General features: G+C 38.1%; 5 protein-coding genes and 1 pseudogene across 5 annotated transcripts; 2 read left to right on the top strand and 4 right to left on the bottom strand.

Moving 5' to 3' along the window:
* The first annotated feature begins 4075 nt into the window (after window positions 1-4075).
* LOC139735978 (uncharacterized) lies at window positions 4076-215990 on the top strand. The gene is made up of 16 exons (XM_071646733.1): window positions 4076-4255; window positions 59538-59773; window positions 98369-98557; window positions 123464-123622; window positions 127422-127613; window positions 138467-138573; window positions 139787-139913; window positions 157448-157597; window positions 158118-158218; window positions 165863-166012; window positions 169144-169179; window positions 191962-192066; window positions 195685-196075; window positions 202895-204691; window positions 211215-212430; window positions 214531-215990. The coding sequence occupies exons 2-16, from the start codon at window positions 59573-59575 to the stop codon at window positions 214983-214985; spliced, it is 5376 nt and encodes a 1791-aa protein (XP_071502834.1). The 5' UTR covers window positions 4076-4255; window positions 59538-59572; the 3' UTR covers window positions 214986-215990.
* Window positions 36063-39540, bottom strand: LOC139735976 (uncharacterized). The gene is made up of 3 exons (XM_071646731.1): window positions 39309-39540; window positions 37451-37507; window positions 36063-37093 (listed from the first exon to the last, which is right to left on the bottom strand). Exons 1-3 carry the CDS (start codon window positions 39384-39386, stop codon window positions 36830-36832), a joined length of 399 nt encoding a protein of 132 aa, XP_071502832.1. The 5' UTR covers window positions 39387-39540; the 3' UTR covers window positions 36063-36829.
* On the top strand, window positions 71531-76359 carry LOC139735981 (uncharacterized). Its single transcript, XM_071646735.1, has 3 exons — window positions 71531-72704; window positions 73194-73442; window positions 75395-76359. Exons 1-3 carry the CDS (start codon window positions 72389-72391, stop codon window positions 76243-76245), a joined length of 1416 nt encoding a protein of 471 aa, XP_071502836.1. The 5' UTR covers window positions 71531-72388; the 3' UTR covers window positions 76246-76359.
* LOC139735977 (V(D)J recombination-activating protein 1-like) lies at window positions 75907-81484 on the bottom strand. Its single transcript, XM_071646732.1, has 3 exons — window positions 80264-81484; window positions 79126-79636; window positions 75907-78156 (listed from the first exon to the last, which is right to left on the bottom strand). Exons 1-3 carry the CDS (start codon window positions 80440-80442, stop codon window positions 76369-76371), a joined length of 2478 nt encoding a protein of 825 aa, XP_071502833.1. The 5' UTR covers window positions 80443-81484; the 3' UTR covers window positions 75907-76368.
* A 7217-nt stretch (window positions 215991-223207) lies between the features above and the next one.
* LOC139735964 (D-beta-hydroxybutyrate dehydrogenase-like) lies at window positions 223208-228203 on the bottom strand. Its single transcript, XM_071646719.1, has 7 exons — window positions 228055-228203; window positions 227075-227199; window positions 226511-226633; window positions 225831-225934; window positions 225212-225284; window positions 224654-224715; window positions 223208-223351 (listed from the first exon to the last, which is right to left on the bottom strand). The coding sequence occupies exons 1-7, from the start codon at window positions 228201-228203 to the stop codon at window positions 223208-223210; spliced, it is 780 nt and encodes a 259-aa protein (XP_071502820.1).
* Window positions 228204-230751: 2548 nt separating this feature from the next.
* On the bottom strand, window positions 230752-238962 carry LOC139735983 (D-beta-hydroxybutyrate dehydrogenase-like; annotated as a pseudogene).
* Between the last annotated feature and the right edge of the window lie 1071 nt (window positions 238963-240033).

The following is a 240033-nucleotide window of genomic DNA, read 5'->3' as shown; positions in this document are numbered from 1 at the left end:
ACCTCTATTTTCAGTTCCTGTATACTACATGTAACTACATATGCGAATATTTATTTTGCCTTTTCATATTGTAAATATGTCTACCTAATTGTGCATATTTCCTATGCAGTGAGGAAGCTGAAATGTGTCAAATCTTTAGAGAGAATCTCGTATGTTTTAGCAGTAGGTTTTTGGATTTTTTTTCCACAAGTTTGCCGTAAAATCTTAGTAAATGTCCACAACGTGTTACTGATGTGAATTCTGTAAGCCTGTGAAAACTGCATGCCTTATGAAGCTACTGTGACAAAAATCTTGTCAAGAATAAAACTTTGACACAGAATGATACTATGTGTGCAAAATGTGTGTTTGTGTGAGAGTGTGTTTTACATAACTGATAAACACTGATTTTCTCCAACTATGGACTGATAAAATGAGTTTGTGAGCATGGAGTAAGGTACTGTAAAATCGAGGAATTTTCGTGTACACTTAAATTTCGCGAATTTCGCGAGCGCCAAAATTCGCGAAATTAAAATGCACGCGAAAGCTTTTGTCTACACTACATGCAGTGAATGCCAGTAGCAATTCGCGAAAATTTCATGCCACGAAAAAGGCTGTCGGCTCCAATTCGCGAAAATTTCATGCCGCAAATATATCATGTTTTACAGTAATCATAGAAGCATGGCAAAGATAAAACCATGATTACTCTACATGTTATTGCAACTTCAATGTCTCTTCTCGTTTGTGGCCAGGTTCCAGTTTTTTTTTTGTTTTTTTTGTTCAATCATTATGCCAGCTACAGTTAATATTTCTGAGTACCTTGACATAGATTGATCAGTTTGATTGATTTGAATTCACTTCCACTTTGTGTTCACAAATTTAAAGAAACAGACGTAACTGAATTACAACAATACAGTTAAATTACAATTTGTTATTCATGACAGAAAAATAATGTAAAATCAAAAAGCAAAAAAAAAAAAATGGAAGTAGAATATATCCTAAGTAGAAGCAAGTTTCACAAAACTGGTGGACTCATTCAATAGGTCATGTGTAATTTGTGCAGAAAGAACAGAAGAGTGTGTTCGCAAAAACTAATAAGTCCATTTTTTAAGATTTTAAAGTACGGTCCCTGTCATAAAGTACAAAATAATACCTTTTAAATGATATATTGGTCACTACATTTAAAAGTACATTTTTGAAGTTATGGTCAAAAGAAGCAAAAATTTTCGTATTATTCTCTTTATTTTTCTTGACCTTTAATCGCAAATATCTCCATTTGGCAAATATGGACTTATCGGTTTTTGCGAACAAACTCTTTCAACAGACAGATAAAATTAGCTCTCCACATGAGTAACACCCAAAGACGGAAGGTGATTATCAATGAAAGTATAGTTGTACGATATCTGTAGATGAATATGCCTCAGGATCAAAAAACTTTGTGGAGGCCTCATTTCATGGAAAGTTGCTATATCAACTCTTGCTACTATGCCAAGTGTTGTGGTAATGACAAAAACCCTGCATCCTGATTGGCCGTTCCTATAGTGGAAGTTGTTATTCAAGCTGCAAGAATAGCTATATTTTATGGAATGACACCCTGGTCACAACATTTCTCAATGTGGGTCAAATTTTTTGTGTTAGATATGAAAAAATTGCATGCAAAAATGAGAGAAATGCCGTTTTTTGTGTAAGGTCATCATCAACAGAGAATAATTAAATAATTTCAATAATGTTGTACTCATTACATGACAAGAAATATTTTTTGAAGATATCAAAACTATCACATAATACTATTTCTACATCATTTTCTTTGTTTTTCAGCAGCTTCATTCTCAAATATCTCATTTGTATTTAAAATCTTAAGATATAATTTTCTTCCCTTTTTGCTTTCACTGGTACCAGCTTGTACAGACAGACAGACACACTGACACATGCCAACACATTGTTTACAAACACAAGTGTACATACATTTTCTGTGTTCATGTACTGCATGGCGTATAGGTGATAGAAAGATAGGAAGAGAAAGAAAGATTAGAAATCTAGAGAGAGGGAGAGACAGTGAGACGGGCATATATGAAGGTTGTAATCCTCAGTTAATTTTACCAACTTGAAAATATAAAACATGATCATGCAAACATAAAAACATCAGAAATTTTACACATAGCACATTAAGAATGTGGGGCAAACATTTGAAGAGTTTGTTCGCAAAAACCGATAAGTTCATTTTTAAAGATTTTGAAGTATGGTCTCTGTCATAAAGTACAAAATAATACCTTTTAAACGATATATTGGTCACTACATATATAGGAACATTTTTGAAGTTATGGTCAAAAGAAGCAAAAATTTTCTTATTATTCTCTTTATTTTTCTTGACCTTTAATCGCAAATATCTCCATTTGGCAAATATGGACTTATCGGTTTTTGCAAACAAACTCTTCATTTATTGGCAAGTAAGAAACTAACAACATCACATTCAAACAAAACTTAGTCAATTTAGCTGCAATTTCAAACAAAAGCATGATAAAAGTAATAATAGCATGTACATTGACAAAAGTGTCTAAAGATATAAAGTAAATTCTGATATCAATTCATACAAAAGGGTGTTACAGTTGTACATGCAAATGACCCAAACAACAACAACTAACAGTAATAACAAAAACAAAGCAAAAAGTGATGATTCACTCTGAAATAACCAATATTTGAGAAGAAAAATTAGAAGAGAGTTTTCCTGGTCAAGCAAACAGTGAACTAATAATTTTGGAAGAATTTTTGGAAAAGTGGTTATTTTGTGTTTACAAGATAGACACTGTTAACTACAAATACTGCCCTAGTATAGATTAATTGCTGTTCTTAGTAGTTAATCAAGACTCAACTTCATCAGACTACATTTTGCAGGATTAGTAAAAGATAAAATGAAGAGTTTGTTTGCAAAATCCGATAAGTCCATATTTGCCAAGTGGAGATATTTGCGATTAAAGGTCAAGAAAAATAAAGAGAATAATAAGAAAATTTTTGCTTCTTTTGACCATAACTTCAAGAATGTACCTTTATATGTAGTGACCAATATAAGAAGAGTTTGTTCGCAAAAACCGAAAAGTCCATTTTTGAAGATTTTGAAGTACGGTCTCTGTCATAAAGTACAAAATAATACCTTTTAAATGATATATTGGTCACTACATATAAAGGTACATTTTTTAAGTTATGGTCAAAAGAAGCAAAAATTTTCTTATTATTCTCTCTATTTTTCTTGACCTTTAATCGCAAATATCTCTATTTGGCAAATATGGACTTATCGGTATTTGCGAACAAACTCTTCATATCATTTAAAAGGTATTATTTTGTACTCTATGACAGAGACCGTACTTCAAAATCTTAAAAAATGGACTTATCGGTTTTTGCGAACAAACTCTTCAAATACTATACTATCATTATCAAACTTCTATGCAATGTGTTTCGAGTGCTAACATAGCTGTATAACCAAAAGCAGAATATCTAACTCCAACTTGATTGGATATCTTAATCAACTTTAGCAGGTAGATTGATTAATTAAGATAAAAGCTAGTCTTTGATAATAAAATTATTTTGAACTTATTATCAATACAAATGGAAATAATCTGTGGTAATGGACTATCAATATCAAAAGTATGAATATTGATTTTGAGCAAGGAATAAATCTAAATCAGTTTTGGGAAATATTTTGATCATGATACTTATTTGCATTAAACATTTCACCTAATGGCCCACAAATATTTAGGAATACGACTGAGTAGGAAGGAAATCTTCTCCAGTGTAAAGATTTCTTTTTGTTTTTACTTTAATTGTCACCTATATCATTAATCTCTCAAAGAGCAGTTGGCAAACAGACAAAAGAAGAAGAAGAAGAAGAAGAAGAAGAAGAAGAAGAAGAAGAAGAAGAAGAAGAAGAAGAAGAAGAAGAAGAAGAAGAAGAAGAAGAAGAAGAAGAAGAAGAAGAAGAAGAAGAAGAATCACATTGAGATATATAGCGCCATCTGCGATGAGATCTTTGCACAGTAAACTGCATTGAATGCAACACACAACACTGATGATGACTGCTTTGACTGAGTGAAGCATAAACATACGCTTGTCAACTGGCAAGGTTGATAACCATCTCGAAGAGACCAAAAAATCTGTACTTCATCTCACATTTGTATCGCGTTCGGGATCTTGTCAATTTGGTCTGAATAAGTGGAAATATATTCGGATTTCTGAGCTTCCTTCATCGCAATCTGGGAGGCCAAGATATATGCAGAGTGCTTTGCAGGTAAGTCGAGATAACATCGAAGCCGGGTCTAGTACATGGCATAGTGCGCCGCATCTTGCCTCTTATTGAACACACCCATCGTACCGTGCCTCGGTCACCGGGCCAAGTACGGGCGTGGAGCACTCGGGCTCCTGTATTAATGTGGGGAATTAACCCGCACACCCCCACACGTGTTGTTCCCTTGCAGTTGTGTACTGATGAAGCTTCTTTTCGTGTTATCGTTTTAAAAACACTTTTTTTTTTTTCGTGTCATATTCGTGTGTATAATAGAGAGTGTGATTAGTCCTGTCTACCTCTGGTTTGTGATTGATTAACTGATGTGGTGGGCATGGCTTCTTTTCTGTCTATTCATGAATCCTTGCCAAAAAAAGAAAAGCATAAAAGTTGATGAATGTATTGTCTATTGAATATAAAGCAGAATTCGGAGAATCCATATCTAAATTTAGTCTTGACCGACCTTAAGTTCATGCTGTTTCAGCGGTCATTTAATACCCCTAAAGCTTCAAGATTGAATCAAGTGCTATTGTATTTAATAAAATAAACTAGGCTAACCGGTAAATGAACGCAAGTTGTTTGATTGACTTGACTTGGTGATGTGAGTACATTGTATGTAGATCAGATGATGTTGATCCAGTGAGATTCAATGTCAGTAGAAATAAAACAAGAGCTTCTTCTCATGACTGAGGCAGAATCAATAATTGAAAAAAATATTTGGTAATCATGTAGAAATGCACACCTACCGTTCGCTTCGCCGTTTGTCAATCAAATTTTGTGCAGCTCTTGGAGATGCGAAATTCAACCATATCAGAGAGTTTTCATAGAATTAGAAAGCCGAAAAGGGAAGAAAAATGAGAAATCGGAGTTGAAAAGTACGTCGGTCGCGATCATAGTTCCGACGTATTAAGCAGTGCATCGATTTCACAGAGAACGATGTCAACGATTATAATCGATTCTGGTAGTCTCTAATTAGCCGCTTACTAACAATATTAACACGACTTGTGCAATACGTGTGGGCCCTAGATCTACTTTCATTTTCGTATTTTTTCTCATTCTTTTCATTGCCACTATCATGATTATCACTACTTACAGGGGTCGCACTTAACTTTTTTTTTTAACTAGCCAGACGGACTACTTAGAATCAATTTTGACACTGAAGCAATATTTTGGCTAGCCAGACGGACTAGTTACTTCAGAATTTTATGATTTTTAGCTAGTCCGACATGATTTTGGGTGGCCAATGGCCAGCGGACCATCGCCAATTTCGAACCCTGACTTAAATTATTGATACAGATTATTCATACCAGGATTTAGACGTCCTTCCTTTAGAAATTGTGACAAGTATTAATTTTATCATGACAAAAGTTAATGATTTAATTTGAATAATGTTGAAAGGAAAAGAATGAGGTTGAAGGAAAAGTGGAAGAAAAGAGTAAGGCTATTAGAAGGAGGGAGAGAGAGAAAGAGAGAGAAAAGAAGATGAGGAGGAAGTTGAATTCGAAGGGGATTTGTTGTTTGTTTCTGGTGATGGTAAATGGTATTAAATTTATGTTTTTAATTGATAAGTTCAATTTATAGTATAAATTATTGTTTTTATGATAGTAACGCTATTCATTATTCCATTTCATTTTATTAATTATGTATACAAGAACTGCAACCCCAATATTTGCTTTTGTTTCGTAGTAAGGTCCATTTTATTATCTTTTATTGTTTTGTACACACATTATCCTCCCATCATTCAGTCAGCAAAATAAGTTGACAGATACAATGTTTGTATACAGTCAAACGCAGCACGCAGGAGAAAATTAACTAAAACAAAAAACAGACGCATCGAGATCACTTTCTTTCTTCAACTTTTTACTGTTAAGCCGACGTAATTATTGTGGTTAAACACCAAACAAGCGGCTGTATCACAGACTACAACGATCGATCATCATCATTATATCGCTTTTCCCCATAATCGGTCATCAATCATGCTACGCTGATACAGCCGTCGATCGGCGTACTTTTGAGTCAAAATTAGCTACTTTTCTTCTGTAATTGGCTATGAAATTTCATGAAACCATCAGATATGGTTCATCTTGACATTTCTGATAGCCACGAGAAGTTTTTATCAACAAATTAAGGAAGGAAATGGTAGGTGTGCATTTCTACATGATTACCAAATATTTAACATAAATGGAGAATGAGACTTGATAGTAACTAACACAGTAACAGTTAGTAGCAGCAATGATAACGATATGAAGATCAAGATCAACACTATCAATGATAGAACACACTAATAAATTAGCGATGATAACAAAACCTGTCGTACCATGATGTGATAAAAATACAGTGCACAGTACCAATGCAAATATTGGGTCAAGAGAGAAAAGAGAGAGAGAGATAAAAGAGAGAGATGTTGAGAGGGGATAAAGGACAGAAAAAGATACAAAAAACATGGATATTATCAGATTTATAGACTTTTAGACACCAGAATAGACACCAGAACATAAGAAACCGATAACTCTCCTGTGGAAGATGACAAGGAAATGTGGGGGAGTGGGACCCAGATTGTATCCATCGTCAATGTCAACAACTTCCTTTAAATAGCTGTGAAATACACTATGTAAGTTGCTAAAGAATGAACTGTAATTCTGGGCAAATAAACTGCACAATGCAGCTCTTCTCAGCTAAAGAGTCTGAGGTAGATATCAAATAGTTGTGATGAAATCTGCAGACTACAACCCTGTACTTTGTACATTGTACTTTGTGTGGAGTTGGGCTGACTTTGTATTCATCATTAGCGAACCTTTGCGATGATTGATCAGTTATTATGTACGGTATTTGAGATCTTGATTAATGTCAATCATTTTTCATATTGCATCCATCTTTTTATAAGTATAGATGATCATCAAATGTAATAATGATGTACACATGGGTATTCTACGTAGAGTTTGCCAAAGTGATAAAAAGGGACAAAATCTTCCATTTCTGTTACTATGATGGCAACCTCCTTTGAAGATAGAAGCTAAATGTATTACAATACCACCTTATACCTCATAAAACTGGACAGAAAGTTCTCATGCTGGTATGAAGGTTTGAAGTCATCTATAAGATGCCAATTCTGAGGAGTCTATTTAAAGAGGTTTTTTTCTCATGTTTTACACATCACAAATTTTGTAGTTTGCCAACCGAAAAATTATCAGTGTCGTGTATCAAATTACCAGTACCTCATCATGTCTGTGTGGCCTACATGGACATTGTTCAAGTACAAATTTATGTATAAAAACATGTACCTGCCTGGTATGTGTGATAACCAGCAATCTAGTCAATGGATGGAGTGTATAGCTTGCAGATGCATGGCCACTGGTTTGGGTACTTGCAGAAAACAGAGCCCTAGCCCTAGACTAGAGAGAAATCCGTGAATATCAGAGAAAGAAACAAAGTACGCACTTTAAAGGATGAGATCATGCTTTCAGATCCTTTAGCCCATTGAGGACGAGTCCCGAGTATACTCGGGCAAGCGTCTATGGGAATTATGTGTGTTGTAGCAAAATCAGTCTGTCCTTAATGGGTTGAGATTGTTCAAGAGTCTTTTGAATGGAAAATATTTTTAGATTGCTCAGACAAAACATGTTCGTGATGCTAAGGTAGAGTAGAGACCAAATTACCCATGAAATGTGTTCTTTTCATAGTAACATCGCTACTGTGTACAATACAAAGACATCTTTACCTCTAAATCAGCCATTAATTTTCATACTCTGATATTTTGTAATAATATTTGAAAATTGACCCATGTTATTTTAAGTTAATAATTTTGTTATTGTCTGTTGAATTATCAGATTGGTAGCCTAAGGTGTAATACACACCATATTGGATAGTTGCCTACAGGCAGGGAGGTGGGAAGCACCTCCCTGCTACCTATAGGTATCCATGGATATTGTTACCTAATTTTATTGCTGGTAAGTGAGGGGGAAATATCTGAACTTGTTAAGGTGCTCAATTTTATGGACTCTTCTCTAATGATTTTTTGTTAATTTCTAGATGTCATTTTTCAAAATGACTTGATGTCAGGAATGTAAACTTCACACATTAATCCATATAGTATTTACTGTTCATGCCAGCATACTGTGATGGTGAGTGGCACACCCTTTATATTCATCAGTTGAAGCTTGTCTGTGTATAGAGATCCTTCAAAGCAATGCTACCAATTCCACTTTATTGAAGTCATTATTTGTAATATCTCTTGACAATTCTCTAAAGCTCACTAATGAACATAAGCTTTGCACTGTTGAGTTTAATTTGACATTTAAAAAAATACAGCGTGGGATGCATTTCAAAACATGAAGAAATTAGATACAATATTTTAAGTCTGTTGTCAAAACATTCTGTATTTAAATAACTCATTATGGAGCATATTTAGCTAGGCATATTTACCAGACCTAATTTTTCCACTTCATGAGATTACAATAAAACAAATTATATGAAATTGTCCTTGATGTTATTAATGTGACTCTAATTGATGGACCTTTCCGACATCATGCATGGATTTGCTGAATTTGTAATGACCAGGAACATTTAAAGACCTCTATTTTCTCAGTGAAAATAAACATACACTGTAATTCATAAGAGCAAATTTAAGTTGTATTATAATATCAATAGGCTGATGATGGGCCCCCCCCCCCCCCCCCCCCCAGAAAGAAAGGCAACTGTATTCAATTATTCCAACTGATTTAGAAATTTCCTCTCAGGTACCAAATGGTGACAGAGCTTACCATATGCAGTCCCTCAGGCCTGGCTATGTCTAGACAATGATATGATACATTCGTTTGTATGGTAACAAGATTGTATGAATAATTGATATCAATTGAGTACTGTGGTCAGGGCACAGGGGGTGTTCTGACTCACTCATTACCCTACATCTGGATGGCATTACTTGGACCGGGTGAATATTTGACTTTCCTTGATGAATGCAAATTTCAGATCAAACATCAGGCTGCCAGATCTGAGATTATACAGTAGCTCAAGAGTCAAATGAAATTCGTCCAAATTGAGACCCAAGGAGACAATTTTCCTCTCCATCATAAGCATGCAGTTTATCATGATATAAAGTTGTGCTTTATTTGACCCTTTCTGCATAGATCTTCCATAAAAGGATATGATCACTATATATTCCATTGATCAGTACTTTGCCATGAAGAAGGTTGGTGTGAACATATGGTGCACATTTGCTTGGAAGAGACCTGATGCAGGATGAATAAATGTTCATATTAACATTTGTGGAGTCTTTTAATAAGTTCAAGACTATTGAGACCACATACTCTGTATGTTGCTGGAGAGTGAGTATGAAGGTATTCTGTACATACAGTACATACATGTTTTTTACAGTGCCATGTGGGAGATAAAAATGCAGTGGATTTCGGGTATGATTTTTTTTTTTCAGTTAAATGTTTTATGCCCGTGTTGGTTTTATGTTTCACAATTCTGCAGAAGCTACATGGAGGACAGTCATACTGTGTGAGTACTAGAGAGGCATACCGACATTCTCCGAGTGGATAGATTAAAATTACAATGATGGTGACTCAGCGAAATGGCAAATCCATCACATCTTGAAGAACGTTAAAGACTTGTGTATTCCCTGCAGTCTACAGAATATGCATCATACTGTACAGTATACAACATTTTGTGTGAAACAAGGACGTCAAGTGTACTCATGATACAGTAAAAAAAGAAAAAACAAACAAACCCCAAAGAGTAGATGCAATTATGCATCCAAAATGGCATCCATTGTGGACATATAGGGAATGATTTTACTTCTCAAATCTGATGTACATTAATAGCAGTTTTGATCAATGAGAAAATACTTCAAACAAAGTTCTTTACAGTCCTATGTAAAAACACACCTGCTACACACAAAAATTTTTGCAAAGCAGTCATATCAAAAATGCATAGCAAATTGCAATTTTATACCAGGAAAATTATTCTCTGGACATGACCTGCTTTGTAATGATATTGCTTATATCAGGCATTCTCAATTTTTTGTGTAGTTAAGATAAGGAGCCCATTTTTTCATATTTGTTGTTGTTTTTTAATGAAGGAATTAATGTGCTCTGCATCTGTTTTATGATGATTTATAAATCGCTGATGAAATGTGAAAGTAGTAATATTTACAAGAACCAGGGAATGATTTTCCTTCTTGAAATTGAATAGCACTTTTAGTTGATGGACATACATTTTGAACAAAATGGTGTACAAGTCTACATATGTAATGAAATTTATATGCAAATGACATTTTGTATAGCACTCATACCAAAATGCATCTAGCAAACTGTTATGCGATACCAGGAAAATTATTCCCTGTGAACATACAAATAAAGAGTATTACACTTGTACTGTCATAGTCATGTGACCAACATTTCACCCTTCAAGTGGCCAGACTGCTAGACTACCATGCTAGATGACTCACGAATGGTGACATGGTCTTAAAAGGGAAATTCCATCCTGATATTACGTGTAATTGCTTTTTCTGAAAACAACAATTCAGTGAAGTAAACCAGTGATTTTTTTTTTTAATGTCCATATTTTTAAAAGTTATGAATTATAAAAGTTTAGAGTGTAAGACAAATTGGTAATTGTGTGATCTAGGTGTTGAGCAACTCACTACATATTTGTGTTACAAGTACACAGAATTTGACTTTTATTTCTCTTTTCTTGGCACAGAGAGAACTAAATCCACTTCTTTAAGGAAGGCATGCAAAATTGCTTCATAAGAAAAAGGGTGAGAAAAATTTTCTTGAGAGGAAACTGAACTTAAATGTTATGTGATTTTGGTGTACTTTTGTGGAGCTAACCCATCCGTCTGTGGAGCTATTCCTATCAGTCTGTGGTATTGAAGTCATGTGATTCTGTTCGTGAACTTTTCCTTTCAAGCAGAAGGGGATTAGCTGGTTTGCTGGCCAATGATAGTTACTTTTTTTTGCTGCCAGAGTTTTCTCTGCTTAGCTAGTTTGCTGGCCAATGACAGTTCAGATTTTTGTAAACATGTATTTGCTTGGATTTCATTGAAAAGCTTCACTGTATGATGGCAGATGATATTCACTTAAATATTTGAATACACAGGGATTTCTCATGCATGATATCAAAGGAAAATGTTCCATGTTCAAGTTTTGTTTATAAGTCACAAAATCTCAAAAAAAAAAAATCAGTCAAAATAGCAAAAGACAAAAATAGTTTTAAACAATTCTTGTTTCACAAATGTTATGTTGGTCACAATTGGTATACATACATGTAGGACCCTATACAATTGTACAAAAATCAGATGATCTTTTCTTCACCTCACCATTTTCACTAACACAAATCTTTGTTATACCTTGATTTGAGAAAAAGAAATATTTGTAGCATTAAATGATTCCGCAATTTGTAATTAATTTTTGATAATGACTGAAAGGGAAATTGTTTAAAGGGTGTGTATAGTTCTGGTCGAGGTGAAGATGTAGCTTTTAACGTTTTGCGAGATATTTAGAAACCACTCTATGAGATGTCAAAGAGCATGCAGTTCTAGGGGGTATCAAAAGTTTATTCAATGAAAATCGGTTTTGAAATGGCTGAGATATCCAAAAACAAGGTGAAACAAAGAGATCCTAATAAAGTTGTGGCATGTTGCCTTTTATTATTAGCACTTTTTGGGATATTATCTCAGCCATTTGAAAACCAATTTTCATCAAATAAACATTGAATCCTTATAATTACATGCTCTTTCATATTTCATAAGAGGCTTTTCATTATCTCACTTGGGAATGTTCTAAACATGAATCCCTACCTCAACCAGTACTGTACAGTCCCTTTAAAAACTGTTCCTTTCTCTATAATCATAATTATATAATATTATAATTTTATTTTGAAAAATGAGATTCCATGATATCGTCATGTCATCTGCTTTGCATATATGGCTGATTGTCATGGGGGCTAATATTGATAATTTGTGAAAACCAATGAAATTCTGATGATTGTCATAACTTCTTGCACTTTACTCTGGAATGGAGTGCCCCCTTGACACCAGCACCCATGCAACAAGCACTTAGCCCCTCAAGATGTCAAAGTTGAGTCATAAAATTCATGAGTGGCAGGTGTACATATGACCTTCTGTATCCAGGAGCATTCATCTTACAAAAAGCAATGATGGGGAAAAAACAAAGTTTTCTGATATATCATACCATTTACACTCGCAGTGTTCACACTGGCAAAAGATTGAGTTAAGTTTAATGCCCCTTTCAGTAACTCATGCATGTTTGGCCAGCTCCTGGCCCGAGCTAAATTGGCCCACACCAAGCAGTAAAAATTGTGTTCAATAACCATAGCCGCGCCACTTTTATGATGACCCATTCGCGAACTCGGCCACATAAAGGGATAACTACCATGGTAACTAAATGCACGCTCCAGCGGAGGCACAACTAGGTAGGATTGTGACCTTTGACCGTGCAAGGAATTTTAGCCCAAGTCTGGCACTGCTATCATTCATAAATTCTTGGATCGGCACCAGGCCAGAGCCTGGCCCGCACCTGGTAGCTAATACATCAGTGCCAAAATAGCCCGAGCCTGGCGCAGGCCACTTTCTTGGCTCGACCCATTCATGAACTTAAAATTCTATGACTTAGCTTGGGCCTGGTCCGAGCCAAGAGAGTTGCCAGAGAGTTACTGAAAATCATGTAGTCTTCACAATCTTTAGTCGTCCGTTCACACTGGCAACCAAACTTCTTTTAAAATCTTAGCATTGAGAAGTTTGGGTCATAATTGCGTGTGTGTGCAAGGAAGAAGAAAGGGTACGCAGTCTGATGGCTAATGATTATGATGTAACAATGAACACCTGTTCATCACGATAATCATGCGCTTTGGACTGGTCATGTGACAAACTTTGTGAAGTTCAGTTGCTAGCAATCACACTGGCAAAAGATCGAGAAGTTTAGCGGGCTCCGGGGAAATATCCCTAGCTTGAATGAGAAGTTTCACAAGAAGTGTTTTTTTTTTTTTTTGGGTGGGGGGGGGGGGGGGGAGTTTGCAAGTCACACTGGCAAAATCTCGGGATCATAACCCGTTGAGGACGGACTGATTTTGCTACCACACACATTTCCCATAGACTCCTGCCCGAGTATACTCGGGACTCGTCCTCAATGGGTTAAAAGTTGCGTTTATCAACTCATCTCCAACATGAAAACTGGCCTTGTCACTGCACAGCTGCATTGCACCATTTGACCCGAGGAGAAGGGGTTGTATGGTGAGCGCAGTACAAAGTTGTTTCAAAACAGCTTTGTGTTTATCGTTCTTGTAGAAATATGTTTCTAGCTGAAATCTGTTTCGGAAAGCACAAATTTGCAGTTGTCCAAAAGGCTTTCTGAGCCCCATTTTAATCAAAACAGCTTTGCATATATCATCTCTAAAAAAATCCCTGAAAGCTGTTTGGAAAACCTGTTTCTGCTGAAAAAATAAGAGTTGATAAACGCACCCTTAAACTTCTTGATCTTCTGCCAGTGTGACCGCGGCTACTTAGCTTTTCTCAGAAAAAACAGAAGCTTTCTGATGTTTTCACAGGAAGTGTGCATGCATGAGAGAAAACAGAATTGTTTTTGCTTTTTTTTTTTCCAGTAAATAGTGTGCATGTGCAACTTCTGCTGTCCTGCAGTGTTGACATACAAATGTACATGTATGTGGACAGGAAATTCCCTGCATTAACCTGTTGAGGATGAGTTTGAGTATACAAATGTAGGCCTACTCGGGCAAGCGTCTATGAGAAATGCATGTTCCAGTCGCAGCGGACGACTATAATTAACTCCCCCGAAACCCACGAAACGTTTTGAATTTTCAACCGTCACCGAGGCAGTGCGAATCGGGCGTTCTCATTTTCACCAAAATTTCACCTTCTCATATCTCCGCTATACATTGACCAAAATCGCTCAAACTTTCAGTATCAATGCAAAATCATGATTTCTATCTACATTCGAAAAATCACGAGAAACGATCAAGGATTTTTAAAGTTATTCAATATTTCATGTTTCTCTGTCTCGGAAAACTACCGTCCGATTATTTCCAGACACATCTGGACGCACCACTTAATATTCATGAAACTTGACATACATATTCATAAGACATGTGCGGACGTAAATGTAGCCCTGTTCGCTTTGCCGAAGACCTATTTTTGAAGTTACAAGGGAAAATAAATGAGGTATCTTGTCAGAAATCTTGGAGCAGCAAACCAGAATAATGACGTCATATTCTAAGAAAAACTGATTTGCGCTTGCGCAATGAATGAACTTTCCCATGCTGCTTCGATCCAGCGAGCTGATTGGTCGATGCATTGCAGCGTACTGTTACTGTGCGATGCGAGGTGGCTGCTGCGGATGCCTAGTAAACTGCACATGCATGCTATGAGAGTGGGACGCGGTGTGTCGATAAGTACAATGTACAGCAGTGTGCTGGGGACCTCGCTATACCTCAAAGACAAGCACTTACGTTATCAGAACTGTCCTATTAAAAAGAATATAGCAAAAATTTGAATATATATTCGGCTATGATACCATTTATGCAGTTGCAAATTCTTGACATTGGATTATTCGGACTTAACGCAGATTTTACTGCACTATAGTAAGTAACATTACAACTACGAATTCCCGGTACGAGTTACGATCAGAGTACAGCAGTGCCGTATGGCACTGAAGTACAGGTGACGTTAGAGCGACAAAGATGTGGGTACGTGGGACTGTACCCTGTCTTCCCGTATGCGAATGACTATGAAATTTCGTGCTCGGAACGAAGGTATAGAAAGTGCACCACTTTTGATTATTTCCAGACATATCCTGACGCATGACTTCTCGAATGTGATATTTTAGAATTCCGGAAAGAAATACATACTTAGTAACATACTTGAAAGTTTTTTGTTGTTCACGAAGTCAAAATGTGAAATTTTAGCAACGATTTCTGACAATTATTTTCCGTTTTGAAAGTGAAGTTATGCCCCATTTTGGATTATTTTCTCGTCGTTATTTAAAAAAGTTAACATAATGGTAGGTTAAATGAGGTTTTTACTTTTCATAACCGTTTGAATTATCAAAAAATGTGAATAAATAGTAAAGTTACGGCAGTTTTGCTGCGACACTTTCCTAGCGGTTTTCGTGCGAAACGTGTTCATTCAAGAGGAAAGCGAAGTCGGGTCAAAATGAAAACAGTGAGTTAATTGCACCCGTCCGCTGTGACTGGTTCTAGCAAAATCAAACCGTCCTCAGTGGGTTAAAGGCAGCCGATCGCCATCCCTAATGGTACGTAAACTCCGAACGACCGAAGTTTGTGCGTGCAATTGCGCAATGGCAGACTCGGTGCTATATCCATAAACGTGTGGGACAATGCTACCACTGAGACAAGTGTGTGTGTGTGTGCGTGTGTGTGTACGCATCATACACAAACATTGTCACCGCGAGCTGCGGTGATTGGAGGAGAGAGGCCAGAAGACGCTGCGGCGTGTGTGTGTGTGTGTGTGTGTGTGCGTGTGTGTGTACGCATCGTACACAAATATTGTCACCGCGAGCTGCGGTGATTGGAGGAGAGAGGCCAGAAGACGCGTGGCTCTTTTGGCCTCTCTTCATGCGCATGTGCACTGAGAGTGTGCGTCCATTCGGAAGCTCTCGGGACAGCCATTTTGGGTTAGGAGATAAGCACAGGGAGCTCTCTTGTAGCCTACCGTATTTTCGCTGACCCATTGAGCCAGCGCTATTCTCATTCGGGGGTCACTACATTTGATACAGAATGGGGGAGGCAGCGTGTTGCGTTCGTCTCCGTGCCGCACAAACCACTCGCCACGACTGAGTGTCTTTAAGAGTAGATGTCATGTGACCAAAAATTTGAATAAAACTGGTGAGCCGGGGAGTGAGCATTTTCACTGGCCCCAAATTGGGAATAAAACTGTAAAGTTTCAAAAGACTCCACTTCTAAATATTGCTTTTTGTCTGGTCTTTTGTACATACCAATAGTTGCCTATGAACTTTCGATGGGAAACTGGAATGTCCAAAAACAAAACTATGGTTTCGGTGACAGTGTTTAGAAATGCCCCTTCAGTGCTTTTTTGTTGTTTTGATTGCAGTTTACCTGAAATGATGCTCAACCCATGGCCAGCAGTGTGAAAGAAATGACCTTGCCACAGAACATGTCTGCTATTTTGTTGTTGTTGTTGTTGCAAGAATAATGTTGGTCACAGATACAAAGTTTCCTGTAATGTAAAACATAAGAACTTCTTGTGTCTGCTAGCTACTGTGAGACATCCTAAGAAACTGATCCAGAAATTGAGAATGTATGATGAATGTGATATTCTTTGCTATTGTGCTCACATTTGCACATAATCTATCAGTGTACAAATAGAACTGTATGAAGTCATCTGAACTATGAACCACCATAGCATTGTATTTTGCACCCTTTATTTGTGTCTCAGAAGCGTGAAATGATTGGACTATCTCGTAAGTCAGATGTGATGTGGATTTCAAAGTCACATGACCACCTTCATACACGAGTATGAGATTGCATTGATTCAGCTTTCCTTTTGTACTGCACAAACAGTACAGAGATCAACTCTTGGAGAGCGTATTTTATGCATGCATGGATTCATTTTCTTAACTGACAAGCTTTAATAGGTTTGTCTATGAATCAGACTTCAATGGTTGATATAAGTTCAGAGAGTTGGGCCTCTGAATGAACACTGTCTGATCTACAGTGCCATTAATGTCTGACACTCAGGACTCGGTGACAAATCTTTGTGCCAAATGGCCTCCAGAAATGAGTGAGAAACTTTGAATCAACAGAGGAACATCTGCTTTCAAGCTCCAGTGTGATATTTGGAAGCAAAATTAAAGCTCTTGTGTGATATTTGGAAGCTATAGAGATAATATAGATCTGAAACTTGTGCTCATATTCAACTGATAAAAAACAGATGCTAAGATATTTTGAAATGCATTTTGAAGGTTTAGATATGAACGACATGAGCAGAATTCTTGATGGATTTAGTCGGGATTTTAGTCCAAGAGTAAAGTGCATTATACAACAGGTGATTTAGATGTCTGGAAAAGCTTTTTGAAGGGATAAAAGGGATGAAGCAGTGCATAAAAATGCTCATGTTATTGTTATATTTAAAGGGCCATTCTCATTGCAAAAAATCGTGATATGAAAACTCGCGATATTTTACCTTTATGTCCACATTGGCAGGTAAACATCGCGAAGTTAGCTCCGGTGCCAACAATCGCGATCTTTCATGACGTACTGAGCATGCCCAGTTTACTCCAATCGCGCGCTCGGCCTTTGTTTGGGGTCAAACGGATACTGAAGTCACGTGAGTAATATCGCGATATTTCTGCTGCGTGTGTTCTCATTGCAAAACTCCTTGCGAAGTTTCGCTCAAGGTTAGAAAAATCGCACTCCGTCTTGCGATTTTTCGGGCGATGGTTTTGCGAGAGTTGCTAGGCAACTTTGACCGTAACTTCGCGATTTTTCTAATATCGCGAGTTTTCACCTGCAATGAGAATGGCCCTATAGTGACTTTTAGTTCCCTTAAATTTGCAGAAATATTCTTAGAGGGACAGTCCAATGTGAGCATCAGCTACAGTGGCTTAAAGGGACTGTACAGTTCTGGTTGAGGTGAGGATTTAGCTTTTAATGTTTTGCGAGATATTCAGAAACCACTCTATGTGATGTCAAAGAGCATACAATTCTAAGGGGAATCACAAGCTTATTTGATGAAAATCGGTTTTGAAATGACTGAGATATATCCAAAAACAATGTGAAACAAAGATATCCTAATAAAAGTTGTGGCCTGTCGCCTTTTATTATTATCACTTTTTTTTGATATCTCAGCCATTTGAAATCATTATTCATCAAATAAACATTGAATCCTTCTTAAAATTACATGCTCTTTCATATTTCATAAGAAGTTTCTCCTTATCTCACTTAGGAATGTTGTAAACATGAATCCTCCCCTCAACTCGTACTGTACAGTCCCCATGAGGGCTTTTTACACTTGTAAATTTTTGCTTAGTCCCGTACCAACGGTGGGGCTAAGGGGGGGGGGGGGGCCTTAGCCCCACCGTTGGTACGGGACTATCCTTAGCCCACTTTCTGTTTACACTCATTTTTGCCAAAGTGGGCTAGCCCCACCAATAGTCCGGTACTATCTGGCCCTGCAAAATAGCAGGGTTAGCATCGCAATTGCGGTGCCAAGCAAGTGAGTGTAAACAGAACGAAAAAATAATCCTGGGCTAAGCGACGGAGACGAAGTCCGACCCTCACTGACCAATCAGAAACGAGGTAATCAAGTGCTGCCGGTGCGTGCGTGTACGTGTACAGTACACAGCGTAATCATGAATATTCATGTGGTTTGGAAAGTCGGGGGCTAAGAAATACAAGTGTTAAAAGGTCAGTTTTCTCCTTAGCCCTGGACAAGAGATAGTACGGGACTAATTGGCCAGTGTAAAAAGCTGAAAAAATTGGTACGGGACTAACGATAGTCCTGGGTCAGAGAAAGTCCGGGTTAAGAAACACAAGTGTAAAAAGCCCTTTAGTGTTGGTTACCTTTGAGCCTCAAGATAGTACATTGCCTGCTTTCTGCTCTCCAGGGTGAAAGTAACAAGTCAGGGGATGAAAGTCAAGTAGCCTGTTAGACCAGCAATGTTTTATTAGGAATGTCACTTAATTGTCCAGCATGGATTTTTATGCCTCCGCCACGAAGTGGTGCCGGAGGCATTATGTTTTCGGGTTGTCCGTCCGTCCGTCCGTCCGTCCGTCCGTCCGTCCGTCCGTCCGTCCTTCCGTCCGTCCGTAATGAATTTTGTGGACAAGGTAACTATCAAAAGCTGTTGAGGTATCCTAATGAAACTTGGCATGTACTGTATGTGTATTAGGGGGTGAAGTTGTGCCTATCAACTTTTGGGTGCACGTGCTTAAGGTCAAAGGTCAAAAGGTCAAGGTCAAATACATAAAATTTCACTATTTCCACCATATCTATGCAATGCCTGAAGATATTTTCTTGAAACTTAGTGTATACATGTATTACCCAATTTAGATTCTCTGGTGAAAGTTTGGGTCATGAGGTCAAAGGTCAAAGGTCAAAAGGTCGAGTAAAAGTATTAAAACTTCTTTTTTTTCTCTGTAAATTGGAAAATTGTTCAAGGTATCTTCATGGAACATAGTATATATACATGTACTGACTGGCAGTGATTATCTAGAGAATGTAGGGTTCATGGGGTCAAAGGTCAGGGGTCAAAGGTCAAGTGCAACACTTAAAAATTTTACTATTTCCCTCATGTTCATGCAATGCCAGCAGGATTAGTTTTTTTTTTTTTTTTTTACACTTGGTGTATGCATGTGTAACCTAATAGAAATTATCTGGAGAGTTTTTTTTCTTTTTCTTTTTTTATTGCCTCAAAGGTCAAAAGGTCAAAGATCAAGTGAAAGTGCTGAACTAACTTTTTCCTCCACATCTCGGAAGTGGCTCAATTTATCGTGAAACTTACTGCATATCTATGCATGTTCTACCTGAAAGTGATTATCTTATGAATTTTAAGGTCTAAGGCCAGATGAACATAGTAACAATTTACTATTCAGTACAGAAATTGCACTTTTTCTCCATACCAGTACCATGAAAATTACTCAATGCATAAATGTATGAATGGGTCAAAGTCAAGTTAAAGTCCTTAAATCCCCAAATACATGCTCTCCTATTCATCCAATTAAACCAAGTTCAAGGAAGGTGAACATTCAACACATTTCTGACAAACTTGTCATTTCAATATTTTGCCAGTTTTGTGAAAATGTAATCACACATTGTCCACATGTACTATCTAGACCTATTAGGAGAATCATGCATTATGGCGGAGGCATACCAGTCGCCATAGCGACATTTCTAGTTTTTTTTGATACAGTGCTTTTTGCTTCATAGTCCCCTGAACTGTCACAAAATCTGTTGATTGCCAGCCATTTTGCAGAATATTATTTACACAAATTACAAAGAACCAACTCTGTAATGACTTTGCTGAAGTCTGAAATAAACATCTTTTTAATTTTTCCTGAAACGGAAAAGATGTGGGAGAAATTGATGAGTACGAGCATACATGTTCAATCATCGATCAGCTCAGTTGGTATGACTCTGAAATCCCTGGAGGACTAATGAGGTTCCCAGGGACATTTGGAAATGGTATGTTTTTGACATTTTCAGTAAACGGAAGTTTGAAGACATTTATAAGCTCTTGAAAAGGAGAGTTTGTTTAAAGTGAATGCAGAACAGCAGAGCAATCTCCGAATGAAAGTGGATACTGTAAAAGTGAACATTTTTGCGGTGTTGAAATTTTTGTGCATTTTGCACAACCAGAAACTAGTGTGAAAAGTAAAAGTGCACAATATTTTTGTTTGCCATATGTCCCAGTTGATGTCTAGATTCTGCAGAATTAAAAACCCGCGAAACTCATCTTACCCGACTGAGCACAAAAAATCACTCATGCGAAAATATCCATTTTTACAGTAGGGCCTACAGTATATGAGGTTTTTACACCATATGGCCATTTTAGCGACTGATTTTGATCAACAAACTGTGTTTACACTGTACATCCAACATCAGTGGATTGTAAGAAACATCTCTGCTTCAGGTACATACCACATTGTAACTGATGTCACTTACAAATCAAGATGTCTCGTTATCTTTAAGATCATCAAGATGTCATGTTATCTTCATGGAATATCAATCATTTATTTTAAAACTTACCTTGAAAAGATGTGTATTCATGACCCTGCATAAAAACATGTCAAGACTATCATTATACCTGTACATAAGTTTCACAGCAATATGTCAAACTCTTCTGTTAGGTTCAGAAAAACATATCTTCATTTGAATTTGCATGAAAATCTAAGAAAAAGATCCCCAAAGATATGTCAGAGATATGCTCATTTGGGCAGCCCATAGCATGCCCTATTGGATGCCTTACTAACAAATAAAATCAATATCACCAAACTTGATTCCGATCTGATGTATCACTGCTCCTACTGTAGGCAGCATTCCATGGATGGCTTATCATTGATCAATCTTGTTCAAACCATTGGTGATAATGGTGATAAGCTGCTTGCATTGTCCTTCTGAAGTTAAAGCAAAAATTAGAACCTTCTCATTACTCAAAGGATAAACTCCTCCCTTGATAGCTACAGTTTTATACAATGAATGGCCAACTAGAAGTTATAACATATCAGTGGGACTTCAGTAGCCACAGCTTTATTAGAGGAGCGTTGTTACTCCAGACCCCATCTCTTTAGGGCTGTAATCCCCTGATGATAGTAGGTTCATTTTGTAGGTTCATCCTAGCCTTTACCTAAGGCACTCCCGCTTTAGTGACTGAAAGTGGAGTAAGTAGAGGGTTGTTAGATGAGACTAGTCAAGCCACTTCTAGGGAAGTTACACATTTGAATTACCAAATTTTGATCCCACTGTTTGGCAGCAAAAATCCCAGCCAGGTATAATAGTAGAGTGTCAACTGAAGAAGCTCATGCATACAGTCAAACTTGTCTATGGTGGCTACCCATGGGAGATGAAAAAAAAAAATGACTGTTATAGACAGGTGGTCTCTGTTAAAGGCAGGTTTGACTATACTCATTCTTTCACTAACTGATGGACAAAGCATGGACCCTACCACAATGGTACATGGACAAATCAAGCAATTTTGCCAGTCAGGGTGATTAAGTGAATTATTTAGGAGTGGTGCACAAGGAAGGTGTTCTCCTGGTCATGAATGATAATCGCAATGGCAGCTAGATTTCAAATGGTCGCTGTGTGATCAGCTTTGGCTCTGTAACTCTCTGCTCACAGTGTCTGTACTGACGACAGTATTAGTGTCTTGGATAAAGACTACCCCTCCCTAGGCCTTCTTTTCCTCCTTCAGATTCTACCCACATCTTCTCTTCATCTCACACACTACCACTCTGTCATTCTCCAGGCTCAGACAAGGATAGTATGGTGGCTGTGATGAAAAAATGAAAAGAGCAAGAAAATGAAAGGTAGGGGAAGATGAGATGAAAGGGTGGGTTTGTTTGCTAGGGCTTCTGATGGCGGAGGCTTGCCCAAGGCATGGGGGAATGAATTGTTCATGAATGATGTGACTTCTCAAAGAGGGGCATGTGTACTTCATGTTCCCTGGCATCCATGTCATGCCTTCCCTACATACTTCTCTCTCTCTCTCTCTCTCTCCTCTCAATAGTGAAAAGTGCTTTCATGGAACATTCCATGAACTTATGTACTTTTTTTATACCTAATTTGGAAATATCTTTTATAAGTGTAAGAATGCTTTGAATGGTATTCCAGAAGAATGATCTGCTTTCACTGCAGACCTATTATTCAAAGGTAAATATGACAGTAATATGTGGACCTAATTCTTTGTAAATTCAGTACCGGTATTTACCAAGTACAGTGTATCTTAGAATACTTGTATGCTGACAGTTTTCCGTGGCAGTGGTGATTGAATATGGGGCAACTGAAAAAATTAGTACAAAATTATTCTGAAGTACCCTGCCTGTGGAAATAGTGTTTGATTGATTGAATAATGACACAATTCTTAATCAGTCATCAGCTTGTGGTTGCCAAAATTGACACAGAGGTACATGATGTATTAGCTCCACCTATGATCTACCAGTGTAGTGCCAGTAGGTTTTGGCCCACTGCCTGTAGGTAGAAGGGAACTGGAGCCAATCTCGGTTCTAATCAAGAAGGATTTACTCTTTGTTTAGGACTGTTACCTTTGAGCTGTGTAATTTAGCCTCCTGTCAAGGCAGAAGCCTATTTATCGTCACCTGAACTATTAAATGTTGGAGACCCCCTAATTCCAAGAACCTCCTCCTTGCTAATAACTCTCTGGCATTATGGAATTCAGTCAGCAAATTTAGGGATGAATAATTGAATATTTGTCTTACTCTGAGCATGAGCTGGTGATGTTCTTTTTATTCAAACTGCTGGTAGTTTTTCTCTTGCTCAAGTAATCATTTAAATGGGTAAATTTGAAGAAAATGTAGATACATACATGTACAAGGCTCCATACCCAAATGAAACATAACCCCCCCCCCCCCCCAACAACACACACAGGGATAATAGCTGTGCTTCATAGTCTTATACAATCACTAACATAGGTAAATGAACAGGAATGAAAAGTACATGTAAACCATGTTTATCTATTTATTGCAAACAACCCCTGTCCCCTCCCACACATTTATAGTAAAAAATGAATGAGATAGAGTCAGCAGGGATTAAACATATAGGATTGAGGAAAGGCTATTCCAAGGCAGTCTTACTACACTCTTCGACGACGTAATTCCAAAGCACAGGTGCAAGTCCCTGGTGTATATTGCAGTGCATTGAATGCTATGGGCCAATACACATTGATAGCCTTTTTACTACACTCCGACTAGGATTTGTCACGCCCGATAGCTTGCCTTCAAAGCCATGCATTGCTGTTCCCTGCATTCCAAACTCTCTGAGGAAATAAAAGAAGGGTATTTGGGTTCATTAATCTCCTGGGAAGAATGGGTTTAAAGTAGGTGTGGATTAACCAATTCCATCCAAGTCTCTCTAAACCTCTGTGATAGTGTGTAAAAGTTTCTGTGATGACGCGAACCATGATGTGTTTAGCAATACAGACAGTCTTCCTGCATGAAGCAATCTTAATTTTCTGCCTGGAATATCTCAAGTCTTGATATAGATTTGTTGACAAGGTTTACTTCATTAGAAATTCTTGTCTCAATCTTTGCTGATCCTGAAATGCTTTATCTACGTTTGCATGTAGGTAGTGTGTGCTTGATGGGGCTTACTAGCAAAATATGAACGAAGTAGGCCTACATACAAACATGTGTGTGGGCACTTTTTTTACTAAAATATGGGTTTAAGAACTGGTGTCTTTCGTGTGTCATCATAATTATAGTTATCCCTTCTATACAATAAATTATATCTAGTAGCTGGACTACAAATTGCATGTTTAAACATTGTTGCAGTGTGATATCCAATATTGACACAATCAATTCACCCAAGATCTGAATGCAAAGCAAGATGGGCAATGTTTTTAAGCTGTTAGCTCTTGTACAGTACTTAGACATTGTTGATTTGTATACATGCCAGTGCATACTTAAAAGAAGAAAAAAATAATCTCACTGTTGAGCGTTAACATTCTTCTTTGAAGAGCTGTAGTATATTTCTTAAAGTAAATAATATTACAAAATTATCAAGTTTTGCCCTTTAGTTTTCTCATACAAGAATATCATATAAAACACATATGTAGTGTATTTCATATTTCATGAACTTAAAAAATGTGATCATTAGCCAAGATAATCAAGAAAGTTAAAAGCTTTGCAGTGTTCCATTTAACAGAAGTGATGATAAGTAGATAGATAGATAGATGGATGGTAAAATATGTCATCAAAAGACTTGTTGTACTCTTCTGTCAATTTTATGAAAGTTTTATATTTGATTTAAAAAGGTATTAATGTCAGAACTCTCAGAGTCAGAGATGATGCAATGTTTATTCTTCTGGCAACAAATGGAGTACTGAAAGCAGTGAATCTTAAGATGGGTAAAGGGTCTTCTTGTATGGGTTTAAAGTGAATTCTTGTCGTTCAAAGAATTTCCTAGTGATCAATACAACATCTCTGCATGGACAGTTTTGTGGTTTCCATGAATAGGGTTTATCCACCCCCAAACCAGGACCCAATAACAGGTGCCATTAGCCATTGTCTGGGATGTAAATCCAGTCTAGGGAAAAGTTGTAGAAGTGATCTCCACTGGTTCTGTGCTACCCTGTTTGAAGTGTAGGATGAAGGTAGGCCTCTCTGTATAGTGTCACCAATAGAAGTATAGCATCCAATGGAAGTGTTATAGATCATGGACCTATGGTGTACTTATAGACACACTACCACCTTGCTCATATCTGTTTACCTTTGGAAGCTGTGATTTAAAAAATGTTCAAGATATCACATTTGATGCTTATGTGTAGGTCTGTTGTGTCACAAAACATCCTACCATATAGAATTTTTGCAGCAAAGCCTAAAATATAAGGAAATATCAGTATTTTTCTCAATAAACCATAACTGTAGATGGTTTAGTCTAAAAACATTTTCATTATAACTTTTATTCACATTTTGTATATTCAACAATATTACTTAACATGTATGACTGATTCAAATTTTTACAGTGGTTGTTTCTATAACTCACATTTCAGAACTATTTTCAAGCTCTAAATGCTGGGTTTTAGTTTCATCTGCAGATGGTAAATTATGCCTTTAAAGGGATGGTCCTGTTCCTGTTTATGTGGCGTATCAGAATTTTATTTGCTAGTATTTGCAGAATACTTGATGAAATTGTGTTGAGGAAGGATAGTATCAACATCCACGATGGTTCGTTTCACATTACAGGGTAAAATAGATGAGAAAATTACGAATTTAGTACATAGTAATTTGCTGCAAGAAGGAAAAATCTTTCCAACATCTATCAGGATGACCGTTACATACAGAGCGCCACCTGCCGTTTCCATTGCAATACGATACTGTCTCTGCGTTTTGCGAGCCAAACTCCAGCCACCTTCCACGCCTTCCATTCCACCAAGCGACAGGCCCTCCTGACCCCTTGACCGAAACACATCTATTTTTAGGCTTTCCTATCACTCTGCGAGCTCCCCAAGGACTCTCGGTAGAATCTTTCTCCCCTTCTCCCAACTCTCGCCGTACAGGCCTACACACACCAGAGAAACACACACAATACCCAATGCCCCAGCCACTTGCTTCATTTGGTGTACGGTGGAACACACACCGGTATCGTAACCCCATTGAACGTGTTGGTTCGCCGATACCAGTATCCCTACCTACCTGGTTATGGAAATAATCCGAATGTCTAGTAATGTACAGCTCCATCCATTGAATACTATGTATCCAAGGTTGTGCCATTGGGTACTAAACTTTGTGAGTCCGAAGAAAGTACTGTAATTGAATGATTATGGCACCGACTGTTTCACGTATGTCTGTATTTGAGAACCACCGGCATCAACGATTTTATCATCTCGAACATGAGAGTTTGAAGACTAGACACACGTGTACTAGCTACTACACACACAGAGAAAAAAGATCCTAGATGGATTTCGATTGAATTTTTGATGTTCAAACCGCCAGCTCAGAGATATGTTAGTGACTGTCTTGACACAGGCTTGATCAGCGCATGTGAGGCACTTTTGAATAATCGCGACTAGCCACCTTCACAATTCCCAAAAGTAGGAAAAAAACTCGATCGGTAACTTCCGATTCTGTGTGTGTGTGTGTGTGTGTGTGTGTGTGTCAACAGACATTTCAGAAAGTATCCAAACAGATAGACGACGCCAATATTTGAAACGCTACACCTATTGCAGGCTGCAGCTTCACACACATGAAACGAAAGAAGTTTGCATCAAGATTTCAACCTCCAAATGAGCCAAAATACATTAGTATAGACACTACATTTTTATAGAAATTAATTGTGAAGTTACAGCCCCCCCCCCCAAAAAAAAAAAAAAAAATGCTAGGGTGAAATTCAGGCAATCTATCGTCCGGTCATTTATTATCATTTTTTAATCAAAATTTACCGCATACAGTCACTTCCCGTTACAACTGCCGAAAAAAAGCTAACGAGCAGAGATTTGTTTACGTGAATGACCCATATTACGGGCAGGTATCACGGAGTACTTCCTTGGTATCACAACGTTTTGTACGTGAAGTATTTATAGAATATAATAGAGACAATACTTTGTTTCTTATCATCAAACGATGATTAGGCCAAGTAAAAAAAGATAGTAGTTTCTCGTCCGGGTTTTTTGAGCAAGGCGATGAGGGAGGTCCTTACTATTTGCTATCTTACTATTTTTTCAGGGATTGTAAAAATGAAAGTAATATGTGTTTCTCGTCCGGTAATTCTGAGAAAGGTAACGAGAGAGGGTTTTATATTTTCTATATCAAATTTATGAAATGAAATATCACTCTGGTAGCTGTGTTATGAGAGACCAGGTCCCAAGTGTATGTCTTGCCTGCACTCTGTGCATTTTCAAACAAATAGATTATGTACCATACTTGAAATGAAACTTCATGCATGCAGAAATACATTTGCTTTTTCTTTCCACTACAGATGTCAAGGGAAAATGACCATCTTAATACTGGTATTTAGCGTTGTAATGGCATTTCTGATACCAGTGTACTTGCAATTCTGATGTATTGTGCTATTAAATGAAACAGGTATAAAACATGTCTTTCAACGAAGAATGTACGACTGAAATTTAATTCCATGATATTCAAAACACTGCTTTATTCATCAATGGTGTTTGTGACTTTTTGTGTCCACACAGCTGGTATGTATCTGCATTTCTTCACAGTACAATTGTAGCACATTCAACTGGAAACTAGCTTGTACAATTGCAGATGGATGTCAAAATGATACTGATATGGCATTATAGCATTAAAAATTTAAAGATGTTTCTTCATGTTCTAAAAAGACATTTGATAATCACTCATCATTTGGATGACGAATGATTGTATACCACACTACAGAATGGGTTGATACGACTCACGGTCGTGTCCGTGAATTTACATCGTAAAGAAAAGTATCCCGCAGAAATACGAGACAAACCAGAATCCGTGGAAAAGTTATTTATTTTGTAGATACACCCATTTGATAATTCTACATTTGCTGGAAAAGTGCATTCATTTTCTCTTCAAAATAGAATAATACATCGCCGTCAGATGCAATGTTACAGAGCAGAGTGTACGGGCTCTACACATTCGAATGTGTTCATACATGCGTGCAGACAGCTGACAGACCAGGGGATGGTACCTGTGACCGACCCTGGACAGCTACAGATCCAGCTAGCTAGCTACAGACACGCACACTTTGCCAATACGGTGCGGCACGGCCATTGCACCGGCACCGTACCTTCCGACACTGCACACACATGCACATAGTCACAATAACATGAAAATGTATACAAACTCATACAATCCTCACAAGCATTTGTACAGTACAATTCATCCGCTTGAAATATAAACGGGGAAAAATACGAACAATGCGCGAAATATGCGTGGAATATTGACAACGATTGATCGCAAAAATGTAGCCGCGCACGCGTTCACGACGTACCGAGTGCGCTGTACATCACAGCTAGCCCAGGCCGGCCCGCCCGCGCCCATCCAACTACAGTTCGACTGCTTTGTGGGTCATTCCTTCTTGCCGAGCTCGCAGTGTGAAATGCATGCGTTATTACATACGCACTACAGAAGCTACAGCTGTACTATACAGCTAAGTAGAGGACGCAAGGCGTAAAATGAGACATCACGATTGGTAGGTGAATTGTCGATTTTTTTTCGGCGGCCGAAAAAATAGTAAATATCAAAAAAGTCGATGCGGCAACTGAAAATCGATGCGGGCGGGGAGCGGACTTGGACGAGAATTATGAATTTCTTGGTATTTTCAGCGCCATTTTGAAAATAGTAAATAGTAAAAAAATCGATGCGGCGGCCAAAATCGATGCGCGCGAGGACGAGAAACTGGTTTCTTTTTTTACTTGGCCTTATAGATTTAGTGTTAATTTACTGTTACGGAACTATTGTGGCAAAGTCTGTATTGTCAATCGCGTCATGAATAATATCAGACTTACCTGCTTGACAAATGGTTCATTCTATTTATTCTGCTTAGCGCGTGTAAACAAAATAAGTAAACACGTACCGAACGCGATGTGATGAATCATTTGAATCAAAAATATTTTAATCAGAATCATTTTAAGTAAGACCCCCTGGCAGTGACTTGATTACATATTTATGTTGTATATACTTCATGGAAACTTCTAGTTAGAATGCTATATATACTTGTACATGTACTATCAATTGTCGGGTTTTTGTCACCGATGGGATCGTATGTTTTGTTCAGTATAATTATAGTGGTCGAGATTTCACTGATTTCACTGTGCATAGCATACAAACTGACTTGCCCATGCCATGGATCGAGCTACAATAGAGCTCCACCGGCGATATTGACAGAATGGAGTTATAATGCTTATTATGGTTCACAATAGGCGTTTTCACATCAGCCCGATAAAAATGCAAGCTCGAGATATTTGTTAATTTCCCAAGTCAGAAAATAGCGCGCTATTTCGAAACATCGGGCTGATGTGAAAGCGCCTATTGAGTCTTACTGAGCGTTATATTGTTATAAACAATGTATACGTTGGAGGCGATGTGATAGAACCATACACAAGTTTCGGTACGGAGGAATCAACAATGTTTTAATCAAATAATTTTTAGTAAGACCCCCTGAAAGACATTTTATTTAGGTTTATTAATTATTCTTTATGGAAATGTCGTGTTACAATTTCAAATCAATGATAGCTTTTGTTTACCAATCGTATAATTCGAGGCCGAGATTTTTGTTAACGTGAATGACCCATATTACGGGCAGGTATCGTACGTAGTACCTCCTTGGTATCACAACGTATACGTGAAGTATTTATAGAATATGATAAGACAACACTTGGTTTCCTATCATCAAACGATGATTATAGATTTTGTGTTAATTTACTGTTACGGAACTATTGTGGCAAAGTCCAAAATCTTCGAGTGATCCCTGCGGTCACTCCAAAATGAGTGAAAATGAACATGTTCACTCGAAATTCACTCCAATTTCACTCTAAATTCACTCTTTTTTTGTATTCACTCCTTCGAGAGTGAATATTTTCACTCGATCTTTTTTTTAGAGAGTTATGTTTGATAATAATGTGAGTTATGCGACATGCATTTGTAATTGTCAATTGAAAATCAACGACACTGCATTACCGGTAGGCCTGTAGGACTTGAGTTTCTGAAATTCAAAGTTTTTTCTTAATCATGTCTTTTCAAAGATGGAAATTAAGAAATTAATACATTGAATTGAATTAGAGAAGGAAAATATATACCATTTATTGGCTGGTTCCTTGATTTGGACTGCCAAATCGGTATGTTTAGCAATCAAGGGTCATCTCTATAGGTATGTTGATATTTCAATCTCACTGCTGCTTCTGAACTGTATGAAATTCATGTCCGAAATCATGCGACAAAATAGTAATAATACACGTTTGCATGAATGAAATCACCTTTTTTTTTTTTAATAGCTGTGTCTGATACACATACAGTCACTTCCCCGTTACAACTGCCGAAAAAAAAATAAGAGCGGGATTTGTTTACGTGAATGATCCATTTTTTTACGGGCAGGTATCGTAAGTATATAGTATCACAACGTTTTATACGTGAAGTATTCATGGAATATAATAAAGACAACACTTGGTTTCTTATCATCAAACGATGATTATAGATTTTGTGTTAATTTACCGTTACGAAACTATTGTGGCAAAGTCTGTATTGTCAATCACGTCATGAATAATATGACTTACCTGCTTGACAAATGGTTCATTCTGCTTTATTCTGCTTAGCGCGTGTAAACAAAATAAGTAAACACGTACCGAACGCGATGTGATGAATCATTGAATCAAAAATATTTTACTCAGAATTGTTTTTGGTAAGACCCCCTGGCAGTGACTTGATTACATATTTATGTCGTATTATACTTCATGGAAACTTCTAGTGATATAGAATGCTATATATAATATCAATTGTCAGGTTTTTGTCAGCGATGGCATCGTATGTTTTGTTCAGTGTAATTACAGTGGCCGAAATTTCACTGATTTCACTGTGCATAGCATGCAAACTGACTTGCCCATGTTTAGTGGATCGAGCTACAATAGAGCTCCGATGTATACCTATAATACAAGTAAATTCGACAGGATCATGCTGGAACATTCAACTCCCTAGCAGTTATCATGATGTACATCTCTCAAACACCCCACAGTGAAATTCGACTGCAAAACTCGAAATATATTGACAGAATAGAGTCATGGTTCATATTACACAAATCTTACTGAGCGTTTGTTATAAACTACGTATACATTGGAGGCGATGTGATGATCCATAAAAGTTTCGGTACGGAGAAATCAGCAATGTTTTAATCAAACAATTTTTAGTAAGGCACCCTGAAAGACATTTTATTTGATTCTATATTTAGGTTTACATTATTCTATATGGAAATGTCGTGTTACAATTTCAAATCAATGACAGCTTTTTATGATACCTATATACTCACGTATGAAACAAGGTGTCTTGGCTCATCTGCAGGTTGAAATCTTGGCTGTACATGGAAGGGTGCTGTTCGTTATTCCGAAGGTTCTTTATTCCGAAGGTTCGTTATTCCGAAGGTTCCTTAATCCGAAACACACAAATTCCCTATACCTAGAGGTTGGTTAATCTGAAAATAAAAAAGGGTTCGTTAATCCGAACATTTTTTTAGCGTTATTCAGAAGGTTCGCTATTCCGAAGATTTTGTTAATCCGAAAATGAAATTCGGAATAACGAACCTTCGGAATAACGAAACTTCGGACTGAAGAGTCTCGCAATAACGAGCCTTCGGAATAACGAACCTTCGGAATAACGAGCTGTAACCGTATGGAAGACGATGCCGTCAAGCAAAAACTCTTGTCAATCTATCTCCACAAGCAAAATCTATAACATGCAGTGACCATCATATCACAAACTGTACAGTGTTTCAGTGTTCATAGATGTGTTTACATGTGTATTTGTTGTAAATTTTGAACACCGCTTGTATTCGCGTGTCTTTTCCCATTCTTCAGAATAGAACTGGAAATTTGAGTAATTTCGAGACAGTTTTACGTATATATATAAATATATGTGTGTGTGTGTGTGTGTGTGTGTGTGTGTGTGAGTGTGACGGAAGGAAAACTTGCAGTATAGACGTTGCAGTGATGTTCAGTCTTGCCTTTATTCCCCAAGCTTTCGGCTATTTCACCAGCCTTTTTCAAGGGCTTGATGAGACATAAACATAAAAGCAAAATAGCAACCAATTTGCATGCATTTGAACAGAAATAGAAATAGTAATAACAAGAGGCCAATATATATATATATATATATATATATATATATATATATATATATATACATATATATACAGAAATGTAATAAGAAAATTGGTCTGCTCGGCATCTTGATGATAATAAGTAAAAGAATTAGTAGAAGAAGAACGCCGTAAAAATAAAAATAAATCATAGATCTTGAAGATCTTAAAAACGGAGCATAGCTCTCAAATACTGAAAGGCAAGGTCACACTCTTGAACTGATGAAGAGTGTGACCTTGCCTTTCAGTATTTGAGAGCTATGCTCCGTTTTTAAGATCTTCAAGGTCTATGATTTATTTTTTTTACGGCGTTTTTCTTCTACTAATTCTTTTACTTTATATATATATATATATATATATATATATATAATATAATATATTTATATAATATATATATATATATATAATATATGTATACATATATATCTGCATATATAATAAATACTTGTATACATGTACCTACGTAAACCACACCACATAATTTTTTTTTTCAATCACAATTCTGACAGTGCTAAACAATGTATCTTGTTTGATGCGGAAAGGTAAGTAGTATAAGAAACAAGCCTTATAATAAATAATGATAAATCTGTTGATCTTATATACAATAACATTGTAATATTTAAAAAAATGCGTGTATTATGGTAAATAATTTTCACATAGTATGAAAATATAACGATAGGCCTACAGACTGCAGCAATTCTCTTTAAATTAAATAGCAAGACTCTTTTGGGCTATTTTGGAGGGGAAAACTATAAAGTATCAACATGGAGACAATTCGCAAACCATAATAGAGATGAGACATTGGTGTGAACTATAGATACATGTATCATTTTATAGAAATTGTATACATCACATCCAACTCATTTCGGGCATACACAGATACATAGATGTAAAAGACAGTGTACCAAAATTTTGTGTAGGAATAAGATGTCAATATATTCCTGAAAATCCGGAGATCAGGAGGTCGTAGGTTTGAATTCTTCTCGATTATGTACATCCATGATTTATTTTGTCAAAGATACTTCAAAAACACTGATCAGATTTCTAATGCTTATAAACGTCGATGTATAAAAGGCAATTTTTCAATCGGATGCAGTAAGACGAGGGCTGAAAATGTGCGGCAGCACACCTCCCCGACCATGGATTACATTCAAATCTTTTCCGACAATTCTGATGTAAAAACTGAAACAAAACAACACGGTAAGCCTGAAACTAAGGTCAGAAAGAGAGAGAGAGAGAGAGAGAGAGAGAGAGAGAGAGGGAGGGAGAGAGAGGGAGGGGATATCTTTCCGTTCACAGTTCCTTGCTGAAACATGAGGTCGACAAAGCTGTGAACTTGACGAACATAACGAAACAAGGTTGATCTTGTCAAGGATTACAAACTCGGTTCTAGTTTAGTTCAGTCTAGTTTTATTCACCATCATTCAAGTACAATGAAGTGCAATAAAAAGACACGAAAAAATAATTGAATTACAAAATAAATAAATTAGAACAAAACAAGAAGAGTTGATCTTGAAGGTGAACCCTTGTATATTTTCATATGCTTTATATTCCCTGGAAGAGCATTTCAGTTGTGGTTAATCAAGTTCCCTCGATTGTTTACAGTTAGTTTTTCGTCAGTGTATAAAGTAAGTGTATAAAGTAAGTATATCTTGCAAGTGCTCTGGATCGGCATCTCGCTTTAAAATTATCCCTCTTGAAGCTAACCGAGCTAACCAGTATCCACGATTACTGCACATTATGACCTCGGACAGAACCGGAGATGGTGATATCGGACCGTACATACCAACATTTCAAGGGAAATGTAAGTACAATTACAAGACGAAGTGTCAATCACTTTTGAAAATGAATATTTCTGTGACTATTCTTATCAACTCGTATAACAGCTAATGAGGCCAATGTGGTTGCGTGAAGTAATTAATGCACTTAACTTTTTTTTTCATCAATCACAAACACGCAGTTCGTGGTATTAAAAAAAATCGAAGTTATATCTAAACAAAACAGCTAACTCCTGGAATTGGTATTGCCGCTTGAAATTGTTGCCTTTGTTGTTACCGTTTTTTATACCATTGTAATGATTATCATGAATACTGTACTATTATCATCATCACATATAATTTCATTCTCTATATAAGTTGTCATTACAAACCTCCTGAGAACCTCTGTTTTGATTGAGGAGAAAATATGTTTTGTCAAGATTATTTTGACGATGCTCATTACGCCAGAGTACGTGGAATCCGTTCCAGTTAGTGCTAATGCTATCGACAATAATTATCTGATATCATTTGGCTCTCAGCCATTAGCCTCTTCACGATTCGCGAGATATAGGCATATAGCACACATACAAAAACAAAAAACACCAATGACCAATGACCTGTAACAGGAACAACAACGATGGCGAGACATAATACTAATAATGTGAATATTATACAAAAATGAATTACACTGATAATACTGAGCAGTAAAGTGTGAATTATCATTATCTTCGGTTCGACAGTGTTCTTCCCAGTCCCTTCTCTCTGCCATTATTTTAAAGAGGTGCGAACATTGCCTGTTTGTTAATAGCAAAATATACATACTTACCGATGTAATAGATTATCTATAAGAAACTTACGGCGATGTAATAGATTATCTATAAGAAACTTACGGTCGAGCCACACATTTGCAAAGAAAATTCATCCAGGGATAATTCACAGGGATAATATGAGAAAAGGAAGAGAGAAAATATACCTTCGACATAAAAAAGGAAATGTCTGAAAATCAAGCTTATCCGAGGTACTAAAAAGGACAGAATATTACGAACATCTTGTGGGAATTTACCAGCAGGCCTGTACAGCGTATTGCACTACCAAAGAAATTAACCAGCATACATGTAAACATGTGTGTATACAATGTGTGAACTAATGATTGATCGTCGAGTCAATGTTTTTACTGTTTGAACGTCACTGTACAGTGTAAATTAGGCCCTACGTCCATGTGACGGGGGATGGGCATTCAGGGTAATATCTTTGGAGTGACTGTTGCGTAATGTATACCGAGTATAATATTATTATTTTGTATCGTAATTTGTTGTTTTGTTGAATATGACAAGGGCAATAATAAACAAACATACAGCCTAAATAAACATGAAAATAAGTGAAAACGCGCTGGCATTCATTACCCATCTATACCCGCCTATAGGGGGATTCCCACGTATAAAAATTACTGGGTAACAAAACGAGAAATTTGTAACCCGCTAGTAAACTGAGTTCTTTGCACGAGTGGACAAAAACTCAACAAAGCGCGGTCAGCAGCGCAATGCTAAACCCAAGAAATCTTGCTGTCATTAGCGCGCTAATCTTTGTCCCGCAGATACGTGTGAACGGTCGACCACAAAAACTCGAATCTTTCATATCCCATCATTCATAGCGCACGCCACAACGTCGTGCACTCGACAATGTATGTGAGGTTCAAGAACAACGCTTGTAGTTTTATCGATTTATCGATAGGCAATTAGCGAGTTACTAGTATTTCTGTAAGGGAGAAAGGCTGCAAAAATAAAAACAGACAAATAAAGAAACAGACAAAAAGCCCAACAAACTCTAGTTTCCGAGCGCATAGTATACTCTACTAACCAATTAATTTGGAGAGTGTCGATTAACGGTTTCAACAAAAACAAAGAAAACAAATAAAACAAAACAAAATAAAAACTCGAGTTTCGGGGAGCTTGGTAACCCGCTATACGGTACGTACAAACGCGGCTACTAAAGTAACACTCGTGGACCTTACACGTACAATTTCCTTCATAATACCCTATCAGTACAATGATACAACATGCGCTTGTTCACCCGGATCGTTCGCATTCATGATCATGCATGTCTTGATATTGTGTTTACTATCTTTCCAGTATGTAGAATATCTACGCGCCATTAGCCGGATCCACACGTATAACAACATAGCGGGATGACGACCCAGGATGACGATTGAACTCCAAATCTCGAGATTTTTCCCCCTCTTCACGCGTTTGCATGTACCGACAATATTTACGCAGCTGCCACACAGTAGTGTGATGTTGTCATTTACCCATTATTGTGATGCTCGTTTGAATGATGGAATATAAAATCTGGAGATGAGTAAAGTATTTTCGGTCAGCCGTTTACGCGGTCACCGGGAGCAAATCAGCGCACTATTTCAGAAATCAAGTGCAAGATTTGTTGGGGGTACCGTCGCGATGCTGATCGCGAAAATTAGTGGGATTTTGTGTGCACATTTGCAAAAATCTCGAGATTACGATGGTCATGTAAATCTCGAGATTTGTATCCCGCTTTTTGGCATACGCGCGAACCCTAATAGTGACTCTTGTGTTTGTGGGGATATAGTTGTGTGCAAAACTTAGAACAATGTACAGTACACTGTATTAAAAAAAAAAAATTACGGCCTAATAGTACACCATTATAGTCTACTGCCGATTCCACAGCAGAGTAGATTACCAAAGGAACTGTTCACACAGTTTGAACAACCACCGTGGATACTCGCTGTGATGCCATCAACGTCGTTCCCCAATGTTCAACTCTTTAGACAGGTGGGCAGTGGTAGCAGCGGGCCAGATGGAATGAGGGCTGGGCATGGTTTTCGCCAGGAACGTTCAGGCTGTGAAGGGGCTCAGCCGAACTTCGGAGAGGTGGAGGAAGAAACTTTTCAGGAGAAAGACAGATGGATAAAGCGACTTGTCTCTGGCGATACTTCGTGGCCGGGAATAGAAAATCGGCATGTCCGAACCTCTCCAATTTTTTTAGTGCTTTTGGTTTTGGTTTTGTTATTTTGTTGAACACATCTGCCTGTGTAATAAAGAACAAAACAGAAACATTTTCATATATAATTTTATCATTACCATGGTTCCATGAGTAGACATTTTCTTCAACTAATATACGATTCAATTGCACATCCCGTAGTTTATGTACCAGAGTAAAATGATATTCACACAATGCCTTCCATTCTGACTAATAAGAAATTCGCGGAATAAAAATAAGCGTCATATAGGCCGATATAGGCCTTACGTGTTTTCACATCCTACAAAAAAAAACACAAAACAAAATAAAACAAATACACAAATACACATGCACACACACACACACACACACAATGCGAAAAAGAACAGGTCACGTTTGTTGATATATTTATTAGAATAACAATACCTTTGTTGACTGGCTTCCAATGCGCATTCCTGTCTTTTCTCGATTTGCTCCTGAGATCTATAAAAAAAATTGATACAGTGGAATTAGAGATTCATTCTTTTTTCACGCGTAAACGTATATTGAAAGAGTAACGTCGGGTCATACAACGTATCTCATTGACTACCATGATTCATCGCAATATCCCGCGTTCCCTGTTAATGGAATCAATTGAGTTTTCACAAGTTAATTCCGAGACAAACTTGAGTTTTATTTATTCATTTATTTTTGGTGTCCTGTTCGGATCGCTTACAAAAACGTTCAATTCGAATTTTGATGACCCGAAAAAAGAAATGTATCGTGGCCTACCAATGAAAGGAAACATTTTTTTCGACACAGTTCTCCGATGGAACTGTCAAAATATAAACTGTTTAGAAGTTTGGTGGTCTGATTTCATTTTCAGAGGTCCCGAGAAACCACTAAAGTGCCATTTGAGATGTAGAGTATCCATAGCCTACTGAAAGTGTAAAAGGAAAAGACATTGGTTGCATTCATAACCGACAATCTATGAAAAATTATACACGCATTGTTCCCAGGATGAAGAAGGGATTCATCCGGCGAACATAATTATAGCATCCTAAAAAGTTTTAGAACCTGACATCAAGCTGTTCACACTGACTGTGATAACAAATTATGAAATGGAAATGGAATTATGCAACCTGCAAATCATCTTATAGCTTGTCAAATTACAAAATCTATTTCATATTTCCATTTATTATAACTTTCATAATTATTCAGCACTTCAAAGAAAAGGGCACATCAAAGCAAACAGCAATCATCATGATGGATCTATGTACAATATGTACGATCTACATAGATGGACAAAACTGACACAGTGAATGAACAACCTACAGTCTTCTACGGCATATACAAGTAGAGTCTCAGTCGACTTAATAATAACAAACAGTAATTGAAGAGCTTTGAAAACAAAAGCAAACAAATCATAATACATATAAAAAAGTATATAGGATACTACGCAGAGAAAATTGAATGAAAATGATACGCAAACACACGCACATTATCATGATGCATCGGACCACTGAACCTCCGCCAAACGGCCAGCGTTAGTTGTTATGTTGCATGTATTGTATACTTCAGTTTTATGATTATGATATGAAATTAATTACATTATAAGGATGAGCTATGTAATATGATGTAGAAACGGTTATTATAAATAGGGGCTACTCAAAGGTAGGGAAAATAAAATGACACGACGAGGGTGTAATGCTGCCGCGCCATTGTGTTCCCCTGTTTCTGATACTACCTAGTAGTAGTATACAGTGTAGATCTGATCATCCCCTTCCAAATCTCATGTAAACTATACTCGACAGAAATTATGATCACCCCTTCCCCCATTCTCTTTGGGCACATATTATTCACTTTTAGAATTAATAACGAATATTCCTTCATTTTTGACTAACGAATCTCCTTTTTGGAATAACGAGCCTTATTTCGTTTTCGGATCGATACACATAATCTTGAGAATACTATGGACGCTTCAGAATAAGGAAATTTATTTCATTTTCAGATCAACGAACACTCTGCACTAAGGGACCCTACTTCATTCTCGTTTGGCCGATTACCCCTTGCGAATTTCATTACTCAGAAATCTATTTTTCTGAACTTTTTACACGCATAAAACCTTGAAAATCAAGGTGAAAAAATAAAGTAATCAAGTCTTTTGTGGGTCATCCTACATACATCTTTTCTAGCAGGCACAGGATATTCTTCACGAGATAAACTTCAAGCTCTCACATCATGCACTTCCGGATAAAGATGGGTCGGACTGACTAACTTCTACACTAAATGCCTGTATACTCACTTTTTCACTCAGGACATCGCGAGCTGGGGTCGGTAGATCCAGGTGTCGCGTCGGTTCATTTCTACGGGATGAAGGCATCTTGTCCAGTTTCAATAATCGCGATCCCTTCGTTGTCCCCTACGCCTCATTTCGAAAGATTCTATATTCTTTTGCGAGATTTCTGGGTCGGAGACGTATGTATACCTCGTCTTGCAAAACCTAACTGTTTCAGTTGCTCTCGAGTCGGAATCCGTAGAGCTCTATACGCAGCATCACACCAGGGAGATGGAAGATCCACCTCCCTGATCACACCGAGGAAAAGAGACTATGTGCCCTCAAGTAAACAAACGGAACGACGCGACGGCTGATACCGCAGTGCGATCACAGAACTCCACGCACACACGACGTGCATACAGGTCTGCAAACGTGCCATGAACCCCCATGATTACGCAATATTCCCTCGCCGCGCCGTCTGTCTCCCAAATTCACGGAGGTGAAAAGGTCAACCTCCCAGACCAAGCCGTGCGGTACACATCGCTCGCGTGTGCGGAAGATAACGGTTGAAAAAGCCCCAAGCCCAATGTAGTCAAATTCAAACGGTAGAGGGAGGTAAGGTCGTATCACGGGGAAAGTGTGGGTCCCACACTTTTATCGGACGACGTATTTTTGCATTTCTCAGCCATTTCTAGACCAATTTTTGTCAAACAAACTTTGAATTCCCCATAAATTTCAATGCTCTTTCATATTTCATAAGTAGTTTCTCATTATCTTGCCAAAAAATTTCATCCCGACGTGCCATCATCAACCAAAACAGGACCTTCCCTTTAAGGAGTGACTCCTGTTGGGGACAGTATTACCCTTTTAATAGAACATCACTCCATTCTGTGATATGGGGGCAGGGATGCAGTAAAATCAATGTGCGTCAAAACAGAAGACTTTTATGAAGTTCATTATGTAGTAACTTTAGAGCCTGATTAATGACAAGAGGGAAAATTATTAATTCCTTGTGTAGATATTACTTCATCACCACTTTATTTGTGAGGCCAATTCCACTTTTGAATATGTGCAGCTTATCAATTCAGTAATTTGTAAAGCCACAGCATAATGCCTGTAATGAAAGAAATTTAGGGAGTTTGAAAAAAAAAAGTTTTTGTGCAATGAGAAAGATATATAGATAGATTTATAGTATCTCCAGTGGTTGATGATTTATTTTGTAAATAGCAGTCAACAGTAAGAACGAGTTTCTACAAAGTTATGTTGTAAAAACTAAAAAAGGGCCATATATGTGTCTGCTTGTGAATGTCTGTTTATATGCTCAGTGAATAATTCATGTCATGGTGACTCACATCTTGTTGAAATGTCAGGTGAACAAACATTATATCTCTTCCAGGACAGCATCCTAAATATTGAGGGGTAGTGCTGAGTGGAACATACAATGTACCTAAGTGTGAGAGATGGGCTAGGAGTGAGGGATGATTTATCTCAATTAAAACTGGTTGTAATTTTCTGGAGCCAGAGAATGTGTGTATACCAATGGAAGCCTCTTCAGTCCAGCTTTCTTCTGAGTGTTTCAGCAACACTTGCTCCCAAGTAAAAAGTGTCTCCTCCACCATATGGTACATTTTTACCTGCTTAGCAAATATTATTTCATCATTAGTGGAGCAACTGTTTGATATTTACAAGTTGTTTAGATGTGACAAATTAATATTGGTGCTATTTGAGAGCAATATGGTCTTCTTCATAATTTTGATGTTTCTTTCTTTAAAGAAAGAATACTTAAGAGACATTGTACAATATTAGAAGTTTGTTTTGAGAAGGGTGGTTATGTTTTGACATTGATGTATTTTTGGGTGGTCTTCATGAATTTAATGTGAAAATATTGAAGTTTCTATACACCTCAAGGTAGATGTCATGTCAGTGACACAGTCTTGCATTTAACCATGAACAGTTGATACCCATGTTGATTCAAGAAAATTTACATTATTCATTTTCATGTCTGAAAACAAGGGCACACTTTGTAACTCCTTGATGGTGATGATATCCTACACCAACATGAAGCCGTGTGATTTATCTATTACTGACAGTCAGAAAAGCATATTAACTATCTCACCTTTTTGTTCAATTCATAAACATTTCCACTGATCTACATCCTATTATCTTTTTGAGACTTTTGAAATTAATAAGCTTCTTCCTTATTTGTATGGTTTTCTGAAAAGGATACGGTTTCTTCTTCTTCTTCCATTTCGTTAGAAATTGTCAGATTTAATTGCATAATGACATCTAAACTCAAGAGATACAAATGGCATTTTATTGCCATGAATCTGTAGCAAAATAAACCTCAAAGAGAGTAGTTTTTGTGACATCATAGTAAGGGATGAACAACAACAGTGACAAATAAGAAACAGAGCAAAATTGTACAATTAAAGTTACAAGGGTTGAATGTCAGCATGAGGTTATGAATTTAAAGTGGTACATGTATCAAACATCTATCCTTTGCAACTAATTGACAAATTGCCTGACATCGACGTAAATCATGTTCATGAATTTGAACATCTATTGTATAGGGAATTTGAATAGCTGACTTTGATTGTCATATTGCAATGAATATGAAAATGCCTTTGTTATGTGCACAAGATAAACATATTTTCTGCATTACTGGCATATATGTAAGATTTTTTTTTTTATTTGAACTGCAAGACATGGAATGATATCAATGTGACCCTATGTTTTGAGAGTCATGAAAGGAAAGATGAATGGGAAATTACTGCTGGTTTGACAGCAAAGGAGAAACAAACATCACAGTCGTATGCACAAACAAGATTGTTGACAATCATTTGAACACTGCTAGTTGACTCGCTCTTATTCAAAAGGTTGAAATTTTCTTAATCCATTGTACATGGCAGCAGTTTACACATTTATTACCCTGACTGTTGTAATTACTTGTATAAACATGCAATACGTAAAAAAGAAATCAAGTCCAGTCTGTTACAATGTATTTTAGCGAGCTACGCATGAAGAGACATCTGCTGTTACAAGGTCATCTGCTATTACAAGGAGTTATCGTGTCATCGTCTGTCCGTGGTGTCTTCGGGAGGAGCCGATTCCTAGTTAACATTTCTGAGATATTTATAGTTGATGAGATGGCAAGGGATCCTCTGGCTGGAAGTAATGTTGATCACCACTCCAGGTGATGTGCATTAAACAGACGCATCATTCAAGCAGCCGGGCTGAGGCCGGCGACCGGCCAGGGGTTTATTGAAATGCAAGGAAGACGTTTCTGGACTGGGGCAGGAGCTTTGAAGCTCCTTGAGTGGAGACTGCATTTTGTGTCGTGTGAGTCTGGTTTCTCTATCGTTGTGAGACAGAGGAGTTCTGGTTTGTGATTTCGCCAAGTGACTAATCCTTCTCTAACACTCGCTGCCACTTTCGACTGTGTCAATCTGTAATTGACAAGGTCTTGTAAAATGAAAGGACACTCTACTTGACACAGTCACAATTTGGTTCCTATCTTGTTGATGTCTAGCAGACCAGAACAAAACAAGCTTTTCATTGATACTTCACTTCCTGTAGCTTATGTTTGAAAATCCTAGAGTCACACATGAGTTGAATGCAAATCCTGCATTCAGTGAAATTCAGCAACATTCTTTTTCTACAAATTTGTACAGTACAAAACTACCATATCAATATCCACCGTTTGCTGTGCAAATACTTCTTGAAATCCAATATATAGGCCTACACTCAATATGGTAGGGCCTAGATACATATGTACATTTGAATGAACACTACCTTGAAGAAACCTAAATTTACATTGTAAATGCCAAATATGCTTTTCATTTTCGTACATATTTAATTATGATAGATAGGGACTAAATACCAAGGATCATTGCGATATTCCTGCGTTGATTGTGTCAGCAGCTTGGTTGGTGTAAATCTGTCAAAGGCAACACCATTGTGTATTGTTGCTAAATGCTTTGTGCAGACAAAACTCATGACATTGTAAAGGCAAGGATTTTAGTTGATCCAAATGAGTACAGGTAATGATCTGCGCCACAAGTGATAGTTCTGGTTGAACAGATCACATCCCCATTCTCTGGATTTTTGTGTTGTGATTAATTTCTTTCGCTTGTTTACCACGTACTTTTTATGGTTTCTGGCTAACCAAAGCTCTCTATGCCAACATGCTTGTTGAAGTTGAACATTCTTGCTTCATTGAAAAAGTGTGTATCTGTAGTAAGTCCATACTATTCTAAAGTTAACATTTTTCTGGGAAAAAGCAGAGTCCATTATCTGTTGTATTACTCATGCTGACTGAAACTTTTTCCACCCTGCTCTCCACCAGTCAGTATTGTAAAGATATTCATACTGTAAAGCAACATTTTTGTGGCATGAAATTTCATGAATTGGAGCTAACGGCCATTTTTCCGGCGTGAAATTTTCGCCATCGGCATTCAATCCATACAGTGTAGACAAGAACTTTCTCATGCCTTTTAATTTTGCAAATTTCGGCTCACATGAATTTCATGAAATTAAATGCATGCAAAAATGTCTGGTTTTACAGTAATGTATTATTTCTCTCTGCATTATTATAATGTGTACGCATCTGGAATTTGAAATAATACTCTTGTTTGCTTTAACGCACAATTTGAGATGCATCAGATGGCATGAAATGGCTCCCTTTTATATATACATAAATGCATTTTGATAGGCAGTTGTACATGTACAGATGTATCTTAATATATACAAGTGTACTGTATAAATGTAATTCCTGCCATGTTTAACTTTTACTTCTCAATAGTTTAAAAATTATGTGCAATTATCAGTGTGTAGAAATCAAGAGGAAATTTTTGACACCAACAGCAAATGTAACGGTCATACACTTGTAGGGTGCTATATATATATATATAAAAACCGAATTCTCTTCTTGGCATAACCTCACTGAAATTGCATGTTTTTGTCATTTAGTTTCAGATTTGTAGTGAGATCGAACCCAAGGTTATTGACCAATAATTTATACCTTTTAGGCACTGAGTTGTACCTCACACCATACACCTCACTCCAACCTTAAAGGACAAGTTCACCTTCATAAACATAAGGATTGAGAAAATGCAACAATATTAGTAGAACACATCAGTGAAAGTTTGAGGAAAATTGGACAATCGATGTAAAAGTTATGAATTTTTAAAATTTTTGTGTTGGAACCGCTGGATGAGGAGACTACTACAGCTTGTGAGTCATATGCGTACAACAGTATAAAGAAAATGTAAAAGAAAATTCAACATATTTTCACTTATTTCGTATAATAAAAGAGCTCTTGACTTACCTCTTTCTAAAGGCAGGGGGAATAATATTACCCATAACATTTGTCGGTAACGAGTCAGGGGAATGTGTACTTTTTTCAAAAGATGGCATTTTGTGAAATTCTCTTTATATTTTCCTTATATTGTTGTACGCATGTGACATCTACGTTATTAATACACTGGAGTAGTCTTCTCATCCAGCGGTTACTGCACAAAAACTTCAAAAATTCATAACTTTTGAACGGATTGTCTGATTTTCCTCAAACTTTCAATGATGTGTTCTACTAATATTGCTACATTCTCTCAATCCTTATGTTTATGAAGGTGAACTTGTCCTTTAAAGGGATAGTTTTGGTTGAGACCATAGAGATGTAAACTAATAATATACTAGAGCGCGGACTGCGTGTGGCGCATACGCAGTGCTCATGTGCCGAGTAGAAGAGGCCGCGTGCCATCTTTGTCCGGGCAAAAAGTATCGCGTCCGGGCAGCGCAGTAGTGGTGGACACGTACATACTAGTGTAATTCATATAGGCCCTACTTGTCTTTCAGCAAGAAGATGAGGGGGTTTGGAGATGAGAGAAGGAAACAACTCAAAAATTTAAGCTGCTAGCAATCTCTTATTATGAGTGGTAAAGAAAATGAAAATTAAACAAAATTTTACCTCATTCTCCACAAGGTAATACTTTCAAGCCGACCAACACAACCATGGTCCATGCAATACAAAGGGTTCTCTTGGTCTCCAGACAGCAGGGTGCCCCTTGTGATTTTTTTTTTTTTTTTTTGCAATTATATTTTTTCTGCATGAGGGGACTGCATTCTACAGTCCTGACATCTGTGTATACGAGTGTTTCATTGTATTTCTGATTTGTTTTTATTTTTTTTTTGGTGGAAATGAAATAAATCATTTTTATAAGTAAGTGTAGGCATATTGGTTCCATGACATAGAATGTTCAAGCTCAAAATGCTAATGCTGAAGCTTATATAAACCCTAAACCAAATCATAACACCTAACCCTAATCCTAATCCTCGCTCTGCCTTGAACCAAAAGCCCAATCAGACCCATGATGCTAACTCTATTTTCAGAAAGATATCAATGCCGGAGCATATGTCACCTGTCACCAGGCATATATTACGTATTCTATAGCTTTTCTCACAATATCACCATAGTAAAATTAACTGCTGGTATAGGCCTATAGCAAAGGGTGGAGGAATGATTTGTTGTTTTTTTGTTTTTGTTTTTGTTTTATTTTTTGGGGGGAGCTCAAAGGCCAAATAGGGCACTTAGAAAAGAGCACTTTTCAAACTTAAAAAGTGGAGTTTTTTTTTCTTTTGTTTTTGTTTTTGGAAAGGGGGCAAATGCCCCCCACTTCCGCCAACCTTGCATATAGTTATGTACTGTATTAGCACTAGATCGAGAATGGCTGAGGGAGGGCAGAGGACTTGCCCCCTGACGAATTTTGCAAGACCTTTTCTTTTCTTTTCTTTTTTTTTTGTGGTATTGAATCAATCTGTTTAACACACATTATGAATGTCATTTTAGTTACTTGTAAAAGGAAACTCTGCTCCCCTTCTTTTCTCCTGTTTCTACATCCAAAAGCAGCACATGATTCAGGCATTTTGCAACATAGATCTATGCTACTTTAAATAGAATTTAGGAATTTAAGAACACTTTCAATTTCCAAACTCCGATGGAGACCATGGCATAGATGCTAGCCTACTGCCGTTGCATCCCGTCGTCGATCTCCCTGCATGCTCCGCTAGCGCTGTACGTTATCGGTACGGTCGCTAGTCGAAATTTGCCCGGACCAAAATGGCGAACGCCTCCTTCTATCGGTCACAGGGATTTTACGGAGTCCGCCCTCTAGTGTTCGTAGTATATATCTCTATGGTTGAGACCTAACTTCTCTTTTCTGACATATTTTATGCCTCCGCCACGAAGTGGTGCCGGAGGCATTATGTTTTCGGGTTGTCCGTCCGTCCGTCCGTACGTCCGTCCGCATTCGTTTACGCGATAACTTGAGTAATATTGACTGGAACTTTACCAAACTTGGTCCAAGTATAAAGTATGACAGGGCAATTAGTTGAGTAGATTTTGGGTGAAATCGACCAAAGGTCAAAGGTCAAAGGTCAAGGTCAAATCATGAAATTGTATCCGTTTACGCGATAACTCAAGACTGGATCAAGCAAATTTCACCAAACTTTGTCTGAGGATGATGTATGATGGGACAATTATTTGATTAGTTTTTGAGTGAAATTGGACAGAGGTCAAAGGTCAAAGATCAAGGTCAAATCCTAAAATTTAACTGTTTACGTGATAACTCAAAACTGGATGAAGCAGCTTTCACCAAATTTGGTCCAAGGATGATGTATGATGGGGCAATTAGTTGAGTTGATATTAGTGACATTGGCAAGAGATCAAAGGTCAAAAGGTCAAGGTCAAATGCTAAAAATGTTATTTCCCCCATATCCATGCAATGTCCGAAGGTATTTTTTTCAAACTTAGTGTAGACATGTACTACTGCGTAAAGATTCTCCAGAGAGAGTTTCATGTCATGAGGTCAAAGGTCAAAAGGTCAAAGGTTAGGTGAGAATGTTACAATTTCACTTTCTTGCAAATGGTTCAATGTATCTTTATGGAACTTGGTACATATGCATGTACTGACTGGCAGGGATTATCTAGGGAATGTAGGGGTCATGGGTCAATAGTCAGGGGTCAAAGGTCAAAGTCAACTCAAAATTTTACTATTTCCCTCATTAACTAGTATTATATGCAATGCTTGCATTATCATCTTCAAAACTTGATATATACATGTATTACCTAATGTAGATTCTCTCAAAGGTCAATGGTTAAGGGTCAAAGGCCAGGTTTAAATGCAAAAAAAAAATCTATTTTATACTGTAATTACACTCTTTCTTCATACCTTGAAAATTACTCAATGTATAAACTTACAAAAGGGTCGGTCAGAAGTCAAGTAAAAATCCTCTCTTCCCCAAATGCGTGTACATGTACCTGCACTCTTAGACAATTATAGCAAACCTAGTTCAAGGAATGTGAACATTCAAGATATTTCGGACAAACCTGACATTTCAATATTTTGTCAGTCATCACACATTGTGAAGACATTGTACCATACACCTATTGGGAGAATCATGCATTATGGCGGAGGCATCAGTCGCCATAGCGACATTTCTAGTTTTTTTTGTGAGATAATGAAAACTTCTTATGAAATATGAAAGAGCATGTAATTCTAAGAGGAGTCCAATGTTTATTTGATGATAATTGGTTTTGGCAAAACAGCGAAAAGAAGTTTATTTTTTCCTTAATGTATTTTAGAAAATTGTTCGATTAATTGTATGAAATGTTAAAAAATGATATCATGAACCTCACTTCAGAATCACCAAATACACTTCAAGAAAAAAAATTCATATTTTTGTAATGTTCGCTCTCACATAGACTCATATTCTCTCTCACATAGACCCATATTCTCTCTCACATAGACCCATATTCTCTCTCACATAGAGCTATATTCTCTCTCACATAGAGCTATTATATTCTCTCTCACATAGACCCATATTTCATGAAAACATTCCCTGTTTCAAGTCTCCCTTTAATTCATGCTCCAAAGTACCTGAATCAGCAGTGCATATCACATGTACTGATGTTCATGCAGCAGCCCTGTAGATACTCTCCCTAGTCATGTGAGCTGTGTAAAGCAGTGAACCCCCTCATTATCACTGACAGCTGCATGGCACAAGATGTCAGTATCATTTCAAAGAAGTGGATCTGAGAGAGTTAAGGGAGCTAGAAATGAGAAATGTCAGCACAATGCTAATGTTCCTACAGCCTACAGGCATCATGTCTGACTGGTGAATTTGCCACATCGCTGCCCACGTGGTGTGCTATGATGGCCCCGCCCAAGTTTTTTACCCCCCCCCCCTTCTCCTAATGAGAGGTTCATCTCTCTTCACTAGTATTCATCATGCCCTGTCTACGATATGTGAAGATGAATAGAAATGATGTTAGGGTTGGACAGGCAGATGAGATGTCTTACATCTCTCTCTTAGTCTAGACTTTGCAACCATTCTTCTCTCCTTTCCAAGCATTCTCAGTTCAGTTCACTTCAGTTCTTTATTTGTTTTGATGTCCTGGAAATTCTTCGTACATTATGTTGCCCTTGATCAGGGAGGTCCTCCCTGCCTTGATACAACAGAATGTGTCAGACGTGTACAATAATAGAGTGTAACATTTGAGTGATCAAATGGATAACATATGATTAGGACCTCTACAATGTATGTAAAATGTGCATGAGGATTGGACAAGTGTATGTGAATGTATTGGCCAATGTCTGAAACTGTAGACTATAGTCAGTCATCGGTAGGCAGTGAACTTGTGTATATCCTGCCTATTACGGGGGATACTTAGGGAGAAGAGATGGGGTCTAAATGCCAGGAAATTATGCCAAGCCTGATTGCATCTCCCAATACTGAAAGTGAATGTCAGCAGGTCAATTTATTTCGCTGAAGGTTACAGTAATAGCCTTCATTACATTCAATGCATCGTTTTGGTTTGATATTTACATTGTACATCCAGCCACCACTGCAGGGAAAACTTATTGATAAAGAAATGAATGCAGTGTTAAGTTATGTTGTGAAGAGTGTTGAAATAAGTCACAAAATTCATTCAAAATTCTGAGTGACTGATATGAAAGCTGAGATCATTTGAGTGATATGATGTCAATCTAAAAGGAACTCTCAAATTGCTACTGGTTCATGTTACTGCCTTGTCCTCTCGTAAATACTCCTCATAATGTTGGTAGATTATAATGAAACTCTCCCCCATGTTGATAAAATTGATTAAAGGGGATGGCTAGTAACCGATCAGTAGGAATCAGTGGGAATGCTGAGGGATGATTGTTCCAATTCTTGTGGGATTCATTTAAGAGTACATTACAATGTATATATCTGCTGTTGTGTGAAAATTATTTGCTTCAGAACGGTCTCATATTCAAGTAATGTGCAGATTAATGCCCCGTCACTGACCAGGCACGCTAACCTGGAAACATTAAACTGCACATTACTTGAATATGAGACCATTCTGAAGCGAATAATTTTCACACAACAATAGATATATAATGTACTCTTAAATGAATCCCACAAGGATTGGAACAATCATCCTCCAGCATTCCCACTGATTCCCACTGATCAGTTACTAGCCATCCCCTTTAAATACTGAATAAGCAAACAAAACAGTTGAAGTGTCATGGAATTCATACGATGTTAATGTCTTATACGATACTCTGCCTTAAATATGTGTACATTACATCTAAATTATTCTTGTCAATAATGCAGTTACGTGATTCCTTGACAAAGTTAACTTTATCAAATCATTACAACAAAAGAATAATTTGTTATTCATAAAGAATACATTCTTGCTGACTGTAATAATAAAAAAAGTATCATTGCTAAATGTGTAAAGCTACACTGCCCTCCCTTCTTTTATATGATTTTGACTGGTGTCAAGAGTTCTTGAAACTGTAGATTCTCATGACTGTTCCATATACAATGTAGATTTGAGTTTGATTAAACTCTTTCTTAACTGTATGATTTTACTCAAAAAGTCAACTTTAGAATGGAATGAGTGGCACGTGTGAAATCATTAATTTGCATAGTGATCACAAAGACAACCTTTCCTGACAAAGACCTTTACCAAGAAAGTTTATGTGAATGACCAGGCATCACATTCAATGGAAAGAGAACTTTCAGAAGTGTTTTCTCTATGACAAAATACTTTCTATTTATAGTATTGTATTAGCAATACCAGGATATGGCTACTACACACATTTCCAGTGCATTATGCCATTAGTTCAGTTTTGCTTGTTTGTTTGTGTGTGTGTTGTTGTTGTATTTTGTATTCAAAGGAGATATGACTTCATAGGTTACAGTATTCCAGGGAAAAACTTTTTTTTTTTTTTGTATGTCCATGGTTGTTCATTGTGGGAAAACCAAAATATATTCCTGTACAGAGAGTGCAGTTTCCTTTATGCCACTTCAGCTTTGGCTTATTTGCATGGGATTGAGATAAAAATCCACTTTAGAAATACCAGAAAGCGTTATTTTGTCAGCCGCTGCTGTGTTCAGCCTGCCACCCAGGGTGAAATCAAAGATGAGACTGACTAGAATAACATTTGAAGGAGACTTGGACAGTTTGAAGCCCAACAGATGTTGGCTGTCTCTATCAAAGTATTTTGATGTGCCTTTTGAATCATGGAGGTACCTCCTTCAGTTTGATCCGTGTCACTTTTACTTTCAGCTTTCAACTGTCTTCGTCTTGTGGAGTAAAATTCACTTCCTCCCAGAATGCAGCGCTAGAATAAAGACAACAGTTTGGTGACATGTTAAAGGAAACCAAAACCCTCTGACAAATTTGGATTTAGTGAAAGCCGCAACTTCAGGAGAAAACATCAGTGAAAGTTTGAGGAAAATTGGACAATTGATGCAAAATCGGACAATTGATGCAAAATCGGACAATCAATGCAAAAGTCATTAATTTTTTTTTCATAGTTTTGGTGTTGGCACCGCTGAATGAGGAGACTACTAGAGGTTATGACCTCATATGTGGACAACAATATACTAAAGAAAATATAATGGGAATTCCACAAAAATTCATTTTTCATGAAAACTACACATTCCATCAACTTGATACTAGCAATTTAAATATTCCTCCTGCTTTTTGAAAGCGGTTAGTCAAGTGCTTTTTCATTATGCTAGAAAAAGTGAATTTTTGTGGAATTCCCTTTATATTTTCCATTTGAATCAGTTTGCTATCAAATATAAATAATGTACTTTCCCAACCCCAAATTATATCACTATTCAAAGACTTTGTATGCGGACCACGATCTTTTTATCATCATGATTATGCAAATTGTTTTGACAGCAGAGAATTAATACTGTCACTATTGTGCACGTAGTGAAAAAAAGCAACCCCCCCCCCCCCCCCCCCCCCGCGACAAAAAGATGTAGTGGAGCTCTGTGCTATAGTTACCTTTTGAACTGTTGTGTTTACACGATGACTGAAATTCTGCAATGGGTATTTTCGCACATGCCGCTGGATAAATGGCTACCTCCATTGTCATGTACTTATTCAGTTATCAGCTTTTGTGGGGTGTGAATCAGATTGCTAGAATCAATTTTCAGATTGCCAATGGCAGGGAGCAGTGCCAGTAGATGAAAAAAAGGTCTTCGCACTCTGGACCCTTCACCTGCAGGAAGCTGGGGAGAGTGGTGGCTATCTGGCTAACCCCTAATTACTCTTCCCTAGGGGTGCATATTATTAGGGGCTGCTCCACATCCAGGTTATTAGTGGCAAAGAATGGGTGTGGATACTTGTGAAATATAGCCATTTGAGGTTGGTTATAGAGAAAAGACCATCTGCATCTAGCGGGTTGGTGTATATAAATAAATGTGAGCTTGTTCAAAGTTAATTTAAGAGCATGTTGTGTTTTTTTCCCTTCTTTTGAGGTGGACTGCCCTTTTCCCCTCTCCCCTTCCCCCTTCTTATCACAAAGGAGTTAATTGTTGTGAGAGAAGGTTGGCCTGATGGAATCATTTGTCATCTCTTGCCCATCAGGGTACATTAAAAATTCCATGACTGGTGCATGCCTGCTAAAAAAAAAAGAGAACTGCCTATCAGCAGTATGTGCACAGAAGTGTAAGCTCATCGGTTATGTTTGAATGTTCAGTTGAGATATATATTTCAAATGTGTGTGTGCTTCATATTAATCTGTTAAGGGGATTTCTAAATATATCAGATTCTTGCTAGCCTTCCCACACCATGGTATCCCCATGCTACAACGGCGATGCGGGGTCTGTAAGGAACCACTGTTGAGGGCTTTTTACACTTGTAAATTTTTGCTTAGTCCCGTACCAACGGTGGGGCTAAGGCCCTTAGCCTCACCGTTGGTACTGGACTATCCTTAGCCCACTTTCTGTTTACACTCGTTTTTGCCAAAGTGGGCTAGCCCCACCGATAATCCCGTACTATCTGGCCCTGCAAAATAGCAGGGTTAGCACCGTAATTGCAGTGCCAAGCAAGTGAGTGTAAACAGAACGAAAAAAATAATCCGGGGCTAAGCGACGGAGACGAAGTCCAACCCCCACTGACCAATCAGAAACGAGGTAATCAAGTGCTGCCAGTGCGTGCGTGTACGTGTACAGTGCACAGCGTAATCATGAATATTCATGTGGTTTGGAAAGTACCGGACTAAGAAATTTATACGAGTGTAAAAAGGTCAATTTTCTCCTTGGCCCTGGACAAGAGCTTAGTACGGGACTAATTGGTGAGTGTAAAAAGCTGAAAAAATTGGTACGGGACCAACGAAGTCCTGGGTCAGAGAAATTACGGGGTTAAGAAACATAAGTGTAAAAAGGGCTTTTGAGAGACAGACTGTTCCTTCCCTTCCCCCTTAACCCTCATCCTCCTCTTCTCTTCCCTTCCCTTCCTTTTCCCTCCCCTTCCCCTCCCCCCATTTAGTACCCCCAAACAAGTAGTGACTCTAGTCAGAGAAAAGGGAGCCACTGATGAAGAGATGGACTACAGTACTTCATACCTGCCAGCCATATTCCTTCGTGCCTAGTGCTGCTGTAAATCAAATCCGTGAGATCTGAGAAGTATGGCCGCCGCTCCTTGAAGTTAACCTACAGAGGCGTCATGCTGGGCCCTCCTCCTTTTTGGGGGCAGAGTGAAGGAGAAAGTGTAAACCATGGGAAAGTGCTCTTGTCGCGCCTCACCTCTCAGTTATGGAATTCTTAATGATATTGTTTGCATGCTCAGCGGCATACAAATTAAGTGTATACATGGCGGATTTACAAGTACAAGACAACATGTCTTACGTACAATCCCCAGTGACGTCCGTCTGTATGCAGTGAGATCTGCTTTCTTTGGATGACGTCCTATTTCCATTCTGTGTTTGTGGAAGGTTGAGACACAGTAATCCAAACATTCAGATGTAAATATTTGCAAGAATTCTGAGCAGTGTTTTGAACTTGTTTAATTGTTGAAATTGTGACAGGAGCAGTGGGTGTATTTGGGACTGGTTTGCAATGTCAATGAAGTATGGCTTTCCCTGTGTTGTATGTTTACAATGACTATGAATAATAATGTATGAAATTACAATGAAGGACTGATTAATATTTATGTAATAGCCTAGTCTGAATAGACTTGAATTAGAAATAAGAATTCATGCATTGACTGGATGATTTACTATACTTTTAATAGCATGCCCCTTTTTAGTAGTCCAGTTTACTGTTTGTTTTGTTGTTGAAAGTGATTTGCTGATGTCATTTTTTTAACTCTTTTTTTAAAAATAAGTTTTGTTTGAGTTGTGTGACTTGGGGCAATTTGGCTGTAGTTGGTAGTGCGTCTGCCTCCATATATCCAAATTACCTGGGTTCGATTCCTGAGTCTATTAACTGAGCGATGTTTTGTGTAATCTACCTTCCCCTCTACTAAGAGGCAAAAACACTCTGTCTCTTGGACAGGACGTAAACTGGAGGTTCCTTGTTTGAGAGAGTCACATCTCACGCAAGTAAAAGATCTAACCTCATCCATTCATCGTAAAGGACAGCGTGCATTTAACCTGGTGAAGGGGTCCCGCCTCACATCCAACTTGACTCCATGGAAGAACGGCTAGTGAGTGCAGCTCAATACAGGCCATCCAGCCATCTTCTCAGATGGAAAAATGAAACAAACACACAAACAAACCTTAATAGAGTACTGTGAATGTTGGATGCTATTGGTGAATTTTAGAACACACAAAAATATTAACATTGATCCCATCATGAATGTGATACGTGTGTAGATCGATTTCTGTGTTCTTTACTGTGCTCTGCAAAGTATATGTTGTATTGCTTTTCTGCGTGTCATGTTGTACACGTTTACAAACACACACACACATACACACACACACACACACACAAATTAAGTGAAATCTCAGCTTGAATATGATGAAGCATTGAAGTCATTACGATGTACAAGTAGGCTTAAAATGTACTCGTTGAATAAATAGCAGCAAGGATGGAGGAAAGCTCTTAGTTTTCTATGTAGAAAGTTTGTAAATTTGAAGAAATGGGGCCGATTCCATCTCCAGCTGAATCATATTAAAATCCGTATTGTAACAGCAACTTTAACTTGTGCTGATTGATGCAGTGTTGCATGTAACTCGTTCAAATCCATCCATGAAGTTTGATATTTAACAGAAATTTCACCATAAAATGTTTATCCTTTTTATTTGGGATTTTAAGATCTAGAGCTCCATTTTATGTAGAGGGAGATGTTAGTTACATCATGGCTAGAGGTTGGTTCTTTTGGCTAGAACTGACCATAGATGTTATTGTTTGACCATTTAAAGGGATAATCTTCTAATTGTGTAGCATGCTGTGTTAATCTATAGAAGGCATATTGTGAGAAACGGGTGTAGCAACATGAGGAAATTGTGGTTAACCTCACTAAAACCTCTTTTGTAATGTCAGGATTATTCACAGTGCTCTCATAAGAACCTAGCCCCCATAATGTTACTGTACTGGATTTCATTGGTATTGATGCATGCAGCTGGTATGTCAAGGCTGCATGTGTCATGCACTGTGTGCTGTGCTGTCTAAGGCTGCATTAATTCATCTCGAAAGATAGAACCACGTTTCCTTTGAACACACTTCAAAAGGAGAATGATATAAATATAAACATGGTAGGAAACATGTTTCTTGGGATGCAGTGTCATGCTAAAAATTATCATTGTGATTTGGGATTTACGATACTACACAGCTGCTCTTGCCGTTTAATCTGGAAAGTAGAAGTCAACTGAGGTGCTTGATCAAACACATTTTGAAGGGACAATATTTTTAGGAGTTGTTGATTTTGTGAATATCAGTCAACTTGTGAAATACCTGGAAACGAAAACACCTGAAATGTGCCCACAAAAATAACTGACATTGGTACTACATCATTGATGCAAATGTGAATGATATTTACGGAAGTTAGATTTTCAGTGAATTAGTCCATGAAGTAAATTTTTAATGACTGTATTGTATGATGTATACTGGTATATATGGCCATAAAGAGGTGATGAACATGTGTACAACATTCTTTGGTTGATTCTTCTATTAAATTGTATAATGGATTGAAATGTGACATACAATAGTTGGCCCGAATTCACGAAGGTGGTACAAATGAAACCATGGTTTAAACCATGGACAAAAACCATGGAGCGCCAAGTGTTTCACGGAATACTTCGTTACGAAATTGGTCATTTCGTCGACAAAATGACCGTTTCGTTAACGAAATTATCACTTTGTGGACGAAATGTTAATTTAGTTACAAAATGTTGTCATTTCGTTACAAAATAATTATTTCATCGACGAAATGACTGATTTATAAACCAAATACTGTAAAACATGATATATTCGCGGCATGAAATTTTCGCGAATTGGAGCCGACAGCCCTTTTCGTGGCATGAAATTTTTGCGAATTGCCACTGGTGTCCAATGCATGTTGTGTAGACAAAAACCTTCGCGTGCATTTTAATTTTGCGAATTTTGGCGCTCGCGAAATTCGCGAAATTAAAATGCACGCGAAAATTTCTCATTTTACAGTATTCCGTGTGACACTTGGTGCTCCATGGTTTTTGTCCATGGTTTAAACCATGGTTTCATTTGTACCACCTTCGTGAATTCGGGCCTATGACTTTGAATTGAATTACCGTAAAGTTCCGTGTATAAGACGCACTATTTTTTCGTCGGAAACCGTTGAAAATCGGGGGTGCATCGTATACACGGGTACAGTCGAATCGAGGAAAAAAATCCGTCATGTACACCCAATTTTATAAGGCCAACTTGGGGCCATGTATGCCCATCGACGTTTGGAAGGTAAGCAATCACTAGAACTTACGGATAAAAGAGCGATCTTTCAATCTGGACACCCACAAAAGCTGCAAATACGAGATACACTTACATCGGCCTTGTGCAGTAACGATGTATCAATCTGGCCATAGACAACAGCTGTAACAGCACTGCTGTATGCTACCGATGTCAGTCTACCAAGCTACCAACAGCCAACCTAGTAGCTGGAATACGCGATGTACAGGTATCATTACTAAATTACCGATACTGTAAAACTTATCAATGTACTAGTATCAATATGACCATAGACAAAAGCTGTAAAATACGGAGTAGGATCGACACTATGTCACCGTAAATATGAACGATGTGTGAAGCATGCATGCATATCCATGCCGTTCGTTTGCTCTTCATTTCACGAGTGCGAGACCAGCTAGATAGCATATAGCTACACTGTGCTGTAGCTAGCTAGTAGCAAGCCTTTGGCAAAGGCAGCAGCTGCAGAGAGGCTTTTGCAATGGACTCGCGTGCACACAGCGATCGGATCGAAGCGCGCTAACCCGTTGCGCGCTGTGTGTGCAAGTCCATTGCTCTCTGTGTGCGTGTGCTGAAATTATAGCGAGCTGCCTTTTGCAAAAGGCCAGCACTGTGCATACAAGCATGGTACAATAGACACACATGTTACTGGTAACAGTGCATGAGTGTAATTACCGTACGCACCGTACGTCTTGCCGTATGATCCCTCTGCTACACTTGTTGATGTTTTTCTTATTTTTCGTGATGAACCTTCCAGTCTGACATGCGTCAATATGCGAGACACCCTCTGCTATGTATGACAGCAAAGATCGTACTGTATACACATGAGTACGATATGCATGACACATGTACCACGATTGAAAGGCGAAACAATAGCAAGTGAGTACCGAGACAAGTCTCGCATTTTGCGTCTTCCATATTTTGTTGATACCCGATGAATACCGTTAAAAGAAAATATAAAAGGAAACGAAAAATAGAGCAAATACATGCTGCATTCTAGGGAAATATTGAGCTGAAATAATATGTATGACACACGCAATATTTGCGTGGACATTTTCGTGTGTTTTTTTTTTTTAAATTTTAGGTCCGAAATTAGGGGTGCGTCTTATATACGGGTGCGTCTTATACACGGAACTTTACGGTATTAAAGACACTCAGTCGTGGCGAGTGGTTTGTGCGGCACGGAGACGAACGCAACACGCTGCCTCCCCCATTCTGTATCAAATGTAGTGACCCCCGAATGAGAATAGCGCTGGCTCAATGGGTCAGCGAAAATACGGTAGGCTACAAGAGAGCTCCCTGTGCTCATCTCCTAACCCAAAATGGCTGTCCCAGCGAGCCCCGAGAGCTTCCGAATGGACGCACACTCTCAGTGCGCATGCGCATGAAGAGAGGCCAAAAGAGCCACGCGTCTTCTGGCCTCTCTCCTCCAATCACCGCAACTCGCGGTGACAATATTTGTGTATGATGCGTACACACACACGTACACACACACACACACACACACACACGCCGCAGCGTTTTCTGGCCTCTCTCCTCCAATCACCGCAGCTCGCGGTGACAATGTTTGTGTATGATGCGTACACACACACGCACACACATACACTAAAATTTGTCTCAGTGGTAGCATTACACAAACTTCGGTCGTTCGGAGTTTACGTACCATTAGGGATGGCGATCGGCTGCCTTTAAGAGAAACACATTCCTTACAATCCCAGTTTTTAGCTATTCTTACTGTTGACTGCAGGAATCAAAACATGGCAGACAATACTATTACTGATTCTGCACTCAGAGAATGTGAGGCATTGTTTGATTTTATCAATCTTTGAATGCTTATAACTTTACAGTAAGTAATCTGCAGTTATGATATTGCTTTTATAAAGGTACCATCATATTACTCGTTTCCTTGATGCATGAAAACTATGCCCTTATTTGACTGATTTCAAATAAGTTTAGTACATTTGTGACTTTTTCTCATAAAGAATATAAAGATGATTGTCAGATTTGAGAGGTAATGATAATATTTGAAGTGTTAGGATTCAGCAGAGGGGAACATGAATTTGTGATATGATATCATATTTATATGTTTAAAAAAGCATTTAAACTCCTGATAGGGCACTATGGCTTTGTCAAGTATGATCTCATTTCAAAACCAAGCAAGGTACAGTCTGTTATATCATCGAAAGCCATTTCATAAACTGAAGTTTAATATGAAGACAAGAGAAGAAAACAGAGTTAAGTGTTGACATGTGTTTGTATGACTAGATAATGTACTGCTAAGTACTGTTATGCTGTCAGAGAGTAACACTCAGTCAAGGTACAGCGTTTCTCTGCACTCTGTTCTCTCAACCATTCAATGTAGTGAGGATGTATAAAGTGGTAGAGCTCCCTCTAGTGTTCATGTTTCACTATTCTTGAGTGTCTGGCTGAGGCGACATCTCGTGGTATTGTTAGTTCTGTGTATTGATGAAATATTTTGTGGCACATTTCACACTGTTATTATCAGTACAGAGTGATCATCAATAAATTTGTAGTTTTCAGAAATACTGAAAGATAATTAGAGCTATAAAATCCCCTTTTTATGTCAGTGCTGTCTGCTATGTAATTGTGTCTTATTCCACAAGTAATGAGAAATAGTATTATTTCTGTCTTCAATGAGATTTTTTTTTTTTTAAAACTTGAGATTATAAATGCCACAGTGCCATGAAAAGCTATGTATTTTCATGTGTTTTTTTTTCGGAAAGCCACTATTTTAGACATTTTTCCTTTTGCATACTAACATGAAAACTGTAGATTTTAGTAGCATCATTTTTATCAAACTTTATTGAACTGCAATGTAGTCCTGAAATGTTATCCTCTCTGTCAAAATGAGCATATTTCTAGAAATTTCCTTCAGAGATGATTGACTCCCTAGAAACTTTTAATTTGTTTGGTCTCTGTCCAAGCTGTAAAAAGGATGAAAACCCCATAAATATTAATTTCTGTAGATGATATTTTAACTATGCATGCATTTATATCTCCTCCATACAGACTACGATGTGACTGGCTAGCGCTGTACTGACAGCATGCCATACGAAAGCCCCCTCTACGACTTCCTGGACGAACTTGACCTCCAGCACTACCACCAGGAGTTTGTCAACAAGCTGGGAGTGACCGCCCTAGACCACTTAACCTATGTCCAGCAAGATGATGTGTCCCAGCTTGGGATGACCCAACCTGAGTGGAGGCGTCTCAGGGCATCCATGAAGAAAGTCAAGAAGGCCAAGGTGGGTGCATTCTTCAAATACTTCAATTTCCATCCCAAAACTCCTAATTCTGATCCAAATCCTTCTGTAGAAGTGCTTAAAAAACCACTTTGCTTAAAGAGGAACTTTATTGAGTAGTATTACTCTATGTTTTCACTCTGGTGCTATTTATTCTCATGGAGACCTATTGGAAGAAAACATTGGTATTGCAAAAACACAATATCATAGTTGAGTCAGTGTCTTCACTATTATAATCAAAACCGTCACCACCATCATCATCTTCACCATCATCATCATCATCATCATCATCATCATCATCATCATCATCATCATCATCATCATCATCATCATCATCACAATTACCGACTCATCTTTGCCATCATCTTCATCATCGTCATAAATCCTCATCTTTACCTATACCATCATCACTACCATTATTGTCATCTGATATACATTATACTCTGCATTATCATCAGTGTGCATTACCAACATGCCTGGTAATGAGTTTTTGTCATCATTAGGTCAACATCTGGATTAGCGAGGAGAAATGCAAAGGAGAATAAAAAGCAATGTTTCTTCCGTCCATCTATCTGTCCATTTGTTTTACTAGCTGCTGAGAGTGATGAACAAGTTTGGGCGGGTCTAGTCTTGATTCCAGACCCGTCTTTCTCTCCTGTGATGGAAATACACCTGTTTGGAATGTGAGACCGTCTGGAAAAGATGGTGTAACCTACACCTGAATCAGGTGGTTGTTGGATGATATGTCACAGTCTCCTTACTTCTCACAGATTAATTTTGGTATCATGCCGAGAAGAAATGTAATTTGTAAGTAATACTCTTGATGTAATTCCAAGCTTCCCTGTAAGGATATTGCCTGATTTGGTTCCTGAATGTCTTTGCTCACCCAATGCTGGGTGAGCTCCTTCACCTTTGCACCCTTTATCCTCCTACCATTCTCAAGTAGTCAATCTTCTTTCAGAGCTTCACCTTCATGTTGTGACAGTGCAACGAAAGAGGACGTGCAGGAGTGAGTCTTGTCTGGGGCAGATTGCCATGGCAACCATGACCTTTGACCCAAACAAAAAGGCATGGAAGTCTTGTGAAAGGGGCACTAGATTGTCTCTGGTGTAGGACTGTCATTGCTTTCTTCCTGTGGGACTTTTAATTGCCGCAAAATAAGGATGCTGATCCACATCTTGTTGCTTTAAAGCAGATTCTTTCCTATTAATCAGTGACTAGGGAGGGTGTTGTGAAAACTTACCAACAAGTATAACTTTCTTGAAAGCACTTTAGGAAATAGCATCATGACATAATGTACACATGTACTTTCAAAAAATATATTCCGAAAATGTAAACATGGTTTTCTCTTAAAGGTGAGATGATCTCTGAATCGAATCACTTGATTTGCAGTGAAATTTTGCATTTAAATCATACCCTTCTATATTCTTTAAGAGAAGTTCTTCTGCTATTATCTCAAATGTTTGTTTTGCTGAGTATGTTGGCAGATATGGGCATTTTCTACTCATACAAGTTGTCACAAAACTAAAATCTAAAGGAGATCCAAGAGTTGTCAGTTCACAGTACCGTAGGATGTTGAGTCATTTTAATCCTCTATCTCTCAAGGCTGCTCTGAGAGGTATCCCATTCTCAGGATACTATAAAAACTAATTTTTGCATGCATAAAACTTTTGTAAATTTTGCAAGGGACCAATATTAGCAAAAGTATTAGATGCCTGCATTTTTTTTTTGTACACAGTGCATTGAATACCAGTGGCAATTTGCAAAGGCTTCATGCCGCAAAAAAAAAGCTGTCGGCTTCAAATTGTGAAAGTTTTATGTTGTGAATATTTCTGTTTTTTTAGGATCTACTCATTTGTCTGTTTTTCTGTCTTGTTAGAGTACAACCAGTGGGAAGGATTAGAGTCATAATTGCTCAAACTCTTCTGAAATAAGCTGGATTATTCCTTTGAATCTGCTTTGTGTAGTTTAATATGTAGGTGCCATTCCTTGAAGATTCCATTCTACAGTACTGGTTGATGAGGGGAAAAAAAATGAAAGAGACTGGCAATGTTATAAAAGAAAGGTAAACCTGTCATTTCATGTCTTCTTCTTAGATTGATGTCAGCAGGTGTTTTTATTCTTTTATTCTTTTATTCGGTTTTATTCATTATTAGCCAGGAATACGTCATATAAAGTCATGTACAATTCTTGTGAATTTGGTAATGTTCTGATGAAATGGATTAGCTCCGTGGTACTATGATTAGAGATTGAGCATTGGACTTCTAGCAAGGCTAATTTATGTGATGTATTTCTGAGCCAAAAGTTTTGTACGTGTACCTTGGGAAATCTCTCTAATGATTTGTTCGCCATGTAGGCCTACATTCTGTCGCCAAGGCAGACTATTTCACATGATCAGCTGCTTGTAGAAGCTGGATTCTTCAACAGCTGCAACCTTCATTTGTGGCCAAGCTCTGTTTCTGGCTTGAGAAGGAGACTTCTTACCTCGCTGTCTTTCTCATCATGTGAGATGGTGGATATATTCCTAGTGGCGCATTATATTTCCAGCAGTACATATATTATTGGAGGAGCATATATTCCTTGTGGTGCATATATATATATCATTGGAAGTGCATACATTTCTAATGGTGCACATATTCCCGGTGGTGCAATGGAGGTGCATATATTCCTAGCAATGCATGATATCAGTGCATACACTGAGGTGTATACAAATATTCCCAAGGATGTATATCCTAGTGGTGCTTATATTTCTAGTTGTGCATATATTTCCATTAGTGCATATATTTGTAGAGAGCATACCCAAAGGTGCATATATTCGTGGTGGTACATATATTCCCAGTAAATATTGTATATTTTTTTTAATGGTGCAACAGAATACCCTTTGCATCGACTGATTGATATGTGACGGATAGATAGAAATTGAGGACTTGTGTGATAGTATCTGTCCCAGTGAACATAACAAGATCTTGTCATATCTCAAATATGCTTCTGAATCCTGTGATATGTAATTTGAGGGTCTGATCCAAAAATAGTGTTCACTTGGACTAAATTTTCATATTGACACTTGTATTTCATGTTATATATCATATTAGAGCTGAGAATCTGCAGTTTTCAGAAAAGTACATGTCTAATATATTTGATGTCAGACTTTTCCGTAAATCACCGGTAAAACAGGAAAAGCGCCCTCTTTGCGCGACGGGACGGACATTACTTTTTCAAGTAATTTGCACAAAAATTACAAAAGTAGGGGAAACATTGATTATTTTCATAGAGTACCCTTCCTAGGAGCAATTCATATCTGGTATTCATTTTTCTCATTATAGTTAAATTTTGGGTCAAAATCTTCATTTTTTCTTGAAAAAACATGTTTTTCAGTACTTTGACACCAAATTATTATTTTTTCTGTATGATAGACTTGAGTTTGATCACTCATATTCCACAATGTATCAATGAATTAGTGGGGCTCTATATCCATGACACTAAATCAAATAATTCTCTATTCATAAGAAAATTATCATTGTCCAACATAATGTCCGTCCCGTCGCGCGACAGGACGGACTTTACTAAATGGTAGGCGCGACGGGACGGACTGCACTTGTAAACAATGGTAGGTGCGACGGGACGGACTGCACATGTTAACAATGGTAGGTGTGATGGGACGAAATTTTTATACCACAATGGGCTAGAAAAAGAGTGTCCCTAACTTGAACAGAATAAAAAGACTTATCTTAGCAAAATCTTATTACTCTACACTAAAATGTTATAAAAACTGTGTTAACCACAGGTTTGAACACATTTTGATGCAGATTAGTCAGTGTTGAAAATTTCCCATTTGTTTTGTACATTGTGCATATCATTTTGTTTTGCATATCATTTATTGCGCTATGGGATGGAATTCAACACCTTTTGAGGAAATTACTTAAAAACTATAATACATTAGATCTGTATGATAGCTTTTTCATTGAAGGAATGTAGGGAATATCAATAGAAAACAATGTCACATTGCATGGCAAGTCTGGCTCATCAACGTTGATACAATTCTTTTTTGAATTTTGTTCAAAAAGCAGTGTGTTTTTTTAATTCCGTCCCGTCACGGCAGTAAAATGTTTGATTCCAGCCTTTGCATTGGTGATCAGATCTTGATGGAAAGATTCAATCTTTGGGCAAATGAAATGTCACTGCAACATTTTCATTCATGAGAAGTAATTTTCCTCGAGAAAGAAAATCAAGGATTACTGTACCAAAAGTATAAGAATTCTTGTAAAATGAGAGTTTTTTGCCTTATGATAATAATTGTTGGTCAAATTTTTCAGCATTCGTTAGTAGTTTGAATCTTGGTGTGCTTAATCTATATCAAGATGTAATAAAACTGTGTTTTCCAAAGTTTAAATACATTTTGATGAAAATTAGCCAATTCTCTAGAATTTCCCATTCGTTTTGTACATAGTTCACTTTTGTCCGTCCCGTCGCGCGACGGGACGGACTTCAACAGCTTTTGAGAAAATTACCTAAAAAATAAAATCTATTAGATCTAGATGTTTCTCTATTTGTGCAAGTGATGTTTGGAACATTGACAAACAAACACCACATGACATGGTCTGTATTGCTCATTAACTGTGAATTAATTCTCCTTTGAATCTTCTTCACAAAAACCAGTGATTTTTTCAGTCCGTCCCGTCGCGCTAATAATATATGTTGTTACCATGGAAACAAAACAGATGCCGATCTTGTCCATAGTGCAGTGTGATGTCTTCATGTAAGCTTAACACATTTGTAGTAATAAATGGCTGCTACCACTTAACCTTTTTTTGTTTTAAATAAAAAACCCATTCAAATTCCGTCCCGTCGCGCACTCTTGATTTTTGGATCAGACCCTTGATTACTAGCCTCAAAAGTAAAAAGCAAGTTTGAGATCAATAGTCTGTGAAGCTGCAGTGAAATGTCTACCTTCAGGATTCATCCCCTTCATGGTTTTGGATAAAATGATCTTGATACCACTTTCCTCACAAACAAGGATACAGAAACGGTGTAATGTTGTGCTTATAAGCCAACGCATGAAACTAGATCTTGAAAACTCTGTCGAAAGTACATGCTGGCATGTGGGTTGGATACATACACCTATCCTCCCTGTTAGTGTTTCAGCAAGCACTCAGAAATTAAAGTTTCTTCTAAGCTAGTTTCTTCAAAGCTGAAGTTTCTCTGACAAATCACCACAGCCTATACATCCCTATCCTAACTACCCTGACATGCCTGGCTTGAGTTTTGACAGTGATGGTGGATCAGGATCTGCAAATCCTCAGCTTTGAGAAAGAAAAACTTTGTCATGCAGGGGTATGTCCTGGTCTTGGGCCAAATGTCTGTTTTCTGGTGATATGAGGCAAATTTGTCAGAGTGTTTCCCATCCTTGTTATATCTAGGGCGGGGCAAGTGGTATTAGTGAGTTTGAATTTTCTTCCTAGACCAAATGAATTGCTTCCTGGGAGGGGTAAAAAGATTCTCCTCTTTGAGTGAATGTAACAGAAACAGTGCCACTATCTCAGGATTTAACTAGTTTCATCAATGTTAGATATTGTATTTTGAAACTGTCTCTGTGTTAGAGACTGATAACAGCAGAAAGTTTAGACTTTTGAAGTCAGGGATGGGTGCATTCACACTGACAGTACTGTAAAACGAGGAATGTTCGCATGCATTCTAATTTCACGAATTTTGCGAGAGCCAAGATTTGTGAAATTACAATACACACAAAAGTTCTTGTCTACACTATGTGCCTTGAATGCCAGTGGCAATTTGTGAAAATTTCATGCCGCAAAAAAGGCCATCGGTTCCAATTTGCAAAAATGATACGCTGCGAATATATCGTGTTTTACAGTATTTAACATTTTATTCTGTATTAAATATTAATGTAAATACACTGCAAAATACCCTACAAACAATACATCGGGAATACTGAGGTATTTAGGGTGATCATTCAAACTTGGCATGAAATTTACATACGGTGAAATTTGAGTGCGAATTGGATCATGTGATACCAACTATCATATAGCTGTATATTTCTCACATGACATAACAACCAAGACTCAAGCTACAAGGACTAACAGAGCAACATCACACACTCTCCCTTTCCTCCTCATTTGATTCCATACAGAATGTTGAGGAGTATCTCGAAGAAGAAGAAGAAGAAACTTTGTGCATTTTCCCTTTTGGAGATATGTGCATGCATAATGCTCACCAGAAATACCATAGTATTTGGTGAATGAGAAACAGTACCAAGTGAATTACTGCGGTAGTGATATATAGTGGTAGTTTGCCATTAAGAAATACGTCAACAAGTTACCATGGTATTTAGTAGCATGGTAATTCCAGTGTGAATGCACCTAATAGTGGCTGGTAGCATATCAATGTAGACTATCTATGTTGCATAGAGCAGATTCTCATAACAATTATATCTGTTTTTCCAAATATCTTACAGGTGATGTTTTACCTGTTGACATTCTTTCACCCATACCCGAAAGACAATGACAATTTTTCTTTACAGGTGGTTTTGACTCTCCTTAGCTTTTGAAGAGCCACAGATAGATATGATGTGAAAAGAACAACTTGCAATGTGAGAATTCCAGTGGTGTGATTCATTGAGGAGCAAAAACGTCACATGTTCTTTCTATCAAAAAAGAAAGAAAGAATGGAGATACAACCCCCTGTTGAGGATGAGTCCTGCGTATACTCGGGCTGGTGTTTATGGGAAATGCGTGTTGTAGCAAAATCAGTCCGTCCTCAACGGGTTAATCAGCCACAACATGAAAACAGAGCAAGAGTAGGCTAAGCTAATTTGGTGTATATGACTTGTGCTATTGCCAGACCGTTAGTCATATATATCAATCTTTTCTTGTTTTAGTGCCAAGTTTTGATGGGAAATAATGAAATCTGGGTCAAGTAGGCTGGTGCTAGAAATTGCCAAATGTACAGAGCAGTTTATGCCGAGTAAACATGCAAGTCACTTTTCTCCATTTTAAAGTATGTTTTTCTCAGTTATTAAAGATGTGATATATCAGTATACACACAAGTATTTTGGGCATCTTGTATCTTCCCATTCATAATAATCTTGCAATGTTTTCAGAAAGTCTTTTCAGAATGTAAGACCTACATATCATTGAAGTACAGAATATAATCTCTTCATTACATGCATCCAGAAGGCTCAAATGTTGGCTTCTGTAAATTTTAACAACTCACAAGACTGCTTGTCTGTCCACCCATAAATTTCACTTTCTATCTATTAAATTATCTTCCCGTGAGTTTATATATCTGTGTTGATCCCATCTCTGTCTTATTTGTTAATGTTAGTCCTTATATCCATTTAATAGTGACATTTATTTCTCTCTTCAGGAGTTGTAATAAAACAGATCAATGTCATGTAGGCTACATTCTATTCTGACTCCCATAGTAAATGTCAGGGGTCTGTAGATTATAACTTGTCAAATGATTTTTATATAGGCCTCCAACATTGTCTTGTTGTAATCTCATATCTTTCCAAGATGATGTGCTCCTTAACTGAACAGTGGAATTGTCCTGGTAGTGCCACTTGCTTGCACAATGTGTTAAAATCATGCATTTTTACTTTATTCTTGGTTGTAATTAGCAAGACTAGACTATGTGCTGAAAAAGTTGTAAGGGAGAAAAAACCTCAAATTTCCACTTGTTTACAGTTTAAACATCAGAGACCCTTACAAAGCTTTGAGCTATGTATTATATCGTGAATCTCTGCTAGTGTAAATGACCCCACCCCATTGCTCCCTTTCAGGGCATTCTGTCCCACCCCTTCACGCACATGCACACACACACACACACACACACACACACACATGCACACACACACCTGTGTGTGTAAAGAGTAATCTGAGAGCTGTGCACACACACACACACACACACACACACACACACTCACCAGTGAGAACTGCTCTTCCTAGTCAATGTTTACTTCTATGGGATAGTACATCTCATAGGCATACATACTCGAAGGCATAGACATACGACTATACACCTACACACAGACACACACAGACACACACACATGATTGGTCCGATAGGGCTTCTTGGACCAGCTCACCTTGTGTTCATAGGAAGCCAACCACAGCAACCTCTGTGCTGGTTCCACCTTACACACACACATACACACACCCAGATGGGAGAGGGTCTATCCACCAATTCTTGAAGCCCACAGTCTAGGGAGAGGTGCTCATACCGAGTGGCAAAACTCCCCAAGCGGCAGGATCTCGTCTCGTTTTCTTCTCTACGGCTGGGATTGTGCTCTTCCGATATCAGCTATGAGGGAGTAATGTACTTTGTGAACTTGGATTTGTATTTTTTTCCTGTCTTTTCTGAGGAGTCTGACTGCACCCAGAATTGCCTGAAGCACAAGAGGATAAAATCCCATCCAGAACCGTCAAAACTTGCCCACTCATAGATGGGCTTTTTTTCCACTGGCATTCAGGAATTTCATCCACCCCCCTTTTTCGTTTCGATTTGGATGTATGCTTGTTCCTGCGGTTTTGATCGCAAGTTGTCAGTGTTAAAAGGGTGATTGTTGATGTATGTTTCACACATCTCACCATTCCAGCTCTCTCTTCAGCAGCTCTCTTGCCCTCTCTCTCTCTCAACCTCAAGATCATTTTCCCCGGTCTTTTGGGAGGAGTCGCATCAAAAGTGAGTCAACTCTTCTTTTCCCCCAAACCAAATTAGTTTTGAGGGAGAGAAAAAAAACCAAGAGGGATGTGTGGGTCAGGAGTTCTTTCCACTCGGCCGTGACATCAGTGACTGGAAGTCGATTACAAGCAAAGGAGGGAAAGTGAATTGGCTTTTGCTCTTCTTACTGGAATACTGTCAATATATTTGTTACTATCTTTTCTACCTCGGTGAATGAACTGGCCACTGATGAACAGAGGTTTCATAACTTGGGATCACAGGTAGTCACCTGTTACGTCCATCCAATATTAGGATTCTACCAACTGTTACGGATTATCCTACCTTAGGGGAAGATATCTCTACTACCAATCTGGATTAATCCCTTCACCTGTGTGTTTTCTGCATGGCTGGTGACAGAACTAAGAACTTAGCAGGATAAATCGTGTTTGCTTCAATTATTTCCTGGTTTTGGATCACCCTATTCCACCCAAACCTGGGATTCTTTTTATTGGGATATAAACACAGACTGCCTCCACCATGGATAGTAGAACGGCAACGCGGAGTTCCTTCTTCTCCAAGAGCAAGGTTTGTTCATTCACATGGTATATCGCCAAGGGATACGAAGTGTTTTGTACATAGGCCTGTACATGTGTTGTACACACACACAAATATAATGCATACCATACAGAGGGATCGTATGGACATCTTATATACTTGTATAGTAAAATATAGGCCTATATATATGTCTACTTATGATATAGGGGGCCTAATGTATACAGCATATATTTTGCAAGGTCCTTATTTTTGTGTATTCCATGAGATGGGTGCTAGTGTTTTTTTCGTTTTAATATTTATCAACACGCGGAAATATTATCTCTGATCCTGACATCAATGTAACATGCCTGCATACATTTCTCCGTTCATCGATTTAAGCATTTGCAAAATTGTTGGGAAGTCCCGATTTGCGAAAAATTAGACTTGCTAAAACACGACGGCAAATCCCCCATTCACTCCTGTACACACGCGAAGCTCGGCAGAGGGGAACGAGGTCGAGCGCTCATTGGCTGCTTGCTCTCACGACGTCACGCTCCCCGACTCGCTTCATTGCTCGCTGCACTGCTCGCTGTATCGATTCTCACTTAGCGTGATCGTGAACGCTGGCAAGTCGAGCGAGTGCGGAAGTTCAGAAAATGCACGCACGCACGGTTTTTTGACCTTCTGACCCGAAATCTAGCCTCTCGCGATCGCTTGATTCTAAAAATAAACTCCGCTCCAACAGAACCAAGGTCATTCTGGGGCTGTTCTTCGCTCGCAATATATTTGTACAGTGCGATGCGTGTATGCATTATGCATGGCTACCAAGGAGCTTACTGTTTGAAGCTCCTTGGCTCACTTTCATACAGCTAACAGTGCTGTTCACTGTGAGCTGTGCGCGTTGTGCATACTGTACTTACACTTCGTGAAAATCGAAAGTTTACGTCTTGTTAATTCTGATGCAACGATGTTATGTTGTAATTATTCTACGTACATGTACTTTTCTTGTGCGTGTAACCCAACTCTACAGTAGCACTATAGTGTATATTACTTTCCATGTTTGATTAGATTATTAAATGGAATAGAATTCATTCATGATTTGTACAGCATGAAGTTATATTGTTGCAATGAACTTGATTTGAAATATGTTCAATGATTCCAATTTACCTTATTCTGTTTAAATTATCAAGCTAACTTTTGGATGTTCGTTTTCGATTATTGCAATGTTTTTGATGGTATGGTTATGACAAAAGTGTTTCTCATTTATGATTTATCATGCAACCGTGCTTTCCGAATTTGTTTCCTACATGATCATAACAATGTTCTCGAAACAATTTAAATGATTTTAAAAATGACGTGTAGCCAGTTTACTTACTCTCTTCAATAAGTCTATAGATATCGTATAAAAAAAATGTTTCGCGACTTTCAGAACCTTTTTTTTTTTTATTAGAGCTGGAACCTTTTCTGCTTTTTAAAGCAATTGCCCAATTAAAGGGAATCCAAATACAGGACAAGGAGGGGTTATAATAAGCACTTTTGAATTTAGACCGTTTACTGGCAGAAGATACACGTAGGACTACACCGTGCCATCGGCCATATCTTTCGAGGCTCAGAACTTCCAATCTCATGTTTAGCGTACTCAAATGTTATTATTTGTCCATATTTTACTTGGTGATCGTTTCAAGTCAATTACTTAATAGTGTGGGCTGTAAAATTCCGAGTAATAAATGATATATAATATATATATATATATATATATACATCCGAAATAAAATTGACAGAGCAGAGCTGAGCTGACGTTGATTGATCGGAATCCGCTTGTGCTCAATACTTTATGGAGTCACGCATATTTCATTAGTATTAATCATCGAGTATGATTTATTCTCAACATTTTCTTTTTAACTATACGTCTCTGGCAACACCCTAGACGTGAACATTCGATAATAAATTGATCTATAACAAAGGAATAATGCACGTTACTTGTTATTTGCACTAAAATTGAAAATAAACGCATTAATTTCAACTAATATGACTAAAATAATCCTATATGCGAGTAATGATCTTGTTATTGATTTGTCGTCTCCAAAGTATGCAAAATCACAACATGTTTACGTATCTGGTTACTACCCAATTTGACAGATACTTGCCTATAACTTTGCAGAATTGAAGAATATAAACAGAAAAAGGAAACGAGCTACAGTCTATACATGATCAATCCGTCATTTGGAGTTTGATGAAAGTGCGTCACTGCAAGTACAAGATGATTCGTTTGCTGCGGCATGCGATGGAGATAAAGTTGTTTGATGTGTTTTAGCGAGATGCGGGAGTACATGCACACAGTACTACATTCACAATCAATCATTTAGAAACCATTGCGTGTATAGCACAAAAGTGAGATCACACATGCATGCGTGTTTTTAACTTGTGGTATTACGACAGTAAACCTTGTTTATTATTGGTCAGAAGTTGTCGCATAGTCTGCATCTGCTCAGTGCATCTCAGTTTTACCTTGGATGGATGGTTGATAACTAAGACAGTTTCAGAACTTCTTTTCATCATGAACAACATGCAAATAATTGTGCGACAAGTACAAGTTCTATCTATATTTACATTCAGCATTCACGAAGAAGTATACATTGTATTTATTATGACTTTATATACGAGTCATATATAAAGTCATGATACAAAGTACGAGGGGAAAAAGCTGTTTTTAGATAATCATAAGCTACTGTCAAAATCAGTCAGCGAGGACAACTGTTAATAGAAAATAAGAATTTTAACTCACCTCAGATAAGCATCAATCCAATTAATACACGTCGACCGAATTCATTAATCGTCTCCAATATTCTTTAAAAAATAAGCAAAATGAATAAAGTATACAAAGAATAAAAAGACGGTGGGGAGTAAATTGTTCTTAGACATTTTCTATCCCATATTGTTTTACGACGAGGGCCTGACTACAATCATGCAAAGTCGCTTTGACTATATAATATAGTTAATAGTTTAAATTTGCTTGTGTGTTTGTGTGTGTGTGTGTGTGTGCACACCGTGTGTATGTACTTGTGTTTGTGTGCGTGTGAGTGTGTGTATGTGTGTGTGTGTGTACGTGTATTGTGTACATGTGGGTGTGTGTGTCTGTGTGTATCATTGTAGGCCTATCCCTTCCCCTTTCACTATCCCGAGCCCTCGAACTTGCTTTCAAGAAACCCCCCAAGGATATCAGATAAGAGATAAGCCTCGAAGCCACATAAACTTGAAATCACAAAACAAAGCTAGCTCCATGCATAATTTCTCCAGGTTTGGTACATGCATGTAGACTAGTTTATGACAAACTCTCAGTTGCTGAGCATAATTCACACTGGATACCGTCTTCCCCGTCTTATTATCTTCCATTAATTTCCCATTAATATGGCTGGGGTTGCCCAATATGTGGATTTTGATTATATACCATTGAAGGTTGCCAAAGACAATAAGAGGAAAGTAACGAGGAAAAGGACAAATTTAGAGATGAAGTTGGGGGAGAACTATCCCCCAGAAGGTCATTCTTCCATGATGTGTTCGAATCCTGAGCAAGCAAATCAATACCGCATCTTATCCTTCGGAGGTGCCAGGAGGAACGATGAAAGCACATGGGAACAAACTGGATCGGCCATCGCAGAGTTTTTCATCATAGCTGATGATGAAGATGTTTCAATTTCTTCCTCGACAGTATGCAAGACCAAAGGTAAAACTTATTACGTCAGAACGTTGAATATCAATGTTAATATTGAATGACAATGCAATGTGAGCCCAGCTCAGTGGCATATTTTTGAAAATTTTGAAGTGATGAAACTCTCGATAAAAATTAAGTTGCACTGTCAATCATGCGTCAACTCCGCGCTTGTCCTGCATTTTCAGTTGAAATCATGTATTTATATACAATTATGATATTATTGTTGCCTCAAACTCAAGGGTTTATATTTTTGTGGGGTTTTTTGTGTTTTTTGTGATGACTTAAAAAAAAACAGCAAAAAACAAAGGGTGGCGGCAGCCGAAGTCGTGCAATGACAATGAAATAAAATAAAATGAATTAAAAATTAAAAGGTCAGAAGCAAAAAAATAAGAAAGAAAGAAAGAAAAAGAGTCATACAGCATGCAGTCTCCCCCCCCCCCCCCCCAAGGACCACGTTATAATAGTTTCATGCACATTGGGGAAATATATTTGGCTTTACAGGTGGTTCTCTCCCACCATTACACGGAACTGCAGTGATCAATCTTGGGACAAGATTTATGATATGGGGTGGACTAGATCTCTGTGAATATCGTTGCCGAGATGACCTCCTCATCCTTGAGGAACTACCACGTCAGAGAGGAGGAGCATCAATCCCTCACTTCCAGGTGACATATGTGGAAACTCTTTCTTCAAAGACGCCATCTAGGAAGGGTTATGACTTACCACATCAGACAGGGTCAGTGCCATCAGGTGAGTACAATATACAGTACATAAAAAAACCCCGCTTTTTAAATTTGGCAGACTTGCTTGTCATCCTATATCCATTGAGCCTCCATGTGTGTTGTTGTTTGTTTGTTTGTTTTTTTTTTTGGCTTTTCGTTTTTTTGTTTTTTGTAATTCACACACGCACATACCCACAAACATACACATCCAGACACATTCCCTCTAATGATGTTTTCAAACTTTCTACAAATCACCTTGTTATACATGTACTGTTTAAAAAAAAACACACAATGCACAGTAAAATTGTGAGCATTATATATTTAAATTTATTGCATTTTTCAAGCAATGCAGGCTTCAAAACGATTGTATATGGGTGAGCTGAGACGAGCTCACTTCAGGAACATATACATGTATAAAGGTATGCAGGATGAATTAATATACAGGGGAAACTCGGTATAACAACACTGTTTTAACGAGATGTCGGTTATATTACGAGAAAATTTCCTTCCACACAAGTCTATGTAAAATGCTACTCTTATAGCGAGATCGGCTATAACGAAATAACTGCTATAACGAGATAAATTTTGTGCTTTCCAAACAAAGAAAAAAAAATAGCCAATCGAACCTGTCATACCGTGGTAAAGCAAAATGTCTTCGGGCAAAGATTAGGTTTTGCCTGTGCTATAATGGTCGGAGATTGTAAAGCTCGATGCGCCAAAAACTGTCTTGTACACACACATATAATATTCTTCAGTGCACTCTACAGCTCAGCTAGCACCGCATGTTGTAAGTGTGTGTGTGCGCGCGCACTGATACATGCTGCAGAAAATGTGGTGGGACGGCCGTATAGTGTATACATGACATCATCATGACGTTTAGCAGGTGTGAGGCAATTGAATCTGATGCTGTGATTGGCTTTCTACATAGGGAATTCCCCCTTCTTCACACACACATACACACACACACACACACAGTCATAATGTACGTATACAGAATGTGTTACATACACACACAACACACACCCATACCATAACCACATACAGCGTACTAAAGTACCAATCCTCGATCCTAAGACGATCTTGACACAATCCAAGCTACATTATTTACAAATTCAAACATCTACAATAAGAAACACATTCTTGACATTGGATTTCATTGGCGAAAAACATCTTCTTACCCATAAAGGTGAGTAATTCCCTCACACACATTACCAAGTTACCAGTATTGATTGAAAGATGATGGGTAGTCCCACATGCGCAAATTAATGTCTTTATGTTAAATGCTTTCCTTTCAATGCCTACTGATATAACGACATATCGGCTATACTCTATAGCAAGGAAAACGACTCAGTCCCGACCATCTCATTATATCGAGTTTCCCTGTACTATACAGAAAACACACACAAAAAAATTAAAGTTCAAAACAAGCATTGTCTTCATATAAAAGAATTGTTACAACTTTCAAAAAACAACTTGCCCAGTCAAGCTTCAAGCATACATTATGCATGTACAGGGCAGCAAGAACAATGCACTCCTTATTAGAGTGTAGTTGTCTAGTTGAACGTGTCATGAAAAAGAATTACAAATTATATTGCCTATGAAAACAAAATAGCAGAGCTGCATAAGCATAAGTAAATTTTATATAAGAAGCCTGTTACAACAAAGCTTAAGCTCATAGGACCCTTTGTTGTTAGTGAAATTCATTTTAGTTGAGTCTCCATACTTTTTTTTTTCTAATTTGTTCATAAAGGTAGGAGCTTCAAAATTAATGTACTTTTAAGTACAAGTGGGATTTGTTGAAAGTGACTTCATTATAACTCAATTTACCTGTACCATTGAGAGAACTTCACTAAACATTTGAATGTCGCATTTTCAACTTCAGTTTTAGAATAGTAAGACAAAAGTCTATTATCGAAACTGTACAGTTAGCTATTTCTACAAATGTATATGATTAATAGAATTTTTGTCTTCTTCCTACAGGAAGAACAGGCCACACTCTCACCAAGATTCCAGGCACAAACCGAGCTATCCTCTTTGGTGGTTTGTCTATGCAAAGTGATGGAGAATTTGGTCCTAGATGGCGCAAAGCATGTAAAGATGGTAGATTTTACTTTCTGGATACAGACACATTTGAATGGACACATGTCAAAGTGCCGCTTTTACAGCCCAAAGCATATCACTCGGCTAACATACTGGTGAATGATCATGACTACACATTAGCCATTGTTGGAGGCGTTGTGTTCAATGGTAGAGTGGCCTCTCATCGTGTAGCAATCAACGAGGTTATTATTCTGACAATGGACAAGGAACTGAAGGACTTCAGTTTGAAGGAAGTAACACTTGACCCAAAGACCCCCAACCTGCCGATTGTGTTCATTTCATCACATGCCACAACGCTACACTGTGACAACATCATAGTAAGTGGAGGAATCCAAACATACTCTGATGAAGTGAAAATGGATGAAGCCCCATCTCCATCACCAATTGTCTACTCCATCAACATCACAGATAAGGAATTTCATGCCTTTCCCAAAACCTCCAAAGCATCGCAGCTCTACGCAACATTTGGGCATACGCTACACAACTTAACTAATGACAACTCGTTGCTGGTTCTTGGTGGTACATCCAAACAAATCTCGCTACTCACAGATCGGGATTTTGAACCCGAACCATGCGAATATGAACCATGTACAATTGCATCTTCAAGTGAAAAAGACAATCCAGTATGGGTGCAATGTGACAGTGCAAAATGTAAAAAGTGGTATCACACTTTCTGTGCAAAAGTGGTGCATGTCCCATCTGGTAATTACTACTGTAAAAACTGCAAGTAGGCATTCTCCAAGCCATTGCCGAGTCGCGAGTCTCCCCTAGGAGAGGACAACTAGAATGCTGCTGACATCCATCAATGATCAAGGTACGTAATTGTAACAGCTGTTCGGAAATTGTTTCACATCCTAGACTTGAGAGCAATGTAGAACACTATGACCAAATTCCTTACATTTGGAGCATTGGTACTTGCGAGTACGTACAGTTCCAATTCTGCGCAATTTTGGTGAGGTGTAAATCCAATGATACCAAATTACATCTCGCAATGATGCCAAAGCACTGTGTTTACGCGAAAAATGTGTCCGCAGCTGTCGAAAGAGCTTGTTGGCTGCCTCGTTCCCCTCGCCACTCATTGCACCAATACTTCCTGGCCCATGGGGATCCTCCAGAATTTCCTGCACGTGTTCAATCAGTTTATGCAGGTAGTTGGGCCAAGGGATGTACGCGAACTTCTCACGAAGGAGCTCACCCATGATTACTGCCCTTTGTTTGTACATGGCAACTTCCTCCTTCTCGGGCTGATTTGCGCGATACACTGATCTCAGTTCATGAAAGGAGGTAAGTACAGCCTGCACATTATGCCTCCTTTCATCATTGGGAATTTCTGATGTGATAACATGGCGATTATGTTCATTGAGCAGCTCCCTTGCCTGATTGCCGGGCATCATCAGTGAAGGGACAAGGCCAAGTTTCTTGTGCAGATGATCATTTAGTTCTTTTTCTTTTTCTTGATACATGACCTTAATGTCTGCTGTGATATCCCACGTTTGTAGGCCAGCCATCTCACAAATAATCACCTTCTTAAAGAAGGCTCCCATATTGATATCTGCATGGGTGGCATCCAGCAGCTTCTGTTTAGGTTCTGCAGCAAGAACAGGTTGCGACTTTATCCCGACTGAAACATCTGCTAATTCATTCACAGTCAGATTGTCGGGATTTACTTGCATGTAGCGGGCTGTGTCTTGAATTTCCTGTCTGCTCCTTGTTATTTGAAATGTCCCAAGCTGTGATTTAGCCGTGTCCTTGGTCGCGTGGCAGAGGGTGCAGAGGTACTTCGAACTGCTGCCTTGAAGCCCACCTTCTGCTCGATCGAGCTTCTCATCAATCATGCTGGTGTAGAATGTTAACTTGTGTCTCCTCCATCCATTTCCCACATTTACCCTAAGTTCTTCTTTCTCCATGACTTTCATGTCGGACTGCATTTGCTCGAGCAACAATCTTGCTGATGCCTTATTATTCTCATCCCCTATGGCTTCCAAAAGGGGCCTGGTGACATGAACTGAATTGGGGGCATCTGTTGAGTACACTGTTTCAAATTTATTTTCATGCAAAACTTGACAGCGTAGGATGGTAAATGCGGCACGAAAGGCTTTGTCTGGGAGCATTCGCTCTGTTGCTTCTCTCGTAATGGAAATGTCTCCCATCCCGTCTGCTCCGTCTTTTATGATGGTGTGCACTAAGTGGTCCTCCGACGGATCTAGGCCGAGTTTCATCATCCCTTCTTGGATGTCCTCGTCTATTTCTTCCAATGTTTTGGCTACCGCATGAGGGTAGGGCCAGGCAACAGCCCTAAAATTTGGAAATGGCATCTCCAACCCCTCCTGAAACTCCTGGCCGATGTTCACTGGCTCAAAGGAGACCTGTCCATACTCTGTAACAATCCCCTTTCTTACTGGGGTGTGGTGGTACAAACTCGCCTGGCCTGTGAGCTGGAATCTGACACTCCCGGGCATAAAATCCTTTTCCAGCTCATCAAGGACATGTGGGGGTGTCAGCAAAGAATCCCCCTTATCTTTTGTGATCTTGTAAATGTCCCTATACTGGCCTTTCGTGAGAGTTGCAAAGACGCGTGCTGCCAGACAGTCCTCCGGAGTGAGCACTTGAGAGGTCTGTTCCTGTCGCCATGAAGAAACAATCTGGATGAAAATAAAAATATGCAACACATGATCAGAATAAGGAACACTTAGAGAATTATTAAAAAAAGGAAAGAAAAGACTAAAGAAAAAGGAAAAAAATATCTGAAATTACAATTCTTGTAAATTAGGTTGTTAAATGAAATAAATGGACCAGTTCACAAATAATTTTATATTAAAATTTTATACATCACTATCTTACAAAAGTTAACGACTTTACATTTTTACACAATTCTCAACAATGATGACTTTATTTTTCTCACTCTGCTCTAAGATCTAAGGGGCACATCATATACACTTTTTACTTAATTTTCAATCTTATATGACATGTTACAATTCTTTAGGGAGGGGGGGGGGGGCTTATTGGGCATTTGCAAACAATACAATGAAACCTTATCAGAACAAGGTCTTTTTGATCTGAAAAAAAAAAAAAAAATTCAAAGGACTGGGCTGGGACAAGTTGAAATAACTTGTCAAAAAATGGCTTTGTTCCTATCCTATCTCTTCATGAAGTTTCAGTGTAAAAACTTAGCCCAGGATAGCAAATGGAAACCTAATCAAAATCACATGGAGCTTTCATAAGATTTTAACGTATGAAGAATGGGTCTCAGTGTTGCTAAAGCCCTGTGGGAACTTTGTTGGAGAATGAATAATTATCACAGAACCATTACGTCAGTCAAGCAATGAAAGTTTATGAGTACTGTTTGCTTGAAGACAGCAAATCAGAAATAATTTTACGCAGATCTATCTTTATTAATGCTAATACAGGGAAACCCCATAACGAGCTCGATATAGCGATATACCGCTTATCACAAGGAGATTTTACTGGTCCCATTTTCATTTGCACATATTAAAATGATAAAAAGATGCATACGTTTATAACGAGGTACCAGTAATAACGACAAAATGTGGTCCCAATGACCTCGTTATAACTTGGTTTCCCTGTATACTTATTCTAAAAAAATTTCTTACCTCTTTATACCTGTCGTCTTCAAGTTCCTTGAGATTTTCCGCTAACAGGAAATACAGAAGATCTGTTTTGTCTTCTTTGCGCTCGGCACAGAATGATGTTAAGAATGTTGCTGCATCCTTTGCTCTCCGTCGAGCATAATCTGGGCGTGCTACTTTCAGGCTCTGCTTAGCACTCCAAACCTTCTTCCTGCCAGATTTGTCAAGCGCTTCAACGGGTTCAGTAAACAGCATCCTTCGAGCAACTTCTATATTTGTTGATGCTGAACTGGGTGAAGAAGACGGCGATGCTGCAGATGTGGACGACGATGCAGATGTTGACGAGGAAGATGCTTGAGAATGAGATGTTGAAGGCTCAGGTAGAAGCTCTGGCTGAAGGGCAGAGCTGTGGACTTCAAAGCGTGTACACACTTGACATGGATCTTGGTGGGCTGTAAAGGTGTGTGGGGCTAGAAGTTTGCCTCTGAACAGTTTGCCTTCTTGGATCCTCTTGTAGGCACGTCCAGAAGAGAGTCTGAAATTAAGAGAAAAGAAATAAAATCATAAGGAGGGGAAACTCATGACAAATGATATATGGCAATAGGTTTTAGTAAAAAAAAAAATTATAAAAGTAAAAAGTCCTTTATGCATTTAGGATGTCATTCGTTGCCTGAATTTCTAGATTTTCTCGAATACATACATGTATAATTCAAACACTGAATGAGTTCAGTTTTTCACTGCATCAGAGAAAAATATATTGATATGGACACTGGACAGTAAGAAATACATGCATATTTTTCTATCAAGAATATTGGCATTTTATTTTTGAAGTTGCAGCTTATCTTTTTGAAACATATGGATTTTATATCAGCAGGTCTGAACTGAATAACTGTCAAGTAAAAAATAGCATTTATTGTAAAAAAATAAACATTAATTTAAGTGACGGATTTTTTTCTCTCATAGAAACCTTCTGACTTTTTAAATGGAATTTTAATTAAAACTTTCAATACTGAATTGTAGGCCTTTAGATATAAGTTTTTATTTTACCTTCCTTTAAAATGGCTGAGTGTACAAAGAAAGGCAGAGAAATGCACAGGTACTGAGGTACTGAGGAAATTTAAGAGGAAAAAATGAAACAGGTTTAAAGTTTTATCGTGCTAACCTGCACTTGTCACATATGACAGAAGGATGGATGTGTGGATCATCATCGCTCACGTTCACTCCATACACTGCCAAAATCTGATCCCTGTACTTGCTTGCCTTCGTAAGCTCCCTGTCGCAGAAGAATTTACAGCAAATCCTGCACGCCCTTCGAAGAGCCTTCTCGTGATCCTCCATCATGAATCTGTAGTCTAGAAGGAAATTAGTGTAAAGAAGAGAGGTCAATTGCTGATTATTTCTCCCAACTTTCAAGAAAATGATTGATTACCATCTTTGTAAAATCAGTGCTCCACTTTCTAATAAGTTTAGTCTGAAGAGGGTGCCCCAGAAAAATGCTACCTGTATAAAAGTAACAACTTTGACTCTTTTTGCATAGGCATCGAAGACATGGTAAAAGACCGAGTGAAAATCTGTATAATGTGGTTTTAGATGGATAAACAATTAAAGTTTATTTAACATCATGACCATCAATCTGTTTTGTGTGTTTTTTTTTTCATGTCGACATTATTTTTGATTATGGCAGATTTCCTGAAAAGCAAATTTTGTACACTCTACCCCGTTTACACTACAATATTAAAAATGCATGAGCAACCCACTTTACTTTTGTCTCTACAGATATTATAATGATAGTTCACTGATGCATGATGATAAGATTACGAACATCACACACTCGTAAAAAGCTAAATTATCGTACCATGAGTGTGATTTCTGCGTACTGAGCACTTGAGCTGAGCAAAATCAGGAAATTCTGTAAGAGTGACTATGACATTGATTTTAATTTCCTAATTTTTTTCATAAAAAATATATTATGTAGAGTTCTCGTAGCTTTTTTAACAAATGGATGGTAGGCGTCTATAGAGAGAGCTAGAGCTTAAAATTCAAAAAGACTGAATTCATTGTCATCTTATTTATAATAAAGTTATATTTATTTGAATATCGATCTCTTAGCTTACTTTCAGTTTTAGAGAGCTAACTTTAGACCTAGCAATAATTAATTCTTTGTAACATGTCTATGCATGTGCATTACTTTGCACACTCTCAATAAAAACACGAAACAGCAAAGGCTAACGCTGCAGCTCAGTCTTTTTCTTTTGTTTGTTTCCAGCTATGTACATAATCTACAGTGCAGCTATATGCGTCTAAATACATTTCATGCACACTGCACCATGATGCATGCAACGCAGCTGCATAATACAAGTATGCATTACTGAGTACTGTATTATGTGCCTGACCTGAAATGAGCTGAGCATGCATTTTGAACGTGATGCACGTGTGTGCATATATTCTTTGAGCACGAGAAAATTCACATTCGATTCCATACACATTATAAAGCCGTTAAGTTACGTACACATACGACTAAAATCAAAAATGACGTCATTGCAACGGACACAAACGTACGCACATCGATTACACCGGCGGTACGCACGCACGAAAAAATTATTATGATCGATCACACCTCAGAACACGTACTTCGTGCACACAAAGAAGCGTCGAAGTCAACAGACTCGCCCTATACACAATACACATGCATGGATCGTAACTACAAACCCCACAGATCACAACACGACACCGTCGAAAACGCACTCTAAAATAATGAAAACAAAACTACTTACAGAATCCTGCGATACAGTGGACTATCGGTGACAAAATTGCTCTCCTTGTGCCGTAAAAGAAAAATCTTTAGAAATCGATAAAAGTGGAAAACTACGAAGGTTTTGGTAGCGTGATGTTCGATATAGCAAGGCGAATCAGACCGTGGGAAGAGACGCTGGTACATATGCAACGTGTACGCATGCGCGGCAGTTTCATTCATAAAATTCACCCAGTATCGTACGCGTTTCGCCGTAAAGTTGATGACGCCCTCTCTCGGTGATTGTTGGATAGCGTGTGTAGGGGATTTGCCGTTGTGTAAAATTGCCCATACAATAATAATTAGGCCTACACTGAGAATGTCTGTCATCAGGATTATACTCCTGGCCCTTTTGGTTCCTAGGGATCTCCTCAGCATATTATTTAGTATCGCTTATTTTTGTAATGCCTTCATGTATTTATGAAATCCATTATACATCTATAAGTCTTGCATTATAACTCGGTAATGGAACATGACTATGTGAAAATTCAACTGTTGATCCAGGTACAATGTAAATGTGAGTTTTTTAATGTAATTAATAAGCTAGAGGATGCAATATTTACATTGTAAGTACCTTAATTCGACTTGTGTGTTTGATTTTGATACAATTTTAGTGAAAAGAGAAATCAGGAAAGATTTTTCAATTATAATTTCTTTTTATAATTTGCTCATTGGAGAAGACTTTTGATTGTGAGCAAAATATGAAAATAATGTCAATGAATGGAGCCATGCACTTGAGGTATTTCTGTACTGTAATCTAATCTAATTTTGTTTTGAATGATATTCTGGAGATTAAAACTTCAGGAAAAAGCAATCTTGACAAGCAGATTTGATTACATTTGAGAAGACGGGGGGGGGGGGGGGGGGGGGTAAGATTAGCAATAATGGCAAACCACATGTAAGATTCAAGGGGGATATGTCCTTTGAAGCCAAAATCAATCAAAGAGGGCAGGCTACAAAATATCTTGATATTAGAAGTCTGTAATCATTGTTTATCCTACATCATTGTTTTGAGAGAAACTGTTCATATCATAAAGTGAAGTATACACATGTATCTCCCTCTTTCTCTCTCATTCTTTCTCTCTCTCTTTCCATCACTCTTTTTTTAATAAGGCAGATGCTTTGGGTTTCATTTTTATGTATCGTAAATCATATATTTCATGGGACTGTTATGAACCAGCCAATATGTCTGCTGTTTGTTTGTTTGTTTTCATTTAAACAAAGCATTTTGATAGCTCTCAGGCACAGTTCAGCGTTGTGCCGTCTTGTAAAAAAAGAAACTAGAGAAAGATATAAAGAACCAAAAGCCCGACGTATCCAAAGTGTATCGGATTTTCTATTTGAAGTTGTTAAAAATATCAAAGTGTAAAGAGTCAAGGTCTGGGTAGATGGCTAATAATGCAAAGTTTTCCGCATGATGCCTTTCGACGTGGTTCGTACTAGAGTCTGTTTTTCTTATTTCACTGTATGCCAATGTAGTGTAAGTGGCATACCCACCAGTTTGATTTTAATCAGGATAAAGATTATTTGGAAATCTAACTATTGATATGACATTTATAAGTATATGAACTCTGTTGTCATCTTTAGCTGCATTCACATGTACAAAATGGTGGGTTACCAAGTGTGCTCCAAAACTCAAGCTTTTTTTTTCAACTGTTCAGACGCTCCAAATTAGTGAGCTAGCGATTGCACTGGGACACTCGAGTTTTTCGCAACTGTTCATGCATACAGAAATAACCCGCTAATTGCTGATCGATAAATCGATGAAACTATTGTTCTTGTGCCTCTCAGTGGCATGGAGTGCACACTGTTGTGATGTTCGCATTCCATGATGGGATATAAAAACTTGAGTTTCTAAATCCGACTGTTCACACGTACCGCGGGGCAAATTAGCATGCTAATTCAGAAATGAAAGCAAGATTTCTTGAGTTTAGCATTGCACTGCTGATCGCGCTAATTTTCCGTTTTTTTGTGCCAAAAACTTGAGTTTGCTAGCGGGTTACAAAACTTGAGTTTTGTAACCTGCTAATTAGTATACACCATATGTTTGAACCCCCCTATAGAATCAACACAGAAATCATACTGTGCATTGTCTCTGAATACTTCGGGTTTGTAGTACATGTACATTATTGCACGATATAATATGCATTAAAGTCTGGAAGCAAACACCTGTTGTATAGTAACAGTGGTGGTTCTTGTCACAAGCTCTGTTATGTTTATAGATCATAAAATGGTTTTGTTACTCTCATGGATAAAGTTAAAGGAAAGCAAGTTTGAATGTGTGGCTGTGATCTTTTCCTAGCTGGACAGATTGCATTCTGGTATTCGTATCACAATCCACAAAGGTTTTGTCTCCTAGAAATCCTAGGCCTGTTGGAGACTAGTCCCGAGTATACTTTGGTAGGTGTCTGTGGGAAATCAGTCTTGTAGCAAAGTCAGCTCATCCACAATGGGTTAATTGTCCTGGGCAAATGTACCTTTTATTTAAGGAGGTATGTGCATGGCGCCCTAAAATATAGGGCCTAATGAATCATTGGACTGATGATTTCTACATGTATACTTTCCACCAATCATGGTAAATCTTTGCTCAGTTCACCTGCTGTTGAGGACTTTTATACCCAGACACAAGTTTTGATGGGGTGCTGTAACTGAAAGGGAATTTAGTCTATAGCAATCAACTTTTAGTTTCCATTTGGATATTCTTATTTCTTATACGGGAAGAGTGTACTGCACTTGCAGCATTATAGATGATCCCTTTGTATTGAATTTTCTTAAACCACCTGATGTTATGCTTTAAATCAATTATGGACATTGTTTGAAACATACTGGTATAGTGGTAGGAGAGAAATGAGAAGCTGTATAGGTTTAATCTTTGCAATATAAAGTGCAGAAAAACATGAAATGTGTTGACATGCCCGGGAAGTTTACGAGCAAGACTAATAGCTCTTCATGTTATGCTGGTACACACCAAGTGTGGGTTAATCTGATATCGGGTGTCATTTTGACTGTAACTGTATTCCACTTCGTGTGGCCTGACATAGACAAAGGCTAATACCTTATAGTCCGATAGTTGTTCAATGGGCCTTCCCACTCTGCGCAGCCCAGAAAAATACAACAAAATCACTGTGTAGTTCACTCTCCTGCCATCACAGGATTTAGTGACATTTTTGGCGAAATTTATGCAGAAATTATATTTTTCTGCTGTGGCAAACCTGTAGGGCAGAATTGATGTCAATGATGAACTCAATGAAGTGCTTTGAGTATTTGTTTGCAAGGAATTAAACTCATGTCAAGGTGTCTTGAAGGCGAAACGACAATGGACAGCGAAGACATGGCTACTGAGTCCCTCGTAAGTTGACCATTCTGTAACGTCCAGCAGGACGGTGTCAATATAGGCCTAGTACTTTTACTGTATCACGTACAATCTATGTGCATTTATGACACAGCCACAAGTATACTATGGTACATGAGGCATGAAGTAATATTAGCTCTAGATCACTATTTATTAGAATCTAAATTTTTCATCAGCAGGATTCATTTTTCTTTACAAGTGTGGTCAAACCAATGCTGTTCATTGCTTATTCTCTATTTGAGGTGTAGAATGGAGGCATGCTCATTGATTTATAGAGTATATTTACCTTTATATTGAGTCACATCAAGTTACTTGTATATCCACAGGAAGTCTGTGTATACATAAAGTCTTTCAATCACAGTTTTGTGTGTTTGCCAATGTAAATAGAGTTCTGTCTATGCGAACTAAGCATATACGATCAATTTCTGAGATTTGTTAAACAGTGAATGTATGCATCATATGGGGTAGTTTCACTAGGGGCATACGAAAGTACAGTACTGGTAATAATGGGGTCCTGCAGATCTTTCCCAACTTTGAGTCTGATTTATAGGCCCTAAATTCTTGTTTTAGTACAAAACAGTATCATAGCGTTGGTGACTATTTTGCACTTAAACAATTAATGAATGTGATGTGAAAACCAGCATTTTGCAGAAATCATTAATACTTCTTTTTAATTTGTGAGAAATATTCAAACTGATGATGAAGTAATATTCTTTGTGCAGTGGAAATTTAGTGAGCAGCCTTTAAAGTTTTATTTCAGTCTTTTATGTTTCATATTTCAACTTATCAAAGGCATTCTGGAAAAGTCTTCTGAAATCAAATAAATGAATTCTTTTTGAAAAAGACAGACAAACCCTGAAATTGATTTGACGTTTCATGCTGTCATGAATTATTAATTTTTGGCATTCCCATTGAGTGTCAGTCTCCTTCTAATCCTCAGTAGTGTATCCAAAGTATACAGACATTGCATGCCCCTTTTAGAATAAAAATGATTAAAATAATATGTTGATAACCCATTGAGGACGGACTGATTTTGCTACAACACGCATTTCCCATAGACACCAGACGAGAGTATTCTAGTACAAATGTACTCAGGACTCGTCTTCAATCGGTTAATTTACATAATTACGATATTTGACAATTGTGTGGGCTGCTTGCACAGATGTGTACACAAATATCAAAACCATACTGTATCTACAATGTTTGGCTATTCAGTTTAATCATTGTATGATTGCAAGAACAAATAAGTTCTACTATAATCAAGACATGTCTCTCATGCTGGATAATTATGACATTGATTTTCTTGAGGAGAACAAGGCATCAATTTTTGTCAAGAGATGTACTGAGTACTACTACTACTCACTAGACTACCCTTTATGTGTAGGTCAGTGATATAGATCCTCTATGAAATGTTATCCTTTAATTGTAGTTGAGTGATATGAATATGAAATGTTTGTGGTTCATCTGACATGTGGAGGAGACAGCTATCAACCTTGGATCTCATCTTGGACCAGTGGCTAATCTTGGGAATGCAGCCATCTTTAGCATCCAACCTAGCTACCAGACAGCTGTTTGCTAGTCTAGAAAATCAGACCATATTCAGCCCATTATGTACCCTGGTTATCAGTAGAGAGTTACTGTATGTGGTGAAGGTCATTGCAAGCTGTTTTTAGTACAAGAATCACCTGACCAAAATACTAGGGAAGATGACTGTTAATGAGTACAGCATACAAAATCAGTACAAGTTTTGATCAGTTTTAGTACAAGATTCTTTTATTTGTATCTTCACCTTATATGCTCTTGCTGGAGAAAAAAGATTGAAATGAATACAGTTATTTGAAAATTTTGGTAAGATGTATCCTTAAAAAATGATAGAAAGGTAAATCACATTTTTGTGTGGTTCTTGAAAGTATAGTAGAGACTGAATTGCAAGGAAAAGCAAACAAACATCCCATCAATCATGGTGTACAAAAAGTCTGTGTCACAGACTAGTTCATATTTTATAAATAATCAAATCAATATCAATTTGATTCATTCTGACTACAAAGGCAGATGGGGTCTCAAAGAATAGGGCTGTGAGTATTATTTTGACCTTCGCTGATGTACAGTCATAGCTCTGGAATTCATAATAATCATGTACCGTTCTCTTTTATTGTTGATAAAATAACTTTTTTGTGGCTTCTTGGAAATATTTTCAGTTTTTCTTTGATAATGTTTTTATGTGATACTTTAATTCCTTCAAAGAGAGTTCTTGACCTTTGTACACCTCCACATCTTCCCTCACTTGAGTGTTAGTGGTACTAGTTCTGTGGCCATTGTAAAGCAGAATTTACCAGAGAAGAAAATGCTTAGAAATGCTCAGCAAAACAGCATACATAAACAGATGTATGAGCTTTTTTCACACTACTGTTACAAATATTAATATTAATTTCACAGATTTTTACTGAACAGTTGCTTTTTACAGAATTGCAGCTTTCAATAGGTATAGGCTTACCCACATATTAAAACTGCTTTGATTTTAAATTTCTGAATGTGAAAATTTCTCCAAGAGGCTGGACCAAACTATAATATGTGATGAAAGGATTTCTGAGAAAACGTGCTTTTTAAAATGCATTGTTATTTCTATTATTAGGAACACAAGATTAAAGTACATGTATTCTTCTCTCTTCTACAACAGTTTTCTTGAATGAAAACTTGTAATGATTAATTTGTTGAATATGTATTGCAAATGAAACTTATGATCTGATGGCATTCAACTTCAGCTTGCAGGCTTGTAGCCTTAGATATGATGGTAAAACCGGGGAGGTAGAACTGTATCACCAAGCTAGACAAAATATTGCTGATTAGATCAAAGAGTATGTGCGACTCCCTTTTGATAGATTACAATAAAGAAGAAGAAGAAGAAGAACAACAACAACAACGATTTTCTTGTGATTTGAACTCCATTTGCATTAGGCCTACAATGTATGTGTGGGATATGGATCTCTCCTTTATTTACAAGCTATACCTTCATGTAGACTTTGTATGAGTCAGTGCGGAGGGTTTGCAAACTTTCTGGTAATCATGCTACATATTTGCAGACTTACTAAACCTCTAGCACTAGCAGGCACTCTGGAAATATTATCAGGGTGAAATCACAAACCAGTAGTGGGAATATCTCATGTGCAGTTTTATCACCCACTACTCCTACCCACAGCTTCTGTGTGAGTTAGTCTACCCAATGCAGACTTCATGAAGGTTTTTTTTTAAATTTTGTTTTCACCAATGACCACTACAAGAGTACCGCAAATTGGAGCCGACGGCCTTTTTTCGCGGCATGAAATTTTGATGAGTTGCCTCTAACATTCAATGCATGTAGTGTAGTCTACAACAACTTTCGCATGCATTTTAATTTCGCGAATCTTGGCTTTCAGGAAATTTGCCAAATTAAAATGTGTGTGAATATTTCTCGTTTTACAGTAATATTAATCAAAAGTATGAATCTTCTTTCTTCTGCTGTTTCAAGGTAACTGTGCAGTAACAAGAGGGTTTGAGGCAATGTGATATGTTGAGGATAATGATCTATTTGTCTTCGGTTGATTAATAAACAGAGGGTGATGTTTGACCATCTGGGCTGTCTATCAAACTGTGTGCTCATACAGCTGGGGTGGTTGATAGCATATGGACATATGAACAATAATTCTCACTTATTTTGATTTCAAAGTATAGGTGTGGGAATGACCAATATGATGATATTACACCCTTCCCTATTATCATGCATAGAACCATTGTGCAAATCAAGGTAGACAAGAAAATAATGCCAACCTCTTGTGCATTGTTAGGCAAGAAAGTCATCCAAAATTAAACCCTGAAATACAAAGAAACAAATTATGACTATTCAATGCACCTGATGATATGCAATTTAGAAATGCGTCTTTATTTAGAAATCTATTACTGGACTTGTTCTGTTGTACTGGCATGGTCTTTGCAGCTAAGCCTAGGCAAAAGAGTGGGCAAATTTGGAAATACTTCCCACATGTGTTGTTTTGTGTGAGATTGTGTTTGTAGTCTTCATGTGTGTGTACAGTGTGTGAGTGTGTTTGTGTGTGTGAGTCTGGTTTTACCATCTGATTGGGGTCAAGGTGACTAGATTGAGGGTCAAGTGAACCATGGTTTTCTCACAGTCCTCAAAAAGGTTTTAAAGTCAAACCAGAGAATTCTGACTTTCGTGAAAAAAAAATACCTCAAGTTACTCATCGAGCAAAGATGTTCAGCTACAGTGAGCAATATTTCCTGCTTATTCCTCACTTTGTAAATTGTCACTAAATGTCTACAAAACATCCATAAAACACCGCTGAAACCTAGCAAAGCATACCACTATTTTAAATCTGACTGTCTCCATGTTCTGTTGTTATTTAGTAGCAAAGATCTTGACGTATGCCTTGAGTATTTCTTGTTGTCTACGATAGTCTTAAAGAAATCAGAATTTGATTTTCATTTTTGTTCTTCTTTTCAAGATACATGCTCTAGCAATGTAGGACGTAAAAGGTTTATAATTGCTGTTTCAGACATTTATGGATTTTCTTGTGATTATATGCCTAGGAGTATTACACCATTTATGCCATACCATTCCTTTTGTTTACGGACAGCTGGTCATCCTTTATTGAGAAAGGATTGGAACCAAGATGCCACCATCCCTCTGTCAAATCTTTGATGAGTTTAAGAGTAGGGGAGAGCGGGGTGAGTTGGGACGCGGGTCAAGTGGGACACGTTCTCTGAATCAAAAACTGTTCAACAAATCAGCGATTGGCTTATATCTACAATAAGCCCCTAGCAACCATACATCACACTAAGAAAGCCATGCAGTTCGGCAAATTCTAAGTATGTATAAATTGCTATTGAAAATTTTCCCCAAAATATAATGTTTTTTTAAAATCAAGTTAATTAACCTGTTGTCTTTGTGTTCATGATTTCAAGGGCACAATTGAAGCTGGTGGTGAGCCTTATTAATATGCAACTAATATAACTTGTTTTTGACAAATGCCTGCATGGTTACTGAGCAGTCGTACATATTTATGTATATGTCATGTGAGGGACAGTTGGGACAACGTGTCCCATTTGTCCCTCATAATAGCATTACATGTAAAGCAGTTCAGATTTTCAAACATGTTGTTCAAACTTGTTTTGTTGAAGTAAAGATCATTTTAAAGCATGTTTGACTGTTTTCATTACCAATGTTTCATTATGCCTTCCAACTTTGACATTTCTATAGACCATCTAGGATGTCACACTTTACCCCCACAGTCCCATTTCTCCCTTGCCGTTGTCCCACTTCACCCACGGGTGGGTCAACTTCTCCCCCAAAATAAGTTTTTTTCTTTTCATTAACTGCAGAAAATTGAGAACAGTGCTACCCCCAGCTTATAGCTCTTTATGTAACCTACCATATGAACCTTCATGCAAGCCCAACAGGAAATGTAATAATCTCTTCTATAAAAAGATATAAGAAGAAAATCGGCGAACTTGAAATAATGTCCCACTTCTCCCCGCTCTCCCCTACACTGTGAATTCTTTGAAGTGTGTATATTTTTCTACCAATCTGTAGTGTTAGCAGGGAAGAGTTACATGTTGAGTGTGTGTGTGAGAGAGAGACCAAAAGAATGGTGTCTTTGCCACTCTGTACTGATAAGAACCTCTGTACATTGTTACTCTGGATTGAAGAAAACAGCAAATGGAGGAAATATCAACCAAAACTTAGCAACAATGCATGAAATACCTAAAAAGATACAACTCGGGTCCATTCTAAAAATCTCAAGAACTTTTGTAAATGATCAAGTAAGGCAGTTACATTTTGCTCTGTATATAGGCGCATTTGAATGAAAACCAGTTACAAGATGTGTCATTGTAGGCCTACATGTTGCCCTACTAAAACAAACACTCATCCAAAAGGAATCTGATGTTTGAACAATCTCTTTAAAGCAGTCTTTTGAGATTTGAGCTACACTGTAGCAAATACTTCTCTTTTCAAGAGAAAGCAGTCAGCTTTTGTTGTTGCACAATAAGCATACACACATTACATCTTCCTGCTGTGGGAATCACATTATTTTCTAAGGCATGTTTTAAAGGGATGGTATGGTCATGGTTGAAATTGGGATGCACGTTTAAACTTTTAGCGAGATAATTAGAAGCCACTTATATGAAATATTAAAGAGCATAAAGCTCTATCAAAGAGGAATTAAAAGTTTTAAGATATCCAAAAACAAAGAGGTCCTAATTAAAGGTGGGACTCATCTTTTATTAGGACCTCTTTGTTGTACTTTGTACCAACACAGCCTTAGTCTGTCTTTTAGTTTTTCAGTTTACTATTTCAACATTCACTTGATGTTACTGAGATTAGAAACTGTTAACTTGTGATGCATTTAGCTTTAATACACCATGATGGAAAACAAAAACAGGCAAAATGGGAAGAGAGAAATTTCCTCTACTGCTGTGGTGAGCAACCAATAACAAAAAAAAAAAAAAAGAAGAAGAAGAAAAAAAACGACCAATGCTGATTTACATTTTTTTTCTTAAGGTTGGATTCTATGATAATAAGATTTGGAGAATTATAGGATTTTCAGTCTGCAAAGCTCCTGAGGTGGTAATGATTGGTTCTTTGCGGAAAAAAAAAATCTTCATAAATGCCAAATAGTCATTTACCATTTTACCAGAGGCAGTTTGTATTTGGGAGAGATGAAATATGCCTGGACTTTGTTCTGATTGAGATATAAGGCTGATGGACCTGTTTGTCTGTTTGTATGGAAGATCATATGAATAGTTTCTTTCAGAAATGCTGATTATTTCTTTGCATTGCCAGCAGCGAGGAATTGAGTCAGATCAACATACTGTGAAACCAAGAGATTCAAGTTGGTTTTGAAAGGGAAAATTTGTCTATTCTATACTAGTTCTATTGCTTACTTCGTCTCTTTATGCAGTATGTTAATATTGTTTGTTCTTTTTGTGGTAATTTGTTATCAGAATTGAAAACAAACAAACTCAAATTCATGTCTGGAACTTGACAGAAATGATTATGAATATGATAAGGCATTGTGATATGATACAGCATTGAATGTAATGTGTAGACATGATATCATCTAATATGAAAAGGTTATTATCCATAGAACATGTTAAAATACTTGTATTATGTTCATTCTTTGAATATTCTGGAGCTTGCTGAGATATGTTCATTTTTAATAACCATGTACATATTGTTGTAGGTCCCTATTTGATATTCATTAGACCCCAACCTATGCTATAGCATGTTCGCTGGGGTTAGTAACGCTGTAATAGGGAACATACAAAAAAGATTTAATATTCTATTCTGTCCATGTGTACAATGTATGTAGCCTTCTAGCGTGCTAAGGGTTAGGTCAGCAGTATTGATTGGTAGACAATTGAGGTTAATTATTAAGTGGCATGTGGACAGCATACACTGTTCTTTGCATGTGGGTCATCTATGATGTCTATCTGTGATTGACAACAGTAGGAATGGGGTTTGCTGTGATGTCAGGTCATTGATATCTATAACACAGAACACGATTCTGTTTCTGTGTTTTTCAACCTGCCATATCCCACTGTTACTTTAGCCTGACAACTTGAAGCACATCATTCAGTTTTATAATGTTCACAGAAAAAAAAGTCTGTGTGATCAAATCAAAATTTTTGTCTAGATTTCAGGGGCATTTTCTTGTTCTCCATGCAGGTTTGATTTGGTAGGTTGAAGGTACTATAACCTACTTTTTTTTTTTTTCCGGATCAATGCGCTTAGAAACATCAGTATTAAGCGCTTTATAAATGTTATTCATTATCATTATCATTTTGGCCAAATGCCGTACTCGTTTTCCCCAGGACGGGACGTTTCTCGGATTTGATCATGCGCAGAAGCAAATTTTGCACACAGCACACTCAACTACCGGCTGCAACGATCATGCTTGCGAAAACTCGCTATTGTTCCTTCCAGATGTAAGGTCATCATAATGCTGTTAAAAACAAAATGCTTGGTAAACACAACAACCCATCTACAAACTGCAGGTTAAAATGCAGCTTTATGCCATTGGCATATTGATGAAATAGCATGTGGTTGGTATACTCTCACAGTATCAAATAGGAAATATCCATCATATAGGCCCTACTGTAAAACCAAAAATATTTGCAGCATGAAAATTTCATGAATTGGAGCAGACGGGCTTTTTCGTGGCACGAAACTTTTGTGAATCGCCACTGGCATTCAGTGCATTGTGTAAATAAACATTTCCTCGTGCATTTTACTTTCACAAATCTTGGCTCCTTGTGAAATTCGTGAAAGTTTCATGCTTGCAAAAATTCTGATTTTACAGTATTTGATGTAGTGATAGAATCACACTCGCAAACAAACAGACAAACAGGGGATTGATATCATTAGAGTAGAAATCAAAAATTTGCTGGAGGTCTCAGAATCAAAACAGATCTTCATCCTGACATCCAACAAACCATCCATCTGGCGGCTGTCCCATCTCTTGGAGAGAGATTTCCGTCAGCAAAGTGGCCATGAGTGAGCTTAGATTGAAACAACAGCATGGCGAGATTTTCACTTTTGGGATTGCTGGTGACAGATCAGTTCTTCCCTGATTCACTTTCCACCAGGAATACAAACTTAAAGGGAAACATCTCTTCTAATGAACATCATTGTCATGAGACACTGAGAGCCATTCTCTTATCATATTTCATTCTTACTTTCACATTTATTTCTAAAGGAAATTTCTTTATTAAAAGATTTTACCGAGGAAATATTTTGTTTTATGTGGCTTCTCAAATTATGTTTGAAAAAGTGCATGTGTGTGCAGACTAAAGTTATACATTTTCTCTTGTGGAATTTAGAATGTGATGTACTGGTAAAAAAGATTATTCATCTCTGTTTATTGTGGTTGGTCACATATATTTTTGCATTTAGTCTCAATTATATTAAATAGGCTTGATCTTTTATATTTCATAAGTTATCATTTGTATCCATAAAGATTGCATTCTTCTTTGGAATGATTCTCTGTTGACATTGGCGTGAGAAGATCTGTGCCACAATGAAAAGTTACTTTGGCTTTAAACTTGACCACAGTTACTCTGTCAACAGGCTTAGGCATATTATTTTCATTCTTTCAATTACGAGCTGAAATTGACAAAGACCTTCCAGCAATAATTACCCTGTGGTGTGGCTGATTCTACAGTTCTGAGAAATTAGGATCAAATAATAATATGAACGTGATCATGATGGTTGCTTTACAATGTATATCAATGCCATGTTAATTGACTCACATTCTGTTGTCCTGACAGCTTTTGTATCGTGTTAGATTTCCTCAAAAATATTTGAAATATGTAGATTGCTTTATTTTTTCTTCCAATAGTCCATTTTTTCCAGTTGTGAAATATTCAACTCTTGAGTAATTTAGCAGTGATTGCTGCATCTTGTTTTATTCATGCACCAATCAAAAGAGGAGCCACTGACTCCTCATAAACTAGTGTTTTCTTCCGAAGCATATTTTGATGGCCACACTAAAATATTGCCCTCAGCTTTTCCCAGATTGTTTTTGTTGCTGTTGTTGTTTTACATAAACACAAATCAGCAATCTGCTAGCTAGGCTTTGAAAGCTTGGTGACGAGATAAGTGATTTCCAAGATCCTGATGAAAAAGCAGTTGATGAGCTAAGTGCTGAATCCATGGACTGATGATATTTTCCACACCTCGGCTTCCATGCTAGACAGTATTCATTTCCAGCCCCAGAATGCCTCGGTATCAAACATACATGATAATTGAACTTTCATCTTGTCTTTTAGCGTATATAGTCTTGCTTAAGGCACTTTCAGATTTTTTTTTAAAAACTTATCATTTGTATTGTTCAATGAGCCATTTTGACTTCACTTAATCCTAATTGAAGTTCAGAGCTTCATGAAATATTACAATGCAGAAAAAATTAATGTATACTCCTTCCAAGGGTGAAGCTGATAGCACACACTTCTTTACTAGCTTATACAGTTGTAAAAGCGAGGTTATTGTATTGTGCAAAATTAAACAAGATAAAACAAGATGAAATACTTAAATATGTAATGAGATGGATAAGATCCATGAAAAGCAATGTTTATGGTGACTGTTAGATTATCATTAGCATGGGCAAAAACTTTCTCGAGCTTTGTGTAACACTATTCATTTGAGTCATTTGTCACTGCACATGAACATCTTTACAATAAGTAACAGGATTGAGTTGGTGCAGTAGGCCTATAGTTTCTCACTGCCATCATCATGCCAAACTACAAGAGCATACTTGCCAACATTTTCATTTGAGAAAGCGGTAGAATCCAGGATGCCTATGCGAGCAGCGCTAGCTTGAATGCTAATGTCAGTAATGAAATCTTTCAAAAGCGGTAGTCTACCGCCAAATGCGGTAGAGTTGGCAAGTATGCAAGAGCTAGATATGTCTGAAACTATCCAAAAGTTACACTTGTATGTTTGGAATAGTAAGGTCCTTTGTAACACTATTCACCAGTAAAGGCCTAATATTTAGGCCAAGAGTTTGCAGCTGGGTCCTTGTGTCCCTTTAAACACATACACGTGTAGACTAGTGTGAACCAGTGGTGTCTGTTCCGCAAAGCCGTCAGTCTTCAACATGTGTATTGGTTATTACCCTCAAGGTTTAAAAATAGCTGCATGCCTTGTGGAAGTATGTGTCACATTGCCGTCATTCAGCTGCTATGGCCTGGATTAATTAGGGATCGGCAGACCTCCATTTCCCGTTCGTTAGCCGTGTGCACACAAACAAGGAGATGCCAGACACACTTCATTATAGACCCTGATTACACATTCTCTTTACCTCATTCAATTTCTGAATGTAATTTGTCAGGGATGTGTAATGCTAGATAAATGTTGTTTTGTGACATTTCTGCAAGAAGTTGCTGGAGCAGTCACATTTTTTCCCCCTTTAAAAATAGATTCTGTTAATGAGAGATGTTAAAGCACTTCCTGATCATGATGAATAAGAACCTGAATTCTTTTGTTTTTCATTCCACTGTACATGGAGCTTAGACAGCATTTTATTTGAGGAAGGAAATGCTCTGACACCTCATTAATCTTATTTTGACTGAGTTGATGTGGTCATTAAATCTCTTGTGTTTTTTTAATCAACATTCTTCATGTTAATGTACATGGTACACCTGATGCATCATAGCAAGGCTTGTACACACTGAGCAAAAGAAAGTTGGGTGTCACAAAAGAAATGTAGTAGGGTCCTCCATAGAACTCTTGGTACCCCTTGTTTGTGAGAGAAAAAAACATAGAGAAACTTTCCAAAATCATGGCGGACTATTCCAACAACTGGTACAGATTATGTAGTAATCAATTTATGTGTGAGATATAATGATTTTTTTTTTTGTTCTATAAATTCTGGACTAGCAGTGGCTTCTGTCAGTAGCACATGTCACAGAAAGAGAAGATAGCAACAGGGGAGAAGCCATTGATGATATGCTGTATGTCGAGGTAACAATCATGGGGTATGTGACAGGCGGGAGACGTTGGGTCTCATGTTCTGCTGAAAAGATTCAAGCTGTGGAATGTGTCGTGATCTTATTCCTTTCTGCTTCTTACTGATTAGTGTGTGTCTCATGTTTGTCTCTGTGTCCTTGGGGTGCAGGGATGTAGCAGGCGATTTCTTTGAGATCCTTTAGAGTAGCTGAAATCCCCTTTGAAGTATCCTTAGTGAAGGGCAAAATGTGTGCTTTTCAAACAGCCCCACTCCACCAATCTAATCCCCCACCTGTCAACCCCACCCCCTTACCCATCCCTTACCTCATCCCTTACCCCAACCCTTCCCCCTCCTTACCCCACCCCTCACCCCTCCCTTACCCCCTCCCTCCAGACACTTATTTCCTCTCCCTCATTAGTGTGAGTTTGTGACCCAGTTAAGGATCTGAGAGGGGGTAATCCGTTAATTGGTCGTCTTTCCTTCCCTGTCTGTCACTTCCAAGGACATTTTGGTCCAGAGTTTTTTCAGCACTGAAGAATTTTTCGATACGTTTGGTCGTGTATTTACTGAGATTATTCTAATTATAGTTTCTGTAGAGATCCTTTCTTGGATTAGTATCTCCCTCACAGTTCTAAGCCACAAAATTGTCCTGAATAACACCACAGCTTTCCCTGTTTTCTGTTCTCCTTGGATTGAAGAAAGTTGATTGTAAACAAGATGATCGTTAACAGATGATCATGATGGAATTTATTGATAGGCAAGTACTTCTGCAAGGCAACTAAAACCATTTTTTAAAAAGTTTTTAAAATGATTAACCAAACCTGCATGATACTCGTGAGTAGTTGACTTTTGAAGTTCTATGACTGCAGTCAGAATTGCTGATGATATCAACAAGGTAGCGAGTGCTGAGATTACGAAACTGAAAATACCTAGAGAGTGATGGAGTTTATGATATGCGAGATTATGATGCGGTTGCCAAGCACCAATTATTGAACTTGTGACTTGTGAACTGAGATGACCCAATTCCATGGAGGTAGACACCAGTCTGCTCTTTTCTCCCTTTTTATACCGCACTGACAGGGATTGTGTGTGTAGTCACTTAAACTGACATGCTATTCCATTTACTTGTGTCATTACTCAAATAAACATTAAGTAAATGTTAACCAAAAGTTGCACATCTGATATGAAAGAAAATCAGGGAATTCAAGACAGAAAGTGTATAATTAGTGCAAGATCCCAAGACTTGGCTTATAAGTTGTGAAATAAATGCTGATGATTAAATACTGTGTACAGCAATTTCTGTTCTCTGACACACAGACAAATACAAACATAAAATGCGGAGAGTTTTACAGGTGTTGAAAGTAGTAGGGTGTACTGACCCCTGAGGTACAGGTCAAGATACCGTTTAACTAATAATGATTGTGGGTGCAAGTGCTGTGTTCATCACACAATATTGTGATTTACAGATGTACATGTTGATTTAATATAATACATTGTAAATATAGCTTACAGTGATGGCACTGTAAAATTCTTTGTATTATTTGTTGTTATGATTATGCATTTATGATACTTTAATATGTTCTTCTCTGTGTTTTTTTTTTTGTGTGTATGTGTGTGTTACAGAAGGGGGGCAAAACTGGGTCCAAGCCCCCTCCTCCACTCTCCAAAGTGACGACCCAGGGGCCAGGTGCCCAACCTAGTGGGGGCCATATCATTCCAGCCACAGACATTAAGATTCTGGACAAGGAGCTAGGGCGGGGCGAGTTTGGCAAAGTGATGCAGGGACTCTGGTGTAACAGAGAAGGACAACAGGTAAGATCTTGCCTCCTTGTGTTTGTTTGTTTGTTTGTTTTTACATCAAAGTTGTTGCTTTTTGTCTAAAGACCAAAAAAAAAAAAAAAAAACCAACCACTTCGATTGACAAAAGATAATCAATTTGGCTCTTTTGTGGTTTTAAAGACAAACCCCCTATTTAGATGCAAACCAGTTTATACCAAAACTCGATAAAGAAAAGACGTATAAAGAAACATCGTATAGCCGACTGATCATTCAGACGCTAATCTCGACCGTTCTGGAAAACGTCGTATAGATGTGCAGTTTCCCACTGCGCATGCTGTTATGGTCATGAGTGACAGCTATGGGGTCACCTTTCGTGCGCGCTCCCATTAAGCCCCGCCCAGTTATACCGTTCTATGGTCGCCATACGTTCAGACACACAATAGACATGATAAAATGCTGATTCGTTATCGAGTTCTAATTCGAAACGATGCTCTGACCATCGTTTCGCTATACGTCATTTTGGTATACGTCGTTTCGTTAGTCAGCGTTCAGATGTATAAATTCATCGTGAAGTTTTACCGTTTTGGTATAGCCATACCGTTCTAGTATAAATTTTTTGCATCTGAACACCTTGAAAATGACACGATAGTGACTCATACCCCCATTCCACAGAGATTTTTTCTCATCGGTCACTCGTCAGAAGCAAAGTTTGTTGCCTCAAACCACCCACCGGAAGTGTATCGGATGACAGTCTGATAAATATGACTTGTGTTGGTTGCCTATCAGGTCAGTGTCAGACACGTTGGGCAGCGGTGATCAGATGAGGCAAGATTGTCTGATGAGGGTCACACCCAACATGTCTGACATTGACCTGATAGTTGACCAACATAAGTTGGATTCATCAGACTGTGATCCGATACACTTTGGTTGATGGCCGCAAGCAAGAAACCCTGCTCTCCACTAGTGACCTATGAGAAAAATCTCTGTGGAATGGGGGTATATCACACGCAAAAAATTCCTCACCATTCCTAGTACATCTTGAAATGCTTTGAATTCACCTATTGATGACAAAAGAGTCTTTTGGTGGAGATATTTGTTAGCTTTTCAGTGGTTAGGAACAGAAGTTCTCTTTTCTGTTGGTCTGTAAGTGTGTAGAAGATAAAGGTCAAACTCCTTTGACCTATATGGGTAGCTTGGCTGAGATGTGGGTGTAGAGGATGTTGGTTCAACTCCAAATTTAGGGGAGGGCCGGGGTAAACGTGATATTTCCTGCTGGCTTCATCTCAGTCCATGTGAACTTGGAACACAATCCTCAGTATTCTTAAGGAGATGAGAATGACATTTAAATCTCATAGAAGAGGAGAGAGTCATGCGTGGGTTGTTAATTCACTTTCTAGTCATTGACTTACTGTATGGGTAATACCGACATGGCATTGTTTCATAGTCTTCACTGTATAAATAAATGGCATCTGCTGTGGCAACTGAAAAAGAAATCTTGCTACTGATTGGTTGTTCATTAGGTATTGCCATTTCATAGCACTTATAATCACATTCCCATTATGCAGGCATCTTTGTTGTAACTTGAAACTTGATATGATGCCTGATTGACTGTTCTAAGAGTGTTGAGAGATAAAAGAAAAGGATGTCTGTTTATAAAGTTAGATGTTTCATTCATACCACATGATGATGAACCCAAACTATAGTGTGTATTGGTCTTTAAAAATTTGAGAGTCATCTACGTCTTGCAAGAAAGCAAAATCCTTCCATTTGTAATATATTGCATTTTTTTCACTTTTCATGTTAGGCCTATATCTCGATGTCCTTTTTCTTGTGTAACTTAGTTCTGCCTCCAAACCCAGTCTTAAAGGGGCTGTACTCTTTTACGTGAACATCATTGATATTATAATTTCCTCCTGAATGGAGACTGTTTCCATCAATCTGCAAGGTTTTTCCCCCACAGGCTTAAAGGGACTCAACTGTATCTGATCCAGGAAGCCTCCAGATATGGCATCCTGAGGCCTGGAAGGGTGTGAGCAGGCTGTGGGATGAACAGGGAGGGGGAAATTAGGCAAAGACAGACAGGATGGTTTAGGGCTACACGGAGCAAGAAAGGATTGGGGGTTGGGATGGAATCAACATGGATTTGAGTAAAGCAGGAGATTTGGTAGGAAAGATGCCACAAGAGGGCTGCTGATAACATCATTAAAGTAATGTTGGGCTGATCAGGATTGGACAAGAATTTGCACATCTCTTGTGAATAGTGGAAAACTCTGAGATCTGTGTGTGTATGTCAGTCTGTTGATAACTTACCTTTCTATAGTATAGTGTTTTTTTGTTCTTCATTTGATGATTTTCTGAAAAGACACACTCCAAAATAGCTAAATAGTGTTGACAAGATTTATCCAATGAAATTACATCTACTAAACAGGACCTTTTCTCATCTCTTTCAAATCTGAGGCAAGTATGTGACAGAAAATCCTAAATCCACGGCCGAAAACCGCAGTTCTAAGCAAGCAAATGTTATCACCCTACAGTGCCTTCTTACCCCATCCCTTACCTTCTCTCTTTCATATTCAATGACCTCAAATTTGAGCTTTCTTTAACCCTGTTATCCTATTCAAGAGATGGATCGAGGATGGCTTACTTCTAAAGCTGCTTGGACACATTGATCTAGATTTATCCTATTAATGTCTGAATGGCCAAATCTTCTACTACTGGACAATTTGTTATTGATTAAAAGTTAATTATATGGCAGTATTTTGGAAAACTAGATAACAAATGAATGTAGAATCCTCTGTGACAATTTCTAGACATGTTTGAGAGAGATACAGGGCGAGAGACGGGATTTAAGTGATAGCTAGTAATTGCGATTTTGTTATAAGCCTTCATATGGAAAGTAAAGGTGTTTCCTTAGTTCGAAAATTTAAGTCAACCAAACTGTAGTATGAAAGGAATTTTCTCTCTTGTGACGATGTTGGATAGTGCAATGAACTGTTTTGCTTTCACCTATATCTTTTAAGATACCATGAAATATATACTACATCAATTTCTTATTCATGAGTACTCTTGTTTACATTTTCATATGATTCCATCAACACAATTTCACTTGTACAAATAAAGAAAACAAACAAAGTAACAAACAAAGAAACAAATAAATAAAAAGAGTTTAATGACTGATTCTGTCATGTGTTTATTAGGTATACCTATGCAGGAGTAATTTCTAAAATGAGTTCAGTACAAGGAAAAAAGAAAGAGCAGCCAATGTCTCTTCATAGATGTGTGAAGCATTTTCCATCATTGGTGATACAGTAGGCCTACAATTTATCAGTCACGAGGTGGTGAGGATGTAGACTGTGTTCTGTGTTATTATTGTGGCTTCAAAGGGAAAAAATGAAATGGAAGAAGTGAACTCAAGTTTGATGTTGTTGATGATAAGACAAAAGAATGAAGGCAGAATTATGTGTGTGTATGTGTGTGTGTGTGTGTGTCTGTGTGTGTGTTTCCCTCCAGAGAAAGTTAATTGTGTCATGTTCAAGTCAGTAATCCACAATATAAGGGGGAAAAGAAGAATTGTAGGCTAAGGTTAGGAAGGATCTTTGAGGAGGTCAAAAAAAGTTCTTAAAACAAATGGCCAAATGTTACCATGTATCTATTCCAGCATGATTTGTAATATCTGGTCATGTTACAATATTAGTCCAATTTCAGGTTAAACCTGTTTGTTTGTTGGTTTTTTTTTAATGGGATTCTGTTCAATCTAATTGCGTTTTGAATATCATGAGATTAAGTATGCTCATATGTCTTTTTCATTGAAACATTGAAGACGATAAACCTACAGGATATTAAATGCTCGAGGGTATTCACAAAGACTAAGGTGAGTGAAGAAATCGGATCAAAATACACCATGGGGGTAAAAAGAAAACAGTGGAAGACTTGGAGATTGTGAATTATTTGTCTAACCTCAATTTGCCAACTTTCTGCTTCTTTGTGGGGGAAGGGCCCTAACAGTCAAATTACCCAAGAGTAAAAAGAAACAGGATTTCTTGTTTGAATGCAGCAATTCAAGGTAGAATCAATCCTGGGAGCAATTATCTTGGGATGGGACTCTTTTTCAGTCGACACAAAAGACTGAGAACTTTAAAGCTTCTGATTTCCCATAATGATAGATAGTAAAGGATGCCTTCCTTTGCAACAGATTCTCTCTTCTAGTTAAAGGGAAGGTACAGTATTGGTGGAGATGAGAATTGGGCTTTTAACTTTTTGCGAGATACCAAGAAAACACTTATGATATAGTGCAGAGCATACCATTTTAAGAGGAATTCAAAGTTTATTTGATGAAAATCAGGTTTGGAATGACTGAAACATCCAAAAAACAAAGTAAAACAAAGCGATCGTAATAAGTGTGGGTCCCACACTTTATTAGAATCGCTCTTTTTGGATATGTCAGCCATTTCAAAACCAATTTTCATCAAATAAACGTTGAATTCCTCATAGAATAACATGCTCTTTCATATTTCACAAGAGGTTTCTCATTATTTCACAAAAAAATGTTAGAAACCTGAAATTAGGTCTCAACCAAAACTGTACGATCCCTTCAACCTGGGGTCAGTGATTTGTTCAAGTATTTTCAGGCTGACCCCTTCCCTTCCCCCTTTTCAATTGCTTGGAAGGTTGGTGTGGGTAGGGAAAATTTTAAGGGAGGTGTAAATCTTCCGAAGCTATTCCATTTGCAGTGGTTCATGCCTGCATTCTGCAGAAGTTTTTGAATTGTCGAGACATCTATCAATTTAGGAACAGGAAAAAACAAATAAAAGGCTGTTTAAAGATTGACATGAAGACAGCAATGTAGATATGATGCTGTAACAGTGTTTCAAGAAAAATACATCAAAGACTGAAAAGAGACTATCATTGTTGTGATTCATACTGTAGGCCTATATGCATACATGTACCATGGCAACAATTTTCAGTGTTCATAATTCTTCTGTTTTGTTTCACAAAGAGTTTTTTTTTCCTAATCTTCTCCCAGAAGAAATGAAATGAGGTACATTGTATTTATATAGTGTACATGTATCTCCAACAGTCGTCTACATTATATGGTACATGTAAATCATTCCATTATTGACTTATTACCAAGAAGAAAAAAAAAGAGGAAAAAAGCAGAAAGCTGAGATCTGGAATATGAGAAGAACAGAGTAATCTTTGCTTCTGTATGGAAGAGCAAATTTGAGTCAACAAACACTGCAAGAAATATGTTTGGGATTCATACACAGAAGCCCAATCCTGGTGAAAGGATACAAAGGCTCTTTGTGTCCCCACACATGGACTTTTGTGTAGGGTTTGCAGCCCAGCTGGAATGCATTGAAATCCCTGGCATAAGACTGCACCTTTGCTCTAGTATTTCCCCCACATTGTGCGGTTTTTGTCAGTGAATCTCTAAAAGGCCTGATTCACAGCTCATATTTACCTTGGAGACACAAAGGAAGAGTGGATTATGTGGCCAGAGTAGGCCCGGGAGTTATATTGAGGGAAGGTTGTTGGGATAGAAGGGAGTTATGTTGAGGGAAGGTTGTTGGGATATAATGAGGGAGAAGGGAGTTATGTTGAGGGAAGGTTGTTGGGATATATCGAGGGAGAAGGGAGTTATATTGAGGGAAGGTTGTTGGGATATAATGAGGGAGAAGGGAGTTATGTTGAGGGAAGGTTGTTGGGATATAACGAGGGAGAACTGAGTTATGTTGAGGGAAAGTTGTTGGGATATATCGAGGGAGAAGGGAGTTATGTTGAGGGAAGGTTGTTGGGATATATCGAGGGAGAAGGGAGTTATGTTGAGGGAAGGTTGTTGGGATATATCGAGGGAGAAGGGAGTTATGTTGAGGGAAGGTTGTTGGGATATAACGAGGGAGAAGGGAGTTATGTTGAGGGAAGGTTGTTGGGATATATCGAGGGAGAAGGGAGTTATGTTGAGGGAAGGTTGTTGGGATATAACGAGGGAGAAGGGAGTTATGTTGAGGGAAGGTTGTTGGGATATATCGAGGGAGAAGGGAGTTATGTTGAGGAAAGGTTGTTGGGATATAATGAGGGAGAAGGAAGTTATGTTTAGGGAAGGTTGTTGGAATATAACGAGGGAGAAGGGAGTTATGTTGAGGGAAGGTTGTTGGGATGTAATGAGGGAGAAGGGAGTTATGTTGAGGGAAGGTTGTTGACAGGATATAATGAGGGAGAAGGGAGTTATGTTGAGGGAAGGTTGTTGGGATATATCGAGGGAGAAGGGAGTTATGTTGAGGGAAGGTTGTTGGGATATAACGAGGGAGAAGGGAGTTATGTTGAGGGAAGGTTGTTGGGATATAATGAGGGAGAAGGGAGTTATGTTTAGGGAAGGTTGTTGGAATATAACGAGGGAGAAGGGAGTTATGTTGAGGGAAGGTTGTTGGGATGTAATGAGGGAGAAGGGAGTTATGTTGAGGGAAGGTTGTTGACAGGATATAATGAGGGAGAAGGGAGTTATGTTGAGGGAAGGTTGTTGGGATATATCGAGGGAGAAGGGAGTTATGTTGAGGGAAGGTTGTTGGGATATATCGAGGGAGAAGGGAGTTATGTTGAGGGAAGGTTGTTGGGATATAATGAGGGAGAAGGGAGTTATGTTGAGGGAAGGTTGTTGGGATATATAGATTGAGAAGGGAGTTATGTTGAGGGAAGGTTGTTGGGATATAACGAGGGAGAACCGAGTTATGTTGAGGGAAGGTTGTTAGGATATATCGAGGGAGAAGGGAGTTATGTTGAGGGAAGGTTGTTGGGATATAATGAGGGAGAAGGGAGTTATGTTGAGGGAAGGTTGTTGGGATATATCGAGGGAGAAGGGAGTTATGTTGAGGGAAGGTTGTTGGGATATATTGAGGGAGAAGGGAGTTATGTTGAGGGAAGGTTGTTGGGATATATCGAGGGAGAAGGGAGTTATGTTGAGGGGAGGTTGTTGGGATATAATGAGGGAGAAGGGAGTTATGTTGAGGGAAGGTTGTTGGGATATAATGAGGGAGAAGGGAGTTATGTTGAGGGGAGGTTGTTGGGATATAATGAGGGAGAAGGGAGTTATGTTGAGGGAAGGTTGTTGGGATATAATGAGGGATAAGGGAGTAATGTTGAGGGAAGGTTGTTGGGATATAATGAGGGATAAGGGAGTTATGTTGAGGGAAGGTTGTTGGGATATATCGAGGGATAAGGGAGTTATGTTGAGGGAAGGTTGTTGGGATATAATGAGGGATAAGGGAGTTATGTTGAGGGAAGGTTGTTGGGATATAATGAGGGATAAGGGAGTTATGTTGAGGGAAGGTTGTTGGGATATATCGAGGGAGAAGGGAGTTATGTTGAGGGAAGGTTGTTGGGATATATCGAGGGAGATCGAAGGCTGTCTCACAGTCTTTCTCATTCTTCTCTTTCTGTTCATGTCTTACAGAAAGTGAAACAAACTTTTAAACTTCACAGCTGATGAAAACTATCTATCTTATCATCGTTTCAGATCCAGTCTCAGAAATAAAGTGTATGATTTCAGGAAAACTCATGTGGTAATGGAATTACACTGAACTACATTTCTAAAATATGTGAGGCTCCTATATCATCAACACTGTTCAGTATGATTTAGTTAAGATTTTTCAGAGTAGTTGTTTCTCTGCGCAAGGACCACAATAAATTCCAGAAATCTGTGAATTGAGTTGTAAATTTATGTTGGGCTACTACATGATGTGAAATTATGAAAATCGTCTGGAGTGCCCCTTTAAAACCTGTTGAGGATGAGCTGATTTTGCAAAAACAAGCATTCCCATAGACACCTACATTGTATCTGAGTATATTAGCAGAGACAAGTCTTCAATGGGCTAAATACAAACACAGCTTGATGGGGATTTTAAACTGAAGGTAGAATGCACACATATAGTCCTTTCTTAGCTCAACAAAAATTTCAACTTAAGAGCATATGTTTATTTTGATGGGAAGAACAATAAGGGTACCACTGGTGCAGAACTTACAAACATTAGCTGCGTGACTGGAATTTACTACCGCAATTGTATTTAGACGCTGAAAACAAGTTGGTATTCAGTATAAACGCACCTCGGTAATCAAACCACTGGAGATAAAAGAAGAGATTAACTCACTGGATTCTAAATTCTCTCACTCCATTGGCTTTCAAACAATCTCACTTGTTTTTTTCTGAGCAAGGGCTTAATGGTTTTTGTTTGATTTAAATGTCAATGGCCAGCATATTTTTGTGGGCTATAAAGGAGATGGACAAAATGCAAGCCCTTTACACCAGATCAATGACTTAACATGAGACAAACCAAAAATATATAGACACTCCTGTAAAGGGTTTAAAATGTGTTTGATTTTCTGAGAAAACCAGGCCATAAAGGCCAGGGAATATGACTTCTGTATTAAATAATCACATGAATTCAGAATCCACCAGCTTCTGTTAAATCCTATTCCAGTATGTGACATTGGTTGAAATTCCAACAGGACTTGTTGATAACTTGTTTTGCATTTTCTGATGTAGGTCACATTGACTTTCATGAAACAGGAAATATTATGGAATGATGTTGCAAAGTACAGTGACATCAGAACTAATATCAACAAAACAAAAATTGTACTGAGAACTGGTTAATTTTCGTGCAATCATGTGACACTACACGTATAATTCTGTTCTCTAAAAATACCACAGCATTAAATGATTTACTTACAACCACAGGCATCCAGATTTTTTATTTATTTATTCTTTTTAAAAAGAAACTGGCAAATATTTGATGTTTGTACAGGATCATACAAATTCTTAGAAATCTTTGCTCACATGAAAAACGTATCATATTGAGACTAGCTTACAAACCTTATCTGAATGCTACATGGAAACAGCAGGATTGCCAAAGTTTTTGTCATTAAAGTGATTTTGAATTGTCCAGACTTCTCTTGTTGCCAACTGAGAAATATAATATTTTCTGACTGAGGAAAAGGTGAACTACTGTACCTACATCTATTTTGGAAGCAGAAAGCCCTTTTTCCATTTCTGGGACATGAACTTTAGATAAACAGATTGTAATATTCATACCATAGGACCAAGTGCTGTCTAGGCGAAGTACATACTGTCTATTTCTCTTCCAGTTGTTGGCATCCATCTGTCTCGTGAGACAATGGTATATACCTTGCATATGACACTCAATTTATTTCTTGCTGGAGCATTTCCTACTATGGCTGAAAAGGCCAATTCTTGAATGGCAGTCTCTGCTACACTTGCTGCAATTAAAAGAGGTTGGATGTGGGGATGTTATGGGCATAGCTGCTGACCTCTGTTTGCGAGCTTTCCTGGATTCCAGTGTCTTTGCATTTCTCTGTGTTTCCCCATGTATGATACCATCACGTACGACAAGTCTCCAACTTGTACGGTCTGCAGCAATGGTTTCCCAACTCTCCACTTTCAAACCATTTGCTTTCATGTCGCGCTTGCAGACATCCTTGTACCTGAGGTTTGGCCGACCAATAGCTCTGGAACCCGTGGCAAGCTCTCCATATAAGATGTCCTTTGGGATACGACCATCATCCATTCTGTACACATGTCCTATCCATCGTAGACGCCTTTGACTCAGCAGGGAAAACATGCTTGACATCTTAGCATGTTTTAGGACATCAGTGTTTGGGACTTTATCCTTCCAAGTTATGCCCAGTATGCGTCGAAGGCAACGAAGGTGGAAGCTATTCAAACGTCTTTCCTGGGATGCATACAGAGGCCAGGTCTCACTGCTATACAGCAATGTGCTCAGGATGCAAGCCTGATAAACGCAGATTTTGGTGTTTACTGTAAGCTTCTTGTTCATCCATACTCGTTTGGTGAGCATAGCCATAACAGTAGAGGCCTTGCCAATCCGTTTACCCAGCTCAGCGTCCAGAGACATGTTGCTAGTAATGGTTGAGCCCAAGTAAGTGAAGCTGTTGACAGCATCCAACTGGTAATTGTCAATAGTGATGGAGGGAGGGGTTTCAACTCCCTGGCACATGACTTTGGTCTTCTGTAGGCTGATTGAAAGTCCGAACTCCTTGCATGCTTGCGAGAATCTATCCATGATAGTTTGGAGGGCTTCTTCTGTATGAGCTGCGAATGCTGCATCGTCTGCAAACAACATTTCCCTGATTAGTACATGACGCACTTTGGTCTTTGCCTTCAGACGGGCCAGATTGAACAGCTTGCCATCAGATCTTGTGTGTATGTAGATACCCTCGGTAGCATTCTCAAAGGCATAGGACAGCAGCATAGAGAAGAAAATACCAAACAAAGTCGGTGCCAGGACGCATCCTTGTTTCACCCCGTTACAGATTGGGAAAGGTGCGGAGATTGACCCATCATATCGCACTGTGCTGTACATGCCGTCATGGAATGAAGAGATGATGGCCAGCAATTTTGGAGGACAGCCGATCTTCTGGAGCAATCTGAAGAGCCCCTTTCTGCTAACTAAGTCAAAAGCCTTTGTTAAGTCTATGAAGGCTACATAAAGTGGTTTCTTCTGTTCCCTGCATTTTTCTTGCAGTTGCCGGAGAGAGAAGATCATGTCAATGGTAGATCTGCCTTCCCTAAAACCACACTGGGATTCAGGGTAGATGCGGTTGGCCAAGAACTGCAGGCGGTACAGAACAATACGAGCAAAAACTTTCCCAACTATATTCAGCAAAGAGATTCCACGGTAATTGTTACAGTCACTGCGATCTCCCTTGTTCTTGTATAGAGTACTAATGCTGGCATCGCGAAAGTCCTGAGGGACTGTACCTTCCTCCCAGCACTGACAAAAAAACTCATGGAGGTGTTTAAGGAGAACAGGTTTCCCACACTTGATGACCTCAGAGGTTATGCCGTCCTCTCCTGGTGCTTTTCCACTTGCGAGTGAATCAATGGCATCGCCAAGCTCCTCTACAGTTGGTTTGGCATCAAGTTCATGCATAATAGGCAAGCAGTCAACAGCATCTAGGGCAAGTTCAGAGACAACATTTTCCCTTGAATACAACTCAAAATAGTGTTCAATCCATCTCTCCATTTGCTTCACCTTGTCAGTGATGATTTCACCTGTCTTTGTTTTAAGAGGGGCAATCTTCTTAATCTGTGGGCCTATGGCTTTCTTGATTCCCTCATACATTCGTCTTACATTCCCAGTGTCAGAGGAAAGTTGGATATTGTGACATAACTTCATCCAGTAGTTATTTGCACAACTTCTGGCTAATCTTTGCGCAGCACTCTTGGCAGCTTTCAGGACAGATAGTGTTTCCCTGTCTGGATTGAGTTTGTAGTTTAGATAGGCTTCACGTTTCTTATCCAGAACTGCTTTCATTGTACTTGCATTTTCCTCAAACCAATCAGGATTCCTCCTTAGTTTCTTCCCAAAAGTAGAGAGAGCCGCTGTATAGATAGTGTTACGAAGGTTGTTCCACTTTGAGTTGCAGTCTTCATCCTTATCTTTTCCTTTTTCCATGCAGTCTGAAAGGTCTTCCTTGAGTGTATTAAGGAACTGATGAGCCAACATTGGGATTCCAGTGTTGCAGGTGTTGATGCGAGGCAGACATTTCTGCTTATTTCGATGCAGCTTCTTTGGTTGTAGTCGAACTCGGCTACATACAAGAGAATGGTCGGTATCACAGTCTGCACTATGGTAACTGCGGGAGATGAGGACGCTGCCCAAATTAACACGCCTGGTGATTATGAGATCCAACTGGTGCCAGTGGCCTGATCGTGGATGTTTCCATGAGACTCTGTGGCAAGATTTGGTCATAAAGTAGGAATTGGTGATACAGAGAGCTCGATATGAGCACAATTCAAGTAGTCTCTGACCATTCTCATTTAGTTTTCCAATGCCATGTTGACCAAGGCAGTCGGGCCATGATTCGTAGTCAGCTCCAACTCTTGCATTGAAGTCACCAAGTAGGAAAAGGTGTTCAGACGCAGGAATTCTGCTAATGACAGCATCTAGATCATCGTAGAAGTGATCCTTAACATCTGTTGATGAACAAAGTGTAGGGGCATAGATACTCACGATGTTTACCATACCTGCAGACGTTGAAAGACGCAAGGTCAGTATACGCTCAGATCCACCTGATGGGGGTTCAATTGACGAAAGAAGGGTATTTTTCACAGCAAAACCTACGCCATGCAGACGTGGTTCGTCGGGAGCCTTTCCTTGCCAAAAGAAGGTATAGTTCTGTTCTTGCAAAGAACCACTGGATGAGATCCTGGTTTCTTGCAGTGCTGCTATATCAACATTAAGTCTGGAAAGCTCGAGGTCAATCACAGCAGTTTTCCTTGCATCAGAAATCTGCTGTAAGTCATCAGAAAGGCCAGTGCACATAGTTCGTACGTTCCATGTTGCCAAACGTAGGGTAGGTAGTTTCTTTGTCTTCTTCATTGATTTGCCTGGTGCAGTGTTACAGTCCACTTTTCAAGTTTTGCTCTAGCTCCAAGCACCCATTGAAGCAGGTGGACTGTGGCGGGTCAGCACCTTATTGGCTGGGGGCTGCCCAGCTTGAGGCGGGCGGTAGCTGTCCAATGAGACGCGATGGCCTCTCCCACCGTCGAAGACAACCCGTAGCGCCCTACTTTACGCCAATCAAGTTGGACTTATAACTCGTAACTGCTGTCTTCCGTGTTGTGCTTACGCTGCATAGCGAAACTGGAGTGTCCTCTCCAGGGTATAAGCCTGGGCATACATATGGATACCCTGAGTTGCCCATGCATCAGAGGACCCCTCTCGGCCTCGCTGATTGAGTCCAAAGGAATGCGCTGCAATACGTTTGGCACCAGTTTGGCTGCAGGAGCTGCCGGAGTGTTGACAGAGTTTATCCACAGACCGCCTATCGGGGCTCCACTCCGTGTTGCTGGATGGCCGGTGGCTCATGTTTGAGCTCATACGCCCTTAAGATGGATCTTCTTTTTCATTCCATCAGGGTGTCCAGCCACCCTCCTCACCGTAACTTCCCTACTGGGAAGCCAGTGGGGTTTACGGTTTAGTCGCCGAGAGCTCGACCCTGAGACAGGTAGTACTGGGCTACAGGTTACCAGTAGCAGGTCCCCCCAGGCCGTAAGGCCAGGGAAGAACCCGACCTGACAGTAGCCATACAGAAATGCCTAAATGATTGAATTAACCATGAAGAGAAATTAGCCTCATTCTAAACTGCATTTTTTTCTCCTCTTCTTTGGATGGTATGTTTCTTCTCACATTTCTAGTCGTTAATATTGACAGAATGATACCTAATGTATCAAATTTTTAGTGACCATCAACACCCTTTAATTATTGTTCTATCCATTTCAGTGATGTAGAAAGTAATGGAGAAATGACAGACGAGACTTAGAATAAATAACCTTGCTGTCTGTGCCATGTGTTGGTAGAATGTAATGTCACCTGTCGTATGGTGATTAGAAGGCAAATATTCCAGTATCTTGACTGGATGAGTCACTATCAGAAGCTAAACTTGACCTTGACTTTACAATCTGTCCCCATGAAGGCTTTGAGGTGTGGCTGCGCTTTACTGCCATCCTGTTTCTTGTTCATATTCTATTTTAGTGTCATTGTCAGAGACATTGTTTCCTTCACGATCGCTACAAACTTTTAATACGGGTACAAATGCGCTGAAGGAGAAAAAAAAAATGTAACAAAAGACTACAGTCGTCATCGTGATGTTGTTTGATATGAAATCTTCTTTACAAGACACATGACCGGGAGCTATGGGGTTGAATTACAAGTGGTTATATCATGTGATACGAAGGGAATGTCAGGAAAGGAATGTTAGGAAACATCAAAGACTGGCTAAAATGAATGATTACAGTGGTGTGGAATGCATAAAGACAAGATTTCTATAGGGCTTTTTACACTTGTAAATTTTTGCTTAGCCCCGGACCAACGGTGGGGCTAAGGGGGGGCCTTAGCCCCACCGTTGGTACGGGACTATCCTTAGCCCACTTTCTGTTTACACTCGTTTTTGCCAAAGTGGGCTAGCCCCACCGATAGTACGGTACTATCTGGCCCTGCAAAATAGCAGGGGTTAGCACCGCAATTGCGGTGCCAAGCAAGTGAGTGTAAACAGAACGAAAAACGGAGACGAAGTCCGACCCTCACTGACCAATCAGAAACGAGGTAATCAAGTGCTGCCGGTGCGTGCGTGTACGTGTACAGTACACAGCGTAATTATGAATATTCATGTGGTTTGGAAAGTCCGGGGCTAAGAAATACGAGTGTAAAAAGGTCAGTTTTCTCCTTAGCGCCGGACAAGAGATAGTACGGGACTAATTGGCGAGTGTAAAAAGCTGAAAAAATTGGTACGGGACTAACGATAGTCCTGGGTCAGAGAAAGTCTGGGGTTAAGAAACACAAGTGTAAAAAGCCCTTATGAGCCGTTGAGTGCAAGCTGTGGTCATTAAGTGGAATCTTGATCTCTGGTGGAATCTCTTCCACATGACTGGTGTAGAGACATGGAGTCTGTATTATATCACAAAGGTTCCAGACCAATGTTACGAGACAATAGACCCTTGTTAGAGCTGTTTCACACCCTGAGCTCTTCACTGTCTGTCGTTCATTGGCCTAGAGAGGAAGCTTCAGTAGACCAGAAATGAATGTCACATGACAGTGGAGTTGATGACACAGGTCATGTGAACGGTTCGACCTCTGACCCATACACAGGATCCATTCTTGTAGGCTTGGGGGGGGGGGGGCACAGAAATCCAATCTAGCAGAGACCGTTGAAAGATGTGCCAACCTCTTCCCATCATGTGAAAAAACAAGCAAATCCTTTCTCTGTGCTTTTACAATTTCACTTTCCTTTTCTGTCCTATGGTGTATATATGAGAAATGAAATAGGAGACAAGGCTTTGTTTTAGACTTTTGGTGAAAATTCTCTTTGATAGAGTTTTTAACTTGTCTATGACTGACTTGAAAAAACAAAATGATTCAAATTTTTGGTGCAAATGATAGAATTTGTTATTTAATGATTATAATGATAATGATAAAGATAGTTCATATGATTACTTTGTGTAAGAGGGTTTTTGTGTACATTTATTGTGCATGATTGTAACCACAAGTTTAATATGGCATGAAGTATTCCTATCTATCCCATATTTATCAATCTATTTTTTCTTTTTTTATTGCAGCAGGTCTTTTGCAGTGTTTTGTCTTTTGAGGCTCTGTCTTGAGTAGGCTGTTTTTCATTTGGATTTTGAAGGAAGAAGATCAGGGAATTGTAATGATGAACTATTCTTAACATAGTTTAATATAAGGCATTTTTACACTGGAAATGAGTTGTTATCAACCAAGACCATATCAGCCATCAACAGCCTCTCCACATGTGTGAAAGAAAAATGAATTTGGAGGAATATTTCTCATATAATGATTCCCCCCTCCCTGAAATGTGGTTTGCTGTAAAATTTATGCCCATCAAGAGCTGTTGAAAAATATGGAGGTTAACGAAGATAGGAGGACCTGTTTATGTCTGATCTCTTGGATGTGAGCTCTTGTGATCACAGCTTTACCGACTTCGACTTTTTACCAGCTACCTCATACTGATGTGGGACCCAGGTGACAGGGATGGAAATACCAGAGGTCATGCAGATGGTGGCTACAAGGAATGACCTTTTACACCTATGACTAGTTTTTGATCCCCCTCCCCCCCCCCAAAAAAAAATAAATAAAATAAAAAGAGAAAGAATAGAAGAAGAAGAAGGACTAAAGTTTGTCCCAGATTGGCATTTGTATGACAGATGAAGTGATATTGTCTAATTGCTTTCTGGTTGAACAAAATTCAACTCTACAGCTAAGCTAATCTGCCACTTTCTCCAACTAAAATTTCACTTTCCCCTTCTCCCGAAAAATTCTTTCATAATAGATTTCTCATATGACTTCTGTGTCACTGTTGTTAAAAGAGGACTCAGTGTTGTGAAAATACTTGCACCTCACTGAAAAGTTGTCTGGTCCTTTTCTATCAAAGTGATGAAGTGTAAATGTGATCAGATAATTAATGAGAGCAAGTAATTTCCTATGATATGTGAAGACAGATATTATGTGTTGGTTTGTTTGTTTTTTTCTGTTGCAAACTATACTAGAGCTTTAAAGCCAGCATATCAACGATAATGATAATGCCTCATCTAGTGTTTACAAGCTTCCCCACACGAAGCCGACGAATCCCAAGCAGGCCAGGTATGTCGGGAGGCGAGAGTACCGTGACAAGTCAGAGTATGACAGAAGCAATCAATTAAGTGGGATATCCTGTAATGAACCGAGTTGACTCCTTGTAGTGGAGTAATGCGCCTGTCTGTTAAAGGGATGGTATAGTATTGGTTGAGGGGAGGATTCAGCCTTTAATTTTTTTTTTTTTTGCAGGATACTTAGAGATCACTTCATAAAATGTTTAAGAGCATACAATTCTAAGAGGAATTCAAAATTCATGAGATGGAAATTGGTTTTGAAATGGCTGAGATATCCAAAAGCCTAGTCAAACAATGCGATCCTAGTCCCACCTGCAGTTTTATAAGCATTGCTTCTTCTGAATATCTCAGCCATTTCAAAACCAATTTTCATCAAATAAACTTTGAATTTCTCTTAGAATTATACACTCTTTCATATTGCCTAACAAATTTCCCATTATTTAAAAAAAAAAAAAAAAAAAAAAAAAACACTGGAAACCGGTAACCCCATCTCAACTGAAACTGTACCATCCCTTTAATGGTACAGACAAGTGACATGTTACTCTCTCCTTGCTCTGGGGAGTTTGGAGGGAAGGCACGGCGAGTGTTTCAGGAAGCTGAAATAGCAACTGTACTGAAGCGACAAACTGTCCTTACATCCACGAGAGCACATCACCTGTGCTGTGACATAAGCCCTTTTTGCAGGTGATCCAACCTACAGGGTACAGATTATAAATAGACACACTACAATGGTAACTTCTCAGAATTGTTTTGTTGTATGTTAGGCCTACTACTGTGACAATAACTCTGCAAATAAAATCTTCACTCACTCAGCTCCAACAATGCTGGTTAACTTGGCAGCAAAATAATGAAGATCTTTTTTAAAATAATTTTTTATTCGAATTTCGTTCAATTTCATATCACAAAATTCACATTCATAGAAACAAAAACAAAACATTATACAAAGACAAACTGCATTATACACAAACATTGTACAAAATAATGTCAATCTTACACTATACAGATGCACACACATACATACACACTCATACATACACACTCACACACTCACACACACACACACACACAAATACTCACCCACAAGTGCGGTACAAAAACAGAAATAACCGTCTGATATTTTATATACAATGAGGAAAATCACTAAAGGGTAGTCTTTGTCTTAATATCACTTCCCAAAACAGAGAGAAGGGGGGGGGGGGGGGGGGGGTGGCAAGACAGTCAAAGTAGGGAAGACAGTATGACCACCATGTTGCCACGGCGACGCTGATGATGATAATAACTTCAATCACTTTTCATTTAGTGCCTACTAAGGCCCGTCATGCCACCACTCAAAACATTCTTCACCATCCCAAAGCTCTCTCCACAGCCTTTCAAAACTTTATGGATCCTGAAGTGAATTACTTCACTGTCAAATCGCCTTGTCCTTTTCCCTCATCATCCATGAGACAATAAATCATTACCAGAGTGAAATGATTGTCACCCGGAATATAAACAGGAAGAGAATGAAGTGGAGATCCGTCTGTCTCTACCGTTAGCATGATATGAGACAGTCTTCGGTATCGGGACATATTGCTCATAAACAGTCCAGATGACATAACTTTTTTGGCATTTGCAAGAGTATGTTATAGGAATACATGCTAAAAATGGCTCTGCAGTAAATCACATTATATAGAAAGAAAGTCAAAACGTCACCAACTTTTCGTAATTTTGTCAGAACAGTAAAAGTCATCTTCAACATATATATGCTACCATCCTTCCTTTAAAAACATGAGAAACAAGAAATGGTAAGGGAAACGAAAGGTTTGAATGAAACTTTTAATTGATAGCTTATTCAAGTGCATTCTTAGGCAGGTATATAATGCTATGCGTATCTGTAGGTTCTATTTGTACATAGTGATGGCTATATATGCAAGGCGTTATTCCATATAATTTTACTTTTCATATTATGCACAGGTTGGCATGAGGGGTAGCATAAGATATGATCTAAAATTGATCTGACCCAAGATAATGCAACCTTCAAATCTGGTAATATCTCTGAATCATTTTTAAAAACATGATTTCTGTATTTCAAGATTATCCAGGATAATCAAGCAAGAAAACCACAAATGATTTATGATTTTTAATTCTTTTAATTATCAATCAGAAGTTTTCATTCAATCTATCGATCAAAAGTTCTATTTACCTGTACTCAAGCCGATCCTAGTTTATTACCAGATGCCTAAAATCTAGAAGTATCTTGCAGTACATCCCAAACAACACAGGGAGGATTGAGTACCTTGAACTTTTTAGTGATTGCTTTTCAAGAGAGACCATTTTTGGACTTCACACCAAATAGCATAAATTGCCAGACTCCAAAACTTTCCCACAGTCAAATTCACATGAAGAGGAAGTTTGAATAACCTTTATAGGACACCTTGTACAGGCATCTTCCTGCCATTGGCTTGGAATACATCCTCCATACCATATGTTGAGTTGCCATGGGATACGACTGTAAAACGAGGAATGTTCGTGTGCATTTGAATTTCACGAATTTTGCGAGAGCTAGGATACGTGAAAGTAAAATGCATGCGAAAGTTCTTGTCTACACTATATGCAGTGAATGTTAGAGGCAACTCACGAAAATGTCATGCCGCGAAAAAAGCTGTTGGCTCCAATTCGCAAAAATTTCATGCTGCAAAAATATCGTATTTTACGGTATACTCAGAAAGTCCCTCAAGTTTGAGTGGTTTGTGTCTTCTTTTTGTCCCAGTCCTTTTCTTTCACTTATTTGCTGTAATTGGTTGAAAGTAAAGACATTTATTTTACCATGACTGTAAATAACTATGAATGCAAGCTACTTTTATACTGCAATAATTCTGAGTTCATCATCACTCTGCCTCTATAGGGTTGTAGTGGTTATGGGAATCAGAAATCCTCTGTTTGTTTTGGTAGTAGAAAGTCGCATGTTCAGCTCAGTGCCACACTTGCACACCTGAGTAGCCTTGTGGCATAAAAAACTTTCTTTGCTTTATATATTTTTCCCCTTTGGTATCTTACAAGGCAACCAATGTGGAGTAATACACCACAATTGTTCTCAATCCACTGACAATGCACTAAACATAATATTCATGGCAATCTTCAGACAATGTGATTGTGCTCTTGAATACCAGAGTATACTGTTCTCAGCTCCAATAATGCGAAGGGCTGTAATTGACTTAATGATTGAAGTCAATTGTAATTCAGTTTTGTTATACAGAGCAAACAGACAAAATCACTTGAACATTCTTTAAGATAAACTAAGCCAGCTCTTATATATTTGCAGGCCACTGGTGTCAAAATATTGTTGATTGCCATGCGGTCAGGGCAGGATGCTATAGAATAAATTGGGCAAAGAAGCCAACAAATGCAGACAATTGTTTCTCTTTGCCCCCCCCCCCCATATGTTTACCAGTTCATTCATGCATCAAGTGTGTTTGGTCTGAGTAATGGACACACTCTGTGGACAAAGGAATGACCCTTGTTTGAGGCGGTCATTTTCCAAACAAATCTGTGATGTGATTTCTTTCTTTATGTTGACATGTTTGATGACAAACTTTGCCCACTCCCAGCTCCTGTTGGTATAGTCTATGTCAGTTCACTGAACTTTGCTTGTCTCGTCTAGCCATAGTTACCTATAGGAGATGACCCAACTTTGAAGTTGACTCAAATTTCACTAACTTTCATACAAGTAGAGCTTCAAAAGTAGGTAAACTTCAAATAAGGAACCATGTAAACATTCTCATAGTTCACTAACTTTGAGTTATTATTGATAATCCTAACCATAAGATCTTGCAGTTTAGCCATGGATAAAGAATGAACTTGTAGTTTTGAAGGAATTTTTGCCTGCTTGAACTCAAGTTTGTTTCTTCTTTTTTTTTGTTGGTTTTTTAATACCAACCTTGCATACTTGTATATCATTATAATGTCTTCTGTAGAATTTCTTCTGTACTAGTATGTCTTTATGATATTTGAGTGTTTTTCCTTAATCAACAATAAAGAAGTTAAATGTAAAAAAACGTATTTTTCAAAATTTCATTTGCCCGCTTCAGTCTTGCAATTTTCCCATTTTTAAATGAAAATATCATTTTGTCGTAGAATAATTATTTTTACCTTGTATTTCTATGTTTTGTGGTCTAGAAATTGGCAGCCCAGCTTCTTTCATTTATATCATATAGAGTGAAAAAAAGTTGTTTTTTGTTGTTTTTTTTTAATGGGAGATCCAGAATCTCAATACAGAGTACAAAGAGAACACTGTTGAGCTGCCTTTTATTGCATGTGTATGTGTGTGTGTGTGTGTGTGTGTGTGTGTGTGTGTGTGTGTGTGTGTGTGTGTGTGTGTGTGTTTTTGTTACCTTCGTTGCCAGAACTTATCACCAGAAAACAGAAGCTCAGCTGGAGTGAAACCAGTAAAGTAACATTTCAAGTTTGATTACGGAATTCAATTGGTATTTGATTTTGGACAGGAAGTTGATAACATTATTAGTGTCATAAACAAATCCATTTCCTGTTTGTGTGGGAGGGAAAGATTGTTTGGGGTGGGGGCTGAGTAAATTCATGAAATAGGCCTTCACTTGGGATTCTTTTGTCAAATTTGCTCTATTTTGATGTGGATGCCCTTTCCTCTAACCAATGATTTAACATGAAATTGATGGATGACGTATCTTATCTTTGATTTACACCTTTCATAGTAAAAGCTATCTTTGTCCACTTTCTTCCTGTTTATACTCCTTGGAGTTTTGCAGCAACTTTGTATTCCAATTTTAGAGTCCGATAAACTCTTTTGTAGCCATGCACCTTCATTTTTCTTGCATTCAGCTTGGTCACTGCCTCTCACTTTCTGATTTCTCTGCTTCTTAATGAACAAACGAGTTGATGATGATTACAATGAGCAGATGTCATCACTCATGGTAAACGTCTTCTTTAGTTTATACTCGTAATATAATATTTCTAACATGTTTCCTTCCTATCTCTCATGTTTCCTTTTATGTCTTCCCCTTGCACTTAGAAACATTGTTTCAATAATTTTACAAATATGATGAATTATTACCTTTATCATAATTATCAAATTAGCTTTCTGACGTGATTGTGCACAAAGCCCAGAGAGAGTTGATTATGTATGTACATATGTATGTTTTCTTAGTTCTTTCATGAATGTGATATGCTGTTGGACAGTCAAACAATTAAATGCATGTAACTGGAAGAGTGAGTGATATGAGCAAAGCTTGATAAGTCTCGTCTGTCTGTTTCTGCAGTTAGTGTAGCTTTCAATTCAGTGGATATAATCATCTAAAACCTTTGTTCTTTTGCACAGTGCCAAGTGCATGCAAGAATGACGGTACTGTACTATGTCCTGTGGTGGTGGGTTACCGTACCAGTTTTTCCTACACCAGTCGTAATGTAGAGGAATTCAGTACACTTGTAGAGCTCTCTGTGTAATAGAAGTAGTACTATGCATTGGTCCAAAGACCATAAAGTATGCCAAGGTACATTGTGGAATAGAAAGGTGTCGTTAAGGATCAAAGTTCTGTTTTGTTCGTCAACAATGGGGCGGGATGACTCATCCACTCGTATGGAGGTTTGCTTTGGGTGAGGAGAGAAGAAAGGAAAATATGAAATTAGGAGGGTGATAATGGTTAACCTGCGATGCGTGACAGGTCATTCTAAGGGTGATTCGGAAGAAGAAGGGAATATGTGCGTGATACTGATAGCTGGGAACTCATTTCGCTCATTTAAGAAGCTTGAGAGAGGTGTTGGACACATTTATGCATGTAAGGTGTGGTATGTGCTCACAAGACATATCACATGGAATAATGACAATCAGGTCATACTTATCAAACTGGAAGTTTTTCATCTCGGTGAAGTTCGTTTCACTTTGTTTGAAGAATGCTAGCCATGTGGGTGCCTGTTTACCTTTCGTATCCACAATGTCATGTGTGTTGCGTCCTGACCTGATGTTTGACTATTACCACATGACTGACAAGTATAAATAGACGGTAGTCAGACCATTAAAGGCAGCTCTCTTTACTGTCGCTTTCGAGAAAATTTGCATTAAAACTGCCCATAAATGCAGCATTTTTCTGACTTATGAACGAAACATTAAGTTTTCTCTGTATAGTTCATCGCATAATAAATCTGCTGCTCATGCGCTGTCATGAACTGAATACTGTAAATATGTAAAAATGTAAAGAGTTGTGTTCAGAAAGTCTTGATCTTTTTTTACTTTGATGGCAGTATAGTAGTCATTAGTAGGGGCATAGTTTCATTTACCACAGAATAGTAGGAATCATGGATTTCTTGTGGGAATAGCAGTTTTTAAAAAACATAACATGGAGAGAATTGAATAGTTGTACGTGTTTCTCAGCATAGCGTTTGATTTGATACCATTTTATCTTGATATCCTTTGCTTGATGAACTAATGTCAGAGAACTTTTTGCTTGCTTATCATGAGAGAATGAGGTGGAGCTAATACAGTGAAGACGATAGAGAAGCAAAGGTAAAGAAAATCAAATAGAATAAAGAAAGGTTACTTGTACTTGAACCACATCGTTATTGTATTTGATCTGATGAGTCATTCATCAAACTGATTGTTATCGAGTCAAGAAAGCATGATCTTTGAAATAATGTTCAAGGCTGTCTCAATTGTAGAGAAAGGCTGAAGTGTTTACAATTCTGATGAACTTGGGCACAGCCTACCCTCTTGCGTTAATGTGGTTAATGCTTTGTGATAAGTCACACGCATTCAGCTATGTTGTATGACTACAAAACATTATTGATGCTGGGAAGTACACATGTATATTTGTAGCTTTGGCATTTCCAGCAACTGCCTTTTATTAGCAGACATCATGTGGTGACGATTGGCTAGGAAAGAGAGAAATAAATGTCTTGAAAACCATGGAGATAAGCAGTGGTGATGAAAAGTCATTGTCCTGTTTGTATGGTGCACCACAGCAGGCAGATAAATCATCTAGCAAGAGAACAGACTGTGGAGACTAGTTTGGGCCTATTTGAATTGCCTTTTGTTGAATTTGTCAAGCAGCTTTATTGTCCATCTTAATCTGGAATTACATAGGTGCATTTCTCCATCCAGCGGTCATTAGGAGAGGTGTGAAATGTCTTTATTGAGCCAGCTGAGCCTTCTTGGAACCACTGAAGTGTTTGGAAGGGATGAGGGGTTGGGGAAAATCGCATAGAATGAAATGGCAAGGCAGATGAATCTTCATTATACTTCTGTAACTTAGTCTTACACCCCCCTCCCCATAACACTGTATTCATACTGAAATGTAGGTACTAGTGTAAACTGGGTTATAACAAGCCAGTTGAGTGCCGTCTCTTGATCTCTGACTGACCACACCTTTAAGGGTCATTAACTATGTCCAAGAGTGGTCATCAAGAGCAAACACCCTTCCTGCAAATTGTAATACTTATATTTTATGAAAATTTAATGGGATGCCATCTGGTACAATGGGGCCTTATAGGGTGTCTTTCTATCTATGTTTTCTTTGTTTGTTAGTTTCTCAAGTTATCTGTTAGATTCTATCTCATGCAATTTTGATCATGTCTGTTTCTAAAGCCTACATCTGAAATATTGATATTTTGGAAGAAATTGCTATTTTCCCCCTTATTGTTTTGCGGAATAATGCATGAGACTTCTGTCAGCACCAGAGGTTTTGTATGTGATAATTCCCTCCAAATAGTATGTGGAATGTTTATGACCAAGTTTTGGTCTTTTGTCTTTGATCATTGCAGTCCATATGTATTTTCAATTTTAGAATAACCTTTAATAATTGCAAACATTTATCTCTGTAGTACAGTGGTACAAATGAAAGTGAAAGTGATACACTATCATTGACATTGTCATATGTGCTGCCAATTAACAGCAGTTTCTTTGTTTTGTTTCACTTTCTCTCCCTGAAACCTTTTGGTCCTTTCATACTTCATACTGTTTCTCCTCCAATTTCCTTCTGTACTATTCTCCTTTCATTTTGCTTTTTTTTTCTACTTTGTTCTTTTCTCTGTCTTTGTACCTTCCTGTTTTCTGTTATATTCCATCTGACACATTCTCATTCATTCTTGTTGTTTATCTCATCTCTCTGTTTCCCGTTGTCTTTGTCAATCTTTTATTCTTCACTTTCTCTGATTCTTCCCTGTCTTTTGATTTCTTTCTATCTGGTTATTATCATCCCTGTCCTTTTTTCCTTCTCTATCTACCCTTGTCCCATTGAATCTATTTCTTAATTTGGTTACCTGTCTATCCCTTTCACTACATTTTCTCATTCAATCTTCTTCATTCCTCCCTCCTTATATTTCTCTGTGTTCCATATATATCTATCCATTAATCTATCTATCCATCTATCTATCTATCTATCTATCTATCTATCTATCTATCTATCAATCAACCAACCAATCAATCAATTTATCTATCTATCAATCTATTACTCTTTCTATCAATCAATCAATCTATCATCTTTCAATCTATCTATCTGTCAATATATTTATCTATCTATCTGTCAATATATTTATCTATCTATCCATCTATCTATCTGTCTATCAATCTATCTATCTATCTATCTATCTATCTATCTATCTATCTGTCTATCAATCTATCTATCCATCTATATATCTATCTGTCTATCTATCTATCTATCTATCTACTTGTCTATCTATGTATCTCTCTTTCTGTCTTCTCCCCCTCCCCCCACCTTCCTGGTTTGTATCCCACCCAGATCCCGGTGGCAGTAAAGTGCCTCAGTCCGGACAAGCTCTCCCTTGATAAATGCCAGCAGGACTTCCTCAAGGAGGCGGCCATCATGCACTCCCTCAACCATGACCACCTTGTCAAGCTCTACGGTGTGGTGCTCGATGTCGATAGCTCCCTCATGCTGGTATGTCTGTGAGCAGTATGTGGACTGGATTTTGGGCTGGGGAATCCCCCAGACAAGATCTTGAAAGGGCTGACATTACAAGGGAACTGTTGTACTCCTTATTACTGTAAAACGAGGAATGTTCGCGTGCATTTTAATTTCGCGAATTTCGCGAGCGCCAAGATTCGCGAAATTAAAATCATGCGAAATATCTTGTCCATACTACATGCAATGAATGCCAGTAGCAATTCGCGAAAATTTCATGCCACGAAAAAGGCTGTCGGCTCCAATTCGCGAAAATTTCGTGCCGCGAATATATCATGTTTTACAGTATACATTCAGATTTAGATTTCAGAATTGAATGTGACTTTCGTCTTACTCAATATTTGATTGCTAATCTGTGAAAATTGGGGGATTTCTATGTTGTTAGCAAAATGAAACATATCCACGGCTGCTGAATGTTATGTCTGTGTGATCAGTTTACAGTCTGTCATTGTGAGCCGTGTTAATCATTATATAATTTGATGCACAATATGTAGCAGATATCTGGAGCTCTTTGTTTAAAAAATCTGGACCAAGGTACAAAAGCCACAATAACAAGAACAAATCAATTTAAAAATAATTGGTTTGAAGGCTCACCTGTGATGTAACACTAGCAGATCTGAAAAATGTTTAGGTTGAGGATAGGTCACTAACGGAAATCAAGAAACAAACCTAACTGATGTTAAACATTAGTACCCCATTGCGTCATTCAGGGACGACATTGACAGTAAATTGTTAAGTGGTTATTGATTTGAAAACACAACACACAGAGATTAATGGAGTGTGAAGGACAGAAGTAAATATGGAGAAAAATTGGCTGGTGATTGGTTCATTCTCTGGGTCGTCATGACGATGTAGATGAGGAAACGCACTCCTTGTGCATCTTGCTTAAAGTGAATGATCACCCTCTGTTGAAGTTGACTACAGTACATAAAAAAGAGAAAGCCAATAATTAAAGTGGTGAAAGTTTTGTTGGAAAATCAGACACAATATGAGAAGGTTTTAGAATTGAAAGGTAGCTGGATTATACCAGAATCCCTGTATGTTCTTGATTGATATCACTTTGAATATATCACCTGTAATTGAAGAAATGATTTGTGGCAGTTCAAGGAATTTAAAGTTTTGCATATTTCAAAAACTTTACCATGAACTGTTCTTAGTCACAACAAATTGTCAAATTAAGAAAACAAATATAAAATGTCATCACTTGATCAGAATCATGATTTCAGAGGGTGTCCCTTTTATGAATTATCAATTTTTCATCCTCGTGTTTAGAATTTTGTGCATTTGTTTCAATCTCATTAAACCATCATTGTTCATGTAGCTTTGAAAATCACAATCTAATTTTAGGGAAGAGAGTTTGGTATTGATGTAAATTGCTGACATGCATAAGTCCCAGAGCATTTTTTTTTTAAATTTGTCAACTTCCAAATTGAAATGATAATATTAAAATGTGTCTCATTGGACTGTGCTGCCCTGAAGCCCTCTAAATGTAGACATGTGTTTTTCATTTGAGGATGTTTTTTGATTTATAGATATGTCCTTTTGTTCACAAAGCCCCCCCAAACTGCAATCAAATACCAAATTAACAAATTTTAGAACCATGTTTGGTGTGCTGTTTGCCCTCATTTGTTTAAGAAAGGGGGGAAAGAATTGAGTGTACTCATTTTCCCCGTAATTTCCAAAATTTTCGTAGCAGTTACAATTTGCATATCTTGATAAGATATGCAGTTCATTCTGAGGTCAAGAAAGAGATGGACATCTCAAATCTGAGTAGGAAGAAGAAAGTTTGGAAGATATTTTCTACAGTGCAAAGTGACCGAGTGTGAGATCTTTGTAGCGATAACTAAGTGTCTCTGATGTCTCAATAAGCATTTCCTGAAGGAGATGTGAATCAGGCTGATAAAAGGTAAAAATAGAAGGGCATTCAACTTGTCCATGGCTTCTCAAATTAGGGGAAAGTTACCCTTTAACCAACACTCTAGGACTGTGAAGTGAAGGATGATTTCCCAAGTGGAGTTGGATTACACCAGAACAGTGCAGAATGTGGTATTTAGCATGTCACAGATACCTGAAGAAGCACATGTTTGGAATGAAGTATGTACAATATAGGTCACGCTTTCATCACAGTTCAGCAGGTGTTACCAAATAGTGTCATCTTCCTCTGATATTTTGTTCATATCCCAATGTCTGTAACTGATGTGACCTTGACATGAAAGAGAAGAAGGAAAAAAAAAAAACCTGCATGATGCATGACAAAAACAACAATACCCTCTAAAAGTCAAATTCAAAATCACATGCTTGCCTTTAGCTCTGTCATATGTCCTGATTCGTTGCCAAAAATGATCATAAAACCACCTGAGCATAAAAGCAGCCATTAAACTTATATAAAACATCATAAGTTTGAATTCTAGGAAAGGGTGGGGAGGGGAGGAAACAAGGTCTGAGCTGAATATTGACCAGAAAAAGTGTGGAGTAGTTAGAGGAAACAGGCTAAACCACTGGATTAGTGTGTCCTGTACTCCATGTGAGAGTGGAAGCGACATGACGTTAGTTGAAGCCATGCTGCTTTGGTTTTAGATCAGGCCTTGTGGATGTAGCGGGATTATTTCATTGATGACTTTCTGGGTCGTGGGGTCTAATGAGAGTGGACTGCAAGCATGAGGAATGTTTTTAGCGGATGTTTGGCTGCCCCCTAGTGACGAGGATTAATCATCCCAGGAACTGTCACTGGGGAAGAAGAGTTAAAGGTGCACATCATCTTCCTAGGAAATCCCTGTGATGAAAAATGAAGTGAATGTTTGGATGAGAAAAAGATAATAATGATGATGATGATAATGATAATAGTAACAATAACAATAATGATAATGATAATCATAATAGTGATAATGGAATATTAATGATAATTATAACTTCTTATTATTCTTCTTCTTGTTATTATTATTATTATTATTATTATTATTATTATTATTATTATTCTTATTATTATTATTATTGTTATTATTATAATGACATAGGGTAATTTTAATCCCACTTACCACTCAAAGGGAACAAAAATTCTTCACACAGCATAAAGAGAACAAAAAAGAAGTAGAGAAAAGAAAGAAAGAAAGAAAGAAAAAATGATGTCATTGATGTCATGTGCAGAATGAAATAAATTAGATGTCGTTAATGAATCAGCTGTGGAGATTGTTCCAGACTGTTCGAGAAATTGCATAATGAAAAGTATAAAGTGTAGACATTACCAAATAATTTCCATAGTTTTGTGGTTTGATGTGCTAAACTATTATTTCTATGCCTTTTTCTGTTCGGATACTGCATCATGTATAAATGAACTGGTTTTAACCATTGAGGGCCTTCCCTTCATAATTACCTCTATGCTGATGCACTTTTTGATCACAAATCTTTGGATCTTGCTCTTTTAGAGGTCGAGTGCAGGATGGTCAAGTTTGTACAGCTCTGAAGAGGAGCCAAAGTCCAATGAGTCAACATTGCCAATTTGAAAAACAACTTGAAATTTGCTGATGTAGTAATCAAACTTTTCCAGGGGACTGTGTTAATGTACACGCGTATTATCTCACAGAAGTTGTGTGGTTAACACATGTGAGTATTGATAGAAAGAGGCAGTGAAGGATGCTGACAGGCTTTGAACGAGAACTGAAATATCTTATCTCTCATATGTTGCCAATTTGAAGAAGACATGGACCTTTCTTCATACCAATGCATAATTGAAACTTACTTTGATTTTGACTATATGCTTCTCTCATCTGTTGCCTAGGTAACGGAGTTTGCTCCCCTGAGGTCTCTGGCAGAGAACATCAAGCAGGAGGCCCTGAAGCCAGCCTTTCCTATTCCTCTACTCCTAGACTACTCTGTTCAGATCGCTGAGGCGATGAGATACCTTCACATGTCAAACATCATCCATAGAGATTTGGCTGCTAGGAATATCCTCATGTTTGTAGACAATGAGGTAAGAGACAGCCATAAGACTGGTGATTCAAGTTTAGCTTCCCACCATAATTCATACACAGTGTACTCCTGTAATAATGAAGTCCTTGGGACCGCCGATTTTCTTTCATTATAACGACATTTCATTATAATTGAACAGTACACTGTATAAAGATATAGATGAAAATTTTGGAACCTGAATTTTTATTTCCTTGTAAAGAGAGTTTTCATATAACCGTGTATGTTATAATGGGAGAGCACTGTATATATCCTGCTGTGTCAAAGTATACAGTTACAGTCCTAAAAACTAGGGAGATATTCAACTAGAGATTGTAATTTGTCATCACTGACAAATTAAGGTGATCCGATCTTTTTTTTAATCAATGATTCGAGTCCTGATACTGCAAAGTCTCAGCTACAACATATTAAAATCTGAGAGAAATTCACCGAAGCATAAGTAAGATAGTGCTCGATAAAGAGAGTCATGTCAATTTTCACATCTAAAAAATTCCCTCCCATAGAGATAACACGTCATAGCAAAGATAGAAAAAGAAGTACATATGACCTTTGACCCCACTTTGCACAGACAAGATGGCATCTGAGCAAAAAGTGGTTATTTTATGAAATGATCCCTGTAACATGGTCTTTACGTGTGCAAAATATGGGAAAGATAGGACATGTATTCACCAAGATACAGGATGAAATATCTATGACCTTTGACCCTAATTTACATACCCAAGTTGGCGTCTGATCAAGTAGTTGTAATTTTATGAAATAATTTTCGTGACATGAACTAAACATGTGCAAAATATGAAGGTGATAGGGGCTGTTTTTCTTGAGTTATTGCAAAGAAAGTTGCAAAAAGAAAGAAATATTTCAATACATCGAAGATAAATTTTAATTTCAACCAAGTTTTTTCACGTGATCCCGACAACGTATGAAAAAACGAAGGGCACACTTACGATAGCCCTACATCTCAGCTACAACATATTAAAATCTTAGAGAAATTCACCGAAGCATAAGTGAGCTAGTGCTCGATAAAGATAGTCATGTCAATTTTCATTTCCATAAAAATTGCACTCCCATAGAGATTACACGTAAACTGGTCAAATTTGACAAGGTTACCTTCAATCCATTTTTTCGAGGTGATGTCGTCATCAAATCAAAATTGTTTTATTACATTTATGAAAGAACATTTCATAAGCTACAACATATTGAAATTTGGGTGAAAATTGGCAAAGGATTAGTGAGATACGCTCGAGTAAACTTGAAATTTGATGACGTCATTTTGAAAATCTACTTTTTTTACTTTATTAAGAAATTTGATATCTTTTAATCATTTTATCAGCATAGCCAGCCCATGAAATGACATGTACAACTCATCACCTTTCAGAATATGTAAAGAAAATGGGGGGTCACCGTCCATCCTGACGAGTAAAATCCGATTTAAAATTGGCGGTTTTTTGGCATAGTTGCACTGTGTATCCCCATTGACGCACGCGCGGAATTTTGAATTTGACGGGCCCGTATGACGTCATATTGAATTGGATCGACTTGAAACTTGGTAGAAATATTCCTTGACATTTCGGACATCCGATCCGTGTGAAAAAATTGAAAATTTCTATTTCATATTAGCTGTGCGTGCGTATATGTGCGCGCGCGTACGCGTCCGTCCAATTTTTTCAATTTTTCAAAAAATGCTCCAAATGGTCTGAAACGTGTGCAAAAAAAATTTGAGCTGGATTTGAGCATACAAATATTTCAACGCGCGCGTACGCGCGCGTTTTGAGATAAAAATGAATTTTGAGAATATGAGTAGAATGCGCTTGACTTGAAATATATGTGACGTAAATTTCATTGAAATATTCCATTCCATTAATGAGATATGCATGAAAATGTGTTTTCATATAATGACGTCATAGTGACGTCACGGTCGACTGATCACTATGATTTTACTTGCGCTGTCGTCTTTGCGACATGATACATATATGGTATAAGTCTGACATTGAGAGGCAATGCACTTTCTGAGCTAACCTCTGCACAACTTTTGAGGAGAAATAAAGAAGAAGAAGAAAAAGAAGAACTAGAGATTGTAATTTGTCATCACTGACAAATTAAGGTGATCCGATTTTTTTTTAAATCAATGATTCGAGTCCTGATCGTAATAGGCATGACAATACAAGTTTCATCTGTGTTTAGAGACATTGGCCGTGTGAGGTTTGGATTCTCATTTAGAAAAGGGAGTCATATCTGCCATCTTTGGTACCAATTCTGTATACACTGAATAACGAAGATACAGCAACGAATACATATGACCTTTGACCCACCTTTACACTCCCAAGATGGCATCTGAGGAAAAAGTGGTTATTTTGTGAAATGATTCTTGCGACATCGTCTATATTCGTGTGCAAAATATGGCAAAGATAGGACAGGTATTCACCAAGATGCAAAATGCAAAGTCTTAGGTACAACATAAAATCTGGGAGAAATTCACCGAAGGGTAAGTGAGAGCTAGTGCTCGATAAAGAAAAGCATGTCGATTTTCACATTAAAAAAAAATCCCTCCCATAGAGATAACACGTCATAACGAAAATACAGAAAGAAGTACATATGACCTTTGACCTCACTTTGCACACCCAAGATGGCGTCTGAGCAGAAAGTGGTTATTTTGTGAAATGATCCTTGTTACATGGTCTTTGTGTGTGCAAAATATGGGAAAGATAGGACATGTATTCACCAAGATACAGGATGAAACATTTATGACCTTTGACCCTAATTTACATACCCAAGATGGTGTCTGATCAAGTAGTTGTTATTTTATGAAATAATTTACGTGACATGAACTAAACATGTGCAAAATATGGGATTGATAGCCATTGTTGTTGTTCATCTATTGCACAGAAAGTAGTAGAAAGAAAGAAAAATAAAGAAAAAATATGTTATTTTATAGAAATTTGAAGGAGAAGCATAAAAAAATCAGAAAAAGATAAAGTTAGGAAGGGAGATTAAGACTAACTAAAGAAAAAGAAGAAAAAAAGTGTTTAAAAAAATGAAAAAAAAATATTGGCAGGGGTGAGCCTCGAACCAGGGACCTTAGGATTACGAGTCGGATGCGCTATGCAATGACCTATTTCATGCTCCATAGGCCCTGTGTATTAAGCAAAATGACGCTGCATCGAAGCCACGTGCCATTTTCAACCAAGTTTTTCGACGTGATGCCGACGTCGTATGAAAAAATGAAGGGCACACTCACGATAGCCCAAAGTCTCAGCTACAACATACTAAAATCTGGGAAAAATTCACAGAAGCAAAAGTGAGCTAGTGCTCGAAAAAGAGAGTCATGTCAATTTTCACTGCCAGAAAAACTGCTCTCCCATAGAGATAACACGTAAACTGGTCAAATTCTACAAGGATACATTCAATCCATTTTTACGAGGCGATGACGTCATCCAATCAAAATGTTGTTTTTACATTAATGAAAGAACATTTCATAAGCTACAACATACTGAAATATGGGAGAAAATTGGCAGAGGATAAGTGAGATACGCTCGAGTAAACTTGTAATTTGATGACGTCATTTTGAAAATTTACTTTTTTTACTTTATTAAGAAATTTGATATCTTTTAATCATTTTTTCAGTATTGCCACCCCATGAAATGACATGTACACCTCATCAGCTTTTAAAATATGTAAAGAAAATGGGGGGTCACCGTCCATCCTGACGAGTAAAATCGGATTTGAAATTGGCGGTTTTTTGGCATAGTTGCACTGTATATCGCCATTGATGCGCGCGCGGATTTTCAACTTTGACGGGACTGCATGACGTCATATTGAGTCGGATCGACTTGAAACTTGGTAGAAATATTCCTTGACTTTTCAGACATCCGATCCGTGTAAAAAAAATCGGAAATTTCTATTGCATATGAGCTGTGCGTGCGCATATGTGCGCGCGCGTACGCGTCCGTCCAATTTTTTCAATTTTTCAAAAAATGCTTGAAATGGTCTGAAACGTGTGCAAAAAAATTTTCAGCTCGATTGGAGTATACAAATATTTCAACGCGCGCGTACGCGCACGTTTAAGAGTAAATATGAACTTTGAGAATGTGAGTAGCATTTGCATAACTTGAAATATATGTGACGTAAATTTCATTGAAAAATTCCATTTCATTAATGAGATATGATTGAGAATGTGTTTTCATATAATGACATCATAGTGACGTCACGGTCAACTGATCACAATGATTTTACTAAATTTGTCGTCTTTGGGACACAATACATATATGATATAAGTATGACATTGATAGGCATTGCACTTTCTGAGCTAACCTCTGCACAACTTTTGAGGAGAAATAAAGAAGAAGAAAAAAGAATCCGTACAGATACAGAAGGTGATCCGAGAGGATACTCGGATCACCTAACAAAGAATCAGTACAGATACAGAAGGTGATCCGAGAGGATACTCGGATCACCTAACTAAAGATTGTAATTTGTCATCACTGACAAATTAAGGTGATCCGATCTTTTTTTTAATCAATGATTCGAGTCCTGATACTGCAAAGTCTCAGCTACAACATATTAAAATCTGAGAGAAATTCACCGAAGCATAAGTAAGATAGTGCTCGATAAAGAGAGTCATGTCAATTTTCACATCTAAAAAATTCCCTCCCATAGAGATAACACGTCATAGCAAAGATAGAAAAAGAAGTACATATGACCTTTGACCCCACTTTGCACAGACAAGATGGCATCTGAGCAAAAAGTGGTTATTTTATGAAATGATCCCTGTAACATGGTCTTTACGTGTGCAAAATATGGGAAAGATAGGACATGTATTCACCAAGATACAGGATGAAACATCTATGACCTTTGACCCTAATTTACATACCCAAGATGGCGTCTGATCAAGTAGTTGTAATTTTATGAAATAATGCTTGTGACATGAACTAAACATGTGCAAAATATGAAGGTGATAGGGGCTGTTTTTCTTGAGTTATTGCAAAGAAAGTTGCAAAAAGAAAGAAATATTTCAATACATCGAAGATAAATTTTAATTTCAACCAAGTTTTTTCACGTGATCCCGACAACGTATGAAAAAACGAAGGGCACATTTACGATAGCCCTACATCTCAGCTACAACATATTAAAATCTTAGAGAAATTCACCGAAGCATAAGTGAGCTAGTGCTCGATAAAGATAGTCATGTCAATTTTCATTTCCATAAAAATTGCACTCCCATAGAGATTACACGTAAACTGGTCAAATTTAACAAAGTTACCTTCAATCCATTTTTTCGAGGTGATGTCGTCATCAAATCAAAATTGTTTAATTACATTTATGAAAGAACATTTCATAAGCTACAACATATTGAAATTTGGGTGAAAATTGGCAAAGGATTAGTGAGATACGCTCGAGTAAACTTGAAATTTGATGACGTCATTTTGAAAATCTACTTTTTTTACTTTATTAAGAAATTTGATATCTTTTAATCATTTTATCAGCATAGCCAGCCCATGAAATGACATGTACAACTCATCACCTTTCAGAATATGTAAAGAAAATGGGGGGTCACCGTCCATCCTGACGAGTAAAATCCGATTTAAAATTGGCGGTTTTTTGGCATAGTTGCACTGTGTATCCCCATTGACGCACGCGCGGAATTTTGAATTTGACGGGCCCGTATGACGTCATATTGAATCGGATCGACTTGAAACTTGGTAGAAATATTCCTTGAAATTTCGGACATCCGATCCGTGTGAAAAAATTGAAAATTTCTATTTCATATTAGCTGTGCGTGCGTATATGTGCGCGCGCGTACGCGTCCGTCCAATTTTTTCAATTTTTCAAAAAATGCTCCAAATGGTCTGAAACGTGTGCAAAAAAAATTTGAGCTGGATTTGAGCATACAAATATTTCAACGCGCGCGTACGCGCGCGTTTTGAGATAAAAATGAATTTTGAGAATATGAGTAAAATGCGCTTGACTTGAAATATATGTGACGTAAATTTCATTGAAATATTCCATTCCATTAATGAGATATGCATGAAAATGTGTTTTCATATAATGACGTCATAGTGACGTCACGGTCGACTGATCACTATGATTTTACTTGCGCTGTCGTCTTTGCGACATGATACATATATGGTATAAGTCTGACATTGAGAGGCAATGCACTTTCTGAGCTAACCTCTGCACAACTTTTGAGGAGAAATAAAGAAGAAGAAGAACTAGAGATTGTAATTTGTCATCACTGACAAATTAAGGTGATCCGATTTTTGTTTAATCAATGATTCGAGTCCTGATTGCAATAGGCATGACCATACAAGTTCCATCTGTGTTTAGAGACATTGGCCGTGTGGTGTTTGCATTCTCATTTAGCAAAGGGAGTCATATCTGCCATGTTTGGTACCAAATTCTGCATACACTATAACAAAGAAACAGCGACAAGTACATATGACTTTTGACCCACCTTTGCACTCCCAAGATTGCATCTGATGAAATAGTGGTTATTTTGTGAAATGATTCTCGCGACATCGTCTATACGTGTGAAAAATATGGGAAAGATATAAGGACAGGTATTCACCAAGATACAAGATGAAACATTTATGACCTTTGACCCTAATTTACATATCCAAGATGTCCGATCTAGTAGTTGTTATCTCATTAAATAATGTACGTGACATGAACTAAACATGTGGGGTGATAGGGCGTGTTTTTCTTGAGTTATTGCAAAGGAAGTTGCAGAAAGAAAGAAATATCTCAATACATAGAAGATAAGCTTTAATTTCGACCAAGTTTTTTTTATCGTGATGCCGACAACGTATGAAAAAACGAAGGGCACAGTTATGGTAGCGTAAAGTCTCAGCTACAACATATTAAAATCTGGGAGAAATTCACCGAAGGGTAAGTGAGCTAGTGCTCGATAAAGACAATCATGTCAATTTTCACATTTAAAAAAATTCCCTCCCATAGAGATAACACGTCATAACGAAGATACAAAAGAAGTACATATGACCTTTGACCTCAATTTGCACAGACAAGATGGCATCTGAGTAAAAAGTACTTATTTTGTGAAATGATCCTTGTAACATGGTCTTTGCGTGTGCAAAATATGGGAAAGATAGTACAGGTATTCACTAAGATACAGGATGAAACACTTATGACCTTTGACCCTAATTTACATACCCAAGATGGTGTCTGATCAAGTAGTTGTTATTTTATGAAATAATTTACGTTACATGAACTTAACATGTGCAAAATATGGAAGTGATAGAGGCCGTTTTTCTTGAGTTATTGCAAAGAAAGTTGCAGAAAGAAAGAAATATCTGAATACATCGAAGATAAGCTTGAATTTCAACCAAAATCTTTGACGTGATCCCGACAGCGTATGAAAAAATGAAGGGCACACTTACGGTAGCGTAAAGTCTAAGCTACAACATATTAAAATCTGGGAGAAATTTACCGAAGGGTAAGTGAGCTAGTGCTCGATAAAGATAGTCATGTCAATTTTCATTTCCAGAAAAACTGCACTCCCATAGAGATAACACGTAAACTGGTCAAATTTGACAAGATTACTTTCAATCCATTTTTACGAGGTGATACCGTTATCCAATCAAAACTTTGTAATTTTGTGTTTGTAAGAACATTAAATAAGCTATAATATACTGAAATCTGGGTGAAAATTGACAAAGGACTAGTGAGATACGCTCGAATAAACTTGAAATTTGATGACGTCATTTTGAAAATTCACTTTTTTTACTTTATTAAGAAATTTGATATCTTTTGATCATTTTGTCAGCATTACCACCCCATGAAATGACATGTACAACTCATCAGCTTTCAAAATATGTAAAGAAAATGGGGGGTCACCGTCCATCCTGACGAGTAAAATCGGATTTAAAATTGGCGGTTTTTTGGCATAGTTGCACTGTATATCGCCATTGACGCGCGCGCGGAATTTAAACTTTGATTGGCCCGTATGACGTCATATTGAGTCGGATCGACTTGAAACTTGGTAGAAATATTCCTTGACATTTCAGACATTCGATCCGTGCGATAAAACGGGAAATTTCTATTGCATATGAGCTGTGCGTGCGTATATGCGCGCGCGCGTACGCGTCCGTCGATTTTTTTTGAAATGCTGTAAATGACCTGAAACGTGTGCAAAACAATTTTGAGGTTGATTAGAGCATGTTTAAATTTCAACGCGCGCGTACGCGCTCGTTTACTATGAACGTGACCAAATTTTATGAAATATATCAATAGACCTTGACTTGAACTATATGATATCTTAATTTCATTCAAAAATTCCGTTCCATTAATGAGATATTGATGTAAACGTGATTTCAGATAATGACGTCATAATGACGTCACGGTCAACTGATCACATTGATACACTAGATCTGTCGTCCTTAGGACATGATACATACGTGGTATAAGTTTGAAAGTGATAGGTGGGGGACTTTTTGAGTTAACCGCTGCACAAGATTTGAGGAGAAAGAAATAAAGAAGAAGAAGAAGAAGAAGAAAGAATCCGTACAGATACAATAGGTGATCCGAGAGGATACTCGGATCACCTAAAAAGAAGAACTAGAGATTGTAATTTGTCATCACTGACAAATTAAGGTGATCCGATCTTTTTTTTAATCAATGATTCGAGTCCTGATACTGCAAAGTCTCAGCTACAACATATTAAAATCTGAGAGAAATTCACCGAAGCATAAGTAAGATAGTGCTCGATAAAGAGAGTCATGTCAATTTTCACATCTAAAAAATTCCCTCCCATAGAGATAACACGTCATAGCAAAGATAGAAAAAGAAGTACATATGACCTTTGACCCCACTTTGCACAGACAAGATGGCATCTGAGCAAAAAGTGGTTCCTTTATGAAATGATCCCTGTAACATGGTCTTTACGTGTGCAAAATATGGGAAAGATAGGACGTGTATTCACCAAGATACAGGATGAAACATCTATGACCTTTGACCCTAATTTACATACCCAAGATGGCGTCTGATCAAGTAGTTGTAATTTTATGAAATAATTTTCGTGACATGAACTAAACATGTGCAAAATATGAAGGTGATAGGGGCTGTTTTTCTTGAGTTATTGCAAAGAAAGTTGCAAAAAGAAAGAAATATTTCAATACTTCGAAGATAAACTTTAATTTCAACCGAGTTTTTTCACGTGATCCCGACAATGTATGAAAAAACGAAGGGCACACTTACGATAGCCCTACATCTCAGCTACAACATATTAAAATCTTAGAGAAATTCACCGAAGCATAAGTGAGCTAGTGCTCGATAAAGATAGTCATGTCAATTTTCATTTCCATAAAAATTGCACTCCCATAGAGATTACACGTAAACTGGTCAAATTTGACAAGGTTACCTTCAATCCATTTTTTCGAGGTGATGTCGTCATCAAATCAAAATTGTTTAATTACATTTATGAAAGAACATTTCATAAGCTACAACATATTGAAATTTGGGTGAAAATTGGCAAAGGATTAGTGAGATACGCTCGAGTAAACTTGAAATTTGATGACGTCATTTTGAAAATTTACTTTTTTTACTTTATTAAGAAATTTGCTATCTTTTAATCATTTTTTCAGTATCGCCAACCCATGAAATTACATGTACAACTCATCAGCTTTTAGAATATGTCAAGAAAATGGGGGGTCATTGTCCATCCTGACGAGTAAAATCCGATTTAAAATTGGCGGTTTTTTGGCATAGTTGCACAGTGTATCCCCATTGACGCACGCGCGGAATTTTGAATTTGACGGGCCCGTATGACGTCATATTGAGTAGGATCGACTTGAAACTTGATAGAAATATTCCTTGACATTGTGGACATCCGATCCGTGTGAAAAAACTGAAAATTTCTATTGCATATGAGCTGTGCGTGCGCATATGCGCGCGCGCGTACGCGTCCGTCCGATTTTTTCAATTTTTCAAAAAATGCTCCAAATGGTCTGAAACGTGTGCAAAAAAAATTTGAGCTCGATTTGAGCATACAAATATTTCAACGCGCGCGTACGCGCACATACCAAGAGAAAATGTGAATTTTGAGAATATGAGTAGAATGCGCATAACTTGAAATATATGTGACGTAAATTTCACTGAAAAACTTCATTCCATTAATGAGATATGATTGAGAATGTGTTTTCATATAATGACGTCATAGTGACGTCACGGTCGACTGATCACTTTGATTTTAGTTCGATTGCCGTCTTTGGGACACGATACATACATGGTATAAGTTTGAACTTGATAGGCATAGTACTTTCTGAGCTAACCTCTGCACAACTTTTGGGGAGAAATAAAGAAAGAAGAAGAAGAAGAAGAAGAAGAAAGAATCCGTACAGATACAATAGGTGATCCGAGAGGATACTCGGATCACCTAATTAATGTGTGTGTGATACACCATGGCGTATGACTTTGACCCGAAAGAGTGAATGCAATTTAGCCGTTGAGGACAGGTCCCGAGTATACTCGGGCAGGTGTCTATGGGAAATGCATGTTGTAGCAAAATCAGTCCGTCCTCAACAGGTTAATTACTTTTTTCAAGTTTGACTGCCAATAATCATGTTTTTCTCAATGACTGTTTAAAAGTATTTTCAAATTCATGAGTTATTTTTTTTTTGGGTACAATATCTACGTATGACAGTTCTTCTCTCATGTGACTTACATTGTTGCATGACATGATAATGCACTACACCAATAAAGTTATCAGTTATACTCCCTTTGCCATATACACACACATTTCATCACATTTTCTTGTATTCATGCAAGAAAAATTGTGTCATCTGTTCATCTTGTGATGTTAGTTCTGAACATACCTTAATTCTCTCTGTGTCTTGTTTGAACCCTCAGGGAAACAAGACAGCAAAAATCAGTGACTTTGGTCTGTCAAGAAGATTGCTCCTGGGAGAAAACTACCGCAGTGAGATGAGGCCCAACCTCAAACTTCCGTTGGCATGGTAACGTGGCAAGCTGGGGGCGATGGGGGAATGTAGGAACTTTCACTCCTCCTCAACAACATTCAAGAAAAGAAAGGAGCGCAAAAAGCAGAGCTTTTTACCTCTGCCAAGGGGGGAGGTTATGTTTTCGTTACCATTTGTTTGTTTGTTAGTTAGTTTGTTAATTAGTTTGTCCGTGTGCAAAATAACTCAGAAAGTAGTGAACGGATGTGGGATGAAACTTGCAGGAAAGTTTGAGAATGACATAAGTAACAAACGATTAACTTTTGGTAGTGATGCGAGAATTTTTGGGGAATCTATGAAGGATTTTTTATATTTTGGCAGGTAGGGTCAATGAACTTGGGAGTTCAGGCTGCGCGTATTTGAGGTTTGCATGCGCGCACTAAAGTGCGTGCTCTAGTTTCTGCTAGGGCGAGGCGCGCCGTGCAGCTGAGGGTTTATGACGTAACAAAGGCTTCTATATTGGGAAATCAGGCGACTTTTAGCACACAATGCTATACTGTAAGTACGTATGGGTGGAAATCACTGATATCTCTATGAAAGAACAAGATCAGTGGTGGAAATGAGCTGCATGCTTGGCGGAGGTCTGTGCTCTCAGAGTGCTTTTCTAGTTTTGTTATATTTTAGTTGTATTCATTAAAGCTCCAGTTCTATTTCATTCATGAATTTATCTGGAATATGAGCCAGGATTTGAGATATGATGCTGTAGATACCGGTATACAGTGTTAGTGACATTATTGATATCTCTTCCAAAGATGAAGAAGGTATTATGGTAGTGACAGATAATAATTGTTCAAGTGACCAAAGTTCAGAATATTACTTATGAACTGTGATTGCATAAAGGTCAGGTAAATATATGCGATGTCCCGTATTCTTTGCATTTTATGTATAGAAAGAAAGATTATGAACCAATATTACAATAATGATTGGGAATATTGCATGATGAAAACCACTTTACCTGTGTGAACTTCAACAGATCAAGTCGTGAATTTCCTTCAAGCATTAAGTGTGGCCTCTTGTCATCTTTCCTAGCTTTAATCTGTTACATTTGGTAACTAAGAGTATTTTAAACCAGCACTGCCATGTGCTCCATAGCCACACTGTGAGGAGTAAAACATGTAGCGTTTGCTGACACAAGAGGGAGCCCTCTAGGACTGACCCGTCTACCATCCCTCTACTATTCTGTTTGTATCTCTCTCTCTCTCTGTCTCAGGATGCCAGTGGAATCCTTGACCAAGCTGACCTTCACTAAGGCCAGTGATGTCTGGAGCTTTGGGGTCACTCTGTGGGAAATGTTCTCCTATGGCAGGCAACCTTGGACCACACTCTCTGGGGAAGAGGTAAATCACAAACTAGGAAAAGAGAATGAATCATATATTGATTTTTTTTTTTCACCCAGATATATTTCTCATGGGATGTTTTATTCTGTTCTTTTTTTGTTGTCATGAACCTCATTTTCAGGAGAAATGTTTAATATTTAGTGTTACCTCTTTCTTCTCTCTTCTCTAATTCAAATCTGCTGGAAGCATCAGAAGATGCCTGAGATCATTTTAATGCTGTTAAAGTTAGTTTTCTAGAAATAAGAAGGAGATTTGAATTAGTAGCTGTATCTGATGTAGTTTTCTGTCATCTGATATTGCCTTCTCATCAGAATTAATTAATAATCTTCTTTTTATTTTTTATTTTTTGACCATCTATCAGACTGTTGTGGTTGAAAGGGAAAATTTTTGTTGCAGTTGATATTCAAGTTAATCACTTGGGAAGAAAGTGATTTTTCCTTGCAACAAAATTTACCTTGATCAAAATATGACAAAACTTCCCTCAACCCTCAATTACTTAAAATTCTTAGGTTAAAATCTGACGTCAGACTTCCAGAGTAGAGGCCTTGCAAAAGAAAATAATACCATAACCAAGCTACTTTTCCCTTTTCTGTTCTATTCTCCGTCCATACACCTTCCTCACAGCACTGTACAGTTAATCACCTTCACATTGAAAAGGGGAAGACTGCCCTCTGTAGTCCAGAGTATATTTTCTAGTGGCTGTCAGTGTGTAATGCAGGCAAGATCATCACAGGACTAGGAATGATTGTAGTTAAGCACACACTTTGAAATGGTGAAGGGTAGCTTTTGAAGATTTGTGTTCCAACTGGTGTTAAATAAAACGCCAAAATAGATATAGAAGTCCTGTATATGTATGTATTGAAAAAAAGAGAGAAGATATCTACCTTGCAAACAAAAAGAAGATTAAAAGGAGAAAGGAGAAGATGAAATGGACACAGAATGTTTACAGAGTATGCAACATAGACATTGTGTGCACAAAAATTCAAAATTTAGGTTCATTGTGTGGAGTTAGGAAGTGCTGGGTTATGTGATGCTGTCAAAATACTTGAATGCTGTATCTTGGTGGAGATAAACATAGAGAAAAAAAGATGAAAGGAAATGATAAGAGATATGGAATATATGGTAAGAAGTAATGATAATTATGATGATTACATATTTTTTGTTGGTAGCTCACATTCAGTAATGGTCCAATCAATTACCTTTACAATGGAGATAGAATGCAGAGTAGGCAATAAGAGGAATAGTCTTGTCAGATTGTTGCCTACCTTTTTTTTTTTCATTGTATTTCATTATTTACAAGAAACCTTGGAGCAAAGTTTCCCATAGAGATTGTAGGACCACCTAAATAGAAAACTAAGAATGACATCATTGTACAAAGATGGAAGAATGCAGAACAATCAGAAAGATGGATAGATAGATAGATATGTAGATACAGAGATAAATATGTAGATAGGTTGATGGATTGATTGATAGATATACCGGGTGTCCCAAAAAAAGCGGAACGGTGGATTTTCAGTACCTTGCGTTCTAAAAGTGATATATTTTCTGATATCATCAGAAAGAGCATCTTCCGCAGAAGACCATGATACCAAAATCATTAAATTTGGTTCAGTACTTTTTATTCTACGCCAATTTCTGTAAATGCAGTCATTTTCAATTTTTTGCGACTTATGAGATAATAATTTGGGTGCGACACGCGTTCCATAAGGTGAATTGTTTAAGCTCGTTGATCCATGTCAACAAAAGATAACGCTTTCATATTGGGAGCGCGCACACACACACAGACACACACAGACACACACACACTGTTTTTTCCTGGCCCGTGCCCAATGTGAAAGCTGGATCTTTTGTTGATATGGATCACCGAGCTTACACCATATTCACCGTATGGATCGCGTGTCGCACTCAAATTATTATCTCATAAGTCGCAAAAAATCCGGCGAAATTTGACAATGACTGCATTTTCAGAAATTGGTGTAGAATAAAAAGTACTGAACCAAATTTAATGATTTTGGTATCATAGTCTTCTGCGGAAGATGCTCTTTCTAATGATGGCAAAAGATATATAACTTTTAGACCGCAAGGTACTGAAAATCCACCGTTTCGCTTTTTTTGGGACACCCGATATATATAAAGATAGATGAATAGATAGATAGATGAATAGATAGATAGATAGATAGATAGATAGATAGATAAATAGATAGATAGATATATAGATATAAATTGATAGATAATAGAAAGAAAGATAGATAGATAGATAGATAGATAGTTTGATTGGCAGGTGCATAAATAAATACAAAGATAGGTGTATAGGTACATTCATACTGTGTAGGTAGATAGATTGGTATGAATGTATAGGTAGATAGGTACATATAGAGAAGGGTAAGTACACTTTTAGATAAATAATTGAGTAGATATAGAAACATGGAAGTTGTAAGTCATGAAGAGAGAAGAGAAAGATGTAAAATGAGGGGAAAGGAGAAGGGGTAACTAGAAATATGTTGAAAACAAGTAAAGATGTGTAGATGGACAGGTTAGAAACCAAGAAGGAGTTTTAGTACACTGCATGTAGTGCATAGTCATAATAATTGACATTATAAAATGCCATATTTATTAATTACTAACGTTTAGTCATGGTCAATCGGGGATAGGTACCCAAAATGGCCCATTGTGAAATAATTGGAAATACCCCTATTTTAATGATAGAGGTACAACATGAATGTACAGTATGTGAATACATAATGTTGATATGCCCTACTGGCAAGTGTGAGGATAGTAATTGCAAACTTAGTGTGTAAAAATTCCCGAAGTGCTGTGACACCCCAGAAAAAAGTGCGAACAAAGGAAGTAGCATGCAAGTATCTCACTCGTGTGCTGTCTCCATGCCTACCATCTGATCACCACCCTCCCCTCAATTATTTCACCCACAATCCTTCAGGCCTAATCAATCCAGGGACGATGTCTCGCCCCATTCTGCAGCTTGAAGAAAGAGTGGAAGGGAGAAAGAGAAAGAATGGGAGAGATAGAAATATATTGGGAGAGAGAGAGAGAGGGAGAGAGTAACTAAAAAAGAAAGGGAGAGAAAGATAGAAGGAGATAGAGAGAGAGAGAGAGAGAGAGAGAATGGGAGAGAGGAAAAAAACCGAGGGTGAGAGATAGTTCATAGACCTTACATATGTCCTTGTCTGGCATCCTCTCTGCTTTACCATGGTGAATTGATATGAAATGATCGAGGGTCAGGATGGACTATCGTGTCACCTGTTTTATCATTTCTCTTACTGCTCTTTTTTTTTGGGGGGGGGGGGGAGAAACAGCCTAGGAAGCTGAAAATGTGCCTGGTTTATGAAAAGTTAGTAGAATAGTATGATTTCTGTGAGGGTGTAATATTCACGGGTGTAGCTTATGAGAATTTGTTTGTGGTATTTATTTTATCTTCTCTATAAAGCCGTGTTGCATTACATTAGCATCTAAAGCTCTTCTTTGAATGATATACAGTAGTCTCTTGCCAGGCTTTAATACAGATATTCTATTTGATCATCTTTTGAAACCTGTTTTATTCAAATTTTCTATTATTTGTAGACAGTCGTGTAGGTTGAAGCTTTAACCCATTGAAGACGAGTCCCGAGTATACTTGGGCAGATGTCTGTGGGAAAAGCGTGTTATAGCAAAATCAGTCCGTCTTCAAGGGGTTAAGGAGCTGTCTGTCCCAAGGATTTTCTTTACACTTATTAAAAGCCAGGGAAGCAGCCCTGTGCACAAATAATTCTGCAGATGTTTAAAAATCTTTTAATTTTACCGACTTCATTCTTTACTTTCGCTACTTGTCAGATATTATTCAGCTGGCATTTTACTGTTAAGGGTTTTGTAAAGTTTTCTGGGAAACATGAACAGACAAAAATGCCAATGCTGGAGAGAAATACATGTAAATGTCCTTGTTGGAACAATAGAGCAATCTTTAGTCATTGACAAGAGATTTCCAGAAATAAACCCATTGTCTGTGTGGCGTGAATGTCAGATCCCTTTTCAAAACACAGAAGAAAGCATCATTTCCGTAGGGGAGATTTGTTGGAAATGGAACACATGAATTATAGGTGAATTTTAACGAATGATATTTAGAACTTGGATTTGGCTCAAACGTTTCAATCGTGTTTAATGATTGAGGGGCCTCATGCAGTATTCCTTTGTGTCTTTAGAACAAAAGGATCGCTTCATGTTTGACGTCGCCGGCTGTGGCAATATTCAGCTTCCGAAATGAATGAATAGGGAGAGACCCCATGACGTAATGAGTCGTTTGTGTTCTTTGCTTTTGTTAGAATCGCCCACACACCCCTCCAGGAGTTTGCTGACTTTATCAATCCCATGAGCCTCTGCCTGACCCAATTTTTCTCCGAGCCATCCAACACATCCTCTTACTAGGGTGTCTTCTATAGAACAAAGCAGTGAAGATTGTGATTAATGTTTACCTGTTGAGGACGGACTGATTTTGCTATAACATGCATTTCCCAAAGACACCTGTTCAAATGTACATGGGACTCATCCTCAATGGGTTAATCATCAGAGCTGAGCAGACTTCATCTCTAATGTAGTGTGTTCGTCAGTGATGACGTTTAAGAAGGATACCATTATTCATCCTTCAACAAGATAGCACAGACCCAATATTGAGACAATATAGAAACTGGGAAGCCAGAGGTTAATTCTTTTGTCATGATTTCTGCAGTTCTTTTGTGAACCATGAAAGATGCAAGCTGATTTCATTGCTAGACCAGAAAAGCAAGAAAAGCCTCAATGTTCTGAGAAATAAGTTCCTTAATATATCCAGTGAGTACAATTTATTTTGGTTATACAATTTATATTTGGAAAGACTTGTCTTCCAGAGGGTGCAACAGTGGATAAGATACAGAACACACATGAAAACTAAGAATAAAAAAATTGCAAGTAAGCATGTAGAGCCAATTTATAGGAAGACCAGGGGGGCATTTCATCGAGTTCGTCGGAGTTTTCACCGACAAATTTGCTGTCAGCCAATCAGACACAAGGATTTCATTAGCTTTTACAGTTGTCAATGTAAATCCTTGCATCAACGTTTCATCAACGAGTTCGTCGGAGGTTTTCACCGACAAATTTGCTATCAGCCAATCAGACGTAAGGATTTTAGTAGCTTTTAACAGTTGTCAGTGTAAATCACTGACAAAAAGTTTCATGAAACGGTCCCCTGGGGAGTGTTTCATCAACGAGTTCGTCGGAGATTTCACCGACAAATTTGCTATCAGCCAATCAGACCAAGGATTTCATTAGCTTTTAACAGTTGTCAGTGTAAATCCTTGCGTCTGATTGGCTGATAGCAAATTTGTCGGTGAAAACTCCGACGAACTCGTTGATGAAACGCCCCCCTGATTGGCTGATAGCAAATTTATCGGTGAAAACTCCGACGAACTCGTTGATGAAACGCCCCCCTGAATGAACCTTTAAATGTCAAGAACTACAAAAAAGTTGAACTGACATTCTGAATTAGAAAAACAATATTATTTGCAGTTCAAACATATTTTGTGATAATGATTAATCCATGTATGGTATATGTCCAGCTTTTTGATGTTGCAACTGCATTGTTGTCTTGAATATGTTTAAACAACTCTTTTGTTTTTGCAGGGATGTCAAAAGTATTTTTGAAGAAAAATGTTAAGTAAGTTAGCATTTTGATGGAATAATGAAGTGGTTAAGGAGTGGCTACTACTGTAGTTTGTCCTGTCAGTGAGTGAGGGGCCTTCTCTTTCCTGATGGGATGCAGTGATCACAAGACATCAGAGATCGGTCAGATTGATAATGGGGGGGGGGGGAGTTTGTAGGTGTAGGGGGAGAAGTGATGTTCGAGGGGAAATTAGATGGGTGTAAAGTCTGGCAAACTTCCTGTTTGTATGAGGATTACTTGTCAACGGATGCAGTCCTTCGGAAGTGTCCAGTCGACCACTAGAGGCAGTGTGTGCCAGAATTCATTCATGAGATATACTTGTAGTTTTTCTCCCCTCCTCCATGGGTGAGAGAGGTTCCCTGGGGTGAGGGAGCAGGAGCCCGTAGAGATGGGTGGAGTTGTATATGTTGGGCATCCTGCTTCAGATATCTGCACATCCCCCTTCTCTCTATCTTTCATTTCTCCTCTCCCTCTCTCACTGTCCTTCCTTCTATCCTTCTTTCTCTCCCTCCGCTACATCATCCTTCTCTTCTGTCTATCCCTCTTCTCTTCCATCATCCATCCTTCTATCCATCTTCCTCCACCCTGTCTGGTTCCATGACTCTCCTCATCACACAATCCTTTCCTCCGTCATTCTCTTTGAGTCTTGAGTCTTGATGAAGTAATTACTATGGCGACTGCAACGCAGCTAGACTGGGATGGGTTGGTGCAGTGGCAGTATGTGATGGTGCACGTAAAGTAAAATGTTTTTGGTAGACCTGAACTATGTATATGCATCAAATGTGATGATCATTTTATATCTTTTTTTTTGTTGCTGCTTCCAATGTTAAATTGTGGCTTTAAGTTTTAATTGCCTGCAACACGAATCACTCACTGATCTGATTGATTTTAAGGCATGTGACTTACCTTAGTCTTCCTCATTATACCAGTCTCAAGGTTTTAGAGCCACTTGGCACCATTCATATTACTCACATGCTTTTGTTTAACAATTTGTTTGTTTAAACAAATTTTAAAGCTTCCATTCCAGCAACTGATGTTGAATTTAGTTTCTAAAACTTTGTAAATACCATACGCACCCCAAAACAAAACAAACAAGCAATCACCGGGTGTCAGAAGTTCATGGAACTGTGCTGTGAGTCATGTGATTTAATGTGCGTCAGAGTCGTGGTGCCAGGCAACATTTTGCCCTCTACACAGAAAAAACAGTGATACACATTGTCAATATAATAATGCTTTTAGCATGTACATGTACTTTCCTTCATGGCTGACTGCAAAATGGCTGAAGGGCGACACTTTTTGCTATTTTTTTAAAAATCAGTTTCATGCATACATTTTTGTTTTGTTTCTAATCATTGATTCATTTCTTCACCTATTTTAACCAGTTTATCATACAAAATACTACACTGATGTACCAGATACTTAATTGACCTTTGATGACCTTTGCCCTTCTTGACATTAATCTGATATTCAGTTTTCAGCGTGGGCAGATCTTGTCGACGTTCCCCTCCTTGGAAGCTGTGTTATGCTACCAGGCCATAAACAACTGTGATACGTGGGCGAGACATCGATTGGCACATACCTCGTTAATTCTTGCATGTGCTATTACTTCCGGTAGGCAATTACTTTCGGTAGGCAATTTCTCTTCTTTTCCATGCTTCATAGATGGAAAGTTTAGATGGTGATGCCGGGAGTCAAAGATGTGTCCTTGATTGATTGTTACTTTCTTATTGCCGTGACTTCATCATGAGCGACAATTTGATGCAAAGTGTCAGATACTATGCACAGTGTCTGAAGTGTGAAGTGACTAATTTAGTTTCGCTTCTCTTTGAAGTGTTCTGTTCTCAAGTTTATTTAAAAAAGAAAAAGGAGTTCATCACGGCTGAACGAGACGACATCGATACAGCAGTGATGATGCTGACAGACACATCCTAAGAATGCCAGAAGAATTGTGCCGTGTCAGTTGTTCCCTCCTAGACGACATCCAAAGACTTCGAATATGATGCCTGTCGCATGGATATAGGATGAGTAAAAATGATCGGCCTTGGATGAAAAATACCTCATCAGATTCCATTCTTTGGTGCTTGTCATCTTCTTTGGTTGTTCGTTTCTCCATGTAGCTCATAACATCGAACAAAAAATTACTGTTAGCAGTGAGAGAATGTGCTTAGAGATCTTTATAGTGATGTTTGAAAGAGTCAATATGGAATGTTAATGAGCATCGTTGATTAGTATAATGTTAAGAGAAAGAATCTCGCTGAAACGGGTTGAAGTGTGCCCTCGCTGTCCATTTATGGGAATACAGTATTTGTACACATGCTATTACTATTGGCAGGCTGCAGCTTGTAACACAAGCAACTTGTGTCATTTTCATAATTTTATACTTCAAATTGCAAAACGTTTAAATCCATTCAGGTAGCAATCATTTTTAGCGGTTGAGAATATTAACTATTTGAAGTATTCTTCCAGTAAGGAAAAAACAAAACAAAACAAAACAATAACAGCCCCTCTTTACAATGCCTTAATGAGATTAAAGGGATGATATAGTTTTTGTTGAGATGGGAATTCAGATTTTAACTTTTGTGAGATGATTAGAAACTATGTATGAAATATCAAAGAGCATACAATGTACCAATCTAGGAGGCATTCATATTTTTTTTTTTTGATGAAGATTGATTTTGACATTGCTGAGATATCAAAAAACAAAGTACAAAACAATGTGGTCCTAATAATAGATGGATCCCTCTGTTTATTAGGACCTCTTTGTTTTGGATATCTCAGCCATTTCAAAACCAATTTTTATCAAATAAACTTTGAATTCCTCATAGAATTGTATGCCCTTTATTATTTCATGAGAGGTTTTTCATTATCTCACAAAAAAGTTGGAAACCTGAAGTCCCATCTCAACCAAAACTACATCATCCCTGTAATGACTACTAGATGCCAGGTTTTCTGATTTACCCAAGTGCTTGATAAGAACAGAATATTCAACTTTCTACTTCGGGGATCACAGGATGATTGCACATGGGCTGGTTAAAACAGGGAATGTTTTGTAAGTGGGGATAGATAGTATCACTAGCAAAATTTAGCCATATTTCCATATTCTTTTCTGTACCTTTAACTATGAAAGCCATCTTTAGATTTTACATGAGTGATCAAGTAGACACCAAGTTCAATATCTATGGCTATGTTTGTGTTTGAGAAGGGTGAAAATAAGAGATAAGGGGAATGATTCTCCACCCCATGAAACATGGAGGTAGAATTTAATGAAGTTGGCATTTATCAGCCAGACATGTCAAATTATCTCGCAGGGAATGTCTGTAGTTGATATTTAGTAATCATGTTTAAGAGGGCCCTCAAAGGTTAGACCGTCTGGCTCCAGTGAGCCTGAGGCCCCTTAGTCTCTCGTTTTCTTCCTATGAAGAGACTTGGGTTATCTGTGATCTAGCAAACAAACTTGTTTTTCTCTGAATGAAGCTGAGGATCATTAGAGAAGGGAAGGCATATTTTCACCTACCAACATAAAGAGATCCCCCTGAGACTTGACCCCTAGACCCACAGTGTGTGAGACAGACGATCTCACCTCTAAACCACCTCACCTCCCTGTGGGTTAGAGTAATGACGGTGGTGGTGATGATCTAAAATTCTCTCATTCTGTCCCAAGAAATTCCCAGGGATCCTGATCCCGACAAGACGAATGTCAGGATATTAGTGTTTCCTTTGCTACTGGATGCAGTCAGAGAAAGCTAGGGGGTTGTGGACGGGCAGGGGGAGGGGGGATTTCCTTCTTTCAGGAAATGCTCTCCCTCATTAGACTGGAGCTAGACTGTGGTTGCACAGAATTGGGCACACCTCTCTTGGTTGGGAATAATCATCTTTTATAATGTCTTGCCTTGGATTCCTTCTCTACACCCAAGGCCCTGGAATATTGGCTGAAGTCACATCCCACATTCAGTGGTGAGTAAATGCCACGGAGGATCAGAACTGTCGCCTTTAGTTGCATCCTTTGCAGTAGGTCTATTAAAGGAGCAAGTCAGGATAGCAATATAAAACAGTATTTAAACTGAGAGAGGAGATTTAATGTCCATGTCAATATCACCGTATACTACATTTTTACAAAAGTTTTCATCTGAGAATGATTTCTACTGAAGGGCAGTAGGCATCAATTCCTCAAGCTACCAAATGGTCTCGAAACAAAAAGATAAAGTTGTCAAAGTTTTCAGTGTTATTGAATTTCAGTAATAGTATCCATGCTGTGCAGTATATATCTAATGTAAATGAGACACTGCATCCTTTTAATGTTCTTGTTGAACTTTCACATATAGTGATTGTGATAATGAAATGCTGATAATAATTATGATAGTGATGTTGATGATAACAATGATAATTAAAATGATTATGAAAATTATAATGATGATAATAAGAGTAATGATACTAACAATGACAGTAATATCACAATAATCCCATCTATCTATTTTGCTACAAGCATAAGTTCGAGTTGACATGTTTCTCACAGAAATTACATTTTTTTAACATGAAATTGCTCCAAAGGCAGACAGATTTGCAAATGAATGACTCCTAGCAGTAATTCCTATTGATACTACATTGTAAGTCTTCCTTTCCACAAAGCTACAAGATTGTCTGTGATTAAAAGATTTCATTCCCTGGAAAGTCCTAAATATTAGAACGATAATCTGCTATCTCAAGCAGTAAATCGAGTGCCTGACGTAATGTATCAACACCCTGTGAGCAATCTGTGACCGATTTACTTGATACGAATCATGGATCCTCTTACTCAACCTTTAACAAGTGACAAAGGCGGGTGGCTTAGGGAGCTTCCTATCTCTTCTACCGGACCTGACGCGGGGAAACCCACCTGTCTGCAGTACCCTCCTCTTTACACCCTGATAAGAGATCCACAGGGAGCTTCTCTGCTGATAATGATGGGAAGCGTTTTTCCTCTCTACTTTCTTCAAGAAGTGGGTCACAAACTTTAAGTTAACATAATTCCCAGGTCATTTCGAGTCTCCAGACCCTGATGGTGGGGGGGGGGGGGGGGGGGGGGGGGGATGTTAAATGAAGACTTTTCTGGTTGTGACTTTGGTTTTTCTCTCTTGTGGGACCTTGTCAACAGATCCAAGAAAATGTCCTGAATATCCCTTATACTGTGAAGAAAGTAACACAGATTTGAGTTTGAGGGACTGAGGGTTAAGGGTACCCTGCACTTGTTAAGATGTTAAATATTAGTTTGAATTAAGGTTACCTCACTACAGCTTTACTGTGCTCTATGCTATCTTCTGTATTACTGAAAAAAGTATTACTAGTTGTATCTTCATTATTTTTTTTTTAAAGGTGAACCTAGCTTTTCGTAGTCATGTGCTTATGAGATTACTTCAACTTTTTCTTCCTGTTTCTAAACCTCTTTTGTAAAATCCTTAGACTCTATTTGTGGTGTGAGACATAGCGGTTTGATTGTTAGTCTGTATTAAAAGTATAGTCTCCTTTCAAGCCAGTTATGTTTATTTGATCATGGCATTGTTACTATATTCTTAGAAAGTGATGATATCACATACCGGTATATCTGTGTGTAACAATGATTATGAGAAATCTCATTCTCATAAAAGATCCATTTGAATTTTGTGATTTCTCAATTTAGAGATGTTAACCTGTAAAGGTTGTTGTTGCAGCAGGTTTTCTAGGGATATGGTCACTGTCCAATGTTTACTTGACTGTTTTCATGTAGATTGGACTACTTGGAACTCCTTCCTTGGCCAGTGGTTCCACCTGTTGTTGTTTTCATGATGACTAACAAACACCCTCAGCTGTTCGCTAAGTAGCCAATGAGTTGGCTATCATAGGATGAAAGCTTGGTAACATTTATGCAAATCTAAGACTTCATGTGCTGGGATATATGAATGTGTTGACAATCTGTGTGTGCTGCAGTGGCTGTTGTGAAGTCAGTCCAGAGATTGAACAATCATATTGATCATGATTGGATTCAGACAAAGTATAGGTGTCCCAAACATACAGCCCTAAGCATACTGCAGATATCTTTCTCTTAACTCATTGCATCCAGCAACCTTAAAGGTCGTGTGTAAAATATCAGACTCTCACAGGGATCAGATTGAATACTTTTGGTTTGTGTTCACTGCTATCTCTTTTTTCTACACACTGGCCCCGGTTTGTATCCTTGAGGAAGCTCACTATACACTGTGCTTCATTCTTCACAGTTTTCTGGGACAGACACTGTACTAGGGATTTCTATAGCTCAGACGGTAGAGCACCGGGCTGGCAATCCGGAGGTCTCGAGTTCGAATCCCGATGGAATCCCGTTGTGTTTGCTCATTTTTCCACTAATAAGTTTTCAAGTATGTGACATCATATTTGATGCCACAAGGTGTATTGTACCTGATGGTCATTGAGAAACAGAGATGTCTAAAGTTTGGTGAGATTGACACTGCCCAGGAGACAATGGTCAAGATGGACAGAGACTGATGGTGATCATAGCACAGAGTGGTCAGCTCGACATGTAGATGTTTTGTAGATTCCTGTGATGGTCATCTCAGACTAGAGGAGAAAACTCTGATATGTTGGCTAACACCCTTAATTCATCCACCCCATTTCCTCTGTCCATACTGTCAGCCATTTGCTGTGGTCACTACCATCTCTCCTGGTCAGTTTTCCTGTCTTGACCATGTCCTATATAGATGATAGCCAGTGGAGTAGAAAGGGCGTGGCATTGGTCTGCACTGTAATATCTTTTTCTTTTTGGTTTGTTCACAAACAAACTTTATTAATGTGCTTCATCCTGTGGAGGGTGTGTTTGTGCCCTTCTTGCTCTCAGCTGATGATATCTAGAGTGCCAGTGCATAGTCAAAAGGGCACATGTCAAATGTAGAGAAAGCTGAATTTACACCCTGAACTAAGTGGCGTCTTGGTTTAAAAAGCATATTGTGTTTGTAGATTGTGTGTCTTCACTTGTGTTGTCTTAGGGCATGTAAGTTTTGTGGTATACATGTATGTGTAGTTACACTAGGCTTTCCTTGGTCGTCTTAATTTCTCAAAATTTGAGAGGTTGTGCAGGTCATCCTAGAGTTTATTTTGTTTGGCTTTCCAAACCACAGGAACAGGTTGAGAGTTGTTTATAGCCATGAAAGCTGAGGGGGTTCATGAAATGAAGGTCTTGCCAATCTTAGAAAAGAAGCGATCATGTTTTCTGACCAGACTCCATGATTACATAACTGATTATACCCCCATGCACCTGGTTGAATGAATAGATCTGGCGTAGACTTACATCTGTGAGTGTATACAGGGGAAAAAGCATTGTGGTGGCTCACAATGATATAGAGGGATTGATTTAATGACACCTCATGACCAGTCACATCAGGACTGAAAAATGGTGTCATGGAAATATCCTAGTTTTATAGTCTCATTTCCAGCCTGCAAGGTAAAATCCTCCACTCACAGAACATGATCAATCAATGTCTTGTTCAGTAAATGCCCAGCACAGTTTTGAGCGAAGACTAATCATCAGTTTGTTGTTCAGTGACTATAAGAGATAGTTTGAGAATGAAGAGTTCTGATTGGAGAAAAGGAGCCTCAGTTTTGTCACAAACCAGTTTATCATTTCCTTTATACCTAATCAGAAGTTCATAGGGTCACTGTCCGCTTTTTGATGGAACAGCCGACTGGCTAGTAACTTGTTTTGTTATTAGTCTACTAGAAATTTACAGCCCACTCCCCTTGACTTTATTTATTGACTGCAATGTGCAGTGTACATGTATGTGTTGATTTTAACCCCTTGCTGAGGACGATTGCGGAGTATACTTGGGCAAGTGTCTGTGGGAAATGCGTGTTGTAGCAAAATCAAACCGTCCTTGACGTCAGTCATTCAACAGTCATTCTGTAACTTGGGGATGGGGTGGGGAGTTGGTTGTTTTGGTCAGTATTATCTGATTCTATGGTCAAGCTAGTCTAAACTATCCAGACACCTGTGGTCACTGCTAAACAAGTTTTTTCTGAGCCCATGTGTGTGGCTGATACTGGACATCCTAGGCTATGGTATGTTTGAATCAAACTTCTGAGCTTGTGAGTGTGTTAGTGTGGTCAGCTTATGGTCAGATTACTCTGTAATTAGGACCGCCTAGTCTGACGTGCGAGTAGAGACCACTAATCTCTTTATTTTGAGAACGAGATTCACCTATGGTGGTATAAATTAGACTTAGTAAAGGACGACAATGACCTTTCAGAGTGTGACTTGCATTCTTGCATATACATCATTGAGATACCTAGTCAGGTACAGAAGCAATGTCACAAACGAGTACACCCTTACAATTTAGCTTTTTCCGTCACTAGTGGACGAAGAGCTGAAGTGAGAGCAACGATTGTTCTTATTTCTGTTTGCGCAGACATCATAGAAGGTCACTATAGAAATAAAAACAATGTCACAATGAAAATCGGTTGTCTCACTTTTGATGAGGGACGAGGGAGTGAAAGTGGCTGTGTAGAGTGAGCAAGCTATGTAGTGAGAATGAATATACTAGTTTGACAGAAACAAGCTGGCCTGTACAGTGTATGTTTGCATGTCCAGTGTGTTATGTGTGAAAGGAAGTTCGCACTAATTGACAGCATTTTGTTTGTGAGTTGAGAGAAGTTTTGGAGGGGTGCCTATCATTCTAGCGGTCAGTTGACCATCATTCTAGTGGTCAGTTGACTGTCAGCTGTGAGAGTCTTCATAAGTCAGAAGGTGAGCTCATTTCATAATCACTTCATTTGCCTAATTTTGATTGATTCAGTATTTATGCAGGTTTGGTATACATTGGAGAATCATTATCTACCTTTGGATGTACATGTCTATTTGTTTATCTATCTACCTGCCTATTATGTCTACCTACCTATCCATATGTTACGTACAAACTGTATGTCTACCTACCTAGTTATATGTTGTATATGTCTACCTACCTATCTTTATGTTAGTTTGTCTACCTACATGCTATATGTTATATACATGTATGTCTACCTTTCTATCTGTATGTTGTATATATGTCTACCTATGTGTGTGATATATGTCTACATTGTACCTATCGAGGTATATATTATATATGTCTACTATGCGGGAAGGTGATGAAAGTGAAAGAGGAGAGAAGAAAGAAGTAAAAGGGAAATAATATACATAAAATAGATTAAATCTTTAATGCCATGGCTGCATGCGGGTGCATTGATGTGTGTGTGTATGTGTCTGTGTGTTAAAAGTGTGTGTCAATCTTTGCCTGGTTCTTAAAGTGAAAATCACCACTTCACTCAGTGGATACTGACATTGTTGGAAGCTTGTCTGATGCTAAAGGGTTTGAATGGATGAATTTGTCATTTTAGGAGGAGGGAAAGGAGATAAAAGAAGAAGGAAAAGTTGGAAGAGTAGAGTGAAAAGAAAAGGGAAAAAATGCTTGGCAAATAAAGATAAGGAAACAAAAGAGGAGGAGATTGTATCATTTTTTATCTCCTGTATACACCATGCATTTACCAAGTCAAATTTTTTTCGCTAATTGGAACTTCACTACAATAAATTCATGATAGTAGAGCACAGTAATGATTGGAGAAATGTATGCGTGCACTAATTGGAACTTCACTACAATAAATTCATGATAGTAGAGCACAGTAATGATTGGAGAAATGTATGCGTGCACTTCACATTCATGTCAGGATTAGAGTCAATATTTTCATGTGTCTTTAACCCGTTGAGGACTGGTTGATTTTGCTACAACACACATTTCCCATAGACACTTGCCCGAGTATACTCGGGGACTCGTCCTCAACGGGATAAATTCGTGAAAAGCACCTGACTCACAAAATTTGTGAAAATAAAAATCCTGTAATATATTTAGCTTTACATACAGTATACTTCTGAAAGTATGACGTAATCTTGAAGGAGGTTTACTTTCGAAGCAGTCCACTGTAAGATAGAAGAGGGGTGAAGGTTATGTCAGAGTGACAGTGAAGATTAGACAGTACTCTTTTCTTAAACCTGTTGTCGGCTCAAGGAGCGGATAGGTGCACTGTTACCACTCACCCTTCCCCCTCGCCACTGGGGATCCCCCCGGGGCTATCGGGCTGAATTATATCCTTCCTGTGCTGTAGGAGTGAGTAAGATGGAGGGCGTCTCTGCCCCTGCTAGGAAGAAATGAGTTTAAATGAGATAGCATCGACCTGCTAAGTGACTATGGTCAACAGTAGGATTATCGGAAAGCCACAGCATGGCAAAGTGTCAGGCTCTGATGTCTTTGTGATGTCAAACTATCGCAGAATCCAACAAAAGTTAATTAACTTGCGTTAATGAATGTATGAGCAAATTAAGTGATGTTCACTATCTACAGCTCCACATACCTATAGCTTTTATGTAGTTCAAAGTTGACCATCATGCTGGTCCAGGACACTCGAGACTTCAAAACTTTTTGGTTTGCTCTCTCACGGCTAGAAATTGATGGACAGTGATATAGCAACACTGTCATCATCCCGAGGACCATTTCATGAAAGTCTTATAAGAGACTTTTGACCCATAAGACACAGTTATGAGAGACTTCATGGCATGGATATGAAAGTCTCATATAGCTTCATATGAGTGACTTTGGCCATTCTGAGATTTATGTAAAGACTTTTGTGTGAAGACTTCATTAAATGGACCCCTGGAGATTAAAAACCCAATCCCAATTTACATCCTCCCCTATATCCCTCCTGTCTCACACTGCTAATACCTCAGACTTAGGATTGCACAATTTCCATTGCCATCTTCCTTGCTATTTTATTTTATATGTATATATATATATATATAATTTTTTCAAGAGCAATACGAAACTGGGTTTGAAGAAGATACAGCCTTATATGTCTGAAAATAAGCTGGCCTCTAAAGTGCCAGAGGCACATACATTTTCTCTTTTTTTTATCCAAACTTGGCAGTAGTAATCTTTGATTGACTTTGAAAATATCTATTTTTGTTTTGTTTCTTCCTGTATAACTATGATTGGTATAGTTAAACCATTTTTGCAATAGCTGGTCACTGATGTGAGTCATGGTGTACAGATGTTGCACTCAGCGTCTCTATATTTTTCTGTTTTAATGCCAGCTTCGCTATCATGTCTTTTGAAGTCAGCTTCACATTTTTGAAATTTTTACTAATATGTGGAATATGAGATGATTGTGTGTCCATTACGATCCATAGTATTCTAAGCAATAACATTATATTGCTAACTAGATGTTGTTCTTCACATGGAGGCACAATTGTTGTCATGAAATTGATTTAAAAAAGAGTTTATCGTCTATTGATAAACCCTCGATAATGATGATAACTCCTCCCCACCATCAGGAGAAGAGAAGAGATTTTACATGGATGAATTGACTTATGATTTGTGGGGATTTCTGTTGCAATTCAGTGTCTTAATTAGTGTAGATCATTCAGGAAAGTCTCATGAAAACCCAATCCTGTTAACAAAATACATATGTACCATATACTGTAGTTCCCCTCAATCAAACCCAGTCATATAAACACAAATATGCCGATTTGATGCTGGGTGCCCACACAGAATTCCATGTACAGAACTAAAAAAATAGATTTACATCATTTTATCATTGCCTTATTCAGTCATATTGTATATGGTATCTAACAGCTGCAAGTTTATTTTTATTTTCTAAGTGATATTCTGATCTTTGTCTCATTAATGCATTAAATGTAATGTATTATTTTGTTTTATTATCAATGTGAAGACTATAACAAGCCATGGATAGTTTGTGTGTGAGATGGAGTACACTTTTTGTCTGTCGGCACAGATGATAAATTGTATAATTTCTACTTATTTTCCAGATTTTGAAGACCATCGACAAGCCAAGGTGTGAGAGGCTGAGTCGGCCAGAAGCGTGTCCTCCAGGAATCTATGAATTAATGACCAGGTGTTGGGATCACGAACCAGAGAATAGAATGTCTTTCGCCGAACTCTGTGAAGAGCTTCCAAAAGTAAGAAGAAATTATCCTCAAATTTTAATTCGCCTTTAAGTAGTTCAATTAGAATTGTGAGGATAAAAATCATAAAAATCTTTCAAAATCACCCCCCCCTGGCAAATTATACATACTCCTTTGATAAGAAGTGCTGTATGATTTGTGAATATGCATATGAATTATAAGACATGGAATCTACTTCTCCCAAATCTATTAATAATTTCTTGTACTTTATGTCTATATGAGATATTTAAGGTCTTAATGTTTAAGCACTGCTCATTCATACTTAGATGACTTTTGTTTCTTTCCCTTTGTTCATTCTCTTTTTATCTTTCTTTCTCCTCATCTCTCTCCTCTCTCTTTCTTTCTGTCTTGTCCTGACTGATGTCTATCTTTTCTTTTCTTCCTCCTTTTCCTCTTTCACTTTCTCTTCATTCTTCTTTCTTTCATGCTTTCCCTCCCTTTCTCTTCCATTTCTCTCCTTCTTTTCTCCTTTTTTTCTTCTCTCTGAAATCTTTCTCATCCTATCCCCTGCCAGATGAAACCAATGCAAGTCAAGACGTTGTCAAGCCACACCGGACTGCACCCTGAGGAGCTATGCTACAGAGCAGACGACATCATCGCAGTAGTGGAGGCAAAGTGAGATTTCTTTCATTTTTTCCCGCCAAAAGTGTTCAGTGAAAACTTGAAAGTCATAAAGTACTTTTGAGTCAAATTTGACACATTGACACACTCTGCGAGGCAGTGACTTTGTGTGATGCTTATCTTAATGTGAGATCTAAGGAGAAAGAAAAAGAGAGAGAAAGAAAAAAGTTCACATTGCTCTAGCCTAGACCTTTCATCTTTGGTGCCTTGCGGTAACAACAAATGTTCTCCAGCGAGAAGGATCTGGGTTTTAATGCCGCTCCAGTGTACTGCGGCTGTGAGCATCCACCCATTAAAAGGTAGCTGTGGGTGACTAGCTATTAAAGATACTGTTAAAGGTCCCTCAGATCTCAATCGATAGGGTATGCATCAGATTCAGGTTGTAAGATGCTACATCTGGGGGCGCTGTGGCATAGTGGATAAGACTCCTGATTCGCGATTGGAGGAGCCGAGTTCAAATCCTGCCCAGTGTTTATATGTCCTTGGACAAGATGTTTTACCCACCATGTCCCTCTCGACCCAGGTGTATAAATGGGTACCCGGCAACGCTATAGTAATAATAGTGGCAGGGCCCTCTGGTAGAGCAGTGGCAACACTGAAGAGGCTACCCTGGATTAGTAAGACCTTATTATTATTATTATTATTATTATCATTATTATTACATGGGACCACTGTAACCAAATTTTATCCATTTACCTCAGATTTAAGATGAAAAATTCAGATTATGCTACTAAGTGAGAAATTTTCTTGAGGCTGTAGGAAAGATCCTGGAGTAGTTGAGTTGTATGGAGCAGACAGCAGACTGTCTCACACCTCTCATCCATGGCTTTTAACACTTCCTGCCCAGTAAGAGACCCTCGACACCTGTTCGACTCGGAACCAAGGCTAGAGGGACTCACACTCTGACAGGACTGTCATCTAGTCACAAGAAGTTTGTGGCTACTTTAACCCGTAGTGTGGCTTGAGGGCCGATTAGCACGTAAAATCCCATAGCATTGTACACACTGGCCAAAGTCCATGGTATTGACCGATTCTGTGACGCGCTATGTGTATTTTTAGCATAGGCGCAGCCATAGTGGGTATATCAGCAGGCCCCCCCTCCGCACTCCCCCACCCCTCTCCCTACATTAGCACGCGCGCAGAATGAAAAACTGCTTTAGCCAATGGGCGTCTCGTACTGAGTGCGCGAATGCTTGCTAGTGCGCGAACCTTTGTTACAAGTGCGTGATAAAAATGTTGCCCCGGGGTGGGGGAGAGCAGGGGGGGTCACTGATACACCCACTATGGCTGCGCCCTGTGCCGTAAAATGTCTGCTGCCCTCAACGAACCCGAATCGGTCAATAGAAAGGGTTAAAGGGAATGAAAATGGTATTCCATGTTAAAAGCTGACTGCGTGGTCACACATGGAGATCACAGTATGTGCCAGCTGAAGATTGTAGCTCTCTGGTTTGAGTATTGACTTCTTGTATTATCAGCCTCATAAAGGTACTGTTAGGACAGGAGCTAGAATGCCACCTTGTTAACCCATCGAGGACGGGCTCATTTTGCTACGACACGCATTTCCCACAGACACTTGCCCGAGTATACTTGGTACTCATCCTCAATGCGTTCAAAGTGGTGAATCTTGAATCCAGAATAAAACGAGTACTCTCTTCAGTATTTGTCTTTTTTTTTTTCTTCAATTTCTGTGTTAGCGGTGTTATATGTGATAAGTAATCTGCACACTCCAGCGTTGGAATAGATCAAATTAAATCAAGAATTGTCTGTAGTGTTGTAGCTCAGCAGTATCTCGTACATTTACCTATATACAGACAAATGTACTGGCAAGTCAGGCATTACTACTGTCCGTAATCATGTGTGTGACATGTAAAGAGACTGGGTAATGTTATTTCATAAAGCATGGTAGCTTAAAACCAGTGTAAACTTTATTATGATTTATTCTCTCATATTCTATTTGGAAGAATTCTAGGTCTACCTGTCAGATCAAAGCCTCCAAGTCATTCTTTCTGGGTTCACAGCTTTGTGAAAAAACCCATAACTACTGTATATGCCTTATATTTCGCAAGTTTAACTTTTCGTGAATCGGGACTTCGGGAGTGCTTAAATTTCTGATCGTGGAGTCTTGTACTGAACGGAGAAATGCATACAATGTATGTATACGTCACATTCATATCGGCACTGGAGTCAATATTTTCACATGTTTTTAATTTCGCGAATAGCAGCTGACTCTCAAAATTCACGAAAAATTAAAACCTCGCAAAATATTCAGTGTATACAGTATTAAAATGTATTGACATGAAGTTTTAAGAGTTATAATGAATAAAAAAGAATATTTCAGACCCATTCTTTTTTGTCACCCCAATTATTGTCATGATGAGATCAGAGTAAGCAGTTATATACAGGGAAAGCTGGTTTGACTATCTCTTATAAAGGGATGACCATCTGGTATAAAGTGCTGAAATCAAACAATCTTTAAGGACAGAATACTGAATGATCCAATTAGTGTAAAATTTTAATGTACATGTATGGTATAAACCTTCCCCCCTCCCACTCTCTCTCTCTCTCTTTCTCTCTCACTTTGTAAAGTTACTTGGTATCACCATCAAACACCACTTTATAAAAAGTGCTGTTTACCTTTGGGAACAGTGATTTAAACAAAATTGTCAAGATATGACATTTAATGCATATGTGTAGGTCTGTTGTGCCACAAAACATCCTATCATATATATATATATATATATATATATATTTTTTTTTTTTTTTTTTTGGGGGGGGGGGGGATAAAGCCTAAAATGTATGGAGATACCAGTATTTTTTTCTCAATAAACAGTAACTGTGGACCATTTAGTCAGGAAACATTTTTATTATAACTATTGTTCACATTTTTTACACTGTATGTTTAACAATACTTAACATCAATTTTACCAATTCATATTTTTACAGTGTTTTTTTTCCCCCTAACTCATGTTTTAGAACTCTTTTAAAGCACTAATGCTGGGATTTTGTTTCATCTGCAAAGGTTAAATTATGCCTTTAATGAGAGTGACAAGCAGTGCCTGGCTGATTATTTAGTCCTGGGAGCTAGAGCAGTGCTATACCATTGCTAGTACTCATTTCATCGGGTGAACTCTTTGGTTTGGGTTATGACTGCAATTCCAAGGGAAACTGATCCAGGGAATAAATCTAGCTGCCTCCCCCCCCCCCCCCCCACCCCCACCTTCCCACAAGTTGCTTGATTTCTTATCTACAGCTTGGAAGGGAACAGGAAATTGATATAAAAAAGTTTGTTCTCCGTGTGGAGCCGTGGATAGTCCCCAGTGGAGTAGGGTGTAGTGTGAGTAGTGAGGTCAGTTGGTCTGATACTACCAGCCCCCTATCGACGTGAGTCTCGTCTCTATACAAGTACAAATTGGACGGCTTCCAAGTACTTGTGGCTTGGGGAGAGCTGAGAGCCGTTCAGTTCTCCAGCAGAGGTGTAAATCTGTTTTTTTCTGAGTTGGGTCCGCGCTCCGTGAGGCAAGGCAAAAAACCTCTTGGGTCGGTCACAGGGCGGAGGGCTACGTGTCTTCTCGGGCAGAGAACTATTGCAGATTGACTAGCAAATCATAAGGCAAGTACCTCTTTAGCAACTTAGAGAGGATGTTTTTGTAATCTGACTGTAATTCAAGCCCCCTCGTTGGCCTGGCACCCTTCTTAGGTTAGCTGATCTGTGACTTGAGACAAAAAGGGACAGATCTTGGCCAAGAGGAAAAGAAAACTCTTCAGCTTTGTTTCCACTTCTTGTTTGCGAAGGAAGTCATGGTAACTTGAGACTCTTTCCGACATTATCTCTCCCTAAACGGCTCAAGAGCCACAAGCCCTCCTCTCAACCTAATATCACTCTTGACTTTGTCAAGGAAATATCAGCTTTACGGGGATATGAAGGAAATAGCTAAAGCTGTCTGATAAACTAGCACATAGTGATTTTGGCAGTCACATAGCTTGTGGTGGATTTGGAGCTTTGAGTCCCTGGTGCCATGTTGCATACTGTGCTTGCTCTTTCAAAAGGAGAATACATAGTTTGTCTGGGGATATGTTTGCCAGCTGCTAAGAGCCCTTATGTGGTAGGTAAGAACACTTTGGATCTGTTCTTCGTTACATTTTATTTGTACCCATGCTTTGAATTTGGGTGTACACTGTTAAAGTGTGGTGTGTGGTGTGTGTTTCTGACTTAGCAGTTAAAACTGACAGTAAATTGGTCTTGAGGGGTGAATCCATTAAAGTACATAGGAAATTTGTCAGCAATATACTGGTAACTTTATTAAGTTTTTGAAGTTTGCTTGTTTGTTTTTAAATTGTCATTTACACCAATCTCAATGATCACTGGATTATCTTCTGGAAGGAGAAAAGCTGTGTGTAGGTAGCTACCAACTTGTAGAGTTCATCTTATTACCAAATTCAGTGTGCCTTTTTTTTTCTTCTGCCAGAATATAAATAGATATGGTTTGTAGATCCCCCCCCCAAAAAAAAAAAACAAAACAAAAAACAACAAAAAACAAAACCAAGAGATTAACAGCATCATACATGCAATTCCTTCATCTTTCCACTCAATATTTTGTTTTTCTTTTTGGCCTTTGGGATATATATGTACAATTGTTTTGTTTTCTTGCTTGCTTCTTTTTCTCTCTTAATCTGTAGAGGTTAGCCACCTTTCCTGTTTGAAAACAGACATCGTATTTACCACAGTTCTATCTTATTAGCAGTTGTCGGTAATTTTTGATAACAGCAAAAAATCCACAGTTTTGTGCTAGAAGATTGAAGCATGCTAAAGGGTAAGGTAAACATACATATCTGTGACATCATTCTGCACTTTGTCCTGATGAAATGAAACAGTTCTGATAGGATGAACTCTTTGTCACCAATAGGCAAAGTGTATGGTAGTTTTGTCTGTTGAGAAAAGCATGATCTAACTATTATTCAGCTGGTTAGGGATTCTCAGAAATATTCAATAGAGTTTGTCTTTCAGTGTATTCCTTTGTTATCTCTTGAGAAGCCAGTTTTTTTTTATGCAAAAAGTTAATCGTCAGCTGAGAACTAGAAGGATGCTATCACATTCTGAGATTTGAGCTTAAGTAAATACGAAACAAATTTTCATGCAATAAAGAGTTTATTTAATCAAATGTGGGTAGCTTTATAAGCATTGTTTCAATTATATGATAAAATAGTGTCCTTGTTGTTCTGATTTTTAACATTTTACTGAAAATGAAAATAATTTGAAATTGACAACATAATGTAGTGGAGATCGAGCTCTGCATCATGATACCAATAATTCAATTTCCCCCAAAATTGTGATAAAGACCTTCTGGTTCTCAGCCAACAGCTAATGACATGCTTGTTTGCAGACAGTGGACATGAGTTTGTAGTGAGGGGTAACAATTTGTCACTTGGTCCTAAAATGTGCACCATCTTCACCCTACCACGCCTCATATCATCACCTTGGGCTGGATATTCTTGTTATGAGTGGACTCACCTTGAGTCATCTCTTCCCGGAACAAAGTTTGTTCCTCCCTGGAGATTGATGTAGAGTTCATCATCCGCTGAGCAGACCAGAAATATTCTGCCTTCTTGCAATAAGTCATACATTTCCTGCGGAAGATGTACCATTTTTTTTTTCTTTTGGTGGTGTGCGTGTGTGATTTTTTTTCCCCCCTCAATTTCCGCTGTGGAGAAAGCCACTAGAATGGGTAGTATGTGTGCACACTCAAAAAATTTTGTTTTATTGCAAAATGACATGTATATCTGATGAAAAATATTCATTGTAAATTCTCTCTTTAAATACATACATTGTACTTCTTGTTTGAGAAGATCATACAGGCTATGTTGTATTTTTTTTTTGCAAATTGTAGGACTCCACAAACATTTGCTATTTTGTTTTCTGTTCATGTGAACAGTAAGGTTGACAGTCGTATGGGATTTCAACAGATATCACATTCACAAGGTACACTCTGTAGTGCTTAAAGGGGATGGCTAGTAACCGATCAGTGGGAATCAGTGGGAATGCTGAGGGATGATTGTTCCAATCCTTGTGGGATTCATTTATGAGTACATTATATATCTACTGTTGTGTGAAAATTATTTGCTTCAGAACGGTCTCATATTCAAGTAATGTGCAGATTAATGCCCCGTCACTGACCAGGGACGCTTACCTGGAAACATTAAACTGCACATTACTTAAATATGAGACCATTCTGAAGCAAATAATTTTCACACAAGAATAGATATATAATGTACTCTTAGATGAATCCCATAAGGATTGGAACAATCATCCCTCAGCATTCCCACTGATTCCCACTGATCAGTTCTTGGCCATCCCCTTTAAGGTCTTGCGTTAACGTTGTTTGATAAGTCTATGACCTCTTCGTTTGGAAATCCCCCCCCAAAAAAAAAAACAAAAACAAAAACAAAAACAAAAAAAACAAATGGATTTTACTAACGTCATGTAATCTGAAGCCACAATTTGCGGTAGTCTGACCTTCAACAATAGCAAACCAAAATTTGTGATGTGGTAATGCCTCGTTACACCATGTAGAGTAGATTTATGACTTGTCAACATTTACTTCTGCTTTTAAAAGCAGCACAAGTATATATATCCAAGGTACACCATATCATCGTCAGATTAGATTCTTTATTCATTTTCATAAGTCACACATTGATCATTGGACGTCAGCATTGGGCCGAAGGTAACACCATCTTTGCCGCTCTGTGACTTTAGAAATGAACTTTGTTTATCTCAGCGTGCTACCAAAGTCCGGATTATTTGTTAACTGGCTGGATATATTGCGCTATCAGGCCTTGGGTACAGGATGTATTGGTGGCTGGTTGGGTTGGTTCCTCTCTGTGCTGATAGCAGCTTTAGAAGGCCAGTAAGGTTGTGGTATGACAGTAGCTGGTTCCTCTGCCTCAGCATCCAAAGTTCAGCTGGTTTTGGGACCAGGGAATTGTCCCATGACTAAGGCTTGTGTGTGATGTCAGATTGCACGTATTCTGAGCCAACTGATAAATAAATAGTTAGCACAGTGTCAGAGTGTACAGTCTTACATATCTGATACTTTGACAGGTGGATTGGATGTACCGTTTGGAACATTGACAAGTAATCGATAACAAGGAGGGAACCTGTGGCCCTGTCTGTGCCTTTCTTGCTGGAAATTGTAATTAGAGATTTTTACTTGGCATGCCTAAGCTCAACTCCGTCAGGTAAAGAATTAGGTGTTGATGAATTTCTTGTAAAGCAGCTGTTTGAGCCGACAGCTTTGGGGAAGATTGTAGGTTTAGATGGTTCAGTCATCACTTGCTATTGGTGGATAACAGTCGTGGTGACAGTGAGGCAAATTTCAGTGCTTGGTTGGTATAGAATTCAGAGTGATGATAACTTTGGGTATCCATGTACCACTTCTGCTGTGTCTTCTTACTTGTCATCACAAAGAAACATTTTAAGAAGATGATTTAAAATCAATGTGATGAAATTCAGTGGAATGTGGTATATTGCCTGTGAGTAAGACATTCATTACTGAATACTGAAATGTCAATGTGACTATTCACGCCGTATATTTAGCCTTACTCTCTCTCTCTCTCTCTCTCTCTCTCTCTCTCTGTTTTCAGTGAGGACACGGGAGTGTGGAAGGGAATAAACCCAATGGGAAAAATTGGATACTTCCAACGTGCTGATACGGTTGCTCTTGGCAACGCACAAATGGGGAAACTCAAACGTTGGCGGAGCGGACGTTCGTCTAAGACAGAAAACAGAAGAAGGTAAGAAGTGATAATCATTTGTTTTTGTTTTATTCTCTTTATGGAGTAAGTCATGCAAAGTTTTTTTGGTGTCAATTTGACTCACTGTTGGTCACACTTTTTGTTTTCTTTGCTGCCGTGTTCATGGGTTTTATATTGAACTTCACTCGGCATGAACTTTTGACAAGTTGTGTCCCGCACACTTGTAGTGACATTATCCAACCATCATTGGCTATTTATACTTGGCTTTCTCGTCCTGCATGGCTATCGCTTCATGTTCATTTTGGTTGGCCAACCTGTATGAGTATTTCCCATGTTATTCAGTGAAAGAAGTCTTGTTCTGTGAGATATGTCAATCAAATTGAAATGAAATTTGTTAGCATGAACATGGATGTAACTGGCATGCATTCATATTCTCAGATACACTTTGAAACTTAAATTAATAAGTGCTTTAAGTAATGTGGTCTTTGAAGAGAGAGAGAAGAAAAAAATAAAAAATGCTTCAATCTTTCTTTCAATTCAAAAGGCATAGGCATGTCAGTGAGATCATCTGATAATTTGGTCTTTTGAAGTCAAGCTTCCCAACTCATGTGACACCCAGCAGAAATCTGACTTTTTGACCTGTTCCATGTGGAGTTTGCATTACAGGAAAAGATATTAGGGAGTGCTCCCCTCCCTCCCACCCCCACTGTGCACTTCAAAATTATATATCTTTTTGGATTAAAAGTTGAAACCGAAACATTCCAGGGATAATTTAGTTTGCCAAAGTCTGATTTTGTTACAAAAGGCCTTGCTTGGGTGAAAACGCTGCAAAACTTACTAAGTGAGACTCTGGCAGTGAAGCAAATGTTTGAATTAAAGTTACCAATCTTTCCTGGTTTCACAATCTTCCTTACATTTCACACCAAAGCTGATTCTTGTTTTGCCATTCTTGACAGGCAGAACAAAATTGTAATTTTTCCCTTTTTGATAAGTAATGATTCAAATTACATTTGTAGGTCAGCCACCATTCTTTTATGTGTCAATCAAAGAGTCAATTTATGGGCATTGTTCTATGAATACTGGAATATCTAGATACTTTGGTAAAGTGGACATCTTTAGGTTTCCAAAAGTACATGAATTACATAGCTGTAAATGCCACTGCTTTCTCACGCAATAAAGTAACATTTAGAGTAGCTTTAGAGGTTGGGAATGTGACATCACACAAATAGTGATTCAAATAATAAATCAGAAGGAAGATATTTGCTGAAAATTTATACAATAATCCCATTCTTCGTTGCATTTCCCTCACGCATGGTCTTTGGAAACATCATTATGTGTTTGTGTTTTGTAATTCAGTGATACAGGATTTCAGTGAATATTAATTTGGAATCTTAACATTTATGCCTGCACCCCTGGGGGTGCCAGAGACATAATGCTTTTTTTTTTTTTTTGGGGGGGGGGGTCAGTTTGTCTGTCTGTTTATCTGTACACCCCAGGGGCCCGTTTCATATAATTTGTTATCAGTGACAACTGCTACATTTCTATGACAAATTTTCTCTCAGCCAATCAGATGCAAGGATTTCAGTAGCTTGTCACATCTATGACAACTTGTCACTGATGACAAGTTTTATGAAACGGGCCCCAGGTCTTGTTCATACAGCATTAAAAAAAAAAATCCTCTTTAGGCAGACTTTGTGATGCGAAGATGGCTTGATAAGATTTTTGACAAAATCCCACAAGGTTAAAGATGAAAGGTCACTAAACTCTGGTGTAAAATATCATTTTCAAGCCCTGACTAATGCTCTGAATGCCCAAGGGTAATTTGGTTTAGATAAAAATACAGGAATTAGTGGACAATGAAATGAAATTATAGGGTGAAATGTCAAGGTGAAAAAGTCACTGAATTTTGCTTTTGTAGCCATAACTTGAGCTAGAAAAAACAAGTAGTAGGCCTAATGCAACTTTGTCAGGGTGGAAATCAAATGGAAAATGTTTTTGTGATGTGAAGGGGGTTTATGGTCAGTACAGCTGGTCAAAGGTGAAGATAATTAATTGAAGCTAAAATGAAAGGGAAAGGCAATAATGAAAGTGGAAGACAGTAATTGCGTGAGAAGGCAGTGACATCCTAGTGACATTGCTCTGCAGTCCAATTGCTCTAGTTCTACTCCAAGTTGAGATGATTCATCCTCAGGTTCATGTCTCATAAGTGTCATCCTCTCTTTTTTTACCTACCATACATAAATGTTAAAGCAACATTTAGAGTTACTGGGGTTTGAATCTTTCACCCATGATTCACTGTGGATGTGGTTTGCGGTCGGTGGCAACAAATTATGCTTGTTATGTGAAGTGCAAGATTAGAGTTTCAAGTTTCAATCCAAGTCTTGAGTACATGGAAGGCACCAGTGGAAACACACTTTCCTTTGCTCTGAATTGTGTTCACACTACATGCAGTGCGTACAAATTTAATGTTCTCTTCTGCTGCACTGAGCAATGTTTGCATTTCTCTTCTTGCTTAATGTAGTTTCCAAATTTGGAATAACATCCCCATGTGAAAGCCTCACTTATAAATTGTTGTTTTTACTTTAAAGCAAGCATCTCTGGCTCAAATTAGGCAATAGCAGAAAAGCTAAGGGAGCTTTAATATTAGTTTCATCATGGCTGGGATGTCCGGGAGCTAATCACATACCAGAAAGCATTGTTGGAGTAGCAGGTTTTTCTGCTTGTATATTTTTTAAGAATCAGAAGAAAAAAAAGACCTCAGGTTGGACAAAATGTTAGTCTGGTCTCTCATTTTTTTTATTTTTTTTTGGACAGATGTCATGAGCTATCTGTTGGAATAGGGAGATATTTCCATATTTTCCATATTTTGTTATATGCTTATTTGGAAGTTGGTATCATATTTAACCATGTAATGGCCACAAAATGGAAGGCCCATGTAATAGGCAAACAGAAATTTGCATAGTTTGACTGGCGGGGTATTTGGTGCAGAATCACTATAAAGATTCCTATGCCAAAGTGATAATTTAAAATTGACAAGGCCAACACCATATACTACATGCATTCATACCTATGTACTCACACCATCTTGTTTTAATACTCCACATGCATTTTAATATTTGATTTCATTGGGTTTGGCTTAAAGTATGATTTATCCATCGAACCATTTTCAGCATTCTATACGCATCCCAGAGACCTAAGAGACAGAGGTAAGACATGGATTGAAATGAAGAAAAAATAACCACTCCAGGCTTGCTGACAAATTAACTAGAATCCCAACTTTTATTTTATCATTACTTCACCACATTATAAGACACACACAAAAAAGAGTCATTTTCTGAATCACAGATCTCTTTTCTAGAAACCTCACAAGAATGCTTCTTCACAGCATGCAGTTTGTGTGGAACCTGGAAAATTAATGAATTATTTCCTATAATGTATTCTCTATATACATTCTAATTTCACAAAGGTACTTTCTTTTTCCACCGCATCTTGTGTATGAGCACTCTATGCATTTTGTGTACAGTTTTGCATTGTGTGTTTCATTCAATGGAGCTTGGGCACTGTTGTGTGTTCTTTGCATGCTCCTAGCTCTTCTCTCTGGTAAAATTCCAGCTTTGTGACTGCACTGGACTGTCAAAGCACTGTCTACATTTATTTGATTTTAATTGATTTTAATTTGTTTTCCTCTTTTATACTTCTGCCATTCACAAAAAACAAGAAGAAAAGCATACATTTATTCAATTCGCTTCTCTTTTGTTATTTTTTTTTGTTGTTGTGTGTAGCACTATTTTCCATTTGGTATTTGCTCAATTTGGATTGGAATCTCGCTTCCCATCACGTGTGCCTGTGTTTGTTTGATCAACCTCCTTGGTTTGATTTTCATGCTTTTTTAGACTCTTACTGAATTTTATTCACCATTGACTGCATTACGTTTTGTAAGTCTTTACTCAAAGTATCAAACATTTTAATGTTTTGCAGTGCCACAATTCTCTTTTGCATTCATGAGCAAGAATGTTACTAAAAGATGGTAGGCTTCTTAATTACAAAAATTATGTGTTTCTCTGGCATTTGTTTCATTGTTAAGAGCTGTTCTAGTTGTATTACCTCTGTGGACTTCCAAAAGATTTTTTTCTTCACTTTTTTTTTGTTTTCAATTTGAGATGTAAATTGCATGTTGCAATAGATGACAAGTAGTTTTCTTTCAAGCAATTGTTCATGCCTGCTATCACATGAAAGGTGAAAGTACAGTTTGTACCCTGGTGATATGGGTGAGCCAAAAACACCATCATCCAGGGTCCTGCCTCTCCCACCTCTCCCCTTCCCTAGCCCACTGAGTCTTCCTTCAGTGCTGGTCACACACCAAAAATAACAATGGGATTTGTTTTGATATTCAGTACAGTATAAACCCATATGTATGCTTCAATGCTTGGGTATTTGGAGTCAGATAATTCTGGTGCACACTTGGTAGGGGAGTTACCACAATTCTGTTAACCCGTTGAAAACTAGCCCCCCCCCCCCCCCCCCCCCCCCCCCCCAATACTCTGGCAGGTGTCTATGGGAAATGCATGTTGTTGTAGCAAACTCAGCTCGTCGTCGATGGGTTAATGTAGACACCAATACGTCAGTAACTCTTTAAAGACCAAATCCATAAACATTTCTAGCTGGAGTCTATGGAAAGCCATTGCTATATATGCAAACATGAATCTGTCTCTAACCCATTGAGGACGAGACCCGAGTGTACTCTAAGGAAGGTGTGTATGGGAAATGCGTGTTGTAGCAAAATCAGTCCGTCCTCAACGGGTTAAAGGGTCAAGTTAATACCCTTCCATGTTAAGTGCAGTGTGACGTGTTCATGTGTTTCATGTTACAACAGGTATCAAAGACCTGAAAGAGATCGTTATATGAGAAGTCATGTGATCTACCTACAGGAAGCTTGATTATGGCCTAAATTTGTGGCAGGAATGAAAAAAAAAACCCAACAACCTTCAGAGGGAGTTAATGTCTAATTGTCAACATGCATGACAATTTCACTAAATGTTGGACTAATGCTGTTCATGAATCTTGTTATGACACAAACATGAAAGTATATGAAATGGTGGAGGGCCAAATGTACAGTTATGTATCTCTTCATTATACATGTAGTTTATCAACCTGCTGGAAAATGTCTCAGTTATGATAGCCTTCCTATCCAATCATATCCTTGCTTCCATTGCATGTGGGAAGACCAAATGATATCTTCTCTCTTATTGGTTCTTGCCTAATCTAACTGACTATTTTCTGGGACAAGGTATGGAGGATAACATGTGCATATTATCATTAATGTTATGAAGGACAAGCTTGTTAATGGGGACCACAGCAAACACAGTACTCAGTGCATGGCACTGGTGTGTGGATTCTAATGAACTGAACAGTAGAGGGAGCTGTTGTGAAGTGTTGAATTATCCTGTCAAACATACAAAGATTGTGACTCTGGATTGCTCTTCTTTTTTGTTTGTTTTGTATTCTGTTGCATTTCATTTCTGACTTTCTTGTTTGTTTGTCTTTAGCTCCATATTTTGCTTATTTTCATGAAATGGCTTTCCTTTAATATGTTGCAGTATGTGTTGATATCTTAGTAGGAATATCAAAGTAAGTATCAGATCTATATAATGCTCATCTTGTTTGGGGTTTAAATAGCAAGAGTGAGTGTGGAAAGACTGTAATAGGAAGGTTGATAGTTTGTATGATTTTACAAGTGTGGCACCCAAGCAAAGGTGCATCATGTTTTGTGTGTATAAATATGTACAGTATATGGCTGCTCATGCATTCATGTCATTGTAACACTGAGATGAATGTAGTAAGTCTTGCTAGATGATCTCCACTCTTGGAAGACTGGTCATTCTAACTGACCATTGGAATGACCATTGGTCAACTCATTGAGGAGCCAAAATGGTGTCACTGTAAAGTCCAGACACTTCTCTCTTTAAGTTGACTAATAAATCTGACAGTGCTGTTTGCACTACCCCCTCCCTTTCTCCTTTCCTATTCAGGCTCTCTCCTTGTTCCACTCTCTAGTCTCCCTAGCACCTGTTAATTAGTAACAGGATCTAGAATCCGTTGATTAACTTTTTAGCAGCCAGACTCCAGACCATCTGCTGGTGTATTTATTTCTAGAAACTATTCCAGTGTCTCCACCACTGTGATGAAATATAGACCTGGGTTGTGAATCATTCACATGGTCAGACATGCTGTTATATTTGGTAAACGGCCTCAATTCTTTCGGTACCAGAGACTGTTGGGCAGTGTATACAGTGGACTGTATCAGGGTTAGTGATAAGGTTAGAGTAAAGATTAGGGTTAGGGTTAGGTTTTGGTATAGGGTAAGGATTAGGTTCAGGATTAGGATTAGGGTCAGGGGTCGCACTTAATTTTTTTTTTTAACTAGCCAGGCGGACTACTTAGAATCAATTCTGACACTGAAGCAATATTTTGGCTAGCCAGACGGACTAGTAACTTCAGAATTTTATGATTTTTAGCTAGTCCGACGTGATTTTGGGTGGCCAATGGCCAGCGGACCATCGCTAATTTCGAACCCTGAGGGTAAGGGTCAGGGGAAGGGTCCGGGGTAATTGCCCAGGGGATAATTGCCCTAGACCTGTTATGGACTTCACTTTGCCAATCAGCACTCATGGCATGCAAAGTGCTAATTCTAATCTTACAGACACTATCAACCAGCAAGTAAATAAAATTTGTGGCTTATAACATACATGTCAGTTCTACATGTACACCTGATTAACCTGTTAAAGACCAGTCCCGAGAATACTCGGGCAGGTGTCTATAGGAAATGCATGTTACAGCAAAATCAGTCCGTCCTCAACAGGTTAATATCACAGAGGATATGCCAGTTTTGTATTCTATCACCTGATTCATTTGAATGATGGACCTTGTGATGTGTATCTATATCAAGCTGTTTGGTGTCCCTGTTTACAGGAAAATTATCTTTAGCTGGAGGGAAAAATAGAAAAAGAAAGAAAATGGGGCCTCATACATGCAAGAGTGAATAAATTGTGCGTAGGTATAACAATATAGCGTGAGCCAAACAACCTTGGCATGGGTGGGTGGTCAGGTACTATCAGTAATGTCCTCATCTGGTCCACCTTTCATTAATATCTAATACAACCGTCAGAATGTCGTTCTGTCTCACTGATTAGTATACAGACCAGTTGGTGATATATTAATAGATTTTCGGGGCGTATGTGGCCGCCTGAACTTGAAACCAGATCTCTGTTGGGAGACACGCAATATGAAGCGATCTGTCATTGGCATGAGGAACGGGGAGGTAATTAATTTTGGCATCTGCAAGTCATCATGTAGATTTCCACTGACGGACAGACAGACAGACAGACAGACAGACAGACAGACAGACAGACATACTTCTGTGAGAGTAAGAGAAATGGACAGAATCAAGGACAAGGTGGAAAAATGATTGAGAATAGACGAGAGCAATAGGAGTCATAGAGACAGACAGATGTGAGACAGTAATCAGTAACCTGTAACAGAAAGAGATAAAATGATAATCAGAAGCTTTTTTTTTTTTTTAACAGTCTGACAGTCTGGAAATGCTACATGTTTTGTACATCACTAAAATGTATAGCAAAAAGAAAGGTTTGTTCAGGTCAGGTGCAGAAAGACATTGATACTCATGTCAAAGGAAAATGGTTGTTAACAAGTAATTTGAAGAAAAACAGTATAGCACAAAGACATTTTGACAATAAGCAGCCATGGAGAATTTTTCTGTGAAGGAGATATTTTCTGTGAAAGAGGAGAAGAGGAAGAATAAACGATGTAGAGTGGAGTATGAATAATCTTGACTTGTGTCGACTTGGCTAACTAACCATAAAGTCTGGTGGAAATGAATCATTATCTTCACCTGGTGAGTTTTACCTCTACCTGCGTAAGAGAGAAGAGAGAGAGAGAAAAAAAAAAGGGAGTGAGAGAGACGGAGAGGGAGAGATATTAAAGAGATCTGGGCCCCGTTTTATCAAAAGATAAAATCGATTTTAAATTTTCTTATCACACAGTCTGCCATAACGTACAGTTGAAATCAACTACAATCAATTTTAGCTCTTCATAAGACAGGGCCCTGGCCAGCTTTTGTTCAAAATTTATAGTCAGTGTCGCATGATTCCAGGATGAAACACATATTTTGTGTTTGATAAGAATCCTTCAATAATATCTCTTTTAAATCGTTAGAATATTAAGCAAAATTTGTTCATTTTTGTTCCTTCTTTTGTACCTGACTTGAGGTAAAAGTGTTCAATGCTATCTGATGATTATCAAAGAGAAAAGATAAATTTGCAGAGTTTTTGATGATGGTAAGAAAACCCAAGGATGTCTTCAAGGAGGCACTGACCTCCATGTCATCAGGGGATGTGATGCCATCACGGTTCATTACCTAGCAACCGTCTCTCCCTTTCACCCAGGATGACATATGGTGATGAGGTCTGTTGAGATTAATAGCACTCCTTTAAAGGTGACAGCTCCCTACATGTTAAAGACATTATTCACCATATGCAGATGAAACAGAAACCCAACTTTTGTGCTTCAAAATATTTCTAAAATGTTAGTTAGGGATAGAAACAACCAATGTAAAAGTGTATAAAATCAGTAGTTGTAATCAATGTTAGGTAATATTGTTGATTATACAAGATGTGAACAATAGTTATAATAAAATTGTTTCTAGAATAAACCGTCTACAGTTATGGTTTATTGAGAAAAATGGTGACATCTCCTTATATTCTAGGCTTTATTGCAAAATTTTTATATGGTAGGATGTTTTGTGATACAACTGACCTACACATAATGCTTTAAATGTGATAATTCAAACATTTTTTAAATCACTGTCCCAGGGGTTAACAGGACCTTTAAGTTATTGCCTTGGTGTGCTTTTTGCCAGTGTCCATGAATTTAGTCTTACAAGCAGAATAAGGGAAGGCCCACATTGCTATACTATATCACCGATCTCTCGTCCTAATAAACCTTACCAGATGTTCATCTAGTCCCATTTTGTCTTTTTATTTGTTGCTAAGTGTTAATACCTACATGTATGCTGCTGACCATATCTATGTCAGATCAGTAGATGGCATTGGATAAAAGTCAGTTATTATTGTATACAAAAAGGAAAAGAAAAAGGTTTGTTTTCATTAATTTTCCCATGGATCTTTTTGTTTGTTTAAGTGCATAACCAACTTTCATTTGTAGGAAAATCAATTTTTATTGGAAATAATACTTTAGAGGCATAAACTGTATGTTTATTTCCTTTGTAATATGAGTTGAAATGTAGCCCATGTCTATTGAGTCTCAATTGCAAATTTTGTTGCTTGTCATCGTTTGCATGTTTAGTGCACGTTGAGAGGTGCATTGGTAGGGGATGTTATAAACAGGAAGTCAGGCTGTTTTCAATATTTTATATCTGCGAAGGATTCATTTTCATGAACTTCCTGTGATAAAGCCATCGTGTGCCATCTTATGATAGCATATTTGATACTAAAAGATTTTGATCCTCTTTCAAGGGAATTTCCAAAAAAGGAAGAGTTTAGATTTAATTCCATGGCTGTCTGCTATATGGGTGTGGCAATTGGATGTCCATTCGTAAATTTCTGAGCATTTCTCAAATCATGATTGTGCAGAAAGATTAGTGGTCGTAGAAAGCACACTTATACAGCTCATCATTTATTGTAGTTTCATCACTTTCAGTAATATTCATGTAGTGGCAGAAAAATGATCCTGAATTTGTTGGACAATGAATTTAGAATTTTCAATGTTTGTCTTGATTTCTTTGATTTTTTTTTCATTCAGCTGTCTTTTCAATTTCTGCAACAAAATATTTCTTAAACTCATTTTGTCCACCCGATGACCACACTCTTTATGTTATTTTGAGGAAAGATATAGATGGGAAACTATGCAAATTGGCAACAGTCTAAACCTACTGCATGCCTGTCTGCTGTCTTCTATTTCTTTACATCTTTGTGTGACCCCCAACGTAGGTGGATGCTTCTCATTTTGTGTGTGTGGGTGAAGTAGATGACGGCACGTACCACCTCACTTGCATGTCTGTGCATTCTTGCATCTTCCAAATGAAGTTTTCCTTGAAGGAGCGATTATGTCCAATATGCTCACATAATGTATTTTATCTTGATTTCTCTTCCACTCACTCAACCCTCATCTTGTCCTGAAACACTTCCCCATTGATATTTTCTCTTTTTTCTGTTTTTGTTCATTCACTTTCACCATCTTGATTTTTCTTGTCTACTTTGATTGATTTTTTATCATACACAATTCCATCATTTTCTTTTTCCTCATTTGAATTATTTTCTTACCTTGCTTGAATCCCCAAATTTCTTTCATTGCCATTGCATTATTCCCCCCCCCCCCCATTTCTTACACCCAATGTCTACTCCCTCTTTTCTTCTATTCTTTTCATCCCCTTCAAACCACGCATAATCTTGATACTATCTTATCCCTGCCAAACTGTGGACGTGTGCAATCATGCTTGTGTACATGGCTGTAATGGTACACACTGTCTCGTTATTGGTGTTGGCGTCCATCGTCCATCGGTGGCGGGTGCGTCCAATCACGATATCTCGTTAATTCGGGCATGGCCGTCTGGCGACCTCACTACATCATCTCTACCACCGCCACTCGTCTCCTGCACTCCGTGCTGGTTGCCTTCGTTGCTGGTTGCCGCACGCCGCACACTGTGTGTAAACGTGTGACTCTCTGTGATATCTTCTCTCATCCTTTGTCTGTGCCGATGTCTTGAATTGCTTCCACCTCTAGTTGGCATGGGTACGTACAGCTGTAGCTATAGCCGTCCAAAGTGTTTGTCTGTCCATCCGTGTGTCTCCGTCTCTGTGGCTGTTTATTTTGTCTTTTTGTTTCCCTTGACTCTGTTCATTATGACACCTCCATGAATTTTTTTTCATTTTTTTAATTTTTTTAGATTTTCCCCTCATACCCCAGGTTTATAGTGTCCTTAGTTTTCTGTTTGTTATGTGAACGTGTTTGGTGACTACGTCAATATCTGTGTATTCCGATTATTAAATGAGAATGTACATGTATTCAAGCTTTGTCAAAGGTAGCTGATGTGCTGTGTATAGTATATTACCTGGTCTTTGTGTTTTATCAATGCTTTTTCTTGATGCTGCATGTTAAACGCTAAAAGGACTTGTGCAGCCAAAACTCTTGCTACTATTTTACTCACAAATTTTCGCGCAATGCTTTAATTCTACATTGTATCATATTTCTTTTCCATTTTTCCGACTTTCAAGTTATTTTGGAATCGAGTGATAATGTTTTTGATGAATAATATGTCAATATATGCTACCGGTATAATGATCCTGAATTACTTTTTCTGAAGCATATATCAGTGAGTGTATAACCTAATGTTTCACCTGGACACTGCTCTGCCGTGTTTAACATGTACCATGATGATGATGATGATGACGATGATGACGATGATGACGATGATGACGATGATGACGATGATGATGATGATGATGATGATGATAATGATGAACAGCCTTTCTTACAATGTATATAGCTTCATTTGTCTGTGAACACTCAAAAGAACTCGGCTCCCACAATGTGTCACACATTCTTCACAATTGATGGAAGCATTGGATGTCATACATTCAGTCATGTATTAATGCAGTGTGTTTTGAATGTGAAAGTTCCACAAGTCATGAGCCAGCGAGGTAAACTAAAGACATATTTCATTTTATTTCATATTCAGTAAGAGAGCAGTTGGTGATGATGATATAGATTGAGAAATAAATGAAGAAGATATCACTGTATTATTGAGTGAGGATTAGATATTATGGTATCTTCTTTAAAACAAGAACGAAGTGATGTAGGAGACCATATAAAAATGTATAATTAAGAAAACATATAGGCTATTAAATCAAAAGGTTGCTTCTCTAATGATATGATTTGAAGGGTTAATCTTTATCACTCTTTGGAATTCATTACCCCTTACAGTATTAAAGGACTTTGTCTTCCCTTGATTTTTTCAAGAAGGCGCTGTAAACCTATGCTTGTAAATTCATGTTATGTCAAGCACATAGAGAATTAAAGGGAAGATAAACCCCAAGAGCAATGTGGATTGAGTGAAAGAAGCAACAATAGTAGAACACATCAGTGAAAGTTTGAAGAAAATCGGACAATCGATGCTAAAGTTATGAATTTTTAAAGTTTTGGTGTTGGAACCGCTGGATGAGGAGACTACTAGAGATTATGAGGTATGAGTGGACAACAATACCAATAAAATATAAAGAAAATTCTAAAAAAATCAATTTTTCATGAAAATTACAAATTCCATCAACTTAATATTGACATATGTTAAGGGTAGCAATTATTCCCTCTGGTTTCTGAAAGCGGTTGGTCCATTGCTCTTTCATAATTCTAGAAAAGTGAATTTTTGTTGAATTTCCTTTATATTTTCTTTGTATTGTTGTCCACTCATACGTCATAACCTCTAGTAGTCTCCTCATCCAGCAGTTCCAACATAAAAACTTTAAAAATTCATAACTTTTGCATCGATTGTCCGATTTTCTTCAAACTTTCACTGATGTGTTCTACTAATGCTGCTGCTTTCACTCAATCCACATTGCTCTTGGGGTTTATCTTCCCTTTAATGATACTGTATGCATTGTTATATTAGCGTACAGATATAAATTTTCGCGAATGAAAAGGTCATAGACTTTTTGCATGATGTTGTTTTTGCGTATTGTCGCCGACGCGAACATAAATACACTATCACCCAAGTGCATCAAGGCATTTTCATGTTTTGTTAAATTCGTGATCAAACTGCAATTCGTGAAGTTCGCAAAAATTAAACCTTCGCTAAAATAACAGCTTATACAGTAATCATTATGTGCTTTATAAATATGAATTATTGTCATTATTATCACTATCAGAAAGATACCAACCAAGACAACAACATGCATGTTTCGGAATTCTTCCTTACAGGTTTCCATGAAAGTCTTTAGTGTTGTCATCAAGTCTGTATATTGTGTCATACTTTCTTGATCTAGAAGTAGAAAGTCTGATAGGTGCTGTTGTGTGCGAATGTCTTTCTTGCTCTCAGCTGCGTATTTCAGAGTATAGAGCAAAAGAGATAGCCACTCTGGGGACCATCAGCTTGTCATACGGTATATGGAGGTCTTCTTGAGAAAAATGATCTAGTAATTGCTATTCCAGATGGTTGCCTTTTTTTTTTCCATCGGAGGTGAACGATGAGGAACCTTGCTTGATCAAGGTACAGGTTGTATTCTAATAGCAGACCATTTCTCATCAGGAAATTTAGTGATATCCGAAACGCAATGTTTGACCTTTATCCTATCAAACAGCAACAACACACTGGTTAAAAGCTAGGAGGAAAAAAAAATGGAAAGTTCGTCTTAATTAGCCTGAACAGTCTGCTGCACGCAATATGATGATGACCTTAAAACAGCCTGGATGGTTAGCCACATATCACTACTGTTGTGGAAAGGAGTACAAATTTGTCGTTTATGACTAAAATCATGGTTATTCTGTAGCAAGTCCTCCCACTTCAAATCTTCACAGAAAACTTCAGGTAAAACTTTAAAAGAAATATTCTTTTGTCGCAGTTACCTAGCAACTTTAACCATTTATTTTTTTCAAATGCTGCCATTTATTCATTTTTTTTTCTTCTGCTGCAAGTGTGAAAAGCCCTTTTGAATTCTTCCTGCCAATCATACAGATGGTGATCAAAAAGTGTTTGTATGCAGGTTTTCTATTACAGGAATCTTTATAAGCATAGACTGATTCTGAGGAATTTTTGATGATGAGCTGTGTGGATGTAAATTTTTCAGTTCAGCAGAACCAATCTCTGGAATTGATGTGTACTATTCAAACATGAATTACACGTTGGTAGTAGTGGGGTTTTCATGAGTAGTGCGCGGTACAAATATACTGTAGAAGCTTATGTGTCGTTGATGCTGGAGTTAGAAACCGTCATTGGCAATGCGTCATGTAGGACGGTTTTGGAATATTTGCAGAAATTTTGTTGGTAATGATAACTAAGGGGAGAGATTGTTGTTGTTGTTGTTGTTCATTTTCCATCCGTGAAGATGGCTGGATAGCCCATATTCAGCTACACTAAGCTGGTCTTCCATGGGGTCCAGTTGGATGTGGGGTGGGACCACTTCACCGGGTTAGACACCCTGCTCTTTACGATGAATGAATGAAGCGGGATCTTTTACGTGCATGAGCTGTGACTCTCTCATACACGGGACCTCCATTTTATGTCCTATCCGAGGGACAGAGTGTTTTGCCTCTTGCTAGAGGGGGCGGTATGTTTACACACAACATTGCTCAGTCCAGACTCGGGTTCGAACCCGGGCCGCATGATCGTGAGGCAGACGCGCTACCGACTGAGCCAACTCACCGCCCTCATGTTTCTCTAGATATTGAGAAATAAACTAAAAAACAGGTTTTGTTTTAAACTTTCTGTTTGTTTTGTTTAAAAAAAAAATTGAAAGTTTGTAGCCTAGCTCAACTCACAGACACTTACTGCCTAAATGATGAGTTACTAGACCTATCAGTCAATTTTGCAATCACTGTACAAATAATTATTCATTTCACTGCAGCAATCTCGCCTGTCATGGTGAAACACTGCTATTCCTTAACCTATTCCTTATATACATATATATATATATATATCCTGGTGCTTTTTAGATCTAATGCCATTTTAGGTTTTATCGCATATATCACCGGTTGGTTCTACCACAGGGTATACATTCCTGCTACATTTCTTCTTTTGCTTATGGCACATCCTTTTATTCTCACTGATATATACTGAACCAAAAATTCTTGGTGCTTTGTGTAAAGAAATACTTTTACCTCATTCTAAACACATGAACAAGGATTGTAGAAAAAGTTAGTCGTATATAATATGGGACTTTAAAACTGATGTCTGACTTCTAAACAATCATTGACAGAAATCAGCAGGGCTCACAAAAGATGGATTTTACCTTTAAGATACTGTTACAAAGATTCTCTGATCAATGTTTGAAGTGAGCGAATAGTAGGCCTAGATGCAATTGACACAAATACCACGAGCCAACAATGTGTGTACAATGCCAAGTTAGAGAATGTACAATGATTGTACTCTTTTGTATATCAACACCACTCCCCCTAATGTTTGTCGTATCAAACCTATTTCTATTTCTTGTTTTGTTATGTAGGCCTTTATTTCTCCCCGATTGTTACTGCCAGACATATGCGTGAGCATCTATCTTGGCTTGCCAAAATAATAATAACAGATAGTGTCAGGACACCCGGAATACCTTGACCCAAGGCCTCAACAAAACTTGGAACAGATTTCTCTGCACCGACCTTGTTGGGTATTTCAATCTCTAGACTGTACGAGGAACAATGATTGTCCTAGGAGAAGGTAACAATCATATGATTGGTAGGAATTCACAACAATGGCCCATTATTCCAATATTTCACTTACAGCAGCCAAGGTATGAATGCCAATTTGTGAGGGGAAAAAATCAAAAAGAAAATGATGAAGTACTTTTAAATTTTGTGCCAAGCATATCTAGGCTAAATGCTTTATTGGTAGCTGACTAACTGCATGTACTTTTGTATATAGCCATAACAAGATAATTTAGAAATTCAATATTGTGTGTGTGTATGTGTTTGTGTGTTCAACTAGAGAACTTCGTGCATATGCCATGTCCCTCAGACTGTCTTTTGTGTGTTTCTAATGATATATCCAATAGATAGTTTTCAATGCCAAATTTATTAGAAATAAGTGTAAGATCGTGTTAACCTTGATTAACTTTGTTAGTGCACGTATGTTGATGTTTACCTTGTTCTTTGGCACATTTTAGTGCCACACTTCTACCACATGGTTGGCATTGGCTGTGTTTGCTTCTGAGCTAGGTTTAAAGGAAAGATAATATCTAAAGATCCGGTAGCGTGGGCAGACCATACCATGGAAATTCTATAAGCAGACCTGTGTTAGTCGTGTTTTTTTAACGTAGCCCTGAGGGCAGTGAATTAGGAGCAATCCAATCAGGGCAGTCTCCTCTCCACATACTACGTGATCTTTATGGGTAAACTGGATAAACCTACCTTCATGAAGGCTTTTTGGAACTAAACAAATTAATTATGGGCAGACTGAAACAGTAATTTTTCTCTTTTTTTTTGTGGCAGGATAGTCTCATCAGAATGTTGACTTGTGTTTGACACTTGTATTCAGAAATTAATGACAACTACGTAATATTGCAGAATTTGTATCCAGTACACGAAAGCCAATTAAGCGTGTGGTTACCGCCTGAGCTTCCATCTTCAATTAGATTTTATGAATCTTTCCTGTTACTAGAATGTAACACGTTAGGGCTGCAGAATGATTCTAACATTAATATTTTCCATGGCTTGCATTTTTTTCCAGCTGTGTACGAAGTGCCTGGTAATAATGATACAGCAGATAATGGGGTCGGAAGATGTAGTAAATTTAATGTGTGTTGAGATTGGCAGCACAAGAGAGTCCGTATGAATTAAGACTAGACAGACATGCCATCAGGATGGTGGATGGAAAGAAAGATAGAGGGGGGTAAGGGGGCCAACTAGAGACCTGTCAAAAAGAGAGGGGATGTTAAAGACCCCCTACCCACTCCTCAATGTTTGTGACGTGGGTAGCCCACAAAGATTACCCGCATATCCCACCAAGGGTCCGCCTGTGTCCAAAAGATTCTAAGCCCCCTAGTGGTCAGAGGATGATCTTGCCATAATGTGTTAAGTTGTGATCCCAAACCCCTGCAGCCTTGACGATCCGTTCCCCTCTCGCCTACTACCCCTTCCCTAAACTGACGTTAACTCTTTTGACTCTGTATTCATGCACATGTTTTTAATCGAGATGATTCACGCGGCTAGCAGGAACTTGCAACCCAGTCGCAGGAGCTCCTTGGGGTTCAATGTCTACTGCACACCAGATTGCTGTCGATTGACCGACCTCACGTCTTGTCAAATCAGAAAGACAGAGAGAGAGATGGAAAGAGGAAAGGTATAGGCAGACAGACAAGGAGAGACTAAACGTTACATAGCCCCTTCCTCTGGAGTCTACATCTTCTTTCATCTCGTATTTTTTTATCACCACCCTGCACTCACTGTTCTCGGGTCGTGGGGATTCTATTTTCATTCTGAAGCTGGCAGCTAAATCTGAATTCTGCCGGAGGCCGGGTTTGTGAGGGCCCCTTCTTGGATACGAGAGAATGAAAGAGGGGAATTTGTGAAAACTTATCCAGTCTGTGCAGGACCTAGCTTGGCATTACAGTTCATCATTCTCAGTTTGCGTAATCCACCTGCCCGACGTTTTGTTGGAGCTAGTTGGTTGGAGTTCGATGATCCGAACCCCTCCTGTAACTTTCTGGACCGATGATGTCTAGCTAAGAGGAGTCAGAGAAGGGTTTGAGAGATAGAGTTCAGTCCATCAATGAGATGGTTTCATTTCCATTCATCTGTGATCATGGATGAAGTATTTGGATTACTCATGCCCGGTGACCAAAGATGAAACTCCTCCTGTGATAGTTCCTTCTGCCGTACTTTGATGCATCCTATCATAGAAAAGTGTTTCATGCACCTGTTGTTTATGGATCTTTCAGATGATTGGACCCTTGTTTAAACTGTCAGATTGTTTCACAGAGGATATTGCGTTCATCACCAACTTGACTGTTCCAACCTGTCATCATTTCAAGGTAGCGATCATATGAAAAGTCTCGGAGACTTGATGGAATGACATCTTCATCTTTTCTTAGTATGATGATGGACGGATTGTTGTCCTTTTGAAATCACCTGACACATGACTGTTTGTTACTTAGCAACCTATAATGAGTTGGACCAGGGACCTTGAAAGAGAGTACCTGTCTAAAATGGATCCTGAACTTAATTGGTGGGTATATTTATCGTTGCGGCGAGGAAACCACATGAGATTTGTTCCGGTCGTGGCTCCAGTTGGGACTAAATATAGGATCCCTACGCGGTAAGAAGGCTTAAATTCAGCTTTCCTGATCCGGTTGAAACTGTTGTATCTTAACTTTCAGGTGCAACTTTTTCCTTAACATATTGCTTATAACTCATTTGTCTCATTTTAGGAATTTGATTCAATTCATGAAATTTGTGCTATGTTCTTGGTGAATTAAATCTGATAATTTGTTGTGTACAGGGCTCAAAGTGATCTTTGTTTTACACTGGACTGTGGGCCTTTATATCAGAATGCGTAGAATCTGAAATGAATGGCTGTTCTATATACACAGGGTTAGAAATAGAGTCAGTGAAGGAACCTTTTATGAAATATAGTGTGGTCCTCACTAACCACTATCATGTATGAGGAAATACAGCAGGGATTTGTGTGTGTGTGTGTGTGTGTGTGTCAAACAGGAGGATTGTGAAATTAGGGATAGTGCACATTATTCTGTCAGCAGTGGAGTTATGAATTGTGATTTATTAGATTCATCTATTGTTAAGACAACGGCTGTCTCTACTGTGTGTGGACATTTCAAGTTTTATCATTTGTTTTATTGAACTTGGCAGTGTGTACATGTGTGTTTTGTTGTATGGTATGAACTAAAGGACACTGTCATGAAATATATTCCCAGCTCCAATTTTCATGCTCTATTTAGTGTAGCTGATATGAATGAATAGCTTTCCTGTCCAGACTCATGTTTAAGCTGAAAGCATAATTGGATCCAGCTAATTCAGCATCATTTGACTAATCAGCCTCTGATATAATGAAGGGAGATCCACTTTACAGGCTCTTTCAATTTCATGCCGAGTATTACAATTTGAAATCTTTGCTGTGTAATGCACCAGGATTTTTAAGGCTCTTGATTCAATTTTGCATTACCCCCCTCCCATAGCTAGGCGTAAATGCGACCTTGTCCGCTTTTGAGCGGCGCAATATCAAATTTGTACTCTGCCGTTCCCTCTGGCCAGGCACGTATTGTAGGCAGTATGTTTGTCCCTGTCAAGTCGGCAGTTGGAGAAATCCTCAATTTAATCAAAGTGTGAGACTGATGGTGGAGGTTGGCTCGCCCCTTAATTAGAGGCAAGAGTTCTTTTTTTCCTCTCTCTCTCTTCATCTTTTTTCCTTTTCATATGTCTTTTTTGTGGGGGGGGGGGGAGGGTGGGGGTGGGGAGGGGACGGGGAGATCGAGTGGAATGTGTGGATGTGATTAGGACTTGTCGTTACCATGGCATTTTCCCTGCCAGCCAATGACTGTGGTGTTTGCATCTGATAAGATAAATGAAATGACAGACAGGAATGAAATGTGTAGGCCTAGACTACTTATCAGTGCTGTCTGGCAGGCATCATCATTGTTACTGTATCCTTGTTTGAAATAATCAACAAAAAACAAGGCAGGGAGCTGATGTTGCCAATTTGATGAATGTTATTTAAGGTGGGATCAACACATACAGACCGATTGTGGCTTTTACCCCTTTATGAAGTTATTAGAGTGCTACATGGCATTGTGAGGTCAAATGTTTTCGGAGATGAGACCTTCTTCAGATAGGCCATTCTCTGATAGCAGAATGGGCTTAAAACATTGTCAAGGTATGTCATATTTCAAGGAGAGATGTACAAAGGTCCATCTCTCTAGTAGGTAAAACGGAGGAAATCACAGTTAGAATACCTGGAACTGGTGAAGTAATTATATTAGCTGCTGAGGTTTATTCTTATCTCCATGTAGACAGCAAATCCTGTTTTTAGATTTCAAAGGAAACCGTTAAATCCCCATAACCTACACAATGGAAAAATCAGGGAAGACAGTATATTTTCTTCTTTTTTTTTTCTCTTGTTTTTGCCTTTGTACAAAAATCAGCAGTGATTTCATGATAGATTGTACTTCAGTGTCTGTTGCTGCATTAATATTAGCAACGACCACATTAAAACCAAGCTGTTTAAGCATTCTCACACCTGTCCTTGGTCATGATGCTACAAAGGTACACTGTATGTTGCCTGAGATCAAATTTGCTCACTTCTGATCCCCTACCTCTTTTCTAAAACAAAAAAACAAAACAAAACAAACAAACAAACAACCAAACTGAGAGAGAGAGAGAGAGAGAGAGAGAGAGAGAGATGGTGCCATGACTTCAGTTTAAACATTATTTTATGCCGATCTTCATTATTGCTTTGTAATAATTATAATAATAATAAGGTCTTATTTACCCAGGGTAGCCTCTTCAGTGTTGCCACTGCTCTACCAGAGGGCCCTGCTATTATTATTACCCTAGCGTTGCCAGGTACCCATATACACCTGGGTCGAGAGGGACATGGTGGGTAAAAACATCTTGTCCAAGGACGTAAGCACTGGGCGGGATTCGAACTCGGGTCCTCCGAACGGAAGTCGGGAGTCTTATCCATTATGCCACAGCGCCCCCACTTAAAAACTCGTAAAACAAGAAGAGTAGTGAAATCATAGCAAAAATTCCCTGAAATTTCATGTGTATACTGTAAAGACAAAAACATAGAACATAGTTTTGACCATTTGAATATCACCAATGTAAACTGACCAGTGTCCCTTCTAAACTAGATCACCAGGGTTAGGTTCTAGTGTCCAAGCTTTTATGTGTCTTGCCCCTCATTCAGTTACACTAATTTACTTTCTAATAAAGGAGCAGTTTAATTATGTCTCTAATCACAACACTTGCAAGACGTAGATAAAAAAAAAAATACATCTAACTTGTCAAAGATGGTGAAAGCTGTCATTTGCAGGTGCTTGTATTTTTATTCTTTTTATTGTACTTTTGTCTGAGAAGCAAACGAAGAGTGTAAAACTTTGATATAAAAGGTGCTACAACAGTATCTATGACTGAGTGGCAAAAGGGAGTTGTTTTAAAGGACTGGTAAACATTTCAGTGGCAGTGACTTTTAGTTATACTACAGACCCATGTGCAGACTTTCTATGATCTTCTGTTTGTTGTATTGACGGAAGTCTTCAAAAGTACTGTCTCTAGAGCGGTGCACAAACCAATCGGTCAGTGACTCTGGCTACGGTCAGTGTAATGTGTGCTTCCTTGACCATTGAGCATGATGGTCACTCAAGAGGTCAGTTATCTAGTGGTGAAAACAGTGTGATGAGCAACATTTTCATTTTCTCTGACCATTAGTTGCAAGAAAACATATCAGCAAGTCTAGACAGGAAAGCCAGTTAAAATGAGGAAGGTTTTGAAGACCTGCATTTGTAAGACACACTTTGAGAGATTGTAGTCCCATGTACCCATGTCTGTGTTTCACTTTTGATCAGTAATAGCCAGGTTTTGAAAATTCTGCATCGATTTTGCTCTTTGAATGACCAAGATAATGTGGAAGCTGGTCTTATCAACCACTCAGAACAAAATCTAACCATTCAAATTCGTGAAATTCTTCTGTCAAGATGTTTTGGTTGCAACTGATTGACAATAATGTTTCACATTAACCTCTTCAGGATGAGTCCCGAGTATACTCGGGCAGGTGTCTCTGGGTAATGCATGTTGTAGCAAAATCAGTCCGTCCTCAAGGGGTTAACTTCGATGTAGGGCAATGTAGGGGAATATAGGGCAATTTGTCAATCAGTTGCAACAACAACAACAAAATCTAACCAGTTTAAATGAGGCATAGTTTGTTACCATGCAGCTATGATATAGCCAAAAAAAGAGGATGATTATGATAATGTTGGAGGACAGTGATAATAATGTTATCCTTGGGCAAGTAATGATGTGCTTTCTTACCACCCTGTACTGCATTTACTCTTTGTGATAACAGGTGGATTGCCTCTAATCTCTTGCATTAAATCTGGACCCACAGTTATCCGCCCACAAATCTGAGTAATAATCCCAGACATACGATTTGATGTATTGCCTTTGAGAAACCAGAAATGACTCACAAGAAAATGTCTCTTCTCCCTATTTAGCCGACCTTGCAGTCTGCCACGCCTGGCTTGGAGAATTTAGGCCTCCTTTTTTCTAAAATTTGAATTAATTTCATATTTTACTGCAGTTGCAGGCGTCCTAAATGGAGCATGTATGATTTTTGTGACATATCAATCGTGATCAAGGACCAATCGTTGCCTCCCCCGGGTTCCCGGAGATCTAGGAAGTATTAACACCGTGGGTTTATCTGTCATACATCTTCATCCTGGTAATCAAGAAAAGTGTGACGGGAAATTAAAAGCTGACACACATACTAGGATTGGATAGATGAAACTGCCAGTGCGTGATATAATTTTTGAGCTGTAAGTAGATCACTGCAGTTACACTTCATATAATATATCTGATCTGCCATCTAGAGGTGTGAACAGAATAATGTAAGCTGACATTGTAAGAGAGCTATTGACAAGGGGAGGGGGTTGTATTTGAAATATTAGCAGTGAAATAAGAGCAGCCAAAATATGAGAGACGTTATGACATGTTCATGGATTACAAAAGATACAGCAAATAAAATGCTGGTGATCTAATGCATTATGATGTGTTGTATATATATAGGATCCTACGTTTGTATATGAACACTGCACATGAACCCCTACAGCTTCATGACCCTAGAATTACTACATTTATTGTTGCTTTAATATCACAATTTTCTTTATATCTGTGCATTCTTCATGGTTATATATCTTTTATTTCATGGACATTACATTTCTATACTCTGGAGACATTGTATGTCCCTATGGCGCATTACAATATCTTGTATATTCATGAGGTATCATTCCGGCTTCCAAATAGTTGTGATTTTGGAATGTTTTGAATTTGTATGATTCACCTTCAATTTAACCTCCCTTCTGCATTTACATCGCTGCTCTTATTCAAAACAATATATAGGAGAGGAGGCAATTTTTCAGCACGAATAGCAAATCTGGAACCAATTTGAGAAATGGTCTCGCCTTTCTCTTACTAACATTTTTCATCCAATCAAAACAGCCCTGAAGGTAGTTGCATATGTTTGGATTCACTATTTGCTGGACTCAGCATGACAGTGTATTGTGCCCAGTGATAATAGCTTGGTAGCGAATGACCTGGCCACTTCAAAAAAACAACTCAGAGGTCTAAACTACATGCTGTCTCCTGCTATTCAGTTTTGCCAGGAGGCAAGGTTTTCTATGCTAGCAAGACACAAACTAAGTTGTGACCTCAATCTAGACTTGATTCAAGCTTGCTATGATTCATTCTTATTCCTTCTTCAAACATAATTTGTTCTTGACATATTCAAGTCCTTTGATAGTAAGGGAGAGATATAATGTATGTTATCAGAGTGTTATTGGAGGTAGCTAAGACACAAGGTAAGATTTTGCGCTTCTCAGACACTTTCCCATATTTACTTCTGTTGCTCTCCAGTTCACTTTTCTGTCTTCCTGCCCATTTATTTGCATTACTAGTCTTCCTTTTTCACCTCTGGATGAGGTGGTAAAAATTGATTTTGTTGTGGTAGTCACAAGATCTTCAAAGATGATCATGGATGGAATGCGGATGATTTCAGAGCTGATTGAAAAGCTGTATCAAAGTGACTTGAAAAAGACTAATGAGATATCTTTGCTGGATCTCCCTTAACCTGTCAGTATGAGATGGTAAAGAGAAGGCTGAATTGAGAGGTAGACAAGCGGTATTTAGTTTGAGTCACACAGAAAGGGTGTGTCACTCATCTGGTGGAGACGGATGTTACCAGGTGGTGTGGTAGGATGTTACCAGGTGGTGTGGTAGGATGTTACCAGGTGGTGTGGTAGGATGTTGCTGAACTGGTGGTAGTGGTAGCATATTGTGTTTCTCAGATGATGGTGGTATCATGTACCACAAGGCAGAACTGCTTTGGAATACACGAGGTAAGGTTTGATAGAGGGAACAGGTTCAATTTTAGAATAACCCTACCGTGTTGTGTGAATCCTTCATTAACCCGTTGAGGACGAGTCCCGAGTATAACTCGGGCAAGTGTCTATGGGAAATGCGTGCGATAGCAAAATCAGCCCGTCCTCAATGGGTTAATACACAGAGTAGAGGTTTGCTGGTGTTAAAACTTGTGCTCATCTCCGTAGTCTTGTGTATAATGTCAAATGTGTGTCATTGGTTATTTGTTCTAATTTTCCCCATAGTTGATTACAACTTGGAAACTGATGACGCAGTCTAATGATGCTACACTCTAGAAAAAGTGTTATTGCTCTCTGTGTTGAGTCTGTGTGTGTGTGTGTGTGTGTGTGTGTGTGTGTGTGTGTGTGTGTGTGTCTTTATCACACCTTTTTTGTTTGTTGTTGTTTTTAAGACAATGATGACCTGAAATAATCAAAGGACAGGATGTAGGTTAGAGTGGCGGATGATCAAGGGAACCATATCTTGTGTGTTCCTTGAATGTATAGAGATTAATGTTGTTATGAGTTTGTGTTTCATGGTTATCTGAAGGACAGAGATATTGATAATTGCTCGTTTCATAGCAAAAACAAGTAAATTATCAGAGGTTTGGAAGTGATCCAACCTTGGGATATCAGTCTATATTTGTGTGATGTTGCTTGTGTTTCTATTTGATGGTCATTTGCTATGCACCTCATCAGTACATCCGAGGCAAGATGAATTGACCTTTACAGTATCATTTAAACGTTGATTCTCTTCAGCAAAATGAGTAGGAAAAAGTGTGTCTCAAGTCCTCAATCTCCCTGTTTGATTATATGCAAGGTGCACAAGAGAAACGCATCACAACAGTGTTCTAGACTGCTTGGAGAAGTCTTTTTATTTCAGTAGCTATATTTACGATTTCTGACGAACATGTGTTGTTGAATTACACCTCCCTGTTCTCTGTATTAAGTGATTCTGCCTTTTCTTCACCTGACTTACAGCTAGAGACAGAAGATGGTTAATGGAGAGTGAGAGAGTTATTAATCCATGTTATTTTAACAAATCTAGCTCCACATTGCTGTTTTCTTCTCACGCCTCACACACAGTTCTCTTGAAATTTGCTAACAATTATAACATAATGTTATCAATTATTTGTCATTATTTGTTTTGGTCTTATGTTAAGATATTGCATATTTATGTTGTAAGTACATAGTCCATTTCCTTTGGTGTCTGTGTATTACTTATCTCTCTGTGTATTTAGTACATAAGAATAGTTCCTATTACAAAACAGTGACAGAATACAAATATGTCCCTTTAAACTACCTTGTGGCAATGATAACCAATAACCTGCAGGGTCCTGGTGTGAACTTTATTTGGTCTTTAAGGATTTTAGAATCTTGTTGGAAAAGGGTTTGCAGACATTTGAAACTATGCATCACTGATGGCAATTAGTGGGAAAAAGAAAATGGTTTATTGGATGTTTTCTTACCATATGCTTTATGACTTGGAGAGTCAAACTCTCAAGTTCTGAATTGTGAAAATCAAATGGTTGGTCTGCGGTGTAGAAAGTTTATCAGGAAGGTGGGAGAAGAACTGACCTCAGTAATTCTCTAGAACCCAGCAGGTTGACCTCTCACCTTAAAGCTCAGCAGGAACATTTTCATCAAGAACACAAAACAGTTATAGCCTATTCTGAACGCACAAGGCACAAAATGTAACATGGCAAAAGATTGACGCGTATTCACCTCATATGCACTTTTAGACATTGGTGTTCTTTTCATTGCCATCTCTGTTTGACTATAACATCTTGTTGATATATCTCGTATAGTATGCACTGGTTTAACTGATGATCTATTGAACTACTCATTCCTATCTATTCAATGACCCTTCACCATGATAAATTCATTGACCATTCACCATGCTTATGTATTCAATGCCCATTCACCTTGAGTATGTATTCAATGGCCCTTCACCATGATCAATTCAATGACCATTCACCATGTTTATATGTTCAATGACCATTCACCGTGTGTATGTATTCAGTGACCATTCACCGTGTGTATGTATTCAGTGACCATTCACCTTGTGTATGCATTCACTGACCATTCCCATTTTTTTCTCTGCAGCAAACTGACCCTTGAAGACATCAGCAAACCCAAGGACTACAAGCACATCTTCCATGTTGGCGTGGACGGGAAGGTTGAGGGCGACCCAACGTTCGGTGGGGACTAGTAAGTCACTTTATTTGTGTCTGTATGAATTGCTTCCCTTAATGATAATCACCTTGGTAGACTGAAAGTGAAGGAGATGAAGATTCTTTCTTGTTTTCATCATATGGATTTAAGGAAATACTAGAAACATTTGACAGTTTGGGGTTTTTGCTTGTGGAAAACAATCTTGATTCATGTGGACTGAAAGTTATATCCATGAAATGATAGATAGAATAATAGATATAATTTATGACTACATGCAAGTGATATTAGGCAGACATGTATGAAAACCCAGCTGGGTATGATTTCTTTCCCCCCCCCCTTTTTTTAAGGCGGGGGGGGGGGGGGGGGGGGGTATATAATACATTTTATTTTGCATTTTATTTCTATTTGTGCTTCCTGTCAGACTAACATCAAAATCACAATTTTGCTTGCCAAGGGCCAAATCCCATTACAGTTTCCTGTTTTTCTGCTGACGGTAGATAATGAAAGAGGGTTGGTCACATTGAATGTCAGTAAGTCATTGCTAGCACGGTTCTTTCTATTTTGCCTGATCCTCACTTTGTGTTTCGATAAAGGTCTATGTTTACATTCTGCAGTTGTTGTCAATAAATCATTGATGTTCTCTCATATGAGTCAAACAGTTGATTCATTTTTTGGAGCCCTACTTTGCAATGACCCCATTTCAGATGCACTCCCTCTCTAGGGTCATTATGATAATGCATAGAATGTGATTATGAAATGTGTGCCTGATCTATGGTGTATTAAGTAAAAAGAAGCTTTTTTTTAGCCATCTTTGAATACTCACTAGACTGCTTCGACAGACTTTTTGTCATCTGTCCTTGTTTGGTGATGTGATGGAGTTGAAAGACCAATCAACCCGTCATTTTCTTTCCCTCATTTAGAAATCATTCATCAGTGACTAATAACCAAACAGTCTCCGGTTGCATCGTCAATCTGGTAGTCGTCAAATATGAACTCAGCACGGCCTATGTCATGTGACACAGTGTCATATGATGAAATTTTAAAAAAAGCTGTATGATTAGAAGCAATGTGTTTATGGAAGTTCATTTGTACTATATGTCCAAGACAAAACATCTTTGAAAATGTGGCACACATGGAACATTGTGGTTAAACATTCTGATCCAATATTCCAAAAGTAGTCTGGTTTCTGGAGACTAGGTTTTATGGTGGAATTACCTGAACTGAATCAGTCTCGCTCTGTCTGCCATCTCTGTCATCCCATTTATATTTGTGCTTATTTATTCATATTTTTGTCTCTGGTTGAGTGACTTTGGATGACACCGTGATTGGCATTGCTTTTTAAAATACCAGTTTTCTCATTGCCAGCCTTGTGGTAGAGATGGGTTAGCTGGAATCACAAATTAATTGCGTCATGATCAGAAGTAACTCATTGTTTCTGGGAATGACAACTCATCTCGTCAAGCTGTTGTTTCGTGATTCCGTCCCAACTCTGTGGCAATTTGTCCCTTTTGTTAACAGCAGAAAAATATGAGTGGGCATTCAGGAGAAAAAAAAAAAGAATAATAAAAATGTAGTTTTTTAAGTAGGCATTCAAGTTCAAAGAAGAAGAAGAAGAAGAAGAAGAAGAAGAAGAAGAAGAAGAAGAAGAAGAAGAAGAAGAAGAAGAAGAAGAAGAAGAAGAAGAAGAAATGCCTTCATTTTTCTCATCAAAACCTGAAAAGTTTATGAGACTCTGCCTTAGAGAGTTTGCTAATAATTTGTTAATGTTTGCGATGAAAGTTTTAATTAGAAAGATTTACAATTCTTGTTCACTAAAAATCTGTTATGAGCATTCATTGTACGATCAAAAACAATTTGTATCATCTGTATTGACTAGGTACACTGTAAATATTTTAACATTAAAGCATACATTTTTCTGCCAGTAGCAGACATATTGTATTCTGACATCAGTTATTGTCAGACATTGGTATCATACCCATTTACTCTTTTCTCAGAATACTCCTTTCATAAAGCAATATTTAATAAAAGATCAAATGTAATTATCTGTAACCTTATTATTGCGCACATTTGAACATCTGTCATTGTGAGATTAGAAATCAAATGTGAAAATTACCCAGAGGTCTTGAATTGAAAGCATCATTGTCAGTACACAAGGAACGTGGGCGGGTCGAGACCATAGGCCCAGCAAACAAAATATCGTGATCTTCATCGTCATTGTCCAGATAGCCGTGACCTCGGCATGACGTGTATTTAGGGAGGTTTTCTGAATGGAAGGCTGACTCGAGTGTGTTAGTGAGGAGAATCCATTTGGTATATAAATCCAATTTAGGCTGTGCTGACTCATATTCACAATGGAGTAGGCAGGATGCATGCAGCATCGTTTCCACGGCAGTGCTTTGCTCTACAAGGTGTAGTGGTGTGTGTATGAGATGAGCAGGGATCTTCTTATCAGCAAGTTTGGACCACTGTTTCATCTTTGTGCTCTTAGTGGAGAATGGAGTCATACTCTTGTGTTTCTTTATGGTTGTGTTCAAAAGATCTTGTGCACTGAGAAACAATGTTTTGAAACTTTGAAAGGGAGGATTTTTAGGAGTTTCTCTCAAGCATGTTTCTGGCTCACTCGGACTGTGCCATTGCACTTCTCATTATGCACAGCTTGTTCATTGACAATTAGGTCAAACAAGGATCACGTTTTTCAATCTAGATCAGCAGCTGAGCTGGGAATTTTTCGCAGGGGATTTGTGACGTCATTTACATCCTGTTTGAGATTGCGGATGCAGTATTAAGACTTTCAAAACCCTTTTTTTAAAAGTGAAACACTGTTTTGAATCACACTTGTACAGTGCATTTCAAAACCACTTTTCAATACCATGTCTGTAATCACGATTACCTTTTATATCAAAACGTAAACCACAAAATATGGTTTCAAAGCCATGTTTCTAGCCATAAACTGCCATGAACGCACCCTTTAACTCACCCTTTGATGGGTGGTGAATTAACAAGGGTTGTTTTCATCTCTCCTATGTTGAACAATTCACTTCATGTGGTAGAGTGTGTCTTTGGGTAGAACTATGACCATGACTTGTGGAGGCTAGAAAAAAAAAGATTGCTTTTTAGATCAAGATCAGTTTAATCACTCTGTTGTGCCCATAGATGCAAACTGTAATTATGGTGAACTTGTTATTTAAGTTCCTCCTTTGGCTCCATGAAGAGTTCAGTGGTATCATATGAATTTAAAGAAGGTCTGAATTCAAATTCTTTTGCATCAGCTTGAGTGCTGTCAGCAACATTATTCCATATATTGCCAAGATTGTCAACCCTTTTTTTCATTTCTAAAACATATCATACTGATTTTTAATATTTGTAGAATTCTCACTGGGCTTGTGCATCTGTTTTGCAGAAAGGTTTTTGTTAAGGAACTATTTTTTTTTCTAGCCTCCATAAGATTTGGGGATAGATGATATTCTAGGCGGAATGACACAGTCACAGTGTGGCAGCCAAAGACAGAGAGTTCTACAGTACACCGATTGAAAGGCAAAAGGCTGTAACCTCCAGAGGGAGTTACAGCCTTTTGTTTCTCACCTCACAATGGATGTTTCATTAGGGTGATCAATGGCTAACATGTTTGTATACAATTCTATCTACCCCATCCAGTCGTAACATACCAAAGAGTGAATCCGACAGCCCCTCAAGGTCTTCCTCTGGGCGGTCGGACTCGAAGTCCTCGTCGCCCTCCAAGTCACCAGCCAAACCCAAGAAGAATAACAACAAAAAGTCACCGACGATAGAACTCTCCAAGGAGACAATTCTTCCACCTCCCAACGGATTCGACTCCGGCTCCACCGTCAGCGTCCCCGACGTCGTACCGTCGGTGACATCACATGAGAGCACCGCACCACCCACACAAGAGACATCTCAAAAGGCACCGTTTGTGGTACTAGCGGAGCCGGAGGTGACCTACACCAATGGTACCACCAGTGAAACCTTTAGTAGCCACAATGGAGAAGCCAAACGCGAAAGTCCCACCACGACCGACGATCTCTCTGTGAGTATAGTCATAAAACTCTAAGAGTCTCTCCTTACCACTGGGACTTCTCAAGTAGGATGTCAGTGAAATGTAGACTGGGTGGCACCTAAAAGGTTAATTCTGTTTTCCTATTCATAATCTTTTGAAGCAGACTCACCATTTGGACTGCAAGTTTTATAGCCACGGCCCAAGTCAGCCATGCACTTTTCAAAGTGCCAGGTTACAAGGGGGTTTATATGATATGGATATGTCTTACTTCCCACCAAATATGAGCATATTTGCTCAGAATTCAAAAATTAGATCCTTGAATATCTGTATGAAGGTGACAGAAGTAAGTTCAAATTTGCAGTTGAAATTGAACTGATATTGCTTGATTTTTGTATAGATGTCATACACAATTGAAGTAAATTACTAAATGTTGTGAAGATCAGGGCAGAGAGCTTTACTGCTGCAGGTTGATATCAGGACATTTTGCAATTCCTATTTGCATTAGTGCTCATACCTCAGTAGGAGCTGAAACTAATTTGCATAGGTTTATAGACAAGCTGAGTTATATCTATTCAGCTAGTTTCAAATCAAATGCTATGCAAACATGTAGATCAGAATAATTTCAGCATCATGGCTATCATTCATATCACACATATTATTACATATATGTACAACGGTGTAGCTATATAATCCTAGCAATTTTAAACTGTCACCGCTCAAGGACAGAGACATTGTCCATTGTGCCCATATATGTCAGTTATTTGTGATTAATGACGATGATGATGATGATGATGATGATAATGATGATAATAATTCACATAAACTCAATTCCATGATTAATTCCTGTTTTCCCCTATATCTTGAGAACAACTAGAAGTCTTGTCATGATTAATATGGCATATATGGTGCATGTACATAAACAACACTGAAATATGTTTTTGTTCAGGAGGTCAGAGTTCAGAGGTCATATTCTTTCGGTCAAACAAGGGGAATTCTTCATTCCAAGTAATAATTCAAGAAACTTGTGATGAACTCAAAGGCAAGGTTTGTTTGGGGTTAAAACATTCCAGAATTACAGAAATCACCTTGGAGATTTATGATAGATTTTTATAAAAGTCACAGGCCAAAAGGTTAAATCAATCTGACATCATTTCATTATTTGCCACAAGTTGAAGGAGACAAATGCATGAATTCTGTCAAAGTTAGGAAAGTTATATTGATGGTAGAACAACGTACTGTATAGATAACAGATTGATCTTCAGAATATTGATAGTAAATATAAATGTATTCAAAGATGATTTTGTAATTGTACATATTACAGTATTGAATGTAATTACTAAAAACCACCCGAACAATTTGACCTTTTTCAAAAGTTATAATGATATATGACTGTTTAAGTGCAGGACAACTGGCATTTTATGTTTAGACAATATCATCAACATGATAGGAACATCTTGTGAAGGTTTCCGTGGTGTTTGCATTGAAAGGCACACTATTATGTGGTACTGTATGTGCAGGGTTACCAAACAATATGCTGTGGAGTGCTGCCATGATTTTTAGTTTCTTTAGTTACAAAAGTTGCTAATATTTCATTTTCTCTTCAAATTCTCTGAACTTATTCCTAGCTGATTAATTTACAGCTTATCATCTTTTTCTCATATATCAGTGCTTACTTCTACGAAGCATAGATAGGTTGATTTAACAATGAAAGAGCATATCATAATCAGCTAATCGGTAGCCACTATCATTTTTTCCCTTTCCTGTTCATATAAATATTACGTAATCACCGTGCCACTGAATGTACATGAATCATTGTTGTTTTGCAGTTTGTTTGTTATGTTTGTGTGAAAACAAATTACTGCAGGATCATTCTGTTATCTGTTCAAAAACTGACAAAATTTTACCGTAAAGTTTCTGTCATTTTGTAAATTGTATTTAATCACCTTTGTCCCGCCCAATGCAAAATGACACAATACTTGAAAGACATTTTCCTTTCTTACATGATGTAGATTGTTCAGATATGGTCACATTGGGACCAGAAGGATGCTACAAATTGTATAAAAATATGCAATGACGAAAGCTTGCGGACAAACGTCCTTCTGTCTCTGTTGTGTTGTGTGTTGTTTTTGATAGTGTTGTGTCATTGCATCTTGGGGTCACATAGGTTGTTTTTGCACTGATTAAATATATTCATCATAAAGCAAATATTTTTGTAAGTCAGCTAGGAGGCTGTGTAAACACAGGGGTTAACAGGAATATTGCATCCAGGAATTTGTTTGCTTGGTTAGAATGGGAACCAAGAAACCCCAAACCTTTGTTTGCTCACATTGTCATATGGTATATTATGTTACCAATGTTAAAGCTAAGCTGGAGTGTTGATGATCTACGAGTATTTTGAGAGCTGTCAGCTTTAATGTTTAATGAGTAGATGGCGACAAAGATTCCACATCTTCCAAGTTATATTTGAACTATGGAACACGACTGCAAATTTCTAAAACTGCTTTAAAGAACCATACAGATGTATATCAAAAGCTTCTGACGTTAACACTAATGTCAGACTGGATGAGAATTATTCTGTTAATGGTTCCCTCAAACCAGGTTAGTTATCTTTTGCTTGACAAGTTTTGAGCTGTAATGGGGTTTTTGAAAATAACACATAACACCAAGGGGTACACATGCTGAGTTTCACTGTCCCATAACTGAGCAAATGATGCACTTACATTAAAAAAAAAAAAAATATTTGAGCTTGAATGACGAAAGCTGTCACACTGCATGGAATCTAAATGATTCATTTATTTCACTTTGTGGAAAGAAAAATGAAATGTGTACCTACCAAGGCATGTGTTCATACTTTGCAAATGTTGGACTTTGACAGCAAATGACAGGAATGCTAGGGAATGTATCTTCAGTGGTAATCAATCACAGAACATTTTGTCATGTTTCAAACCAATACGGAAGACTGAATCCCTGACATCTTGTCTTTCCTCTTCTCTTCGTGTGTCTGTTTTGTTTGTTTTTTATCCCTTGATCTGCTCTCTTTGTTAATTGTTTCAACAAACCTTTGCAGCTTACTCCGGTACGTATCTTGTCTCTCCGTGGTGTCTTGTCCAGACTAATCAGCTTGCTTGTCATCTTGCCTATCCACCGCCTAATATCATTCATTAAAATCTCTTTTGTAGAAAGGCTTGCATATACTTGCTGTAGTCTGCGTGATAATGTTGCAAAAAATTAACCATGTTTTTGTTTTGTTTTGTGTGTGTGTGTGTATTTAAATTTCCCACTATTCCTAACATTGCTGTTTTATCATTTCCCGTGTGATCTTCATTAAAACCAATTTGTGAATGCATCAGAATCACGCAGCTCTATTTGCTGCAGTTATTGAGTTAATTTAATTTAAACTGATAAATTCCAATTTGAATGAATTTTTAATAGTGTGCATATAGAATACAGTTGCCATTCAAGGACTGCTTTAACTCCTGAACTTTCATTTTATGATTATAGTGATATTGCATGGATGTATCTAACTTAAGCTACTTTCATGTGTCTGATGTAAGAGGTACAGTAAGGTACACAATTGAATTTTTACATTTAATATCATATTGATATTATTATTGGACACCTACATGTAGGTGTCCAAATCAAGAATTTGTTTATTTATGTTTCTATAGATACAAAAGTGTATCTCACAAGTTTGCAAAATAATGATAAACAATCAAAATTGTTTCTGAGACATTAATCTCACATCGTATTTTTTAGTTCCAGGAAAGTCTAGGGCAGTCCAACTAAAAAGCCGTAAGATAGTATGTTTGTCAATCTCTGTCCTTCTTACAAATGACTGCTGAGCAATCAGAATGTTCTATGTTGCCTTAAAAAAAAAATAATTTTAAACTTACAATACCCCTTTCTGTGTCCTATCCATCTGTTTTTTACCCATTGTAGATTTCCTTCCCTTTCTTCCAAAATGATGTGGCTTCCCTGTAATCATTTCCACTCCCATTATTGTTCTCAATTCTACACTTCTTAAGTCTGCGATTATTCTTGCACTCACTCAGTAGGGGTCGTTGTGGATACTTTAGATTACCAAGATCCATTTATGTCTATCTGAACGACTTCAGAAGAACATTAACAGATCACCCATTTCTGTTCACACCTGCTCACAAATTCCTGTCTTTAACTGATGAACTATGGAAACCTGGTAGGTCTTGCATTCAGCTGATGTAGATTTCAAAGTCTTGAGGGGAATGTGTTAAAAAGAGCTGCAGAACATCTTTCTACGTTTTCTTTTAGACATTTTAAGCAAAAATGAATATCTTTGTTTTATTGCAGATGTTAAAACTGATAGGAGTTGAGGGGGACCAATCAGGAATGATCTATTTTGAGAGACTAAAGCATACATTAGATCCTGTGATAGGAAATATAGCTTGTCTAATTGGAGCACAGGTGTACAACAAGTTAAAGGGACTGTACACTACTGGTTGAGGTGAGGATTCAGGTTTATAGAATTTTTTGATGAGATGATGAGAAACCTCTTATGAAATATAAAAGAGCATATAAATTCTAGAAGGATTCAATATTTATTTGATGAAAATTGACCTTGAAATGGCTGAGATATCCCCCCAAAGGCGATCCTAATAAAATTGACAGGTCATGACTTTTATTAGGATCTCTTTGTCTAACCTTGTTTTCAGATATCTCAGTCATTTCAAAACAGATTTTCATCAAATAAACTTTTGATTCCCCTTAGAATTGTATGCTCTTTAACATTTCATAGAGTGGTTTCTAAATATCTCACAAAATGTTACAAGCTGAATCCTCACCTCAACCAGTTCTGTACAGTCCCTTTAATCACAGCATGCTGTTTGAGTTCCAATATTATGCGATAAATATATTTGACCAGTGACTGCTTAAGTACTATATATATGTTTTTTTTTTTTTTTTTCAGTGAGGTACATTTGTATCTTGGCAGACATCCGTGACAGGTGATATGGAAGGCTGATATTGATATGAGACCATAAATCAAATCAAATCAAATCCAATCAAATCAAGTCTTACCAAGATGAAACAATAGTCAAAATGGAGGCTAGCTAAGCAGCTGAGTAGATTCCATGTCACGTTATGTAATACTCCAGGGCAGTGTCTGTAATCAGCTAAATCTCATGTGTGATGTTGATTCTAGTTTATGTGTATGCTGATCTAATCCTAGCGCTTGCCTTTAGATCTGCACACTAGATATACCTGCATGCTGACAATCATCTAGCAGAACACCTCTAGCACAAAGTTCTGTCACTCCGACTAGAAGATCATGCACAGTAGAGTTACATTGTAGAACTAACCATCACACGCAAAACCAGCTTTGGAATATGAAGCTTGGTATTTGTTATGTGCTACTACAATATCAGCGCTTTACACACAACCTTTCAGAACAATAAATCATGTATGAAAGATGTGTATGCCATTATCTGTTCTTGTAATTTTTTTTCTTAGATTGCAATGGCCAGTCAGATGTACAGTACAAAATAATATGAAAACACTAATGACGTGAATAATGATAATAATGCTGAAAATATTGATGATAACGTTGATATAAGTATTAATAAAATAATGGTAAAGACGACAATGATGACGATGATGATAGAGAGAAAAAGTCCATCTCATGCCTTGCAAATAGCCCAATTTTGGAAGAAAATTAATGTAATGTCACAGTGAAGTGCAAGGCCCTACAGATAACTGGACTATGACCTTCACTGAGCCCAAAATGATCTCTGACTAAAGGCGTAGTACAAGACTGTAATGCATTATGAGTAACATGTAACGTTCCTGAGTAGTGTATGCAGTTTGCAGTGCACAGCATGTTTAAATCATGTTACCATGGTAACTGAGGATCAGTTGTAGTGACAGCAAAGTGGGGTGGCGGGGAAGTCTTGTAACTTTCTCCCTGAAAGTGAGTTTGATCTGGTAAGTGAGCAGTGAAATCACTGACTGAAGGCAATCTTGCATAACCTTTAACCCTTTTTTTTTGTGGCACTAACATGTGGCCATGTGACTCAGTCTCAAATCGGCATGATCCTCTCACACCTGTTGACCCCAAATGTCCTCTTTTATGCATTTTTCCGAGAGGTTTGACCAGTATACACAATTTCTGGCTTAGAAGGGCAAAAGGATTTCTTTTATGTGCTCATTACTTATACATAATGAATCAACTTTTGACTTTCCATCAAATCATGTTTGCATCTAACCCCTGAGATCTACATGTATGCATATTTAAATTGTCCCAAAGAGCATTTTCCCATTAAGTGGCTCATCCTGCTTTGTGTGGCACATTTGCACATCCATTAGTTTTCCTTATGCCGTCTGCAACCATGTTCTAAGTCACCTGTTGGTACGTTACTTCATGATGAAAACACTGGAAGAGAAAGATTAACACTGAAGTTGATATCTTAGTAGGAAAGGGTCTTTGCTGTATGTTACCCCTGTGCATATTAAAGTATATTCATTTATAGCTTCTATTCAAGGTGTGAAGGAGCTGTCATGCTGCATGGCAACATGCAAAACAGTAGGGGTTAGATGTGGGAAGTTTGGACCAGTTCACAATGTAAATGCAATTTGATTGTTACTGATGTGACTACTTAGTTTGCTTCAACAATCAACATTCCAGAAAATTCATAGACATGTAGAGGCTGTCAAACTTTGTGACATTGATTTTTCACAATTTCAAACTTTTGTCACAATTCTATACCATGTAAATGATTTACAACATTTGTTATTGCTATTTACAATGTATGTCTGAGGTTTCACCACCTTGTGTTTGACTTGCTTCTATAAATGTGATCGTTCTTGTTTTCTTTGTAGGCATTTGAGATGGGTTCCCTACTGGACGATATGATGTCTGTGTGGGACTCAGCCAAGCTTAATCTCGACTTTAACGACGGCTTAGAATCAACGCCAGAAGAACACGAGGAGGAAGAAGAGATGGCGGAAGAAGACTCGCAGACCCTTTTGGAAGGTGAGGAAATTGGCCGTTCTAATGGCGATGCTAGTTTGTCACGTTCCACCAACAGAGTAGGAGAGGAGAACCCAGTGGCCTTTGAAGCGGAGGATGCCCCAGGGAGAGACACTCACGAGATGGATGGAGACCAAGGGGGAGGAGATGGAGGCGTGGCTAGGAATGAGGCGGAGGAGGAGCTTGGTGCAGTAGGCGGGGCAAGTGCTAACGGAGCAAGCCATGGTTCAGGAAAAGGACCTGAAGGCAGTCTGTTGTCTGGGAACATCATAATCAAAGACAGCATATCTAAACCAACCAAGACGTATCGCAAGGTGCCACGCCAAACAGCACCGGGTGCCAGTGGTGAGGGAGAGGCACCTAATGGAGCCAGCAAGCCTGAACCACAGCCACAGGAGCAGAGCGCTCCGAGGACGCGACCGGGCCGCGAGGTGAATCTCATGCGACAACTGTCTCGAGAAAAACGATGGGACAATGAATTCAAGAGGCTGTCTTCGTCCCCAAAGGACAAAGCTGACAATGACTACATAGACACAAATAGCCTGCAGCAAGGCAAAGGGAAGAGTTCCAGTGAGGAGTATGAAGAACTAGCCCTCGCCTCCTCTCCACAGCCATACACACTTAGAGACAATGTTTTAGATAGTGCCAATGTGATGAGGGTTCCTCGATCGGATGTCTCCCGTAGCGTTAGCTTGAGAACATCCAGACCCACTGTAGACAGCTACAGTGGCAGAACAGAAACCGAGCTCAACCGAAGTCAGAGTTTGCGAGAACCACCCATCTCACCTCTCGGTCAGCAAGCTTACGACAGTTTAGTTGGTGGTGACATATCTAGCAACTCGAGGAGAGGGCAGCCGGTGAACTACGAGCGAAGAGCGCCTGCAGTGCCTCCCAAGCCTGCCCCAAAGCCACCAGCTCGGGTCAAGACTCCCGAAGGGCCCACTCCACCAGTCAGATCCGGTGAAGGGAGGGTCAGGAATGGAGAGGCCCGAGTTTCGGGTTTGGCAAATTACCGCAGCTACAGTGGGACGTCCAGCGATGATGGTATGTCAGAGGATGGCACCCATGCAGGGGATGCAAGTAACACTCGAGGTGCTGTGGCATCACTCAGGCAAAGATTTAACAGCAACCCATCCGATGGCTCACCACCCAAAGTGCCTCCTCGTGAGCCAGACCTGGTCCTCTCCCAGAGATCATCAGAGTATACCAAAGTCAGCAAGTACACAGGGGTGAGACTAAGAACCCAGTACACCACAGCCAGCGAGCAGGCCAATGGCAACGGAAGCTTCTACGCAGAGCATGAAAACAACAATGCCTACACCGATGTAACTAAGCTCAGCTCCACCACCTTGCAAAACCTCGAGCAGCACATGCCCCGCCGCACGCGCCGCTCCATCGGCGAGGATCGCATCAAGCGCCGAAACTCCAGCGACGCCAGCGACTCCGAGTCCGAGGGCACCTCCAAGGGGCGCACCGAGCGTGTTTGGAGCACCTCCAGCCGCGCCTCGGAGGGCGACAGCTCATCCGACGAGACGTTTGCCTCGACCCGGGCGTCCTCTTCCAGCAGCGAGAGGATCTCGATGGAATCTCGCAGCAGTGGCTACAAATCTCCACCCAGATCTCTCTACGACCTTCCAGAGGACCAGGTGAGAGAATCTCTTCAATCAGTCCAGACAAAGATATCCCCTATCCTCATCCCTTGTGAAAGACCTGCTACCCATGTTTATGTCTCTTTAACATTGTCATCACATATAGCTGCATCATAAACATCCCTATAAAGGAACAAGCCATTTCACAAATGACAAAATGATTCAAATAATTTACCGTATAATGCAGCAAGGAATGAAAATGCATTGAAAAATATCCCCTCGTCTGAGCATAGCTTTGATGTCACAGTCTATTTGTTTTTCTATCTATGGTAAGCACTTCATCTCACTGTATTCCAAGACAAAAAAGGGAAAGGAAAGTAGCAAAACAGGAATTTATTGAAAAGTCCTGTTTATGGAGGGAAACGATGCATTTTGCTGTTATAAGAGTCGGGAAAAGAAAAGTGCAGACCAAAGAAGCTTGGACAGTTTAGGAATTCATGGCTGCTTCATGTCAAATGCTAATAAGACTACAATAAAGTAGAAGACGTGAATTTGACAGAAAGAGCTGAGGTGAAGTGATAAGAAAAAGGTCTTTCTCATGAGTGAGGATGAGGGATGTCTTTGTGAAATGTAGATTGTTAAACTAAGTGCTATCTGTTTTATAGAGAGGTATCCATATGAAATTCAAAATGAGTGTGAGTATCATTTTAACTCTTTCACCAGAGTTCCCCTATCACATCAGTGATGCACAAGATTGTAGATGGTCATTTTCTCTTCCTGCTCTCCCCAAAATTGTGACTGTGATGATGAAAATCCTCAGAAATTTCCTGGCGTATCACATTCTAGGATATATCATAGATAAAATTGTAGGATAATACCTGTCCTATAATAAGTTTTTTTTTTAGCTTGATTGAGGTAGTATCATCTCCAGTTACAAGTCATTTCGGAAAGTTTTCCAAAGCATGAGATCCAGCTGAAATGTTTCTTATTAAAAAACAAAACAAAACAAAACTTGGTTTAAAGGTATATACAAGTATGTGTGAGAGTCTGTCTTCTCAGCTGAGAGAGCAGCTCAGAATACTTTGAAGCTGAAATTTGTCACATTGTCCACCAAAATGTTAGATCATACTGAGAGCTGGCTGTAGAGTCAGGAGAAAATCAACAATTTTAACACAACCTGCACTCTGAGGAGACCTACAAATCTTCCCTGAAAAAGAAATGAGAAATGAGGGCTTTTTGTGGGCTGCTTGTAAGAAACACATTTTCACTCTTCACTGGATTATGAAATACTTTGTAATTGGAATTATAGCTAGGTCTGGTCACAGAAACATTTTCTTTCTTTTGTAATTTAAAATGAATTGAAACAGACCTAAAAGGCTCCTTCCGATGAAATGAGTTGCAACTGGAGACAGCTAAAATGTAGGAAAACATATTGTCCTAGAGTGAATGGAACTCTTCTTTTTCTTTTCTGAAGTCTCCTTGTCTTATGCCCTTCTGCATGTAACAACTTGGAGCAGCAGCAGTAATTGAATGAAATCTAGATGAATTTTAACTTCCCAGACCTCCTGAAAATAGTTGCTAGTCACCATATTGAATTTTGATTACAAACTGGAAAAAATTTACATTTTGTTGATGATGGCAAGTGTCATTGGCCCCTCCCCTTGCAAAAAGTGAAAACAAAACTGACAATGGTTCCTCATTTTTCAAATTTTCAAACATCTGTTTGAGGAGAATATTGTTTGATTATTGCTTAAAATGTATATTTTGAATGAAATGCATAATTATTGTGCATGATATTTACGAGTATTTACAAGAGCGTCTCCTTTTGCTGCACACAGGAAAGTGAATGGATTCAGGAATGTTTTTAAGTTCAAGTAGAATAGATTCAGTTAAAAGACCTTGCCATATTTTATTTTGAGGGCATGCCATAAAGTGTCAGAGTCAGTTAAAAAGGAAGGAATAATTGTTTGCCTCTTACCCTGGCCTAGTTTAGCAATAGCTCGAAGATTTATTTCCCCAGTTTTCTGAAGCTTTTGGGTATTATCCAAGAAAAAAGTTGTCTACTTGAACAACAGGTTTGTAAAATTTTAGCCTGTACCTCCCTCCCCATTATAGGCCCTACCATTGTCATTGTCTTGCCAAGATTTCAGTGTGACGTGAAACTTGCAAGGAAATGGAAAGGCGACAGGATTCACGGTATTCAATTTAGAAACCTTTCCAATGTCATTTATTGGCTCCAATCCCAAATCGAAGTGAATTTCCCCCTCTGCCTGTGATATCTAAAGCCATTGGAATTGTCAGTCTGCATTGTTATTGTGACAGAATAACAATCCTGGTCATATTTTTAGGTCCTTTGCGTTTGCTTTAAGTTTAGATTTTACCAGTTTTAAATGGAATATTCTGAGTCACTTTGCATATCAGTGTTGCCTTGGACATCAGAAGCACGGCTAAGTAGACGGTTTGCTTGTTGCACTGTATTTCATTAACAGCTGAATCAGGGAGTTGAGTTTTATTTTGTTTTTCACCCATTAACTTGCTAAGCCTTGATTTCTTGCTAACCCTAGAGTTTTGGTTGAAATGTTTCTTCACATTGTTTTATGTTGTTTTATTATTAATACCCTGTGACTATTTGTGCATTCAATGACCCAGAGTGTGATGAAAAAAAGAAAAGAAAAAGCATTCATACAACATGCAGAAATAGATTCTCGAGAAAGGCGTAAAGATAAAAGTCTGTATTCACATAGTCCCAATTATTCTGTAGACCTTTTCCAGCTCTATCCTGTTAGTGATTGAAATGCTGGTTTTCTCAACAAATAAATGTGGGACTTGATGTTGAGAGTGCATCATTAATCATTGCAAAATTTGGAAAAAAATAGAAATGAGGACACACGAAGAAATACTCATTCAAACTTTAGCCGTCAGTCAGACAAGATTCTGCCAAGTCTTGTCCCCCCACCATTAGGTTTGGAGGGTTGTACACAGTATGTGTTGAAGTACGCAGGCTCTCATGCGCCGAGAGTATCATTAATGATAGATGCGGCGCATTATAAATGTACTTTATTATTACCATCTTCTGTTAGGAAAGAAACTTGGAGTTCTCTCTTGATTTCTTGAACGTCAGCGTCTTTGAAACATCAGCAGCCTTGCATGGGAGTCCTGGATTGTCATGGCAACTTTCCTTTACACATTTGAGCACACCACTCATTTCATGCTCATTTGAATCATTAGGATACATAACCCCACCCATCTCATGCCATGCACAGATTTTAGGCTTCGCTTTGTACATGGGGATAGCATATTTGTGTCTCCCACTACTTAGATCAATGTAGGCTAGTTAGCCTTCAGACACTTTGGTGCTAATCACATATCCTTTTTGGACCACGAAGTCAATGTGTCATTTCATCATCAAGAGTATAGCACATTATTTCTCCTATCAATTTAAAACGAGTTTGGAAGGGTGGGGGAAGGTGATGATTTAATTCCTTTTCCTGAAACTGTTATAGGGAAATTGCTTGGGAAGTCCGACCTCACAGTCCAAAATGATTAATTGATTAGTTTGATTAATAGGATGACCTGCCCATGTACCATATTCCCCACATGAAATTTGGCAATTCAGATAAAAGTTAAGAGTCATTTTTCATAGTGTTCAGTGGTCTAATACGATGGTGAAATCTAATTCAGTTTTGGGGTATCGTGAAAATAAAGAGCTTGAATGATGACAATTGTAAAATTCTTTTGTCTTGCTCACAAAACAGCTGGGGGAAACAAAGAAGAGGAATACTGTGACAGAAAATCAGTGAATTTATCTTGTCTTTGCAGAGAGCCAGTTGGATGTAAATATTTGGTGCAAACTGGTGTGGCACATATTTATCAAATTTCAAGGATTTGGCAGCAATGTTTGTGGCCTGTTTGAAAAGATTGTCTTATCATTTTTACAACAGTTTCCTTGATTTGATGGGATTGGTGCGAGATAAGGGGATGTTGACCCCACATAAATGCCCTCTTGTTAGAATTTTGGAGATTTCACCTAATCACACCGTATAAATGCATGAAAGCAGGACCTTAATAACCTCATTCAATGCTTGCTTGGCTAGGGGTTATTTTGGGAAGTAGAACGGAGCCATTTGAATCTGATAGAAGGCTCTGAGCTTTGGCAGCATGTTTGGCTGTAGTACGCAGCGCTGCATGTGGCTGATAGTCGGTGCATGGAATATTTCTTACCTCATGCTATTCATCCCTTCACAGCTCAGACTTTCCCACTGGCCTGAAGACACGACTGCAAGCATGATTTACTCTGCAACTTTTATCCTAAAACTCTCATAATGTGAATGACAATAAAGCATGCTATTACCAAAATGAAGTGACACGAAATGTAAACCTCGTTTTCTCTCCCATCAATCTATCGAAGTAGTAAGTACATGTGTGTAGCGATATATTACTCAACACGTAGAGCATAAGTGTCAACATATAATGTAGCATCAATCCAGAAGTCTAATGGATGTTCTTTTTGTCTCTGTTTTCTCTTTCTCCCCTTTTGTCATTTTTTCCCCATTCGTTCACCTCATCTCACTCTTCTCCACTCTCTGCGTAAATCTTGTGGTAATTGTGAACTTTCTCTTGAACTTTCTTGTGATAATGTTCTTCTATGGTCCATGCACTCTATTGCATTGTGTGCATATTGTACTCTCACAAACCACACTTGCTCTGTTCGCTAATTATTCTGTTATTGAAATGATATTTAAACTGTGACCAATGTTTGCTGAATGAAATGTGGCATGTAATAATCATATGATTTTGTTGTTTTTTGTGCGTTTTCACTTGAAATTTAAACAGTCTGAAATCATTTTGCTATAAAAGTTCATTTACAACCTCGAGAAAACTTATACAATTGTAATTAACATTCATATATTTTTTGTTTTCTGAAGTGTCTAGATATGTGTCATTGTCAGTTATTCCCTTTGTAATAATTTTATTTGTTGCTAAACTGTCCTAATCATTATCAATGTGCTTACAATCAATTTACTGGACTTGTTACTGACAGATTGTCATTGAATATTTGATAATAACCTTGTAAACCATTAAAGCCATCAATATTTATTCATATGTACTGCGACTCGTGATGGGGTTATTAATTACATTTATCAAGACATTTCATTCCCCTTTTCTTTATTTCTACTGGTGCCTCATTCATAATATATTGATTAACATTAATGAAGAAAGTGAAATTAAATGGCACAAAAATCTGAAAAAAAAAAGAAGACCAAATGAAAATGAAGTTTTGAGGGGAAATGGGTTACAAGACCATTAACTACACACCACATCTTTAAGTGATGGGTGTATTTGATTAACCCTTTCAGCGCCAGGGACTTTGGACAGTGTGTACAGTGCTATGCGGTTTTCTGAGCCAATCAGGATTCAAAGTGCACAAAGGGTTAAACCATGGAGATAGGATTCCGCTTTTCTTTCTGTTTGATGAGTTTGCTATCTTTTTTTTTCTTAGATGACATTTACTCTTGCTTACAAACTTCTTTTTTGGCAGGCATTTCATGATGTGATCAGTTAGAATAGACTAGCTGGTAGTTCAGATTAGTGATGCCTGTCTCTCATTATTTGATGTCCATCACAAAGTGAATTAGTTTTGTTGGTAGCGATCATTGGAAATATTATAGCGGCTGGGGAAGGGGTTGAGGAATATTTGACCAGAAATGAGGATGTAGGTGAAAATAATGTCTGTATTAGAGACATCTTACATTTGAATGGATGTCATAATGTTTTGTCATCAAAGATAAGAACTATTTGATGCCAATAACTTTAGACATGTGCTGTTCTGATTCTTGTTCACTGTAATGTGCAAGTTTGTGGAAATTGCAAAGAGCACTGCTAACATTTGAGTGTGTGACATTAGGTTCACTGAAGTTCCATTTGTGTAGTGTTTCATCTTGTGTATTAGATAGAAAGAGAATTAGTATGGTAGGCTTTCTAAATGTGTTTGTAATATTTCAAAATGAGGGAAGATATGGCATGCATTATAAACAGCCCAAATGGGTACATATGACATAATTATAGGAATCCATTCATAGATACTTGAAATATTTGTGATAATTTGCAAGGATAATTATCAAGGATGCTTTAGTTTCTTTCTGAAAAGAAACAAATTTTCAGGAAATGTTAGTATGAAAAAGCAATCCAAGTAAATAAGAGTAAGGGTCAAACTCTGAATGAGATTATTTTAGCCTCATTGAGACTCCAAATGATTATACCACTGCGCTTCTGTGGGATGTTTAGTGATATTATCTGTGGCTTTGGTGATCTTTGATTTCAATTAAACTATGTGGCATGAAATCCCAAGCATGACTTTGGAGTTTTAACCAACCCTCCATTTTTGTGTTTTTTATTCTTTCTCCATCCCAAATCCCTCTGCCATTCCTGTTCCTAATACTTCTTTCTGTTCATGTGTAATTTCTTTGTCAAATTGTGGTAATTTCTCCCTCCTGCTACCTTTCTTTTCCCGGTAACCCTATCCCCTCTGTCCTTAAAAACCCTTTCCCCTTCCATTCATGAAATCATTATGCTGATGTAGACTAACAGCAACAGTAATAGAACAACACCAGCACCTGACTTGCACTCCCACCACCAAGCTGAGATGGAGCATTCTCCTCCCCCTCTGCCTCCGCGGGTAGCGGACTCCAGAGCTACTCTCTACCAGCGACCTCTCAACAACAGACTTGCCAGTGAGATCAGAGATGTGCATGGGACACGCCCACCGGACGGAGTAGAAAGGGGTAGGGCGTCCCCACCAAACGCCCAGTCAAATTCCACCGCTGGTGTTGTTCCCCCACCACGCCCACAGAGGTGTGATCTTTACGATAGATTGCCGCGCAGCCGGACAATTGATATTCCTGTAGGAGAGCATTATGTTGACTCTCGCAACCATTCTTCGTACGATGTGCTTCCCGTTCGGAGGCCAGCAGTGAAGTCCATCAAGAGTTTCTCTGTTGATGCTGTTGATATGAATGATGACTATATGATCAGCTCAGCTGCTGGTATCAGGCAATTGTTAAAGGAGAGACCATTGAGTGGTAGTAATGATAACAATGAGAGTTTTGATGATGATAATCTTGATGATATGCCGGATACCTCTCCACCCCCAGTACCAACCCCTCGCCAATCCTATGTAGACAGTACGTACAGTGTGGTTCCTAGTGGCAAACACTCTCAAACCCCCCAGGAATCCACGCACACATCCAAACGGGGAGGACCGATACGTGAACCGGAGTATGTTTTGATGAAGCCACAGACGGACCGTGACTTTAAGCGTGAGTATGACCGTTTCTCAAATGAGAGTGACTATGCGGTGCCAATCGCTGCCGTTCCTAGAGTGTACCCTGTCCCTGCAGCGAGGCAAAGTTCTTCCCCTGACTCCAGACAACGATCTGGGAAGGACCAAGCCATCTATGAGCTTATGAAGCCTCCACAAAGTGATGCTGCCCCCTATAGTTTTGTACGGACCAACAGTGCCCATTTTCCCAGCAGACCCAGCCACCTTGCCCCCAGCAAGGCTGAGCTGCGGCGAGGCACCGTGGCCTCCTCCATTGATGTGAAGTCCCGGGAACGAGACGGATCCTCCAGCTTACCCCGTCGGGACCAGAGTTGGCGGTCTGGAGGTCAGAGTGAGGCCCAGAGGATGAGGCGTTCCAGGAGTTTTGATGACCTCCTCCAAGACGACCGTGACATCGCCTTGCCTCAGGAAGCAGAAAGTCTCCAGGACCTTCTAGCGAGGGCTCACTTATCAGCTGGTGAGTACCTCATTCATTCATTCCATCTCCATGGCAACCTATTTTTAGCTTGTCATGATTTGAATTTTTGATACATACAGGGAAATGAGTTGGGAACTCTATGAATACAGAAATATTAAAAATGCGCATTTACATTTCAGAACAGAATTATATGGAGAGTAAATTAGTTAGTACATCAAAGATTCATGTATTGCTATGAGCCTGAAGGGAATGCTACAGCAAATGTAGCATTCCCCTGATTCATTGGCCCCTGGAGTTCCTTGAAACAAGAGGTTTTTGTTAGCTGCTCCCAGACCCATTTGTTTCAAAAATAGTTTTGGAATGTAGCAGAGGCACAAGGGTGATAATCACAATATTGTTGATAATAATGATTAAATGTTCTATATGCTGTAAAAAAAAAAAGAAAAACACAAATGAAAATATGCATCATTAGGATTCAATGTCTGTAAATGCTGTTATAATCTAGTGATGGAGGCCAATAGGGGGAAATGGTCACAGTTGCCTGATTTATGACCAAAAACATGATTTTCATAATACTGTTGTAGAAAAGCCAGTATACTTGTGTCCCAACAAGATAACACATAATGTGCTGCTTTTTGTCTCTGTAGCCGTCGTATGGGGTAGCTATCTTCAGGTAGTGAATTCATGCCGGAATAGTGATCTATTCCTATCAGAGCTATTGGAATGTTGGATTGTTTTATGTAACCATGGCAACCAAAAAGCAATCATGAGTAATTTAAGAGTGTTGAGATGCTGTGTGAAAGCTATTTGTACCAGCTTTTTACTGCAAGTAGAAAACAAAATGGATGTAATGGGACCTCCATCACACACACACACACAAAAAAGATATTGAACACATCTCTATCTTTTGTGTTATGATGTAAAATTTCCCATCAACATATCATACATCATCAAAGCCAAGCCTGCATGATGCTAATTAATCTAATACGTCACCACAGAGATGTAACCATATTCCTCCGTACATTATGCAGGATCATGGGTACAATGTCTAAATCGTCAGAAACAATGATTGTTTTGAAAAGATTACTGTTTGCCCAGAAGATTTGACTTAAAAGTCGAGAATTAAATGGAGATTTGTTCCCATAGACAACCGCAGTGAATTTGCTGTGCTCAACACCACAACCAACAAGCTGCCTAACCCTCCACCTTACCGCAGAAATACCCAAAATGAAGCAACAAGAACAAGAACAAGAACAACAACAACAACAAAACAACAACAAACCTGTCACTGTAACTTACAGATTTAAAGGGGATGGCTAGTAACTGATCAGTGGGAATGCTGAGGGATGATTGTTCCAATCCTTGTGGGATTCATTTAAGAGTACATTATATATCTATTCTTGTGTGAAAATTATTTGCTTCAGAACGGTCTCATATTCAAGTAATGTGCAGATTAATGCTTCCAGGTAATCGTCCCTGGTCAGTGACGGAGCATTAAACTGCACATTACTTGAATATGAGACCGTTCTGAAGCAAATAATTTTCACACAAGAATAGATATATAATGTACCCTTAAATGAATCCCACAAGGATTGGAACAATCATCCCTCAGCATTCCCACTGATTCCCACTGATCGGTTACTAGCCATCCCCTTTAAAAGCAGATGGGCATTGATGCAGTGCCGTTTGTTTGTATCTGGTGGCCTTTCACATCTCACAGATGGTGTGTATATTATAAAGATTGCTCTTTTAAGAGGGTATGACCATTTCTTGCAGAAGCTAGCAACCACAAAGAGTGAAACAAAAGTCCCCCTTTCAAAATTTTCCTCATTAATTCATGATAATGGTTTGGTCTTTTATTTTACATCTTCTTAATGGTGTAGAACTTTTGGTAGGAAACATTAAGATAATGAAGTAATTTATATCAACTTAGAAATATTTGCACATACTCAGTTTCAGTTCAGTTCAGTTCAATAGTTTATTACTCCAAATGAAAGAAAGGAAACCAAATGAAAGAAAGGAAATCATCATGCTTGGACTATTAGGAATTTAATTTTGGAACTTTGTTTGATGTTTGTGTTATATGCTATCATGCAGTCATTAATTTCTTTGTTTGTGATATGTAATGTCTCACAATAGACCGGCCAGCTCACTCCACCATGGGGGACTACATGGTTCCACCCAGTGCCAGACGTCAGGTGGCTCTACCCCCTCCACCGGACAGTCACCACTTCAGTCAGCATGGTCACGCCCCACCCCCACCCCTACCAAGCTCCAAACCGCCCACCACCCCACCCCCATCAGGTAGCTCTCATGGTGAAGCAGCCTATCTAGACATGTCACAGGCCTCGCTGGAGAGGAGGAAAAAGAAGAAAGGAGCGACTCCTTCACAGCCAAAATCATCTCCTTCCAGCCAGTGGGAACCAGTTCAGTCTGGTTTGGAGCAGTACGATCGGGTGCCATCCCTCGCCAGCCGCTCCAGACTGGTGCAATCAGCATCAAACCAGTCTCATCCAGCCCTACCCGCATCAGAACCTCCAGCCACCCAAAGACTTATGTTTTATGGTTCAAATGATGATGAAGTGGATTTATGATAATGCCATACTGTGGCATCATGGTGAACATTTCTTACAGTGCTTTTTCCAAGGAATTGACATGATTTTGCAACTGAATACAGGAAATTTATCAATGCCATCAAAGAATTTGAAGCAACATGGAACAGACCTACACATAGGTATTCAGTATCACCTGAGTATTTTTGATATAATTTTGAGGTCATTTGGCTTTATAGGGTGAACTTTTCATGTTATTGTGTCAGTTAGTTGTTGATTTAATGTTGTGTACATTTACCAGTAATGCATATCTTGTTTGGAAAGGGTTTGGTATCTTGTAGTCATAACATTGAGGGTGGTTGTATTCTGCTCCTGTGAACATTTTGACCTGCTCCTGTTCACAAAAATGTGTGTGTGGTGTACAAACTGTGACAGTGAATACTGAAATCTGGGCAGCCATCTTTCTAGTGGTTTAATTTGTCTTTGATAATTTGAGGACACCATACCTCAAAATGGTTATTTTGGTCGTCTTGGTCATGATATACTTACTACAAGTGTTACTCTTATTCTCGTCGGGCGTTTGGGTTCTCTGACATCATGCGGACCTGCACCAGGTCCTGGCACAGTTCTGTCCAATGACACTAATCTGGAGATATCATGCACGTACGTAGTGACCATCCTGAAATTTAGCTATTTGGGGGAGCCTTTGTCAAGTAAGTTTGAGAACAAATATTAATTATATGAGATGATAAGAATTACGCCAGAGACATCATTACTTACTCTTGTCTCTTTTCTATCCGTAATACTCTTTCTATGCCGAGTAATTTTCCAGTGTGTGCAGGCAAGAACAGAATACTTGCTTGCGATTAGTGGTAGGAGTTATTTATTGACTGAACGTGTAGTTATTAGTTTGATGTTTGAAGAATTTGCATTCTCATTAAAGCTGTGGGTGTACTGGTGGCAGAATGTTTGCATTTGCATCAGAAATCAGCAAGCTTCACTCAGGTAAATATTATGTCAAAAGTTTGTTGAAAGAACTTCATCAGTTTGTCATGAAGTTTTGACTTGAACTCACAAATTTGATGAGAGAATTTATTAAAATGATTTAGACATTAATTGCGACTTGATAAATACAAGCTAAATTATGGAAAGATGTTCCACAAATCACACTTTCCTACTGATTATTTTAATGGGATTATGTCTGTACAGTAAAGTAGCTATGCAGTTCAGTTTGGAGACAACAGAGAAAGATCTCTTTGTGTATGGTGATATGTGATTTGAGTGGAATTGAAACATATGAAGGCTTGACAGTGTGTTTGTTTGGATTTGCAGTACAGAGGGTAACTGCCTATTTAAGAAGTAAAGAAATGGGACAGAGTGTAGTCCAAGAATTGTGTCCTTGTCGTAAGCCTATTTGGTTTCTTTTCGTTGCGTAGATTCGTCTGTCCAGTTGACTTCTTGTAGGGTAACATATAAGCAAGCAGACCGTGGGAATATTGAGGAAAGATTAAACTGCCTTGGTTTAAAAGCACAAGCCAAAGAAACTCTTACTGCTCTAACAAGTGCTGGATTGACCCATGTGCCAGGTATGTACAGCTGGCCAGGTCTCCTTATATGCCAACAAACCCAATTTTTTTATACGGAAACTTTGTAATTGGAATCTTGTGAGCGATGTGCCATTATTCAGAGATGATTACTGTAGTCAACATTGTGATTTCATGTAGTCCAGTGTTCTACTTCATTACTGGATGATTTTATATAATCTTTGCCTCATACTCACAGCATTAGTCAATGAAAAGCATTATTGCAACATTTTGCCAACTCTATGTAATCTCTCCGTTAATTTGATGACAAAGCATTATTTACTTCTTTTCTGCTTTTTAGTATGCTTCCTGGAACCATAGTACGTGTTCACTTTCTACACCTTTCCACAAGGGTTATATCAATATCTTGTTCCCTTTAAACTCAAAGTGAATATTACTGCACAGTTTAATTGTATGTATTTCAATGCCTAAAGGGAGATTTGAAATGGTACACTTGTAATATCATGTTTTGTGAGATGCCCGAGGTTGAAGTATGGAGAAATAGGCAATATACCCAATATCAAATTTTTACACTAAATCTGGTTATAATAAATCATCCCTGTCCTGCAGTATCCCCAGAAATTGTTAGAAAAGTGATACAAATATACTGTACAGTTCTATACAGAAAACAAATTTACATAGCAGCCTGAAGTGCAAATGTAAAAGGACAATCACATTAATGACTAATTTGCCCTTTCCACATGAAATCACTATCCACATGAAGCCAGCATCCAAATGAAACCAGTATCCACATCAAACTAGTATCCACATGAATCCAGTATCTACATGAAACCAGTATCCGCATCAAACCAGTATCCATATGAACTCAGTATCCACATGAAACCAGTATCCACATGAACTCAGTATCCACATGAATCTAGTATCCACATGAACCCAGTGTCCACATGAATCCAGTTATCTACATGAAACCAGTATCCACATGAAACCAGTATCCACACGAAACCAGTATCCATATCTATGAATCTAGTATCCACGTGAAACCAGTACAGCCGTATCCACAAATTCAGAATTAATCTGTTCCTGCTTGTGAGGGTTAGACTGGAGAACTATACAATTGTGCTGAGCTAAATATCTACCACACAGGTTTGTATGGTATAATTATGTTAACAAAATATTAGTATCAACTTCTATACTCACAATGTTCATTAGTTTTAAAACACTGTACTATTATTCATCTTCAACATGAGATATTCATTGATCTTGTTTTGATTTTATTCTATTGCCATGTATTAACTGCCATGATAGACGGGCTGTGAGATGTGCATTTGTTAACATATCCATTGGGGGATTTATTTAGTTTCATTTTGTTATCATGCAAAAGTGTGCAACTGCATCAGCTCAGAGAGCATGAAATTTTAAGGTTTGGATTCCTGCAGAATAATTCTCTGTAGATGCTTGCTCTTGGTATCTTTGAGTTTGTATTAATTTGCTTTTGTGTACATACAGGATTTCCGGATGAAATTCCTGAACTCCTCCCAAAATTTGGAAGACCAAAAATGGCATTCCTCTCATGAAGCTTTGCGCAAAACTGCAGTGAAAATGTTTTGCCCACATCTTGACTATCCTAGGACGTTCTCTGAGGAGCTGCTTAAAAAGAAACATTCAGTAATAATTCATTTGTATCATATTTGTAAATACTTACAAATATTAAGAGAAATGTAACTTCTTTTATATATTTGAAAAGTGATGTCAAAGCATTTCTGTTGAGGTTGTGTTCTGGCAGCAGATACCCAAGATGTTAATTTTCACTTGATTTCAAAAATGTCATCCTGATTTTTTTTTTTTTGCATTGTATTTTGCTGAAGTTTATAGGCTTACAAGTTGGTGAAACTGTTGCATGTCAAATCCCTGTGTAACTATGGTATTTATATTCATCTTTTGAAATTATCCATAATGCCTTATTATGTGGCTGAATGTATTATTTTAATCCATCTGTATTCAGCCTCTACTCTCTGCCCTGTGTGATGTCCTATTTTATGTGTCAAACATCTGTTTTATGCAAGACAAACTGCTCATGGAATTAGTAAAGTTAGTTTCATGTCATCGAGTCCATATTAGACCTTCGAGTATGATGGAAAATGTTTATCATGTTCATATTATATGTTTATTCATGTATGGTATGATACTCATAACAAAGCAAGTGAATCAAATGTTGTATTATGTGACAATAAATGTCAAAATACTGATTTGTAATGATGAAGATTTTTCGTGATCATTTCTTGAGTGGATTTTCACTAGATTGTGATATGATTTGGCCAGTTGGTGTGTGGATATCTTCTCTTTATACAAGCATCACACTGTCCCAAAATTGAGCAAAGATGGACACAAGATATTAAAGGGAAATGTTCAAATTTGGCTCTGATCTTAATCCACTACTCATGCTTTCTTATGGTGAAGCCGCCATGTCATCATCCTTGATAATTGTGATTTGTTAAAAATTTTGAAAACATTCTTATTCCTCATCCCAATCACAATAAATTCTTAAAGACATAATTTACCATTTGCAGATGAAGCAAAAACCCAGCATTGGTTCTTTAAAATAGTTCTAAAATGTGAGTTAGGGATAGAAACAACCACTGTAAAAATTTGAATCGGTATAATTTACAAAATGTGAACCATAGTTATAATGAAAATGTTTCCAGACTAAATCGTCTACAGTTACAGTTTACTGAGAAAAATACAGATATCTCCTTATATTTTAGGCTTTATCGCTAAAATCTATACTGTATATGATAGGATGTTTTGTGGTACAACAGACCTACACATATGCATTAAATGTCATATCTTGAACATCTTTTAAATCACTGTTCCTAAAGGTAAACAGGACCTTTAAACTCTGAACCCAGTATATCCAATCTATAGTTGTTCAAATGTAAAGGTCAGAAAATCATCCGAAGGTCTCCTTTAAACATGTTGGTTTGAAACTATCTGCGGCAGAGCCCCAATGTGACAGTGTCATGTGTGGGTGAGTTCTAGACACCCCCGACCCCCCATTTCATTCTCCTTCCCTTTCCCTCCTCCCCCCCCCCCCCCACCCATCTCTCTCACGAGTCTTGTGAATGTTCAGGTGAAGAGTGATGAGTTGCTTGGTCCTAGTCTGAACCACTGCGCTGCTGACGTAATTCATTAAAGGGTCAGTATGGTATTGGTGGAGATGAGAAATGGGCTATCAACTTTTTGCGAGATATCAAGAATCCACTTGTGAAATAGTACAGAGCATACCATTCTAAGAGGTATTCAAAGTCAATTTGATGAAACTTGGTTTTGGAATGGACGAGACATCCAAAAACATCCAAAAAACAAAGTGATCATAATAAACGGTGGGTCCCACCTTTTATTAGAATTGCTCGTATTTGGGTATTTCAAAACCAATTCTTATCAAATAAACGTTGAATTTCTCTTGGAATTACATGCTCCTTCATATTTCATTAGAGACTTCTCATTATCTCACCCAAAATGTTAGAAACCTGGAGTTAGGTCTCAACCAACACTATACAAACCCTTTAACTTGATATTTACAGTCTCATGGGGGGGGGGGGGGGGGGAGGGGGGATCAGATCGTGCAAAGTAAGGGGGGAAAGTGGTAGTTCTCCATTCAAACTGGCAATAGCCATTGTATTGAAAATCTCATTGGTAAGAAAATAGAAAAGAAATTTTTAGCAGTGTAATAATTTCTTTTTAAAATTTAATTTGATATACCAAAATAGAATTGTATTCTTTTCATGATCACAACTTTCTTAAAAGAATACACTGTTCTACAGAGTGCCTCTCATATAATATATCGGGGTTCAACACTAACTTTTTGCTCTAGAAAAAAAATTTTTTTTTTGCTCTGATGGCCATTTGGGCCAGTAAAATTTTTAAATTTGTAAATTCTGGAATTTTGTGGCCCGAAATAAAAACAAACATAGAAATCCAATTTGAATCTTAGTTGTCACTAAGAGATAGCCATATCGAAATTTGGTGACCTGACATAATTTTTTAGTGTCCCCAAGTCACTGCTATTGTCGAGTCCTATGTAACAATAATGAAGAGTTTTATCGCAAAATGGTCTAAGCGCCATTTTTAAACATTTCAAATTAAGTCCATCATCAGATAGAGCAAAATTAAACCTTTCCAGTAATACCTCACTTGTGACATAACAAGGAATATTCTAAAAGTTTGATTAAAAGTACAAATTTTATTTTATCATTATTTTCTTTGTTTTTGAGCAGCTTTAATTGCAGATATCTCAATTTGATAAGAATGAATTTAGCTCGTTTTGTGATAAAACTCTTCATTAATATAAACGTCCATTATAATACATACACCAAAATGTGTATTCTAATGTCATATATTGAGCTGTTTGCAGAACGGTACATGTACATGTATTATCAACATACTACCCTCTATTTTCAATCAGACACCATTTCACAAATCACAGAAACTTGAAAAAGAGAGTCTACAGCACCGGTCCAAGCCTGCATGTATTATTAATACAAAATAGGAAAAGCACAACATGACATTGTGCTTCAATTATTAATACAAATAACCAGTTTTATATCAAATCCTCATTACAATATATAAGTGTATTGAGCGGAGTGAATAAATAGTGATTTTCCAATATTCATGACGTGATTTCTTACATGTTAACAAGAAATATTTTGTATTTATCTATTAACGTTTACATTTTAAGGAAGACATCCACTCCAAAATTTCATAAAATTCTTAAGAAAAGGAAAAAAAAATCCCTGCAGAACAGTGCAAAAATGTTCAAAATGCAACGAGAAATAAGGAAGTTGTGACACTTTGAAATTTCATTTTTTTTTTCCAGAAAACACTTCTTGACCAGTCGTTAGGAATATTCAAATCAACAATTTGATGATTTCATGCTCTCACTATTTCTTCAGAAATCACAAAAATCTCACATTTCAGCTAAATAGATACAAAACTTGCCTTATCTATTTTCGTATGGGAATATGCTTTAACTGTATTAGCTAGAAATAAAATCTTTTTCGAATTTCATATAATTATAACATACATGAAAAATTGTGAGGGCATGGCATCATCAACTCGCTCGATCATTTGAATATTCTTAAGGACGACTGGTTAAGAAATGTTTTCCGAAGAAATGTGAAATTCCACAATGTCATATCTTTCGTATTTCTTATCCGACTGTTGTCTGTTTTTGAAACATTTTGGAACATAAAAGAAGAATTCCACAAAAATTCATTTTTCATGAATATTACACATTCCATCAACTTGTTACTGACATAATTAAGGGTAATATCATTCCCCCTGCTTTCTGAAAGAGGTTAGTCAAGGGCTCTTTCATTAAGCTAGAAAGTGAAAGTATGTTGAATTTTCTCTGTATTTTCTTTATATTGTTGTCCACACAATGATGTCATAAACTGAAGTAGTCTCCTTATCCAGTCATTACTACACCAAAACTTTAAAAATTCATAACTTTTGCATCGATTGTCCAATTCTCCTCAAACTTTCACTGATGTGTTCTACTAATGTTCCTGCTTTCACTCGATCCACATTGCTCTTTGGGTTTTGGTTTCCTTTAATACTTAATGTCTTAGAATGTTAGTTTGTGAGGGAAAAGATATTTCGATGGGTAGACGAAACTTGGATGATGTGGCAGAGAAGGAAGGACTAGTATCAGTGAGAAGATAATTTAATAGATGGTATAGTTTTGGTCGATATTGGTTTATTTTATGAAAATTGGTTTTGAAATGGCCGAGATATCCAACAACAAAGAGGTCCAGGTGTGAGTTTCTTTAATCTTCCTCTACAAATTACTACAAATTGACTGCTTAACATTACAATGTCGGTAGTTCGGAGCTTGGGTATTTGTTCCATGTTCATCGTGTCACTGCCGGCAACCAGGGACAGCCTGGTGGTAGTGTCGCTGCCCGGAAAGCGGTAGATGACAGGTTCGAGTCCCACTGGTTCCTTTTTCCGACACGTTTGTTAATTTATAACAAATTTAATTTGTAGAGGGAAACAAATTGAAGAAACTCACACCTGAACCTTCACCCCTCTGAATAATCTCCTTTCAACAAAGAGGTCCTTATAAAAGGTGGAACTCATCTGTTATCAGGGCCACTGTGTTTACTTGTGTTTGAATATCTCAGCCATTTCAAAACCGATTTTTCATCAGATACACTTTGACTTCCTCTTAGATTTGTATGATCTTTAACTCATATTTCATAAGTGGTTTCTAATTATCTCGCAAAAAGTTGAAATCGGAATCCCCCATCTCAACCAAAACCATTCCATGCCTTTAATGTCGGAGGTGGAGACAGAAGTATTAACAAAGGCTATACCTGGACAGAAAGTATAGAGTAAATTGCAATAAGAAAGAGATATATATTTGGGGATAGAGGGCGGAGGAGAGAAGAGATCGAGGAAGAAAGACCTAAAAATGGAAACAAAAAGGTTGAGATATCATTAAACCCGGATTGTCATAAAAATCATATCGCTATACAAACTTCTTATAAAAGCTCTTATTACTTACAACCTTAACCGAACCTTGGCAGGAAGAGAATTCTGTGATACAAACAATATATTTCACATCATTTATGAGAGTAATATAATCTGCACATTCATTTGAAAATAGTTTCTGTTTGTAGTATATAAGGAGGGATCGACTAAACGATCTCGTATCCTTAATCAAACGGCCGTCCAACCGCCATCGATGACGAGCGACGACCCCGTCATGTTATCACACGCTGACGAGCAGACGAAGTTAACTGCCTCGCCGATTTGCTCTTCCGTAGCGCATTCCCTGGTCGGGTGCTTCTCTAAAAGTACCTCCTGGCGCGAAAATCGAGCATTTCAGTAGAAAGGAAGTAAACAAAAAACACAAAACAAAACAAAACAAAACAAAACAAAACAAAGCATGTTTAATAAGGGACTACACTACTGCAGGACCAGCAAAATTTCAGATGACACACAACTCTGAAGTTAGTTGTACATTGTATAATGTCAGTCATTTACTTATTTAAAGCAAGTCTGCATACACTGAATAGAAAAGACATCGGTCATGACGAAAACACACATTAATTCATTCACTTCTTCACGGAGATGCGTCTCTCTGAGGTTTTTGAAATCATCCATGTTACCTCTGTACAAATCTAAGTTTCCTGTACGTGTATTTGAATCTTACAATGATCACGCTTGCCTGCATGCTATAACTTTATACACGTTATCAATCTCTGGTCAAAAGGTGGCGCTCCTTCTCTCCAGCACACAGAAATTGAGAGCTCTTACATGTTGTACTTGTACATATAAACGTTGTTGGAATGACTGAGTGCCTGTTAAGTGGTACAGTATTGATGAAGATGAAGAATTGGGCTTTTAACTTTTTGCGAGATACCAAGAAAACACTTACAAAACAGCATACCATTCTAAGAGGAATTCAAAGTTTAATTGATGAAAATCAATTTTGGAATGGCTGAAACATTCAAACACAAAGTGAAACAAAGCGATCGTAATAAAACTTTTTACATGTATTAGAATCAATCTGTTTAGGATATCTCAGCCGTTTCAAAACCAATGTTCATCCAATGAATGTTTAATTCCTCATGGAATTACATGCCCTTTCATATTTCATAAGAGGTTTCTCATTATCTCACCAACAAATGTTAGAAACTTGAAGTTAGGCCTCAACCAAAACTATACCATCCCATTACACCCTTTTTTTGTGTGCTTAGAGTGCCGATTATCAGTACCCTATGCCCAATAGCACTGTATGCACAAAGTCCCCGGCACAAAAGGGGGTTAAAGACTAGTCTTTATAACCACGGTGGGGCTTGTATAAGCTATTATTATCATCTCTGAACGTCGAAGATGTCAAACCAGGTAGAGTAGACTCCCGTTATAACGAAGTCCTCGGAACTGACAATTTTCTTTCGTTATTTCGAAATCTCATTATAATCGAACGAATAATAAACAGTGAAAAAACATATCTTGAGCAGATAATGTTACGGCCTGAATTTTTACTTTGTTGTATTCGGAATTTCGTTTTAACGGTTTTCGTTACAACGGGAATGTACTGTATCGTAACTCAGGGCCTATATTACGGTAATTTGGAGAGAAATGTCCCGTCCGTTTTACCTTGGCTTCTTGAAAGGATATCTTGTGTTTGGCTACGAGTTCCTCAGCTTGTTTGACAAATACTAGAAAACAATTAAACACAGAAAGATTATTTTCAGAAAACCACATACGGGATACAGACAAAGAAAAATTGTCATGTAATGAAAAAAAAAACCCTCGTCATTTCCAATTAAAAAACAAAACAATTTATTGCTTCAGAGACAGGGTAAAACCTTCAACTTGTCAGTATCACCGTCACACAGCTGTAATCGAAGTGAATTGAGCTACCTTAGGTCGCACTTAGTACAGATTTGGTACAAATGATCTAGTTTACAACAATAATCTAGTCACTAAGTCTAATGTCATGCGCCATCAAAATAGAGACAAAAAGCAAACAAATAAAACGACAACAACAAAGACACTATTTGGGCGAGTCAATGAGTTTACTCAGTATTTGAGGGAATAGTTGATGAATTGGATGGTGATGATGATGACTGATACAGTATAAAATTCACCATGAACTTGATGACGAAAAAAAAAATGAATGAAAGATGTTACATGATAAAGACATGTACTTACATTCCGTAGACACATAACCAGGGCAGACCGCGTTGCAAGTTACACCGGTCCGCGCAAATTCCAGTGCTACAACCTATCAGAGTAAGTGACAAGAATATCTTGTAAGCTTGTAAAGTAGAAATTATATGCAACTTGGTTGCGGCAACTTTTTCAGAGCACTCGTGCACATCCTGACAGTTTGTTGTTGTTTTTTGTGACCAGCGCAACGATTTCTTAACATGTTTCCGTCTACATGTTACGGCAAAGCATGACGTCGATTGAAAATATGACACCCTCACCCCCAAAAATAAATGTTATTCATCTAGAAATTATGTCATAAATCATGCAATGTATATGTAATATAATCATAATCAGACTTGAAAACATACATGCCATCTGCAGAGAATATTCTGCATGTCACTTTTTCTTCTTTATTTTGTATATTACGAAATATCTTTTCGACATTCATTGTGAATTCATTATCCATCAAATGTTCGTTTTTATGGCCATTATTTTCATCATGTATGGGTATTTGGATCGAATCATACCTTCACATACATAACCTTGACACTAGATATAATATCAGATATAATAAAAAAAAAATCTTCACAAACCAAATCATGAACAACAGAATGTTCACCTTTGTCAATCCCAGAATGCCGTGCTTGGCTGTGACGTATGCTGATTTGTTCACCGAAGCCACGTGACCATGAGTCGACGAAATGTTGATGATTCGACCCCATCCTGTATAATAATCATTCGCGATATTAGTTGCTATTGTAATGCGTAGAGGGGAACTAAAAAAAAACTGTTTAAAATTGCATTGGCGTCTCTTTAACTATGTGTACATAACATATGGGCAATAAAACTATTCGAGACGACGTTTACTTTGTCTTCGTAGCCAAGATTAATTTCCTTTTCAATTTCAATTCAAATATCAAATGCAAATAAATCAATTTGAAATAAAAGGCGAACATATCTCTTGATTCGATGAATACAACACCTCTTAGAAATTTTCCACAAATTACATTTGTACTGTGCATATTTTTGAAGGAATCATTCGTATATTCTAGCTTTGTCACAAGCAAAAAGAACATGCATAATATACGTGAGCTTGAATCAACTGTTTCAAGGATGATTGATTGTGGTTAATTTTAAAAGCATGATGGTGCGGTAGAAAGTGATTAGTATAGGACGTTACGCTGACAGTAATCGCACTGTAGATAATATGTTGCCTTGACCCGTTCCGTAGGGGAAGCCGGTGACCTGCGTATTAAGGCTATGAGCATTTCAGAATTCAGTATTGAACGGGTTAATTACCTTTGCTCTTCATGTCTGGTGAGAATTCTTTGATGAGCATGAATGGAGCCGTGAGCATCACCGACATCATCGACGTCCACGTCTCGAGCGGGAACTCGTCGACGGGGCTCACATACTGAAAACCTTGATCGGAATAAGAGCAGACCAAAAACGAAAACAAACTAATAACCTAAATCATCCCAAAGATGTTACTCGCATGCATGAACAAGAGTCTGCTTTGACATTCGTTTTGATCATCCCAGAATTGATTATGTGATGTCATATGTTCAATCGTATACATTGGTATATAATTGAATTTGATTTGTGATACGTGATTTTTCCCCAAAAGGATTAAGTTTTAGATTATATTGCTCAGTTTTCTTTCATATCATATGTTTCAAATTTTTTTTTCTTAAATCTTTCTTCCATCATCTGTGATCGATTCTTGTCACGCAGACTTTTTTCTCGGTTTCATTTAATTTAAATGACTCCATTGTTAGCTATATGATTTTGCTTTTTGACGCTTTTTTCTCATATGAGAAAAAAAGCATCATCAAAGGAAAATGAGTCTAATTTCATTCTAACCAGCATTGTTGACCAGAATGTCGATTCCCCCTGGATGGCTCTTTCTGATTTCCCGGCACAACCCATCGACTTCGTCTGGTCGAGAAAAGTCACCGTCAAAGTGGCTCACAGACATTCCAAAATCCCTGCAAGGTACAAAATATCAGAAGCAAAAAGGTAAATAAACATGCATAGAATTAACAGAAAGAGATGGGAGGGAGTGGAAAAGACAAGAATTTCCCTCTGTATGATTTTCGCATCCTGGACTAAAATTTGGACAGATCAAATATCCTAGTTTTTATTTTGTTTTGTTTCTTTCCATGTCAAGCACCTTATCTGTTGAAAAAAAAAATCGAAATTTCCTTTAAGAATGGTTTTCCAGGTGCAACGACAAATATCGTGAGAATTTTATCTACATATAGCTTCCATTTCGTTTCGTCGCCAAGCCAATCAATAATGTTAAAATTAATAATCGTATTAGGCCTACAACTTGAGAAGGGCTGTATTTGAAGAGTTTGTTCGCAAAAACCGATAAGTCCATTTTTGAAGATTTTGAAGTACGGTCTCTGTCATAAAGTACAAAATAATACCTTTTAAATGATATATTGGTCACTACATATAAAGGTACATTTTTGAAGTTATGGTCAAAAGAAGCAACAATTTTCTTATTATTCTCTTTATTTTTCTTGGCCTCTAATCGCAAATATCTCCATTTGGCAAATATGGACTTATCGGTTTTTGCGAACAAACTCTTCATTTTAACTTGTCAAATAAGAAAAAAATTAACAGCAAACAAAAGCGTCGTGTCAACAGTATTATACACAACATCTATACATACCTATATTTTATCTTAATCATCATTGATATACATAATACATAAATACACACACACATGTGATATATGTATGAATATATATATATATATATATATATATGTTATGCATATCACTTTTTTTCAAATCATTGGAATAGTGATTTTACTCGCTGTAGGGCATGCATACCTTTGAAAATCCTCCTTGTGTTTCTGTATCACATCTTCGCTACCAAACCCTGTCAGCAGAATGGAATGTCCTTTACTTGCCAGTGCCCGTGCAATACCGAGGCCTATTCCACTCGTAGAACCGGTGACAAGAGCTACTCGTCCTGCCATTCTTTCTGGAGGTGAAAAAATGGTAATTAGAATAGGGCACGGATAATTTTGAGGACTGACAATTTTTAGCAGTTTTGAGGAAAATATTTCAATTGATTTGAACCCCATGATTTGAGGCAATTGCTGGGCCATGTAATATTAGAACCAATAATTGTGTTCCAGTTGTCTCATTATGGTGATGCCATAGATATGTACTTAAAAAAAAAAAAGAGAGATCAGTTCAAATCATCTCTGGTATTCGCAACTTGGACCGAATGTTTCATCCACAATGTCTTTTTGAAACCAAAGCGTTAAGCCTGGTAATGACAGCTCTTAGCGGGGACGCAGCTATCTATGTCAGACAAGGCTATCTAATCAATATGACTGTCATTTTATCCGTGCACTCCTTGCAGCTGTTAGTAGTGAGCATGAGTACAGTCGAGCTAATCTACAACAACCTCTATATAATAGTATTTAACCAAGTATTACAAATTATGATGTGAGTGTGCTAATGATGAAAGTTATCCTCATGAAAGTGCATGGAAATATATCGAGACGAAACTCAATATTAAAGGAAAGGAAGAGAATGAAATAAAAATGAAATGAAACGGCAACTAAGGAGCAAGTGATTTGAATGATCGACAAATACATGCAGTCAGAAGAACATACAACACAGAGCTGCTCCGTGCATCCCTTAGTTGATCCGACATGACATTGTTATTGAACCGACCTATATATCGCTTGCCTTGAGAATTCACTCTTCTTCCCAAAGTTTGCAAATTTCATGAAAGGATACTCACATCTAATGAGTGTCCATAGGAAGGCATATCCTAGATGAGCTGACAATAATGCTTGCTTGATTCCAGAGAGGTCCCCTCAGTCAAAGTTGTAGATGTATACTGCCATTCTTGCCAATTGGTATCGGTCTTACTGCCAGTAATGTACGTGTAGCTCTATCCTGGAGGCTACGCCATGACCTTTGTTCGAGACCTGGATATCAGGTTTGCGTATGATCTCCTGTATAGCCTGAACTTGGTAATGGAATTACATATATACCTATCTGGGATTTATCTATAAGCCCAGTACCAGAGTCTACGAGATGAGTTAGCGTTCAGATAACAACGCGAACAATACAAGTATAACATTTACTTCTCATACTAGTGCAGCCCAGCACATTCCTTCATAAAAGCAAGAATATTTGTGTGCATCGCAATCACAACAGAGAGAACTCTAGCCTTTCCTATATAAGATGAAATGCCTCAGGTCACGTTCAATCAATAAGGGAAACGTCAAATCCCTCAAAGTCACACCCTGTGATTGATGTAATGAACTCTGACATGCAGCTATTCACTTCTCTTGTCATAGCTTAAGAATTGTTCTTCACATGCAAGGAAAATATAAAGAAAATTCCACAAATCTTCATATTTTATGGAAATCAAAGTACACATTTCTTAGACTTGTTTACTAAAGCATAGTATTATGTTGCGAGTAATATACCGTTCTCCGTGCTTTCTGAAAGAGGAAGGTCGATTCATTCTAAACAAATCAAATCTTGCTGAATTCTCTTTATATGTTTCTCACAGCATTTTTGTCTGTTTTTTGTTGTTTGTTTGTTTGTTTGTTTTTGCCGTGATGTCACGAACTGCTGTAATATTCGCATCCAGCAATGGCGGCACCGAAACTTTGAAAATGCATAAAAGAATATTATACTAACCTTTGAACGGATTGTCCGCGTTTCGTCAAAATTCACGGGCGTGTTATACATATATTGATACAGCCTGTACATTTTATTTGACATTGTTTGATATGCATATACTTGGGGAAATTTCGCCTTTACGCTTTAAAAATCAAGGGACGAACGGATCATTTCCTATGCCTGCCCCAAAGAATGTGCCAAAACAAAGCACGAGGATCATACCCAACACAGACACCCCACACACGCACCCTTGAACAACAACAACAAAAAGAATAAATAATAATCATACACACACCCGCATCTTAACATCTCAGATCCATAAATAATACCTAAATCATCTAATACTTATTTTTGTAGTAAGACTATACCCCACATGCATTACTCACCATTAATGTATTGATATTAACGTCAACTCATCAATGTAAAGACTGTGCAGACTTCGACAACATGACTTAGTAAATATTTCATGAGGTTTATTGACATACCTTATTTCATGATACAAATATTTCTTCTTCCTGAGAAAAAAAAACCAGAAGCACACGCACTATGTCAATATATTAGTAGGCATACATTGTACGTAAACAAAAAGATGTGCAGCATAAGAAATACAATTGTTATGTTTAAGGTGTGTACATTAACTGCGAGCAGATCAATGTAAAACGACGATACAGACATCGAAAGTAGAAAAGCAAGAATGTCAATATATAAGTATATTGTACGTAAAAAAAAAAAGTTGTGCAGCATATATAGAAAATACAATTATTATGTTTAAAGTGTGTATATTAACTGCGAGCAGATCCAACATGAAACGACGCTACAGGCAGTGAATGTAGAAAAGCAAATGTGTTATAAACCCACAGCCTGATTCTCAGACGATTAAAGACAAATCCCAAATGCTGGAATAACTGGTGATAATTTCAAATACGTTCCATTTATAAACCCGGCTTAATTACAACGCTTAATACAAAATCTAGAAAGAAAGTACAAAATTCATGAGGTATCGACATGAACACTTCGTGTGGTAAATCAAGCAAAATGAAAAGATCAGACGCTTGAATAATCATTGACAACCACGATTGTAATAATAATCAAATCCATGCAAGCTTCTTACAAAGTATTATCCTACTTACAACCCTAAAATATTGGATGCTGGCATGGAGATAATCCTGTGATATGAAACAATTGATTGACTTTTACAGCATTATGTGAAATACACATCTATTTATGTGAAAATATAGATTTGTGTGCGAGTAATTCATATTTTCAATGTATAAAAAGGGATTGACTGGACGATCTCGTATCCTTCATCAAACGGCAGTCCAACCGCCATCGATGACGAGCGCCGACCCCGTCATGTTGTCACACGCTGACGAGCAGATAGAGTGATGAAGTTGACGGCCTCACCGATTTGCTCTTCCGTAGCGCACGCCTTGTTTGGGTGCTTCTCGAGAAGCATCTCCTGGCGCGAAAATCGAGAATATGAAATTTCAGTAGAAAGGACATGACGTAAACATGTGCAAGGAGCTATGTTACAGGAACGTCACTTATTTTAGCTGCATTGCAAATGAGAAACAACTGTTAAGACTGTCAGACGTATATTCCGTCAGTCATTTATCAGTGGACATTATTATACGCATTGAAAAGAAATCGAACACATGAAGAAAACACATATTAATGGATTCATTCACTTTCAGAATACTTTCGGTGATAGATGTATAGTCTAACTGTATATCTTAATTGTGGTGCATTTCTCTTTGTTTTACCTAGAACAATCATCCATTGTATAGTGCGGGAAATGTCTCTTCAGCAATAATAGAACTTAAGTGCAAGAATAATTTATAATTTCACAATAATTATTATTACATAAACAATTCATTTTAAGCTGCATGTATCAGGCCTACCCAAATGTATGTCCTAGAAGGCAACTTTTTGTGCAATACGAGTGGAAATATAGATTGATTGAAGAGGAATAGCCAAAAACAAAATCAAAATTGATCTGCATTTAAATAAGCAAAGTGGAAAAAAGTAGAAAAAAATTATGTCTACAGAAAATTGATTAAAGCTGATAGAGTATTACATAATGGGAGGGGATGTGAGAAAGGGCAGGGCCTGCTCCTATTTCTCCCCCCCCCCCCCACCTTCCTTTTTCCACTTTTCATACTCCGTCAGTCTTTTCTTCCTCATTGCTGTCGCCTGCCCCCTTTTTTTTAATTCTCTCGCCCTCTCTACCTTTAACATGACGTTCATTGTCCTCATCTTGATTGATGAACCGACTTTTTAGCTTTATCATCCCCAAAATTGCAGCGCCAACCCCCCCCCCCCCCCCCCCCCCCCCCCCATGGAGAGACAAGAGACAGGAGACTTGGTACCTTCAGCCCAGAGCTGGGTGCATAATAATTATTATTGTACTGGAAAAGCAACGGAAAGGGCATTATTTAGCTATTTTAATGATACCATTGCTCATTTTTTGTTCTTAATTAAGGGGGTATCTCACTGAGCGGCGAACGTTTGCGAACATAGCGAATTTGAGATTCGCCAACTTTTCTGACGAATGTTTGCGAAAAATTGAATTTCTTTGCGACAACAAAAACTGTTCGCGAACTTTCTTGCAACTGTTAACCAACCTTTTGCAACCCTTACTAACCCTGGCGAAATCCCAAATTCGCTACGTTCGCAAACGTTCGCCGCTCAGTGAGTTACCCCCTTTATCAAATTGCAGCGTGGGTTTTGTGTGCTTTTGTTTAGTTTTTTTTTTTTTTAAGTTTTTTGCACGAAAGACTTTTGTCTTTTTGTTTCCTTCTCTCGTTTTTTGTTTACGATTCTACATTGTTTCGATGATAACGTGCGATATCTTATTGTATAGTAAAAGAAAAAAAATGGATCAGACGTCTTTTATTTCTACTGGCATTTAGTGTTGTCAAGAATGTTTGTTTTTGTGATGTCGAAATAGGCCATGCGAATTGTGGAAAAGAACGTTTTTGTTCTGATCAAAAAATCAAGAAATAAAAAAAAAATCAAATCAATTCTACTCGTAAAATTGTCGCTGTCGATTTCATACTATTAAAGTTACCTTAACACAAATCCTTAAATTGGTTTATTTGAATCTCTATAGCAATCAAGTTTATAAGACTACAATTTTATGCATTGATCTTTACGCTCTCGTCAAAAGGGGCGCCCTTTCTCTCAGCGCTGAAACTTGAGAGCCCAGGTACAGTTGCTGAAATGACTTACAGCTCACAAAAGACTTAGGAATCAAATACGAAAACGCGATTAGATTTATCACTCGGAAATTGAATGTTGCGGGCGGGAAATAAGATATTTAAATTCAGGGCATAATTATGTCAAAAATTGTAATTTCTGGAGCAACGTCGAGTCGGTTTACCTTGCCTTCTTGAAAAGATATCCCGTGTTTGGCCGCGAGTTCCTCAGCTTGTTGGAGAAATACTAGAAAACAATAGAACACATAAATCCTTTTCTTTAAAAAAAAATCAAGGTGTCTCTTCTACGGTTAGTATGATATTTTAGACAAAGGAAAAGTCACGTAAATGATGATAATGGTTTAAAAAAACCCTCAGTAATGATCATGAAAATGATGATATTGATAATAATGATCATGATAGTAATAATGATTACATTTTATTTTGATTATTATTTTTACTGCTATTATCAAAACCATGCACATGTCTTTTTATATATCACACATTGATCACTTCATAATCTATTGCGTTCGAGAATAATGACAAGTGAGTGGATTCGGATTTTAAGTTCTCACAGCGGTGTCGCAAATACATTAAAAAACTGCATTCTCCACCTAGTTTTGCAATAAAAAAAGAAACTCATGATTTCAAACTCTGGGGAAAAGAAAGGTAGGTATGAATAGGTAATGAGGTACCAGTTGAATTTCTGGCCCTCTCACGCAGGGCATTTCGAAAATATTGATGTTACAAAAGCGAGGGAAACTGTATAATTTCTCTCAGCTAATTGAGTTCTCTTATCTCCATATCCTCAGGAACACTGAGAAATGTTTAGCATTATAGGATAAAACGACAAGGAATTCGTCTTATACATTGAACTCTCTAAGAAATACAGTATGCCCTCCCAAAATTACATTGATAACACCCAATATGATTAAACTATCCAAATACTACTTCAGGGTCTTAAAATAGAACATCTTAGCTCTAATTTTGCAGAAAACCCCATTCAATTTGGTTAAGCGGTCACAGAGAAATGTGGATTGTTGTAAAGCATGTCATGAGTCTGATTCTTCCAAGTTTAGCACTTGGATGCTCTTGAAACTGCATATTAACCTGTTCCATACGGAAGCCTGGTGGTCTGTGTATTAATTCTAAGGGGATTTTGGAATTCAGTATGGAATGGGTTAATGTTACACACAATAGACAGAACTTGGAGGGAAGATATTCCTGACATGCTCTGCAAAATTCATTTTTCTTTGACCACTGAAGAAAGTCGAATGAGGTTTTCTGTAAGATGTGGGCAGTTATAGTTTCATACCCTGAAAAAAGTATTTGAATTGATTCACTATTTTTAAAGTTATCATTGCGGAGGGTCACGTTGTATTTTTTTCTTTCTCTCTCCTTTTTTTTTTTTTTTTTTTTTTGGGGGGGGGGGGGACATACGGTACAGTTTAAAAATGATACCTACATCCGGTAGATACACAGCCAGGAGAGATGGCGTTGCATGTTATGCCGGTCCGGGCAAATTCCAGGGCTACAACCTAGCGGAATGGGTGATAAGAAATGATCTTCAGTATTTTCTTATCTCAGCAACACTCACTAGTCTAGAAAATATTACCCAACTTGGCCAGTCGGTTCCGACTATAACAAGTCACAAGTCTGATTTTCAGCATGTTTAACGAGCAACACATTTTGTTCCATCATAAACTATGGATTACGACAGAAATTGACGGTGATGGAAAGTCGCGTACATTATTCTTCAAACCAAGAGAAAAACAAGCATCGCCAAAACATAATATGTCTAACCTGAAAGCGAAACAAAAAACCCATAAAGACAAAAGAAAGCAAAACAAAACAAACAAACAAGCAAACTCAATGCAAGAGGACATTCTGCCTGTCATCAATAGTGCTTCATAATATCATCTTGACTTCTGCAGATTCTCTAAAATTTCGACCTTTCTGACCATAGCATTATGCAACAGTGTTTGAATTACACATAGCTACATAATATTGACACTTGGTATACAATATAACCTTCACGCATAGAATCATACTGGAGGTAAATTTCACCTTTGTCAATCCCAGAATGCCGTGCTTGGCCGTGACGTAAGCCGATTTGTTCACCGAAGCCACGTGACCATGAGTTGACGAGATGTTCACAATGCGACCCCTCCCTGTAGAATAAGTGACATTTCAGAGTTATGCCTCGCGTATATAGGGGAATATCAAAAGCCACTTAAAATTTGCATTCAAATCTATTCAATTAACTCTAAAGCACATGGACCAATGAAAAGTATATGTAAAACACCGTTAGTTTGTCTTCAAGGATACGATTCAAATCATTTTTTTTTTTGTTTGGTTTGTTTCTATATGTAAAATAGAATTCGAATAATATAATATAGATTTTAAACAAAATAATGGAAGCTACAGATCTGGGTTCCTTATCGAGTAATTTGTGGGTATTTTCAAAGAAGTTATTAATCAAGCATTGTTTTGTCACACGCAAACAAAAGAAAGCGTCAAAGATCAGAGTGAGAATTTATCATTTCAAGTGTTGATTGGAAATGATAATATTGGGAAAATGATGGTGTGATTGTCATGACCTTTAGTCTTCATGTCTCGGGAGAATTCTTTGATGAGCAGGAATGGGGCCGTGAGCATAACCGACATCATCGACGTCCACGTCTCAAGAGGGAACTCGTCGATGGGGCTCACATACTGAAAACCTTGGTATCCATCAAATAAAATAGAAACGCTGCAATGAGAGAACAATATTTAAGCTTCCCATGTGATATACTCGCATGTTGGCTCAAGAGTTTGAGAATACCCTCACTCGCTTCTTCGTTTATTAAAAAAAGCATCAAATTACCTACAAATTTTTGATTTTGTTCAGTAGTTATAATTGACAGTTATCTCAATTTATTGTGATGCTTGTTGTATTCTTTAAGGGCTATGTTTTTACTTGTTTTCTGAATTTCCTTTGATACTTTTTATCGTCATACGTCATCATATCGTCATCTCTGTCACATTCCCAGATTCTGCCTCAGTCATGCCTTTCATGCAGTGAAAAGATAAATCAACTGATCATTATCAGCAACATCACCATGACCCCTCTTGACATTATCATCATTATCATCAAAATGTGTTTGATATTACAGTTATCATCACCAAAACATTTATTGCTATTGCTGTTTTTACATTTCTTTACCAACTTTCCCTTTCTCTTTGAGCCACTATTTTCTATCTTCAAGTTCAACTACATGTATGCCTGTATAATATATTTTTGTTTTGTTTCAGCGCCACAATACCTTTTCATAAAGTCTTTGTAAGTTTTGATCCTCTACTATGTTTTTAAATTTCACTCCAACATCATTCACTTCAAGACAGCGCGCCCCATGTTTCAGTTTCCAGCAATGTTAAAGGGGTGGTTATAGTTTTGGTTGAGATGGGGCTTCAGGTTTCAAACTTTTTTTTTGGTGAGATAATGAGAAACATCTTATGAAATATTTAACAGCATACATTTCTAAGAGGAATTCAAAGTTTGTTCAATGAAAATTGCATGGTTTTGAAAAGGCTGAAATGTCCCCCTCCCCCTCCGAAGAAAAGAGGTCCCAATAACAAGTGGGACCCACCTTTTATTAGAACTACTTTCTTTTACTTTTTTTTTATATCACAGCCGTTTCAAAAACCGATTTTCATCAAATAAACCTTGAATTCGTCCTATAGAATTAAGTGATCTTTAGCATTATGTACTAAGTAGTTTCAATTATCTCGCAAAAAGTTGAAATCTGAAACCCCATCTCAAGCAAAAGTATATTATCCCTTTAAGTTTTTGATCCCTTCAGAATGATATATGGATAGACCAACTTCCAATAATTAGAATATTTCCTCACACTGGATATTTCGTTTTTCTGGTTGAGTCTTTTACTTAACGCCATCTTGCGTAGATTCTTGCAGATTTTTTTCCCCGATTTCATTGACTTGTACTCTTATTTTACACTTATTAGCATTATCATGATTTCCCTGTAAAGACGTTGTTCTCATGATTCAAATCTAACCAGCATTGTTGACTAGGATGTCGATTCCCCCTGGATGGCTTTTTCTGATTTCACGGCACAAACCATCGACTTCATCTGGTCGAGAAAAGTCACCTCCAAAGTGGCTCACAGACATTCCAAAATCCCTGCAAGGTACAAAATATTAGAAACAAGAAACAAATAAACATGAAAGGAAGGAACATAGAGAAGGATAGATAGATTGTTGGAACTAGAAGGAAAAAAAAAGAGAGAGGGAGATAGAGAGAGATAGAGAGAAGAGAAGAGAGGGCTAAACAAACAAAAACCTCCCTTTGTATATTTCTCGTATCCTGGACCAAAAGTTGGGTGACAAACCAGATGTCTTAATGTTTTATTTGTTTTCCATGTCTAGCATCTTCACATGTTGTGAAAACAGTGTTTCATAAAGAATCGGTCGTGAACACTAAGAGGATTTTCGCAGGGTTTCTTTTGGTTTTCGTGATTCGATACTACTGAACACAAGTATTACAAGGCGATTCTGTTTCGTCGAAATGTCAGATAATTATTACTTTAGAAGGGAGTTGTTGGTTGCATTTTCCAGATATCAAACATGAAAGAAATTCAGCAATATACACAAACGTCAGTTTGGGAACATTGTATTTAGTATACATCACAGGCTCGACATTATCAGTGGCCAGGTGACCAGGGGCCACTAAAAATTAATGTCTATCGAGCCACTAAATTTGAAAAAAACAAACAAACAAACAAACTACTAGTATCTTTTGGACAGATAAGACAAAAAATGAATGATGCTTTCTTTTATTTCTACCAGATCATAATAATATTTTCTTTAATAAAAGATGTTGTGTCCTGATATATATATGTATGTGTTTGTGTGTTGTTAGATATATGCAGGAGATGCAGAGGACGCCAGTGCAGTGTGTGGTGTAACAACATAAAGGAGTTGACAGGAAAGAGTGTGGCCGCATGTAGTAAGGCGGCCATGAACAGAACAGAGTGGAGGTCCATAGTCGCCAACCTTCGGACTGTAAACGGCACTTAAGAAGAAGATATGTGTTTGTTCTGTTTTGTTTGTGTGTTTGTTTGTTTGGTCAACGGTAAAGTTCTTTTATTGCATACCTTTGGAAGTCCTCCTTGTGTTTCTGTATCACATCTTCGCTGCCAAAACCCGTCAACAGAATGGAATGTCCCTTGCTTGCCAGTGCACGTGCAATACCGAGGCCTATTCCACTCGTAGAACCGGTGACAAGAGCTACTCGTCCTGCCATTCTTACTGGAGAAGAAAGAATTAGTAACAAACAAAAAGGGCCCCTAAATTGGAGGTGTCTACAAGTTTAGGTAATTTTGGCGAGATATTATAAAAAAAAAACAACAGATTTTGTCCTCATACTATATCGTAACTACTGGGCCATGTATAAATGTCAGATTGTTTCGGTTGTATAACGGTGTAGCTAAAGTGATGCCGTGAATGAGATTGTGTACTCTCCAAACGAGAACATCATCTCAAATCTCGTGGTCCTTACATCCTTTCAAGATTAAACGTTTCGTCCACGCTTTTTTTTTTTTTTTTTGCATTTAGATCACAAGTAACAACGCTAATGACGGTAACGACAGGTCTCTGCCGAAGATGCGGCTACCCTGGGCATGTAAGGCTATATAGATCTGATTGTAGTTACAATGAAACCTGTCTTTAGCGGCCACCTACAAAGCTTCTTTTACACTTTCACGAATCTCGTCACGGACCACCACAGAACGTCGTTCATCATCAGTGTTGCTTCTGGCATTACCGTGTTAACACCGTGTTAACACCGTAGAAGCATCCGGTGTGAGACCCTTGGCGTACCGGCACATGCAATGGGGGGGGGGGGGGGGGGGGGGTTGAATAAGCTTGCCTCTCATCCCAGAGTTTATGGGTGAGTTTATGGGTGAAAAATAATCCGTACTCTTCCGTGAAGGTTCCATGTACCTCCGTGTATATCCTAACTATCCGACTATTTCCGGGACACTCAGTGACGACACCGAAGATATTGTCATCGCTCACGGAGTTGCTTTATGCTTGAGCCCGAGAAACTCCAACGGCGGTCATACGATTCCTGAAGATGCTCTCACGAGCAACCCAATATATTTAATCTATCAGATCTGAATTCGAACATTTCCTTTATCATGTGTCCATCTTTGTTAAATTTCGGGACAATGTGACACGGGCTGAAGAGATATCAGTCCTGTCAGTTTTCTGAGGAGCAGGAGCACGACATGTCGAACTGATATGCGATGAATTGCTGTTCATTTAAAGCTACTGATAAGCATTCCGTGGATATAGGCCCCATGGGTAATTCCATAAAAAGAGGTCACACTGGTTGAACGCCCCCTTCTATTAGTTTCATCATGTCATTGCTTACAAAGTACAAGCCCTACAGTAATTTCACTCTTCAGTAGTGTTATACCTTCCTTTTTGAAGGCAAACAAAATGAAAATGCTACTACAAAGTACCAGACACATTTTCACAAAAATGTGCAAAATTATGACTTTTGGGGCAAAACTGGGTGTCATTATTTTACTGTCATACCAGTTTGATAGATTTACAGCTTATTGGTGGATAGAAATATATTTCTATGGCTCAAAAATGATAGAAGAGAAGCAAATCTTGAATCCGAGAAACAAAAGTCATGCATCAAATAATGATTTTTCTTTTTTTTTTCTTTTCTTTTTTGCACGAGTGAATCTCAAGAATTATAGGTTGATCGTGTAAGCTTTGGTGGCCCGAAAATGGCAACTGCTTGTTATTTTGGTGGCACTCACACACATAGTTTTTAAGAATTTGAGAGAAAATTTGGTGAAAAAACAAACAAACATGAAAATATGAACAATAGTTATTTTTACAGATGGCTTTGGAGTCCCGCGAAATAATATCTTTTGTGTCTTAT

This window comes from Diadema antillarum, unplaced genomic scaffold (genome assembly GCF_040938485.1).
Source record: "Diadema antillarum isolate AM-2024a unplaced genomic scaffold, OU_Dant_1.0 seq00000616_RagTag, whole genome shotgun sequence".
In the NCBI taxonomy this organism is placed as follows: domain Eukaryota; kingdom Metazoa; phylum Echinodermata; class Echinoidea; order Diadematoida; family Diadematidae; genus Diadema; species Diadema antillarum.
This window is presented reverse-complemented; position numbering and strand designations above follow the sequence as displayed.

Excerpts from the sequence above, each read along its gene's own strand:
- LOC139735976 (XM_071646731.1), bottom strand. The coding sequence starts at position 39,386 with ATGCCTTCATCCCGTAGAAATGAACCGACGCGACACCTGGATCTACCG. Across the intron at positions 37,508-39,308 it reads GCGATGTCCTGAGTGAAAAA|ATCTCAGGAGCAAATCGAGA; the intron begins GTGAGTATACAG and ends TTTTTTTTATAG. Across the intron at positions 37,094-37,450 it reads TTGGAAGCCAGTCAACAAAG|GCAGATGTGTTCAACAAAAT; the intron begins GTATTGTTATTC and ends TTTATTACACAG.
- LOC139735978 (XM_071646733.1), top strand. The coding sequence starts at position 59,573 with ATGCCATACGAAAGCCCCCTCTACGACTTCCTGGACGAACTTGACCTC. Across the intron at positions 59,774-98,368 it reads AGAAAGTCAAGAAGGCCAAG|AAGGGGGGCAAAACTGGGTC; the intron begins GTGGGTGCATTC and ends TGTGTGTTACAG. Across the intron at positions 139,914-157,447 it reads CCACACTCTCTGGGGAAGAG|ATTTTGAAGACCATCGACAA; the intron begins GTAAATCACAAA and ends CTTATTTTCCAG.
- LOC139735981 (XM_071646735.1), top strand. The coding sequence starts at position 72,389 with ATGGCTGGGGTTGCCCAATATGTGGATTTTGATTATATACCATTGAAG. Across the intron at positions 72,705-73,193 it reads GACAGTATGCAAGACCAAAG|GTGGTTCTCTCCCACCATTA; the intron begins GTAAAACTTATT and ends TTGGCTTTACAG. Across the intron at positions 73,443-75,394 it reads GACAGGGTCAGTGCCATCAG|GAAGAACAGGCCACACTCTC; the intron begins GTGAGTACAATA and ends TTCTTCCTACAG.
- LOC139735977 (XM_071646732.1), bottom strand. The coding sequence starts at position 80,442 with ATGATGGAGGATCACGAGAAGGCTCTTCGAAGGGCGTGCAGGATTTGC. Across the intron at positions 79,637-80,263 it reads GTCATATGTGACAAGTGCAG|ACTCTCTTCTGGACGTGCCT; the intron begins GTTAGCACGATA and ends TCTTAATTTCAG. Across the intron at positions 78,157-79,125 it reads AAGACGACAGGTATAAAGAG|ATTGTTTCTTCATGGCGACA; the intron begins GTAAGAAATTTT and ends ATTTTCATCCAG.
- LOC139735964 (XM_071646719.1), bottom strand. The coding sequence starts at position 228,203 with ATGGCAGGACGAGTAGCTCTTGTCACCGGTTCTACGAGTGGAATAGGC. Across the intron at positions 225,935-226,510 it reads ACCAGACATGAAGAGCAAAG|GATGGGGTCGAATCATCAAC; the intron begins GTAATTAACCCG and ends ATTATTATACAG. Across the intron at positions 224,716-225,211 it reads TGGTTATGTGTCTACGGAAT|TATTTGTCAAACAAGCTGAG; the intron begins GTAAGTACATGT and ends ATTGTTTTCTAG.